We start from the raw sequence: 239,446 nt of genomic DNA, 5'->3' as shown, positions 1-239,446 counted from the left end.
CACAGAGAAGAAGACATTTTAAGTGCTGCTATGTTGTGATAGCAACGGCTACCTATAAATATATTAATTCAAATAGTCTCCCCAGGAATCAATCTCTGGTTGTTACAAAACGTTATGTGCATGTACTGTATCATCTAGTCTATGCTTTGTTGTACTGTGTAGGTATATGATAGGCCTATTACACAGCCTAAGTGTATTCAATGCATTTTAATAGGAAAATGAAAACTGTAGCACCTGCAGAGAGGGAGGGAAAGGGGAAGAGAGAGAGATATCATGTTCAAGTTTGCACGTTTTAAAGACTATGGTGATTGACAACATGTGATTCTAATATAGGTAGACCTAATTTATAGTAAGCTCACAAGCTGCAATGGTTTTAGCTACAGATTGTAACACCAGATAATATGATTAATGGTCCGTTTGATTTGACAAAATGCACCATTATATAGTTCAACAATGTGTATGCCGCAATCTTGTCTATTTCAAGTCTTCTCTCATCGATTGAGAGGTGGGTCCATCCCAAAGTGCCACATGTCGTTTTGACGGACACCTGTCTCAATCAATGAGAGAGGGCTTGAATTAGACAAGATGGCGGCGTACACATTGTCTAAACATTGATACTGATAGCTTTTTTTGTGTGATCAACACTGTTTATTGATTTGTTACACAAACATAACCAGATCAAATAACAAACATCACCCAATAAATGATTTCCTTGTTGAGCCCATTTTCTTGAAATCCTCTCTTGACATCATGAGTAGACTACACATAATTCCATGAAGAAGAATGTGGTAACCCCTGGACCTCTCCATGATGATACGGGGGTCGTTCCACCAATTTGTTGCCCTTTGAGAAGTGTAACTTGGTCAATAAAAACATTTGATTTCACCTCATTTTCATAAATAGCACATGGCTCAACTTGATTAAACAAAAACACAGGACTGACACAAAAAAAGACTAAGCCGCCAAATAAATGAACATGGTTGACTGTAACAGGGTTGACGATTTCATCTTAAAAACAGCCATTCATCTCCTTGTGACAGGGTGAATGGAAGCTTGTTGTGTGCAATAGGGAGTGTCAATTGAGCACAAGCTTCACCAAAAAGATGAACACATGTTAAAACATTTCTAGCCTGTCTATCTGTTGGCAATGTGGTTGACTTGCTATGCTCAACCCACTCAGTTTTCTGCCAAAAAAAGAGTAGAACCAGCTCACCTGCTTTTACACTATGATTTGACTATTAGATGTTCAATGTTTCCTTTGAAAGGAACAGTTTCACCATATTAAAACAAGAGACCTTAAAAATGAGGTACAGAAGTAAATGAATCACTAATCACCATAACTCAATAATATTCTTCACAAATAACTTTGTCAAAGCAACAAAATATCTACGGCTTCAAAATGATGGTGAAAACCTGGAGAAATGTTGGGGTTAAAAGGGTTACAATCTTCCTAGAACAGAAGTTACATGGAGGGACATGTAAAAAAAATGCTGAATTTCGGCACTTTTAGCAAGTCTTTATTCATATAAAAGATCTGATCTGTTGAATTGTCCATGTGATCTCTATTAAATGGCACGACCCACCACATAATTCTCCTCCTCGTATGATCCACCTCCTTCTCACCAAACTCAAAAAGTCCTGACACTTGTTCTAAATGAATGATTCTAATATGATGTGCAAGTGAAGTCATACTTCAGGGTCCTGTCCCCTAATCTTTTCAATAGGCTTGATGACTATATCAACAAATTAATGAAAAGGCCGTCTTATAAGGTACGTATGTATTTCGTGCATTCGGAAAGTATTCAGACCCCTTGCCCTTTTCCACATTTTATTCAAAAATGTATTAAATCATCCCCCCCCCCCTCATCAATCTACACACAATACCCCATAATGACTAATCCCCAAAAAGTTTTTAGAAATTCTTGCTTATTTAAAAAAAAATATATAGTTTTAAATTAAATGTCATGTTTAAATAAATATCAAAACCTTTACTCAGTACTTCTCTGCAGATCCTCTCAAGCTCTGTCAGGTTGGATGGGGAGCGTTGCTGCATAGATATTTTCAGTCTCTCCAGAGATGTTCGATCAGGTTCAAGTCCGGGCTCTGGCTGGGCCACTCAAGGACATTCAGAGACTTGGTCGCCGTCTGAGCTCTGAAAACCAAAAGCCGATTGACAAGACCGATGACCTAGAATCCAGTTCTCGCCGTTGCAATCTTCGTGTTGTTGGTATACCAGAGAAACGTGAAGGAGGGGACTCAGTTAAGTTCGTGTCAGAATTCTTCACGGATGTGCTGGGTCCGGGCCATCGTTCCGTCACCCCTGAAGATGGATAGAGCCCACCATATTGGCCCCTCCCCAGCGGGCGGAGACGACAACTCCAAGCCTAGAGTGTTTATCGTCCGTTTTCACTATTACCATGACAAGGAGCGAATCCTCCAGAGGCAGGGCAGAGACCAGCTACAATTCTGCGGATGCAAGAACTAAATTCCTCAATGTGAAGCGCAAACTGCATGAAAAGAAAGTGAAATTCTCACTCCGCTTCCCTGCTCGTCTGCACATTGAACATGCAGGGGAGGGGGGGGGGGGGCGCAGTGGTCTAAGGCCTCTGTGCCACCAGAGGTTCTGGGTTCAAGCAAGGCTCTGTCGCAGCCGGCCGTGACCGGGAGGCCCATGGGGCGGTGCACATTCGGCCCAGCGTTAGGGAGGGCTTGGCCGGCAGGGATATCCTTGTCTCATCACGCACTAGCGACTCCTGTGGCGGGCCAGGGCGCAGTGCATGCTGACCAGCTCGCCAGGTGTATGGTGTTTTCTCCGACACATTGGTGCTGCTGGCTTCCGGGTTGGATGGGCATTGTGTCAAGAAACAGTGAGGCTTGGCTGGGTTGTGTTTTAGAGGACACATGGCTCTCGACCTTCACCCCTCCCGAGTCCGTACGGGAGTTGCAGCGATGAGACAATTGGATACCGGAAAATTGGGGAGAAAAAAGGTCAAATGGGGGGAAAAGGTTTTTTTTTTTTTAAGAACATGCAGGGGGGAAGCTACAGTTCGACTCCCACGAGGACGCCCAGCGTTGGTTCGACAGTCCACTTCTGAGCCGTATCTTGGATCTATGACCTACTCTTTTGCCAGGTAGCATGCATAGCCTAGCCTCTAAGTCAAAGGTATGTTTGACTTTTACGGCAGAGCATTTTTCCCCCTGTTGCCATTCCTTTTCTACTCAGCAGAAACACTAACGTTATGAGTCATGAGTGAACAGGAGTACAGGAGGGGACTGAGCATGCACCCCTGAGTTGAGGATCAGCGTGGTTGACGTGTTGTTACCTACCCTTACCACCTGGGGGCGGGCCGTCAGGAAGTCCAGGATCCAGTTGCAGAGGGAGGTGTTTAGTCCCAGGGTTCTTATCTTATTGATGAGCTTTGAGGCCACTATGGTGTTGAATGCTGAGCTGTAGTCAATGAATAGCATTCTCACATACTGTAGGTGTTCCTTTTGTCCAGGTGGGAAAGGGCAGTGTGGAGTGCAATAGAGATTGCATCATTTGTGGATCGGTTGGGGCGGTATGCAAATTGGAGTGGGTCTAGGGTTTCTGGGATAATGGTGTTGATGTGAGCCATGACCAGTCTTTCAAAGCACTTCATGGCTACAGACGTGCGATCACACAGTCTTCCGGAACAGCTAGTGCTCTCATGTAGTGTTATTTGTGTTGTCTCATGCAGTGTTATTTGCCTTGAAGCGAGCATTGAAGTAGTTTAACTCGTCTGGTAGGCTCGTGTCACTGGACAGCTCTCGGCTGTGTTTCCCTTTGTAGTCTGTAATGGTTTGCAAGCCCTGCCACATTTTATGAGCGACATCCCCCTCTCGCTATACTCGCAATCCTGTAGTGCTTTCCACACTTAAGATTTGGTACCAGTTTCAACAGCATTTTAAATTCTCCGCTGCATCTATTATGGGTCCTATCGATAAGAATAACTTATTCCCCACTTCTCTAATAGATAATGCTCTCTCTTACTGGACAAGGAAAGGTATTAAGTGCTTCTAAGACTTCTAGTTTTCCCAACCTGGCCTCTAAATACTCTTTGCCTCCATCTCACTTTTTCCATTACCTTCAAAGTAGGCATTGTATCACCTCCCAATTTTCTGTCTTCCCAGCTTCACCCCCTTGCCAACCCTGGGATGGCATATTGACTCTATTACTTCGACAGAAAACAGTCATTTCTCAGATCTATCTGTGTATTTTGTCATTGGCCGAACACTCCACCAACAAAATGAAATCTGCTTAGGAACGGGAAATGGGTGTTGAATTTACACAAGAGTGGTGGGATGAGGCGATTAATGAAGTACGCTCCACTACATATTGTGCTCGTCTTGGTCTCATACAATTTAAGGTTTTACATAGGGTGCATTTTTACAAATCCAGATTGTCTGACATCCACATGTAAATGATGAGTGTGATATATGTCATGTCTGTAACGCCCTGATCTGTTTCACCTGTCCTTGTGCTTGTCTGGTTTCCGGTTTCCCGGGAACCCCGCTTACCACCCCCGGAGTGCTACGACGGAGATTCCAGAACCTGGTCACCTCCCTGACCAAGGCCCTTCTCCCCTGATTGCTCAGTTTGGCCGGGCGGCCAGCTCTAGGAAGAGTCTTGGTGGTTCTAAACTTCTTCCATTTAAGAATGATGGCTGCCACTTGGTAACCTTCAATGCAGCAGAAATGTTTTAGTACTCTTCCCCAGATCTGTGCCTCGCCAAAATCCTGTCTCGGAGCTCTACGGACAATTCCTTCGAACTCACGGCTTGGTTTTTGCTCTGACATGCACTGTCAACTGTGGGACCTTCAGATGACTTCAACTGATTTTTTGGGGTGAGCTCATTAGAATAATACCCAGCATGCCTTACAACTGTAAATGTACATTTACGTGTTGGCTATTTAGCAGACGTTCTTATCCAGAGTGACTTCAGTTAGTGGATTCAACAAAGGTAGATAAACAACCACATGTAAAAGTAACAAAACGTTTCTGTAACCATTACAGAGAATACCATTGTAGTTAGTGGTGTGTTTGACATTAGTATAGAGTGTGCTGCAGTTTTGGAACTGATTAAAAATCTCACACATGAGATGGGTGGGAGCATAATGTTCCCTACTGAAATCTAGGTGAAATCATTCCAAAGATTTGGTCAGTTCTGAAATGTTACATTTTCTAAGTAGTTTCAACTGTATAGGAAGTTGATATAATTTAACATTTTAAGGCAGCTAGATTACAAACTTTAAGATAAAACTACAAGTTATGTTTTTCTGACTATCCAATACTTCCTCTCCACTTCATAATTTGTCAAAACAACTTGAGTAGCTTTGTTAGGACAACAACAACAAAAATCAGTTGAAGCACATTTATTTGACTAAAAGTATCAAGTTCACTCAAGTTATTAAATCCAACTTGTCAGTTACACTTACTTTACTAGATTTAGGTAACATTAGATTGCGTTAACTCAACACAAAATCCAAATTGTACTTAAAAATGTTAAGGTAGCCAGGTTATAAACTTTTTTAATTTGACAAAAACATTTTTTTAGAGTGACAGTCAATCTTTGTCATTCCCGCGCAGTGTAATTTTAAAATTTAATTTAACCTTTATTTAACTAGGCAAGTCAGTTAAGAACAAATTCTTATTTACAATGATGGTCTATGAGTAAAGGGCATAGTACGACAATGTAATATTTCAAGGGTCTGAGGTTCTCCTATTGTAACTACTGCAACAAGTCAACTGGAGAGAGAGGGGTGATGATGTCAATGAATCCAGACAGTGGAAAGATAATAGACACTGGCTGTCTCCTATACAGACCACAAACTGCCGCTAGGATGTTTACTTTGGCTCAGTGCTACATTGTTTGTCCTCCCATTTGTCATGTGTTAGTGTTCCCAGGATTTTGGGTGGATACATTTTTTTATTTAAGTCATGTCGTGCATTTTTATGATGACGTATATTTTAACATAGGCATATGGTAAACCTACTAAGGTTTCGGCGTTCCATTCCACTCTGTTATATCTATTCCACTGTCGTCCAATAGATTCATTTAACTGAGGGGGTAAACTCATGTATCACATACTGTATTAGATGGCTATTCTCCCTCCCTCCTCTCCTGATGTTACTGCAATCCTATGAATCTCACACATGAAGCCATGGCACCCAATGGGGTTTAAGTCGCTCCTACTTACTCAGCCAATGAGGTGAGAGGACACTGATCCTGCTAAGGACTTCCAGTCAGCTGCAGCAAGGGCATAGTGTGGTGAACATGCAAGCAGGGAGTGTGTGGTGTGGTGCAGCAAGTTATCTGTCTCACTCTGTCTCTTCCTATCCCTACACCTCCCTCTCTCCCTGTCAGATATCCTTATCATCACACACAGTGGGTACGTGCGACCACTGGGCACAATGACACATACGAACAGTCCAGTCACGCCATTTACAAGAAGGTCATGAGCAGTAGCTTGTTGTAATGTGAGGCACTTGAGATTAAGAGATTTGGTTTAAATGTATCCCCCAAAATATGTGCAATGAATTTAATGGGAATGGGACATGTGACAGAAATCGCCAACCTCTGTATGGCACCAATCACAACTAGACCAGTGTTTCCCAACTCCAGTCCTCGATTACCCTCAACAGTACACATTTTTGCGGTAGCTCCAGACAAGCACACCTGATTCAACTTGTCATCTAATCAAGCCTTCAATGAGTTGAATCAGGTGAGTTTGACCAGGGCCACAACGATCATGTGTTGTGTTGGGAGTACTCAGGGGCTGGAGTTAGGAAACAATGTACTGCACACACTCACATAGGCATTACTGTATGTAGCCAAGCAAATGCTCAACTATGTGCTATCTAGTGTTTGTATGTTGGAAAGTCACTGGGCTGACTCCTTATACTGTTTACCCAGCAACATTATCAGTGATGACCTTCATCATACGTGTAATGGATTGGCACTGCAGTGAATGTGTAGACTTAACTAGACTTTGCATCCTATGTGCACTAAGTTATCAGAGTAGAACCAATTAGATTCAAGACCAATAGTGGTGACCAGGTGTAGGCCTATAACAAACTCAGCTATAAATTGTGCATAGTAACAGAACTCTGGTTTTTAGTTCTTATTACTGTCAATGCTGTATTCATATGCCCTGTCATGTATTGGGTTGAGTGCCATTGTTTACACATCATTTGATTTCCAAGGGTACTACTCTTGACCTCACCGGGTCACAACCACATTATAATTAAGCAATAAGGCCAGAGGGAGTGTGGTATATTGCCAATATACTACGTCTAGGGGCTGTTCTTAAGCACGACGCAACACAGAGTGCCTGGATATAGCCCTTAGCCGTGGTACATTGTCCATTACCACAAACCCCTGAGATGCCTTCTTGGTATTATAAACTGGTTACCAACGTAATTAGAACAGTAATAGTACTTTGTCATACCCATGGTATACATTCTGATATACCACAGCTTTCAGCCAATCAGCATTCAGGGCTCTAACTACCCGGTTTGTAATCCCTGACCAATCAGCTACATGGATAATTAGAAGGAGCTAGCATGTGACCAATCACACTCCTTCTAAATGCTTTTGAACAATGACGGGATTCAATTAATCTGGCATGGGCGCTCGGGTAAGCGTGTTTTGCAAAGGGTGAAAGTTCATTGCATTCGTTTTGGAATCGTGCAGGCATGAGCCAGGAGCCTTAAAACAAAAGTCACATAATTAAAGGGATACTTCGGAATTTTGGCAATAATGTCCTTTGTTTACTTCCCTAGAGTCAGATGAACTTGTGGATACGTCTCTGTGTCCAGTATGAAGGATGTTGGAGGTTGTTTTGTGATCCAATACTAACTAGCATTAGTCTAGCAGAACAAGGCAGTTAACCCACTGTTCCTAGGCTGTCATTGAAAATAAGAATTTGTTCTTAACTGACTTGTCTAGTTAAATAAAGGTCAAATATATATATTTTTAAAGATACCCATAGACTTCCAGTCATTGCGCAATAGCTAGTTAGCAACTTCCTTCAAACTGCATGCAAAGACAATAAAATTGTATCCACAAGTTCATCTAAATCTGGAGAAGTAGGTAAAGGCCCTCTTTGCCAAAATCTCAAAGTATCCCTTTGGAGTAATGAGCAGGATTCTGTGTTATCACATGCGAAAGTGATTGATTTTGATAAAACACTATCTGCCTTCCCAATGAAAACTAATTTGAAAATTCTAACATATTTTCTGGGATAGTGATGTTGTATGTTTCTGGACAATGCACCATGCTGACAACATGACCGAGCAGCGCAGAATACTGTTCAATTTGAGAAGGGGACTCCTCCTTCACAGTTTTTGCCCATTCACGTAACGGGCCATAAACCGGTGCCCCGGGACTCAGCATAATCCAATTCGTCCAATGATAGCCATTGTTCCTTCTAATAAAGGACACGAGTCAAAACTGACCCTTCAAAAAACACAATTGATAAACAGATGCGATTTTATTTATTCTTTAATTGTGAATGGTTAATATCGATGTTTTCAATGTAATAAAGGACAATATTTTTTTTGCATTCACACTTTGGACAACTGATCTCTTTCTTGGACACAGTCCCTGAATGTGTATCACACAACTATATATATCATCACGTGTGAATAATTGTCAATAAGAAAAACAGTAGTCACATGATACACCTCAAGTTTTACCTCAAGTTTCCCAAACAGTAACTCATTGTTTGCTATTAACCTTCATACTACACATGACAAAGGCACATGAGGCCATGGCTTCCCTACATGGGGAACACGGTGTCATTTCGGCTACACAAGACTCATGCTCAGCCCACCCCTTAAACTCAACCCAGCTTTTGTGACACAGGCTCCTGTTTCAGAGTGACCTCCACAAAACCAGCACAAGGACAGAAACACAATGGAGTGGGGACACACACTTCTGCATGACCGCACACACACATTCACACATGCGCACAGCACAAAGGAGAAAGGATGTTGATATGAACTGTTTCCTGTGGTCAGCTGTGGTGCCGTCAAATCATGAAGAGACAGCGATAAGTGCCCGATAGAAAATAGTTCCAATATCACCAGGGCAGGCTTAGACTATTTCCAATATCTTGTGTTCCAAATCTTTTTCCAAAGTGCTACCTTATAGTAGTAGTCTTCAGTTCCGCATTGGATCTTCAGTTTTATCTTCAGTTGCATTATTTAAAAAAACACGGAAGTTAGAAGTGGAAAAACATTGGCAGGCCTGTCTCTCTGGGGATTGGGAGAACTGCCACTGATGGGCTGCAGCTGTCGCCACCTCAGTAGTCCACAGTGATATATATTACCAGGGTAAAAATAGCAAACCGAGTTGGTCCCCCTCAGCAGCTATTCTTTTAGAGTTTACACAACAAGATGATGTTCATTTGAGGAAATGTTTGTTTATTCTATTTTACCGAGCCATTACGCTACGCCCTTAGATTTTATTATGTATCCTGTACATACGACTAATCCAACTTGAACGGATAGCTAGTTATCTATAGCAGTACTGAGAATCTCTGGAATGTTATGTTGCTTGAGGTGGTAGTTAGACTTGCTATGTACTTCCCAGGACTAATGGATGAAACAAGTGTAGACATGATACATTAGGCTACATAACACCAAAAGTAATATAGTTAAGAAATGACAAAATTACTGACAATGAATAATTCATACCATGATATCAATATTTGTACAGAGACATTTCTGAATTTCACACATTTTGGGAGAATATTCAATGCTCAGCAACACCCCCCCCCCCCCCCCCTTTTTCAAACAGCAGTAGCAGCAGAGTACATCTGAGTCATTACTATTTGAAAGCACACAATGGTTACCAGGTTATACAGAGGTCACCAAGGGGTTACAGAGAAATGGGAATCCATATCCCATGACCACCCCCCCAACCTCAGCAGACCTGAGCTCCAGGTACACAAACAACCCACATTTCATTTCCTGGAAACATTGCTTCTATTGTGTCTGCTGCTTTCAGAGAACGGAAATGTGAGAACATTATTAAGAGCAACCAAATGGATTATAATGACATGGTTACTGAGTCACAATTCCATCCAATTAACACTGGGAGGCCGTCGATGTGATGCCTCGGGTTCATTGTGCCGCATGCGAGATACATTAGATTCCCCAGAGCCTTAGACAGTTCTGCTCACCTCCTAGCCCTGCACCCATTTTACTAGACAGAATGACGCAGGCAACTTTGTTTTTCTGATAGGACGCATTTTTTATAAATGGGGTGATCCTCTATCAAGAGACAGTCATCAGATTAGAGCATCACTAGGGAGAATAATTGTTTGTGTTTAACAAAGGAATAGGGTGCCATTCTGACAAACGCTGTACATAGTATATAGCTCCCTCTAGTGTTCATGTAGAGATCAGAAACAAATCCTGCACCTGTTTCTATTTCTGAGGGTAGAGCCCCACATAATACCCACAAAACCTAGCAGTCAAACAAGGAAATGGTTTGTGTCATTTTTTCTACCATTCATTTTTCCCTTAGGGAATTTTAGAAACATGTAAAATAAGGGCTGTATATTATAAACTGGGTGGTTCAAGCCCTGAATGCTGATTGGCTGACATCTATAGTATATTTAAGCAATAAGGCACAAGGGGGTGCGGTATAAGGCCAATATACCACAGCTAAGGACTGTTCTTAGGCACGACACATTTCGGAGTGCCTGGACACAGCCCGTAGCCGCAGTATATCAGCCATATACCATAAATCACAGAGGTGCCTTATTGCAATCATAAACTGGTTACCAGCGTAATTAGACATGTAAAAACAAATGTCATACCCCTGGTGTAGTCTGATACACCACAGCTGTCAGTCAATCAGCATTCAGGGCTCGAACCACCCAGTTTATAACAGACCGTATACAACAGGTAAGACAAAACATTTACTGCTCCAATTGCGCTGGTAACCCATTTATAATAACAATAAGGCACCTTGGGGCCTTAGCCGTGGTATATTGGCCTTATACCACACCCCCTCGGCCCTTATTGCTTAAGTACCCCAATACCCAAATTATTTTAATTGCAGTGGAAAACTTCAAGAATTAAAACGGGACATGTTTCAGAGGGAATCAATTTATTTAAATAATTATATATAATTTCCACATAACTAATGGACATGATTCAATAAAACCAGACCATGTTTCTACAGTACATATATTCTCCTAAACCTCAGTGCAGAGGGGGAACAAAGATGGATCCCTCCCTTCCGGTCTCTCTTTCTCTTAAATATACATGGAAGGAACAGCCCTGGGCCTGGAGAGGAGCAGCTGCTTTAGGAACATAAATATAGAAAACAGAGCTGTGTGCTGCAGCCAGGGTGGTGAGGTGTGAGTTGAGAGGGGGGTCCCGGAGATGTCGTGAAGGGATTGGAGTGTAGGTGGGCTTTTGTTTCTTTTTTTTTTACTCAGTGAGCCCCAGCTTCTTCTTGAGGGACTCTGGCATCTCGGGGGGAGGGGGACGGGGCAGGCGGAAGTAGACCTTCACGGAGTCGTAGATGAACCACTGCAGGGCCGTGAGGGTACCGATCATGATGATACGGGCAACCAGGCCCTTCCACACACCTTAGATGGGGAGAGAATGGGAGAAGGGATGTTTAGGGGAGGTGTTTGTTGGAAGTGTATAAATAAATTACATCTGCTTTGTTGTTTCTTTGAGGGGGCCAAACACCCAATGTTGGACAGTTATATATGCAAGAGAAAAAAATAAAAAACATAATTCAGTTGACTATACAGCAACAGCACAGGAGCGCCCTCCAGAGGTGGATCTAAGGAGTGTGTTGTTGGAATTGGGACATTAAATAAATCACACCCATCTACCCCCCTCTCCCAGTAATCAGAGGATTTGATTGGATAAAGTAACCTGAGGTACCAAATGAGTTTCACAAATCACATCCGTGATAACTTTGAGGAAGGATGCATTTCCTAAGTAAGACAAGCCCTACGGTTGTCCGCTCACCTTTAGGTCCGAGCTTCTTGAGCACTTGGGCAGCAGTGCTGCCACTCTCCTTGTTCAGTACAGACACCACTGAGTCCGCTGGGTGGGACACGATGGCACAGAACACACCAGCTGCAGGGGACAGACAAATGCTCAGCACACAATCCAAAATAGGCCCACAATACCATCAAACAGAAGCCTGGGTCATCTTTGCTAGTCAATTGGGCACAGATCTAGGATCATATTATGCGTCCCACAATCCTAACCTTAGTTATTACAAGGACCACACAAACCAGACTCTAGGTGAGCTACTAGACCTAGGGCCACCTTCATCCTATTTCCTGTGGTACTACTCACCGATGTAGCCGGCAGTGAAGGTGACGATCAGCTGTTCGCCCTTTGTGCACTCAGCGCGGGGTTTGGGCACCACATGTTTGTAGAGCAGCTCCACGGTCCTCTCAAAGCAGGCAAACTTCATCATGGTGTAGGGGATCTGTCTCATCCACAGGGGAACCACACCCTTGTAGAACCTGAGAGAAAGGAAGGGGGTAGGGAGAGAAAGACAGAAGGAAGAATGTCAGTTCCAAGCAGGCAGATCAGAGTTCTCGTTCCCTCGGATCAGAAACCATAGGTGAAAGCATATGGTGGTCACTAACAAGGCACTGACTTTCACCAGACAAGAGTGTAAAAGAAGATGAACAAACTGTTAGACTATCCCAGCGCAAACCTGGAAAATAACATTAGGGTCTATGGGATTGTCCATCCCCCAGCATAGCTGCACTGGTAGGGGCCCACCAGGGAACCTGAGGGTTGCCAGTGCAGCAGAGGTGCTGGGAGGCAGGTAGACTGCTCTCACACACCAATGACTCAAGCACCTCCAACTGTACAGCCAAAAAGCCGTTGAGGGCTTCCAAGCTGGAGCTGCAGCACTCAGAGACAACAGCACCAGCACAGAACTGCCCTCCAGAGGTGGATCTAAGGAGCGTGTTTGTTTGGTAACCTCAAATCAGCTATGCAGAGCAATAATTACTTCTGTAGGCTTATGTGCCATACCAGCCAAGAAACACCCAATTAATGTAATCAAGGCTAAGTTCTATCAGATTTGTTTCAGGAACAAAAGCATACACACGTCATAACTGTCCATGAGCAGAATTGAATACTTTCCCGGGTTATACAGTCTCCAAAACAAAAACTAATAGACCACCACAAACACAATCTACTCACGCCCATACTCCCTCCTCTGCGAACATCTTGGGAGCACACTGTCTGAGGTTGTTGGCGTAGCCGGGGCAGGTCTGGATACGCACTTTACACGCCTCCATGGGGGCCAGGGCAATATCAGCGAAGAACTCTGCACTGGCAGATGCAGCCAGGTACAGGGATGTCCTCCACAGGTAGGTGTTCTCCTGTTAGATGAGAGGGGGCGAAGTCAGTTGTTGTCCTGTGTGGGCTAGCAACACCAAAGTCACGCAGGGATTAGTCAATGTAAGCACTCATTGTACTGTACTTGGATAAAAGTGCCTGCTAACCAGCATGTCATTTATGATTGTTGGTGGGTGAACGAGTCCCTTTAAAACACTGTAAACCAGGGAATCCAACCGTGTTAGTTTCTACCCATATTGGTTACTACCCCTGACTGACCTCTCCAAGCATGTCGCTGTAGAAAATCTTGAACATCTCATAGAAGCCAAACTTGCAGAGACCCTGCATGGAGTAGCCAATGAATGTAGGGGCCCAGCCCTTAGCCAGCCCTCGGGCTCCATCCTCCTTCAGTGTGAGGGAGAAGCCTTTGCCAATGCTCTTGTACTTGTCAGGGTCCACCTAAGGAAGAAAAAACAATTGATTAGCAGAGAGTCAAAGGAACAATGGGGGTAGACTAGATAAGAGACCTATGGGCTGAAGTCTAGGCCATGTTTATTCATTTTTTTAAACTAGCTAGGTTATCCAGATTAACATGACTAGTTATAGCTAGTGATTTATCTAATGTCTGCGAATCTACAGGAATCTTCCACCCAATCACAAATCTAGTTTTCCAACCCAATTTTTTCTTCATCTATTCAAGTGCATAGGAATTAAGGGTACATTTGGGATTGGGCACCTTTCCTTTCAGGAGCTATGGAGAACTTCACACAGCAGACAGCTACAGGGGGTACCACAAACCTGGATGCGGCACTTGACAAGGTCGAGGGGTACAACAGCTGTGTGTGTGAGGCCGCAGCTCAGGATACCCCCAAAGCCACACAGGGCATAATACTTTGTCGAGCCAAACTCACAGCTCACATCTGCAGAGTCTGCAGCAAAAAAACAATACATGCCCAACATGCAGTCACGACACATGCAACACAGGACAATAAATCACCAACAAACACGCCACCATTACATTATAACACACCAGGGAATGAGCCAGTTAAAATTTCAAACACTTGTGAATCAGGGTTCAGGTAAATTCCTTTTCAATTCAGGAAGTTAACTGACATTCCAATTTACCCCAATGCTTCTCTGATACATTTATTTTAATTTTAAAATTTGAATCAGTTTACAGTGTACTTCCTGAATTGAAACTGACCTCTTGTGATTTTAAATGGATTATTATATACCCAGGATTTATTTCACTCATTTGATGAAGTAATCGCAAAACAGGGTTAAAAATCTGTAAAAATAAAAATAAAATTGAATTCTAACTTGACTCGAAAATGTCTAAAAAGGTTTTACAAAAAAAGAATATTGTTGAAGCATGAGCTGTATAGTTAGCTAAAATACATATAGCTTGCATAAATACATGCACCATTTATACTTTAGTCAATTTAAAGCTAGGAATAATTCCATTGAGGTGTAAACTACTTGGGCCTTTGGACTAACTTAATAAAGCCATAGGCTAAATTCTAGCAATGCATAGCTGCACTTTGATCATGTTATAAATAGCAGGGCGAAATTTCTGAAAACATTTTCCCATTGTCACTCCTGACCTTTCAGTGACCTACAAGTCCTTCAGTTTTGGATTGAGAAGGGGAATGGGTAGCAGGCAGGGAGGTTCAGAAACAATGGTGATTGTGAATCACACTTACCATGCGATGTGGGTCATTCGAAAACAATTTTTAAAGAAATCAGGTGGGATAACACATGAGGTTGAACAATGACAATGATTCCACCAGAGCTGCACAAAACCGGGCTGCTTGATACATCCATTCGCCCATGCAAATTAATGCATTTCAGACAACAAAAACATGTTAGCGTGTTGGGTTTTAAGTGGCACCAGGCCACAGGGTTAGACAGACCTGCATTCTGCATTTGACCAGATCGAGGGGCACTAGGGCAGCATGTGTGGTGCCACAGCTGATGATGCCACCAAACCCACAGAGTAGTAAATACTTCCGTGAGCCGAACTCACAGCTGTCTCCCTCTGAAGAAAGAGTCAGGCAATACTTTCAAAATGGGGACTTGATGTTGTTCATTAGAAAAGTGGTAATAAGTAAAAGCAAACTACATCTTCACTAGGCTAAAGGGCAAATGCAAGTGGAGCTTAATTGTGTGTCCTGTCCTATGTAGTCTACATAGGCCTATATCACAGGTGCAAAGAGCCATGCACACGTGGAACATTTACTCCCTGCGAGGGCAGACTTGTGCAACAGGCGCTGTACTAGCAGAGCAGACTAGCTGTATAACTAATCAACCAACCAGCACAGTGTTGAGGCTATAAAAAAGACACTGGCCAGCAAGCTCTAAAACTAACCAAAAGCCTGACCCAAATATGGTGGATCAATAATAGCTAATGTCACCTTTAGAACTAGGCTGGCTAAACCGCAAAAACATTCCATAGAAATGTTTCAAGCGACAATGAAAAACAGCAATAATATTGCAATGGTCAGAATATAACTGAGGGGTGGTTAAAGGCCATGCTTTACGTTACAAAAAGGATAGCATTTCAAGTGATCCTAAATCTAGACAAAACTTGTCAAACTTATCCGAATTGAGAACCAATTAAATGCCCCCGTCTAGGGGTCAGACGCATATCATTAGCCGGCTGGTGTGCTAGAAAGCAATACACAGACATTCGCCTAACTACTACTTTGCCCTTTTGAGTTAGAGGCCTCTCACCTTAGTTTTAAACAGCGATTGAGGGAAGACATGAATTCAGTTCAGATACCTGCGCCATATTTCAAAGTTTACATTTGCCCTTCCATGCCCTCCATAGACAAGGCCTAGCCTGTCTTTGACATTCCACATTTAATGAGTGGCTAAATAGCATTAAATGTTTGACCAGCACACAAGTCGTATCTATTAAATAACATGTTGATATCTATTAAATATCACATTAATAAAAATTGGTATCTTGTCTCATCATCATTGATTCAGTTGGCTGCGTACTTGCTCGCTACCTACATGCTAACTCTACTTGTTAGCTAGTTAGCATGCAGAACATTGGTTTACCAGCGATTGCTGCGGCAGCGAGGTTGCGGCTCTGTTTGGGCTCCTCGGTTTCTTGGAGGGAGAAGAGCGGGGCGTTGAAGGGATTAGCCCGGGACAACTGTGTTAGTGTGGTCGGATACATGATGGCCAAAACCGGGCTGTAGAATGAAAGCGAATGTTAGCAAGCTAGCTCACTACAGTACCTTGCTATAGAAACACGATCAGCAGTAACACAGCTCAGCTGACACTGAGAGCAGGCTAGGAAGGGGGTTGGAATGTCACGTGAATATGTAGCTATAGTTTGACATCCAGATAACATGGAATGGAAATGCAAACCGTATTCCATCATGTTATTGTTGGTGTTGGTTAACGAGCTATTTCGGCTTCTGGCTAGTTAGCTAAATTACGTCAACTAGCTAACTTATTTAGCAAGCTCACTACTGCTAGCTAGTGAGCAACTGATTAGCTAGCTTTCCCAAGGTGGAACAGTTGCACAAGACAAGCTAGTTAACATCAAACATTCTAAACGTCCTAAACACAGCATTACAGTAAAGACAAGCCTTAATATTCCCTTCTACTGTAACATTTTAAATTCGAATTATGTTAGATATTGCATAGTACTCCACTCACTCTCTCCGTGTCTTAAAATGGCGCCTCCGCTCTTACTGCAACCCGCGGCTCACAGAGTCCGAACGTCCTCGCGATAAATGAATTTGTCCTTCCCTGACGTCACGGAGAAAAGTGGGAGAGACCTTCTATGTTCTGTCCTATCGGGGACGATATATGGAATGACAGTGCCGTCAATCAAAATGCGGGGTCCAATCATGAAACAGGACGTTCCTAAACCTTCAGCGCTATCGTAGAAGTACTACGCTAGAACGCTCTTTAAATTTGGTTTTAGAAGTGACAGTGCCACCAACCACATGGAAGACTTGATACATGATGGAGTGCTGTGTGCCAGATAAAGACAGGGAGTGATGGGGAAAGAGAGAGGTAATGCAAACATATGTTTCCCAGGCCAATAAAGTCATTTGAATTTAATTGAGAGGGGGGAGAGGCAGAGAGAGAGCGATACAGAGAGAGAGAGAGAGGTGAGAGTAAAAAGATTACTATGCCTTGGCAGTCAGTCTATTCTTTGCCATGGTATTAATCTAGGCCTGTGGAGCAGGGCAGTCTTCCATCCCTGCAGGTCAACAGTGTCAGTGCAGTCTTGACTTTTGCCGCATTCACGTTCTAGTCGGAACTAGGAAAATGGTTATAGTTATACACATACCACGTTCAACCAGTTAGCAAGTCAGAAATATCAGAATGCCCTAGTTCCGAGTAGCATGTGAAGCTCTTATCAAGTGAACCTCTGAATGATTGGACCAGTTTAATACATATGAAATCAGAGAGCCACAGAGAATGAGAACCACAGAGAATGCCTTCATGCCTCTACCACAACCTATATTTAACAATTATTTGGCAATGGTCAGGCAGTAGGCAGCTCAACCCTGCTTCTGGCTGACTGTGTGTAGGTGTCTGTGTGAAGTTAAAATTAGCATCAGGGTCCTATATGAGTGCAATAGGTGAAACTATTCCTGATTTCCACTCTGGGGCTAAGAAGAGTGTATTCAGTGGGGACTGTATTTTATCATTGACACCATTACAAAAAAAACGTATAGTATATTGCAAATAACACTATGTTCAAAATAACACTGTTTTTTTTTACTGCAGTAATTTTGCAGTGTAAGTGCAGTATAACTGCAGTTCAAAAGCAGTACACTGCTGTTATTCTGCAATTACTGCGTCCAAAATACCAGTCGACTGCAGTCACTGCACTTTCACTGCAGTTTCAAAACGGCAATCTTTTTTTGTAAGGGCAGGCTCAGCTCCCCTTCTGCAGCTAAAAAGTACTGTTGTAAGAAAAATACTGTAGCTATTTTGGAAAGGCTGCTCTAAGGAGTGCCTCAAGGCTCCATCCTCGAACCTCTGCTTTTCATTATTTCCATGCTTTCCCTGAGCCCGATCATCTGCCACTATGGTCTCAACATCCACTGCTATGCGGATAACTCACAGATTTACATCCACACCAAACCCGCCTCATCTCTCTACCCCGTCTCTGATCAAATATCAAGGATATGAAAACTGGATGACATCCAATCTACTCAAACTCAACAGTAATAAAACAGGTCATGCTGCTGGCTCCCAAGGCTCTCCTCAAGAAAGTGGGAGACCTCGTAATGTCCATCAATGGATGTTCCATCTGCCCATCATCTGTGGTCAGAAACCTGGGTGTCATTCTGGTCCCACTCTCTCCTTTGAGCCCCACATAAAATACATCACCAAATCCGCCTTCTTCCACCATCACTTGGTACATCACGTCTGGACTAGAGGTCTTCTCGGGTCCAAAACTGAGGACCCGTACGGGCCCGATAATTTTTTTAAAGGGGGTGCCCGAACCTGAATGAACCCGCGGACAAATAGACCTTAATATGTTGGCTAGGCCTTCTATAAGTCAATAAATTCACCTTATTGGTGTAAAATAAATATCTTACAGGCTATGCAGAGCTGTGGTTACATACAGTGTATTCAGAAAGTATTCAGACCCTTTGACTTTTCCCACAGCCTTATTCTAAAATGGATTCAAATGTTTTTCCCCTCATCAATCTACACACAGTACCCCATAATGACAAAGCATAACACAGGTTTTTAGAAATGTATGCAAATGTATTAAAAATAAAAAATGGAAATATCACATTTACATAAGTATTCTACTCAAAACTCTGTTGAAGCACCTTTGGCAGCGATTGCAGCCTCAAGTTTTCTTGGGTACATCTGTATTTGGGGAGTTTTTCCTATTCTTCTCTGCAGATCCTCTCAAGCTCTGTCAGGTTGAATGGAGAGCATTGCTACACAGCTATTTTCAGGTCTCTCCAGAGATGTTCAATCGGGTTCAAGTCCGAGCTATGGCTGGGCCACTCAAGGACATTCAGAGACTTGTCCCAAAGCCACTTCTACATTGTCTCGGCAGTGTGCTTAGGGTCCTTGTCCTGTTGGAAGGTGAACCTTCGCCCCAGTCTGAGGCGCTGATTGCCCTGGAGCAGGTTTTCATCAAGGATCTCTCTGTACTTTGCTCCGTTCATCCTTCCTCGATCCAGACTAGTCTCCCAGTCCGTGCTGCTGAAAAACATCCCCACAGTATGATGCTGCCACCACCATGCTTCATCTTACAGATGATGTAACGTTTCCTCCAGGCGCATTAAGGCCAAAGAGTTCAATCTTGTTTCTCATGGTCTGAGAGTCCATTAGGTGCCTATTGGCAATCTCCAAGTGGGCTGTCATGTGCCTTTTCCTGAGGAGTGGCTTCTGGGCCACTCTACCATAAAGGCTTGATTGGTGGAGTGCTGCAGAGATGGTTGTCCTTCTGGAAGGTTCTCCCATCTCCACAGAGGAACTCTGGAGTTCTGTCAGAGTCACCTCCCTGACCAAGGCCCTTCTCCCCCGATTGCTCAGTTTTGGCTGGATGGCCATTCTTCTTCCATTTAAGAATCATGGAGGCCACTGTGTTCTTGGGGACCTTTAATGCTGCCGAAATGTTTTGGTACCGTTCCCTAGAGCTGTGTCTCAACACAATCCTGTCTCAGAGCTCTACAGACAATTCCTTTGACATCATGGCTTGGTTTTTGCTCCGACATGCACTGTCAACTGTGGGACCTTATATAGATAGGTGTGTGCCTCTTCAAATCATGTCCAATTTATCCCAGGTGGACTCCAATCAAGTTGTTGAAACATCTCAAGGATGATCAATGGAAACAGGATGCCTCTGAGCTCAATTTCGAGTCTCATAGCAAAGGGTCTGAATACTTTTAGAAGTAAGTTATTTCAGTTTTTGCTTTGTCATTATGTGTGTAGATTGATGAGGAAAAACATACATTTAATCAATTTTAGAATAAGTCTGTAAGGTAACAAAATGTGGAAAAAGTCAAAGGGTCTGAATACTTTATGAATGCACCGATGACAATCAAACAGGACCCGACCTGGACCCAAGGAAAAAGTGAACATTTCAGGTTCGGGTGGACCCGTGAAGACCTTTAGTCTGGACTACTACGGGCTCCAGTATGCCCAGTCAAATGATGCATTACTCCTCACCTACAAGGCCCTCCATAGCCTTGCCCCCTCATACCTTGCCGACCTCCTCCATACACACATGCCTTGCCGCTGCCTCCGCTCCCCTGACACAGGACTACTCACCATCCCTAAAACAAAGATTGGGGGACCAGGTATTCAGTATCACTGCTCCCCAAATTCTGGAACTCTCTCCCCCCCGGCCACCCACGACTCCATCACCACCTTCAAAAGCAGACTAAAATTCCACCTGTTCGGTCTGGCTTTCCCCTCAGTTTAGCCCAAGCTTAAAATAAGTAGCTTATATTTATATTTTAATTAGGGTTTCACAGAGAAAGCTATGAAAGCTACTGTTATTCTTAATTGTTTTTATTTTCTTGACATGGTCAAATAAATCAAGCATAGATTGGTAACTTTTTTAAATAATTTGGCACAGCAACTAGAGGCCATGAGTAACTTGGCCGAAAATAATGGCACAGATTGGCCTATAGGTGGCGATGTTATAAGCTGTCTCACTTCAACCCTCATATCTGCCGCCCGTTTGAGCTAGAGACTTGAAACTTTGTATGTAGGTGTTTTTCTTCATGCTGAACAAATTTACCTCAAAGACCCGTAAGGTCTGTCAGGGTAGATTTTCCTCCATTTTGAAAACCTTTGAACCACATAACACCAAATAACAAAAGTCCAGTCCAAATAACACCAAATTCGGTATGTAGGCCCACTTAAGGGACTGGTTAAGAGATGGCTGTTACTGATAAAATCAGGAAATCAGACTCTGTGTCCATTTAAATCCTCTGTAAATCCACTCTACAATGGCCATTCAACTTGAATCTTTTTAAGGTCATCAAAGACATTACCATAATGAACCATGTTACGATTGGCATTGATATCTTAAAAAAAGGGAAGCTATTAATTATGAACTTTGACTATTTAACACTAATGCTTAAAATAATCATACGAAATCTTCTTCTCATGGACATAGTCAGATTCACTCCAAATGTGGTCTTTCTACTCATCACAATAGTCCCTAGAGTTTGAGAAAATAACATTGATGCATTCAAAGATGTCCACACTATACCAGCAGATGCACTAATATGCTAAAATATGCAAAGGATTCTTGCTCCTATGCTTCTTCTCATGAACCACATGACACCAAACGTGCAATGTAATCCCATGGAACGTCTTAACTTAGAGAAAATTCATCTAATTTTAGGGATTGATTTGTCAATAACTGAGCCACCTTTTGACAAATCAATCCCTAAAATGAGATGAATTGAATTTGGTATTATCTTTAACAATAAAAACAATGCAAAGCTAATGCTCAAAAACTGCAATCTTATGGGCGGAGGTTTGCGACAGGGTATACTGCTCCTCTACCAATGTAAAAATGAAAGAATCTAATTACACATTTTTGTACAAATTTTATTATACTCCTTTGAGACTCCATAGAATGAAAACAGATGTGTCTCCTAACTGTAAAAGATGTACCTCTGAAAGTGGAACCTATATGCATGTATTTTGGAGCTGTAGAGAGATTGCCAGATTCTGGCTGATAAGAACCTTGATAGTGCTGCTGCAAGTGTTATGTCTTTTTTTGTTTTGTTTTTGGAGTACGTGTGCGTATGTATGCATGTATGTATATATATGCACCAAGGAAAATAAATAGATGAAGAAAAATAAAAATGTTTTTATTTGACTTTATCATTTTAATTTAATTTAATTATATTTCTTTACTTTTTATTTTTTTAAGCCTGTCACATCTGTGAATGTGGAATGTGTTTTGTTGGTTGATTGAAAAACAAGAAAACTTTCAACTTTAAATTGAAAAAAAAAAAAAATGCTATCTTTTCCTCATGAACCATGCATGAGATTCACTCCAGATTTTGTATTTAGACTCATATCAGTCGAATGGCTTTGAGAATTAGTTGCTGCATTCGTTGTCAGCCACGGTACAGCACTAGATGGCATCATATCACACTAGGGTTAGAACTGAACCGATGGACATTGGGCAATGAAATTTGGTATGTAAACCTTGTGTATACATCCCTTAAAAGCTGTGCGAATATTAAAAAGTCACTGCAACCTTAAATGGCTGCAGCAGAGCAATTGGTGGCACTATAGATGTCATTGTCACATTGTCACTAAAATTAGAAACCAGAAGTCCTGCCGCTTGCACAGTCAAAGTATCACATCGGAGAGTGTATTGAAGCATGTACCAGACTTAAATCATTTAGACAAATATTTACACTAATGCTGAAAATATTTAACTAAACATTTCATTTTAACATAAACCATTAGTCAAATTGACCCCAGGATTGGTATATAAACTCAATACATTAAGTAATGATTACCTGCTGCACTCAAAGATAACCAATCTACAGTGCTAGGCTAAACTTCACTTGCATCCTCCTTGTGGTATTGAGAGAAACTTGGTAATGCTTTCACTGATTGCACATGAAGATTGTTTCTACATGACCGAGCACTTGCTCTGTTATCCAACAAATCTTGTTATTTTTCTTTCATGCTGTGAACTCCGTTCATTGCTGCTCGCAGATATTTGTTTTGTTTTTACTCTTTGCTGTAGTGTCCTTGTTTTTTTTTTAACAGTGCTTTGTTTCAAGTCAAATAAAAATCTAAGACAAATTATCCTTACATATTACAGTTTTATTGAGAAGATATTCCATTATTTATTACAATGAATACATTATTAATTTGGCAACACAGACCATTTCAATTTTAAAAACGGGGCGGGGCATATAAGAGCTATGTGTGCATGAGTTTTAAGAATCCCCGTCTCACACACTTACGCTGTATAGATGGTTCGATCAAGAAAAAAATTTATTACAATTTCTTGAAAGTCTTTCAGTATTTTCCAATTTTTTTTTTTTCATAATAACTGCATTCGATTACAGCGACAGCATTACAAAAGCAAACCGCGTGAAACACAGACACAGGCAATTCTCTCTCACAGGCTCACGCAAATGCAATCATACGACTACACCATGCAGAGACATAAAACAAAAAAAATAGACCACAAAGCAAGTTCACATAATTTGGAAGCCACTGTTTCGGTGTATGTACGTTATCTGGAGATGAGTGGTGCGACTGGCTCTCTCTCAGCCTCGCAGGCTCAGATGGGGAAAGGACAGACAAACAAACAGAAGATGGTATTGTCATTTCAGAATGAGAAGCGGTGGTCATCTTCAAGGTTCAATATGTCATATTGGACATTGTCGTCTCCAGGAGGTGTTGACAAAGACTAGGCTACCGTACCAGACCATTTAACCAATTATAAGTGACAGAAACACGGGAAGGAAAAAAATACAAGAATGCCAAGGAAGTGAGGGACGATGACAATGAAAATAGTGGCAGCAACATTACGCTGCCTTCACTTGCGGACCTCACTGCCACTGGTCTGCATGGAATCTGAAGACCCTCCAAAGGGGGCCATAGCGTTGGTCTCCATGGTCTGGTAGACGAAGAATATGAAGCCAGCGACAACGCTGAGGAGCAGCAGCTTCAACCAGACAGGCAGGCCACGGGGTGGCGCTACGGCCTTGCCAGCAGGGGGCGCCACTGACGTTACCAGCCTGGTAGAAGGGGGCAGGGTGGTGACTCTGTGGACGGTGGCGGTGCGGCTCTCCGTGTAGGAAGAGTTAGAGGCGGAGCGCAGGAGGGTCTCATCTGTCCACAGGTCACCAGACTTTAGGGGCCTGCCGGCTGCGCCTCGGATGGGCCGTCGACAGGTGGCGCTAGAGGGACAGGAAAGGTAGAACGTTGAGTTTCATGGTAACATTTCACACATGAGTTGCCATCAGGCAAGTATTACGATCAAGCTCTTAACAAATTAGTTACAGGACACCGCTTTACAGGAATGACAAGAATGTGGGTGGCAGTCTGCCAGATATAGCAATGTTTTATTGAAGTGGTTTATGTTGATAGAATAATGTGTGTGTGTCTTACTTGATTCCTGTTGGAGTGTTGGTCTCGTAGGGGAACATCTCCTTCAGGATATCCTTCTCATCCGCCCTGCTGGGTGTCTGCTCACCAGCTGCTATCTTCTCCACCTGCAACACACATTTTAGTACACTTTCTTTAGATGTTGAAGCTGACGGAGCGATTAAGGTGAGGATGACACATTGTTCCATTTGCATGTTACAAAGTCACTGCCACATTCACATATGGTATTATTTTTTGTAAAAGGCTAGAGGGTGTGTACACCTAAGAACCACTAGGTGGCCCTGTTGCAGTCCTCTTCCCATGTGACCGCACAAGTCTTGAGTCTTTCACTCCCCTCACTTCAGCTGGCATTTAAGCAGCTGTACTAGTACAGACAGACAGCTGTGCGCCACACATACTACAGTAGCTCCATTCATAATTGTCACCCATTTGTTTACAATCACACCATGTGTGAGGGAAAAAAAACATGAGACCACTTTCACTCCACCACAACACAATTAACCTTACAGTTCTCATTCCCGGGTGCCACCACAAACCACTGTGAGAAAAACAGAACTCTATTTGAGAACTGCAAAGACTGTATACCAGAGTAAAGCGATTGGACAGCGTGTCAAACTTGGCAGAGAGAGATGATAGGGATTCCATTTGTTCCTTCAGGACTTGAGATGGAGATGAGGGGGGTGTGTGAGACGTGGCTCACAGACCTGACGGTGAAGGAGGCAAAGGGGTCACTTTCAGACAAATGAGGTAGTGAGGAAGGCTTGGCTACTAGGAGCGGGCTGACTTCCTGCGGTACCCCCTTTAATATGGAGAGGGTAAGTAACACACTGTTATTCGTTATAGAAGAGGTTGGTTGATATACATACAGACCCAGGAGAGACTGACGGCAAGAGAGTGAGACCAAAAAGAATAGCCAGTGATCAGAGCACTGAGGAAATTGTGAAGAGATTGAAAATCAGACAAAACACCCAATACAGCGTGATGTCCCAAGTACTACAGCAGGTGAGAGATGTCCCACACCTCTAAAAGAGAAGTATTGAGTAGGGAGGTTGGCTCATGACTGGGAGCTTAATCAGTCAGAGTGAGAGGAAGACCACCATCCTCCTCACAACACAGCTAGAATAGAAGAGAATGGATTTATTTTTTCACAGTGGGGAAAGAACAGCGGTGGCTTTCAAATTAGATAAACAACACACACAAGACTGATACAAACATTACACAAGCAACACAATCACAAACATTTATTTTTTAAGTGGATGAAAAGGTCTTTGGTCTTGGTGGCAGAGAGAAATCTTCCAGGACGTTCTCCTTACACCAGAGGTCAAACTTGTCCACTGAATTGAAACAGTTGAGATGTTTTGCCTTGTGCTGCACTCACCCACTTACACAAGGTAGGCATTGTTCCCAAACCCATCCAAACTCAGTTTGAAGTAGATCAAATCATCCAACCATGTTCAGTTAACCAAATCAGGCTGGCATCAAAGGTATGCCCATTGGAACCAAACATTGACATGTAGCTCATCCCGTTTAATACGGAGACTAGAGACTAGCTAGAACTATAGAAGAGTGGTGAGCATACCTTCCAGAGTTCCTCTACGACCAGCCCCCCCCCCCCCCCCCCTCTACTTCCTCTCTTCCTTTTTGGTTTCCGCCGTCTCTCTTGCCACACCTCATTTGGCTTCCTCTAGGGTGTCAACCCATTCTGATTTGGTGAAAACACGGTTTAGTGATGATCTTTCACTTCCTTATTTTATAAAAATACATTTTACCAAGACAAATTTGATTCTTCATGTTCTGAATCGTTCAGTGGGGTCTTTTTTGGATTTCATAAACTGTTGACAGAGTGGTGCCACTTTCTCACAGGAACTTGAGGATTTTGCATGTTGTGGTGGTAGTCTACAAAGATGTTTCTGAGAGTCGCAAAAAGCGAAATTAGCACGAACCAAGCTAAATTAAATATAAAAGGCATTGAAAATGCTTGTTTTTGTGAGAAATATTCTGTCATGTCTCAAAATCGATATCCATCTTACCTCTATTGTTTTATGTCCTCTGGATTCAGAAGAAAGATGAGTTCAACGGTGAACCTGTCAGTTTAGCCTCAATTCTCGCACTTCAACCAGCCTAGCTGAAGCAATGCTATTTTCCAGTTTTTTTTAAAACCACTTTTTGTCTCTGGCCTACATTGATTTAGTCATCCTAATTTGGACCATCCTTTTCTTAGAGGAGCATCTACACAATTAACATAAATCTCCCAATTAGTCAAAAGATGTGTTTTTGATTGGACATCCTACCTCTTCCATCTGCCCGCCCTCCAGAACACCCAGAACACCAGGTGTCACAGGATGGCCAAGATAAAACCCAAGCCACGGGCCTGTTCTCCCCACTACCTTCACCTCCCCAACAAACATTTACCCTGCACACACCCACCCCCCAATGGACATTTATCGTTGGCACAGCGTAAATAAATAAAGGTTTTATTACAGTTCCATTCACTTCTCACTCCCCCCTGCTGCATCACTATGGACATTCGCCAACTGACTCTTCCCCTGCCCCCACCACCCAACAGTCATTTATGATTGCTACAGTTGTAAATGTGTTCATATTATTTTTCATATTTTCTCATTCACTTCTCTTAAAAAAAAAAAAAAAAAGTATTTGAACCCAGAGCGCAGCAGCATTCACATTCAGGGGGAAGGCTCGCTCAGGGACAGACTGAGGGTAAGACACAGTAGAGACTTTAGAGTACTAGACTAAACTAGACTCTTCAACATTAAGGTTCGGCAATAAGAAAAATATATGCGCAAAATGGCACAGTCCCACATATCTTACTATGACTAAGACACCACTGTGACTACGTGATCATTAGCCATGTACACCCATTGAACAACTTCCAATATCAATCCGTGCCATGATCACAACAACAGTTCATAGCGACAGTGAGTGACAAGTAACCACAGAGAAAGGAAGTTAAATAGAGGGAAGACTGACAAATGGATCAGAGGGAAGTTTACTCAGGACATCACAAACTCACTAGAAGCGGAGGTGCCTTGGTCCTTGCCTCTCTGGGAGGGGGAAGAAGGTGAAACCTGCCACCTGTGCAGTGCTCATTGTTGACTATAGCTGAGGAAGACCGTGGCAGCAGGTGGTGTGGTGTAAGGGAGGACACACCCACCCACACGAGAGTAGCTTCCCAAACATATATTAAATAGTGGATGTAGAGAACCCAGTGAATTAAGACATTAGTCTAAGCCTTACTTTGTGAGACTGCTTAACTAAGTGTATACTACATCTCATTTACTTATACGCAGCTTTTAGCTGCAGATGTGTACAATTCCAAATAAACCTTAAATATATATAACATGACTAACACTATCCACAAAAAAGGTGATTATCAAGCTAAACACTACTCCATCGCACCACAAACCCAGTGAGATGGATAAGCTTAGTGTATATTACAGAATCATCGCTTGCAGGAACCATCTGGTCGACTATGAGAGGATCTTCTCGATGGTCTCTTTATATTCAACACAGGATGCTCTTCCTCAAGATCATCCTCATCAGCATAGATCTAAACACACACACACACTCTTCTCAGAACACCTGACCTTCCACCTCTTCTCGAACACACCTTACAAAGCAAAGTCCACAACTTCAGTGAGTAAAGTTGGCAGTCCACAAACATGCTTTAAAAAGATGGTTTGATATTTTTCCAATGAAGCCCATCGACTTCCCCAGACTCCGATGAACTCTGGGATACCATTCTGATGTCTATATGTCCAGTATGTAAGAAGTTAAAAGGTGCGAGACAAAACTTAACTCGTTAGCTCATGACTGGAAATGCACAGGAACAGCTACCTCGGGGTAGTAGATACAGGGCTTAATTTCCAAAATCTCTTTAATGTGGTTATAATATCCACATGAGACAGGCAGCTTCAGTTGAGAAGGTTACCATCTGGTAGGTTCAGGATTTCGACACCAGATGGCACCAACACCTCCCAAAGTATCAGGAAAAAAGGAGGAGAAAAGCAAATATTTAAAAAACACTCAAACGATAGGTTTTGTATAGGAGTTGGGAGAATAATGAGTATGTTCTTGCAGGGAAAGAATGAAAGAGGGAGAGAGAGAGTCAAAGACACAGAAAATAGTGGACTAGAGGCACCCAGTGGCAAAGAGAAAACAAGCTAATCCAAGTCAATTGGCCGGTCCTGAAATCAAAACCTGCTGCACAAACTACCAGCAGACAGACACACAGAGGGTCCTTCAGACAGACATTTGGTGCTTTGTTTTCCACACACACGTAATTCCCACCCCTATAGGAGTCTCAAAGGACATATTTCCTCTCTCAATTAATATTTGAGACAGGTTTAAAAATCAACACTATAGCCTCTGACTACTATAAAGACAAAATAAAAAGAGGGACTCACTCGGTTGTGCTGGCTGCTGCGGGTCCTGGTGGTGACTGGGGTCTTCCCTCTGCTTCTGACAGGTCTCTCCACCACAGGGACTGACTCTGGTTCTGGGACTGTAGTCATCTCTAAAACACATACACACCACACAATTTCCATCAATGTCATGCTGTCAATCAGTCTATCAACCAACAAATCAAATCGCATGATTTGTATTATCCCAGAGGGCCAATTTGGTATGAAAGTAGGCATCTCAGAAAAACAATATCTAATGTGTAATCTAATGTGTCAACTGCCAAGATGAATCTGATTTGAATCTGTAATAACCTGGTCTAAGAGGATGATTAAGTGTTACGTTTCTTACCTTCCTCCTTGTCGCTGTAGTGGTATGAGTCAGAGTTGCCGTTGCGGTCTACCTGAGTGATGACCACCGGTAGAGCAACGGCCTCAGGAGGACCATGGTCCAACAGCTTCTGGAGCCTTCTCTCATACAGCTTACGGGTTGAGGCTGCCATGACAAGACATTCAAATAAAAATCAATGGAACTTTATGAATCTCTCTTCTCATACGGTCTATGGGTGGAGGCTGCCAAAAGTTCAGACATTATTCAAATGAATTCAACACAACTTTATTGATAAGCAAATGAAGACCGCAACAATAATGGCCATTATTTAAATAAATTCAATACATAGAAGGCATTCTATGTCTGGACCAAAGTAGTAGTTTTATTTACTCAAGAGCCCATCACAAATACATATTCCACCTACCATATAACCAACAGGCAATTATAGACTCGGTAACAAAGAATGAACCCAATGTTTTCTAAAAACAATGCCGCTGGCAAATGTACTAGCAGACTGACTCACCCACGATGGGTCCTGCGTTGACTCCATACTTGAGCAGCTCGTCCTTCAGGCCCTCACTGGTCAGCTCAGTCACATCCAGGTCCTCAAGCCGAGGCTTGTCTGTTTTCCTCGTGGCTTTCTGTGAAAGAAGGACCACAGAGGTCAGATTGATGCAACATGAAGTGTTAAGGCCTACCACCCATCACAGAAGGATGACTTGAATTGGAACGCCCATTCTAGTAATCACATTTCTTTGAGTTGTTTTTAAATGTACTTCAAATTAAAAAAGGTTGGATTCAATTTGTGCTGGAGCTCGCCAAAACACAAATCCAAAGCAGCAAAGCAACGAAATACATTTTGTGCAACTGAACATCACAGGGTTTAACATTTGAAATCCACAAACTGAAATGTCAAAAAAAAAACTCTGTAACTCTGCAGTGTGTGAGAGAGAGTCGACTGATCTTTAGATTAGTGTTCTTTACCCAGCTCCTTAGGCTGCTTCTGCCAGCAACACCAGATGTTAAACGCCTTAAAAGGGTTTCTAATCACACACTAATTATCAGCAGAGCTAGTTTAACACCCTCTCCTGACCTAAACCATCATTATTGATCAACACTAAACAAACAACCAGAGAGCAAACAGAGCGGTATACTACGAAGCATTTTTTATTACTTATTGTTAATGCCATCTTTGGTGTGCTTATAAATCAATGCACAAGCACCTTTGTCCTTCCATCTATGGAACAGCTTGTTGCGTTGTGGGCATAGACATAGAAGGGTGTTGACTGTTAAACTCATGGATACACTGGCAATGGCTGCCAGTCTTGAATGGGAACTGCCATCTATGGTCGGTTGTGGCTGGCAGTTTGCCTTTCGCAAAAGTCAGAATATAATAGCGCGAAAAACAGTTTGGAAAGCAAATACTGTCAGCATTTTTTTTTTTATTGTATAATTTGTCTCTTTTACACTGAACAGAAATATACAACGCAACATGTGAAGTGTTGGTCCCAAGTGTCATGAGCTGAAAAAAAAAAATGCCAGAATGTTCCATATGCAAAAAAAAGCTTCTTTCATTTTGTGCAGAAATATGTTCACATCCCTGTTAGTGAGCATGTCTCATTTGCCAAGATTAGAAGTTGATTAAACAGCATGATCATTACACAGGTGCACCTTGTGCTGGGGGGCAATAAAATACCACTTTAAAATGTGCTGTGTGACAAAACTGCACAATGCCACAGATGTCTCAAGTTTTGAGGGAGAGTGCAATTGGCATGCTGACTGCAGGAATGTCCACAAGCGCTGTTGCCAGAGCATTGAATGTTCATTTCTCTACCATAAGCTGCCTCCAATATCGTTTCAGTACGTCCAACAGGCCTCACAACCGCAGACCACATTTAACCCCGCCAGCTTAGGACCTCCACATGCGGCTTCTTCCCCTGCGGGATTGTCTGAGGGGGGTGGGGGGGGGGGGTTGCTGAGGAGTATCTCTCTCTGTACTAAAGCACTTTTGTGGGGGAAAACTAACTCTGATTGGCTGGGCCTGGCTGCCAAGTGGGTGGGCCTATGCCCTGCAAGGCCCTCCCATGGTCCTCAACCTCGTGGCTCAGACATTTCATTAATGATAAATGGAGTTAGCCTGCCCTGGAGCAGGTTAGTTCGGAAGGATTTGTTGGAGTAGAAATGTACCTGGCTAAAAAGGTGAGCCACTTTCATGGAACCAGTTGACCAAAGTTAATTCCTCAAACCTGATTCGTAGTGTAGGGCTCAGGTTCAATCCCCTTCAACCAGGCTGCAGAGAATTTATCCACTCTGCTGACAAGTATTTTTCTAGAATGGAAAAACATTCTAGCCATTCTGTTCAGTCCCAGAAACTGATGGGTTGGGCCAGACCCAGAACACACTACCAAGCGGCGGTTTGAAAATGTGTAATTGGATTTGATACTCTGATTTAGTTAAAGATAATCCGATCGCTGATGACTTTGATTTGTATAACAACTCATTTTGATGTCGTCACAAACAACTTCTATGATGGCAGTCTCAGACTGAAGTATACAACAGTGGATAGAATTCAGTTTGAGTCGTCAGACAAGGTATAGCGGTATACCGGCAGTCATCTAGTATTCGTTTTTAGTGAGTCTTCCTCCACAGAGGTTGATGATTGTAGTTGTTCACAGCCAAAGGGTATTTCTCCCTTGGCCTAGGCTGTGCCACCGTATCGAACCGCTCCGTCCCGCCCCCAGGACACCTCTACAGCAGAGCTAAACAACTATCACTTTCTGTGCATTTGTTACTCTGATTCATATTTCTTAACAGCTAGAATAAAAGCCCTGTGTCTATTTGAACAAATATGTCATATATACTGTGTGTACGTACACACACACACACACACACGTATGTAAGGGTTGTTTCCGACAAAAACAAAATCTTGGTCGACCGAAAGTGCTCTTTTGACCAATTGTTTGGTTGACATTTTTAAACGTGTATTTTTCATTACACACCCCAGTGTTTCAATAAAATCAACTCCATGCATTGAGCTTGTCTGATGTTTTAAGCTCACGGTTGGATGAGATAAGACATATATGCCTCAAGAGGGCGGCAGAGTTCTAGATAACCTGACCCAACTATTCTCTTCCTGCTGGCAGATTCTGCTAATACTCTCCTGAACTTGCTGGTAATAGACTACACGAGGAGTCGGCAACCTGTCATGTGGGATGCCAATATATCTTACCGTTTCTACCAATCTGTGTGCCAGTTATTGTTTTCATATGCAAATATTTGTGAAACAGATTCATTTACTTTATAATAACGTCTTCAAAATGATTGTCATGTGGTTAAATAAAATTCTATCCAAATCTAAAATTGTACAAATGTAAAAAGGAACTTCTGTTGCCATTGCTAATTATAGACAAAAAGCCAACAAATAAAAACATTGCAGCCTGCAGGTAAAAAAAAAAATCTTGATAATAGAATATCCTATAAATCACATTGTTGCAGACAGGCCATGCGTAGCCAAACTTGAAACATCAACTAACTTCCATCTTGAAGCTTGAAACATTGTATAAAATATTCTGGGCCCTCAGTTTCCAACGCCAGTGAGCGCGGGACAGTAACACACACATTTGAAGGCTATTTGCACAAAGGTTAAGAAACAGTGATATTGCAGAAGAAAACATATGCAGGACGCAGACAAATGTAGGGTAAACCAATTGCATTTAACCTACATGACAACATAACATGTAGCCTAGCCATGTCTACACATTGCATTGGGGGAAAACAATCTGTGTTTTAACCATAAAATAACATACAACTATTATTTAGCTTCTCGGTGATCATGCAACACCGCACATCATTGAAATTTGCCAGAGTAGCATGTTGTGCCTTGTGCATAAAGTTGCAAATGCGCATACGGTACGGATGTTTAGCTATCAGGAAGTCCAGAGACCCCGGCCACGCAGCTACTCTGTTTGCTCTTCAGTCTACAATCTTTTTGTTTGAAGCAAACCACCCTGCATACCACTGCTGGTTTGCATCTGAAGCTAATCAGGGTTGGTCCTGGTCAGTCCCTGGATGGGAGACCAGATGCTGCTGGATGTGGTGTTGGAGGGCCAGTAGGAGGCACTCTTTCTTCTGGTCTAAAAAAAAAAATATGCCAATGCCCCGGGGCAGTGATTGGGGACACTGCCCTGTGTAGGGTGCCGTCTTTCGGATGGAACGTTAAACGGGTGTCCTGACTCTCTGAGGTCATTAAAGATCCCATGGCACTTATCGTAGGGGTGTTAACCCCGGTGTCCTGGCTAAATTCCCAATCTGGCCCTCGAACAACATCACGGTTACCTAATAATCCCCCTCCTCTCCCCTGTAACTATTCCCCAGGTCATTGCTGCAAATGAGAATGTGTTCTCAGTCAACTTATCTGGTAAAATAACAGATAGATAAATATAATATAGCACCATCCGATGAGCTTTGGATTCAGCTCGATGCTAAAACCGGTACTGACGGTAAGACAATTAATTATATAAAGCACTCCGGCCTAATTTGTTTCGGCATACTCCCCAGCCGATAACAAATCCAATTCCTTACCATCTCTGCCATGGTCAGTCTAACGTGCAAGAGTTGGGAATACTCTGCCTGACTGACTTACAATGACGCAAGCAAAAAAAGTGACAGGAATTAGGAAGTTCTATAACTACTTCTATGGTTCTTGCCACATTCCATTGGAACTCTGCCATGGTTCTCTTATCCATGGAACATTTGACGGGGTGGGAGTAGTAAGGAGAGAGAGGGAAACAACCTCAAACAGACAGACAGAGAGGGGGATTTAGCAGCTATCAGTCTCCCACTATCCTATATTAGACTCCTTACTGCGGGCCTCAGTAAAGTTGGAGCTGGATCTCAGCCCAGCAGAGCACATTTCATAATCACAGCATTCCAAGGAAGAAATAAGGAGGGGGAAGAAATAAGAAAACAGTTAGACTTCCCATTTGTTCCCTCGCTTTTCATCCGCTCTCTGACCACACACTTTAAAAGTGAAATCAAGGCACTGAGCGCATGGCTAGCCCCAAGGCCCAGACCATCTCTGTGCTTTAAGTTATGCGTTAGGCTACTTGCAGAAGGTTTGTAGACTAGAGGTTTAAATGACATGGAATACAGATTGCATCAATGTATTGCAGAACAATATGGATTAATATAGTTCAGTCGCATGATCGCCTAGATGTCCAAAATGCTCTTTCTGACTAAGTGGTTGTTTCTACTCACAGAAATCAGCTTGTAATATTGAAACTGGCCCTTTTATGTGACTTTTGGGGGTAAACTATAACAAATTGCTAGGTTGTGAATTATGATGATGTGCATATGGTTAACCACCTTTATGGATGGTTATGTCAGACATGATAGTTTTCATATCTGTGGTCCTCATGATGACCGCTGCAAGCGGAAAACTCCTCAACTCCCAATGACAAACCATTCAACCTCAGTTGAACTAAACCGTAGGAGAGAAAAACAGTACTTCACTCTTTTTATTTATTTTTTATCCCAAAGGGTTTATTTTGATAGGTGCTATGAGTGAAAATGTGTGTTTAATGTTCTGAGTGTGCCAGTGGATGTTTGCCTCAAATGCTTCATGGTAATAAAATCACACAGACAGGCATGATTGGGAGTCAGGTGACTATATGAAAACATCAGGAAGAGCGCTGCTGCGATAGCATTTAAATCTAATGAAAGTACTAGCCTACACACAGTTAACCACACATCTGTTCAGGGATAGCCCGTGCACACATTCCTCTTTCAGGGAAAGTATTTCCTCAATAAAGAGACCAAACCCAATAGGAAAATAGCCCCATCCTCCACACCAGTAGCCTTGATTTCCTTCAATCCCGTTACCTATACCGTAATGCCATTTCCAGCACACTCAAAACTCCTTAAAGTTCCTTTCCTTTCCTCTGCATACCAAGGCTTTCCCCTAACATAAAACCTCTCCGGTCCAGTTCCATCCCTTCTATGGATTCCACCCCTTATGACACTAGCTGCTTTTAGCAAAGCGTGTTTATTTTCATACACCATCGTTGCTTCCTATTTTATTGGGTTGCACAAAATCAGTCCGCAGGAAGTTAAATCAAATTCAATTTCTACTTACTGTGCCAGTGGGCAGGATGGTTGGTCATTATGATGGGGAAAATAAGACATTTCTAAAATAACGTACTATTAAAACAGACTTTCCAAACATGGGTCTGTTGTCATTAGTCTCAAATTCCACCCTTCATAATGAGCAACCGTCCTGCCCACCGGCAACAGTAAGTTGAAATATAATTTTACTTAACTTCTAGCTTCCCGTGGACTGTGCCCTTTTATCTCATTACATAGCCCTGGGTCTGAACTCCTCCCTATGCAACTGGGTCCTGGACTTCCTGACGGGCTGCCCCCAAGTGATGAATGTAAGCAACATTACCTCCTCGACACGGAGGCCCCAAAAGGGTGCATCCTCAGTCCTCTCTCCTGTATTCCCACGACTGCGTGGCCTCACAGTTCCAACTCCGTCATCAAGTCGCGTCAGTAGAAGGCCTGATCACCAACAACGACAAGGCAGCCTACAGGGAGGAGGTAGGCACTGGGATGGCGTGGCGCCAGGTAAACAACCTGTCCCTCAATGTTAGCAAAACAAAGGAGCTGATTGTGGACTTCAAGGAGGAACCAGGCTGGACACGCTCACATACTCATCAACGGGGTCGCAGTGGAGATGGTAAATAACTTCAAATTTCTCGGCGTACACATCTCAGAGAAGCTGAAATGGTCTTACCACACAGACTCTGTAGTGAAGGCGGCACAACAGCGATTCTTCAACCTCAGGATGCTGAAGAAATTCGGCCTGCACCCGGGGCCCCTCACAGTGTTCTACAGGAGCACCATCGAAAGCATAATGTCGGGCTGCATCACACCCTGGTACGGGAACTCCACCGCCGCTGACCGCAAGGCTATTCAGAGGGTGATACATGCCGAACACACACTGCCTGCTCGACAGGACACCTACAACACCAGGTGTCGCAGGAAGGCCAACAAGATCATCAGTGACACAAGCCACGCCCTGTTCTCCCTGCATCAATCACTCAGATGCAGGGACTGCATCATGACAAAAACAGAGATGGGCCAATAGTGCCTACCCTCAGACCATCAGGCTGCTGAATACCTACCACTAGTCAGCAGCACCCCCCCCCCCCCATTGTTTTTATTACCATTCTCATTATTTTATTTCACTAGTCCTGCATGTTGGAGCTCAAACCTCTTGGAGACTTAACCAGAAAAACTCACAGCTGTAATCAAATCATACTGCCACCTGCGCCGACCTTTCTGAATGCCCTATGTTCTACTGTCTCAATTTCGAGTTAGTGTCAAGACATTGAGTTAGTATCTTGAAACCTTGATTTACATAAGTCAATTTCGACTTAGTATGGCCATGTTTACTTACATATCTTGTCATTTTCAAATAGTATGGATATTTACACACACAATTGAGTGGCGAGGATGGTTTCCATAAGGAAGCATTCAGTAGTGACACTGGCAGATAGTTTAAGCGGGAAACTTTCAGCTGATTTGTAATACAATATAGCCAACATGTTTGTTTTTATATTTAAAAACGAGATGGAACTCGCTGTAATTGAAAAGATGGGAGATATAAAGTGTATGCATTTAAAAAATAAAATGTAATTACCTAGAAGACCACATCACAACGATAGTGTTTTAATCTCCCTTTTAAAAAAAACTACAACACAGTGACGTCTTCCCTACAGACATTTACTTGCAACATTCACACTGGAAACATTGTTACAAATATTATATTCGCCCGCGAGAAAGAAAAATCTTAAAAACAACTCACCCTGCCTGAGCGACTTTTGTTTAAGACTACCGGGACTGGAAACTCCTCGTCGCTGGAGAAGGCGTCTGTAGATGAGATCTTCTTGTTCTGCACGGTCAAGTTTTTCAGATACAGCTGCACATAAACGTCCTTTCGCTGGTCTCCGGTCGGGAGAGCAACATTGTTGGCCAAAAGCTCGCTTTTGAGTTTATCTTTGGTGAGAACCGATGGGTCCTCCAGATATTCCGGCATGTTGCTCGCTATGAAAAAGCAACTCCGCCTCCGTAACAAAATGAAGTAACGTTATTTAGCGGGCTATGTTAGCTAACTGGCTAAGTAGCGCCTCTTGTTGGATTAAATCTGCGAAACTACCAGTGTACACAAACTTGATACTTCCAAGCTTCCTGGAACAATTTTAGCACGTTAGCTTACTAGTTGTGGCGCCTCTTTTGTAAAAACTCTTCTCAGTAGAATGAAGAAGTGAAAGCTCTAAACACAAGACAGACCTCCCCTTTAAAGTACGTGGTCTTGGGATATTATACCAATATCTGCTAGCTTGCTAGGACACCGGCCCTCTGCCAACATTGAAGGAACAAACGCGGTGAGAATTGAACCATCTGTGTGTGTGTGAACCACTGCCCTGTGAAAACAGACACTATTGGACAAGAGAGGTAACATCGGGCTTTGCCATTGGTAGAGGGTACATGCACATTTTAGGCGTTTGAGCTACCGAAATGCATAGAAATGATCTATTTTCCCTCTACTTAAATTTTAAACGAATGTGAGTCAAGTCATTTGCACAATTCACTGCAAAGCACTATCATTTAATTGATACAATAAGTTATCTTGCTGCAACAAAAAGCTTTTTTTGTGCATAAAAAATAAAATAATGTATGTGTCTCTTTATTTAAATTACATAACTGCAAAGTTGCAACCAAGGACAAAAATACAAAGCAAACAACTTAAGTAATTTTACTCTCTTGCCTGTCTGAGAACATTTCCCATATACTAGTTTAGGGTACAAGTATGGACAAAATACCACTTTTACTGAATTTAAGATAATTGAATTGAGAAAATTAACATAATTTCTCAAAGATAGCGTCAGTTCCCCCCCCCCCCCCCTGTAACTATGTGTGTATTCCCTTATTGAAAAATGAAAATAAATCAGAGTACCAAATTGCCCCTAAAGTCAATACATTTTAAACAAAAATTTTCATGGGGTCACAGTGTTGAACAGACAGACAGATCAGGGGAGACAGACTGAGCTGATCAGAGAGAAAGCAGGCAGCGATGAGCCTGATGCTCACAGGTCTACTACTTTCCTCTGGAGCTCAATCTCTGTGTGTGTGTTCTAATTTCAACTATAACCCATTTTGTGTGTGTACATTTGTGTGTTGAGTCTGCCTGAACACGTGTGTAAATCGGGAGCTCAACTCCAGATCAGTTCCCGGTGAAGAGGAGGGGCTCAGGTCCTTGCTGGGGCTTGGTGTTCTGAAGAGACTGGAACACCCTGCTCTTCTCTTCACCTCCTTCTGCTCTCCTTTCTTTAATATCCGTCTCAGGCCTTGATCTCAGGAGCAGCAGTAGTGCAGTATATTGTGTCAGAGTTCTCAGACACCAGCTCCTCTGTTGAGGAAAATAACATGACAAGTCAATGACATTTGCCTCTCGCTATTAGTGTGGCAGATTCATGGTTCGTTCCATTTCGATTTCAAGCATCTTCACGAAGTCAGTGCTCCTTCCGATAAGTATTCAGACCCCTTGACTTTTTCCACATTTTGTTACGTTACAATCTTATTCTAAAATGTATTTTTTTTAAATTGTCAATCTACACACAATATCCCATAATGACAAAGTGAAAACAGGTTTTTAGACATTTTTGCAATAAAAAAATAAAAAAAAACTGACAAATAACATATTTACATAAGTATTCAGACCCTTTGCTATGAGGCTCGAAATTGAGCTCAGGTGCATCCTGTTTCCATTGATACTCAGCAAACTGGATGCAGTCTATCCCAGTGCCATCCGTTTTGTCACCAAAGCCCCATATACCATCCACCACTGCGACCTGTATGCTCTCGTTGGCTGGCCCTCGCTACATATTCGTAGGTAAAGCTCCGCCTTATCTCAGCTCACTGGTCACAATAACAACACCCACCCGTAGCACGCGTTCCAGCAGGTATCTCACTGGTCATCCCCAAAGCCAACACCCCCTTTGGCCGCCTTTCCTTCCAGTTCTCTGCTGCCAATGACTGGAACGAATTGCAAATAAAAAATAAAAAAATTGCTGAAGACTTACATCTCCCTCACTAACTTTAAGCATCAGCTATCTGAGCAGCTCACCGACAGCTGTACACAGCCCATCTGTAAATAGCCCATCCAACTACCTACCTCATCCCCATATTGTTTTCTACTTGCGCATCATCATATGCACATCTATCACTCCAGTGTTAATTTGCTAAATTGTAATTACTTTGCTACTATGGCCAATTTATTGCCTTACCTCCTTGCTCCATTTGCACACACTGTATATAGATTTTTCTATTGTGTTATTGACTGTACTTTTGTTTATCCCATGTGTAACTCTGTGTTGTTTGTCGCACTGCTTTGCTTTATCTTGGCCAGGTCGCAGTTGTAAATGAGAACTTGTTCTCAACTAGCCTACCTGGTTAAATAAAGGTGAAATTAAAAAAATTAAAAAATAATTATTGAGATGTTTCTACAACTTGGAGTCCACCTATGATACATTCTATTGATTGGACATGATTTGGAAAGGCACACACTTGTCTATATAAGATCCCACAGTTGACAGTGCATGTCAGAGTAAAAATCAAGCAATGAGGTCAAAGGATTGTCCGGAGAGCTCCGAGACAGGATTGTGTTGAGGCACAGATCTGGGGAAGGGTACCAAAGCATTTCTGCAGCAATGAAGGTCCCCAAGAACACAGTGGCCTGCATCATTCTTAAATGGAAGAAGTTTGGAACCACCAAGACTCTTCCTAGAGCTGGCCGCCCGGCCAAACTGAGTAATCAGGGGAGAAGGACCTTAGTCAAGGAGGCGACCAACAACCCGATGGTCACTCTGACAGAGCTCCAGAGTTCCTCTGTGGAGATGGGAGAACCTTCCAGAAGGACAACCATCTCTGCAGCATGCCACCAAATCAGGCCTTTATGGTAGAGTGGCCAGACAGAAGCCACTGCTCAGTAAAAGGCACGACAGCCCACTTGGAGTTTGTCCAAAGGGCTCTCAGACCGATGAAAGCAAGATTGAACTCTAAGGCCTGAATGCCAATTGTCACGTCTGGAGGAAACCAGGCACCGCTCATCACATGGCCAATACCATGCCATATTACTTATACCTACCCAGTCATTTCAGATACAAAAATGTATAGGAATCCTTATTCATTTGGAATTAAGCATGAAAACTCACCAGGAAGGACACACTTCCACAGGCCATAGGTTTTGCCGACCGCAGTCTGCCACAGCCGGAGCGTACCGTCCTCAGAGCCACTGGCATACAGCTCCCCGTCTGGACTGAACCGCACGCAGTGTACTGGCCCAAAGTGTCCCTTGTACGACTCTACAGGAGTGGAGAGAGAGCCACAGCAGTGTTAAACATGACCCTAAACATGTCCACACACAGGTTATAAAGCCATACATGTGAGGCAGCCACTATCGTCCAACAGTATGCGGTCAATGTCAGCGAGTTGGTTAGGATTGAGTGAGCATTCTCTTATATACAACGCATTCGGAAACTATTCAGACCCGTTGACTTTTTCCACATTTTGTTACATTACAGCCTTATTCTAAAATGCATTACTTTTTTTCTCATCAATCTACACACAGTGACAAAGCAAAAACTGATTTTTTTGAAATTTTGCAAATGTATTAAAAATAAAACGGAAATACATGATTTACTTAAAATAGGATTGTGTCGATGCACAGATCTGGGGAAGGGTAACAAAAAAAATCTGCAGCATTGAAGGTCCCCAAGAATGTTTAACACTGCTGTGGCTCTCTCTCCACTCCTGTAGAGTCGTACAAGGGACCCTATCACTCTTAAATGGAAGAAGTTTGGAACCACCAACACTCTTCCTAGAGCTGGCCGCCAGGCCAAACTGAGCAATCGGGAGAGAAGGGCCTTGGTCAGGGAGGTCACTCTGACAGAGCTCCAGAGTTCCTCTGTGGAGATGGTTGTCCTTCTGGAAGGTCCTCCCATCTCTGCAGCACTCCACCAATCAGGCCTTTATGGTAGAGTGGCCAGACGGAAGCCACTGCTCAGTAAAAGGCACATGGCAGCCCGCTTGGAGTTTGCCAAAAGACACCTAAAGGACTCTCAGACCATGAGAAACAAGATTCTCTGGTCTGATGAAGCCAAGATTGAACTCTTTGGCCTGAATGCCAAGCGTCACATCTGTAGGAAACCTGACACCATCCCTACAGTGAAGCATGGTGGTGACAGCATCATGCTGTGGGGATTTTTTTCAGCTGCAGGGACTGGGAGACTAGTCAAGATTGAGGGAAAGTTGAACAGAGCACAGAGAGATCCTTGATAAAAACCTGCTCCAGAGCGATCAGTACATCATACTGGGGCGAAGGTTCACCTTCCAACAGGACAACGACCCTAAGCACACAGCCAAAACAACGCACAAGTGGCTTCAGGACAAGTCTCAATGTCCTTGAGTGACCCAGCCAGAGCCCAGACTTGAACTGTGCCGCAACGCTCCCCATCCAACATGACAGAGATTGAGAGGATCTGCCGAGAACAAATGGGAGAAACTCCCCAAATACAGGTGTGCCAAGCTTGTAGCGTCATACCCAAGAAGACTCGAGGCTGTAATCACTGCCAAAGGTGCTTCAACAAAGTATTGAGTGAAGGGTATACTTATGTAAAAGTGATATTTACGTGTTTTTTAATTTATTTATAAATGTGCAAAAATGTATAAAAAACTGTTTTTGCTTTGTCATTATGGGCTGCTGTGTAGATTGATGAGGGAAAACAATTGAATTAATTTTAGAATGAGGCTGTAACGTAACAAAATGTGGAAAAAGTCAAGAAGTCTGAATACTTTCCGAATTCACTGCAAATTGGTGTGATTTTATGACTCCTTGTGAAGTTTTTTTGTTGTGTAAGCTGCTGCTTACCCAACTCCTCCTTGGTGCCATAGTCAAATTTGTAGAGCTTGAAGTCATCTCCCCCGGCAACAAAGAAGTCCTTATCTGGGTGTAGCGAGGCAGAGTGAATGGAGGCAGGGGCATCCACAGTCTTGATCATGTCAAGACTAGGGAGAAACACAAGTCAGAGTAAGGAAACACACACAGCTTTTAGCACTAGCCATCAATATCGAATATGAGAGAAATCAAATCATAATGGACGCCATATACTGTATGCTATGACTGCCCCTGAGGATTAGGTAGAAGTAGTCCCTAACCAATGATACAGGGTCAGATATTTTATCAGTCCCCTAATGGTTTAGGCTAGGTTTGGGGGTGGGAAAATATTATCCTAGATCTGTGGTTAGTGGCAATGTCTACCTCGAGCTATGCCTAAGGGCAATGCCTGGGTTTTCTGTATTGTACCTGAGGGCATTGTAGAACGCAATGGTCTTTCCATAGGTGATGACCAAAACTTCTCCGTCAGGGATGTACTCCATGCTGCTGACTGACATGTCGAAGGAGAGCTGCTTCACAACCTCAGTGGAATTCCTGTCCCACAGTCTACACAAGGGAACAGAGTGCGTATATAGCAATACTCATTTTAGATCAATAGATACAATACCTTATTGATTGAAAAGTCATCAAGAAATGACAGCAAAAATCTAAGAGAGAGTGATGGCCAGACTTGTATGACCATAGTATGTTAATCACCTTTCAATGTTGATAATCACACACTGCCCTCCTGTGTTCATATTGGGAAGAGACTTTTTGCTGCAAAGGAAAATGACTGCAAATGCTTCCAAATGTTCCCAATAGTATATAAGGTGTGTGGTCATCCTATCAGCCTTTTGGCATCATAATAATATCCATGACAAATGTAGAACCAGGTAGATCAAAGAGCACTGACCGTACGGTTTTGTCATCAGCGGCAGAGAGGATCTGTGTGTCGTTGTTACACCACAGGGCTTTCTTTATGGCAGACGTGTGCCCTGTAATCTCTTGCGGTTCTGAGGGAAACAAAACACAATACATATCTAAACACAACCAAATGTTCACGCAAACAATTAAACGAGGGGTTGCATTGGTACGAACCTGCTTCTGGTTTGTTGAGGTCGTAGATGCGTATTATCTTATCATTCCCTCCTGTTAACAGACAACTGCTATCCTGTCAGAGAGAAATAGAGGGGGAAGAAGTTGACTCAAATATCCAATACATGAAAGTCCCATAATAATATCCCTAGAACAAAAAAGATAAGCAAGACATGTAAACAGGTTTACACTGTCATGACAGGGAGCATTTAAGTCCTCAATCTCATACATTTGACACATACAGTAAAACCCATATCAGTACCAAGTAACTGTAGTACCTGAGTAAAATTGACTGACTTGACAATGTGCTTGTGTGCCAGCGTGAGGACCTCATCTCCAGTCACGGCATCCCACACCTTCCTGAAGAGCAAATAGATACAGTCATCATCAGTATGTCAGCCAAGAAAAATAATACAGTAGCCTAGTTACCACTTGCCAGACATGCGTTTGCTTTCACCAACTCTGTTGTTGAAACGACAAATAAGTTGGCTAAAGCAGACAGACTAGTACCTAGGCTAGGAGAGTAATAAGCTAATGTCAGAAATCTTGGCTCAATGAACAATTTGAAGACTTAACACTCATTCTGTTCTGAAGTACAGTATAGGATTATAGCCTGGTTCTATACCATATGTGCCGCAGTCAACACTTATTCATTCTTTTTTTTAAACCTTTATTTAACTAGGTCAGTTAAGAACAAATTCTTATTTACAATAATGGCCTACACCGGCCAAACCCGGACGATGCTGGGCCAATTGTGCGCTGCCCTATAGGACTCCCAATCACCGGCAGTTGTGGTACAGCCTGGATTCGAACCAGGGTGTCTGTAGTGACGCCTCTAGCACTGGGATGCAGTGCCTTAGACCACTGGGCCACTCGGGAGACTTATAGAGCCCACCAGCTTGTAGTCCTAAAAATCTGAAATTGGTTGGCATTTTCTTATTGTAAATAAGAATTTGTTCTTAACTGACCTAGTTAAATAAAGGTTTAAAAAAAAGAATGAATAAGAGATCTCTAAGATTCACCATTCCTATTGGGGAAATTAATGGGGGAAATAATGGGGTTTTGGGATATATGCTGAAATTAAGGTCTGAGGTTAACAGAGGCTTAGGCGATCTCATATGTTTTGTTCTATGAGATAATATCAGTCAGTTACCCTGACCTTTATGAATTATAAAGCGTATGTGCTCAAAATAAGTCCGTTGCTAACAAGTCACTAACTTTTTACTTGTTTGGATTACATAAATACTTCATAATTATCTCATAAGCCCTTGTTTACTGCAGACCTTATTTTCGGTGTTTATCCACCTAAAAACATTATTTTCCCCATAGGCGTTGGCCAATAAGCCATGACAAAGTTAGCCTCCGTTATAGCCTGCAAACTCTAGTCGGCATTCTGCCTTCTCCTTACAGTTTTCAGCCAACAGCTGCGCCCACAACTGGCGAGTTAATCTTACAAACAAGTGTTTGGAGAATGCTAGATAGCCAATTAGTACAGGAGGTCGCTGCTTGTCTTCCATCGGTTTCCCATAAAAGCAAGCGCTGTAACATGGGGATATGGCCGCGCGGCAACACTAACCCTATCAAGGGTATCAATTTAACCTTTTGTATTTTGAAAACTATTTCTTGCTGATATGAAAGCTAAGGTCCTTGTTCTTCCAAAACCGTACCGCAAGCGACATGTGTTAATGTTCAGATTGAGCGTTGCTGCTCTTAACAAAACGCCTTCGTCCAATGACTCCTATGTGTAATGGAGTCATGATCAAGGGCTAGCCTCCATTACTATTGCTCTCTATATTGTTGTCGTAACATGGTCATGGCCAGGCCATGTTGTAGGCCTAAATACATACGCAGTGAAGTCTGCAGCAGCAGTGGCTGCCTTGGTGGCTTCATTATTCAGAGTTGCCCCCCAGACAGCACCCTTGTGACCCAAGAACGTTCCGATCCAGTCCCCTGTGTCTCCCTGGCGCAACATGGGTTTGCCATCTACAAGAAGGAACATTCATAAGTGGTTAGTACATTCACAAGTGGTTAGACAACTACAGTACCTCCAACTGTAGCACATACATAAGAAGTGAAATAGTCTGTTGATCATTTTCAAAATACATCTATTCAATTCCCCTCTCTATTCTAACTCCCACCGAAGGAAAAGGTGTGATGGAACTTTATTTACCTCTACTTTAAATTCACTATTTTCTAAACAATTATCTATGGTTATCTACTACAACAAGGACTGTATCTAGCAAATATCTTACCTTTGCAGGCACTGATGAGAAAATACCCGTATGGGGTGATTCCACTGAAGGCTAGATCCACAACAGGTCTTGTGTGGCCAGAGCAGGTGAGTGGTGTCTGTCTCATTGCCATGCTCACCTTTGATTCAGACTGACTAGCTAGTAAACAATACAAACTGTTATATAATATCACCAAAAGTATGGAGCTAGTTAATGAATATAAATGACAGCTTGCAACTGGCTAGCTAATGTATGGAATGAGATTGCTAAAACTCTGGCTCGTGCTGAATAGCTAACGTTAGCTTCCAATGGAACCAAAGTTAGCTTGACAGACATTAGCTAGCCAACGATTCTAGATAGTTTGAAGATAACGCAACAACCGTTAACTAGATTTTATGAAAAAAAGAGAAGAAATTAAGCGAAGATATTGATGTTTCAGTGAAGGCAAAGGGCTTCTCTCCCAGCTAGGAAAGAGCGCTAATAGCTACAATATTGCAACTAACTAGCAACGTGCAGTTAGCGGCCTTAGGTATTTAAAAAATATTGTAAATATAGAAATACTTCCGGTATCACGAACGCTGACGTATTTTTCTAAATAAAAGTCCCAGATCTAAATTAACGGTCAAGACTCAAGATCATTGGTGGTACAATGAAATCATCTATAATTTTGCACTTTGGTCAAATATTTTAAACCTGTCCACCAACTTTTTCGAATAATATTTGATTAATTACATTTAGACTCCAAATGATTGCTCATCCTGTCTGTATTTATCGGTATCATCAAGACTCATATTTTAACGTGCTACATTTAATATTATAATATTGTAAAATGTACAGAGCTTTTTGAGGGGACGTGTGTAAATCTAGAGCATCAGGAGTGTGAGGGGTACAATTTGTGCAAAGCTCTTAGAGCTCTATGATGTTGAAAATAACATGTAGACTTGCCTTAGATGGTTTTGCCACACACAGATTGTACATGAAACATAGAGGCAGAAAGAGGGTTCTGGATTAAGGCCCCCAGGGTTCTAGTCTAGAAGCACACTTTCCACCAGTGGTGGGAAAAGTACCCAATTGTTATACTTGAGTAGAAGTAAAGATACCTTAATAAACAATGACTCAATAAAAAGTGAAAGTCACCCATTAAAATACTACTTGAGTATAAGTTTTTAAGTATTTTGTTTTAAATATCAACAGTAAATGTAATTGAGAAAATATACTTAAGTATCAAAAGTGAAAGCAAAAATATAAATAATTTAAAATTACACATTTTTATTTATTTATTTTTATTGACGGATAGCCAGTGGCACGCTCCAACCTTGATGACCAGGGATGTTCTCTTGATAAGTCTGACCATTTTCTTGTCCTGTTAAGCATAAAAAATTTAACCAGTACTTTTGGGTGTAAAATAAAAAGTTTTCAAAAATATAAATAGTAAAGTAAAGTACAGATACCCCCAAAAAACAACTTAATAGTACCTACAGTTAATTGAGGTAGCTATGTACACTACCGGACAAAAGTTTAAGAACACCTACTCATTCAAGGGTTTTGCTTTATTTGTACTATTTTCTACATTGTAGAATAATAACGAATACATCAAAACTATGAAATAACACATATGGAATCATGTAGTAACCAAAAAAGTGTTAAACAAATGAAAATATATTTAATATTTGAGATTCTTCAAATAACCACCCTTTGCCTTGATGACAGCTTTATACACTCTTGGCATTCTCTCAAACAGCTTCATGAGGTCGTCACCTGGAATGTATTTCAATTAACAGGTGTGCCTTCTGAATTTGTGGGATTTTTTTCCTTCTTAATGCGTTTGAGCCAATCAGTTGTGTTGTGACAAGTTAGGGGGGTATACAGAAGATAGCCCTATTTGGTAAAAGACCAAGAAAAGCTCAAATTGCAAAGAGAAATGACAGTCCATCATTACTTTGGGACATGAAGGTCAATCAATCTGAAAAATGTCAAGAACTTTTAAAGTTTCTTCAAGTGCAGTCGCAAAAATCATCAAGCATTATGATGAAACAGGCTCAAACTGGCTCTCATGAGGACTGCCATGGTCGAATTGCTGCAAAGGAACCACTACTAAAGGACACCAATAAGAAGAAGAGACTTGCTTGGGCCAAGAAACACGAGCAATGGACATTAGATGGGTGGAACTTTGTCCTTTGGTCTGGAGTCCAAATTGGAGATTTTTGGTTCCAACCACCGTGTCTTTGTGAGACGCAGAGTAGGTGAACAGATGATCTCCGCATGTGTATTTCCCACCGTAAGCATGGAGGAGGTGTGATGGTGTGGGGGTGCTTAGCTGGTGACTGTCTGTGATTTATTTAGAATTCAAGGCACACTTAACCAGCATGGCTACCACAGCATTCGGAGGCAATACGCCATCCCATCTGGTTTGGGCTTAGTGGGACTATCATTTGTTTTTCAACAGGACAATGACCCAACACAACTCCAGGCTGTGTAAGGGCTATTTTACCAAGAAGGAGAGTGATAGAGTTCTGCATCAGATGACCTGGCCTCCACAATCCCCAGACCTCAACCAAATTGAGATGGTTTGAGATGAGTCAGACTGCAGAGTGAAAGAAAAGCAGCCAACAAGTGCTCAGCATATGTGGGAACTCCTTCAAGACTGTTTGAAAAGCATTTCAGATTAAGCTGGTTGAGAGAATGCCAAGTGTGCAAAGCTGTTATCAATGCAAAGGGTGGATATTTAAAGAATCTCAAATATAAAATAGATTTAGATTTGTAGTAACACTTTTTTGGGTTACTACATGATTCCATATGTGTTATTTCATAGTTTTGATGCCTTCGCTATTATTCTACAATGTAGAAAATAGGAAAAAATAAAGAAAAACCCTTGAATGAGTAGGTGTTCTCAAACTTTTGACCGATAGTGTATAGGTCGGGGTAAAGTGACAAGGCAACAGGATAAATAAGACAGTAGCCGCAGCATATGTTGTGAGTGTGAAAATGTGCGCGTGTGTGTGTGTGTGTGTGGTGTCAGTGTTTGGGTAGTCCAGTGTGTCCAAGAGAGTTCGTGCAAAAAAGGGGTCAATGCAGGCAGTCTGGGTAGCCATTTGATTAGCTATTTAGCAGTCTTGTTTAGCAGTCTATTGGCTTGGTGGTAGAAGCTGTTCATGGTCCTGTTGTTTCTAGACTTGGTGCACTGGTACCGCTTGCCATGTGGTGGTAGAGAGAACATATGGCTTTGACAATTTTTTGGGGCCTTCCTCTGACATTGCCTGGTATAGAGGTCCTGCATGGCAGGGAACTTGGCCTCAGTGATGTACTGGGCTGTATTCATCCCCCTCTGTAGAGCCTTGCAGTCGGGTGCCTTACAGTTGATGTACCAATACCTAATGCAGCAGGTCAATATGCTCTCAATGGTGCAGCTGTGGGACTTTTTGAGGATCTGAGGGCCCATGCCAAATCTTTTCCGACTCCCGAGGGGAAGAGGTGCTGTCGTGCTCTCTTCACAACTGTGTGGGTGTGTGTGGACCATGTTAATTCCTTAGTGATGTGAATACCGAGGAACTTGAAGCTCTCGACCCTCTCCCCTGTAGCTCCAAAGAATGTGGATGGGGGCATGCTCGCCCGTCCGTTTCCTGTAGTTCACGATCAGCTACCCTCTCTTGCTGATGTTGAGGACACTTTCGGTATTGCAGTTTAACTACTCCATAGACATGGAGACACTTCATCATCACTTTATGCACAAAACATCCATTGAATTATTCAAATAATAATTGTTGCAGATGCCAATCATTTTTTCAAAAGATATTAAATGGATAATTCACCCAAATGACAAAATATCATATTGGGTTTACTTCCATGTAAGCAGTCTAAGGACAAGGTATGACATGCTTTCCCATTCAAGTCATGGGACCGATATTATAATTGTTTGTGCATCATGTTCAAATCGTCTATAAGTGATTTTATTGAGCTTCGCAATACATTTTATATAGTTTTGGATGATTTGGACATGATGAGTAAAAAATGCTAATATAGGTCCCATGACTGTAAGGTCTACCTACACCTGTTGTATTCGGCGTATGTGACAAATAAATGCTAAAATGTTAGCATATGGAAACGGTGCCAGGGAAACTCACATACCAGGAACATACTTGCGAACATTTAAAAAAAAGTGACAAAGTGGATGATTCTAATGCATAGGACACTCAAGGACATTCAGAGACTTGTCCCAAAGCCACTCCTGCATTGTCTTGGCTGTGTGCTTAGGGTTGTTGTCCTGTTGGAAGGTGAACCTTCGCCCCAACCTGAGGTCCTGAGTGCTATGGAGCAGGTTTTCACCAAGGATCTCGCTGTACTTTGCTCCATTCATCTTTCCCTCGATCCTGACTAGTCTCCCAGTCCCTGCCACTGAAGAACATCCCCACAGCATGATGCTGCCACCACCATGCATTACCGTAGGGATGGTACCAGGTTTTCTCCAGATGTGACACTTGGCATTCAGGCCAAAGTTCAATCTTGGTTTCATCAGACCAGAGAACCTTGTTTCTAATGGTCTGAGAGTCTTTAGGTGCCTTAGGGCAAAATGTAAGAACGGCCCATGTTCTGAATTCTGGCGCTGTACATTTCAAAAGTGCTGAACAAATAGTTATTGACTACGACCGTCTTAGCTCACTCATAAAGGTCTTAATCGAAATTACGGATTGCCTCTCATCTGCTCGTCGTTCCCTTATGCCATAGTTTGTACATCTCAATTATCATTAGAAACCACATTTGTTTAAGCAAGTCAGCCATATCAGCTAGGCAGTAAATGAGGCTGAATGAACTGTGTCGCTGATTGCCAGGCGTAGCGGTGGTAAGGATTCACTCCATGGTGCTGAAAAGAAAGCTCTGCTGTTAGGACAGCTTTATGTGGCGGCAGGGTAGCCTAGTGCTTAGAGCGTTGGACTAGTAACCGGAAGGTTGCAAGTTCAAACCCCCGAGCTGACAAGGTACAAATCTGTCGTTCTGCCCCTGAACAGGCAGTTAACCCACTGTTCCTAGGCCGTCATTGAAAATAAGAATTTGTTCTTAACTGACTTGCCTAGTTAAATAAAGGTAAAATAACATTTAAAAAATGTAGGCCCTAACAGTTTTGTGGGCACCGTTTGTCACCGTTATAGTGCAATTCATGTATTGTTTGGTGTTGTGTTGTGCAGTGGCTTTGCTGGTTTTAGACCCCATCATAGCACTGAGACTGCACTTGTGAAGGTGGTAAATGACCTTTTAATGGCATTAGACCGAGGCTCTGCATCTGTCCTCGTGCTCCTAGACCTTGGATTGGAAACCCAAATTGATCTACACGGACAAGTTCTGGCCTGGTTTAGATCTTATCTGTCGGAAAGATATCAATTTGTCTCTGTGAATGGTTTGTCCTCTGACAAATCAACTGTAAATTTCGGTGTTCCTCAAGGTTCCGTTTTAGGACCACTATTGTTTTCACTATATATTTTACCTCTTGGGGATGTCATTCGAAAACATAATGTTAACTTTCACTGCTATGCGGATGACACACAGCTGTACATTTCAATGAAACATGGTGAAGCCCCAAAATTGCCCTCACTAGAAGCATGTGTTTCAGACATAAGGAAGTGGATGGCTGCAAACTTTCTACTTTTAAACTCGGACAAAACAGAGATGCTTGTTCTAGGTCCCAAGAAACAAAGAGATCTTCTGTTGAATCTGACAATTAATCTTAATGGTTGTACAGTCGTCTCAAATAAAACTGTGAAGGACCTCGGCGTTACTCTGGACCCTGATCTCTCTTTTGAGGAACATATCAAGACCATTTCAAGGACAGCTTTTTTTCCATCTACGTAACATTGCAAAAATCAGAAACTTTCTGTCCAAAAATGATGCAGAAAAATGTATCCATGCTTTTGTCACTTCTAGGTTAGACTACTGCAATGCTCTACTTTCCGGCTACCCGGATAAAGCACTAAATAAACTTCAGTTAGTGCTAAATACGGCTGCTAGAATCCTGACTAGAACCAAAAAAATGTATCATATTACTCCAGTGCTAGCCTCCCTACACTGGCTGCCTGTCAAAGCAAGGGCTGATTTCAATGTTTTACTGCTAACCTACAAAGCATTACATGGGCTTGCTCCTACCTATCTCTGATTTGGTCCTGCCGTACATACCTACACGTACGCTACGATCACAAGACGAGGGCCTCCTAATTGTCCCTAGAATTTCTAAGCAAACAGCTGGAGGCAGGGCTTTCTCCTATAGAGCTCAATTTTTATGGAACGGTCTGCCAACCCATGTCAGAGACGCAAACTCGGTCTCAACCTTTAAGTCTTTACTGAAGACTCATCTCTTCAGTGGGTCATATGATTGAGTGTAGTCTGGCCCAGGAGTGGGAAGGTGAACGGAAAGGCTCTGGATCAACGAACCGCCCTTGCTGTCTCTGCCTGGCCGGTTCCCCTCTTTCCACTGGGATTCTCTGCCTCTAACCCTATTACAGGGGCTGAGTCACTGGCTTACTGGGGCTCTCTCATACCGTCCCTGAGTGGGATGAGTCACTGATGTGGTCATCCTGTCTGGGTTGGCGCCCCCCCCTTGGATTGTGCCGAGGCGGAGATCTTTGTGGGCTATACTCAGCCTTGTCTCAGGATGGTAAGTTGGTAGTTGAAGATATCCCTCTAGTGGTGTGGGGGCTGTGCTTTGGCAAAGTGGGTGGGGTTATATCCTTCCTGTTTGGCCCTGTTCGGGGGTGTCCTCGGATGGGGCCACAGTGTCTCCTGACCCCTCCTGTCTCAGCCTCCAGTATATATGCTGCAGTAGTTTATGTGTCGGGGGGCTAGGGTCAGTTTGTTATATCTGGAGTACTTCTCCTGTCCTATTCGGTGTCCTGTGTGAATTTAAGTGTGCTCTCTCTAATTCTCTCTTTCTTTCTCTCTCTCGGAGGACCATGCCTCAGGACTACCTGACATGATGACTCTTTGCTGTCCCCAGTCCACCTGGCCGTGCTGCTGCTCCAGTTTCAACTGTTCTGCCTTATTATTATTGGACCATGCTGGTCATTTCTGAACATTTGAACATATTGGCCATGTTCTGTTATAATCTCCACCCGGCACAGCCAGAAGAGGACTGGCCACCCCACATAGCCTGGTTCCTCTCTAGGTTTCTTCCTAGGTTTTGGCCTTTCTATGGAGTTTTTCCTAGCCACCGTGCTTCTACACCTGCATTGCTTGCTGTTTGGGGTTTTAGGCTGGGTTTCTGTTCAGCACTTTGAGATATCAGCTGATGTACGAAGGGCTATATAAATAAATTTGATTTGATTTGATGTATCCCAAAATAAAAAAAGTTTACTTTACCCCACCAAGATTTCCATGCTAAAATCGCCACTGGGAGTCCCAAACCAAAATAATGAGAAGAAAATGCATTAATTTGTTGGGGCCACTAGAGGGCGGTGATCAGTGGCGATTTTAGCATGTAAATCTTGTACATGCACCGCCAAATCTGAATAGTAGGCTAAATTATGAGGGGGAAAGGGACCATATTATTAGGGTGAGGCACATGGGCTATTAACACCTTACTACACTTAGTATTACTTTCTTAGCTACAGTATACATATTTCCATGGCATATTGCATCATTTATGCAGGAGCATACAAGGCATTTTAGGACTCATTGTTGTGCTCACTTGAACAGGAAGGTTGCGCGACGGTCCTTCTTCTGGGCAAATGTTGTCATCAAAGTCGGGCATTCTCTGGATTTATGGGGCTTTCAAGACAACTGGGAAATCTGAAAAAACAAGGTTGAATTTGCAATTTCCAATGTTGGATTGAAAATTATTTTCCAGTATGTTGACGTGATTCATGACGATGGCTGCTTGTCTTGCTTGCTAGCTAAGATTTTGAAAGTATGATGTTGACATGATCAGTCCAATCAAAGCTACGGTAGATATAACGTGATTTGGCGTCATTTTATCTGTGACCAATGACCTTGAGCCTTCTTGGATGGGAACTTCTAATGTATATATATGACAGCACCCAAAGGGGGCTTGAACTTTCTAGCTCTCCCTGTAGATTATGGTGTCCGCATGAGAAGATTACCTCTTCCTACACATATTTACCCCTGGCTGCCCCTCTACCACAGAAAGCACTGAGCTAGGCTGAAACACCTGTATTTTGGAGCTGCCTTACACAAGCAAAAAAGAGACCATGTTTGTACGCAGATTTATTAACTCAATACATTTTTTTTTACATTGTTTTCAAACTGATATGTGACATGTATTAATGCCAAAATAACATGCAAAACAGGCAACAACAACAAAAATATATATATAAATAAATATATATTTTGTCTAAACAGATGGGGCTCAAAGCACGTGGGGCACTGCTGTGCCTTCCCTGAATGACGGATCGCCACTGGGTACTCCAGCACTAGAGGTGGAGAAAAATCACCAATATTAGCTTTACGCTTTTTTTAAAAGTCGTGTTACTTTAAAATTGAGATAGCGCTCAATGGTGCTGCCCATGCATTCACAGGAGCCATTATGATACAGATATAAAGACGAATTGTCTTTCTATTATGGGTGGCGAATAGTGTAATGCCAGCAGCAAAAACTGCGGCCAAAGACTACCGGGTCATGGCCAAAAAAAATACAAAAATGTCCTCAAATTAAACGAAATGTTCGCACAGAAACCAAACTACATAACAATTCTCCAATTGTCTTGTATTTTAATTTGGGTGTTGCTATGATGATAACAGTTCTTTGGAATGCCAATAAATTATGTCATTCACTAGGCTGGAAAAAAAGAATCACTATGATTCATGAAAATATCAGACATGCCTGCCTATGAATGAATTGTTAATAACAATGCCAGGGTATGGCGTGAATTGCGTGCCAACCTCATTTGTACCAAAGTAGAAACTGTAATGAAACTCTAGTCCAGAGAGTCGGGTTTGTTAAGTTTTGGTCCCAACCAGGGCAGGGCAAAAGCTGCTACACGAGATAAACAGGATAATTAATTAAATCTCGTGCATGATATGAGCTCATAATTATTAAGGCCATATCGGGTCTGAAGCAAAAGGTTTGCGGAACATTCCAGATGTGATGTTAGTGCGTGCGTTAAGTTCAAGGGATGGCCATGCTGTCATTAGCCAAGATTGCTTAATTGTTTAAGTGAAAAAGCCTATAATAGCCTACATATTTAACTGGGACTCAGAGAAAGGCGCTCTTGATCATTTCTAGTAGTCAGTGGGCGGTCTCCAGCACTTGAAAGAAAGCTCCAGTTCACTGCTCAGCTGCGGTATTGGGTGGAGTCTTGTGCGCTTGACGCTTCACTGGAACAGGAGACCTGCTACATTACGCACGGAGAGGTCGCCAAGTACGCCTGTACCGCGAGGAGACTGGAGGGCAGAGAACTCCGAGAACAAAGCTAACGATTTTATGTTTTTGTTCTACGAAAAGGAAGAGTTTGTTACTCCATCCCTGTATACAGAGTGACGTTTTGGGACATTTGGATATATATTTTCTCAGAAGCCTATGGTTCTTTTAAGATTATTATAAAGGTAAGTGCATATCTAAGAAAGTTAAGTACAGTACATTCAATGTAAATGTGTCTACCATACCTTGTGACTATGGAAGCGTATTTTGGACTAATTGGGTATAATATTTCAAATCCGCAAAGAAAATACTGGGAATGGGGATTATGAAGTCCCAGTGTCCCACTGCAAAATATCTTAATTTTGGTCTTTATTTGATCATGACATAAACTCATAGGATACATCGAAACCAATGGGGAGAATGGAATGTGTCAAAGCAGTCACCTTGACAAATCACCCCTCAACAGCTTTGAGCATCCATTGTAAGGAGTGCTTGTCCGGTGGAGCCTATTTGCTCGTCGCTAACTTACCTGATCCAGAACAACTCGTCTATCAGTTTATGAGCTTTGTACTAGACAATGCCGGGCCATGACTACCCACGGCGTGACGGGTGCAAAAACCTGCACTGTATGTACTAGGTATATTGTAATAACTACCTGCTATAGAGGGTATGATAACTGTATTAAGAGAACGACGCACCAGTCGAGGGACCTACTGAACTTGGCTAAGACTTGGTTGTGTTGCCCCGCTGAGGTGACCAGCAGTGGCAAACATGACAACCTGTTGCAAAATGACTGGTACTTCACCTCAGCTGAGATGGTTGAGTCAGTGTCCGTTTGGAGTTCAAACTTTGGCTTGAGAGTTTGGTATTTACATGAAATAGATGTTTTTGGGGGGTGGAAGGAATGAGGAAGACATTTTCCCAGGGGAGCTGTGGGAGAGTGTTCTGTTCTCACCAGCTGTCTCTCCTGAGAGTATTGAGACCGTCAACATGATGTTGATGTTACAGTAAACCAAAACACCACTGTATTATTACATACATTCTATTACTGTACACCCTTTGTTCAGGCTATCAGGGAAGTAGTCTTCTACTGTACACCTACTACTATGTTATTGTTTGACCTAGCCTCCTTTCCTGAAAACCGTCCCCACTTCTCTCTGTTTCCAGGCTGTTTGAGGGGATTAAAAGGTTATTCAGAGTGAGAGCAGACACGTTCCCTCGACTTTCTCTCCAAGGACTGCTCGGAAACCCCTGGCCCCTCATGAGATGCCCACGAGTCGCCTGGCATTTGACCCGATAACCATGGACGTCCGAGTGAAGGCCAATCCGAACCTCCACTTCGGGGTCAACGGGGGTCACGACGGCGCTGATAGAAACTCCCACAGTAAACCATTTGTGAGTATAACTTATATGAAACCCTTTCCGTTAATGGTTTATTCTCTTGGTAACTTAGGTCAAAATGTCTCAATGTTTCTCCCTTTGTTCACAATTTACGCACCTGTATTAGGGGGGCATGGCGTTGAAGTATTCACCCACCTGTTCCTGGTTTAGAGCAGGTGCTTTTCAGTGTGTGACTTAAAAAAAAAAAACGGACTGATCTGTTTATACAGCAAAGTCTGTCTCCATGCCCCACTCTGTCACGCTGTCACTGAGACATTACACAGGATTAATGACTACATCCTGTTGCATGCCTCAGGGATGACACACACACAACAGAGAGACTGAGGGAAAACAGGTTAAGGTGCAGTTTTGTTGGTCCTGCTTCACACAACAGAAGTCAGTGGTCTTTGTGTTTGGTTTCAAATGAGTTTGCCTGCAGATGCGTGTGTTGGTGCGTGTGCACATGGGTGCGTGCGTACATGTGTGTGTATGGCTGAGTAGAACAGGTCTGTGTTGTGGTAAAGATTTACCTCTGGTAAAGGTTGATCTCGCCATCCCTACAGCGATGCCTAGCAACGAGATGTTATCCTGCTGCGGTAACCTGTTCACCCTAGTAATCACAGGCACAGGGTCGTAACCTGAAACAGCAAACAAAAAATATTTGGTTTGTCGCTGATTGACAGTGGTGGTAATGGTTGATGAAAGGGTGTATAGGTGCATCCGTTGTTTATTTTCTTGTTGCAATAAAAATGGGCCATTGTCAACCAGGTATTTGTGTCTGTGTGCACTTTCCTGGGTTTGTGTGTCTACTGCCTACATGTGTGTATTTAGATGACACATTGTTTTATGGGGGATCTTCAGTATATATAGCTAGTCTCTAGCTCATTTGTGCATTCTGTTGACCTAATACCTTTTTCCTAAACCCATTAAGGTTCATTTTAAACAATCTAACCAGGTTGCCCTTTGATTCAGCGCATTATCTTGAGTGAAACAGACCCCAGGGAGCAGTGGAAAAATCTATGGTCGGCGTCATCCAGCAGCCATCAAAGCAGCCCCATCGTTGTATACCCTCTGTCTATTGTGTTGTGTTCTGTGGCTGTATGTGCTCTGTACAGAGGGACAGGTAGTGATGTAACAGGTAGGCAGTGAGGCCTCCCTGCTGGAGGGTGTAGGCTCCTTCCTCCAGGTCTCTGTGCTAGGTCGGGGGGGGGGGGATTAGAAGGTTGAGAGGTGGGAGAGCACGAACAGCAGCCCTGTGTTCTCACCGTGGCTCATACACACACATACACACACACAAACATACGAGAGATGGCAGGCAGCTGGATGGATTGGGAGACAGGGTCTCTAGGTTAAGAATCATGCAAAAAATGTTGGCAGTCAGATGTCCACGAGCGGATGGTCCCTAAAACACAGCACACCGAACGAACGGCAGACGAACAGCAGATCGACATTCAGTGTAGTGTGTGTGTGTGTGGTCCTTTCGAGTATGAGGGGAAAGGCTAAACCAACAGGATCTGTGTTTGTTTACATCCTTAACATAACTTTTTTGGGCAACAGGATATACAACAGGATAAGTATATTCCATACACTAGACCTGATTATGGTATAGGAGATACTGTTATACGATACTGTATGTCACATTAATGTAACTCGTGTTACCAATTACCCCTTAACCAAAGAGCACCTTTTAACCTACGTTTCTGATGATCTACTAGTGTGTCCCTGTAGTTGGCGCTTTCCATCCAAGTAACTTGTGTGTTGTTGCTCTGTGTCGTCCCCTACAGGAGGATAAGGCGCTGCATTTCTTAAGCCAGGAGGAGCAGGATTGTATCCTGTTCTTTGAGGAGACCATCGACTCCCTGCTGACGACCCCAGCAGTGGATGAGCTTGATGGACCAGGACCCCCCATCCGGGCATCCGCCCCCAGCCTCAGCCCCGTACCACCCCTCTCAGCCTTGGACAGGCCCACCAAGGACCAGGACATCATAGACCTGGTTCGCCCAGCACAGACTGATCTGGTCCACCCCACACATGCACCACATGCGCCAGGTACAGAACAGTTCACTCCTTGCTCCACCCTGAACAGTAATGTTTACATTTGATTATCAGTCCCTTGGATCATTAGAATTACTACAGTCAAATGAGATCAGACTTCACTATCATCAGCATGACAGATTACTCAACATGGACATTTGTACTGTATAGTGTCACGTGTGCTCCCTCTCCAGCCTCCAGTTCACAAGGCTGCTCGTTAGGGCACACACCTGTCACCAGCATTACGCGCCTGACACTCACCTGGACTCCATATACCTCCTTGATGACCTGCCCTTTATATGTCCCTCCCTTTGGTTTCTTCCCCAGTTGTCGTTGTTGCCGTTTCATGTCGGTGCTCCGTTTGTGTTTCTTGTTTTGTTCGTTTGTTTAAATGTATTCACTCCCCGAACTTGCTTCCCGACTCTCAGCGTACATCGTTACAACAGGAAATATGGTTGACTTTCCATTGACCCAATGGTTCTTTGAAGATATAGATTTGCCATTGACCTTGTCTTTTGAAGATACAGAACGTGTAGAGAACTGATGAGTTTACTTGTCAAATTCTTTCTCTTTGCAGATTTCACCCAGAATATGGTAATGAACAACCCCGAGAGGCATTTTGAGAACAAGCCGAGGCGTGAGGTGATGGAAAATTTCCCTACAGAGTACAACCTGCCCCTCCCTGGCAGTGCCCCCTATGGCCACGCCCTGTACCAGCCTGTAGGCTCTGTCCCCACCCCCGTCCGCATCGCCCAGAAGATTGCAGAGCACCAGGGGAGTGCGGGGAACACCAACATCCTCTCTTCCTCCCTCCTGCCCAACTGCCGAAGGAGCCTCAATTTAGAGAACAGAGAGAGACCACCCACCCACCCAGATTATCCAATCAAACAGGACCCGACCACCTCAGCCAAGCCCACCCATTACCCCAACAACATCAGCATGATAATGGGCAGCAACCAGCACCACAGCCATTCGCTGGCCAGTGTGAACCTCCAGGACAGGAAGTCTCAGATGCTGGCTAACCTATCAGGGACGACCCACCCTGTGGAGGCGGAGGAGCTCCATGGGCTGCAGAAGGCCCATGTAAACCTTCCCACCCGCAGTGTGTCTTTCAAGGATCCCACTCCAAATAAGTCCCGGATGGAGGCACTGTCCAAACTGGGCTTGACCCGAAACAGCAGCACAAACACCAAACCCACTGCTGCCCCGATTCCGGTTTCCACCCCTACACCCGTTCCTATGCCTACCCCTACACTGACACCCGTGACTAAACCAGATGTGGCCAGACAGGGAAAGACCTTGCAACCAGCAACAGTCAACACCAACACCTCTCATGCAAGTATCCATGAAAACAAGCCTGCTTCTCCGTCGCCCGAAGTCTCGTCCAAGGACTTTAACAGCTATGGCGGGAAGAGCATCGTGGTGAACCCCTCTAAGGCTGCTGCTGCTGCTCCCTCCACCAGTGGCCATGGCAGTAAGGCCCACCCAGTGACCTCTCACAGTGACTTCAACCCTTATGGGGGTAAGACTAAGGTAATGAAACCTGCTCCTGTTACCACAACCAGGGCTGACCTAACCCAACCAGACATTGAGAGCAGGGACGTGCCTCCCCCAGCCTCCACCCCAGCAAGAGTGATGTCTCCCCCAGCCTCCACCCCAGCAAGAGTGATGTCTCCCCCAGCCTCCACCCCAGCCAGAGTGATGTCTCCCCCAGCCTCCACCCCAGCCAGAGTGATGCCTCCCCCAGTCTCCACCCCAGCCAGAGTGATGCCTCCCCCAGTCTCCACCTCCACCCCAGCCAGAGTGATGCCTCCCCCAGTCTCCACCCCAGCCAGAGTGATGCCTCCCCCAGTCTCCACCCCAGCCAGAGTGATGCCTCCCCCAGTCTCCACCTCCACCCCAGCCAGAGTGATGCCTTCCCCAGCCTCCACCTCCACCCCAGCCAAAAGGATGCCTCCACCAACCTCCACCTCCATCCCAACCAAAGGAGAAACCATGTCCTACGAGGTCAAGAGCTACGGGGGGAAGACCAGAATGGTCACCCCATCCCACACCACCCCCTCCCCCGTTTCCACCCCTGATATCCTCACACACACCCCAGTGAGGTCCCCCAGCAAAGCTTTAGCCCCAGTGCCTTCTCCAGCCTCCAGACCTTTCCGCTATAGCACTCCCCCTAGCGCCAACAGGGCGGTGGCGTCTCCCACTTCTCCGGAGTCCCGGCCGAAGTCCATCTCCAAGCCATCCTTCCGCTCCCAGGGGATCACAGTGCAGTTCTCCGGACGGGGAGTGACGGATGAGTCGCGCAGAGAAGCTCTCCGGAAACTGGGACTGCTGAAAGACACTTTCTAACTCTCTGCATAACCTCCATTCAGCTTCCAGGTGGACAGACATAACGAAGGCCTCTGGAGTTTTTCTGAAAGGGTGCGAGGCGTGGCAGGAGAGGATACCTACATTACGGTGGAATGAAACAGGATCCGGGCTGAAACCGGCACACCCAGTTCTGAGCGCTGAATGCTGACAAACGAGTCCGACACGTCACATGGCCTAGTTGACAAATACACACACACACACACGGACATGTATGCACACACATTCGTCAAACAGACACACACACGCACTCAAACACACACGTGCACATGCACTCATACCCACAAATGCATTCACCCAACAACTCCCACACGTATATGCATCAAAGCACTGTCTCTTTGTGCTCTATTTAACTGTGGTCCTACTAAGTGTTTTACATTGCCTCTGAGTCAAGACATATTGTACTTTACAGAAAACATGTACCTCTATTGTTCTCTGGGCCCGAAACAGACAAAAAACCAGACTTGTTCAAAGGGTAATGCAGACAGCTGAATGTCTTTGGCATTGGCACATCTGGCAGAGACAGACTTTTTACTACCTTTGCTACCTTCTGATTTCACATCCTCAGCTACCAGTGAGAATCCTTACATGCTCTCGCTCTCCAAAGATAGATATATATATATATATACCCAATATATTTACGCTTACTTTGTATGACACTATATTGATTACTGATCCGTTTGAGGCAGGTACTGATAAAGTGGACTTGAACCATTATAAACTGGCTGTGAAGTCACCTGAGAACTGAAGAGCCTCACAACATGTTACCTTGTTGATTTCAGCGTTGTTGTTATCCAGTGGGTTATTATGAGTGTGATGTATCTCACCGTTCAGCTCTTATGAGCGTGAACAAGGACAAAGTTTGAAGGACTTTCCCGGCAGAATAAGGTTGAATTGACTTCACTCACTAATTGTCACGTTTACTCCCACTCCGGCGCTCAACGTCACCAGTTTACTCATTATTACGCACACCTGCCACCATCGTTACGCGCACCTGTGCCTCATGACACTCACCTGGACTCCATCACCTTCCTGATTACCTCCCCTATAGCTGTCACTCCCCTTGGTTCTTTCCTCAGGCGTTATTGACTCTGTTTCTGACTAGCTGGTTCATGTATATAGGCTACTCGTGTTGCTTGCATTGTTCCATGTTCATTTATTTATGAAATTCACTCCCTGTACATGCTCCCCGACTCCCAGTGTACACGTTACACTAATCTATTAGAATGTATCTATATTCCCTGTGAGGACGGTAACCATCCTACTCATAAATATTGATGATATCCTACTTGATAGGTATTTATGCACCCATTGATTTCCACTGCTGCCTCATGGTATGTTAATGACAGGTCACTCGGGAAGGGGGGTACATTCCCCCATGCAAGAGCAAAGCCTAGGAATGTAACAATTGATTGGCATACCAAGCAAACTAAGCAGCGATTCAAGTAGTTTGCATTCATGGACCTCATATGCTCAGCTCGAGGGTTATCAAATTACTGGAAGTTCTGAAGTGACCCCATGTGTTTTATCTCATATTACATTTTTGTGAATGTAAGTTGCAGAAAAAAACAGGCTTGAGTTTCTAGGAAAGGAGTGATATGTAACTACAGCGCTGGCTAAAGGGTATTTTTACTCCATGGACATGCCTCCCACATAAAACCACTGAATGTGGTTTGAAAAGTAGACTTTTACTACTTTGAGGGGAAAAAAACATAACTTGGTGAGGATGGGCAAGGGCTTGCAATGTCCAAAACACAAGCACTGAAGCCACAGAATCTAGAAATACTCACAAGGACCTTTTGTTCATGTACTGTATGCTGAACTTGCATTTGCAGTGTGTCATTTATCTGTCATCATAACTGATGCCTCTTGTTTCTCGCTGGACTGCAGATGTATTGGTACATTAACCTGGTGTGTGTGTGTGTGTGTGTGTGTGTGTGTGTGTGTGTGTGTGTGTGTGTGTGTGTGTGTGTGTGTGTGTGTGTGTGTGTGTGTGTGTGTGTGTGTGTGTGAGAAACATGTTTGTCCATTTTAAAGTTTTTTTTAAATGAAAAAAGTCAGACTCCGGTTTTGTAGTTCATCTACAGTAACTCATGAAGTATCTAATACACACAAACACACACTGGGAAAATATACCTGTAGTTTGCAGACCCATGGAGAGAAACCAAAAAGACTCACGTACAAAATCTTTATATGACATTCAATTAACATTTTCAAATTGTCAACAAAAGTTGCTGCTATGGTACAACAGCGCCTTTTATAGTTTTGTCTCATTGTCGTATTGTACACAACGTTTAATGTACATCTGTGTCACCTAATAAAGAGAGTAATATACATGACTTATCCTATCCAGAGTTTGTTATTCTCCGCAGGGCATTTACTATACCATGTTATGAACGAGTAGAATCTCAGTGTATGGTTTATAATGATTTCTCTTCCCTGGGAATTCATTCACCATGGTTTTAATGGAACAGTACACAGACAAGCTTTCCAGGGCATCAACTCATCTCAGCCTACCCTCGAAGCCCTCATTCTATTACTTCATTGACTGTCCATCCATGAAGGTCATGATTCCAGAGTTCCCTATCTCCTTTCTGCCACTAAGATGAAATAATTGGACAGTCAAACTTCCCCATAAGTCTTTCTCAATATTGTTTCTGTCTGTCCCTTTTTCAGATCGGATGACAGAGGAAGACGTAAGACTATCGAGATATTTTCATTCGTACAGAATATTTCACTGGAGAGCTGTAGCCCACTGTGTACTCTCTCTCTGCTCGGTGGGCGGCCGCTCCCTGTTTCACATGGGTATGCTGTCTACACTGCAGAGTTCAGACCACTTTACCCAGCCAAAACAGAGAGACTTTCTTTCCCTCTATAGGGCATGGGTCTAAGTGTGTATCTGAGTGTGTGTGACCAAGAAGATCTGGGGCATTGGCTTTTTTGGGAGTGTGAGCAAGGGCAACTAAAGCTGTGGTTTGGTAAGGAGTGTGTGTGTGTGTGTGTGTGTTGAGGGGAGGTACGCAGGCAGGAATTGAGGAAATAAGCATGTTTAGGGTCTGTAATTAGAGGCAGCAGAAAAACCCTTTAAGAGTGCCCTCTAACAAACACACACACTCCCTGTGCAATACTACCTCTTTCTCTTACACACAGATGCCCTAATACTGTCTTGCACTCCCTCTCATACACACATAGGTACATCAATGGAGGAGCTAAGGCTCCCAGCCATATTGGTGGGACCAGGGTTGGGGAGTAAGGGATTACAAAACGGTAACTGTAATTGTACATTACCAGAACAAAATATTGTAATCAGATTACAGATACTTTTGAAAAACAAGATGCTTTACTTCGAGGATTACTTTAAAATTCAAAAAGGAGGTTTGCAAAAAAAAAATTTGACACCTGTTTTCTCAATGACATTCAAATCAGCATTGAAAAATGGCGCAAAGTTAAGTTTGTTCCACCTGAGCGAGTCTGAACACAAGTCAGAGACCACTATGATGACACAGCACATAGGTTTGATAGATCGCGGGAAAAGAGCAGGAATAGGCTGTTGTAGGCTACAGTCCAAGCTATTCCTTTCAATGGTGAGACTGCTGTCGGAATTCCAACGATTATCCAACTTGAATATACGCTTGGAGGTAAGAATGACAGCAGTGGTGTAGTCTACGGCGATACGAATATCACTTATTATTGATATCTACATAGCGCCTCGATGTGAATCACACTGCTGCTCTCTCATTTAGCCTTTTGCGCCTTACGGATTGAGGTTGTTGTGGATGGCTGTTCACAAATCTAAATGTGTATTTGATCCCATTAATGGTTGAATTCAAGAAGTTTAAGATGCTTATCAATCGTTGTTTTTGAAACCAGTGGTCAGCCAGTGAAAAATGCGCTCTTGCAACAGCTGCACAGTGCGGATCCCAGCCTATGGAATAAAAGTGGGGCTTCTATTGCTCAATCTAATTCATGCTGGTACATTTTTTTTAAATCCATAGGCCAAAAGGACACATGTTCAAACTCGCATACTTTTGATATACTTAAAGGGGGCAATCTGTAGTTGCTACATCCATATTTTGACATGTAAATTATATATATATCCATTGATTCTTGAAGAATATAACTTATAAATGCCTCATGAACTTAGATCAACTGTCGTACTCCATCAGAACCCAAAATATAAGCTTGTTTTTCTCCCAATGTTTGTTAGAACAATACTTTTGATATCAGGGATGGTCAGTCCTTGCGTCCATAGTTCTTTCTGTCTATTCATCTGAGAGTGATTACATTTCTCCAGACCCATCCCTCAGCTTTTTAACAAAACAGAGGTGGTTCTTTTGTTATTGTTTCATCTGTGGATTTGCCCTTTAAACAGCTGCATATTATCAAGACATCAAAGTGTCACCAAGAAAAAGGGAGACAATAGGCCAAAAACAAGTGCAGCATTTTATGCTCAGGTAAAACCATTTGGCTAATCTATACTTCCATATTTCCAAGTCCTATTCTTGAAGGTCAAGGGTTACAACATTTACTGGAGTGACTATAATGATGATATTCATTTAATCATATATGTTGTAGAAAGGGATGGTTTAGAAGAAGTCTACATAACCAACCCATAAAGTAAACTTAACATCCATATATGGCCAGCTATGTACATTTTAACATTATTTACCCAGCAATGATGTGGTTATGTTGGTAACATACATGTATGTCTTCTTCTAATGCCTATAAGGGGAAAGTAATCTAAAAGTAACGGACTGTAATCAGATTACATTACCGAGTTTTGGGAATCCAAAAGTAGCATTTTACAATGTTGGACAAGTAACTAGTAACTAACAGATTACATTTAGACAGTAACCTCCCCAACCCTGGGTGGGACAAAGATCATGGACCCAGTAAAGAAGTCGAGCCAGAGGAGTGAGTCACAAACGGACACTTTTACTGAAACAGGCAGAAATTGGCTTACAGAGCTGGTGCAGAAAGGCCCATGCAGTAGAGTACAGATTATCTATCTATAGATTCAACAGACAGAAATAATCAAACAGAAGTTATCATCACTGAGTAGGACTCAGGAGGCAAGAGCACAGATAAGTATCTTATCCATTTGTCAAAAACTACAATACGGCACACAAATTCCAAATCAACAACCTGTATATCACCCCAAAAAAGTATAGATTTTTCATGAAAATAAAGGAAACATCTAGAAAGCCAAAATGCTGAAAAAATAAAGAATATGTATTATATTCATCACTTATATTTTATTTCTGATGATGAAACGCTGGTCAGTCAACACTGGTCTCGTACCCGCCTCCGGGTCAGGGTCGTCACTGTGACAAGGTGTTCCATTTCCAACAGGGTTAGGAGGAGCAAACCATCTCTATGGTACAGATGCAGGATCTTAATCTGATCACCCTGTTGCAGGAGAACTGTTGCTGCAATACAGAACATTTTAAAACTTTTAGTGTATGAGGTTTAAAAAGGCTTCTGAAGTTTGTAATTTCCACTTAGAAATTTCAGACTTGATTTTCCCTTACAAAAATGTATCAACAATGTACCCTACAAAAATATCCACTAATCATAATCCACATAATAATTCACATTTCCTATTGCTGCAGGATTATTGTCCTGCTGTAGCAAACTGGCTCAAATTAAGATCCTACATCTGCAACCCTTCCTCACACACAAGCAACCACGCCTTTCTGTACATAATCTTGTCCTCCTTGTTCCCTTGTTTATCAAGTCATTTAGTAGTGGTGACCCGTCTGTGCTCCCTCTCCTCCTCCTCCATACCCCTCTCGAAGCTGCCTTTGAACAGTGTGTGATTTAGCTAGATAAAGAGGTAAAAAGACTGAATGACAGATCTGTTCCTAGTAAGAGAAGCACAGTCCATCTCCAAAGACGGCCCACCCTCACCCGTCCCCTTTGCTTTCACACACATTCTGTCCCTTCTCCTCCTCTTGTGAGCCCTTGTACACCATATCCTCATCCGGCACGGGAGCGAAGAGAAGACGACTGTGGTCCCTTGTCCTGTTGCCTAGCTGTCCGCGCGTCTGTTTGTCTGCGTCCACGTCTGTCTGTCCGTACATACGTCCGTCCGTCAGCTGGTCAGTCGCTCTTTCATTCATCTTTTGGTTCATTCTCTTGTTGAGACGGGGTGGGTGTTTGTGCTGCTGTGCTGGTGTCGTCCCGGGCGACGCACAGAAAGGAAGGGGTGTTCTCTGGAACGCCTTAGCTGGATGAAGGGGGTGCGCCTCTCTTCCCCACTCCTCGTTGATGCCCTTTCTCTTCGTCCGGCGGCGGGGTTAGGTGTGGGAGTCTGCGCTTGCGTCAGTGGGCGGCTGGCGGACTCACTCCCTGCTCAGGCGAGACCGATGGTCCGCTCGCCCTCTCTCGCTCTCTCATTCGCTCGCTCCCTCAGCTAGACTCCAATCAGCGTCTCCTAGGGGACAGAGCAGGGCTTTTACTGCAGTAGCTGTCTTCCAGAATACTCACTGTAATATTTATCCCCTCCTCAAATCCACAAAACATCCACCCCCTTTTCTCCACCCATCCCTCCCTCAACCTCCTACCCCAATATCCATCCCCGTTCACTCCTTCAGTACCATCATTACTGCAGCTCCTTCCATCCATAGGTTGCGATGGTCTAGCGTCTGTTCGTAAGAAAATGGAATTGTGAGTGACAATCCAAAATAAAGTTTTGTTATTCATCAAAAACATCATTGTGTACTTTGCCATCAGTATCATTTCCTTCCAGTTCTCTGCTGCCTGTGACTGGAACGAATTGCAAAAATCGTTGAAGTTGGAGACTTTTATCTCCCTCACCAACTTTAAACATCTGCTATCTGAGCAGCTAACCGATCGCTGCAGCTGTACATAGTCCATCGGTAAATAGCCCACCCAATTTACCTACCTCATCCCCATACTGTTTTTATTTATTTACTTTTCTGCTCTTTTGCACACCAGTATCTCTACCTGCACATGACCATCTGATCATTTATCACTCCAGTGTTAATCTGCTAAATTGTAATTATTCGCCTACCTCCTCATGCCTTTTGCACACAATGTATATAGACTCTCTTTTTTTCTACTGTGGTATTGACTTGTTTATTGTTTACTCTATGTGTAACTCTGTGTTGACTGTTCACACTGCTATGCTTTATCTTGGCCAGGTCGCAGTTGTAAATGAGAACTTGTTCTCAACTAGCCTACCTGGTTAAATAAAGGTGAAATAAAAAATATCAAAAATAAATAAGCATCTGTCAAATGTATGTTAGGTATGAATATGATGCGTGATGTTGCCCCGGATCTAAAGATCTCCTTTCTGAATTCTTTATAGTCACTTTTCCAAGACAAATATGAGGACAAAGAACCACAAACTATTTTTGTTCTGATGAAAATAGAAAGTTCATGCAATCTTTATTTCCAAAAATAGAAAGCAATCTTTACAGAATTTAAGATATAGTTTCTTTCACAGTGCAAAAATAAAAGGGGGACAAATCTGTCTCTGATCAGAGTACTCATACGCCAACAAAATATGGTTTGACAGTTGGGAGACATTAAAACCCTTTCCCGTCTTAACATAAGCAGGCCTGAGTGCAGAGTCTGTCAGTAGCGTGTCCGGCTGAGCTGGCTGGCCCTATCCTCCTGGCCCTCATATCTGTCCTTTCACTCGTGTTTCTCTTGCCTCTCTTGTCTGTCACGCTTTTCATACCTTTCAATTCTCTCCTGCTTTCTGTTCAGGTGCAGAGAACAAGGAGGGAGAGTCAGTAAGTTGACAAGCGCCACGTCCTTCGACATGATCCCATTCTAATGCCAACCCTATTTCTACCAGCATTTGGCTGGTGGTCTGCTGTTAATTCCTGTCCCTGGTGGTGTGTGTGTGTGTGTGTGTGTGTGTGTGTGTGTGTGTGTGTGTGTGTGTGTGTGTGTGTGTGTGTGTGTGTGTGTGTGAGAGAGTAGTCGGTAGGTAAGTTGAGGAGCGAGTCTCACCTTCCTCCGGTCTTGAAGATGAGGTCGGCGTTGGGTGCCCCTTTGGGGTGTTGGTAGCGCGGCCGGCGCTCCCGGTTGGTGTTGGCAGGAGCGGGCCGCTGGGCCAGAGACGCCATCATTTCTACATAATAACCAAGAAGGTTAGCACAATGCTATACGAACCAAGAGAATTTAAGACAGTGCTACACAAACCAAGGCAACACAAACCAACAATGTTAACACCATGCTACACAAACCAACAAAGTGTAGGCATGTGGAATGTTGGTAGTACTCCTGCTACTTTCTCTCGTCATCTCTCAAACACACTCCCCATTTCTTTCCCTAATGCATGCCTCATTCTCCATCTGTCCCTCTTCTTACTAGTACTTTTCAATCAGAAACACATATTTTGACCAATGTGTAAAATGCTGCTGTGTAGACACTCCTCTACGAAAACCAATTGTCCAAGCCTGATGTCTCTTATCGTAACCCGTTCCAAAAGTTACGAGTTTTAACTCTTGTAGGATGGACAGAACTAAAAACCAAGGGAGGTGCGAGAAGAAACGCGGGCAAAAGTCAGGACAATTGCATGGCGTCAAGCTGGGAGGATTCTGTGAAAGTATTAATTTAATTAATTAATTTTAATTTTAATTAATTAATTTTTTTGAACCGCCAGGACATAAAACAATAGAGGTGAGATGGATATCGGTTTTGAGACATGACATATAGTATTTTCATATTTAAGTATACGCATTTCATATTATACGCTTTTTCATTTAGAAGATTTCACACAAAAACAAGCGTATCTCTGGGAAATGTCAACCGAGCACTGAGCATATACCAAGCTTTTTATTTTCAAAGCCTTTTACATTTAATGCAGCTCGTGTCATTCTAATTTAGCTCTTTTGCAGTGTGTAAAGTTGTCATCGAGGCAAAGGGTGGTTACTTTGAAGAATTTTAAAATATTTAATATGTTTAACACTTTTTTGGTTACTACATGATTCCACGTGTTATTTCATAGTTCTGATGTCTTCACTGTTATTCTACAATGTAGAAAATAGTCAAAATAAAGAAAACCTCTTGAATGAGTAGGTGTCCAAACTTTTGACTGGCAGTATGTATGTATCTGTATGTGTATATATAGAAATGGTGTGTATAGACAGTTTATGAATAGAAAAGGTGTACAGCCGCAGTTATATAGGATGAGTCATGACTAGAATACAGTATGTAAATATAAAGTTGGTAAAACAGTATGTAAACATTATTAAAGTGACCAGTGTTCAATGCCTATGGACATAGGGCAGCAGTCTCTAAGTTTAAGGGTAAAGTACTGGGTGGTAGCCGGCTAGTAACAGTGATTAAGTATCAGGGCAGGGTGCTGGGCGGAGGCCGGCTAGTGGCGACTGTTTTTTTATTGTCGGCTGTATTAGGTTACGAAATCCGACATTTTGCATATAACGCCAGTGATATGTTCGAGAAAGACCATGCTGAATGATTCAGAACGCGAATAATTATTTTGTCTTGGTGAAATGTATTTTATGACATAAGGAAGTTACATTTGGTCACCAAAGCGTGTTTTCACCCGCTCCGAGTGAGTGGACACCCTACATAATACCTTGGTAGTCCTCTTGCTCCTGTCTCTCGTTGATGTCCAGAGTGAGCTTCTTCATCCTCATCCTCTCCTCCTGCTCTGCCTGCTGCTGGTTGAAGTGGTTGGCAGCCAGGTGGGAAGATAAAGGCACGTTCAGGATCTTAAACTAGAAAACAAGAGACAAAACAGACACACATTCAAGATCTTACTTACACTGCAGTTAGGAGATCTGAAACAGGCACATGAAGGGTTGATAAGGAGCTGTAGGCAGACAACGGGACCGGGGCTCAGTATTCACACTGCAGAAACATGCTCTCCTGGTTTACTATTCAACCTTTGACAGCGTTCCCTGGGATCCCTACTTTCCCTAAAACTTAAACGTGTTTCCAGGACGAAGGCCCAGGCAGCAGAGAAAGGGAGGGCCACTCCCATGGTGTGGAGCTGACAGAGGAATGCAGTGAACGTGTCTGACAGGGAGGGGTCCAGGTACGTCACATAGAGAAGCTGTGACGCTGACTAACACACACTGAACCCCTTTATTCTCACCTCAGGAAACACACTACAGGAGAGGATATTGTGTTTACCATGGGGGAGTATGGAGACATGTCATTTATAATGCATGAAGTCATTTATATAGCTTAATTTTATATCATCAAAAGACCGTCTGTAACCGGTGCTGTTATTTGGTCAAAACGTAATGTTTACATAGCGTTTGTAATCCGGTAAATGTAGTTGCTGGAGGTGTAGTGGACTGAGTTTAGTGAGCTCTACTTTAACGTCTTGATTTTCTGGGCAGAGACTGTGGACACACCCTGACCCTACTACAGTACAAGAGCTTGTCGTCTCTACCCCAAAACCTTACATTCCACCCGTGGACTGGGCCTAAATACACACACACACAGTTAAGAGTCAATATTATCGCTGGGTCTGTCTGACAGTGCTGATTCTGTGGAGGGATCTAACTGAGCTCACAGCGAAGAAGACCTAAACAAGTTTGTGTGTGTGTGCGTCCATACTCAGTGTGTGTGATCTTTACTGTGTGTGTGTGTGTGTGTACCTGCTGCTTGTTGCCCTTGCGTGTGAGCATGACAAACTGCATGGTGTCTGAGATGTCTGCGTCCCCCTCTCCAGAGCAGACGGGTCCGCCAGGACCTTTCTTCAGCTGGCTCTTCAGCTGCAGGGGGATGGCCACGTCCAACTGGTGCACCTTCACCGCCTCCCCGCTCCGCTGCTACACACACACACGCAGACACCACCCCTGTTAATACCCATTTATTTAACTAAAGTAGTACATACATAGTGAACTGAGAGAATAGGCGAGATACTGTACCTGCAGGTTCTCCAGCATCATCTTGTCCAGAGCCTGGATGAAGTCCTCATCCTCAGCACATGCCACATGCTTCAGACCGCCACCACGGATGGTCACCTCCTACAGGGCAAGACCGTCAGCAACACAATAACCTCTCTCCCCCTCCCTCCCTCCATGACATCTTCTTACATTGTTCTCCTCGTCTGTCTCATTCTCCTTGTTGGAGTCGGTCAGATAGTCGGTGTTCTCCTCCTCCTCTTCCTCCCGCTCCTCTTCCTCATTCTCAGACCCTTCCTGGAACACACAGTGGGTTCTTAGATGGGGGGGGAGGGGGGGTGATTGTGTGCTAGCTTGTGGAAGGTAGAAAAACAAACACTAAACCAGGAGAGCTAGGGAGGGGTAGGCCTGGCATGATAGAGTTGATTTATGAAGGAGGAACAAAGCATTACAGAAGGTTGACCCGTCATGCTTTTCTGTGGTGTCAACACATCACTCTAGATGCACAAGATGACCCACTTTCTTATACATATCCTGCTTAGGACTGGGCTTCTGTCCTCAGTTTGCCCCTACGAAACTAGGGGTGAGGGTCAAATGAATGAATAAATGGATGGACAGATGAGGGAATGAGTGAGTGATCTAGTATCTACCTATTATGAGAGACTTGTGTCTTAGACGTGCAATGAATGGTCTGATGCCCATGAATAAAAGATTGACATAATCACTTCTTCCTCTGGCTCGTTCATCTCGCTCTCATTGCCAGACTGTTCCTCTGTGTCCGCCCCTCCCTCTTCGTCGTCATCGTCGTCATCCTCGTCTAGAGCCTCGCCTTCGCTCCCCATGGCACTGGAGGGCCGGCCGTCCTTCTGCCCATCCATGGCCAGTCCTGCAGGGCACAAACGCATGCGCACACACACACCTTTATTGGAACGGCGCAACGTCAGGTTGCGAGACTAAGTCTCGAAGCAAGAGATCAAGAGAAAACGCTAAACCATTTGCATAATAGTCATTGATTTACAGTCCTTGGAAACAAGCTCCTCATGAGCCACCGCTCCATGTTCTGAACAGGCTTTACCCTGGCTCTTTCCATAATAAATCAGATTATACACAAAGCATAGACATTTACCACAGATAATATCCTAAACTACTTGAAGTACGTCCAGGAGCGAGGACAGATTGACGCAAACGACAAAGCCCGTTTAGAAACAGGAAGTGAAACTGCAGGAAAAGCAAGTCATTGCAAGAAATACAAGTCACTGTGACGTTCACGGTGAAACTAAAACAGGTGCTTCAACACAGTGCTTGGAGACCACGAATATAACTTCAGAAGCCTGACGAGCTGAGAGCAGTAGAGGAGCAGATAGGTGTGTCGTTCAGAGACGCTGCTAAGCAGTAGAACTTAGTTAAGCGGGGTTCAACACAGGCAGAGGAATGCCTTCATTGCCTTATCTTGGTTAAAAGATGAAAGGTGCAACAATGAGGCCACTGTACAGCCTGTGGCTTACGTCACCCTCATCAATCACTCAGAACACACACAGTACAGACAGACGCGCACACACACGCGCACGCACAGGGTTTTCGAAAGTGTTCTCTCACATTCCATGTCAACACCTTGAAACCTTGAACAATGCTCTGTGTGTGTTAATACAGCTGACTACTTGTTCTGTGAGTCAGGATATATTTGTATTTGTATTTATTATGGATCCCCATTAGCAAAGGCAGCAGCTACTCTTCCTGGGTTCCAGCAAAATTAAGGCAGTTTATACAATTTTAAAAACATACAATACATTCACATCACACTGTGTGCCCTCGGGCCCCTACTCCACCACATATCTACAGTACTAAATCCATGTGTATGTATAGTGCGTATGTTATCCTGTGTGTGTACCCATGTGTCTGTGCCAATGTTTGTGTTGCTTCACAGCCCCCACATAAGGTGTTTTTTAAATCTGTTTTTAAAATCAAATTTTACTGTTTGCGTCAGTTACTTGATCTAGAATAAAGTTCCGTGTAGTACTGTGTGCCTCTCATAGTCTGTTCTGGACTTGGGGACTGTGAAGAGACCTCTTGTGGCATGTCTCGTGGGGTATGCATGGGTGTCCGAGCTGTGTGCCAGTAGTTTAGACAGACAGCATTCTCCCCATATTAGCTACTACCGCATCAATATGTTTTGACCATGACAGTTTACAATCTAGTGTTACTCCAAGCAGTTTAGTCATCTCGACTTGCTCAATTTCCACATTATTTATTACAAGATTTTGTTGAGGTTTAAGGTTTAGTGAGTGTTTTGTTCCAAATACAATGCTTTTAGTTTCAGAAATATTTAGGGCTAACTTATTCCTTGCCACCCACTCTAACTGCAGCAATATGTTGAGTGTTGCAGTCATTTCAGTCGCTGTAGTAGCTAGCTGACGTGTATTGTGTTGAGTCACCCGCATTCATAGACACTGGCTTTACTCAAGTCAGTGGCATGTCGTTAGTAAAAAAAATAAAAAGCAAGGGGCCTAAACAGCTACCCTGGGGAATTCCTGATTCTATTATATTTGAGAGGCTTCCATTAAAGAACACCCTCTGTGTTTTGTTAGAAGTAGGAAGTCTTTACCCACATTATAGCAGAGGGTGTAAAGCCATAACACATACGTTTTTCCTGCAGCATACTATGATCAATAATGTCAAAAGCTGCACTGAAGTCTAACAAGAACAGCCCCCACAATCATTTTATCATCAGTTTCTCTCAGCCAATCATCAGTCATTTGTATAAGTGCTGTGCTTGTTGACTGTCCATTACACCTGCAAAAGGAATGCTTCCCTCTTCCTCCTCGAAGTCTCTCAGGGTATTTCATTATCTACATCCTGTCTGTCTCTTGATTGTGTTTTTATCTCTGTGCATCTCTTTGCTCTCCATCAGATATTGATCAACTGTTCAGAGAGCACTACAAATGAGCGTTTCAGCTAAAGAAACACTTTCAGTATTGTGCCACATTAGAACAGCAGGTGCAATAGGGCAACGATATATTCACATATCATGTCATTGGGGTGTTACTCATGTATTGATTAATATTCCCCTTACTTCAGAAAATATGTATTCGTCTTGACTTAAGAGTGAGTGTTTTTAAGTGGCAGTCTACAACAGAGGCAGGTCTGACTGCTGTGTGTTTGTGTGTGAGAGGGCCAGGTATGTGTGTTATTATGAGGGAATTAGACCTGTCTGACAGACAGAGTGCCCAGAGCTGAAGCACCCTCCTACACACATGGGAATGTTGCTCAACAGGGAGGACAGAGAGCAGGACTGGGCCAACCCATGGAGCTAGTTGCTACAGAAACACAAATACATTTCTGAGGCTTGCAGGCACACACACACACATCTGGGGGACTGACGTATGACAAGGATCTTTAACAACCTTGTTGTTGTGTGTGTACATGTGTGTGTGCCCTTATGCATGCGTTCCTGTGTGTCAATCTCTCTCGGTCTCTTACCCAGTTTAACGAGGAACTCCCTCTCCAGCTCGGTGACCTGTCGTGCGGAGTCTTCCAGGGAGATGCAGAGCCTCATCTTTGGTCGGAGCAGCTCCAGGGTGTCACTGATCATGTAGTCAATGTCGATGGGGAACTGGTGCTCTGCACTCCACACCTCCACACTCTTCTTCCACCAGATATACCTCTGGAGGACAGACAACACCACATCAGAGTTTAGGGACAGTCTTGTAATAAATTAATGTAATTGACATTATGTCACAACAGTATTAAAATGTTTCTTGAAAGGAAAGAAAGAGCAAGAGAGCAAGAGACAGAGGCTGAGAGGAGTGAAATAAGGAGAGGTCAAACGGTCTAACCGACTGACCTGGAAGTAGATGAGGAAGCAGTCCAGCTTCCTCTTGCTGGAGCCGCGGTCAAAGTACTGTCCGCAGGTGTCCAGCAGGGTGCAGACCATGCGAATGCGGAACAGGTGCTCGGGGGGGTCCAGGGGGCTGGGGCCGCCATCCGGGTTCACCCCGAATGAGATGAAGGAGAAGAGGGTGCGGAAGATGACCGCTGACTCCACCATGCGGTAGTTGTAGAGCTCCCCCAGAAACTTGGCACTGCTGATCCGACGCTGGTTGAACTTGGGCTGGTTCACCTGCAAAGGAGAGGGGGAGAAGGAGCGACATTGGGGGGGGGGGGGGGGGTAGAGGAGAAAAGGGGGTGAGATGGATAGACAGAGAGGAGAGTGAGAGAGAAAGCAGGTGAGATGGAATGTCAGAGAGGTTTTGAAGTTGAGTGCCTCCGTGCTCTGAAACACCATAAATATGAAGCCCCAGGAAGACCTTACCCACAAGAACCTAACATGCAGCCTGTTCACACGGTACACAACACGTAGCCTCAACAATCAATCATTCAAGTCATAAGAAACGTACCATCAATTTCTCTTGCTAGGGCTCTTCACATGGCCCTGACATCCAGGAATGAACTCTTGAATCTGGGTCTGACTCCAACAAGATCCCCTTCCCCGGTCCTCACCTCCAATCCCAGAAACAGCTCACCACCCTGGGCTTGCCTTCCCCTTCCCACCCCCTCCCATGGTGCTCACCTCCATTCCCAGGCGGATGTCCTCTAGGACCCCGTCCACCACGTGGATGCCCACGTCCTCCTGGTAGGCCACAAGGCCGGCCAGCAGGTTGGCCACACAGTGGATGCTGTTGTACTTGACGTTCCAGATGTTGACCATGCAGCAGATCAGGTAGCCTTTAGACTCTGGGTCCTGCCAGGGGAGTTTACGCATCTGCCTCAACACCTAGGGGAGGGAGGAGAGAAGAGGACGGAAACGAGGGAGACAAGGAAGCGGAGAACGAGAAGGTAAGATGATAATTGGCAGGTGTTTGTGATACTTCTGTTGTGGTTTTGTATGTTAAAGAAATTTCAGACTAATCGGGTGGGGGGGGGGAATCACACCACTTTTTCCCCCTCATATCTCTCAATAGTGTGAATGATGAATATGCATAAGCCAGTGACTGTATAAATGAGGCACCATGAACTAACACTTGCACTTTACTTTTTCCCTCCCTTACTAGTTTCAAGTTTTATTAGTCGTATGTACGGCATACGCATGGTATACATCATCCAACTAAATGCCAACTTGCAGGTTACTTCTCGAAAATCCAACAAGAATAAGAAATAATAAAAGAACACGAACATAAAGTAAATGGCTGTAGAATAGAATACATTTTAGCATAAGTATAATTCAAGAAGTCACCATTTATTGTTCAATATTTACATGTATATTGGGGAAGGGGAGGATGGTGGGCAAGTGTATAAATAGAGCAGTATAATACGAGTCTGAAAGCAGCACCTTCCTAATATTGAGTTACACCCCCTTTTGGCCTCAAAGCAGCCTCAATTTGTCACGGCATGCACTCTACAAAGTATCGAGAGCGTTTCACAGAAAGTTTAATATTTTTATTTTTTACCCTCTTTTCGTGATATCCATTTATGATCTTGTCTTATCGCTGCAACTCCCCAACGGGCTTGGGAGAGACGATAGCCAAGTCATGCGTCCTCCGAAACACGACCCGCCAAACCACGGTCATTAACACCCACCCGCTTAACCCGGAAGCCAGCTGCACCAACGTGTCGGAGGAAACACTGTTCAACTGACGACCAAAGTCAGCCTGCAGGCGCCCGGCCCACCACAAGGAGTCACTAGAGCGCGATAAGCCAAGTAAAGCCACCCCGGCCAAACCCTCCCCCAACCCGGATGACGCTGGGCCAATTGTGCGCTGCCCTATGGGACTCCCGGTCATTCAGGATTATCCGTAACCATGGTAGCATCCACATGACTCTAACTCAAATGTAATAATCTTCATACCTTCTCCGTGGTGACCTTGGAGAGGTCCTTGTAGAGCAGTTTGCGGATGTACTCCTGCAGCGGGGGCCTCTTCTTCCTGACAGTCTTCTCCATGGGCGGGGGGTTGCAGTAGTAGTAGGCATTCTCCACCATGGTCACGTAGCGAGCATCCAGGTGCTGCGCCTGCTTCTTACGCATCATTTGCTCCTGAGACACGCAAACATACAAAAACAAGTGAGTCATTCAATATAGCCCAGAACACAGCTAAAAGCCCTCAAAAAGGCGTGTGGTCTTATTATCTTGCCAAACGTAAGCTAGAAAATATGGCAGCTGTGCATGCGACATGAATAACCTCGTCCAAAAGCAATTTAGGGACAATAAAGCTGGATTAATAGAGCTCTATAAACCAGATTTAACCCTGGATTTTGGCACCAGTTAGGGAGGCCAAAGCAGGTCTCTCTCCGGGACTCTGGATGCACTCCACAACCTTAGGGGAATTCCAGTACAGTTTTCGATAGGTGTGTGTGTGTTTGCTTGTACACTCGTGGAGGCTGCCGCCGAGGGGAGAACGGATCATAATAACGGCTGGAACGGAGCAAATGGAATGGCATCAAACACCTGGATTTGAAAAACAATCCACCTGTTCTGCTCCAGTCATTACCACGAGCCCGTTCTCCCCAATTAAGGTCCCACCAACCTCCTGTGTTGTACACGTACGTGCGTTCATTGCCGTGTGTGCGTGTGCATGCATGTGCGTGTGTACCAGAAGGACGCTGGTCCGGAGGTGGGAGTCGGGGGATCTGAAAAGGAAGCGTCCACTGGTCTCCAGCAGGGTGCAGGCCATCTCTATGTGGTGATGGGAGAAATCTGACAGCAGCATCTGTAGAACACACACACACAGTAACATGATGATGACAGTGTAACACAATAATTGTAACAGTAATCACGTTTCCATCCACAGTTTTTATGCGAGGGAAGTCAAGTATTATTTTTTTTTATGGCGACAGTTGTGATGGAAACACAATACAATTTCAGAAATGTCGACAAACAATTTGTCATTTTGTTTAGGTAGAACTAATTATGTGAGAGTTGCAGTGAAAACTCCTTAATGCGCAAATACTGATATAATAAACCATCATGTTGATGTAAATTTGGAGTCACGAGATATGCTAAATTGTACCACCACTACGACATGGAAATGTACAAAGAGTTTATAGGCAGATGAAATAAGTTCTGATGAACTTCATGGTGGTTAAGTGATGGGTGGTGATGAGCTTCGAAGGTGTTATTTGAATGCTGGTGATATGATGATTGATGCATGGCTACCAATTAACAAATTATAAACTGAGTGGTTCGAGCCCTGAATGCTGATTGGCTGACAGCAGTGGTATTTCAGACCATATACCACAGGTATGACAAAACATGTATTTTTACTGCTCTAATTAAGTTGGTAACCAGTTTATAATAGCAAGGATGCATAGTGCCTAAGAACAGTCCTCAGACCGTGGTATAATGGCCATATACAGTGGGCCAAGTATTTAGTCAGCCACCAATTGTGAAAGTTCTCCCACTTAAAAAGATGAGAGAGGCCTTTAATTTTCATCATAGGTACACTTCAACTATGACAGACAAAAATCCTGAAAATCACATTGTTTTAATGAATTTATTTGCAAATTATGGTGGAAAATAAGTATTTGGTCAATAACAAAAGTTTACCTCAATACTTTGTTATATATCCTTTGTTGGCAATGACAGATTTTTTATTTATTTTACCTTTACTTAACCAGGCAAGTCAGTTAAGAACACATTCTTATTTTCAATGACGGCCTGGGAACAGTGGGTTAACTGCCTGTTCAGGGGTTGAACGACAGATTTGTACCTTGTCAGCTCAGGGGTTTGAACTCACAACCTTCCGGTTACTAGTCCAACGCTCTAACCACTAGGCTACCCTGCCGCCCCAGACAGAGGTCAAACATTTTCTGTAAGTCTTCACAAGGTTTTCACACACTGTTGCTGGTATTTTGGCCCATTCCTCCATGCAGATCTCCTCTAGAGCAGTGATGTTTTGGCGCTGTTGCTGGGCAACACAGACTTTCAACTTCCTCCAAAGATTTTCTATGGGGTTGAGATCTGGAGACTGGCTAGGCCACTCCAGGACCTTGAAATGCTTCTTACGAAGCCACTCCTTCGTTGCCCGGGCGGTGTGTTTGGGATCATTGTCATGCTGAAAGACATGTACTGGCTTAAGCAGGGGGACACGTCTGGCACTGCAGGATTTGAGTCCCTGGCGGCGTAGTGTGTTACTGATGGTAGGCTTTGTTACTTTGGTCCCAGCTCTCTGCAGGTCATTCACTAGGTCCCCCCGTGTGGTTCTGGGATTTTTGCGCACCATTCTTGTAATAATTTTGACCCCACGGGGTGAGATCTTGCGTGGATCCCCAGATCGAGGGAGATTATCAGTGGTCTTGTATGTCTTCCATTTCCTAATAATTGCTCCCACAGTTGATTTCTTCAAACCAAGCTGCTTACCTATTACAGATTCAGTCTTACCAGCCTGGTGCAGGTCTACAATTTTGTTTCTGGTGTCCTTTGACAGCTCTTTGGTCTTGGCCATAGTGGAGTTTGGAGTGTGACTGTTTGAGGTTGTGGACAGGTGTCTTTTATACTGATAACAAGTTCAAACAGGTGCCATTAATACAGGTAACGAGTGGAGGACAGAGGAGCCTCTTAAAGAAGAAGTTACAGGTCTGTGAGAGCCAGAAATCTTGCTTGTTTGTAGGTGACCAAATACTTATTTTCCACCATAATTTGCAAATAAATTCATAAAAAAATCCTACAAAGTGATTTTCTGGATTTTTTTTCTCATTTTGTCTGTCATAGTTGAAGTGTACCTATGATGAAAATTACAGGCCTCTCTCATCTTTTTAAGTGGGAGAACTTGCAATTGGTGGCTGACTAAATACTTTTTTGCCCCACCGTACCACACCTCCTCGTACTTTATTGCTTAATTATATTGCTCTTATCCATATCTCAGCATATAACTTATAACCTACCCTTGTCCACGTTATCAGCAAACTTATCTAGAGAGCATGTGCCAAAACCAGATTGGGCAAGTTACCTATTTATAGCAACAGTTTGTGACAAAACTATTGGTAGAGGTAAAAATGAAATGGAAACTTTGAACTCCTGCTTTTTATTTGGTACATGAAAATGGTGTGAAAATGTGAATATTGTTTTCATGCAGATTTTAGAAGAGTTGCATGAATATCTGTCACCAATTGGATGGAAACCTAGCTAATGATAGCACAGCTTCCTGGTGAGAGAGATGCACACCCTACCTTCAGACAATGCAGAGTGTCCGTTTTTGAGAACAACTTGAACTTGGCCAGCTCCCCGATAAACCTCACAGTTTTATTTTTTGTTTCGATGTTGATCTGGTCCTTCTTCCGGATCTACAAGGAAACACAACAAGCATTGTGTATTGAAAACTCTTTCAAAACTGTTTGTTTCCTTCAGTATACGTCCTATTAGAGACAGTGGTTCTGTATGAAAGACACGAGGAAGGTGTTAGTAGCGGAGGTAAAGTATTGGGACCTACGTGAAACCTGAAGTCTCCTTTGAGTATGGAGCACAGGTCATCGGCCACATCTGACATGCAGGGGTGAAGGGTGGCCACCAGACGGGAGTAAAAGGGCAGCAGATCCAACCTGGACGAACACAATACAACCATGAGCTTTACAATAGCATAAGTACCATTAACTTCCTTTATGCCATTTCAAATTAAATGAGGAGCAACAGCACCACCTAGTGGGGAAAAGGGAGAGGGGAAAAAAACACTTATTCCCACACAAATCAATACATGATCAAATCCTTCCAAATGAACTATCTGCGTGTGCATGCGTGGGTGCTTTGTCAGGGAACGGTGAAGAGAGTCCGGACCAGCTTCCTGATCAAATCCTTCCAAATTTACTATCTGCTTTATGGTGTGTGTGGTACCTTTGTCTGGGAACGGTGAAGAGAGCTCGGACCAGCTTCCTCCTGTTTGACTTTGTGTTCATGTTCATGCAGAAATCCATGGCAGCCTGTGAACAAACACACCTACAGTCAGACTAATTCACTGCACAACTGTATACTTAGTACCATATTTCACTGTGAACCGTTGCCTTTGTGGCTAAACTCAAATTGTCAAGCTGGGAATACATCCTTCTGGTATGCTGAAGGTGTGTGTTCTCTCCTTGCCTTGTCTATGAGGTCTCTGTTGACACAGTTGGGAAGCTGCTGGATGAAGGCGTCCACAATGAGCTTCAGGTGGGACCCGGTGCTTGCCTCCTCATCCTCTTGTTCTTCATATAGAAACAGGGAGGACACAGTCAAACATGTATAGAGCAAAGTCATGCTCCAAATATCTCCTTAGCTAACTTAAGAGTCACTCACCCGACAGAAACAGAAAGAGCAAAGCCATAGCATAGGTATAAGCCTAGGAACGGGGTTGATACATGTGGTATATTAGAAACCTTGTGAATGACTGTCTGGTTTCCACATGCTCAGCAACACACCTCTGTTTAGTTGATTGGCCCTGAGCACCCATGAGTGGGCCCTAGCTCTGTTTCCCTGACCTCTCTCATACCCTAACTTGATCCCTGGAAAAGACACACAAACACCAAGACACTGTCCATGACAATAACCAACATGGTTCCTTTATCCAGAGGTTGTAGATATTAGATTATTGCCGCCCTCTTGTTGTCTTTGTCAAAATGGAAAGCTGGGTGTGCAAAGCGCTGGGTAGTGTGTGCTGCTTGGTGGCTGGCGGGTGGATAGAGAATACCTTCATCTTTACCTTGCTCGTCCAACAGTTTTTTGGCGAGCTCTGCCTCGTTCTCTGCCTCGTCAGGTCCATCCAGCTCCAGAGGGTCATCAGCGATGTCTAGAGCCTCGAGCTCCAACTCCAACTCCTCTGTGGTGGCCGCAGCATCTTTAGCCTCTGAGGAAAGGACACAGCAACAAGAGGAGGCTCAGTTAGACAGCGTGAGTGTCTGTGTGAGTCTGCATGCGTGCATATGTGTAAGTGGCTGCACCTTTAGCAGCAGCCTCCTCTTTGTCCTTGCTCTTCTCGTTATCTTTGAACAGGATGGCAGGAACGAAGGCCTTCAGGTCCACCATGTTCTCGTAGAAGTTCCTGGCATCCTCGTCCTCCCAGATGCCCCCCTCCAGGTCATACTCCCCGGGCTTCCCAGGGGTGAAGATGTCAATGCCAGGGCCGTGCTCTATCACACAGAGAGGAGAGAAGATGTCTAGATACACACTGACACCAAAGACTGGAGGCTACATATAACCAACAGCAATAAAATATGAATACAATGTGGCTTTATAACACAAATCACCCAAAAGTACAACAAAAAGCTCAGTCTTTACATTGTCCCTATAACAAAGTAATAAACAGTATACAAGGGTTGTTACTCTTTACCTTCCTGCACAGTCTTGTCCAGTGGAAGCTCTGGCATGTTCTCATCCAGAAAGTCAGCCAGAGACTGGGTGTTAGCCAGCAGCTTCTGGTAGGACGTGGCAAACTCCTCATGCTGCTTGTGCCTGTCCTCACTCAGCTCCCCTTTGGAGTGGAGGATACGCCTGGAGGGAGAAAAAACACGGAGCTGTCAGTATGTAGACTCAAACACATTTAGCATGTTACTCAAAATGGCAAATCGTCATGTACTGTGGCAGGAGTATACACTGAAATCAATAATACAAGAGGTGAGATAGGTCATGTAGAAAAGTTCCTCCAAGTAAAGTTTCTCCAAGTAACCTTGACCCCATCACCTGTTCTGCCTCTCAATGTTCTGCAGCTCGCGGTGGTCCTTCTTCAGGTGCTTGGTGAGCGAGGTGAAGTACTCCCTCAGAAGGTTCTGAAAGGGCTGCTGCTTCTCCGTGTTGATGATCTCGCTGGGAGGGAAGGCCAGGCCAAACTTCTCCCGTGCAGCCTTCACCTTGCGAGGCACCAGGCCCGCAATGTCGTCCCCGCAGTGCTTACAGAAGCTGATGACCACTGACACATGCGTGTGTGTCTCGCGGTCCGTCCCAATGATGCTCTTCAGCTGCTCGTAGATGAGCGACAGGCCCTCCTTGTCGGTGAACAGGCCTACGATGGTGAGCTCTGCGATGAAGCGCAGGTCGGTGCGCAGCTTGCTCACGTTGGGTGCCTTCTCTTCCTTGCGCGCCTCAAAGTGCCTTTTCCAGGCCTGGAGGAGCAGTGGGGCGAATTCGGCATAGCGCTGGTGGAAGAGGGAGCACAGGTGCACGGCGCAGCCCACGTCAGAGATCTTCAGCTTGGCCTCCACCACAGAGCCCACCGCCTCGCCGATGTACTTGCTGAGGTTGAGCGAGCCAAAGTCGTTGGAGAGGGCATCGCGCTGCTGTTCGGTGAGCGTGCGCAGCTTCTTGACGAAGGCTGTGTTCTTCTTCAAGCTGGAGTCAAGGCGGCTAAAGAAGGTCTCCTCGGGACGGCCCTCGTGGGCGTTCTGGTTGCGGACGCGAAGCTCCTTCCGGCACTGGTGGCGCTCCCAGGCCTCCTGGTGGAGCTGGTGGCCCTCCTCCTTCTCTCTGAAGTGGGAAGAAAGATGGAGAATCAAGTTAGCAGTTATCTGAATTCAAAAATACTGACCATACACAAAGTTCATGATGTTGAGAGCACCTACAGTAGAACATGATACATTATTATCGTGGTTCCTCCCCTGAGCTCTTACTTGAGTTGAGCTGCCTCCTCTTCACGCTGTCTCTTGGCCTCCTCCTCCTGAACTTTCCTCTCCTGCTCCTCCTGCTGCTTCTTCTCCTCTTCCTCCTTCTTCCTCTGCTCCTCCTCTGCCTTCTGTTTCTCCTCCTCTTTCCGTTTCCGCTCTTTTTCTTCCTTCTTTCTTTTGTCCTCCTCAAGCCGCCTCCTCTTTTCCTCTGCAGCCTTACCAATATCTTTCTTGCCACTCATCTTTGCCTCATCCTTCACTTTATCCCGGGAGGAGGCGAGCCGTCTATCAGCATCCCTGTCTTTCTCCTTGTTACTAAAGGAGCTCACCTCTTTCTCATCCATGTTTAATGATCTCTTGCCCTCAGCAGGCATTCTAGAAAAACAAAAAAACAAACGTAGTCATTCTCATTAGCAGTGTTACACATATCAGAGCTAGGCAAGCCTAGTTAATAACATACATGTTGACTTAACGTTAATATTCGCTGATCATAACATTGGCTAATTCACATTGCTAGCTACACATGCATAACAAAATGTCGATAAAACAATACTAGCTGTGTTGTGACTGGTCGAGTCGCTAAAAGTTTTAGCCAGCCGTTGGTGAAAGCGTCATAAGATTAATTGTCAGTGATTGAACATTCCAATAGCTTAGCTAACTAGTTATTTTTCTAATATCCGCGAACTACCATATCTAACTAACGTTATATAGGTAACTTAACGTTATAAGTTAAGTTGACTACCCTCCAATTAAATGTTTATCAACGTGCGTTATGAGCCTATTTTCTCTATTAAATCGCAGTTGTTTGATAGTGTTGTTAAGGTAACGTTAGCTATGTTGACATTGTCTTACCTACGACGCACGTATAGCTAGCCTAACATAGCATGCCAACTTGCTGAACACACAACGGTTAGGTGAGAACCGTTAGCTGTACAATTGCTAAATTACGACGATTACGTACAATGATTTTAGAACAATGCAATAACGTGTAAAAACATATGTTTTTTTTACAAGTGTCGAGAAAACAGCACACACTAAGCCAACGTTACGTTGCTAACGTGTTAGCTAGCTAACTGTTGTTAGGCCGCTTCGGCTTGAGTAGAGGTAAACAAATGGCTTGGTAGCCCGCGAGCACTGAGATCGTCGATGTCAATCGTCTGCATAAACCAAACATAAGTGGCAATATATATATTAGTAATCATTACATGTCGTTCATTATGGAATATAGTCTAAAACATATTATTACCTTCGATTTCTGTCAACATAAACATCAGACTTGTGTTAATAAGTAAAAATGATTTCCTTGTGCGGGAAAGGACCCCTTTGATTAGGCACCAAACATTCTGCCTGAAAGGACATGTAGGACTAATCTTCTTTGTTTATTGAATCGATATGCAGATTGAATATCTTTAAAGTATTTTTTAAGGAATATTTTATCAATAGATAATAGTTTACCTACACAAATTATATAATTGAGTTATGTATTCATTAATTCAGACAGGCAACGTCGCAGATGACATTAGGGAGTGTGTCTCTGTTGTGTCTGCTGGAGCAACAGTTGCAGCCGAGAGTCCAGTCAATTATGTATATATACACACACATACCATTTCAGTCATTTAGCTGACTTACATGAGCAATTATGCTTTTATCATTCATTATCCTTGCTCAAAGGCACATCTTCAGATTTTTTACCTAGTCGGCTCGGGGATTCAAACCAGCGATGTTTTGGTTATTGACCAAACACTCTTGACCGCTAAACTACCTGCTGTGGGTAGAGAATTATTTTGGTTCAGTCTTCGCTGATAAATAGTTGGTTATCATGTTTTATTTTTCACTTTACTGTCAGATGTCTGCATGCATCATAGAAAACACAACTAATGGTATGGCATATTATAAATATTCATAAATCATCCTATTATCCATTAATTACATTTATATACATGTGTTATGGTTTCAATAGTCTAAAGGTTTCCTCTCTCTTTTGTCAGTTTTCCCTCATCTATTACTGATAAGAGAACACATTCTATGGAGAGAACATTCAGGGGATCTGCTTTACAGGTCCACTGCTGATTTTAGCATGTAAATCTTTGCAGGGCAAAGCATAATTTACTGCCTTTAACCAAAACATAGCTGATATGGCTGACTTGCTAAAACAAATGTGGATTCTACTGACAATTGAGATGTACAAATGATGGCATTAGGGGACAACGAGCAGATAAGAGGCCATCAGTAATTTCGATTAAGACATTAAAGAGCGAGCTAGGACGGACGTAGTCGATATAACTATTTGTTCAGAATTTTTTAAATGTACAGCGACAGAATTCAGAACATGGGCCGTTCATACAGTATTCTCCCTGTATACCAAGTCAGAACCGTAAGCTAAATAAAGAGGGCATGTAAAGCAGACAATGAAAGCTCTTACAATATTACATTTTTGCATTTCTCTAAAACAGGCTTTAGGCTACATGTCCACCACCAAGTCAAAACAGTAGGCCAAGTTATGAGGAGGAAAGGTACCAAATAATGACGGCGAGGCACATGGGCCACCATCAGCTTACTACACAACTTACACTGAGTATTACTTTCTTAGCTACAGTATACATATCTCCCTGGCATTTTACATAATTTATGCGGCAGCATACAATATATTATTGGACTCACCATGTTGTGCTGTGCTCACTTGAACAGGAAAGTAATTCTCTGGATTTATGGTGCTTTCAAGACAAATGAAAAAAAAACAAGGTTAAATCATGGCATCAGTGATCTTCAGGTCGGAGCTCTAGAAATAAGCCTGAGTTCCCGACTTGGAAATGAGAGTTGGATCACCGTTCAAAAGATATTTTCCCAGTCGGAACTTGTTTTTTCTGAGTTCCCAGTTGTCTTGAACTCACTGAAGTCTGAGATTTCGCAGTTCCGAGTTTCCGGTTGTTTTGAACACGGCAGAAGTCATGCTGGATTGACGGCATGGCTAATGTATTCAACCTTTTCTTACCCATGGTGTTGAATGTTTATCCATTTAAACTTGGAATAGAGACCCTTAAACCCAGACTTGGATCACACACCCTCTCCACTGATGAATAGCAGGCTAGTGATTGCTTTGCAACACTTGCAGTTAGCCACTGATTCCTTCCAAACCACTCATTGTTGAATTTGCGATTTCCAATGTTGGATTGAAAAGGATTTTCCAGTAGATTGTTGACGTGATTCATGACGATGACTGCTTGTCTAGCTTGCTAGCTAAGATTTTGAAAGTATGATGTTGACATGATCGGTCCAATCAAAGCTACGGTAGATATAATGTGATTTTGGGGTGGCAGGTATTCTAGTGGTTAGAGCGTTGGGACAGTAATCAAAAAGTTACTGGATCGAATCCCCAAGCTGACAAGGTAAAAATCTGTCATTCTGCCCCTGAACAAGGCAGTTCCCTGGTAGGCTGTCATTGTAAATAAGAATTTGTTGTTAACTGACTTGCCTAGTTAAATAAAGGTTCAATTTAAAAACTTCAATATCATTTTATCTGTAGCCAATGATCTTGAGCCTTCTTGGATGGGCTTTTCTGATTTAACTCTATGGCAGCACCCAAGGGGCTTGAATATTTGAGCTCTCCCCCTAGATGTTGCGGTGACGTAGTGTCCCCATGAGTGTCAGAACACTGAGGCAATCATGGTGCAACTAGAGAACATGATCAACCTCTACGCTCTGTATTTTCCGCTGGCTGTCCCACCACCACGGAAAGCACCGAGCTAGGCTGAAACACCTGCATTTTGGAGCTGCCTTATTCAAAAAAGCAAAACAGAGACTATGTTTGTATGTAGCTTTATTCACTTTTTTTTTAATACATTGGTTGCAAACTGGTATGTGACACGTATTAATGCCAAAATACCATCCAAAACAAGCACAAAAAATAATCAATATATTTTTTTAGCTAAATAGCTGGGGCTCAAAACAGGTCGGTCTCTGCCCCACCGGCCTTGAATGACGGGTCGCCACTTCCCGATCCAGATGTTTTAGATAGAGATAACTTGGAGATATTGATAACTTAGGGAGCTAAATATAATCGCCTGCGGGACGCCTGTTGGGGTACCCTGGCCTACAGGGAGGAGGTGAGAGCCCTGGTGGATTGGTGCCAGGGAAATAACCTCTTTCTCAAAGTCAACAAAATGAAGGAGCTGATCATGGGCTACAGGAAACGGCATAGAGAGCACGCCCCCATCCACACCGAAGCGAGCCACAGTGGAGATGGTCAAAAGCTTCAAGTTCCTCTGCGTGCACATCACTGAGGACCTGAAATGGTCCCTTCCCACTGACAGCTTGGTGAAGAAGGCGCAACAGCGCCTCTTCAACTTCAGGAAGCTGAAGAAATTTGGCTTGGCCCCTAAGACCCTCAGGAACTTATACAGATGCACCATCAAGAGCAGTCTGTTCACCCCACTTTCATCTAGAAGACGGAGACAGTACAGGGGCATCAAAGCTGGAACCGAGAAACTGATTAACAACGTCTATCTTCAGGCCATACTGAACAAAAATATTAACGCAACATGCAACAATTTCAAAGATTTGACTGAGTTACTAGTTCATATAAGGAAATCAGTCATTTGTAATAAATTCATTAGGCCCTTATCTATGAATTTCACATGACTGGGAGTACATGGTCTGCAGTTGTGAATCCGGTTGGACCCACTACCAAACATTTAATTATCTGGCAACAGCTCTGGTGGACATTCTTGTGGTCGGCATACCAATTGCAAGCTCCCTCAAAACTGTGGCATTGTGTTGTGTGACAAAACTGCACATTTTACAGTAGCCTTTCTATTGTCCCCAGCACAAGGTGCACATGTGTAATGATAATGCTGTTTAATCATTTTATTGATATGTCATACCTTTCAGGTGGATGGATTATCTTGACAAAGGAGAAATGCTCACTTACAGGGATGTAAACAAATTTGTGCACAACATTTCAGAGAAATACGCTTTTTTGTTATTTTTTATTTCAGCTCATGAAACATTGGACCAACACTTTACATGTTGCGTTTATATTTTTGTTCAGTGTAGTTGGTGCCAGGCGCACCAGTTTGTGTCAAGAACAGTTTACCACTTGTATAACTCAATATGAGGAAGGTGTTTATATACTCAGTGTACACACCATTCACATACATGTATATTTATATTCCGTACTCTGTTTTGTTTTTTGACATGGGGGTTTTGTACTGTGTATTTAAGCACTGTATTCTAGACATAGCTTAATCTATTATTTCTACTACTGGACATAGCATTTTAGTTACACTGTTTATACACACTGCATATGTATTAATATGCTGATTCTTGACATAGCTCACTCTAATGTATCTACTGCTGTACATACTGTATCATTCTTAGTATATCATGTGTACATTTATTGTGTATATAGTATAGATTGCATTTGGATTACTGTTACAGTGCTATTTGGGTTAATTGGATTTGTTCTGACATTTCAATATTTTTATTTATTTATTTGTATTATTATTTGTGTACATGTTTGGCATTTTACTGCATTGTTATGAGCTAGTAACAAGCATTTAGCTGCACCTGCTATAACATCTGCAAAACTGTGTACTCGACCAATAAACTTTTATTCGATTTTTCAGTGAATGTTGCACATACATTCATACCAAAGTGAGTTGAGCCTACCTCCATTGACAGTGAAATAGCGGGCAAAAAAATAACAATTCATGTTAGGGCGACATCTAATCCCACAAAAGTTCAAACCCAAATGTTAAACAACATTTATTATACTGTAAATTAATTTCTTTATTTACCCTCTACCATAGCCATCTCCCCATAAATGTAACACCTAATCAGCTGCATACATTTAGGTCTTGTTCACGACACTGAAGCTAGCTAGTTAAAGTTGGCAGGTCCACTCAAGACTAATGACTGATAGACGGACTGAAACGCAGAAGAACATGTTTGTTAACAATGTTCACTTCACATATATTTATATTTTATCCCATGTTCAACAGCAACTGCAAAACATATCCATGTAAACTTCAGCGGATGATGACAGTTCTAGAAAGATTTACTCAAATTTGGGGACGTGGCAATTAGTAGCCAATCAGGTGCCCAGGATGAGGTTTCGGACAAAGGGTCCACAGCTGAGATTTTACCCAATGTAAAAACATTCTCTAAAACACGATTGGTTCAAACACTACAACGCTTTTCGTGTAAGCCAATCAAACTTGAATACGATGAATAAATGTTTTATTATGGAACGTTAGGTCATCGTCCAAATGTGCCTTTTTGCTGAAGTGGACCAATCAAAGCTCGTAAAGGCTCAAATTTGTAATCTCATTGGATCGCCTTTAAGAAGGAAGGAGGCCGATGCTAGGGTGTGTTTATTAAACTGTTGACTTGTGAAACAGATATAGTGTAGATATTGTGTCTGGAATCATCAGGCAGGTAGGTAGGTAATACAATGATATTACTTCTCTTACACGCTAATATTGATAGTGTTACTTTGTATGATCAGCTAACCATTAACGGTAGGATATGCAATTCAGGCACATTCCAATAGTCTGTCAAGAGAGCTAGCGGCTAGCAGGCGTTCTTATTATGATGAAGTGACTGAAGACAAAATATCTTACATTACAGTCAACAACTGATTTCTGTTGTATTGTTCCACATTTGGTAATGTAGCGAAATGTGACATATTACATCAAGTGTATTCCGTGTGTGAATGGTGTATACGTTGATACATTGTATGTTAACAAACTGTGCCTATATTTGTGTTCAGACAGCCAAACGCTACTTTCTTTCCACTTTACCGTTATAGTGAGCAATTTTGATATTGTGGTTCCCCTGATCTGCATTCAAATACTGTTTAACAACATAACAAACTCAATGTTACAAATACCACATCATGACATCATGCATGCACTTCAGACATGTATTTAGGCTTTCCTGCCTGACTCATCTGTCCTATCCTGTCTACAGGACTATCGCTTTTCTTCAATTTTTAAATGTCCTATCACAAGTCTATGCTGCCAGCAGCAACAGTTTAATAAACCACCAGCAATTGAATATGTGAAACAAGTTCTGTAACACCATAATGTCAAAGAGATGTTTAAATTCTGAAAGACTTTGAACAGCCGTAATGAGCAGCAGATGTGACGTTAACACTCTGGAGGAGGTGTCTTTAATCTTTCTCTCTCTCTCTCTCTCTCTCTCATAGGATGGAGATCAGGCCGTTGCTCATGTGCTTTGCCCTCTGCGTGGTCTATGCCACCAGTAAACCCACCGAGAAAAAGGAACGCGTTCACCACGATGCACCTCTCAGCAGCCGCGAGCACGACGATGCTCAGGGCTTCGACTACGACCACGATGCCTTCCTGGGACAAAAGGAGGCCAAATCTTTTGACGAGCTCAGCCCAGAGGAGAGCAAGCGCAGGCTAGGGTGAGTAGACTCAAGTCTCTGCCTGGCTGCGTCTCAGTAGTCCAATGTGGCCACCATTCCTCGGCTCGGCTGTGTATCAATAGTATCATGTTGAGGGTCGGGCTGTGACGGTAATTGAATAACCGTGTAACTGACGATTATGGATGAAGAGCATCATCCATAAGGCCTACATTCATTTTATATATTTAAAAAATGGTATTAATATTATTTTCATGTAGATAAACCTTACCTAATAGTGGGAGTGTTTACTAATGATTATAAGCAAATGTTTTGTTAACTTAGTTTGTCTATTGAACTTTCTACATCTCCTCTTTACAGCTTTCATTTGCTTGAGCAGCTAATTGCTTGTAGAGTGGGATGTAGAGTGTTATAGGCTATGACATTTCAGTTAAAACATTGTTTGATGTGTGGACTTTCTTTTATACAGTACACGTTTTCATTGCTTGCTAGTAAATACATCTGTCTTCCTTTAAAAAAAAAAGTTTAGATGTTTCTCACTATTCATTAATTATTCAACAGCATTCGGCAAGGTTGTTCTGGCTCTGAGGCATATAATGCGCTAATGTTGTGTCAAATGGACAATTCACCAAGCCTCCAACCTGGCATGGTATAATTTGATACAGGATATTTTTTTTAAATGATAAACAAATCAATGCTGATCAAGCCCTGTTCTGGCTCATATGCTGCCCTAAGCTAGACCCAAAAAATTGCTGTCCTCCTATCCCCGCAAAGTAGAATCGTAGCCTAGGCCCGCAATGCACTTTTAGGAATGCCTATGTGGTAGGATACCATTTGTAAAATAGGCAATTTCCCATTCATTCCTGTCATCTGGTTACATTCATTTCTGTTAATGCATGTATTAATTACAGTAATTTACCGTTCTCATTCTTGTTTGCACAGTTCAAAACCCGCTACACTTGTGATAAACAAGTTTTGGTTTATTTGATATCATCATTTACGCGCTCCATGTGAGCAGTGAGCATGTGTCTGGTTTCTCTGACCTGTTAATGTTGACGGAGCTAGCGGCTGAACACGCACAGAAGTACCTGGCCTGCTTTTCGCAAATATCAAAAGTAGGAAAGTGCCCAGCTGGGCTTCTAAGTCATATTTTCTTCACCTCACATGGTAAGTCAACGAAGTCCATTATAATAGTTACTCACAGTATTTGAAAAATCTTTCCACCACTCTCCCCCTCCATAATCAACGTCGCTATGGACATGTTGCGTGTATTTGTTTCTATATTAATGATGGTCAATTTGATCTTCATTCTATAGCATAGCTGTCCCCTTCATACTTTCATTGTCAATGTCTTCCAACCTACTCTCAGAAAAGCCTAAGGTAGGCCTAGGTTTTTTATTATGTTTTAGTGAAAGGAAAAATATTTGCTCTTGTGTCTGACATAAAGTACGTTGATGAATTATTTTATTCGGTGTGCGTGTGTGAGTTTCTTTATAGGCCAAAATGTCCATTCAGAAAGTTTCCTAAAGTAGCCTATCTGGACTAGGGCTGCAAATAACTGTTGGTCTCATGGTAATTGACCGTTAATCAACAAACACATTTAGCATCTCCTGGCTTCCACTCATAGTCTACAAGCCACTGATGCAGACCTTTGGAACATCTAAATTTGAAAAAGTCTAATAAATCCATGATTTATTTTAGACGGGTCTAAAGAAGCATGATATGAAGAAAATGTAGTCTCTTTCAGAAGAACAGAATAGCATACTCTGAGTAGGCCCTGATCTGGCTGAAATGGCTGAGGGCTGCACTAGTTATTATGCAGAAAAGATTTGCTTAGAATTCCGTGGCGTTATTTTATAGTATGAAGAATACATTTTGAAGAAAGCTGAATAAAATATAAATGATATTTTCTCCAAATGATTTGAAGGAGTGTGCACATGCGGTTATTCTGTGTTGTGTGTTTAACAAAGAAATGGGTATTCCTATATGCTTAATTTTGAGTTATTTATGTATCTTTAGTTGTTCTACAATCGTTGGGCTGTATGTTTTGAGGTATCCAACTGGATACCCTAATTGGTAGTTACAGTCTTGTCTCATCGCTGCAACTCCCGTACGTAGAGTCGGAAGGTCGAGAGCAGTGCGTCCTCCGTGTGTCAAGTGCGTCCTCCTTGACACAATGCCCACTTAACCTGGAAGCCAGCTGCACTAATGTGTCAGAGGAAACAGTGTACACCTGGCGACTGTGTCAGCGTGCACTGTGCCCAGCCCGCCACAGGAGTCATTGGTGCGCGATGGGACAAGAAGATCCCTGCCAGCCAAACCCTCCCCGAACTCGGCGACGCTGAGCCAATTGTGCTTAGCCCCATGGGTCTCCCAGTCGCGTCCGGCTGCGACAGAGCCTGGACTCGAACCCAGAATATCTAGTGGCACAGCTAGCACTGCAGTGCCTTAACCACTGTGCCACTCAGGAAGCCCCGACATGATGTGACTTGAATGATGATTTGAAAAAAGTAGCTTGAAGCGCATGAGCTTTGCTTAGTTTTTTTGCACAGGCTGTATAAACTATATCAGTCACTCATGCACAATTTGACAAATATTTGATAATGCTGAGAATTTCACGGCAGCATCCCCTTTGTGTGGCCGTAATGCACCCCCCAAAAATCCATGCCTTTTGCGGCCAGTGGCCATTGTTCCCTTCTCCCAGAGTGCTGCGTGCTCCATCACGTGATCCGGTCTTTCTTACAGGCTACAAGTGAAGACAGAACAGCAAAAGCACGAACAGCAAAAGCACTAGCCAATGTCAATCTACTATCCCCAAAGTTCGACCTATTCTGTGCTAGAAATAAATATTACAAACATAGTCTGGGACAGTTGTGGGATGCAATATATCCCAAATGAATACAAAACTAGCATGAAAAAAACTTGTTTACGCAATGTTGCCGACGCAACACATCTGAATGTTTAGCTTAAAATGTTGATAAATTATTAGGCTATTTCTTCACATTATAAGCGCAGCAATGCGCACATGGTAGTAGGCTAAAAGCGCACATTTTCCATAAGCGGAAAACATTATCAAAAGTGACTGCAAATGCAATTATGCATGTAATGCTTTTATTATAAAGATGCATTTTTATGGTGAAAATTATCTCCCCCAAACTTGAAACTCACGCGCTGCCTATATATGCCAGTTAGGCTCTACACCCCTTGTAATGTGCCTGATTTTAGAAGTTATTTGGCCACTTTAGTTGTGATACAAACCGTATTAAAACATATAGGCCTATGGGCTAGGCTAGATGAGGTGTGTGACTATGACTCGAAAAAGTTGCACAAAAAAAACATTGTTTCTTATGCTGGGCATTATTCACAAGTGATAGGCTAATATGGTCACCCATCAGACTATTCTTGATTTAATCTTGTCTTTACATATACTAAATAATATATGTGAAATTTATTTTTGTTTTGATTTAGAATGGACCATTGTCATGCACCTGTATCGAAACAGGGTCACTTGAAAAAATACATCTATGCACTTAAATAGCGAATAGAGGAGGCTTTTCCCCGTGGTTTATTTTCATGCCAGCCAGGTAGGCTATACTCCTGTTGTAAATATAAGCAATGTGCTTAATATTAGGAAAGTTGAGAAATAAATATAGTAGGCCTATAGAAAGCTGATCCTCCTATTTTTAGTAGAGGCCCTCACTCTGTTTTCTCGCCAAATTGCATAGCCTATTGAAATATTGCTCAACATGAGCTCATGGGCTCTCATGAAGTGTTTGATTAGATTTTCAAATTAATTTGCATTGATGTCAGAGTGATTAGAGGGACAATCGAGTGTTGAGTACCAGGCAGCTGGCAAGTTTGGTAGGCTACTAATGACCATCAGCAGCATCAGAGCTTGGAGAAGCCAATTTACCATGACTAAATGGTCACGTGGAATTTGACTGCCTTCATGACTCGTGACTGCCGGTGTGACGGTAATACGGTCACCGCAACAGCCCTAGTCCGGACTCCATTTCTTTATTAAGAATCAAGCGCTCCTGTCGTGATGTAATCTTGTAAAAGGCCTCTTTTCAGTAGCTTAGGCTACATTATTTCTCTCATTATGGCGTCCTCTCGTTGAAGAAAATATGTCAATGCCACTGCCATTGAATGATCGCAGCAACAGAGTTTGTGACGTTATGCAACTATTTTGAGAAAAGTGAGTTCGTTTGAATGGTTTTGTGCGTCGAAATAGTATATGCAGAAAAGCCAACAGACAAGGTCAAGGTAGGCATATCTTTATTTTGACTCCATTAATGTTGTGTGAATACGTAAATGCGACAGATCCTCTCCAACATGGTATTTCTATTGGCATTTCCATTTATTTTGTATAAAAATATATATTCTGCTGACAAAAATTAACATTGTTTTTACAGTACCAGTCAAAGTTTGGACACACCTACTCAGTCAAGGGTTTTTCTTTATTTTTACTGTTTTCTACATTGCAGAATAATAGTGAAGACATAAAAACTATGAAATAACACATGGAATCATGTAGTAACCAAAAAAAAGTGTTCAACATATCAAAATATATTTTATATTTGAGATTCTTCAAAGTAGCCACCCTTTGCCTTGAAGACAACTTTGCACATTCTTGGCATTCTCTCAACCAACTTCCCCTGGAATGATTTTCCAACAGTCTTGAAGGAGTTCGCACATATGCTGAGCACTTGTTGGCTGCTTTTCCTTCACTCCGCATTCAAACTCATCCCAAAGCACCTCAATTGGGTTGAGGTCGGGTGATTGTGGAGTCTTGGTCATCTGATGCAGCACTCCATCCCTCTCCTCCTTGGTCAAATAGCCCTTACACAGCCGGGAGGTATGTTGAGTCATTGTCCTGTTAAAAAACAAATGATGGCCCCACTAAGCGCAAGCCAGGTGGGATGGCGTATCGCTGCAGAATGCTGTGCCTTGAATTCTAAATAAATCACAGACAGTGTTACCAGCAAAGCACCCCCGCACCATCACACCTCCTCACACTTTCTACGCTCCACCCGGCTTGTCCGGTGCTCATGCCTCGGCTGGCTCGTCAGGCTCTCAGGTGGCGCCCCTAGAATTCTGAAATTCTTTCTAATTGCATAGCATCTACAGATTGTAAGTTGAAGAAAAATATTATAACCTGTGACCAGAAACAAGCTACATAGCTGCAATACCAGAATAAATGATCTAATGATTCTGCCTCTTCGTGGCAGAAGAGACAGAATCATTTGTTGATTAATATTTAAGTAATAACCTGAATAATAATAATAATAATAATAATAATGAAATGCCATGATGATAACTGTGTAATGGCTTGTTTCAAGTAGGCTTTTATTAAGAAGCATATCCATGTAAACAAGTGTACAAATAGAGTTGTGATCTCTCCTTTTTTGACCCCTTATCCCTTGAACGGTTCTGTCGGTGACCGTGTACATTGGCCAATTACCGTGACCTCAAATTCCAAGACTGTCACAGCCCTAGTTGAGGAGCCAATCAGAGACTGTTCATGTAGTTCGCTACCTACAAGTTACCTGTATGTTAACGTGGCAGAGTAATATAAATGTAAAAGTACTTATTGCAATGTAAAACTAATGCAGTCACTCATACAAGGAAGTATGTTCTCTTTTCAGTAAAAGTGAATCAACGTATAGACTTGTTTGCCAGTAAATGGAGAGGAGGTAGAATTCTCCTTTCCCATCATCAGATTCAAAGAACAGGCTGTCACTTTCACGTAGACTGTTCTAGATCTTGGTGTTGACTGTTATTACATTGGTATTATAGTAAATGTAGTTTGTCCTCTTTTGAACTACATTTTTCATTTAACAGTCTCTCTCTCTCTCTTGCTCTTTCCCTTTCTGTTACAGTGTGATTGTAGAGAAGATTGATGGGGACAGTGATGGTTTTGTCACTGAGGTGGAGCTGAAAGCTTGGATTAAGAAGGCTCAGAAGAAGTACATCTATGAGAACGTGGACCGCCAATGGAAGGACTTTGATGTCAACAATGACGGCATGATCTCCTGGGAGGAATACAGGAACGTAACTTATGGTACCTATCTGGGTAAGAAGGGCGTGACGTGAGCATGCATGAGCATGAGCCCGGGAAATGCAATTGGTCCAAAACATAAATGTGTTGGTTATGATTGGTTGGATAATTGCAGGGCCTTTAGTATTAGTTTCACTGATTTGTTGATTTACCGTGTCAATTCAGGTCAGGGTGTATCACGTGTGATTAACTAGAGATCATAGCCGCTTCCCTTTGAACACACAGATGACTCGGAACCAGATGATGGCTACAACTACCAGCACATGATGGCGAGGGATGAGAGGCGTTTCAAAATGGCCGACCAGAACGGAGACCAGATCGCCAACAAAGAGGAGTTCACCGCCTTCCTACACCCAGAGGAGTACGACCACATGAAGGACATAGTGGTGCTGGTATGTGTGTTTCATTCTCTGTGTTCGTTAGATTAAATGTTATTTGTAAAAAATGAAACACGGGACCAGCGTTCACCGGTCGGCTCCCTGACCATCCTCCTCTTTCTCCTTGTTTACCCTACAGGAAACCATGGAGGACATTGATAAGAATGGTGATGGTTTCATTGACCTGAATGAATACATAGGTAAGGACTGAAGTGGACATACTGTGAGTGTACAAAACATTAGGAACACCTGCTCTTTCCATGACATGGACGGACCAGGCGAATCCAGGTGAAAGCTATGGTCCCTTAAATCAAATGTTACTTATCACATGTGCAGACTACAACTGGTGTAGACTTCACAGTGAAATGCTTGCTTACGAACCTTTCCCAATGATGCAGAGTTTAATAAATGATTAGAAAAAATGTAATGGTAACTAACACAATTGAATAAACAAGAATGGAGCTATATACAGGGAGTACTAGTACCTGATCAATGTGCAGAGGTACAAGGTACTTGAAGTAGATATGTACATGAAGGCAGGGTAAAGTGACTAGGCCTTATTGATGGCACTTGTTAAATCCACTTAACGCAGTGTAGATGAAGGGGAGGAGGCAGGTTAAAGAAGGATTTATAAGCCTTGAGACAGTTGAGACATGGAGGGTGAATGGGCAAGACAAAAGATGTATGTGCCTTTGAACAAGGTATGGTAGTAGGTGCCAGGCGCACCGGTTTGTTTTAAGAACTGAAACGCTGCTGGGTTTTTCACGCTTAAAAGTTTCCTGTGTGTATCATTAATGGTCCACCATCCAAAGGACATACAGCCAACTTAACACAACTATAGGAAGCATTGAAGAAGTCGTTCCTAATGTTTGGTGTACTCCGTGTGTAGTCACTTTATTCTGAGGTCCCCATTCAATATATGTACTGTATTGATGTTTCGACCTCCTCTCCTTCGTTTCCTAGGTGACATGTACAACCATGAAGATGAGATGGAGGAGCCAGACTGGGTTGCGACAGAGCGCGAGCAATTCTCAGAGTTCCGGGACAAGAACAAAGACGGGAAGATGGATCGGGAGGAGACTATGGACTGGATCCTTCCTTCAGACTACGACCACGCAGAGGCCGAGGCCAAACACCTCGTCTACGAGTCTGACTCAAACAAAGTGAGACAATCGCTCTTTCTCTCTCTCTCTCTCTCTTTCTCTCTCTTTCATCTCTCTCTTTATCTCTCTCTCTCGTTCACTCTCTCTCTCGTTCACTCTCTCTCTCGTTCACTCTCTCTCTCGTTCACTCTCTCTCTCGTTCACTCTCTCTCTCGTTCACTCTCTCTCTTTCTTTCTCTCTTTCTCCCGTTTTATTTATGTCACTCACAATGTCTGTATTAAACCTTGTGTTGACTAAATATCCTTTTTGTTTTGATTTCAGGATGGAAAGCTCAGCAAGGAAGAAATCCTGAACAAGTACGACCTGTTTGTAGGAAGTCAAGCAACTGACTTTGGCGAGGCGCTGGTACGGCACGATGAGTTTTAGATGATTTAGTCCTAGCTAGATAAAACATTTTTATACTTGGTTTGATTTTTATTTTGTACGAAACCTATTCATACAGTACATTGTCTCCAATTCGTTTGTGGTTGATAGCACCTAATAGTTACGTGTGTTTATATATACTGACTTCCCAACACTTCATTTTATTGTTCTGTTACGTACATAGGTAGTTTAGATTGGTCATTATTTTTGCCTTGGTTTGAAACACAATGGTATACTCACAAGCACTGAATACTCATTTTGGAGTTGTTATCATTTATAATTCTTCCACCAAACCCTTCATATGTGGGAATGATTTGGTGTTTTTTACAGTCATGTTTTGAATGACACTGATTGTAGTGATAGCCCATCATTTCTTAGTATAGTTAGTAGATGAGAGATGCTACCCAACATTAGCCTCCTACATTTCCTTTTACCCAGTGTGTGCCTTCTCTGAGTAGTCTTTTGGGAGCTCAACCAATGAAACCAATGACACTAAATATCAGTGAATCAGAGGGTCATGGGAAGGTGAGTCCACTACAGTGAAATCATCCCTCGCCCTGCTCTGTTTCTCCATAAACACTTTCTTTGACCCCCTTTTCTTCACATGTACTGTATTTGTCTATCATGACTAGGGCCGTTATTACATGACTAGGGCCGTTATTATTAGCAGTTCATCACTGCTTCTGTAGCCTTCTCCGCTGTCAATCACTGCCTCTCAGCAGTCTACAGTGGCTTCCTCTCCTTGCCTCCATCTGCAATGGTCTAGAAACAAATGATAGGTGAAAGAAGTATGTTAGATGACCAATGTGAAATAAGAAAAGGAAACCGTTTTGGACTATTGAGTAGCAGCACAAGTGTGAGAGCGCGTCTGTTGTTCTATTGGTTAGAAATAAGAGCGGTTGTTCTTCCTTCCTGTGGGGTGTGCTGAACTGAAAGGTTGGTGCATGGCAGCGTCGTTGCTGAATTACGCTTGCTTAAAATTAAATTATGTTGAAGTATTTACATAGTCAGCAAGTGTTTATTTTCTGAATTTATGCACAGAATTTATGGACATTCATATTTTGGATAGAATGCTGTACTTTTGATTCCACAGCCCATTTCTCAATAAAAAAAACCTAATTGAGTAAACTTATTTGTTCAAGTTTGAGCCTCAAGGCACATCTTCTTTTTAAGAGTTTGTTTGTCTGGTTGTGTTTGTGTTAATGATTTTTGTTAAGACATCCAATAAATGGTGATCGTGGTTGAAATAAAACACTGTCCACCACTGTTATAAAAGTGCATCGTAATACAATATAAATCTTTATTTACCTTAGATATGTTACAATAAATCAACATTTTGAGTATTTCATCAAGGAGTAGATTCAATAAACCCTATTCGCCCTGAACTCACATTTTTCAATCAAGTGTTGGGGAACCTTAGATGGTTTATTGAATCCACCCCAAGACCCCCCAAGGAGATACAAAAATAAAAGTGCTAAACTCATTTTTTTCTTCATTTCTTTTTCATGCATTGCTATTTTTAGACTGCAGCTTTGGTAAGCTAATATATGCCATCATCAGACGGGTTCGGTCAATATTCAGAATGAAATGTACATGATTCATTACGGTCTTAAACAGGGTGCGATTTGTGGGGGAGAGGCGAGAGAGAGCGAGAGAGAGGTGGATAGGAGGAAGAGAGGAAGAAAGAGCAGGAGAAAATAAACCCCTTTTTGGCTCTCATGGTGTGCTAAGGGGTGTTCCCATATGAATAAGAAATAAAATGGCCAACAATACCACCACAAACCCTATACAAATCACACACTGATTATGATAACAATAATACTATGGAGTTTGAAAAAGTTCTCTTGACATTAGGACCTTCCTGGTATGAAGCAGTGGAGGTAAGGGGTGGTCAGGTGTTGGCTGTTGGGGATGGGCTCCTGATGGACTGAGACCAGCGTCACAGTTTATGCTGTGGAGACCTCAGTCTTGGAGGCTGAAACTGAAGTCTCTTCAATCTGCTTTCCGAACACAGTCTCCATGATGCAGGCGTTAAACTGAGGGAGAAGTAGATAGACTTATATGACAAGACAATGAACATGATACGGTTGTGTGTCCTGTTCTGACTCACCTCTGATGTGCCTCATTTCTGAGTGTTTGTCAATGACTGAGTGTGTGTGTGTGTGCCACTATGTTGGTGTATATCTATGCATTTCGGGGGTTATAGACTCACCTGTTTGTTCATGAAGGCGTAAATAAGAGGATTGTATACACAGGAGCTTTTAGAGAAGAAAGCAGGGATGGTCACCAGGCGGTAGTCTTTGTTCTCGCTAGTTGTGTAGGCAAAGTACAAGCCTGCCAGGGCGTAGGGGCCGTAACACAGAATGAAGGAGCACACCATCACAATCACCATCCTGGATACTTCCTTCTCTGCCTTCTGGGTGGAAGCTGACTCAGCCTGCGCGGCTGCCACCTACACACACACACGCGCACACTGGTCACATGTGGGTTCCAAATCATGACTTTACTCTACTTTGTTTTGTTCTTCTTTTTTTTACCCAGAAAGCATTGTACTCACAGCCCGTAGTGCTCCCAGCAGCTGGGAGTAGGAGAAGAAGATGATGGACATGGGCATGAGGAAACAGGTAACAATAAGGAATTTGGTGTAGCTGGCACAGTGGTACTCCTCGTTGTTTGTGTACCAGTCAGGTCCACAGGAGCAGCCCAGACCCTCAGGGATATACCTGTAAAACAAACCCAAGTTACTTCTACTAAAGCCCCACACATTGTCTCTCTGCAGGGTTTCCTCCTTGCCTATATCAATCAGTGACTTATCTAACTTGAAAAGCAGCGAGCGATGCAAACGTTGAAGCCAATTAGTGACATTAATTGCTGCTCAGAACCTTACACGTACAGCAAAACATATACATGTACTTTTAACAAATTTGAGGATAATTACCATTTTCCCCATTCCATGTGTGTGCAATGTAAACCAAATAGCCTAATAGTAGCCAAATACAAAGAGTATTTATTCATCCAGACTATAACACAGTACAAGATCAAAGTGTTTGTGGATCAGTACCTGCTCCAGCCGAAGAACGGTGGGGTGGCACATCCGATCCCCATGACCCAGGTGAAGCCAACAGCCGCCAGAGCCTGGTTGTTGTCAAATTTGAAGGTGCCGAAGGGTTTGCAGATGACCACATATCTCTCAAATGCAAGGACAGCCAGGGACCAAGCTGACACCAACCCTGAGGAAGAGAGAAGAAGCCATCCACATGTTAGGAGATATCAAAGACATCGAACACAAGAACGAGTTTGCATGCAAACAATCTGAAGAGTAAAAAATGAATCGTTAAAGTACATTTTTGTTGTTGTTGTTCTTATGATGATGTTTGAATTTACCTGCTATTGAACCCATGCAAGCTTCCATTGCACACAAGGTGTAACCCAGGAAGTAGTATCCTCTCGCGCTAGAAACAAACACTTGACTCACAGAAAACGTCACAAAGATGAAACCTGCTAACGAGACGTTGACCAGGATGTAGTTCAGCGGTTGTCTCAGCTTCTTGTACTTCACTGTCACCACGAGAATGATAAAGTTTAGAGGTGTTCCAGCAAAGAACACAAAGCCCATGAAAGCAGTCTGTAGGTAGAAAGCCCATATTGGTGCCAGGTGATACTGCGGCCCCTCAAATGGGCTGACCTTAGAGATGTTCTCGTACAGATGGAAGTCCTTTCCCATCTTGGCTCCTCTCTGACTCAGACCACTACTTGTCCGTCCCTTAGATGTGAACTATGATGCTGAAAGGCTCCCTTTTATATGACCATAAACCACTTATAAACCTCTTATAAATGATGTCAGGAACAAGCTTCTCCGACAAGATCAGGAAGATCCGCAGGTGGATGAATAAACTTTCGGATTAAGCTGCCCCCGTGACCATGACCTGCCAGAAGAGACCTTACTTTGTTGGGCGCAGTAATCCATCTTAAAGAGCCAGTGAGAAAGAATACAATTTAGAAGAAGAAGAATTGAACTTATAGCAATTCTTTGTTGGTGGGAACAGTACTTGGATAGAAAGCATTGCCGTACTTCTGGAGTTTGTAATGTATATCAATGATTTAAGCGAGGCTGTGTTGGCTGCTCTTATGAGGTGGTAACTGCCTTATCCAGTTCCTATTTTAATCTCTGATGGACATTAACCTTCCTCCAAACATAACCTAAGGGGGGAAGGGGATGTGGTGAACAGTGGTAGAAAGAAGAAGCTGACCGGGCAGTGGCACTCACCTCCACAATGTTTGGAAACTCCACTTTAGCAATTAATTATTGTTAAGTGCTAATCCATCAACCAAGGAATGAATTCATTATAGGGTCTAAGCAAACATCGAGAGCCGACATAGAGAGCCTTGCTCTTGTTGTATACCTGTCTGCAGTGCAGGGAAGCTCTAGCACACTGAGCACTGGGAAAGACTGTTTACATTTCAATGCCTTTTTCAATCGTACAAGTCACACTGTGAAATTAGAACGTCTCAGAACACCATGATTGTGTAATGAAACCCTGAAAAGTAGTGCACCTAAGCTGAGGTCTGGTGTTTGGAGGGTGTTTTAACGTAAACCCAATGTAAAGTGTTGTAGTACACCACGTGTTTTGAACCCAAAATGAAGTACTCTGAAACGCCTAAAGTGGTTGTTCAACCTTAATATTGGTGTTTTTAAGAGAGTGATGCGCAACAAAAAAAAACATGTTGGATTTTCAGTGCATGTAAAAGGCAGCACGGTGTTTCTCATACAATCAATGGTTTAGAAATGGACATGGGTTATAGCTTATATATTGATTGATGATAAGGGACTAGAAATCATATTTTTTTGTGTGGAATTCCATCTTTATTTTTTCAATGCTTTATTTAGGCATGTTTTTGAAACAGGAGGGGCAGTAAGATTGTACATTTCGTTGGAATTTTATCCACTCAAGAACATAATTTTTTTTTATGCAAGTCATGCAGAGTCCATGGTCTAGCAGTAACACACTAAGACACCCCTCTCCCCACCGAAGACTGTTTCTCACACCTATCTGTATCCCCTCTGTCATTTCATACCTGTCTCAATAAAGTGTAAAAAAATACCCCCAAAATATATACAGTATATATTTAATTATGCAGTCGTTTAAATGATTTGTTAATTTAATTTGACCAAAATAATGTAAGATTAAATACAATCTAATGTGTTGCTCAAAATGTATGTATCTTTCATGAGGATTACCAAAGAGAGAGAACATTTAGTGACTGAACTCATTGGAAGTGGTTTTAATCAGCTTGCATTTTCTATCTTGCCACTTGACTATGATTGTGGGTAATTCAACATTTTTTGACTTCATAATTATTTCACACAATGTTGTATACAAGTTTGATGAAAGAAAAGTATATTTTCATATTAATATTTAGCTTGTTGTGCCATGAGGTGTAATGGATCGAATATCATGATTGTTAATGGAAGAGGCAAGTGCAGAATTCTCAATTCTTGCTGTTCAATCTCCAGTTACTAATGGTGATGTGAACACTGTGCCTGACAATGCCTGCCAAAATGGCAAATGATTAAATACATAAAACAATGTTAACTGTTCAAATTCTCCAGATGAAGTGGTCTAATTTTGCACTGGGCAGGAACTCAAAACACCAAAATGATGTTTTACAACCTTATTCGGTAGGACTGTCAGTTTCTAGCAAGGTGTTGCTTTACTCTTAATTAAGTGGTGTTACAATACACCGTGTCATGTTTCAAAACATTTCAATATGATGTGTTTCAATAAAGTTTTGTCTCCTTCAAGTTGGTGGCAGCTCAGTTGCCACTATTTTGGGTATTGCAAAGCGCTTAATTTGAACAGTGCACATTCAGATCTAAATGAACCTACTGGTATCAAGATGTAGCTAGCATGGAACAAAAAAAGAGTGCCATATAATGAACAGCAGGTAGGTTAGAGGGGTGGGACAGCAACCTGAGGGTTGCCAGTTTGAATCCCCAATTCGTACCAAAAAATATGGCCTTTGAGCAAGGCATTTGACCCTTAAACTGCTCCTTGGTTTTGACATGGGACAGAGATTACGGTTTATAATTCTAGACCTTGAACGGGTGAAAACAGAAAGCTTACGGACTAGCCAGCAGCAAGCCAATTAGAGCACCATCGGCCCCCAATACACCCCACCCCCTCATCCATTCCTCCCTCCCTCCCTTGAAAGGGTGTCTAGAACGTTTCTGAGAGTTGATCAGGTGAATTCTGATCAACATACCTCACTAACAAATAATATGTTTTCACTACTATGATTCTTCTCTGTGCAAGGACATGGATATTCAGAACGTTTTGTCTATTTTTCCTCTTCACGATATTGCTGCATATATTGTCAGGGATGGCAGCCGCAGACATTTGATCTGCAAAGTGTCTCAGGCTACTATTTTTCAGTTACTGTTTTTTTTTTTTTACCGATAACTCATGAGAGTGTGTTGCATATTGGTGTGTCTGCATTTATTTTGTCATTATGTTCTCAAGCTAGTTGAGAACAAGTTCTCATTTACAATTGCGACCTGGCCAAGATAAAGCAAAGCAGTGCGACAGAAACAACCACACAGTTAGTGTTGAGTTACACATGGAATAAACAAGCGTACAGTCAATAACACAACAGAACAAAAGAAAGTCTATATACAGTGTTTGCAAATGGCGTGAGGAAGTAAGGCAATAAATAGGCCATTGTAGCGACACCATCCCACTATGTAATGATGGAAAAGTTTCCCACATCTTATTGGTTTACTTGATTAACTGTATGCTATAGTAGTTGAAGTTATTACAGCTAGTGTTAGCTACTGTTAGTTTTGTTGTCAGTGGCCCTTCCCCTGAGCTTCATCACATGTGAAACCTTTCTGCCATCCGCCTACTGCCTGTTGCCTGCCATGCATATTAGATTACATGACATTGGGGTCTTAAAATGCCACAATACAGGGATGAGCCTTAATCTGGAAACAAGATTTACCTGAGATGTACCTGGCCAATCCTTCAAATCTCTACAAACTGCAGGGATGTAACATGGGATTAGGATCAAACTACAGGATCATCCCTTTAGCCCCAGATTGTTGGGTCAAATGACTAATTTGAGGAAGGATCAAGGGTGGGTTTACTGGTAAATCTCCCTACTCCTCCTCACCGTGCCCCCTGTTCTCCTTTTTATACACTTGCACACAGTCAGCCAATCCTCTTTCCCTTGGAACCTTTCCAAGGAACCTTCTCCTCCTCCATCCTCCTCCTCCGCCCGCCTCTCTCGTGTCTTTTCAGATCAGTGCTACTCTCGTTAAGTTTGAGGCAGTAGGGACCAGCTAGCTTGATCTAGTTTTGAGCTAGTTTTTGCTTGAAAACCAGAGCTTCTCCCAATTTACCAGCAGAAATAAAAGGTATGCTTTTTTCATTTCCAGTATTTTTGTATGGGTGAGTAGGCTTGTTTAACAGGCTGTATTTCAGTTTAGCATTTGGGTAGGTTGTTTAATTTGAGGTATATGGGTCAGTTTAAGATTTTAACTTGATGGAGAAATCTCAGTCGACAATACTTATTTGACCGAGATTAGATCTTTGGAAAAATGTATATGTATAACTTTTAGCATTAAAAAGTATTTTATATAGTGTGACACTATTGACAAGCAAAGCTGTGTTTGTACTGTACAGCAAACCGAAGCCCATGCATTGTGATGACCCTTACCTCGAAGATTTTGTTCCTCAAACTAGGGGAAGATGAAGGACCACTACAGTCCTTCAAGATACATGGCGAAGAAATGATGGAGAGCGAGTGAGAGAACGGGTGCAAGATAAATATCATCCCCAGACTCAGGGTTGTATCATAACCAACCTGTATGGTTTAGAAGTATGGGTATGATACGACCTGGGTTTGGCGGTGGTCTGCTGCTGCCTTCAAACAGAGGATGCTAACACCAATGGCTCTCCAAAACTGATTATTTGGGGTGTGTTTTCTTCCCTTTTACTTTTACTGTAAAATTACTTAAAATGACACTCTTGACTTTTGTATTTTGCGAAGTGATCCACAAAATAAACTGAATGGAACGACCCTTGTACTTCTGTCCACTCTGCCCTTGTGAGACCATGGCCAATAGAAATGCATCCATTTGAAAACCCTTAGATTAGCAGCTGTGGGGGTTGGTGACACCAGTGGGATCTACCCGGTACAACCAGAAGAGGACTGGCTGCCCCTTGGAGTCTGGTTCCTCTCTAGGTGTCTTTATAAGTTCCTGCCTTCTAGGGAGTTTTTCCGAGCCACTGTGCTTCTGCCTCTGCTTTACTTGCTGTTTAGGGTTTTAGCCTGGATATCTGTAAAGCACTTTTTGACAACTGCTGATTTAAAAAGGGATTCATGAAATAAATGTAATCTTGTGAGGGTGGAGTAACAGCATAATGATCTCTAAGGGGTTATTAACCACACCCTCTTGGTGTGCAAGGCAAGCTAAATCAAGTTCACCTAAGAGTTGCTCTTTTAAAATATAGGGATGCTTTAATCAAAGCTTTCACACACAGGCTTCTACACCCATAGTAAATGTAAAACAACATAAACATCCTTATAGAGCAAGTAACAATGAACAAACATGAGATACACTATATACAAAAGTATGTGGACAGCCCTTCAAATGAGTGAATTCAGCTATTTCAGCCACACCCGTTGCTGACAGGTGTATAAAATCGAGTACACAGCTATGCAATCTCCATAGACAAACATTGTCAGTAGAATGGCCTTACTGAAGAGCTTAGTGACTTTCAATGTGGCATCATCATAGGATGCCACCTTTCCAACAAGTCAGTTCGTAAAAATGTTGTCCTGCTAGAGCTGCTGTCAACTGTAGTGGTGTAAAGCTCGCCGAGCAGTAGGTGGGATGGAGCAGTAGGTGGGATGGAGCAGTAGGTGGGATGGAACAGTAGGTGGGATGGAGCAGTAGGTGGGATGGAGCAGTAGGTGGGATGGAACAGTAGGTGGGATGGAGCAGTAGGTGGGATGGAGCAGTAGGTGGGATGTATCCTTCCCCATAGTTCTCACCACTCGTTTATCACTACAAAGCTAGCAGTTCCATCCCCCCGAGATTAGAGGGACCTTGACGGGACTCCCTTTCATGGAATAATCAGACCTCTTTTGCGCCCCTCCGGTAGATCTCGACTATCCCCACCAGAACTCTTACGTTCGCCAGAACTCTTACGTTCGCAGCCTAATATATATTTTGACCAGGTTTCTTCTTAGGTCTCAATATTAGCTAGTTTAAATCGGCAGTGGCCACAGATGCCTAGGGCCATTACGGACCCCCCTCCCAAAACTCTTACGTTCGATTTGGATCTATATCCAATTCCTGCCTTCCATTTGCACAGAATACTTGGTTCCCTTTAAAACATTTTTCTCCACACAAAACTCTAAAGACAGGTCACCAGACATAAACCCCTTTGGATATTTCAGTGTCTAACACCTAGAGTACATTCAAATCCTTTAATGCAATCATACAGATATTATCCCCTGTATCCGTGAATAAAGAGGACTGACCTTATTATTGCAGCTGATGTTTCAATGTTGGTTGGATCTCGTCACCGTTTCTGTCGCATACCAGTTCGCCACCGGCCTGTAAAGAACCCTCAGAAAGGGGCCAGGTCTTTAATCTACGGATATTTCATCCGCCCGTGCACGGTTTCGGTGTCTCCCTGGACCGACAGAAGCAGGTATTGAGATCCGGCTCGAAAGGACCAAGCTGTCACGGGAATTTTCAATCCCAATGATAATAACTAACAATCAATTAAGCTTTCACCAATTCCCGAGGTTTGTAAGACCCTGGGTTTAATAATTATTATGCAAAGACTCAGTTTATGCAAAAGGTATGGTCCTTTATTCACGAGAACGTTCTAAAGTTTTAAAAAATGCAAAGACATGTAATTTTATAACTCTCCTTCCCCCTATCTACTACTACGCACATACCGACACACAAAAAGTAGGGGGATTACACATACACAGATACACAAACAGTAGGGGGAATACACACACACAGATACACAAACAGTAGGGGGAATACACACACACAGATACACAAACAGTAGGGGGATTACACACACACAGATACACAAACAGTAGGGGGATTACACACACACAGATACACAAACAGTAGGGGGATTACACACACACAGATACACAAACAGTAGGGGGATTACAAACACACAGATACACAAACAGTAGGGGGATTACACACACACAGATACACAAACAGTAGGGGGATTACACACACACAGATACACAAACAGTAGGGGGATTACACACACACAGATACACAAACAGTAGGGGGAATACACACACACAGATACACAAACAGTAGGGGGATTACACACACACAGATACACAAACAGTAGGGGGATTACACACACACAGATACACAAACAGTAGGGGGATTACACACACACAGATACACAAACAGTAGGGGGATTACACACACACAGATACACAAACAGTAGGGGGAATACACACAAACAGACACAAAGAGTAGGTGGGATGTATCCTTCACCATAGTTCTCACCACTCCTTTATCACTACAAAGCTAGCAGTTCCATCCCCCCGAGATTAGAGGGACCTTGATGGGACTCCCTTTCCTGCCGTAAGTTTCTCAGAGTTCTAACCAGGTCAGGTCATGAATAGTTTAATTGTTTTCTGTGTTTTCTTAGTCACACACACACACATTTCTACTTGTCTGACCAAATCTTATTGGACTTAAGTTTATCATTCTAATTCATTATATCTGTTACATAATCTTAGAATTACGTTTCAGGGTGGAATAGTTTAGTCATGACCTTAAACATCTAAATTCCCTCATCAGGAAGGCCCTTTCCTGTTTCAGCATGACAATTCACCCCGTGTATAAAGCGAGGTCCATACATAAATGGATTGTCGAGAACTTGACTGGCCTGCACCTCAACCCTATCGAACACCTCTGGGATGAATTGGGACACTAAGTGCGAACCAGGCCTAGTCACCCAATAGCCGTGCCCAACCTCACTAATGCTCTTGTGGCTGAATGGAAGCAAGTCCCCACAGCAATGTTCCAACATCAAGTAGAAAGACTTACCAGAAGAGTTAAGGCTGTTATAGGAGCAAAGGGAAGACCATCTCCATATTAATGGCCTTGATTTTGGAATGAAATGTTCGATGAGCATGTGTCCACATACTGTTGATCATGTAGTGTACTTACACCCATGAAGCATGCCTATAGTGCCAGGTGTTTTTCTAACCATGTGACCTGACCAGGAAAAACTTGGGGTCCAATGTTTCCTTTGCATCAGGTTACTCTCCTGCAGTGCAACTATTGACAACTGTTTGGAGGAAGCAAATCTGTAATGAGCCACATTTAAACGTGTTAACCCTCATAAGGCTACTGGCCCAGACGGCATCCCTAGCCACGGCCTCAGAGCATGCGCAGACCAGCTGGCTGGTGTGTTTATGGACATATTTAATCACTCCCTATCCCAGTCTGTTGTCCCCATATGCTTCAAGATGGCTAGCATTGGTCCTGTACCCAAGAAGGCAAAGATAACTTAACTAAATGACTACAGCCCCGTATCACTCACTTCTGTCATCATGAAGTGCTTTGAGAGGCTAGTCAAGGATCATATCACCACCACCTTACCGGCCACCCTAGACCCACTTCAGTTTGCAGACTGCCCCAACAGGTCCATAGATGACGGAATTGCCATCGCACTGCACACTGCCCTATCCCATCTGGACAAAAAATAATACCCATGTAAGAATGCTGTTCATTGACTACAGCTCAGCATTCAACACCATAGTACCCTCCAAGCTCATCATCAAGCTGGAGGGCCTGGGTCTCAACCCCTCTCTGTGCAACTGGGTCCTGGACTTCCTGACGGAACGCCCCCAGGTGGTGAAGGTAGGAAACAACATCTCCACTTTTCTGACCCTCAACACTGGGGCCCCACAGGGGTGTGTGCTCAGCCCTCTCTTCTGTACTCCCTGTTCACCCATGACTGCGTGGCCATGCACGCCTCCAACTCAATCATCAAGTTTGCAGACGACACAACAGTAGTGGGCTTGATCACCAACAACAACGAGACAGCCTACAGGGAGGAGGTGAGGGCACTCGGAGTGTGGTGTCGGGAAAACAACCTCACACTCAACGTCAGCAAAACAAAGGAGATGATGGTGGACTTCAGGAAACAGCAGAGGGAGCACCCCCCTATCCACATCGAAGGGACAGCAGTGGAGAAGATGAAAAGTTTTAAGTTCCTGGGTGTACACATCACAGACAAACTGAAATGGTCCACCAACACAGACAGTGTGGTGAATTAGGCTCAACGGCTCCTCTTCAACCTCAGGAGGCTGAAGAAATTTGGCTTGTCATCCAAAATCCTGACAAACTTTTACAGATGCACAATCAAGAGCATCCTGTCAGGCTGTATCACAGCCTGGTACGGTAACTGCACCGCCCTCAACCGCAAGGCCAACCAGAGGGAGGTTTGGTCTGCACAACGCATCACCGGGGGCAAACTACCTGCCCTCCATGACACTTACAGTACCCGATGTCACAGGAAGGCCAAAAGATCATCAAGGACAACAACCACCCGAGCCACTGCCTGTTCACCCCACTATCATCCAGAAGGCGAGGTCAGAACAGGTGCATCAAAGCTGTGACCGAGAGATTGAGAAACAGCTTCTATCTCAAGGCCACCAGACTGCTAAACAGCAATCACTAACTCAGAGAGGCTACTGCCTACATTGAGACCCAATCACTGGACACTTTAATAAATGGATTACTAGTCACTTTTAACAATGCCACTTTAATTAATGCCACTTTAATAATGTTTACATATCTTACATTACTCATATCACATGTATATACTGTATTTTATACCATCTACTGCACCTTGCCTGTGCCGCTTGGCCATCGCTCATCCATATACTTATATGTACATATTCTCATTCACCCCTTTAGATTTGTGTGTATTAGGCAGTTGTTGGGGAATTGTTAGATTACCTGTTGGTTATTACTGCAGTGTTGGAACTAGAAGCACAAACATTTTTCTACACTCACATTAACATCTGCTCACCATGTGTATGTGACCAATAACATTAGATTTGATGTATCTGGTTCATTGCTGTAAGTAGTTTTCAACCTTTTTTTGGTTACTATAACCACATTTCACTCAGTCTGAACTGAAGTACCCCCTCATGTCCATCTGATAGTTAAGCAAATGTCATTATGCATATTCCCAAACACCTCCTGTGGATAGACCAGGTAGGTACTCCTAGCACAGATTAATAGGTATTTTTACTACATGTACCCCAGTTTGAGGTCAACTGTTGTAAATCATGCGCTTTGCTGACATCTAGTGGTCTTTCAGTGTATATTGGGGTTCTCTTACAAAATAAATATACATACCGCCTAGCTACATATTTATACATTGTAACTATGAATTCAATTACATTGATATGGTGTTTCTCGTTTTTACTACTTGTTTTACAATAACAGTAAAAGAGACCCATTGTGTCCCCCGAATATGTGAAGTATAGCTTTTAGTTCCTGTAACTGTATTTCTAGACGGGGGCGTTTGTCGGTGACACACACGGGGAACCTGTGTGCGATTGAGATGGCGGTCGGAACAGCGAGCACAACTAACGAATAAATATTACCCCGTCTGAACATAAACTGTGGAACTTGTAGCACCTTCGCATTTACCCTAAACTGTAACCCGGAACGTAGCATAGCGCTATGGAGAAACCGACAGTCGCACTTGTGTATCAAGCTGTTCAGGCTCTTTATCATGATCCGGACCCCGCCGGCAAAGAGCGAGCCTCTGTGTGGCTGGGGGAGCTACAGAGATCGGTAAGTAAACTTGAGAAATGGGGAGGGGGGAGGGGGGGCGACTTGGAATGGGCCTAGAACAAGACTTTGCTAGGCAGGTCGTGTGAGGCCGAAAACAAAACATTGCATCAGAATGCGTAATACCGTGGTGATATAAAACCATTTGATTTGTGTATGCTAACCCAACAACGAATGAATGAGCATAGATTCACACGCTAGCTAGCAACACATTGCATAGCATTAGCTAGTTAGCTTAGTCAAGCTAGTTTGTCAGATTACTAACTAGTTAGCATTAGCCACACAGTTCCCCTTTCTACTGCTAGCCTGCTAGTAACTGTCAAATGGAAACGGGGATAAATCTATGGGGGATTTCTCGGTGCAACGAAGATAATGAAGGCAAACAGTAGCCAGCTTTTTCTCGCGTGTAGTCAAACGATTCATAGTGTTTGAAAATGCTAGCTAGTTAGCCACACACAGCAGATAACTAGTTAACATCCAGTTTTTGCTAGCTAGTTGTTTAGTTAACCCTAGCCAACTACAGTAGCTGTCTTTTACAGAATATGTAGCTCGCGCTAATGACAGCGCCGTTATCCGGTCAGAGCACAGGAAGAGCGCGAGGCGAGGGTGGCTACCATGATAGCGTCCAATACTTGCTAACAAACTTGCAGTTCTAGCCACATATGGCTAAATTGTTAAGTGGAGGGGCGTGTTGTCACGCTAGATAACGTTTGCTAAGTTAGCGGGTTAACGATATTGCCATGGAGGCTTTTTCTTTGAGTCAGTCAGCGAACGTTAACTTGGCTAGTTACACTAATAACTTCCATTTGTGTTGATACTGTTGGGTAAATGGTATGTGCCGCAGGTTAACGTTAGCCGTCTTTATTATTTCCGCATCTGTTTTTTTTTTTCTTCCTCCCATGGTGCTGCATCGGTCTGGTTTCCGCATATTCATTGGTTACTGCCTCGACTCCTGCAGGAAATGCAATCATTGTCTGTCGTCGGACAATCGGTGATTGAAATACGGCCCACCTACATGTTGCTGCTACGTATTCCGACCAACTTTAATTTATTACTGTTATAATTTATATAACAATGACCTTCCCGCAGGTTGCATTGAGATTAACTGGATTCAAAAATGCAATTTCCCCCCACCATCATGCAGTTCCCACAGAAAGGCCTCACAAAGTCAAATATTGATTCTCTAAGAAAAAAAATGCATTGTTGCTGAACACGTTTTAAAACACGTTAGACTGTGACACCAGCAACTTCCTGAGTTTGCTGGCACTTGGGGATCTGAACGGTCTAATTTGGGAGAGCAGGAGCCATCTGAGTGATGAGCACTGTATGTGGTCTGTGCTGTCAGCAGCTTTTTTACCCTGGCTGCCAGGACATACTGGACACTGGGGACAAATGTGGAAGGGGCTTGGCTGTTAAACTTTGCAATATAAATTCTCATACACATTTTACCAGGTTATACTTTACAGTCCTTATACCATACTCCAGAATATCTAACAGCTGACCAACTGTTGGTTAAGGCAACGAGCTCGATGAAGGCAGCTAGCTAAAGACACCTGATGGTGAACTCGTAGGAAGGATATCCGATTTGGCCTACTGTATTTGTAAATAGGCCTACTCCCTTTGGGTCTTTGCATGATTAAGGTTTAGATTTTTTTTTGTGTCTGTAGGGACGCAGAATTGAGAAAGTAAGCATAGTGAGCCATTTACTAGGATGGGCATTTAAAATCATTTTGACTGTTCGAGTACTCGCGTTATTGTTTTCTGAGTTCTTGAATGGGGAAAAAATAATCATTTTTTTTTTTTAAATGCAATAAATACAATGTTAACATTTTTCCTTCTAGGCCTACGCCGACATTGCGCAACAATGCCTAATTTCTAATAACATTACAGATAACACATCCTAATTGCTAAATTGCCCCGTGTATATTGTCAATTTATAGCAAGTTAACGAAACCTTAATATCAACTGATTTTATATTATATTTGGAACAGTCTTCAAAAAGGCAGTAACCTCAGCAGTGGCACTTTCTTGTAGAAGCCTATGGCTGTGCAATTGCATAGCCTTGCTTTGTTAATTTAGCAGACAATGCTTATTTCCTGAGACCTTATCACAGTCGACACTTATTTTATAGTAAAAAAAATCGTGATGTACCATAACAGAAGTGACGCGCATCTCAAGTCTGCAACAGTTATTCTCAGTGATCATTTGAAACTGGGCTCAATGTGGCTAGTTGAAATGCCTTTTTTTTTTCTTCGGAGTTACAAACCAAAATCTGTCATTTCGATATACGGATGTTCGATGTAGTTTATTCTGCCTGTTCTTTGTAATTTTCTAAACGGATGAACAATTCCACATCTAACACTGCATGGTGTTGAATTACAGCCATTACATATGTTTTGTGAGTAGGCCTATGCTTAATTATTCTGATGAAAATATGCTCTTTGTCAAACTGTTATGTCTATTATGTGTGGATCGTGTGTTTAGGGGGTCATAGCTTAGGCTAATGGAGTGGATGAACAGGGACTTTTTGTTGTGACACTTTTTTGACAATGTGTCTTGATGACAAAAGAAAGAAGAAAGTAGAAAGAAATGTCGGGACACTTGAAATGGGCCTGAAATTACGGGACTGTCCTGGGATGACAAGTGTGTGTGTGTGTGTGGGGGGGGGGTTAAACAAACAATGAGGTGGGGGTTTGTTTTATTTTGGAATAAGATTTGATTTTCATATTTGCCACTAGCAGTTATTACAGAAAGGAATGTTATAACTATTTTATTACAAGTCCTACAAGCAGCAATGTGTGTCCTTTCCACCCTGTTTAGTCAGTTGATTGTTCCTGGGTATCCTTTACAGACCATTTAGCTGTGTAGGCCGGTGTGTGTAAAACTGGAGGGTATACCGTTTTTTGACTTGTTTCGGTAACCTTCAAATCATATTTATTTGTCACATACACATGGTTAGCAGATGTTAATGTGACTGTAGCGAAATGCTTGACCATGCAGTAATATCTAACAAGTAATATAACCTAACAATTTCACAACTACCTGATACACACAAGTGTATCAGGTATTACTGTCTGAATAAAGTTGGTGGTGCTAACTCTTCTCCCCGTCTCCCCTCCCCGCAGATGTACGCGTGGGAGTTGGCAGACCAACTCCTCCAGCTGAAACAGGACGTGGAATCTTGTTACTTTGCCGCCCAGACCATGAAGATGAAGATCCAGATGTCGTTCTTTGAGCTTCCCCCAGAGACCCATATCGCCCTCCGAGACTCCCTGCTCTCACACATACAGAGCCTCAAAGACCTCTCCCCCATCATCGTCACCCAGGTAATGGCCGCCTCGCCCATTGATGTAACTTTGGGTTAACGCCCTTCCCATCCAATTATTGTCCACCCTGTCACAGTGACCACTGAAACTCCAGGATGACTTGGATTTCTGTCTGCAGACTTTATGCTCCTAGAATGCTCTCAAGGAATGTCCCACTGCCCATCTAAATGTCCCAAAAGGCTTAGCAATGCACAATAGAAATCTAGCATTTACCCCAATGTACCACTACCGAGGAGTAGCTGTGGTACAGTTTAACAAGTACAATATTACGTGGCATTAAGATACTCTAATCCTTACAAGTTCTTCCTGGTTGCTTGTCTCATTTCTCTTGTCCCATTCTCAGCTCGCTCTGGCCATTGCAGACCTCGCCCTACAGATGGCCTCCTGGAAGGGCTGTGTCCACACCCTCATTGAAAAGTAAGACCCCTCCCATTAGCGCTCAACCACCCATCTCGGATCACAGCTGTGGATAACAGAATGCAAGATTTACAGGATATTAGACCGCTGTAGGGAGTTCTATAAAGTTGAAATCTATTGAAAACAGTTGATGAGGTGGTATGTTTGAGGTGACATTAAGCTTAAAATACATCTCCTTCATGCTAATTTTCTCATAACTGACTGCTGCCGTCTCTCCTCCCACTCTCCTTGCCCCTCTTTCTCTCTTCGTCTCTCTTTTTTTCTCAGGTATAGCAATGACGTCAGCTCCATGACGTTCCTGATAGAGATCCTTACAGTGCTCCCCGAGGAGGTCCACAGCCGCTCCCTACGCATCGGAGCCAATCGCAGGACAGAGATCATCGAGGACCTGGCCTATTACTCCAGTACTGTGGTCACCCTACTGGTGAGAGTTCTATCCATTCCTCTTTCTCTTGCCAACACTCTCACATACTAGCCTATTTTACCCACCTGATTAAGCTGGTCTAAACTAGAGCACCCGCCACCACTCCCCCTTACTGGATAAGCAGACCTCCCATGGGTTCATCATCTCAATTTAAAACCCTGGGGTGTACAGCCTCATTATCACAAAGCTATTCAACTACTACCTTAAGAGGGACAAACTGAACCGCTCACTTTGTAGTATATCTTTCTCTGCAGAATGTCCAAGGTTGACTGTAGATGTTTGTGAGGATTAAGTGTAAGAATGTAGGAGTTGTCCTCCTAAAACAAACAGAAAAGAAACAGAACTATACTGTTTCTGTTGAGGGTTACATCAACCTACAATCAACAATTTTCCTGGAGTCAATATTGATTACACCTGTCGTGACTGTTTTGTTGGGTGAACTTCCTTGTGCATTTGGCTTTGGACACAGCATTGTGGTTTTGATAAGGGTCTGTGTTAGCGCGTGTGTGTGTGTTGTCACTCTATCTACAGATGACGTGTGTGGAGAAGTCTGGCAGCAATGAGAAAATGCTGATCAAGGTGTTCCGCTGTCTGGGCAGCTGGTTCAACCTGGGAGTCCTGGACAGCAACTTTATGGCCAACAACCAGCTCCTCATGGTCCTTTTCCAAGTGCTGGTATGTCTGTGTCACGGTCTCTTTCTTTCTCTCCCTGTTTGTCTGGCTTTCTCTCGCTCTCATCGCATTTTGGAATCACAAATTAACAGTGCTAGTGACACACTCCCGAAAACAAACAACTTTTAGGATACTCCCAAAGTCTATTGAAAACACTAGCGGTATTGGTTCCTAACCCTTATTTATGCAACAACCATGGGGGGGTGGGGGCAATAATTTATGCTGGTTTAGAATGCTTGTATGCACAGTGCATGGTTTATGTTTTTCAGCCGGAACATCTCTTTGATGTACTGTTCTCTCTCTTCTTTTTTTTTGTCTGTTTGTTTGGCAGCAGAGAGACGAGACGTCCACTAACCTGCACGAGGCCGCGTCCGACTGTGTGTGTTCAGCGCTGTACGCCATCGAGAACGTGGACACGCACATGCCCCTGGCCCAGCAGCTCTTCCAGGGCGTCCTCACGCTGGAGACAGCCTACCACATGGCCGTGGCGCGGGAGGACCTCGACAAGTACGAACGCGCTACTCCCCTTTTCATACGTACACCAAGATCACCTATCCAATCACCACACCCCTTCCTGCCCCAAACCTATCCCTCCTCTCCATTGCTCTTGATGTTGAGCTCTTCTGTCTCTTCTCTGCTGTCCTCTGTGTGGAAGAAAAGAGTGATCACTTTTATCCACAAGTCTCTCCCTCTCCTTTTGCTCTCAGAGTGTTGAATTACTGTAGGATCTTCACTGAGTTGTGTGAGACGTTTCTGGAGACGACAGTCAGGAGTCCAGGCCAGGGCATGGGAGACCTGCGGACGCTTGAGCTACTGCTCATCTGTGCAGGACACCCTCAATATGAGGTACACAACACATGATACACACACACATGAGCGTGCTCACACACACTCTGTTGCTTTGGGTGGATTTCAAGTTCTCTTCTGGTTCATCTCAGGTCGTGGAGATCTCCTTTAACTTCTGGTATCGTCTGGGAGAGAACCTGTATAAGACCAACGACCCTGCCCTCCACGGCATCTTCAGACCCTATATCCAGAGACTGCTGCACGGCCTGGCCCGCCACTGCCAACTAGACCCCGACCACGTAAGGACCACCCACCACATGACAAGGAGTCCTTAACCAACTCCAGTGATGCCGACCGTACTCCCCAATACTCTTCTGGTGTCATATCTGATTTGTAGAATCCCATAACCATGTGTATCTCATTAAGTAGTTCAGTACATCATTTAACTTTGGTGGCACTATATCATTCCTTCCCTTTTCTCTACTTTTGTGTTGATCCACAGGAGGGCATCCCAGAAGATACTGATGACTTTGGGGAGTTCAGGATGAGGGTGTCTGATCTTGTGAAGGATGTCATTTTCCTTGTGGGCTCCATGGAATGTTTCTCCCAGGTAGCTACCTTTTTTTGGAAATTACAAGTTCAAATGATGTCATTAAGACAAATTACAAACTATACTGACTTCCTTCTCTTTTTTTCCCGTCTCTCTCCTTTCCTCCCTCTTGCTCTATCAGTTGTACTCCACTCTAAAAGAAGGGAACCCTCCCTGGGAGGTGACTGAGGCGGTTCTCTTCATCATGGCCGCCATCGCCAAGAGTGTAGACCCGTGAGTGTCCTCTTCGTTCAGTTAATGAGTAATGATGTGCTATGACTAAATCGCTTCCCCACCGTGTAGAATGTGTACAGCTACTTGTTGATTTGTATATCCTTCCCCCAAGGTGTTTGTGTGTAACGTGTTAATGCTTCCCCCCCTGTCAGTGAGAACAACCCCACCCTGACAGAGGTGTTAGAGCAGGTGGTGCTGCTGCCAGAGACTGTCCATATCGCCGTGCGCTACACCAGCATTGAGCTGGTGGGGGAGATGAGCGAGGTCGTTGACCGCAACCCGCGGTTCCTAGGTAGGTTCAGTCGTCACGCTACGGTCAATATCTTAGCTCGGGTCCTGAGTGATTGAGTTCATCAATTTAGAGGTTCATCTTCGTATGTGTGTGTGTGTATGCCCCTCGTTTTGAGCTCGTCTCTATTTCCTTGTCATTTTTCTTTGTTATTTTTCCATTCCTTGTTCCTTCCTGTGTCAAATGCCTGTCGCTCTGTTTTGTTATGTCCCTGCTGTGTTACGAATGTGCGCCTCTGTCTGTGCGCCTCTGTTGGCTGCGTACTCTGGATGTGTGCATGACCTTAGCCCCGCTCTATGTCACAGACCCCGTGCTGAACTACCTGATGAAGGGCCTGAGGGAGAAGACCCTGGCTTCCGTGGCGGCCAAGGCCATCCATAACATCTGCTCTGTGTGTCGGGACCACATGGCCCAGCACTTCCAGGGCCTGCTGGACATCGCCCGTGCCCTCGACTCCTTCGCCCTGACGACCGAAGCCGCCGTAGGCCTCCTCAAAGGTAACCTTATGCCACCCTTATTTTTTTACATAAAAATGAAGGTGTAGATCAGATCTAATATTGCAGATAGAAGCCACAATCTATCTGTGTAATTGTCTGTATTTTCAATCCCCCACTGTATTTTGTATGTATATTTTCCTCTAACCCTACCACCCCTCACCTAATTGTAGTAAACTAATGGACAACGATACTTGGGCTTATACATACTATTTACCTTTTACAGACACACTATATTTTTACCTTTCTTTTGTTTGTTTTTTAGTCCCATCCTTCAGCTACCCTCAACCCCTCCCATCTATCTCTGAAGATCATCCCGTTTTGACTTCTAGTTGCCATATATACACTTACATACAGTACCAGTCAAAAGTTTGGACACCTACTCGTTCAAGGGTTTTTCTTTATTTGGACTATTTTCTACATTCTAGAATAATAGGGAAGACATCAACACTATGAAATATTTGTTCTGTCTTTTCTGGTGGATTAAACCGAAATTGAAACCAGCTTTCTATGTCTTGTTTTAAAAATATCCGAAAGTGTGAAGTTGTATTCTGAATGAAGATAAAAAGGTCATTCTTGAACACTGGGTGAGCCATTCTTACTAATCTGCTAGAGAACCAGTTCAGATATAAGTATAGATTTTGTATGCCGAAAGTGAGAGGTCCAATGCTTTAATATTTAGTCATTTCTGCCTTCCTAATTCGTATTTATTTATACAAATAGGCCCGTTCCAAATGAAGTGGAATAATAATAAAAAGTAATTGAGTGTAGGTAGGGCCATGAGTAAAAAGGTCAACTGGGATATGACTAAATAATTAATTGGGTGTTTTTATACATTTTTCTCCTCAAATAGACAGGTGTTGTCCTTTCCATGGTAGCAAGATCTTCTCTAATTTGGGTAACTTTCTATTGTAGTGAGAATGTATTTATTTTGGGATATGAATACAGAGTATTTCCACTTCACCGTCGGACCATTTTATTGGTAAAATACCCAGTAATGTTAGATGTATTTCATTTTTTTATATGGTGCATTTATCATAATTTGAGGTTTGAAAATGTTCAAAAAATTATCTATATCCTGAGGCTGTGCAGGGATCAAAAATCGAATCAAATTTTATTTTTTACATGCGCCGAATACAACGGGTTTGACATGCTTACTTACAAGCCCTTATCAAACAATGTAGTTTAAGAAAAAATAGCAATATAACAAATTTAAGGAGCAACAATAAAATAACAGTAATGAGACTATATATACAGGGGGTTGTGGTACAGAGTCAATGTGCAGGGGCACCAGTTAGTTGAGGTAATATGTAGGTAGGGGTAAAGTGACACTGCGGGGATAGAGTAGCAGCCGTGTAAAGATGGGGTGGGGAAAATTCAAATAGTCCGGGTAGACATTTGATTAGATGTTAAGGTGTCTAATGGCTTGGGGGGGGTAGAAGCTGTTTAGAAGCCTTTTTGACCTAGGCTTGGAGCTCCGGTACCGCCTGCCGTGCGGTAGCAGAGCGAACAGTCTATGACTAGGGGGGCTGGAGCCCTTGACAAAAAAAAATTATGGCCTTCCTCTGACACCGCCTGGTATAGAGATCCTGGATGGCAGGAAGCTTGGCCCCAGTGATGTACCCTCTGTAGTGCCTTGTGGTTGGAGGTTGTGCAGGTGATACAACCAGTGCTCTCTGGTGCAGCTGTAGAACTTTTTGCCAAATCTTCCCAGTCTGGTGTTTATGTGCCCTCTTCACAACTGTCTTGGTGTGTTTTGGATCGTTTGTTTGTGATGTGGACGCCAAGAAACCTGAAGCTCTCAACCTGCTCCACTACAGCCCCATCGGCGGGAATTGCAGATTTAAACGAACATGAATCGTCAGCGTACCATGACACCTTTCTGCTCCACTCCTTCTCTATTCTGTTTCTCACTTTCAATCTCTTGTTTTTATGAATGTCTCTCAATTGCTGGTCTCTCTGGACTGTGGCTCGACGTTCCTGTTTGTCTTTTTGTTTGATTGCCTACTGAGGTTGATTTGTATTAAACGGTGGTCTTGCTCTGTCACTGTGGTAATGCTGGTTGTTTTACCTTGCAGGTACAGCCCTGGTCCTGGCTCGCCTGCCCCTGGAGAAGATCGCTGAGTGTTTGAGTGACCTGTGTGCTGTGCAGGTCATGGCCCTCAAAAAGGTGTGTGTTCTGCCGTTTGGTTGTGTGTATGAGGTACCTTAGTAGAATTGTGTAACAGTTTTTTGTGGATTGGGTTTTTGTGTGAGGCCAACAGGTTTGCTTGTTTGTCTCTTATCCTCAGCTTCTCTCTCAGGACCCCAGGAATGGGAAAGCTGCTGACCCCACTGTCTGGCTGGACAGACTAGCCGTCATCTTCCGGTACGCTCAACCCATTTATAACCCATTTATACTATATATACATATCCTGGTTGCACAGGTCATGTCTTATGTAGCTATATGGCTGCTATACAGATATGATGATTTGGGTTGGTTGTTTAATATTTTAAGCAGAAATGTTCATTTTAATATTTTTTTCCCCCCAGACACACAAACCCCATCGTAGAGAATGGACAGACACACCCATGTCAGAAAGTTATCCAGGAGGTAAAGCAACTGTCTGTTTTTTCACCCTCTAGATTTTTATAGCAATTTTTTGGGCGTTTGGACAAAGCTACCATTGCATACAACCTGCTTTGTTCAACCCATTAATTCGACTTCGTTTTAATGGGGCTATTCTGGGGCTCAACTACCCTGATGCTTCTCTCCCTTGCAGATTTTAACTTCAACTTGAGGCCATGATTGAGTACAGTCATTCCTGCAGCTTCTCATGCTAAATCTGCATTGTGTGTTTCCTTGCTGCTCTGTAGATCTGGCCGGTCCTATCAGAGACTCTGAACACACACCAGGCTGATAACCGCATCGTGGAGCGCTGTTGTCGCTGCCTGCGGTTCGCTGTGCGCTGCGTGGGCAAAGGCTCTGCCTCTCTACTACAGCCACTCGTCACACAGGTGCGTGTCCCTGTGTTTGGTTCACGATGCGCCCCATATACAGATGGATAAATCTTGGTTGGCGTCTGTTATTTGTGTGTACAAAATCCTTTGCCACCGGGTGCTTGTTGAGCCCAGGGCAGCTGGTGACTGACAGTTAGGCTGAATGTACAGTATAGGGTTGTAACTTTTCCAAACTCCTGTGTTGATGGGATTCCCTGGCTTTCTGATTATTCTCTCTTGATTTCTGGGAATTTACAGGATTTTTTACTCTAGTATAGGTCCTTAATATAATGTGTGCGTTTAAAAAAAAAAAGTTTAAAAAACAAAAACATTCGGACGAGCAGATTTAAAGTGGTCTGAATTGACGAGTGAAAACAATCACTATGAAACAATTAGGTTACTTCGATCATAATTTGATTACTGTCATCCGGATACGGTGTTTTGCTCACTGTCCTCCTAATCTCTGCAGAGACGTCGGAGAACTCTATAATTATTGTAGGCCTGCACTGACAGGCAAAGTGGTCTTTCAGTCATGCAGTCGCGAGGTGTGTTTTTGAGGTCAAAGCGAGCCGCGTAAGAACACTTGTTGATAATAGCTACTGAGCTATTTGCCCAGTTATAGCAAATGTTTGGTCAGTAACAAGAATCCTGGTAAAGTAATGGTGTCTGTCAGCTGTGTGCCAGTTTCTGGATGAGGGAGGGAGGGAGAGCGAGACGGAGAGTGACATTTTGTGCCGCAGGTAAATAATGATATGCAAAAGACAGTCTCGATAACCAGCCAAACTACACAATGTTTTGAATTTGAATCTCGCTAGTTAACTATTAGCATGCATCAAATGTCATGTCTGGTGTCCTAAAATAACTTTCCGCTGGCAATTCGGTATAACCGCAAATAGCCAACATGCAGTTGATGAAACCAATACTTGCATTCTCCAGTTGTAAAACCATCTCACTCGCTCAAAATTGTCTAGGATTCTCCCCTGTTCAAAACTAACAAATATTCTTAGAATAGCCTAATTGACAAGTAACTCCTGTGCTGTCAAGATCTCCCCCTGAACACTAAATAATTTAACCTTACAAATAGATTAACTTCTAAATTGGCGACCTCACCCACCATAACCATTTAATCCCTGGTTCATTGAATGAAGAGAATTTATTTTATAAAGACAAAGTATTTGGTTGTAATTGTAATGTTGCAGGGTGGCCAACCCTCATCTGGAAGAGCAACTGGGTGTGCAGGATTTAGCTCCTTCGCTGTTCGAACACACCACATTGCTCAACAGGTCCTTGATAAGCTGATTGGTGTGTTTTGAGCAGGGTTGTATCAAAATCCTGCACCCCCAGTAGTTCTCCAGATGGAGGGTTGACGAACCACATGTTTTATCCAGTAGCTCATCAGTGCTGTATTTTTACTTTGTGGGGGATGCTCAAGGCCCAACGGTAGGACATATAATACATGGGATCAGAGACCAGCAGCCTTCCATTGTCAACACCAGGGTTTTACAATGAATGTTATTTTGTGAAATGGTTCCTTGCATGATACAACACAATTTTCAAGAAACGTTTTGGCCTTGGTGTTATATTGCTTTTGTGTGGAAGGGAGGGGGGGGGGGGGGGGGCGCGCACACAGACTGAGCTTTTAGACAGGTACAAATCCAGTCACAAAAGTTCATGTCAAGCCCTGGTTAGTGTGTACCAGGTGTAAAGATGTGTGTATCAGGTGTGAAGATGTTGTGTTTCAGATGGTCAGTGTGTATCAGGTGTATCCCCACTCCTGCTTCCTGTATCTGGGCAGCATCCTGGTGGATGAGTACGGCATGGAGGAGGGCTGCAGACAAGGTCTACTGGACATGCTGCAGGTAGGGGAGGCATAGTTCACTAGAGTGTCGGTGGAACTCTGGTTGTTATTGGTTTTGAACTGACTTTGTCCCTTCTCTCTACCCGTAGGCTCTTTGTATGCCCACCTTCCAGCTATTGGAGCAGACCAACGGCCTCCGTAACCACCCAGACACAGTAGATGACCTCTTCAGACTCGCTACCAGGTATGATCAACTGGAACACAGTTCAAACTGTTGATCCTCTCCCTCCAAAATAATTAGTTCACTTACTTTCAATGGGTCTCGTCTGAGTGGCAGGAATGAAACCTAACCATTGCTGGGGACCTGACATTGGCATTCTTGTTTTACGGCATTCAGGTTATAAAGAAGATTCTCTCTCTCTCTGACATGTCTGTCTTCCCATCTCTCTCTCTCGCTCTCTCTCTCTCTCGCTTCTTCTCTCTGCAGGTTTGTCCAGCGTAGTCCCATCACCCTGCTCAGCAGTGGCATCATCGTCCACATCATCCAGTGTGCCATCGCGGCCACGACACTGGACCACCGGGATGCCAACTGCAGCGTCATGAAGTTTGTCAGAGACCTCATCCACACGGGCGTCAGCAACGACGTGAGTCAGTCCCAACAGTCAATCTATTTCAAGTCCGTTTGTTTGACGTCTCTGTTGCAGAATGCACAGAATCCCTGATCTACAAATATATTTGTATCCCAAATTATTCCTTATGTCATCAAGATGAGCAAATCTGTGCCTCGCCTTGCTCAAACATGTCCCATCAAACACGGGGATTCACTGTTTGACGATCAATCAAGTCTCCCCTGAATAACAACAGTCAGTCAGATTGTCATGTCCCCCCCCCCCCCCCCATTTCAGCACGAGGATGACTTTGAGCTGCGGAAGCAGCTAATAGGCCAGGCCATGGGGCAGCACGGGCAGCAGTTGGTCACCCAGCTCATGCACACATGCTGCTTCTGCCTGCCACCTTACACACTCCCCGATGTGGCTGAGGTGCTCTGGGAGATCATGGTGTTTGACAGGCCGGTGAGTCTCTCACACGTACATTGACACACACACTAGCTCTTTCGGTTCTGACAGTACTTGTACAATACATATGCAGTTGAATGTACACATACACTGGTGTCTTCAGCAGGTGCTTGCTGTCATACCACAAGATGGCGATAAGAGAACATCTTTCAACAGGGACCACAATTCATATTCACACACACTTCCAATGACATGACAGCACTTTCACTCATGAGATAAGTGTTTAACGCTTTTAACGTTGCGGACATGTTTTCTAGACGTTCTGCCGCTGGCTGGAGAATGCGCTGAAGGGGCTTCCTAAAGAGACGTCAGGCGGGGCGGTGACAGTCACACACAAACAGCTCACAGACTTCCACAAGCAGGTCACCAGGTGAGCATATCACAGCCACACCCCTTCCATGCTTCTCAAGTGTAATCTGGTGCAGTTGTACCCATCAGGTGCATTCCTTCCAGAAATGATCTAACTAGCCACATGTTGTCCTCATAGGTTCAGGAGTTATGTCAGGTGAAACTCTGCGTAGTAGTTGACTCCCTGTCAGCTGTTGATGTTCTGACTCTGGGAAGAGCTCGTGTCACTGGGCGTGCTCAAACAAGCTGCTCCAGTGGAACGCTGGGAAACCGGAGTAGGGAAACCTCATGGATTCCCTGCCACAAGTTCAAGCTCGCCTAGAAGCGTCCCTTCCCTGCCCCAGTTTTCCAGCGCTCCACCCTCCCTCCCACGCAGTGTCTGAGGGAATGGGCGATGGATGACAGCTAAAATCCAATCTGATTTGTCACATGCGCCGTATACAACGGGTGTAGACCTTACACTGAAATGCTTACTTACGACCCCTAACCGTGCAGTTTCAAAAAATATGAATAAGAGAAAAGTAACACGTAATTAAAGAGGAGCAGTAAAAAATATATAAAAAAAAATAATAATAATAATATATATATTATATATATATATATATATATAGACGGACGGACGGACGGACGGACGGACGTCTATATATATATATATATATATATATATATATATATATATATATATATATATATATATATATATATATATATATATATATATATATATATATATATATATATATATATATATATATATATATGGAAGGAAGGAAGGAAGGAAGGAAGGAAGGAAGGAAGGAAGGAAGGAAGGAAGGAGCTGGTACAGAGTCAATGTGGGGGGCACCGGTTAGTTGAGGTAGTATGTAGGTAGAGTTAGTGACTATGCATAGATAATAAGAGAGTGGCAATGTGAATAGTCTGGGTAGCCATTTGACTAGATGTTCAGGAGGCTTGTGGGTAGAAGCTGTTCAGAAGCATCTTGGACCTAGACTTGGCGCTCCGGTACCGCTTGCCGTGCGGTAGCAGAGGGAACAGTCTATGACAAGGGTGGCTGGAGTCTTCGACAATTTTCAGGGCCTTCCTCTGACACCGCCTGGTATAGAGGTCCTGGATGGCAGGAAGCTTGGCCCCAGTGATGTACTGCCCTCTGTAGTGCCTTGTGGTCGGAGGCCGAGCAGTTGCCATACCAGGCAGTGATGCAACCAGTGCTCTCGATGGTGCAGCTGGAGAACCTTTTGAGGATCTGGAGACCCATGCCAAATCTTTTCAGTCTCCTGAGGGGGAATATGTTTTGTTGCGCTCGCTTCACGGCTGTCTTGGTGTGCTTGGACCATGTTAGTTTGATGTGGACACCAAGGAACTTGTAGCTCTCAACCTGCTCCACTGCAGCCCCGGTCGATGGGAATGGGGGTGTGCTCGGTCCTCATTTTCCTGTAGTCTACAATCATCTCCTTTTGTCTTGATCAAGTTGAAGGAGAGGTTGTCCTTGCACCACACGGCCAGGTCACTGACCTCCTCCCTATTGGCTGTCTCGTTGTCAGTGATCAGGCCTACCACTGTTGTTATCGGTAAATTTAATGATGGTGTTGGAGTCTTGCCTGGCCGTGCAGTCATGGTCAGCGCATGCTCGCAGTACACGTCCTGGTAATCCTCCTGGGCCTGCGGCCTTGTGAATCAAGTCTTCCGGAACAGCTGGTGCTCTCATGCATGTTTCAGTGTTATTTGCCTCGAAGCGAGCATAGAAGTGGTTTAGCTTGTCCAGTATGCTGTGCTTCCGTTTTGTAGTCTGTAATGGTTTGCAGGCCCTGCCACATCCGATGAGTGTCAGAGACCGTGCAGAACGACCCGATCTTAGTCCTGTATTGATGCTTTGCCTGTTTCATGGTTTATCGGAGGGCAAACTGGGATATCTTATAAGCTTCCGGTTTAGAGTCCCGCTCCTTGAATGCGGCAGCTCTAGCCTTTAGCTCAGTGCGGATGCTGCCTGTAATCCATGGTTTCTGGTTGGGGTATGCATGTACGGTCACTGTGAGGACGACGTCATTGAAGCCAATGACAGATGTGGTGTACTACTCAATGCCATTAAAGGAATTCTGGAATATATTCCAGTCTGTGCTAGCAAAACAGTCCTGTAGCTGAGCATCTGCTTCATCTGACCTCTCTTTTATTGATATAGTCACTGGTGCTTCCTGCTTTAATTTGGCTTGTAAGCAGGAATCCGATAGTATTTCTGAGGGAGCACCTTGTTCACAGTAGGAGTCTTGTGAGACAAACTGCAGGCTAGACATGGGTTAATTTCAGTTCAGATTAATATAAAGTGACCTTGACTAAATGGCGAGCCTGAATGTTCAATGACCTTTTCTTTCAAAATTTCATTTGAAATAACCTTTAACATGTAAATGTACCAAATTAATAATGTTGCTCTTTCTCAATCTGTCCATCGATCCAGTGCAGAGGAGTGTAAGCAGGTGTGCTGGGCTATCCGGGAGTTCACCAGATTGTTCCGATAGCCACGCCCAAAGAGCTCTGCCAGAACACCAGGTACGGCATCAACCCAAACAGCCCCCACACTGGGATCGACAGACTCCTCTGGTGCCATGTCTTTAGATGGTTCCAAAAAACCATCTGATCGTATTTACGTTGGTAGTGTCAGTAAGATCGCCTTTGTTTTTCTTCCTCAGGTTAAATATTTTGGCGAACATTCAGAGGTGACGGCAAAGAGGCTGAAGACCGCAGCAGACGAGAATCTAAAGGGATCTCCTACTGGACAGATGGGCGGGACTTGGCACTGTGGAAAGCCAATCAAGACGCATCGCAAGGATTGGTGTGACAGGGTGAACCCGTAAATGAAATGCGCCTTCGACTTTGGCCGTGTGAGAAGAGACGCCCCCCTTCCGCTCCCCTGCCTCACTGTAGCCACAGTAACAGGTGGCATGAGGGTTGAAAGGGGGCAGGGCAGGAGGGCGTGTCCAAGGAGGAACGAGAATTCACCGACTCAAAGAAATGGAATGGGATTAGTTCTGGATCCATCTTCAAAAAGAACAAGAGAAGGGAAGGGAAAAAACAAAGAAAAAAAAAGGATGTGCCTGGTTGCAAATCATAATGCATCAAAAAAAGACTTGTACGTTTTTAAATTGAGAAATGATTTATTTTCATGGATGTGTCTTTAGAACTTTAACATGGTCTTGCTGTCGGTGCCATATAGAAAAATAAATAGCAAACCCACGATGCCCTTCACAAATTGGCCACCACTGCCTTGGTGGAGGAATTTAGGAAATGGTTGAAGGGAATGCTGGGAGATTTGGCGTCACCTTTGACCTTTTTAAACGTGTTGGCTGGAGTTTTACTGTTCTATTGCCAGGGAAGGAGAGTTGTGACAGGTCGAGTGGGACTCTGGCAAATAGTACTTTTTTTTTTTTTTTTCACTGGCATCGTCCATTCTTGGATAGGCAGACACCGTCATGTTGTGAACAACAATAAAAACGACAGTGAGGAACAAACGTGCCCTTGTCTGTGTATCATGTTTTAGAGTTTTGTTCACCCCAGACCCACAACCCCTCATCCTCTGGCAGAAACCAGTTAGCCAAGGTGTAATTTGTTGCAGAGCCACTGCTGTCCTACACACACTGTTTTAGGTGTTGTGTTCTACTTAAATGTCCAGACAGATGCCGACATGCATGTTGCTGTAACATATCCATTGACATTTCCACACATGTTAACAAGCCCCTACTTTTCGATCCCATTCACAATCGATTTCCAGTGACTGCATGTAGAAGTCCATGTCACTCACCACCCTTCCAAGGGTAATTTGCTGACTGGTTCACCCTCATTGCCAAGTCCATGTTTTGGATCATGTCCACAATACAAACAGGTTCCCTTCCAGCTGTACAGTGAACATGGAGGTAGTTGTTTCACTGTTCTGGAATCCCCCCCCCTAGAATCTGAGGGTGAAGTGACAATACCAGTAGATGCTTTCACCCATTCACAACAAAAAGTACAAAATTGTCTGGTCATGGAATAAATTACCACTTTGCTGATTAATGTAATTTATTAGTTTATTTAAAAAAAAAAACTTTTTACATTGCATGTATGGCTTGAGTCCCATTTTTGGCACAATAGCACCAGTGTCCATTCTCGAAAGCCAGTTACGTTCTAGTACAATAGATTAAGGTAGCTGCGAAAGAAAATGGATAGAAATTAAAGTGACAATTGAGTAATACCTGCCACCATTAGAAAAAAAATACTGCAATGGTATTTATTGAAATTCCAAAAAATAATTTAAGGGACCAAAAAAAGAGAGCAGTTTGGGTTTTGACGATGTACAAGTAGTTCTGCCCAAGATCCAGTTACAAGGCTCTGGCTGGATGAAGATTCTATAGAATGAGGGAGGCTCAGGGTTGAAAGAAGGCTAATATCCCCACACACAAAACGTTGAATAAGGTTGTTAATCCAAGTGCAGTGTGCTATTAATAGTCCATGAGCAGTCGAGGCCTTGATCCAGGACAGGCCCTGTTGAAGACCCAGCAAGAGGCCCCTGACTCAGGGTCCATTGGTGGCCCAGGGACCCAGGCCGTGCTGACTCTGGAGAAGCCTCTGGAGCTCCTTGAACTGCTCCACCGTCTGGTCCTTCAGGTCTGGGTTGGAGATCTGCAGTCGGATGCTGTCTGTGGACCAGGACAGATCTCCAGAAAACATCTCTGTTAGGATCCGCGCCACCACCGGGACCACCTGGACATAAAATGGATGGACAATGTGATCATTCCGTGTATGTACTGTATCTGTGAAGGGTATGTGGTCAATTCGTTCTGCTCACCTGCACAACGATGAGCTTCTTCTCCTTGGGTTTCCGTTGGTCTGGCCAGTCCTCCCCGAAGCAGAAGCAGAGCTCAAACGGGGGTGGGGTTGGAGTTTCACCTTTCTGGAACAAGATGAGCCCTGTTGTTGGTGTGCACGAGAGGGAGAAAGAAAGAATCTCCTGTAATGTGATATCTGTTCTACAGCTAATCCATGTAGATGCCTGGGCTGTGCAACAATAGCAGTACAAGCAATAAGTACTACTCAAGAGCTTACTCACAGAAAGGGCCTGTGACTGAAATATTCAGGGATCAATTGAAACTCAGCCTCAAGTGAACTGAAAAATCATGACAATGGAGTCAAACGTTATCTGACACTATCATTTGGTGTTGTGATTAATTGATGTCAGATGGGGATTCAAACATGATGAAACTGCTGCCTTAAGATGACTAAAATACCAAGGAATAAAATGGGTTGACTGACTCACCGTGCAGGAAGTTATTGAGGCTGAACACTTTGTACTTCCTCTCCCTCTCCATAGGGTTGGGAGGCCCCTGCTCGTCAACGCCCGGCCCAGACCAATACACCTTGCACTGACACAACCTGATAGCGTATATATCCTGCTCCCAGATCTCCAGGATCAGGCCTCGGTCCATCACATCCAGCAGGTGCTCTGTGTAGAACCGCTGCTTCTCGTTCTGGATGTCGGCCGAGCCAGGGAATAGAACTTGGTTGAGGTTGACAGGGCCGAACAGGTCCACCTGCTCCGGGGTGGGCTCCAGGTGGCCGTAGTACAGCCGGCAGCCCTGGGGGTTACTCACTGTCAGGGAGCCCATCTTGCGACCCCGATACTGGAATTTCATGTCTAGGTCAGTCACTGAAACCAGAGTCAAATAATGTAGTGTTGGAAGAATTTTAAGCACTTCAACAATAGTCAACATTTAATATAGCTCTTTCTAATCATGCCTAACAGTATTCTGGCACCAAGTTATCATAAGACTGAAAAAGGAGTGTTTATCAATGACACATTAGCGCTTTAGCTACAAAAGAGAAACTCGATTTTGCCTATTCCAATTAACTACAGAACCTGTCTTACCGTCCCCCACACTCCCAGACAGCTGCCAGTGTGTTTCATTTGATGGGTGTGACCGGCAGACAGCTATTCCAGACAACTACACTAATGCCTGATAGCCTATAATCCATCGAATGAGTCAATCGGAGGCAACAGTTTTGAGTGAATGGATTACAATGTTGGCATTGTGTTGCATGCAGCAAAACCAAATAAAGTTGACGCCCTGTTTTCATGGTTAGGGGAATTACAATTAATATTTTTTTGGGATAACATGCAAGGAACTATTGCAGTGCCTGACTGCCAAAGTACATAAAGCAGTATTCTCCTCAACAAGGCATGGGTGCTACTCCACTCACATGGCAGGCTGTTCAGCAGGTCATATTTGTAGGGTGGCACCGCCTGCCCTTCTTCCTGGTTCTGGACTCCGGACATGGCCTCCATTGGGGCGGCACCTGGGTGAGGGGCAACCGGAGCCGCAGATGCAGCAGAAGGAACCATGGTGGCCATCTCAGTGACCATAGGAGGCTGCATGCTCCCTCCACCCATCCCCAGGCCGTTGGAGGGTTCTGCGGGTCCATGGTGCACAAAGACCCCATGTTCCAACTTCACCACCAATGGAATGTGGGAAGAAAACTCTGGGGGAGCCATGGTTGGCTGAGGGAGATCTGCTGCCATGGTATTGGCCCCGTTGGGATTGGAGTGCATGTTGGGACTGGGGTATATAGGGATGTGGTGGGAGGTGCCATATCTGTCATTGAGGGGGGAGCTGAAGGGAACGTCTATCCCATGTGAGGTAGGGAATGCCTGATAACTGCGTGGGTCACTAATTCTGGGGTCTGGGAGAGACAAGAGGACAAACACATAAGATCTTGCATAATGTCAATAGTGACACATTTCAAAAAGGATTTTTGCCTAATTCACAGATGGCTCAGTAGCAAAGGTGTATTGACACTTACCAATGGAGAGGTCAACAATATTCGGCATCTGAAAACAAAGACAAGATTGAATGTTTATGTAACAAAGCTGATACATGGGTATTGTTCTCAGATTGTTCTGAGATAATGGAAAAAGTAATTGTCTACTTTTCTACACTTACCTCCTCCTCCTCATCTTCATCAACTGTGTCTGAAACCAAATTAAAAAGGAATATGCCATCAACATGATGTAACCTCTCAATAACCTCTCAATCTCAATAATTTCACAAAACAGGAATACCTGAGGTTATTTGACAAGTTCAACAAAGCCATTCTAAAGAACTCAATTCAATTTGAAGACAGACAATCAGATAAGACTTGCAAAGCTGCCAATGAGCCTGCATGCTTATGCACGCACTCTTACCTCCATTGCAGGGCTGGTCACAGACCTCGTAGATCTTGTAGGGCTGGACGGGTGTCTCCTTGGTGCCGTCGTATTTCAGTTTGAACTCCCGGCTCTTGTTGAGGGCACAGCGCAGGTTGGCCTTCCACTTGGCAGGGTCCGGCTCATCCAGACCCTCCTGGTACTTCCCTGTCTCCAGAGCCCAGGCCTGGGGGAAGAGAGGGGGAGGCAAGGAAGAGGTTACATTTGAATGAATCAGAGAAGGAGTCACATCTGGATGGAATCAAACGGGTGAGGGTTAAATGAACTTCAAATCAATTAGTCACAACTAGGGTGCATTCAGAAAGTCCTCAGACCCTTGGAATTTTTCCACAGTTTGTTACATTACAGCCTTAAATGGTTTTTTCCCCCCTCATCAATACACACACACCCCATAATGACAAACCAAACAGGTGTTTAGAAACTGAAGCAGAAATACATAAGTATTCAGACCCTACATTCTAATACTTTGTTGAAGCACCTTCGGCAGCGATTACAGCCTCGAGTCTTCTTAGGTATGACACTACAAGCTTGGCACACCTGCATTTGGGGATTTTCTCTCTGCAGATCCTCTCAAGCTCCGTCAGGTTGGATGGTGAGTGTCGCTTCACAGACATTTTCAGATCTCTCCAGAGGTGTTCGATCGAGTTCAAGTCCGGGCTCTGGCTGGGCCACTCAAGGACATACATAGACTTGTCCCGAAGCCACTCCTGCGCTGTCTTGGCTGTGTTCTTAGGTTCATTGTCCTGTTGGAAGGTGAACCTTTGCCTCAGTCTGAGGTGCTGAGTGCTTTGGAGCAGGTTTTCATCAAGGATGTCTATGTACTTTGCTCCGTTCATCTTTCCCTCAAGCCTGACTAGTCTCCCAGTCCCTGCCGCTGAAAAACATCCCCACAGCATGATGCTGCCACCACCATGCTTCACCATAGGGATAGTGCCATAGGGATATCCCCCATAGGGATATGTGACACTTGGCATTCAGGTCAAAGAACTCAAACTTGTTTCTCATGGTCTGAGAGTCCTTTAGGTATCTTTTGGCAAACTCCAAGCGGGCAGTCATGTGCCTTTTACTGAGGAGTGGCTTTTGTCTGGCCACTCTACCATGTCTGGCCACTCTACCATAAATTCCAGATTGGTGGAGTTCTGCAGAGATTGTTGTCATCCTGGAAGGTTCTCCCATTTCCACACAGGAACTCTGGAGCTCTGTCAGAGTGATAATTGAGTTCTTGGTCACCGCTCTAACTAAGGCCCTTCTCCCCTGATTGCTCAGTTTGGCCAGGCGGACAGCTCTAGGAAGAGTCTTGGTGACTTCTTCCATTTAAGAATCATGGAGGCCAATGTGTTCTTGGGGACCTTCAATGCTGCAGAAATTTTTTGGTACACTTCCCCAGATCTGTGTCTCGGCACTCTACAGACAATTCCTTCGACCTCATGGCTTGGTTTTTACTCTGTCATGCCGTGTCAACTGTGGGATCTTATATCGAAAGGCGTGTGCCTTTCCAAATCATGTCCAATCAATTCGATTTACCACAGGTGGACTCCAACCAAGTTGTAGAAACATCTCAAGGATGATCAATGGAAATAGGATGCACCTGAGATCATAGCAAAGGGTCTGAATACCATTGTAAATAAGGTACGTTTTTAAATTTTTAATACATTTGCACATAAAAAACGGTTTCGCTTCGTCATTATGGGGTACTGGTGTAGATTGACGAGGCAAAAAAGTAATTTAATACTTTTTTAGAATAAAGCTGTAATGTAATAAAATGTGCAAAAAGTCAAGGGGTCTGAATACTTTCCGAATGCACTGTAAAGGAAGAACAGGGTAAAGGCTAATGAGGAAATGACTAGTCAAAAGAGGCAGGGAGTAGGCTATTGCTGCTGTTAGTGCAGTGGATATCATGTGGACATCCTTACACACGAGATCAAAAAAACGCAGAGAGGTTTGACACTAGAGATTCAGTGGAAATGAAACTAAGGCTATTTCAGTTCACTAAAACAGTTGATACATTTATCACTGAATGGGATAAGGAAGTGTGTGGGTGACATAGTAACTGAGTACCTTAGAAATACTCTTGAAATGTGCTACTTCCAAGAAAGAGTTGATCTAAGTAGACAAAGTAAGCAGAACTTTGGTCTAACTACATTGTGATATCAGAATGACGACATAGAGTTGAAGTATCCAGATCTGTCATGCCATTCTCAACATGGATCCCCCCCTATCACCTTGAAGATGGTGTTCTCTTCCTCAGAGGTGGGCAAGTGTCTTGTGGCGTGCCTCCAGGGGATCTGGAAGATCCGGTGGTCCGGGCTGAGCCACTGCAAGCCGGGGTACCTCCCGCTGTTCACCTGGGCTAACAGCCAGGGCTTCAGGCGGATCCTCCGAGGCTGCACACTCATCATTGGGCAGAGCACCACGCAGGGAGGAGAAAGGGGCTTCAGAGGGGGTGAGTGAATGGGCTGGAAAGGTGAAGGGAAAAGTCATGGTTAAGATGAGAGACTGGGCACTGGGGGTAGGAGAGAGAGTGGGCACTGAGGGATTGTCTTGAAGCGTGATACGATAGTAATGGTTCAGATGGGCGATGAGGCAATGGGGGTAGGGGAATGTGGGGGAGGGTTGAAAGATAAGATACTCCCTACCATCTGCAGGAAGAAGACTGGGGAAAATGGAGAGAGGATGGGTGGGGAAAAGAGAGGTACGAAGGTGGAGAGAGTAGTCAACAAGTCAAGATTTACCGTTTTGATTTATGATGGCAACAGGCCTGTTTAGGAAATGATCTGCAGGGAAACAAAAAGTGTTCTGTGGCTGAAGAATACAGAACAAACACACTTTCAAGGCAATAAAAAAATAAAATAAAAACATCACAGAGTTAGGTGAATTAACATACACAACATGCAACAGTTGTAGGCTATTCCTTAATCCTTTACTCCATTTCATTACAATCCCAAATTTCCTTTTGTCATCCTAAAATTATTGATTTGATACTAGGACAACAAGCCTAAGACCTGAGACAAACTAATGCATCTAGATAGAATATGTCCTCTTCCCGAGGCTGCCACAAATGTCCTTCTGAGCCCTTGTACCAACACACACACACAAGTTGAAAAGGGCAAGGTAACTTTAATGAGTATGCAACACTGCACCCAGTTGTTGTTCTGAGGCATCGTGGTCATAGGAGGCAAGGGGGCATGTGTTTATTTTTGGCATTAACTAGTCCAGATAGGTTTGCCTTTTTTTCAACCTCATAACTAGCTACCAAGAAGTTATTTCAGGCTATCAATCAAGTTAGAGTAGCTAGCTTGTCTTTCTCTTAGCTGGCATGCCTGCCGGCAAGGGTGTTAAAGTTTCAAAAAGCAAGCAATTACTAAATAAGACTCACATTCCTTTTAATCTTTCATACAGATTGTTGCAGAAATCCAGAGAAGCATATTTCTTAAAATAAATAAAAACAACAGGGGGACACAGGCAGCTCAAAATACTGTACATGCTTTTTATTTTATTTTTTTACATAGAATTAAGAATAATGATTATGGCTCTAGATTGCAGGTGAAGGCTGTTTCAGGTATTTGAAAAATGTTAAATTCTCCAACTTGCGGACAAGGGGGAGGAGAGAGAGAGGACTAGCCCCCCTCATTCTTCAAGCTTTGTCAAGTTGGTTGTTGATCATTGCTAGAAAATCATTTTGAAGTCTTGACATAGATTTACAAGCCGATTTAAGTCAAAACGGTAACTAGGTCTCTCGGAAAAACATTCAATGTTGCCTTGATAAGCAACTCCAGTGCATATTTGGCCTTGTGTTTTAGGTTATTGTGATGCTGAAAGGTGCAATTGTCTCTCAGTGTTTGATGGAGAGCAGACTGAACCAGGTCTTCTTCCAGGATTTTGCCTGTACTTAGCTCTATTCCGGGTCTTTCTATCCTAAAAAAACACTCCCTTGTCTTTGCTGATGACAAGCATACCCATACATAATGCAGCCACCACCATGCTTGAAAATATTAAGAGTGGTACTCAGTGATGTGTTGTATTTGCCCCAAACACAACACTTTCAATACATAGCTTTTTAGTGCAGTGTTATTTTAGTTCTTTATTGCAAACAGGATGCATATTTTGGATTACTTTTATTATGTACAAGCTTCCTTTTTTTCACTGTAATTTAGGTTAGTATTGTGGAGTAGCTACAATGTTGGTGGGGGACATGGTGTGCTTTAAAAAGGGGACTTCCCAATAATTTAAAGAACTTAACAATAATTGCACAAGTCTGGATTACATTGTCTAAACTATAGTTACATTTTTTTAAACATATTAAAACAGGAATAGCTTCACTAGGTTTCATTCAGGGTGTGCAGAAGACAGGTTGATTTAAAAAGAAAATATATACTGACAACAAAAGCTGAAAATAGGCCGCCTGCCTGACACTGACATGATCATGTAAACAATCTTCAAATAACAAAAAATTAGTAATCGGTCTAAGAAAAAAAATCTCAATAGGCTACTATAGTTGTTTTAGGAAACAAGTACAACTAAGCACAATTACAATTACAATTAAGCGGCACCCACCTTTTAACGATATGTCTTCTCGACAAAATGATTTCGTTCCCTTGTATCGAAGAGTTCAAGAACGCTGACTGTAGTGATCCCTCCTTCCACAAACAGAAACAGGCCAGGCAGAGAGTATGCGCGCCGCCACAGGTAAGCTTTTTACTTGGTAGTCTAACTGACACAAACCTTGCCCAACACCGTCACAAGTTCAAAGGAGTGTGTGGGAGAATGACAGTCAGAAAGTCCCAGGCTTATTCAGAAAACTTTCCACAAACAGCGGCCAAACATGATTTTACTTTAAACATGAACAAACGTAGTGCCTGTGTGTTTGCTGAACCTGCCCAGATACCACCCTTCCGGTTGACAGACAGAAGTAATATGCAAATATTGTTTCATTTTCGATAGGCTACTATTACTACCCTAGTGGTTGGAAATGTATACATTTTCAGTGGTGTATAAAGTACCCAATTGTCACACCCGAGTAAAAGTAAAAATACCTCTAATAGAAAAGTGAAAGTCACCCAGATAAAATACTATTTAAGTAAAAGTCTAAAAGTATTTGGTTTTAAATATACCTACGTTTCAAAAGTAAATGTAATTGCTAAAATATACTCAAGTATCAAAAGTAAAAGTATAAATCATTTCAAATTCCTTATTGTTGTCAAACCAAATGGCAATTTTTTTAATTTTGTATTTACAGATAGCCAAGGGCACACTACACCACTCAAGACACAAATTATGTATGTTTTGTGAGTCTGCCAAATCAGAGGTCAGGTGAGAGAAAGTTCCAGACATCATTATGTTTTCCTAGCAGTTAGATTATTGTTTTAGCCAAGGTCAGTGTTGTTGATATGTACGTGCATATCTTTCAGATGTTTTTTGTATGAAGACGCACTCTGCGACAATAATGTGATATTGATGGTTAAGCTAATTATAGTTTCTACTGCAAGCTACAAGTAGTTATTGTGAGCTGGCGAGCTCTGTTTTGGTTGTCATATCATTTCGGGACATTTAACCCTGTATTTGTATAGGATGTTGTCCCCCAGTGCCTCGTTATATGCCCTGTAATTGTATAGGTGTATGTATGGTACATCATTAGATCAGTATTACATTGTATTTCACTGTTTAGAGGTATTCAAATTCATTGTGCAATGAAGATGATGGTGCTATCCATACTACGTACATTGTGCGTTGCTGTTCCATGCCTGTGCATCTTCAGCGTAATTAAACCACCTCAACTGGAATCCTACCTGTCTGTCATCTGTGCCCTTACCAGCACATGGGAGCGAACATGCAAAGTAAAATCTAACTGAAGGAATATACAGTCCACCAAGTCCTCATTTACATAGGGGTCCGTTCGAGCCGGATAAAGGTGTTTACTCCCGGTTCTAGGTGCAGCATGTTACCGGTGAAGCCTGGGACTGGTCTGATCATCAAAGGTACCAAGCCTCACCTTATCCAAGTTATACTAGCACAGCACAGTATGTCCATTGGCAAGAAGATTACCTTCAGCCTCTCATGGAGGAAGCTGCCAAGGTGACACCCCTCACGCCACCCAGTCCCTTCCTATCCAGCCAGGCCAGATGGGACACAATTCCAGATGAGTGGGAGACATTCAGAGAGTACAGGTCTGTCCTAAACCCTCATCTGACCCACGGGAGCAGAAGGATGAGCCACAGTAAGCAGAGGAAGGAGAAACAGAGGTCTGTCCATGGTCTACAACAGTCACTGGGAACACAGGAAGCCCCCTACAGAGCACGAGCTAGTGAGAGAGTACATTGAGCAAGAGAGCCCAGCTGCGGCAGTCCCAGCGGGCCATACAAGTCTGGCTCGCTCAGCTACGTGAGCAACACGAAGAGATGGTACAGCTCTGTGATGCCACAGCTCACATCCCAGTCTATAGCTAGTCTCTCTCCCACTAAGCCAGCCCCTACAGAGCCCTCACCCAGATGTACCCTTCCAGCAGATAGATGTCTGCTGGCACCACCACGGTCCGTGTCAGAGCTGGTTGAGCATACGAAGCCATCACCCAACAAAGAAGATACGGCTTGCGATGGACAGTATGACAACAGTGAGTGGCCTAACCCTCCAATGTGGCCTCCAGCAAGTGATAAGTCACTACTTCTGTGTCATCGGAGTGACACTCCAAGCCTACAGTGCGGCTACCAAGACCCTCCCGCCGGAGCTATGAATCAAATCAAATCAAATGTTTGAGTTCCCTCAGTCACGGCGCTCACTCCACCTGTCAGTTGGCTACTCCTCCACCAGTGTCAGCTCCTAAACACTCCCAGTGTGAAGTACCAGCCCGCTCCCGGTGCCAGAGTGTGTCTACCCGTCCCTGCCATTGGTTCTTAATTTGCCCTCAGCATGGGTTTTCAGCCTGTTCCTGACCAGATGTTTCAGTCTGCCGCCACAAAGGACCCATCAGCCAACAGTAGCCTGCAGCCAGCCGCTGTTCCAGAGTTTCCACCCGCTCCTGCTACAGAGCCAAAGTTAATCAACGAGGGACTCTTCAGCTGCTCTGGCTACAGAGCATCAGCCAGCAGTAGCCCCCGTGGTGCTCCAGACCAACATGGTGCTACAGCCCTATCCAGCCACAGGGGCTCTGCCTACCTCTGTCTTGAGGCCCAGACCAGCTACCACAGATGGGGCCCAGTCTGGGGTTACTGGGGTTACTGCTGATCCCTACAAAGCTAACCTATTCTTCCCTCAGGTTCCTGTATGCAACTGACTATGGGGCCTAGTCTACCCCGTGCTCCAGTCTCCTGTCTGTTCCTGCTATAGGAGCGCAGCCTACTCCTTTCAAGTCAGACTCACTGTCTGGCAAGCATGAGGAGCAGCGTTCTCCACCCACGGGGGCCCAGACTGCTTCAGTCACCCGGGCAGCCCGGCTGGACCTGATGGTACAACCTGGCCCTATCTTTAGGTCACCAGCTCCTGCAACAGAGAGCCATCATGTTGCAGCCACAGGCCCACAGACGGCCTTTGATGCAGATCATCAGCCAGCATCTCCCTGGTTGCCATCAGCCGCAGCCCAGGGATCCTCAGCCCCAGTCGCAGTATCTCTGGCACCAGCTGCAGCCCAGGGGCCATCATCTGTCTTTACATGACTTTACATTGAGTCATCCCTGTTTCAGTGAGGGGGGCTTCAACAGAAGCAAATGACAAGCCCCCCCACCTGCTCCTGATGAGGAGCCCAGTTCATCTCCAGCCATGGGCCCACCACTTGGCCTTGGCTTCCAGACACCGGCTGCCCATGCAGTGCAGTTCCCACTTACCTCAGCACAAAGACACCAGCCCAGCTATGTTGGGGAGCCCCCACCTGGTCTTGAGAGGGAGCCCACCATGGCTTCCTCCACAGGGGCCGCTTCAGCCTCCGCCCTGAGGTCCCATCCAGTCCTTGCCAGCAAGGTCCTCTCCGACCCTGTGGGGGAGCCTCCGTCTGCTCCTCGTCGGAGACCTTCAGCGACACCTCCTGAGAGGCCAGAGCTCGACCCTGACATCTGGTCCCTTAAGTCCTCTGCCCTGCAACCTCCACTAGTCCCTGCCTGTGAGGTCCACCCTGGCACCATTGGGAGCCCGAACCTGCAAGTCTTCGAGAACCCTCTGTAGCTCTAGCCCAGGGTCCACAGTCACACCCTGCCTGGGGAGCTCGGCTGTCTTCTCTGGAGAACATGTCTGTCCCTGCTGTGAGACCTCAGCTCAGCCCAATTATCAGCTTGGATCAGGCTCCTGACCCTAAGATCAGGCAGGGACCTCATCTGGAGGTCCCTGCCTGATCCGGTTGGGCAGTCTCCGCCCTTTACGCTGTCGGCCATAGAGCTACTACCTGGCCCTGCTCTATGGGACAAGCCAGCTCCTGCCAATGGATCCCAGAGTTCTCTCTCCTTCGAGTCTTAGACTGTGTCAGCCCCAGAGACTGTTTCCTCTGACCTGTTGGGCCACGTAGTTGGACCTGTCTGCCAGTCTTTACTTGCCGCAGTGTCCTGCCCTTAGTTATTAGTCAGGCCATGTTGCCAGGCCTTTAGGTGGCCCTGTCCTTAGCTCCCCAATCACCAGATACTCAGGTGTCCCTGGTGCCCTACTAGCTAAGCAGTCAGGTGTTCCCCCTAGTTTTCTGCCTTAGTAGTTCGGACTGTTTCCTGCTGTTGGAACAATGCAGCATTCCATCAATGGCATTCACCCCTCTCCCAGGAGGACATTCTCACCACAGTGTGCCCCTGATGGACTAAGTGTTCCTGCCCGGCTGTTACGGACAGCAGCTCCTCTACTCTACTAGTACAGAGAACCCTTTCCATCGTTTAAGTACTGGACTAGTGTTTATTTGTTATTAGTGGTTATACCTAGCCAGGCCATCTGTTGATGGGGTGGCTAGACACCCCTAGACATCTGGTTTCATGCCTGTTAAGTTTGGGTAAGATATGCAAGTAAGAGTTAAGTAAGTCAAGATAGTCAAGTTTACTATTGAGCCTTTCTTAGGAGTGAATTAATATAGTGAATTCAGGGGCGGCTGTACAAAAGGCTTTGAAGACTTTGCAGTTAATCATATCAGTAATGTTAGTTCATCATATCAGAGCTGTAGCTCCGCCCAGTGGTGAAGTGGAGCAGAGCATGCGGGGCAATCTCCAGCTCGGAGAAGATCAGCTCATGAGAAGTAAAGTGAAAGAATGTTCCAGCCATCCTTGCAGCCATTCCCACTAGTTAGATTTCATAGTGTTAGCCAAGGCCAGTTTGTGTCCTTGTTGATATATTAGTCAATATTTAATATCTTTCAGGTATTTATGTCTGAAGATGCACTTTGCAACGATAATGTCAAATTTATGGTTATGCTAATTAGTCGTTTCTACTGCGAGCTAGCTAGTATTGTGAGGTGGCTAGCTCTGCTTTGGTTGTCAAATAATTTCGGACATTTTAACCCTGTATTTGTATAGGATAATGTCCCCCAGTGCATAATTGATATGCCCTGTAATTCTATACGTGTATGGTACATCAGTACATGAGTATTACATTGTATTTTACTGTTTAGAGGTATTCAAGTTCATTGTGCATTTGTAGCCCTGGAATGAAGATGGTGCTTATTATGCGTTGTAGTACAAGTGCAGCGTTGTGAAGGGTCGTTCGCGAACGAGTCGGCTCTAAGAGCCGGCTCTTGTAAGTGAACGTTGGGAGCCGGCTCGCATATCAGAAGAGCCGAATCTATTTATTAAAAATAAATAAAAAATGAAGACATGAATAATCAAAAGATTTAATTTAATAGAATGAACTAATTCAAAGAACGAAAAAATATATTAAATAATATAGGCCTAAATGCTCAAGCGCGCACACATTCGTTCTGACTGTCTACTCAGACAAACAGCCTCACCTGTTGTTCCTGTCAATCAGACCCGCAGTGTCAACCAATGAACCAAAGATGCGTGTGGGAGGGCCGAGCCAACTCACTCACACACTTAGCAGCCAAGGCGAGAGAAGAAGGACAGCTGTGAAAACAACAGCTGGAAAATGAGTCGGAAGCACAGTAGCATCTGGATGCATTTTAATAATGTAGACAATGCTAGAGCACAGTGTAGAATTTGCCAAAACAAAATCTCATATAAAGCCGGTTCTACGCACAAACCTACACCAGCATATGCGAACTGTGCACCCAACTGTGAAGCCAGCTGTAGCGGAGCTTCGAGAAACTAGCGGGCCTGCTAGTGATAGTGGTGGAACCAGCACCTCCACACGTGGAGATGTATCCACTCAGTCAAGTAGGCCTACTCCGTGTCCCACATTAACCCAGTCTTCTATGGACCAGTTTATGCCAAAGTCTATGTCTGTCGCAAAACAAGGCCAAATTGATATTGCATTGGCTAAAATGATTGCCACTGATTTCCAAACATTTTCCATCGTGGAGGACAGGTTTTTAGAAATTATAGCAATAGTCTCAATCGAATGTACACAATTCCAAGCAGGAAAACCCTTTCAAAATCACCTGATTGTAAGAGATGCTCTGAAGGTGATGAAGTCCACTGTGGAATAATTCAACCACAAGAGCACAGTAGGTGCTGAAAAACTAAAAGTCTATACAATGCCAGATGGGGATGCCTGAGCTGAGGCCTAAACAAAACTGCACTACAAGGTGGAATTCAACATTTTATATGTTGAAGCGGCTTCTTGAGTCAAAGGATGCCATCATCTCTACCCTGGCCATTGTCACAAGGCATCTGCTGATGCTCTGTCCCAAGAGGAAAGGGAGGTGGTGGAGGAGGTGTGCAGAGTCCTGGAACCCTTTGAGCAGGTCACTGTGGAGAGAGGTACAGTAAGGAGTTATTACTACATCATTATTTAATCCAGTATTATATATGTATATGAGCAGTAGATGAGAATGTAGTATCAGTAGACAAAACATGAACCTGAACTAATAAGTTACTGTTCTCTCTATTCAGCTATGTGACAGCCTCAAAAATGATACTCCTGTGTAAGCGTCTGCAGCGAATCACAGCCAGCTGCCAGAGAGAAGCAAATGTAACCACAGGATATGTGACAGTGCATCTTCAGCGTAATTAAACCACCTCAACTGGAATGCTACCTGTCTGTCATCTGTGCCCTTACCAGCACACGGGAGCAAACACATATTATGTAGAAAATCGTTTTATGTGAAACCACACCAAACATTGTTTAAACAATTAGTTTTATTTAGAAAAGTATAAGCTTATGTCTTTAGCATCGTCAATAATGCCATAGATTGTTTGACAGAAAAATGATGGCTATTTGTTTGGAATTCGTTTTTTTTTGTTGTCAAGAAATTAGCTCCACCTAATAATGGCAGAGATGATAAGGAGTTAAGATAGATTGTTCAATCATTTAGTTATTCTCAATAGTAATTAGTGAGAATAGGTGAGTATATCTGTAGAGAAATACAGTGCATTCAGAAAGTATTCAGACCCCTTGATATTTTCCACATTTTGTTACTACACAACCTTATTCCAAAATGGATTAAATATGATTTTTTACTCATCAATCTACACACGATACCATAATGACAAAGTGAAAAGATTGTATTTTTTTGAGCAAATTTACTAAAAAATAAAAAACAGAAATACCTTATTTACATAAGTATTCAGACCCTTTGCTATGAGACTCGAAATTGAGCTCAGGTGCATCCTGTTTCCATTGAGATGTTTCTACAACTTGGTTGGAGTCCACCTGTGGTAAATTCAATTGATTGGACATGATTTGGAAAGGCACACACCTGTCTATACAAGGTCCCACAGTTGACAGTGCATGTCCAAGCAAAAATTAAGGTCGAAGTAATTGGCCGTAGAGCTCAGAGACATGATTGTGTCGAGGCACAGATCTGGGGAAGGGTACCAAAAAATGTCTGCAGCATTGAAGGTCCCCAAGACCACAGTGGCCTCCATGACTCTTAAGTGGAAGAAGTTTGGAACCACCAAGACTTTTCCTAGAGCTGGCCGCCCGGCCAAAATGAGCAATCGGGGGAGAAGGGCCTTGGTCAGGGAGGTGACTAAGAGCCCAATAATCACTCTGACAGAGCTCCAGAGTTCCTCTGTGGAGATGGGAGAACCTTCCAGAAGGACAACCATCTTTGCAGCACTCCACCAATCAGGCCTTTATGGTAGAGGGGCCAGACGGAAGCCAAAACGCACCTAAATTACTCTGACCATGAGAAACAAGATTCTCTGGTCTGATGAAACCAAGACTGAATTCTTTGGCTTGAATGTCAAGCGTCACATCTGGAGGAAACCTGGCACCATCCCTAAATCAAATGAAATCACATTTTATTGGTCACACATGTTTAGCAGATGTAATTGCGGGTGTAGCGAAATGCTTGTGTTTCTAGCTCCAACAGTGCAGTAATATCTAACAAGTAATATCCATCAATTTCACAACAACTACCTAATACACACAAATCTAAAGTAAAGGAATGGAATATATAAATATTTGGACGAGCAAGTCGGAGTGGCATAGACTAAAATACAGTAAAATAGAATACAGTATATACATATGATATGAGTAATGCAAGATATGTAAACATTATTAAAGTGTCCAGTGATTTCAAGTCTATGTATATAGGGCAGCAGCCTCTAAGGTGCTAGTGATGGCTATTTAACAGTCTGATGGCCTTGAGATAGAAGCTGTTTTTCAAAACCAGTTTTGAACCAGTTTTTGCTTTGCATTATTGGGGTATTGTGTGTAGATTGATGAGGGAAAAAACAATTGAATCCATTTTAGGAAAAGGATGTAACGTAATAAAATGTGGAAAAGGTAAAAGGGTCTTGATACTTTCTGAATGCACTTTATTTAGGTGGGCATACTGCGTCTGGCCACTATTACACCTGCACCACTGGGTGAGATTGAAGCAGTGTTGACAGTGACACTGCACAAATAGGCAGACACAACACTTCTCCCACCCCCTGCCTTGCATGATAGGGCTTTTTATATACTAGAGCCCTCAAACTACACTCTGGATCTCAAAGCCAGTTCCACCATGTTTTTTCATTGTTCCCCTCTAATCAGAGACTGATACCCCTGTATGACATATTTCCCTCAGTTTTTCGAGAGGGACAGACACACTGTAATTTGTGATTCACTAAAAGGACTTTGTATTTGACTTGCGTTGTGTAGAATCTTCATTGTTCCTTACAGCCCCTCATATCCTACACATGTTCAGTAGAGAAGAACATCCATAGACATGGAGCTGCTGCAGCAGCTAGACCATTTGCTACAGATCACACACACACACACACACACACACACACACACACACACACACACAGGAATGGATGAACACACGCATTGTCATAATTTCCACATAGAAAGGCTTAAAGTCTGCACTGAGAACCTTATGAGATGTATTTTTGTTTATTTGTGCGTGTGTGTGTGTAGGGAGTGAGGAGGCAGACTCTCGTACCCTTTTTCCTCTGAAGGGGTTAGTGTACGAGAGCTCTAACCTGCTGCTTCTGATGCTGCTCCCTCTGAGGAAGAACATCCTGAAAACAATGACCTTCCTCTTCTTTCACCGGGACACACATCTTAACCTCCATATGTGAGTGTGTCCGTGTGTATTTATTATGGATCCCCATTAGCTACTCTTCCTGGGGTCCAGCAAAATAAGGCAGTTATACATTTTAAAAAAAACATTACAATACATTCACAACAGATTTCACAACATATTAAGTGTGTGGCCTCAGGCCTCTACTCTACTACCACATACAGTGGGACAAAAAAGTATTTAGTCAGCCACCAATTGTGCAAGTTCTCCCACTTAAAAAGATGAGAGAGGCCTGTAATTTTCATCATAGGTACACTTCAACTATGACAGAGAAAATTAGAAGAAACATCCAGAAAATCACATTGTAGGATTTTTAATGAATTTATTTGCAAATTATGGTGGAAAATAAGTATTTGGTCAATAACAAAAGTTTATCTCAATACTTTGTTATATACCCTTTGTTGGCAATGACAGAGGTCAAACGTTTTCTGTATGTCTTCACAAGGTTTTCACACACTGTTGCTGGTATTTTGGCCCCTTCCTCCATGCAGATCTCCTCTAGAGCAGTGATGTTTTGGGGCTGTTGCTGGGCAACACGGACTTTCAACTCCCTCCAAAGATTTTCTATGGGGTTGAGATCTGGAGACTGGCTAGGCCACTCCAGGACCTTGAAATGCTTCTTACGAAGCCACTCCTTCATTGCCCGGGCGGTGTGTTTGGGATCATTGTCATGCTGAAAGACCCAGCCACGTTTAATCTTCAATGCCCTTGCTGATGGAAGGAGGTTTTCACTCAAAATCTCATGATACATGGCCCCATTCATTCTTTCCTTTACACGGATCAGTCGTCCTGGTCCCTTTGCAGAAAAACAGCTCCAAAGCATGATGTTTCCAACCCCATGCTAGTAGGTATGGTGTGCTTTGGATGCAACTCAGCATTCTTTGTCCTCCAAACACGAAGAGTTGAGTTTTTACCAAGAAGTTATATTTTGTTTTCATCTGACCATATGACATTCTCCCAATCTTCTTCTGGATCATCCAAATGCTCTCTAGCAAACTTCAGACGGGCCTGGACATGTACTGGCTTAAGCAGGGGGACACGTCTGGCACTGCAGGATTTGAGTCCCTGGCGGCGTAGTGTGTTATTGATGGTAGGCTTTGTTACTTTGGTCCCAGCTCTCTGCAGGTCATTCACTAGGTCCCCCGTGTGGTTCTGGGATTTTTGCCCACCGTTCTTGTGATCATTTTGACCCCACGGGGTGAGATCTTGCATGGAGCTCCAGATCGAGGGAGATTATCAGTGTCTTGTATGTCTTCCATTTCCTAATAATTTCTCCCACAGTTGATTTCTGTAAACCAAGCTGCTTACCTATTGCAGATTCAGTCTTCCCAGCCTGGTGCAGGTCTACAATTTTGTTTCTGGTGTCCTTTGACAGCTCTTTGGTCTTGGCCATAGTGGAGTTTGAAGTATGACTGTTTGAGGTTGTGGACAGGTATCTTTTATACTGATAACAAGTTCAAACAGATGCCATTAATACAGGTAACGAGTGGAGGACAGAGGAGCCTCTTAAAGAAGAAGTTACAGGTCTGTGAGAGCCAGAAATCTTGCTTGTTTGTAGGTGACCAAATACTTATTTTCCACCATAATTTGCAAATAAATAAATAAAAAATCCTACAATGTGATTTTCTGGATTTTTTTTCTCATCTTGTCTGACATAGTTGAAGTGTACCTATGATGAACATTACAGGTCTCTCTCGTCTTTGTAAGTGGGAGAACTTGCACAATTGGTGGCTGACTAAATACTTTTTTGCCCCACTATATCTACAACACAAAATCCATGTGTATGTGTGTGTATAGTGTGTATGCTATCATGTGTTTGTATGCATGTGTCTGTGCCTATGTTTGTGTTGCTTCACACTCCCCGCTGTTCCATAAGGTGTATTTTTAACAGTTTTTAAAAATATAATTTTACTGCTTGCATGAGCTACTTGATGTGGAATAAAGTTCCATGTAGTCATGGCTCTATGTAGTACTGTGCACCTCCCATAGTCTGTTCTGGACTTGGGGACTGTGAAGAGACTTCTTGTGGCATGTCTTGTGGGGTAACCATGGGTGTCTGAGCTGTATGCCAGTAGTTCAAACAGACAGCTTGTTGCATTCAACATGTCAATACTTCTCACAAATACAAGTAGTGATGAAGTCAATCTCTCCTCCACTTTGAGCCAGGAGAGATTGACATGCATATTATTAATGTTATCTCTCTGTGTACATCCAAGAGCCAGCCTCGCTGCCCTGTTCTGAGCCAATTGCAATTTTTCTAAGTGCCTCTTTGTGGCACATGACCACAAGACTGAACAGTAGTCCAGGTGTGACCTGCCTTGTTGATAGTGCTGTTAAGAAGTTAGAGCAGCACTTGTTTTTATGGACAGACTTCTCCCCATCCTAGCTACTGTTGTATCAACATGTTTGGACCCTGACAGTTTACAATCCAGAGTTATTTATTGGAATATTTAGTTTAGGTTTAGGGTTTAGTGAATGATTTGTCCCAAATACAATGCTTTTAGTTTTTTGAAATACTTAGGACTAACTTATTTCTTGCCACCCATTCTGCTCTCTGTTAAGTGTTGCAGTCATCTCAGTTGCTGTGGTGGATGCCATGTATATTGTTGAGTCGTCCACATACATAGACACACTGGTTTTACTCAAAGCCAGTGGCATGTCATTATTAAAGATTGAAAAATCTTAGTTACCTGTTAGACAGGTAACTCTTTATCCACAATATAGCAGGGGGGTGTATAGCCACAAACACATACGCTTTTCCAGCAACAGACTATGGTCGATAAGGTCAAAAGCCGCACTGAAGTCTTAACAAAACTTGTGTGCTTGTGTGTGTCTGTTGTTTTAGTCTACCCTACTTATAATACTCATAGATTTTTTTTTTGTTGTGAGAGATGAACGTGTTCACGGTTCTATGAAGTTGATGCTGCCTCATTGCCTGCATTAGTAACGGGTCAGCGGTCAAACGACCTCCCCTCATCACTGTCAAACGCTCCCTGAAACACTTCAGCAAGCAGGCCTTTCTAACCGCCCTGCCTGGGGTATCCTGGAAGGATATTGATCTCATCCCGTCAGTAGAGGATGCCTGGTTATTTTTTTTAAATGCCTTCCTCACCATCTTAAATAAGCATGCCCAATTCAAGAAATGTAGAACCAGGAAGAGACATAGCCGTTGGTTCTCTCCAGACCTGGCTGCCCTTAACCAACACAAAAACATCCTATGGTGTTCTGTATTAGCATCGAACAGCCCCCGTGATATGCAACTTTTCAGGGAAGTTAGAAACCAATATACACAGGCAGTTAGAAAAGCCAAGGATAGCTTTTTCAAGCAGAAATTTGCTTCCTGGAACACAAACTCTAAAAAGTTCTGGGACACTGTAAAGTCCATGGAGAATAAGAACACCTCCTCCCAGCTGCCCACTGCACCGAGGACAGGAAACTCTGTCACCACCGATAAATCCACTATAATTGAGAATTTCAATAAGCATTTTTCTACAGCTGGCCATGCTTTCCACCTGGCTACCCCTACCCTGGTCAACAGCACTGCACCCCCCCACAGCAACTCGCCCAAGCCTTCCCCATTTCTCCTTCTCCCAAACCCAGTCAGCTGATGTTCTGAAAGAGCGGCAAAATCTGGACCCCTACAAATCAGCCGGGCTAGACAATCTGGACCCTTTCTTTCTAAAACTATCCGACGAAATTCTTGCAACCCCTATTACTAGCCTGTTCAACCTCTCTTTCGTGTCGTCTGAGATTCCCAAAGATTGGAAAGGAGCTGCGGTCATCTCCCTCTTCAAAGGGGGGGGGGGCACTCTAGACCCAAACTGCCTCAGACCTATATCTATCCTACCTTTCTAGGGTCTTCGAAAGCCAAGTCAACAAACAGATTACCGACCATTTCGAATCCCACAGCACCTTCTCCGCTATGCAATCTGGTTTCAGAGCTGGTCATGGGTGCACCTCAGCCACGCTCAAGGTCCTAAACGATATCTTAACCGCCATCGATAAGAAACAATACTGTGCAGCCGTATTCATTGACCTGTCCAAGGCTTTCGACTCTGTCAATCAGCACATCTCATCGGTAGACTCGATAGCCTTGGTTTCTCAAATGATTGCATCGCCTGGTTCACCAAATACTTCTCTGATAGAGTTCAGTGTGTCAAATCGGAGGGCCTGTTGTCCGGGCCTCTGGCAGTCACTATGGGGGTGCCACAGGGTTCAATTCTTGGGCCGACTCTCTTCTCTGTATACATCAATGATGTCACTCTTGCTGCTGGTGAGTCTCTGATCCACCTCTACGCAGACGACACCATTCTGTATACTTCTGGCCCTTCTTTGGACACTGTGTTAACAACGCTCCAGACGAGCGTCAATGCCATACAACTCTCCTTCCGTGGCCTCCAACTGCTCTTAAATACAAGTAAAACTAAATGCATGCCTTTCAACCGATCGCTGCCGACACCTGCCCGCCCGTCCAGCATCACTACTCTGGACGGTTCTGACTTAGAACATGTGGACAACTACAGATACCTAGGTGTCTGGTTAGACTGTAAACTCTCCTTCCAGACTCACATCAAACATCTCCAATCCAAAGTTAAATCTAGAATTGGCTTCCTATTTCGCAAAAAAGCATCCTTCACTCATGCTGCCAAACATACCCTCGTAAAACTGACCATCCTACCTATCCTCGTCTTCGGCAATGTAATTTACAAAATAGCCTCCAATACCCTACTCAATAAATTGGATGCAGTCTATTACAGTGGCATCTGTTTTGTCACCAAAGCCCCATATACTACCCACCACTGCGACCTGTACGCTCTCGTTGGCTGGCCCTCGCTTCATACTCGTCGCCAAACCCACTGGCTCCAGGTCATCTACAAAACCCTGCTAGGTAAAGTCCCCCCTTATCTCAGCTCGCTGGTCACCATAGCAGCACCCACCTGTAGCACGCGCTCCATCAGGTATATCTCTCTGGTCACCCCCAAAACCAATTCCTCCTTTGGCCGCCTCTCCTTCCAGTTCTCTGCTGCCAATGACTGGAACGAACTACAAAAATCTCTGAAACTGGAAACACTTATCTCGCTCACTAGCTTTAAGCACCAGCTGTCAGAGCAGCTCACAGATTACTGCACCTGTACATAGCCCATCTATAATTTAGCCCAAACAACTACCTCTTCCCCTACTGTATTTATTTATTTTGCTCCTTTGCACCCCATTATTTTTATTTCTACTTTGCACATTCTTCCACTGCAAATCTACCATTCCAGTGTTTTACTTGCTATATTGTATTTACTTCGCCTCCATGGCCTTTTTTTTGCCTTTAACTCCCTTATCTCACCTCATTTGCTCACATCGTATATAGACTTATTTTTCTATTGTATTATTGACTGTATGTTTGTTTTACTCCATGTGTAACTCTGTGTTGTTGTATGCATCGAACTGCTTTGCTTTATCTTGGCCAGGTCGCAATTGTAAATGAGAACTTGTTCTCAACTTGCCTACCTGGTTAAATAAAGGTGAAAAAAAAATGTGTTGTCAGTTGCATTTGATTTAATCTCGTTCCCAGACACTTTCGCCCAAATGTGCAAACAGTCTGGTGGTTCAATGCGACAAACTGTGGTCAGAGGGGGCTGGATTTCGGTTTCGATTGTCGGATTACTTCGAGCAATTTATTTTTTTCTAAATTCAAACAGACCCTCTGTAACTGAACAAGGACGTTTTATGAGACTCCTGGTTCCACAAATTGAGGATGAAGACTATTGCTAAAGTTGGTTGAAAATTACCTGTGCTACACTAAACAGTACCTTTCCTGAAACTCTCAGAAATGGATACCAAAAATCTTTGGTTAAATCACAATATCTGGTGTAACAATCTGTAGCTACAGTTCTCTACACTTTACTAGACCTGGGACACACTCAGACACACTGAACTGTACTATACTGTTCATACTGTATTTAAAAATATTTTAAATACATTACCATATAATATTCTTATTGAATACCCAGTTCTCTTTTTGAGTTAGCATTAAATAGTGTATTTTAGATTTGGAGAAATAAACATAGGATATATCTGAATGTCTAACATCTGTTTGATGCTACAGAGCCCTGTGCAGCTTATGTAAACATATAATGTGAATCCATTAAGGCAGGCAACTTTCGAAGACTGATTTTTATGGTGATTCTTTGGTCTTATGCACTGGCTGTGTTTACATAGGCAGCCAAATTCGGATCTTTTTTTTTTACACTAATTGGTCTTTTGACCAATCACATCAGATATTTTTCGGATCTGATCCGATTGGTCAGTAGACAAATTAGTAAAAATCTTAGCCTTCAGCTTGTAAATAGTTTTGCCAATTTACCTTCACCTTGTGCAGACCTGTGGGTTGAAGGCACATGCTGGTGGAATCAGATTATGAACCCCATACATCAAAACAAACAAAAAGTGTTGATCTGACTGGCTAGATAAATATTTTTAAATACAGTATGAACAGTATAGTACAGTTCAGTGTGTCTGAGTGTGTCCCAGGTCTAGTAAAGTGTAGAGAACTGTAGCTACAGATTGTTACACCAGATATTGTGATTTAACCAAAGATTTTTGGTATCCATTACTGAGAGTTTACTGAGAGTTTCAGGAAAGGTACTGTTTAGTGTAGCACAGGTAATTTCATAATAAAATAAATAAATTCATAATATACCTAACATTGTCTAACTTGCTGTTAGCTAGCGTCACTAAATTGGCAGCTGAGAACCAACTCATCAATCATAGACAATTTATACACATTAATCATTGCTACCAACACACAAACAGAGAGTGAGTTAGCTATATCGTCAATGCTATTTTTAGTGACTGAGTGTTTTCCAGACAAGCATGGAATAGATGGCTACCAGTTTGAGCTCCTCTTATTTGCTTACGTTAGATAAAAATTAGTCAAAGATAGAACAAACAAACGTCTACTCTGCCGAATGTAACAGTCTAGCAGTGACTACTATGGCATCAAATTGAGGATTTAGGTTTAGGGGACATGGGCAGCCGCTCAGGGCGGCATCTTGCCCGGGGCGCCCGCACCAAAAAAAATGGATTGGTGACATTTGCACGATCGGTTTTGACGTCACGTCAATGATATCGTGTCACTGTGTGGGGACTGTGGGTTAATTAACCTTGTCGGAGTGGGCGCCCTGATTCTAGTTTGTGAGCTTGGCAGATTACTGCCTGGCAAGGTCTCCCACTCAGAAGTACGAGATGGGGAGGGGGGCAGGTTGACCTGGAAGCCTGAGGTAGGGGGGAGCAGAGGAATCTATCAGATAGCTCACCTCTAACTTTGTACAGTACTAATGCAATTAGTAAAAATCAGTCACACTACGAAATGCTACCAAATAAACCACAATTCATTCATAATACTGTGAATATATAGTTTCACAGACATATTGTTACATTTTGTTCTGGTTTGTGCAAAATCGTTAAGAATAACTTAAAACAGTCTGCACACCACCAAGGTGAATTGGTTTAGTCTTGACTTTTGGTTGACTGTGTTTGGGGATGGATAATGTATTGATGCTCGAGTGCCAAATCAACACATTTGTTTCTATTTGTCTTTGTTACTTCTTTTTGATATTTATCTTCTTTTTGTATATATTTTTATATTTGTATAGTTTTAAATGTTATGATTATTTATGTGTTGTTCCAAATGTCTGAATAAAAATGCATTATGGATCCCCAGTAGCTACTCTTCCTGGGCTCTGGGGAGCCATACAAGCTAGAACCGCCACTGCATGGCATAGTCGAAATTGATTGACAGTGGCATAGTCGAAATTGATTGACAGTGTGTATCCAATAGATAGCTAGCTATATGATTTAGCTGATGTCTTTCAGAGTTAAATACATGATTGTAACGTTAGGTAGCTAATTTACCTAGTCCAGCTATGCTAGCATGCTAGCTAACGTTACATTACCTCTAATTGAGAACCTTCCGTTTTGTTGTGAAGGGGGGGGGGGGGGGGGGGGGGGGGGTGATTGTATCACATCACATATAAGCTGTCATCGAAATTGATTACAAATCAGTTCAGCCTGAAAATCCACTGATAAACTTTAGTCACCGTAAAAATGATTATTGATAGCCGCAAGCCACTGGCAGCATCTGGGAAAATTTCAGGTAGGTAGAACGGTGAACAATAACTAATGTTTGGGCTTGTTTGTAATTAGCATAGCCAAACACAGAACATCACATGGGCATGAAGACACATTTTTAAAACGTATATTTAAAAAAACAAACATTTTGCCTAGAGAAGTTCTGAGATAACTGCATGTTGGTCGTTCAAAGTAAATAATTATCCCAGGTTTATGGGCACGCCTCATCTACCTAGCAGGGCGGTATCTGCATTCGCTATGAATGCTGGACTTTGTGGTTCACTGTGAGCAGGAAGGTGGACGGTTATGAGATGGAGGTGTAGGTATACCGAGCCGCAAGCAAAGTCGGGAGAAGAGGACACATAAAGGTGGATTTCTGAGGAGAAATGAAGGGGAAAATCTGAGAAAGATGGTGATAAAATGAAGATGGGGTGTCAAAGAAGATTGGTGTCAAGTGCAAACAGAGTGAGCTGTGCGCCAGACTGAGTTCTGGATTTGAAATGGAAGTGAATGAGGGTGAGGTGGAAGGTGTGGTGAAAAGCTCGGAGCCCAAGCCTGGCATCAATGGTCATGATAAAGAAGAATCTGGTCCAGTAGGAGTGACCTTTTTGGAGAAAGTGGATCCTTGCATTTTGGTGGATCCATATGTAGTTTCAGGGTGGGTGGTAAAAGAGTTGGGTGAAGGTAACCTGGAGTGGACTTGTGATATTTGTTTGTGGTTCTTTGGTCTAGAGGGAGCGGGCGCTCCACGTTACGCAACTTGGGTCAAGATCTATTTCTTGCATTCTGCTTAAGAATAGGACATTGAAAGGAGTGATTTCTGGAGTAGCGTTAAGTGTGTTGGTATAGCAAATTATGTTGAAGATTCCTGATGTTTGTGACACCCTCTGTGAAACCGAGGAGTCACTGTCAGTCCTTTTTGTATTGAGCATTTTACCTGACAAAGTCATGTTAGAATATCTCAGTTATCCTGTTTAGCGCTTTTGTGCTGAATCTACTGCGGTGTTTCAGGTGCAGCGTTTATGGTCATGTCGCAACAGTGTGTAGGAGGGAGATTTCAAGATGTAGGAAGTGTGCGGGAGGGCATGGGGCAGAGGATTGTGTAGTTTCGGTGGATAAAGTTATGTGTGTGTCAACTGTAGGGGTGCCCATGTTGCTGGGGATCGGAAGTGTCCGGTGTGAGAGAATATGGAGTTGGCATTAATATGGAGTTGGTCCCCCTTTGCTGGTATAGCAGCCTTCAATCTTCTGGGAAGGCTTTCCACTACATGTTGGAACATTGCTGCGGGGACTTGCTTCCATTCAGCCACAAGATCACTAGTGAGGTTGGGCACTGATGTTGGGCGATTACGCCTGGCTCGCAGTCGGCGCTCCAATTCATCCCAAAGGTGTTCGATGGAGTGGAGTTGGGGCTCTGTGCAGGCCAGTCAAGTTCTTCCACACCGATCTTGACAAACCATTTCATGTCGGTATGGACTTCACTTTGTGCACGAGAGCATTGTCACACTGAAACAGGAAAGGGCCGTCCCCAAAATGTTGCCACAATGTTGGAAGTACAGAATCGTCTAGATTGTGTGCTGTAGCGTTAAGATTTCTCTTCACTGGAACTAAGGGGCCTAGCCTGAACCATGAAAAACAGACCCAGACCATTATCACATTACACCATTCCTCTACAGGCTGGTTCCCTAGCCTCACACTAACCCTAGCAGATACATTTACATTTCCTGCCGTTGTGCCCTTGAGCAAAGCACTTAACCCCCCCACAATTGCTTTCCATTCAGGGGTGCTGCACTGCAGATAACCCTTTGCCTCTCAACATGTGTTTGTGTATCTGGGGGTGTTGGGAAAGGCAGAAAACAAAATGACCATTCTATTCTGGTTTCCCAGACTCACATTAACAATACTCCTAGATTATTAAACCTAGTCCAGGATTTACGGAGCAGTTTAAACCTAGTCCAGAGGGCCGTATGTCTCAAGCGTCTCAGAATAGAAGGGCTGATTTAGGATCAGTTTTTCCTTTTACATCATGAGTAAAATTACATGGACCGAGGGAACCTGATCCCATATCAGCACTCCTACCCTGAGATGCTTGATACATACGGATCCTGGACTCAGAAACACACATCAGGCTCTGCTGCTTGACTTCTTTCCAAGATCAACTGGGTCATATTCATTAAGGAACAACATAGCAAAATGTTATGGAAACGAGTGTTTCTTATTAGACAAGTTCAGGTAGCCCCTCCCTGTTTGATGATTATTAATCTTGACAAATTGAAAATGTTAATAAAATGTTTAAATGGTATTGGCTTGCTGATTCCCTCTGATTGAAGAGGTATGGTAATGTGGTAATGAATAGCTTCTAGCAGTGGAACCTTGCAGATAGAAATGGCATGAATAGAGCAACATTTTGCCATACTGAACGCACCACGGAAGGAGAGAGAAACATTTGAAGTTAAAAGCATAATTACCTATTAGTAATTTAATAGGATCTCTGTGGTTAATCTTGACAATAGATCAGACATATGATTTATTCCAGTTTATCTTTGATTACATCAACAAGGTCAGACACACCGGCAGAGAAATAGTTTGATGAATTTATCGGGAACTGAACCTCTAGCGAACAGTAGAGGAGCAGCAGCACAGATTTTAAAGGCAGGACAGACATACAGTCATCCATGAGATGAACTCTCTAGGTGTAGTTTGAAGGTTGCTAACTAGCGTCCATTGCATTGACACAATTTAGCAATCGCTCGTGAAACTACTTTGTACTTCCTTCAAACTTCACACAGAGACATACAAATGGTATCCATGAGTTCATCGGACTCTGAGTAAGTAAAAAGGATTGCAAAAATCACACACTATCCCTTTAAAATGTCAAGCTTAATTGCCAAAATCACTTTAAAAAAGGTCATTTCTGATTGAGCCGCGAACGCGGAACATTTCCATTAAAGGCTGCATAGCCGACAAAGGGCGATGGGATTTAATCCTGGTCTCAGTCCGTGTCTGAGACCACATACAACACTCATAATAATACAACTAAACACCAGCATAGACAGAGGGTACAAAGTCATTTTATAAATTCATTCACTATCCTAGAGGACTGGTCCTGAAGGATCTCATAGGAAGTTCACCTGGTATGGAGTAGGAAACTGTTGGTCCTTGTTTTGAAATTATACAACATTGGCCTGGTACCAAATGTTACTTAGTGCAGTAGGACTAGGGCAGGCGCTTTCAAAGTCTGAGACAGTGGGCCTCCATTCAGAGAACATCAAGACAACCGCGCCCCAAAAGCTGGGACACCTTTTTAAAAACGTATTTATTCATTATTAGAGAACTGAATACAGTTTGATTTGGATTTCCTTACATGAAACTCTGGGGGAAAGCGTGCCTCACACTTTGAAAACCTCTGTACTAGGGATGACAGAGGATGTTTGTAGGGAGAATTGATTCCTGATCAGTATGGTCGTTGGGTCTCCTGTACGATGTGCGTGTCTCTCACTGCTCGTTCCTCCACTCTGGTTCGATCTGCTGCTGAATCTCACTCTCCTCCGTCTCCACTGGATGTGAGTGAGAGAAACAGTTAACTTCCAAAATTAAACATTTATTTTGAACAGTTTGAAGTGTAGGTGCGTTTGTCTGTGTGTGTGTTACCGTGGGGATCAGCCTGTAAGCAGAGGGCAGCTAGGCGTTCCACCACCTCCTCCTCTCCCTCAGCCTGGGAGGAGTCAAACCCTGTCTTCCCCCCCGCCTGGGAACAGAACTGGAGGAACCTGGAGGGGGAGAGAAGGGGGAGTGAGAGAGGGGTTAGGGTTCCTTAGGTGATTAATTCGTACAGTTTAAGAATGCGAAAATGTCAGAATAATAGTAGAGAATTTCCTGTCTTAGGTCAGTTAGGTTCATCACTTTATTTTAAGAATGTGAAATGTCTAAATAATAGTAGAGAGAATGATTTATTTCAGTTTTTATTTCTTTCATCACATTCCCAGTGGGTCAGAAGTTTACATACACTCAATTAGTATTTGGGAGCATTGCCTTTAAATTGTTTCACTTGGGTCAAACGTTTCAGGTAGCCTTCCACAAGCTTCCCACAATAAGTTGGGTGAATTTTGGCCCATTCCTCCTGACAGAGCTGGTGTAACGGAGTCAGGTTTGTAGGCCTCTTTGCTCGCACACACTTTTTCAGTTCAGATTCATGGTTGGGATGGTGTTCTTCGGCTTGCAAGCCTCCCCCTTTTTCCTCCAAACATAACGATGGTCATTATGTCCACATTTTTTTGTTTCATCAGACCAGAGGACACTTCTCCAAAAAGTACAATCTTTGTCCCCGTGCGCAAACCGTATTCTGGCTTTTTTATGGCGGTTTTGGAGCAGTGGCTTCTTCCTTGCTGAGCGACCTTTCAGGTTATGTCGATATAGGACTCGTTTTACTGTGGATATAGATACTTTTGTACTGGTTTCCTCCAGCATCTTCACAAGGTCCTTTGCTGTTGTTCTGGAATTGATTTGTATTTTTCGCACCAAAGTACGTTCATCTCTAGGAGACAGAACGTGTCTCCTTCCTGAGTATGACTGCTGCGTGGTCCCATGGTGGTCTGCAATTTTTTTTCTGTGGTCAAGGCTGATTTATTTTGATTTCCCCATGATGTCAAGCAAAGAGACTGAGTTTGAAGGTAGGCCTTGAAATACATCCACAGGTACACCTCCAATTGACTCAAATTATGTCAATTAGCCTATCAGAAGCATCTAAAGACGTGACATCATTTTCTGGAATTTTCCAAGCTGTTTAAAAAGGCATAGTCAACTTAAGTGTATGTAAACTTCTGAACCACTGGCATTGTGATACAGTGAATTAAATCAGTCTACAAACAATTGTTGGGGAAATTACTTGTGTCATGCACAAAGTAGATGTCCTAACCGAATTGTTAACAAACTATAGTTTTGGCAAGACATTTGTGGAGTGGTTGAAACTGTATTTTATATTTGAGGTTCTTCAAAGTAGCCACCCTTTGCCTTGATAACCACTTCACACTCTTGGCAATTCTTATTTACAATGACGGCCTACTCCAGCCAAACCCGGACGACATTGGAACAATTGTGTGCCGCCCTATGGGACTCCAAATCACAACCGGATGTGATACAGCCTGAATTCGAACCAGGGACTGTAGTGACGCCTCTTACACTGAGATGCAGTGCCTTAGAACACTGCGCCACTTGAGCAACAGGACCTTCATTGCACATCAGTGTGTTTTATTAAATTATTTTTATTTAGAAGTTCAATTAAGAATATGGTCCTCCACTTCTTCCTCTGAAGAGCCTCCACTGGTACCTACCTTCCCCAGGTGGGGTCTCCTTTCAGCACTAAAGGTTAGGGTCAGTACCCACCTGCCCCAGGTGGGGTCTCCTCTCAGCATTAAGAGTTAGGACATACCTGCCCCATGTGGGGTCTCCTCTCAACCCTAAGGGTTTATTTTATTTAACCTTCATTTAACTAGGCAAGTCAGTTAAGAACAACATTCTTATTTTACAATGACGGCCTACCCCAGCCAAAACCTCCCCTAACCCGGATGACGCTGGGCCAATTGAGCGCCACCCTATGGGACTCCCGATCATGGCCGGTTGTGATACAGCCCGGGATCATGCCAGGGTCTGTAGTGACGCGTCTAGCACTGAGATGCAGTGCCTTAGACCGCTGCTCCACTCGGGTTAGGGTCAGTACGTACCTGCCCCAGGTGGGGTCTCCTCGCAGCACTAAGGGGTTTCCCACCACAATCAGCAGGGCTTTGGCTCTGGTCACCGCCACGTTGAACCTCTGGACACAGAGAGCAGGAGGTCAGCACTGTCACTGTGGTGTGTGTGTAGATCAAACTGTTTATGCACAAAATTAAAATCCTTAGGGAATGCTGTGTGTTCATATTCAGTCAATTTTAGGTCCTGCAGGCTGTCCCCCAACACATAATGCCACAAAAGTACATTCTAATAGTGTAAAAGGCCCTTAGTTGATACTAAAAGGTTGTGTTCTATACCAATTTGAAGCAAGAAAAGTTATTTGTTTGATAAGATTACAGATTTTCTCAGGGGATCCCATATAGGGTCCAAACTCCAAATTTGGGAACCACTGGTTCACAACACATGTTGTGTGTGTGCGTGCGTGCTGTGTGTGCAGTACAGTATACTGTGACACTGCCACATATAACAGCGCACAAATCAAGTGATATGAAAAATCACCATGGAGAAATTATATGAAATAATTCTCAGCCCTATGTTTAAATAATTCAATTTTGTATGAACGATAGATGTGGCCTAAAATGAGCACTACCGCTTTAAGAAGTGCGCCCGAAAATGTATTATACGCACAAAAGTATGCATGAAAGATATTTGTGAACTCAGCTAGTTCAGCCACACCTGTTGCTGACAGGTGTGTAAAATCGAGGCCACAGCCATGCAATCTCCATAGACAAACATTGGCAGTAGAATGGCCTTACTGAAGAGCTCCGTGACTTTCAATGTGGCACCTTCATAGGATGCCACCTTTCCAACAAGTCAGTTCGTCAAACTTCTGTCCTGCTAGAGCTGATTCTTGAAGAATATCATTTTTAAATGCCTCACGAGCTTAGTTCAATTGTGTACCTCATCAGAAACCAAAATATAAGCTTGTTTTACTCCAATGTTTGTAAACAATGCAAATAAACAAACACTGTATAGCCTCAAAACACGGTTCAAACTATCATTTTGATATAATGGCTGGTCAGTCCTTGCATCCATAGCTTTGTCTATGAATTTGAGCATGGTTACATGTATCCAGGCCCATCCCGACTGCTTTTTTATTGATTCAATTGAGGATTCATTATGGAATATTTGTGTTTGTGAAAACTATGCGTTGAATTGCATTACTTGTAGATTGATTATAGTTATTTTTGCTGAAGCATATTTTTGTCGAGAAAAGTGTTTGTTTGTGTTGGGTTTATTGAAATACATATTACTCAATTGAAAAAACAAATCACCTACTGCGTTCCCGTAGTTTTTTTTCTTGCTAGAAGTCCTCTTAAAATGGTATATTAAGTGTGTGTATGTATGCATGTACCTTCTCATTTTTGACGAAACCAAGGCTGAAGTATTGGTCTGTCTGGACGTACTTGGCGCTGCTGCGGACCGTCGAGACCAGGATCACCCTCCTCTCCTGACCCTGGAACTCCTCCACTGACCCCACCTAACAGACACGCACACATAGTTTAGCTCCGTACACAGCCCCGCACACACATGCCTCACAAAACACATGGAAGGTGCATCACAATAACTAATCGTAAACAACATGTTATTGACATGGCAGCACTACCGTAGCTAGCAGAAGAGAGTGTAGGGGAGATTGTTACCAAACTGTAAACCACTTTAGCTAGCTGTTAGCTAAACATCCTGGCTAACTGTGGGGTGAAACAATTGACTTATTTAGTTTTAATTAGCCACCGCAAATATCCGTAGCCCTTTACACTCACAACCCGTATATGGGTTGAAAACGTCAGACTTGGTCACTGATAAGTGCCTAACTTGGAGCACGGTGGCTGTACAGTAACATGCAACACATTATGTCAGACCTCAGGGTCTCCGCTTTAAAAGCGCTCTAAATGTGAGCACCAAGCACAACAACAAAATGCCCCAATCCCTAACGCAAACGTTTTTGTTGTCTGAGAAAGGGGAATGCTGTAATTCAAGAGTACTTGATGTGTTCTGAAAGCTGAGACATTGAGGATGATAATGAACACCACTTTGACGTCAAACAAGCAAACCACAGTCCAAATGTGCAATTCACCTTTCCATACTTATAAAACTCATGTCATCTACAGTATCAACATTTAGGATCGCTCTGTTATTTGTCCCGTTGTGAAGATAATTGGCAGTGGAACACGCCCCTGAATGCTCTCATGAATCCATTCTAAGCGCAGAAAAAAATGTTATATCCGTTTCTCTGAACTGCCTTGTGAAAGCCTAGCACTGTAAGTTGGTATTTTATAAATTAGCTAGTCATGTTGGCAATAGAACAAGTTTTCAAATGATGACCGCCTGACCCAGATTGAGACTTATAAACGGACCGTTTTTTTTGATTGCGTAAACAACAGTATTTGTGTGATGATGATTCAGGGTTGTGTCCCAGGGTTGTGTCTTAAGTACCACAACGGCACAGCTAGGCGAGCTCCAAAAAAATTAAAATAAACACCTAATGAAGTCTCTTTCCTTGAATCATAAAAGTGCATTGAAATGGTTTAGTAACTGTCCACACTTGAGCGGTGTAGCCACTTGAAGACACCAGGTAAATGTCTAATTCAAACCCGTCATTTAAAAAAAAAAATATGTTACTGAATGTATCCAGATTATTATTTAGCAGACGCTTTTATATCAGTCACACCACATATCAGTCATAGTAAGTAAATTTTTCCTAAAAGTAACAGTCGGCAAAGTCAGAGCTTGTAAAGTGCGAGTGTTAGGGTAGGGGGAGGCGGGAGGAGGGGTGGGTGCTGTGGGATTATTTAAGATACTCTTTGGAGAGGTAGGGTTTCAGATGTTTTCAGAAGATGGGCAGGGACTCTGTCCTAGCTTCAAGGAGAAACTGGTTCCACCATTGGGGTGACAGAACAGAGAAGAGCTTGGACTGGGCTGAGCGGGAGCGGCCCTCCTGTAGGGGTGGGAGGGCAAGAGACCAGAGGTGGCAGAACGGAGTACTCGGGTTGAGGTGTAGGGTTTGAGCAGAGCCTGAAGGTAGGGAGGGGCAGTTCCTCTTGCTGCTCTGTAGGCAACAATCATGGTCTAGTAGTAGATGCGAGCTTTGACTGGAAGCCAGTGGAGTGTGCGGAGGAACGGGGTAAACTTGGGAAGGTTTGATGGCACAAAGCGGGGAGCTCGGCCAAGACTGAGTTGCAGTAGTCCAGACAGGAGATGACTGCGCCACATCCTGTGTGAGGTGGGGTCGTACTCTACGGATGTTCATGTGAAGCATGAACCTGGAGGAGCGAGTCACTGCTGTGATGTTTGCAGAGAACGACAGGGAATAATAGTCCAAGGTCATGCCAAGTTTCTTTGCACTCTAGGAGGGGGACACTGGAGTTGTCAACCGTGATTTAGAGGTCGTGGAGTGGGGAGGCCTTTTCTCGCGAGGAAGAGCAACTCAGTCTTGTCGAGGTGGAGCTTGATGTGTTGGGCAGACATTCAAGCTGAGATACTATATCTGCCAGGCATGCAGAGATGCATGTCGCCACCTCGGTGTCAGAAGGGGGGGGGGGGGGGATATGAGTGTCATCTGCATAGCAATGATAGGAGAGACCATGTGAGGATATGATGGAGCCAAGTGACTTGGTGTATAGAGAGAAGAGGAGAGGGCCTAGAACTGAGCTCTGGGGGACACCAGTAGTGATAGTACGTGGTACAGACACATATCCTCTCCACGTCACCTGGTAGGATGCAATCCAAGGGTGTGCAGAGACGCCCAGACCTGAGAGGGTGGAGAGGAGAATCTGATGGTTCACGGTGTCTAAGGCAGCAGATCTAGAAGGATGAGAACCAAGGAGAGAGAGTCCGCTTTGGCAGTGCGGCAAGCCTCTGTGACAGAGGAGAGCAACCTCGGTCGAGTGACCCGTCTTGAAGCCTGACTGGTTAGGGTCAAGAACATCGTTCTTATAGAGATAGCGAAAGAGTCAGACGGGATGCAGCCCATCGTTACGGGATGAGTTGATGAGGGAAGTGAGAAGGTCTCCAGAGATGGGGTCGACTTGGCAGGTTGTCGGGCTGCTGTACCTCACTAGACTGGGCAGATGTCGTAAAGCTTATTTTCAAAGTGGTTGACAAAGTGGTCCACAGAGAGGAGGGGGGGGGGGTGGAGGATTAAGGAGAGAGGAGAAGGTGGAACCGAGTTTCCTAGGGTTATAGGCAGAAGCTTGAAATTAAGTTTTAGAAAGTGGCTTTAGCCGCTGATACAGAGGAAGAGAAGGTATAGAGGGAGTGAAAGGATGATAGGTCCTCTGGAAGTTTAGTTTTCCTCCTGTTCTGTAAGCATGCAATCAGTCACTCAGCCATGGAGCAGGAGGAGAGGGTCGAGCCGGACAGGAGGAAAGGGGACTGTCATAGGAAGCGGAAAGAGGAGAGTAGGGTCGAAGAGGCAGAATCAGGAAACAGGAGGGAGATTTAGCAAAAGGGAGAAGAGGAGAGAGCAGTGTGGGAGAGAGAGAGAGCGACAGCGTATGAGCATCTGGGCAGGGGCTGAGTGGGTAGGGTTGGCGGAGAGGGGACAGAAAAGGAAACAAAGTAGTGATCAGAAACCTGGTGGGGGGGTATGCATATACTTCTCATATTTATTATGTTTGAACCATTTCAATATAGGCCTATTACCACAAATGTAAAGAGTTAAAGATAGTGTGACAGAGATTCAGTAGTGAGGAGAGAGAGACAGAGAGAGAAAGAGATTGGGACAATTCCACAGAGTTTGTGTATATCAAAATGTATATTAAACCAAAAAACAATGATTGCAAAGGGAAACAAACCATACATCTTTTTGCACAAGGACCACATTTAACAATTTCCACAGAACATATTACAGATACACATTTACTTGAAAAACAGAATGACGGTTTGGCTGTTGGTGCCGTCATTCTTTTACCAAACTTAGCATCTGCACTGTTTTTCAAGTCAATGTGGTTTGCTTAACTTTGCAATCATTGGTTTTTGTTTGGCATCACTCTTACCGTGGAATTGCCCAGAGAGAGAGACAGAGAAAGAAAGAGAGATTGATTTAGTAATGTCTCCATACCTTCAGATCTTTGATGCTGGTCGATTTGAAGTCTTTCTTCAGCATCTTCAAGGCTTTACGGATCTTCTCCACCTTCACGCAGAAACAAACATTCTATATGAGCTACGGCAGGGCTTTACAACTGCTGCCCCTGTAGCCATCAAATCCTTGTTACCTCTATCCTTATTTCCTCAATTCCACTCAAAACACATTGGAGGAGAGGATCTGAGGTCCCTTCCTTGCACCGCCTCCTCCAATGCGTTTTGAAAGATGCAGCCCAGTGGTCCTGTATGGTAAAAGGTGCACTATGAAGAAATTACTCCGCCATTTCCTGGTTGCTAAAATTCTAATAGTGTGCGTAATTTCAATTTATGTCACAAAACAAGCAGTCATTGAATAGAGAATCATTGTACCATCTAAACCGCTGTGAAATATATTTTCCATATCCAAAAATAGCTTTTGAAGCTGGTGTACAAAACTGGAAGTACGAGACACAAAAACAAAACGTCAGAACAGGAAGCATAAAATAGCACACAAAGTACTGATCTACCGCTTCTTAGACTGGGTTTCAATGAGAGTGACAGATCTACAACTCACATTTCTACAACTCCTATTATAGCTTTACGAGTTATACTCTATATATTTGATCTTATAGTGTGTGCCAGGCCCTCTATAGGGTTAAGGGTTGTATATATTATATATGGTAAGAGTTATATATACACTGAACAAAAATATAAACGCAACATGTAAAGTCATGGTCCCATGTTTCATGAGCTGAAATAAAAGATTTTGTGCACAACTTTGAGTCGTGTGGGGGAGCGGTTTGCTGATGTCAACATTGTGAACAGAGTACCCCATTGTAGGGTCATGGTATGGGCATTCATAAGCTACGGACAACGAACACAATTGGCAATTTGAATGCACAGAAATACCGTGACGAGATCCTGAGGCCCATTGTCGTGCTATTCATCCACCGCCATCACCTCGTGTTTCAGCATGATAATGCACGGCCCCATGTTGCAAGGATCTGTACACAATTCCCGGAAGCTGAAAATGTCCCAGTACTTCCATGGCCTTCATACTCAGACATGTCACCCATTGAGCATGTTTGGGATGCTCTGGATCGACGTGTATGACCGAGTATTCCAATTCCCGCCAATATCCAGCAACTTCGCACAGCCATTGAGGAGTGGGACAACATTCCACAATCAACAGCCTGATCACCTCTATCATCTCTATGCGAAGGAGACGTGTCACGCTGTATGAGGCAAATGGTGGTCACACCAGATACTGACTATAATCCATAGATTAGGGCCTAAAGAATTTATTTAAATTGACTGATTTCCTTTTATGAACCGTAACTCAGTAAAATCTTTGAAATTGTTGCATGTTGTGTTTATATTTCTGTTCAGTATATTATATCCTATAGGGTGTAGTCCCACCTGTTTTCTATAGGGGGCGATGATACCGATGTCTTTGGGTGAGATTGTGGCGAGTCCCCTCTTGCCCTGCCCCTGCAGCAGCTTCTTGAGGTAATCCATCAGCACCTCGATCTCCGCCACGTTAAAGAAAGACGGACTGGTAGCCTCCCGCTCATCACGACCAGCTACACCATGGAACACCACCGGGAAATTCTGGAGGTAAACCAATGCTTAGCAGGCTATTCAGATTAAATTAATTGAATCAAGTATTTTTTGGGCCCACAAGATGTGCATTTTGTCCCAGAGGATGACACATGTAAGCATGAATTAAAACACACATTTCCAAAGTGGTCCTCGATGGTGCTCCTTGATGGTTTAAAATGGTGTTGGGATTTACGCTGAGACCTCAGAGAACATGTGTTTGTCTGTGTACCTTCTGAGGCAGGTATTCCCAGGTGCAGTAGGAGTTCCGGATCATCTCGTTAGCAAACACCTGCAACTCCTCCTCATAGAACAACTCGTTAGGCACCTTCAGGATAGAGGGATGAGACCTGGAGAGGGAGGGAGATAATGAAAAGGAAACACAGTTTCAATTAGGGATGCTAACAGTTAACAAAAAATATATTTTACTGGTCATGCTTATCGGTCTACAGGTTAATTAGCATACTTTTGTGTTACTAAATTGCCGTGTGTGTATTTTCGTTAAGTCGTATGTTATTGTATGTTATTTCTCACACACACAGCATACAAAAGCTAGTTTGAGGAGCGGAATAGCCCATCACCTGTCAGACAGCGTGACAGCAGCTTCTCAAACTGCTTGTACTGGAGTGAAACGTTCCATTGTAAACCCAGTCACTGCGCAACAAATAACAATTCTCAAAGCGTTCGCGTGATAAAAACTGACGGCCACGATTATTGAAAAAGAAGAAGTTATTTCTCAATCTCAACTCGTTATTAAAACTTGCTTCCCATTCGCCATTCGAGTGCATAGGCTATAACATGAGATAGTTAGTCGAGAGAGTCTTACTTTTGCCTCTTGGCATTCTTGTCCAGATCATCATGGCATTGGGAGTTCTTTATGATGGCCACATTAGCAGATAATTACCGTTTCATTTTTTTTGGGGGGGGGGGGGGGGGTAAATAAGCGAATATATTGAGAAGCCACCTTGTCCTAGAGAGATTTACATGGTTACCAAAACGTCACGCCAGGGTAAGCCTACACAAAACGCAGCCCTGATTTGAAGTGTTTCTAAAATCCCCTATGGGAAAAATGAATGTTGGAAAAACTATTGGAACCATTTCCTTGTTTGACTGATAGGTTTTATGGGTATTATGACTCATACTGTGGTACTCTATTGGTTTTCATATGAACTTTCTTTCATTGTCCAGAAGCCAAAAAGCCACAATCCTACACATCAGCAACACATCCTACTTGTTGCTATTAGATATGTTTCTAAGGGAGATTTTCATCTCTGTCACATATATCACCGCTTGCATTAGGTGTGCTGTTTAGAATGGTCTTTTCCCCCCCCCGAATTCAATTTTGGTAAAATGTTTAAAAATGACATTTTATTGCTATATTATTGCATGTTTCCATTAAGCTCTTTATGAAAAATGTCAGTTTCTTGTATGCATACATAGCATTTTCTGTTGGTCACGTCATTTTACTGTTTGGAAAAAAATGTAACTGTTTGTTGCCCGGTTAATCAGGGTCGGTTAGCCGGCAGCAAAATGGACCAAAATATGCATCCCTAGTTCCAACGCTTGTCCTTTTCTCCCAAAGTGCTTGTGCTGGCCTCATTAAACCAGCCTGATCAGGAGAGCTTACATACCTGTAGTTTCTCAGTAGTTTGGTGACGTAGCAGTTGTTGAACACTCCATTCTCCTCCTCCTTCTGATACAGAGACACATCCTTCATCAGCCTCTCCAACAGAGACACACCTAAGAGATAGATAGGGAGAGAGCGAGTCCTCAGAATCATAGCGGCTTCTACAATCTTCTCTTCTATGTCAAAGGATTTTCAAGGAGTAGGGAGAGGAATAAGAGGACAAAGAATTTGGAGGAGGAAGTAGAGGAAGAAGGAGTGAAAAGAAGAGGAACTGACCCATGCCGTGTTTCAGAGCCAGAGGAGACCTGAGGATGGGTCCCAGCTGTTTAGGGTCTCCAGCTAGAACCACCTGACCCGTCTCTGGTTGGAGCAGCCCTACACACACACACACACACACACACACACACACACACACACACTATTGGGCTTGTTTGACATTGCAGCCGACAGTGCAGGTGACTGCCTGATCTTCAAATCACCTTCCTTCGTAAATAGATAATAATGATTATTTGTAGATCAGTCAGTCACAATTTACCCATGATGCAATAAGGCAATAGGGGGTGGGGTATTTGGCCAATATGCCACGGCTAAGGGCCTATCTTAAGCACAACACAACGCCAAGTGCCTGGACACAGCCATTAGCCGTGGTATATTGGCCATATATCACATACCCCTGAGGTGCCTTATTGCTATTATAAACTGGTTACCAACTTAATTACAGCAGTAAAAATAAATGGTTTTGTAATACCTGTGTTATACGGTCTGATATACCACGGCTTTCAGCCAATCAGCATTAAGCCCCCTCCCCCCTCATCCATCCCTCTCTCACCAGCCAGTGATATGATGGTCTCCGTTTCAACGGCGTGTCCCGCCTCGTCAACAAACACGTGACTGAAATGACCTGGAGGAACACCACCTGTCACCAACCTGGAGAACACATAAACGAGACAGACAGAGAGGACAAAAGTTAGCTTAGCATTAGTGTCTCGCTATGGAGATTCCTAGTATTAGCATCTCTCTATGGCAGTGGCCACCTACCGGTCGTTGACAATTGACTGGCATCTTCAAGGCACTCCTAGTCGATCAACACACCTTTCTGTAGAAAAGTCAACTGTCCTACTTTTCCTTTTTTAATTCATCTTGCACTTTTGGCAGTAGGTGCACTTGATTCAGAAGCCATGCGTGCCGGGTAGGTAAAGTGTTCTCATGTAAAACCATTTAATTTGCCTGAAGGGACAAATTCCGCCTACCGGGTGGACCTGGAGCTATGGCTAAATCAAGTGCGTCTACTGTGCTGGCCAGTCGGATAGCTCAAATCACTGTGCCTGTACAACTTCCACGACCCCACAGCAAAATCTGGTACGAGCCTACGTGAGATTTGATAATACAGCACAGAGCTTCAGTGAGGAAAGGAGAGAGCAGGGACAGTGAGAGGCAGACAGTCTGCTGCTCTCTCCTTTCCTCTGCTGAAACTGACCATCAGATGCAGGTACCATCAGTCCAGTAAAATAAAAAAGCAAATTATTTCAATTTATACTCAGCTGTGCCTCGCAAGTGATACAACAACTGATCTATTTTGTCTTCAAAGCTCGAGTTTTGAAATATAATATGGTCTGAGAAGAACAATATTGGCAGGCCAAGCATATAGCCAATATGGTGTGATAATGTATTAGGCTCATTCCTACAGAACTGTTTTTATTAGGTTAAATGTTGCATATGCTTACATCTAAGTCATGTTTAAAAATCAAATCTGAACAGCAGATCTGGGCTTGATTTCTGACTGCGAAAGTGATCTTGACTCAGAAAAGGTTGGTTACCACTGGTCTATGGGGAACTCAGGTGTTAGCGGCTAGTGAATATCCTTACTGTCCTGCATGGAGCAGAGTGGTGATTATGATCTTGCGTTACCCTAGTGTAGCATTTTCCTATGGGGATCTCCAGTGTTAGCGACTAGCGGCTATCCTTACCGTCCGGCAGTGATTAGGGTGGTGACCACGATGCTGTACTTCATCAGTTCCTCTTTACAGGGAAACACAAAGCAATCCTGACCCAGGTTACAGCAGTCCTGAAGAGAAACAAACACACGAGAGAGGTGTTACACACACACAAAATACAAACCTCACACTGATGTACACACTCACTCACTCACACACACCCGTATATCATTGGGCACATCTTCAGGGTTACGGGATGCGGCGTACATCCGGAACAGCTTCCTGTGTTCCAGGTGTTCTAGAAGCTTCATAGCCAGCAGGTCTGCCGCGCTATTGGACGGAGCGCACGCCAGGATGTGGGCGTGACTCTGTGTCTTCAGCACCTGTTTGATGGCTTCAACCACTGTCACAGTCTTACCTGGGGGGAACAAACACACACAGCGTTAGTAAGTAAGTCAGAACTGCTCATAAGGCATGAGACCATCTCCTGTTTCTGTCGCGCGAGGCAGCTTGATGTACAATTACACCCCCTGGACAGGAAGCAGGCCACTGCAATAGTCTAGCTATCTCCTTAATCTGTCCTTAATGCTGAAGGCCAAGCAGAGACGCATCGGGTCCCATTTTTACAGTCTTTGGTATGACTCGGCCGGGGATCAAACACCCAACCTTTCAATCTTAGGGCAGACACTAACCACAAGGCAAAAATAAAAATATACTGAACAAAAATATAATATGCAACATGAAACCATTTCAAAGATTTTACTGAGTTACAGTTCATTGAAGGAAATCAGTCAATTGAAATAAATTCCTTAGGTCCTAATCTATGGATTTCACATGACTGGGCAGGGGCATGCGTGGGCCTGGGAGCCATGGGTGGGCATAGGCCCACCAACTGGGGAGCCAGGCCCAGCCAATCAGAATGAGTTTTTCCCCACAAAAGGGCTTTATTACAGAGAAATGCTCCTCAACACCTCCCTGCCCACCTCCTCAGATGATCCTGCAGGTGAAGAAGGTGGATGTTGAGGCCCTGGGTTGGCATGGTTACACGTGATCTGCGGTTGTGAGGCCAGTTGGACGTAGTGCCAAATTCTCTAAAATGACTTGTGGCTTATGGTAAAGAAATGAACATTAAATTATCTGGCAACAGCTCTGGTGTACATTCCTGCAGTCAGCAATCCAATTGTATACTCCCTCAAAACTTGAGACATCTGTGGCTTTGTACTGTGTGACAAAACTGCATATTTTAAAGTGGCCTTTTATTGTCCTCAGCACAAGGTGCACCTGTATAATGATCACGTTGTTCAATCAGCTTCTTGATATGCTACACCTGTCAGGTGGACTGATTATCTTGGCAAAGGAGAAATGCTCACTAACAGGGATATAAACAAATTTATGCACAAAATTTGAGAGAAATACGCTTTTTGTGCATATGGAACATTTTTAGGATCTTTTATTTCAGCTCATGAAACATGGGACAAACTATGTGTTACGTTTATATTTTTGTTCAGTATAAAAGATGGTGATGCTGAGGAGGGCGCACGTTTTGCCGGTTCCTGCTCGACGTAGCTTTTTTTTTATGGCTATCTTTGCATGAATTATTACTTTACCCCAACCAAAAAGCCTGGATGAATGGCGATATCTGTACAATGCTGAGAGCCTGTACTGCAGCATTGAATGTCAGTAGAATGAACCCTGATGAGATGGCATGCGACGTGCACAAGGCAAGCAGGTACGAGCTCTGCAAATCCATTGATGATGCAAAAAGACAATACAGACTTAAACTTGAATTGAGTTCCCGACAACGCAGACTCGCGTCGCATGTGGCAAGGACTACAGACTACAAAGAAAAATCCAGCTAGGCGGTATGCATTGAAGCCTCCCTCCCACACGAGCTTAACACATTCTATGCTCGCTTCGAGGCAGACAACACAAAGCCATCCATGAAGACTCTCGCTGCTCTGGTCGACCAGGTGCTTTCGGTCTCTGAGGCTGACGCGAGGAAAACTATTAGACAGTGAATCCTCACAAAGCAGCCGGCCCAGATGGCATCTCTGGTCGTATCCCCAGAGTGTGTGCTGACCAGCTGGAGGGCGTCCACAGAACATGCCATTTCCATCGCTATTCACATGGCCGTAACACATCTATCTGGACCAGAGGAACATCTTTGTGAGAATGCTGTTCATTGAATACAGTTCAGCATTCAACACTATTGTTCCCCCCCCCAAGCTTGACACCAAGCTCAGAGCCCTGGGTCTGGACACTGGATCCTGGACTTCCTGACGGACAGAACACAGACTGAGGATTGGCAACAACACCTCCACACTGACTCTGAACCCAGGGGCCCTGCCCATGTGTGTGCCCTCAGTCCTCTACTGTACTCCCGGTTCACCCACGACTGAGTGGCTTTGCACGACACCAACTCTATCATCAAGTTTGCTGACGACACCACGGTTGTAGGCCTGATATCCAAAAACAATAACGCGTCAGCCTATAGGAGGTGGTAAGTGAACTGCCATGGTGATGTCGTGACAACAACCTCTCCCTCTATGTCAGCAAAACAAAGGAATTGATTGTTGACTTCAGGAAGCAGAGGGAACATTCCCCGATCCACATCAATTGGTCTGCAGTAGAGAGAGTCACATGTTTTAAGTTCAGAGGTCTTGTCATGGACAACACCACCACTCTTGTCAAGAGGGCGCCAACAGCGTCTCTAATTCCTAAGGAGGCAGACCGGTTGCATCATGGTCTGGTACAAGAATTGCTCCATCCCACAAGGCCCTCCAGCGGGTGGTGAAGACGGCCCAGTACATCGCTGGGACCGTGCTCCCACCCATCCAGGACATCTATGCAAGACGGTGCTTGAGGAAGGCACGCAGCATCATCGACCCCCCCCACACACACACACACACCCAGCCACGAGCTGCTTTCTTCCTTACCGTCAGCAGCCATCAGACTGCTGAACACTTGAACTGGACTGACCACCTGTTCGGATTCTCCACACCTTAGCACACACATATATACATTCATTCTACACACACACACACACACACACACACACACACACCACAACCAGACTCTTATTATACTGCTCTATTTATATACTTGCCCACCATCCTCCCCTTCCCCAATATACATGTAAATATTGGACAATAAATTGTGCCTTCCTGTGTTATCCTTATGCTAAAATGTATTATTCTATTCTACAGACCTTTTCATATTATTATATCTAATTCTTTTGCATTTTCTAGAAGGAACCTGCAAGTAATCATTTTGTTGTACGATGTATATCCTGAACATACGACTAATATAACTTCAACGGAGATGGTTAACACACACACACACAGTGCCTTCGGAAAGTATTCAGACCCCTTGACTTTCACATTTTGTTACGTTACAGCCTTACTCTAAAATTGATTAAATAGTTTTTTCCTCATCAATCTACACACAGTTTACAATTGGCTCATTCATCCCCCCCCCTCTCCCCTGTAACTATTCCCCAGGTCGTTGCTGTAAATGAGAACGTGTTCTCAGTCAACTTACCTGGTAAAATAACAGATAAATAAAAAAAATAAACACAATACCCCATAATGGCAAGGCAAAAAGAGGTTTTTCTAAATTGCTAATTTATTAAAAAGAAAAAAACAGAAATATCACATTTACAGAAGTATTCAGAACCTTTACTAAGTACTTTGTTGACTCATCTTTGGCAGTGATTACAGCCTTGAGTCTGCTTGGCTATGACGCTACAAGTTTTACACACCTGTATTTGGAGTTTCTCCCATTCTTCTCTGCAGAGCCTCTCAATCTCAGTCAGGTTGGATGAGGAGCATTGCGGTACAGGTATTGTCAGCTCTCTCCAGAGATGTTCGATCATGCTCAAGTCCGGGCTCTGGCCGAGCCACTTAAGGATATTCAGAGACAAGTCCCGAAGACACTCATACATTGTATTGGCTGTGTGCTTAGGGTTGTTGTCCTTTTTGGAAGGTGAACCTTCACCCCAGTCTAATATCCTGAGCGCTCTGGAGCAGGTTTTCGTCAAGGATCTCTCTGTACTTTGCCTCGATCCTGACTAGTCTCCAAGTCCCTGCCTCTGAAAGAAATCCCCACAGCATGATGCTGCCACCACCATGCTTCACCGTAGGGATGGTGCCAGGTTTCATCCAGATGTGACATTTGGCATTCAGGCCAAAGAGTTCAATCTTGGTTTCATCAGACAAGAGAATCTGGTTTCTCACGGTCAGAGTATTTAGGTGCCTTTTGGCAAACTCCAAGTGGGCTGTCATGTGCCTTTTACTGAGGAGTGGCTTCCGTCTGGTCACTCTACCATAAAGGCCCGAATGGTGAAGTGCTGCAGAGATGGTTGTCCTTCTGAAAGGTTCTCCCATCTTCACATAGGAACTCTAGAGCTCTGTTAGCATCACCTCCCTGGCCAAAGCCCTTCTCCTCGGTTGCTCAGTTTGGCCAGGGGGCCAGGTCTAGGAGACTTGGTGGTTCCAAACTTCTTCCATTTAAGAATGATGGAGGCAACTGTGTTCTTGGGGAATTTTTTTGGTACCCTTCCCCAGTTCTGTGCCTCAACATAATCCTGTCTCGGAGCTCTACGGACAATTCCTTCAACCTCATGGCTTGGTTTTTGCTCTGACATGCACTGTCAACTGTGGGACCTTATATAGACAGGTGTGTGCATTTCCAAATCATGTCCAATCAATTCAATTTACCACAGATGGACTCCAACCAAGTTGTAGAAACATCTCAAGGATGATCAATGGAAACAGGATACACCTGAACTAAATCATAGCAAAGGGTCTGAATACTCATGTAAATAAGGTATTTTTGTTTTTTTTATAAATCTGTAGAAAATTCTAAAAACCTGTTTTCTCTTTGTCATTATGGGGTATTGTGTGTAGATTGCCGAGGACGTATTTAATCAATTTTAGTATAAGGCTGTAACATCAAATGTAGAAAAAGTCAGGGGGTCTGAATACTTTCCGAAGGCACTGTATATTAACTTAGCACACATACACAAGTGTTTTACCTGTCCCAGGTGGCCCAAACACCAGGTAAGGAGCCGGTCGGGAGGATCCAGCTACAATGTTCTGGACTGCTGTATATTGTTCTGGGTTCTGCTCTAGAGCCCTGTCATACAACCTAGGGAGAGGGGGAAGGGGGGGGGGGGGGGGGGGGGAAGAGGGACATAGAGAGGGGGGGGTTATGCATTGGTCAAAGGTCAAAAAGGAAGTGTGGGTCGGGCAGATGGGTGGTGTGAGCTCACAAGAGAGGTTGTTTTTTGGGTGGTTGGATAGTTGGGTCTCCAGAAGGGAACAGTACATTCCCCAGGTTGTGTCTGTCAGCCAGCTCTGTTGCTCTATGCTGAAGCCTAGTGGTGAGACGGTTCACCGTGAACTCCACATCAAACTCCAGACCATCTACGAAGGAGGACAAAAACCTGGAGGGAGGTGGGGGGGGATAGAGAGACAGAGGCTACATTACGATTCTCGACCCTTCTCCCCCGAAGTGTACTTGCCAGGCTATTCAGACTCCTTAATCCGTTCAAACACAACACCACACCCACGGACGTTTGTTTTAGACCCCTCCCTGAACGTAAACACATTTGGGCTGTCTGATTGGTTCCAGAAACCGATGGGTTGGGCCAGTGCCAGAACACATGTGGGTGAAGCTGCGTTTTCCTAGTATGTAATTGGCTTTGATACTGTGATTGGTTAGAGACAATCCAATCGCTGATGACTTTGTTTTCACCACAATCGACATCACAAAACAACTTCCAATGGATGGCAGATTCAGACTCAATTCTGTAACAAACGTTTGAGCAATTCCTTTTAGTGTGAGAGGTCAGAGTAGCAGTGTACACTTGTCCACTCCACCTCATGGGTTTAAAAGAAGTTAACTGGTATAAGGAATAAGGTTGAAACTCCCTCTAGCCATGCTTTCACTAATCCAATGCTTGAGGGGGAGTGTACGAGTGCACACTTTTGAAGACAGAGTTGAGAATCGGAATGTAACCAGAGAACCATGAAGAGAGCGAGCTATTGACTTATAAGATCCCTTCAGGAAGCAGCCTCCTCCAATCATGTCCTTACCTGCTGCTGAATCCCAGTTTGACGGAGTCCAGCTCCACGCGGTGGACGTAACCACGGTATTTGACCACGCCCCCCTTATTGGAGTCACCTGACCTCGTCACCAGGATGGCGTCGCCCCGCAGGACAGACGGACGGCTCTCGGACACACCTGGTACCTGCAAGAGCACACAACATACTGGGCTGGAGATAAACCCTGCACCATCTAGTAGAGGATGAACTACGTTCCTAGTGTTTGTGTGTGTGTGTCCGGACCTGCAGCACCGTTAATGTCTTGTCTCTGACCGTGTGTGTGTGTACATCTGTGTTTGTGTGTACCTCTAGCACCAGTAGTTTCTTGTTGGTCTTGTCTCGGACCATGGGAGTATTGGGCTTGTTGTATCTCTTAATGTCCACCTCCATCTGTAGCTCCTCTAGATACAGCAGCAGCTGGAACCGTTTAGAGTAATTCTCTCTACTCAGACCTGACTCTAGGATAGACCTGGGGGAAGAGGGGGAGGGAGAGAGAAAGAAAGAGACCTTCACAGCACCCATATTGTACACTGGCAGGGTGGTCTAGGATTACAGAGGAGGAAGAGGAGGCACTCACTGGGCATCCAGTGAAAGAGTAGAGGAGGAGGCGTGTCCTTTGAGGAACTTGATCAGATCTCTGACATATCCTGGAACCTTGTAGTCGTAGAGACGCTCCACGGCTGTCAGGTTGTTGGCTGAGAGACTGACGGGGAGAGAGGAGGAGGGGCGGAGAGGAGGAGAGTGGTAGTGGTAGAACAGGGTGAACCATGGAGAGAGACAGGGTTAGTTTTTTTGTAGCAGAGAGAACAGTCAATTACTCATGACTGGTGTTGAACGCTGAGCTGTAGTCAATGAATAGCATTCTCATAGGTGTTCCTTTTGTCCAGGTGTGAAAGGGCAGTGTGGAGTGCAATTGCAATTGCGTCATTTGTGGATTTGTTGGGGTGGTATGCGAATTTGAGTGGGTCCAGGGTATCCGGGATGATGGTGTTGATGTGAGCCATGACCAGCCTTTCATAGCACTTCATGGCTACCAACTTGAGTGCTACGGGGCTGTAGTCATTTAGGCAGGTTACCTTTGCGTTCTTGGGCACAGGGACTATGGTGGTCTGCTTGAAACATGTAGGTATTACAGACTCAGTCAGGGAGAGGTTGAAAATGTCAGTGAAGACACTTGCCAGTTGGTCCACTCATGCTCGGAGTACACGTCCTGGTAATCCATCTGGCCCTGTGGCCTCGTGAATGTTGACCTGTTTAATGTGTGTGTTACCAGGTGTGTGTGTGTGTGACCTACCTCGCAGGTGGCTCCCCATCCTCTACAGTGTAAGGCAGATAATCTGTAGCGCCGATGATAGCTCTAGGTCTGTAGGGCGCAGTTGGGGCCAGCTCCCTGGCCAGCCCTGTCACATACTGGGCCTCGATGAACCGCAGCAGGTGGAAGGCAGGAGAGGAGGAGGAGGAGGAGGAGGAGGAGGAGATGGAGGGTTTAAACTCAAAGACCAGAGTGGCTGGATAGAAACCCAGGAGGCTGGACTTGAACTGGAGCTGCACTTCATACCGGTCACCTGGGGAGGAGAGAGAGGGAGGCGGGAGACGAGAGGGAGGGGGTTTAGTAACATATTATAGAAAGAGAGCGTGTGTGCGCACCAGCATGCGTCAGGTTCCCTGGGCCTTTCTTTTGGCCCAGACCTTTTGAAGCTCCACCACTTACACCTGTCCAGACCCTACAGAACTGTAAACATTGAAGGGTTGGGGCCAAAATGAAGGCTGAGGGAGCGATTTGGGCTGTGCAACTCTTGCCTGGTTGGAGCTGTAGAGGGTTGTTGCGGGAGACTTTGCGTGTGTGCGTGCCTATATACAGTGTATATTATATACTGTAGTTAGTATATATTTAATATATACCACAGGAAGACTTAGGAGCCCACTCTCAATGAGTGTAGACAGCCTGCTGCTGCCACTCTGCTAATCATCAGATGGAGGAAGGATGCCCACATGGGTAGTTGGTTAAGTAACTGATTCATGAACATATTTAAATGAACTGCATAATAAATGTGACTTGCCTTTTGTGTGACAAGGGCTGGCCCCAAGCCCGTAAGGGGCCCAAGAGGCAAAACAAATAAAAATGTCACAGGAACCCACTCGCAATGTTCAAAATACACCAGAGAACATCATTTAGCCACAGAGGATCAATAATACAAAAAAAGTATTGTGGAATAGGTTTTATCACAAGCACATTCAGGTACCTGACAAAATTAAGGAAACAAGGTGTTGTGCCACCACAAGCTACCAGAAGCTATCAGAGCAGGTTCAATGCACCATGGCATAGTTTAGGGCTACCTGTAGAATCTATGCCAGGAAAATGCAACCCACACCATGACATACTCTTTATATTCCTTGTTTACCCAAGTATTTCCTTTACTTGGGCAGTGCGCCAAGTCAAAATCAAATCAAATCTTATTAGTCACATGCGCCGAATACAACACCTACAGTGAAATGCTCACTATGCATATAGTCTGGGTAGCAATTTGACTAGATGTTCAGGAGTCTTATGGCTTGGGGGTAGAAGCTGTTTAGAAGCCTCTTGGACCTAGACTTGGCGTTCTGGTACCGCTTGCCGTGCGGTAGCAGAGAGAACAGTCTATGACTAGGGTGGCTGGAGTCTGACAATTTTTAGGGCCTTCCTCTGACACCGCCTGGTATAGAAGTCCTGGATGGCAGGAAGCTTGGGCCCAGTGATGTACTGGGCCGTTTGCACTACCCTCTGTAGTGCCTTGCAGTCGGAGGCTGAGCAGTTGCCATACCAGGCAGTGATGCAGCCCGTCAGGATGCTCTCGATGGTACAGCTGTAGAACCCTTTGAGGATCTGAGGACCCATGCCAAATCTTTTCAGTCTCCTGAGGGGGAATAGGTTTTGTCGTGCTCTCTTCACAACTGTCTTAGTGTGCTTGGACCATGTTAGTTTGTTGGTGAAGTGGACGCCAAGGAACTTGAAGCTCTCAACCTGCTTCAATACAGCCCCGTCAATGAGAATGGGGGCATTGTCTTGGTCACATTGAGGGAGAGGTTTTTGTCCTGGCCTCCTCCCAATAGGCTGTCTCGTCGTTGTCGGTGATGATCTGCAAACTTAATGATGGTGTTGGAGTCGTGCCTGGCCGTGCAGTCATGAGTGAAAAGGGAGTACAGGAGGGGACTGAGCACGCACCCCTGAAGGACCATGTGTTGAGAATCAGCGTGGCAGATGTGTTGTTACCTGCCCTTACCACCTAGGGGCAGCCCGTCATTAAAACATGTTGGTACCACCGACTCGGACAGGGAGAGGTTGAAAATGTCAGTCAAGACACTTGCTAGTTAGTCAGAGCATTTCTCGCAGTACACGTCCTGGTAATCCATCTGGCCCTGTGAATGCTGACCAAATATAGGCTACAGCTTGTTGCTTTGTGGCCATAGATATATAATCCATAGAAGGGTTTTGTAACCTCTTACCCTGGCAATTTGACTGTTAAACTCATGGGTGCATTAGCAATGGATGCCAGTCCTGATTTTAATCTGAACGGCCATCTATGGATTATATTTCTATGGTTGGTTGCAGCTGTCGGTTTGCCTTTTGCAGATTTCAAAATACAATTTTGGGGAAAACAGTTTGGAAAGCAAATGGCTACTGCTGAAAAGAGAAGACAAATCTGTCTGTGGGACCAATTAGCATCTAACGGCAGCACTCGTTTCAAAGTAGCTCATCTTGAGCTAGGCTATTGCCAAGAGAAGCACGTCGGCCATGACCAAATGATGAAGGTGAAGCCTTTGGTGAGTAAGTGTGACACTGGAAATTGTATTTGCTAGCCTACTGTAGCTTATGATCTAGACACTATATATATTGCCTCCTAATATTGTACAATCTGATTTTCGCTTCATTGGCCTGGGCTATTGTTTGTTTGAATTCAAGACTGAAATAATCTGTCTTAATCCAGCCCTGCCTGTGTGTGTGTGTGTGTCTTGCCTGGTCCCAGCTGCAGAGGGTTGTTGCGGGTGACTTTCTGCTTGTCCTGTAGGTTGAAGCAGGTCATCCGGTGCAGAGCAGAGTAGTAGGTGAAGAAGAGAGGACTGGAGGAGGAGTTCTCCAGGAACAGACGAACTACGTACACCTGGGGGGAGAGAAGGAGAGTTTGTTAGTTTCTCCTGTAAAGTCATTGAAAGAAAACGGCTACTATTTTGTCTCGGATCTGGTCTTAGAGTAAAAATAGATTTACAGATGTGCGACGACTAACTACCGTCTCTTATATGTGAATTAGAGTTCAGAGCAGTCGGACCTCGTGTTGGAAGCCTTTTGTACCCATTCTCCCAGATCTTGTCGCCCGACCTGCTATCACTTTAGACTTGCATGCGCCGCCGCGTCTGACCATTAATCGCACCTGTATAAATTGCACGTCAGCTTTGCGGGGAAAGACTCTGGTGTTGGGTGTTGGGTGCTGGGCGTTCCCCTGTGTCGCCAATTTAAATGATGCTAGGGAAATGCTGTGGGAAACTCGTAAAATACTACTTGTAAAACTGGGACAAACGAGTTCTGTGCGCTCACGTGCTTTGAACTCATTGAGAGTGGCGATTGGCTGATATGGCAAACAAGCTGCATCAACCATAAACTAAAAGTACAGCTATTATGTTGGCAAACTAATTAGTGTTCTAAAACAATATGAATAAATTATAAATAATGTTTTGTTGTTGCATTTAACTGCCCAAAATGCTGTTATCAAGGTAATTTCCTTAGTATGTGACTTCAGAGTTCAGCATGTGGGAAGAGTCGGAGTTCAGAGATGATAGACGAGTTTCCCATTAGTAATTACCAGTTGGAGGGGTATTTAAGTGGAGTTTTCCCAGTCGTATGCTGGTATTAACGAATTTACAAGATGTTATGAAAGTTGCATTAGGGTCAGAGTTAGAGTCAGGGTTAAAGGTCAAGGTTTCACTTACCTCGGTCTCACTCTCCAGACTGAACTTGATCAGACCGTCTACAACAAGGTGGTCAGAAGTGATGCGTACACCGCCACGGTCAGAGATCAACTCCGCTCTGAGGGGGTAGGGGTCAGGAGTTAGGTTAGTCACATTACAGAGGCCCAATCCCAAATGGACCCCTAGACCCTATGCACATGCCGAGATCGGAGAGGATTTGAAAGGTGTGAGCAATATGATAATAGCTTCACTTGCTTACTAGGTGGATGTTTAACCATATTGCATATACTCATCACATCCTGTCAGTCAATAGGGCATTTGGGATTGGGCCACCAAGGATCGATAAGGACCTGATGACTAGATGTTCAGGAGTCTTATGGCTTGGGGGTAGAAGCCATAAGAATAAAGAAGAATAAAGGTAAAGACAAACAGCTCCATGTCTGGACCAATCACCTGTCAGACTTGAACTTCCTGAGGATGCAATTGGCCAGTCTCCAGTCTCTCCTGGGGGTGTGTGATGTCTGGGCTGGGTCAGATGAAGGCGACACACACACCCCGCTCACAAATGCCCCATTCTTCTGCCCCACCCCATTCACCTTGCCTCCATTCTGAACAGGAAAAGAGCTAGATGCCCCCTGCTGCTTCTGGCCACGCCCCTTTCCCCGGGTTCCTTGCCACTGGTCCTGAAAGAAATCCCTCACCTGCAGACCAACACACACACACACAGGGGTCAAATTCAACCCTCCGTCTCTTTAGTCTAGTGCCATGTCTATATCTGCTATCAGAGCACAGTCATTTGGAAAACAAATTTCAGTCTTCTTTTTTTTGGGGGGGGGGGGGTTGGCTTTAACAATGTTGACTAAGTAACATACGGAAACACACACGCCAGAATGCGGTTGGTATCGATTGCTAGATTGCAACTGGTTGTAAAAGCTGAGCTGGAGAAGGTGTGGGCCGATCATGAACCAGGACTTTGGACACATGCACGCACAACTGGCAGGCTGTTTTAGGAGCACAACAGTAACCCACTACCTACACCCTGCCCAATGCTACCAGGCTAGGGCCATATGATAATATAAGTCTGTACCAGGCTAGTGTTGTAGGCCTACCTTTGGTTTGAAGTGCACCATTCCCGAGTAGACGTTGGCATTATTGGACAGCTTGAGAGCATACAGGATCGAACTGAAGTTAGGGTCTCTCACTCCATCCCTAAAAGAGAGAGAGGTTCAAATGCAGAAGTCTTCATCAACACCTCCCATCCATTCAGACAAGTCACCAATTCTGTGCCTTTTGAGAAGTGTTGAGTTCAACTCGTTTTAACATTCTTTCGTGAAGAGCACATTTAACTTCATGAAAAAAAACATTTGAAAACACGTTTTTTCTCCTAATGTGGGCTTCTGATTCCTCTCCTACGTTTAAAATGTGGATTGACCAGATTGTTGACTTTCTTCCTCATGAAAAGCTCAATTGTGACCTCCGCAAGAGACAATCCAAGTTAGTTAGACTCGGTCTCCACTACTCAACTATATTTCAAACTGGACAGAGCGCATCTGGTGATTAAGGAAATATGTCTATATACACACACACGTGGAAAGTGCTGTAAAACAAATTATGTTCTCGTTACCTCAGCTAAAGCTGGAAATATCTAACACGATCACTGATAGTGCTACTGCAAATTTGTTGTTTGTTACATTTTATTCTATTATTTATGTCTGCCACATCTGTGAATGTAAATTGTGTTTTCTTTGTTGACTGAAAAACAAGAAAACTTTGAATAAAAAAATAAAAAAACATGTTTTCACATCTCAAAATAAATAATAATACTATAGTAAGTGCCTATAATTAAGTGATAATGCCCTAGAAGCCGGTGTTTGGAGGATATATTGGCATGGGTGTTAGGCCCGAGACGAAGCCTCCCGACACCTTCATTAGGCTACAACGGGACAGCTGGAGGTCAAATCTGAATATTGAAACAAATGTTGGAGAGACAGACAGCAAGGTTTATACAAATCTCCGCTGTTGAAAATGAAATGTTAGGTCTAAAAGAAATACGAGATAATGTCTAGATGCTTTTTATAGTGGAGATCAAGTTTATAAAGTGCCTGGCTGGGCTGATGAGACAGCGGATTGCGCAGTCAGATGGAATAGAGCAAATAAGCATTTTAACATCATAGATTTATTCCGTGGTAACTTATGGAATAGACACCGGCTTGAAGCTATTGGTGTACAACCGGGAGTGGCAATTGAATACAAGCTTCACCCATAGGTAACAGGGTTGACGTGTTATACTCGACCCGCTCAGTTTTCCACCACAAAACACCAGCATATGGACAAATGATGTAAAAGCAGATGAGCTGGTTCTAGTCTAGGATTTGGTTATTTTGAAAAATATTTTTTGAAATGAATTTTCACCATATTAATACGAGAGTTCAGTTCATGTAACAGGTTTGAACTTAAAATGAGGGACAGATGTAAACTTAGCAAAAATATAAAAACGCACCATGCAACAATTTCAAAGATTTTCCTATGTTACAGTTCATAAGGAAATCAGTCAATTTTAATTAATTATTTAGGTCCTAATCTATGGATTTCACATGACTGTGCTTTGGTGCAGAAGAATGGTAGGAATAGTAAGCAGAGTGAGTTGAAGACAGGAGGAGAAATGGAAGTGAATGAGGGAGAAGTATCAGAGGTGGTCGGTGTGGTGAAGTTCTCGGAGCCTGAGGCTTGCAACAAGGTCAGGATAAAGATGAGTCTGTGACAGTAGGAGTGAAGTTTTTGGAAAAAGTGGACTCAGGGTGTGTGAAAACAGAGTTGAGTGCTGTGGAGTCGGTGAGGGTAACCAGAAGTGGTCTTGTGATAATTGTTTGTGTTTCTGCTGGTCAGAGGAAGTAGGCGCTCCAAGTTAAACGAATGGGGGGGGCAAGAGACGTGAATTGTTTTGCTCTCAAGAAAATGGGCGCCATTGAAAGGAGTGATTACTGGGGTAGTGGTAAATGTGAAGGCTGACCAACTGAAGGGGAAGATTCCCGGTGTTTGTGATGCTCTTCGCGGTGTTTTGATGTTGAATATTTGCCCGACAAAGTGATGTTAGGATATATAAATGATCCTGTATGAGCTTTTGTGCCGAATACATTATGTTGTTATAGGTGTCAAGCTTATGGGCATGTGCCAGCAGTGTGTAGGAGAGAGGTTCCTAGGTGTGAGAAGTGTGCAGAAGGGCATGAGATAAAGGAATGTGTAGCATTGGCTAAAGTAGTGGTAGTGGCTTGCGAAAGTATTCACCCCCTTGGCATTTTTCCTATTTTGTTGTCTTACAACCTGGAATTGAAATAGATTTTGGGGGGGGATTTGTATATTTTGATTACATAACATGCCTACAACTTTGAAGATACAAAATATTTTTTATAGTGAAACAAACAAGAAACAAGACAAAAAAGCTGAAAACTTGAGCGTGCATATCTATTCACCCTCCCAAAGTCAATACTTTGTAGAGCCACCTTTTGCAGCAATTACAGCAGCAAGTCTCTTGGGGTGTCCTTATCAGCTTGGCACATCTAGCCACTGAGATTTCAAGGCAAAACTGCTCCAGTTCCTTCAAGTTGGATGGGTTACGCTGGTGTACAGCAATCTTTAAGTCATACCACAGATGCTGCCACCACCATGCTTCACTGTGGATGGTGTTCTCAGGGTGATGAGAGGTGTTGTGTTTGCGCCAGACATAGCGTTTTCCTTGATGGCCAAAAAATGAATTTTTAGTCTCATCTGACCAGAGTACCTTCTTCCATATGTTTGGGGAGTCTCCCACATCCCTTTAAGCGAACACCAAATGTGTTAGCTTGTTTTTTTCTTTAAGCAATGGCTTTTTTTCTGGCCACTCTTCCGTAAAGCCCAGCTGTGTGGAGTGTACGGCTTAGAGTGGTTCTATGGACAGATACTCCAATTTCCGCTTTGCAGCTCCTTCGGGGTTATCTTTGGTCTCTTTGTTGCCTCTCTGATTAATGTCCTCCTTGCCTGGTCTGTGAGTTTTGGTGGGTGGCCCTCTCTTGACAGGTTTGTTGTGGTGCCATATTCTTTCCATTTTTTAATAATGGATTTAATGGTGCTCCGTGGGATGTTCAAAGTTTCTGATATTTTTTTTATAACCCAACTTGATCTGTACTTCTCCAGAACTTTGTCCCTGACCTGTTTGGAGAGCTCCTTGGTCTTCATGGTGCCGCTTGCTTAGTGGTGTTGCGGACTCCGGGACCTTTCAGGACAGGTGTATATATACTAAGATCATGTGGCACTTAAATAAAGTCCACCTGTGTGCAATCTAACTAATTTTGTGACTTCTGAAGGTAATTTGTTGCACCAGATCTTATTTAGGGGCTTCATAGCAAAGGGGATGAATACATATGCATGCACCAATTTTCATTTTTTTTCCCCCAAACAAGTCATCGTTTTGATTTCACATCACCAATTTGGACTATTTTGTGTATGTCCACTTCATGAAATCCAAATAAAAATAAATGTATATTACAGGTTGTAATGCAACAAAATAGGAAAAACACCAAGGGGGTGAATACTTTTGCAAGGCACTGTATGTGTTAACTGTAGGGGTGCCCATGTGGCTGGGGATCAGAAATGTCCCATGCCAGAGAGGCAGGTTGAGGTTTCCAAGATTAGAGTGGTGCAGAAGTTGTCATATGCTGAGGCAGTGAAGAAAGTAGAGGAAGATGGGTCAAGGGGGAGGGATCCTGAGAGGGGTGGTGTGAGTAGTAGATCTGTACCAGTACAGAAGGATAAACCAACAAGTTATACGTTTCAGTAATAATGGATTTTTTTTGGCACATAGCAATGGTTATCAACTCTACTGCATGGATGGAACGTAAAGTCGCAGAAAATAGAGGTTGTGGTGGCATCTGCAGAGAGGTATTTGGGTGAGCAATATTTGATGTCAGAAGAGTTACAGTGTGTCAAGTGGTGGCGTCCCATCCTGACGTAGGACTAAATATATTTAAATTGTGGAGTATGGTATTTATTTATATATTTTTTGTGAGTGTAGTGGTAGATGGTAGGTAAACATCAGCTAAATCGAGTGCTGTGTATATTATGGAACGCCGTTTGGGTCTTTGCGTGTCAAAAAGGATACACGTCATACAACACAAGACTATTTGACGTGTCAAATAATCTTGTTGACCAAACTGGACTTAATAATTTAACACCTAAATATATTTTTTACGTAGTTATAACAATATCACTCGTATTTCATGTCACAACGACTCATCGATACGTATCGACGCTGGTAAAGTTTTGCCCTTCCCCAAGCTCTGGACAGTGATGGTCATAAAAAAAAGCAAGCAAGCTATTATGGACCCTAGACGGATGCAAACAATGGCCTTCCCCAAAAACATAGCACAACGACAGTTGTTTCAGCAGCTATAGTTAGCTAGCTAACTAACTACCTAGCTAGGTATCATAATCTAAAATATCCCTAATTTATAAGACCGTTCTTATTTGATTAACGGTGGTTGGACCCATCTATGTGAAGCTAGCGACAATAAGGATTAGCAACAACTGTGGAATTTGCGGTTAGCCTTCAGAATAAAAGTATATTATTGACAGAGATACAAATAGTGGAATTATGCCATAATTGAATAGATCATGCTACAACGAGGTTAGCATGTTATATAAAATCAACAAACGTCTATGTTATTTTGACAAAAATCTGTTGAAATCGCACCCAATCGCAGAAAATACTTAGAATTGCATCGGGGGTCAAACTTATTTCACTGTACAGCCTTACCTATGAATTGTGGATCAATGACATGGGGTATCAGTCTACTCAGTGATACCCAGAGAACCTTAGCATCATAGCTCTGCGGGATTCTGAAACCACTGTGAATTGAGCCACATGTATTGTACCAATCAACCAACAATGTGTATTGAACACTACTCCAGAGGGAATGCAACGTGGATGTTTGGGAGTCTGAGAACTTTGGGGAAAAAGTACTTGGGTACTGAGTAGACTGATACCCCATTTCAGTGATCCCCAATCGAACCCTGTTCAACATTAACTAGTCTAAATATGGCATGTTTCCACCAATTGTAACCTTCTGCGTCTCTTTCAACAAGGGACTTTTAATTTGAAGGCGAATCGCAAATTCCACTATTGTGGCTAACTTCACAACACATACCCCGGTCGGATCAGGCCCCACTGGCCAGACGAAGCTAGGTGGCTGCTTATAACTTTAGCTTTGGGAAACAGGGTTAAGTAGCTGGATAGCTCGTTTTTTTTCTTCGTGAACTGAAGTTCAATTCCAATAGGCGAACAACAAGTGGCTACCTAGTGAATACTTACTCACAAGGATTCCTAAATAATTGCTAAGAATATTGAAAATGACTGCAGTTTCTACTGGTAATTGTTTTCAGTCTGGTTGCAATTTGATGCTAGCAACCCCAGAAGTTGCTAATAACGTCAAAGATATTAGCCTTTTATTTTTATTTTATCAGGTTTGTTTGGTGGCGGCTGGCACGTGCAAATGCAGCACACACAACAATCTATAATATAATTGTGTTATTTGACGTGTCGAATATTGTTGCATCTTTTTGACAAGCAAAGACCTAAACGGCGTTCCATAGTATGTTGTTGTTGGGGTTTGTCGAAATATAACGTCGTGCTTGGATCAGCTGCATTTTACTTCAGGTAACATGATTGTGTTATTTGTCTAGCTAATCTGTTAGCTAGCTATATATTTGTTCCACTCAGTGTCTGGAGGCCAAGCAATGGCTGTCTATGCCAAAAAGCTAACTTTTTGCAACAGGAAAAAAATCAGATTGTGACCCGTTGCATTAACATCTCTAGCTAGCCAGTAATATAAGGTAACTATCTAGCTACCGTTAGGTCGCAACTTTTGACTAGCAAATTATACTAGCTCGCTAACTTGAATAACTAATTCTGAGAGACACAATAGCTACAGCCATGCATTGTTGGTAAGTTACCATAGCTGCTTGCCCAGTTAACCCTGTAATGGACCCTAGCTAGCTAGCGAACGTTAGCTAAATAACTAAGGAGAGGACTAGCTACATTTTATAAGGCTTAACGTTAGATACTGTAGCTAGCTAGCCTACCGAAATGCCAACCAATCATAAGCCTGATGTATGAAAGTGGCATGCATCTCTGTCTAGTATTATATTGATGAGGACGAATAACTTGGACGATTTGGCTTAGATAATTTATTAGGTGCTGCCTAGGCTAGCAATTCATCTCGGGTGTTTGTGGGTTATAATCAAATTGAAATGTCCCATCAACATTGTGCTGATAAACAAATGACTGGAGAGGAGTTGAATGGGTTGTCCTTTTTTCCCCCCAGACAATGATGCTTGATGGCAGATATTTTTCCTAGGGTGGACTACTGAGTCAGCTTGTTGTCAGGCCTGTCTATCCCTCTCAAGATGGACAATATGCTGGATAAAGATGTGGATGACTCCATAGAATGTAATACAACTTTATAATCCATTGGTGAGAATGGAAAATGTCTTCTCCCTTTCCCAACACAAACAAATACACACAAGTTGAGTCAACAGCAGTGCAGAGCCCCAGGATGGAGGGGTGCTGCACTGCAGGGTGTTGGGAAAACCAGAAGGCACATTTCTGTTCTAATGTACAATAAAGTATCTGCTCCCTCCATGTCATTGTCACAAGGTCTCCTTGCACTTCTCTACACCCACAACACTGCTTCTATTGCACCAATGTACAAGTATTCCTTGAATTGTACTACGCTGCCATTACTGAATGTATGGCTACTATTTAATTGTGCTAAAGTATCCTGTATGTTCAAAACAAACGTTAAGTTTTACTATGCCCACTTAAATATGACAGACTAATGTCGTTATTACATTGCCTACTTTGAGTATTGTGAATTACTTTTATTGAAAGATGAAGAATTCGCATATGTTTACTTTGGCAACCAACGAGAGAGCGGAAACGAGATTACTAAAATGATCACTTTGAACTTGAGATGGGTTAAATGAAGTACTAACTGAAATCTGGAAACAGACAGGCCTGTAACATCTCACTTGTAGCCTAATATGAAATTAACTCCTGCAGAATTAAGTATTTCTTGCAGTACAATGATACACCAAATGTTATTTATTTTCTCTGGGGAAAAGGAGTGGAGAAATACAGTAAGTTTATTTCCGTACCTCAAACAAATGCAAATATGGGTGTGTTATTGTGGTCGAACATTTACATAACAGCTCACTGTTTTAACCACGTAGAATATGCATCAATGACGAAGTTCATTCTTATCAGAAACATTTTGTTTTAACTGCTTTTAATCTCAACATGTTTGCAAGGGAATTTAGGCTACACTGTTAAGCGCTATTGCGTTCTCCCCGGTGCCGTCGAGAGGATCAACTATGAAAGAACTTTACAGATGTCAGCTAGCTGGTTGCATTATTTCTGATGTATGCATTGTCATGTCTCTTCTAGTGCAAGTTGACAGAAGAGAGGCGTATGCTAGGCCTGCAGCTTATCCGACTAGACAAGTTGATTTAAATAGCCTATTACATTTCGGAAATTAATGTGGTTTACGTGTTTCTCCTCCCCCCCCCCCCCCCCCCCCCCCCTGTGAAAAAGAGTTGTCCCACCGTCTCTTCCTGTCATACAATGAGGCTAGTGTCCGATGCACAAGGCCCGTTGCTTCTCGCCACTATCCAGGCTAAGTAGCCACGTCCTCTGAAGTATCTGGTCTGCTAGTTCTGCATCTGACATCGCCATACACTAACTATAGGCTACATGTAACCCTGTTTTTACGTCTTTATAAGTAGACTTTGTTTACTTTTCTTCCTGTAACATGCACTTGACATGTTGAGTTATAGGGGGCTGCTAGCAGGATGTAGTGGGGCCGCGCGTTCAACATTCGTTTATGGTTTACGTTCCAAAAAAGGTATTCTAGAAACAATAGCCAAACTAGGGCTTTACAATGATGGTGAACATTTCGAGAAATGTTGGGGGTTAAAATCTTACTATAAGTCACAGAAGGTGCACAAAGGGAGTTGTCAACAAGTCTCCAAGTTTGAACAAATCATCGATGAAGATAAGTTTACCTGTTTCGAAACTCTGAGTTGTAGATTTCTCGGAGGTCACTTTTAAGTTTGGTTGATGCTCGATTTGTTTCATTCAAGAATTCATAAAAATCCAGTCCAATTTGGCAACGCGTTCTTATATTCATGGTGATATCCGATTGTGAGCAGCTGGTGAAATAGGCTACTTTGAGAAAATATAGCTATTTGAGTTTCATTGTGTAGAAAACATGTGATCATGGAGCCACTGAGGAGGATCTGCGGAAATCCTGTCAGACTGAAGAAACGAAACCGGACACATCACTACTCGGGGGCGGGGAGTTTCCTATCAAAGATATTTACAACTTTACAAGGTTACACCTAATAGGGGAATACTAATATCATACTCTGCAAAAGTTTAAAATGAAGGGAAAAGACAAATAAATCACTATTTTAGGAAAAGCCCATAAACATATTTACAAGTTAAAGAACCAAAAATATCTGAACTTCAGCTGAAATATGATATTTTACTTTTGAAGAGAGCCAACAACTACAGGTTAAACTCTAATAATGCATATTATTCCATGGCAAATAAACCTGGTAACCTCATTGTTCTAGCTGTGCTTCTGCCTTCTTGAACTCCAACAGCTCACTGCGCAATAGTTTCTCCGCGGTCTAGCTAGCTTTCGTTGTGGGCTAGTTTGCGACCCTGCAGCAGGTGCTATCAAAGAGGATGTTGTTGTTCATTTGTTAGCTTCTCCCTTTTCTATAATTTATCTTTCAAAAAGAAGTTAACTTTCAAATGATCATCACCTGGTGAGTGGAAGTTTTTTTTTTTTATGGCAGTGTGCTTGCTGTTAGCAATCTCTTTGAAAATAACATATGTGTGAAACATTGTTGCATTTATAGTGGAACTGAATAACATTTTTAGCAACACGAAATCTTTGTAAAATCTGTTCATATAACGTTACACCCCAGGAAGAATTATACGTTTTAGAGATTTTTCTAACAAGCGACCACATAGATACGGTCATTTTCACGTTTTCATAAATTGGAATGTTTGGGAATTACGTAGGTTTATATATTGTGTGAGTTCTAAACTGTTTTTGTTCACAAAATTTGCTAACATAATTAATGGTATACAAGGATGTACCCGTATTTCCTTGGGACGTTCATTGGGACCTCTTCATCTGCCCAAAGAATATTTAACACCATACAACAGAATCTGTATGATTTTAAAGCTGGTTCTAAATTCAGGTAAAACAAAATGCATGGTATTTTAAAATGCCAGGCGTGTTACTAATCATATCATTGCTACATTGGCTGGACATACTATAGAGCATGTTAAAGTGTACAAATATTTGGGTGTGTGGGTTGTTGACAAGCTGAGCTTCACTGTGCATGTAGAGAACTTGATAAGGAAGCTCAAGCTAAGAATAGGTTTTTATTACTGGCATACACTTGTTTTTCTTTTGAGGCCAGGAAGGAGCTGGTACGATGTACATTACTGGCGGTTTAGATTTTAGTGATATATGCAGGCCTCAATCACTACCCTGAGAGCACTTGATTCAGTGTATCATGCAGCCCTCAGGTTCATTACAAATCAAAAACGTCTAATGAATCATTGTGATCTCTACAGCGCTGCTGGCTGGTCCTCATTGACCTTGCGTAGGCTTAAACACTGGTATACACTGATTTATATTTAATATAAGTATACATGCACTCATAATTGACTGTAGCGCATATAAAGCACCCAACAAGCTACTGGTGGCTGAAAACACATCAGTGTTGCCAACTCCTCTGTAATGTGGTGCGTGTTGGTGGCAGGGAAGTCAGGCGCAGGAGAATGAACTTGGTAAAAACGGAGTTGTTTAATAAACATCCAAACCTCCGAAAACCAAAGAATACAAAATAACAAATTGAGGGTGCAAAACCCGTCGCACAACAGAAATAACAATAAACACCTACATACAACAAACAATCTCCGACAAGGACATGAGGGGAAACAGGGTTAAATACACAACAGTTAATTAATTGGATTGGAACCAGGTGTGTAGGAAGACAAGACAAAACCAATGAAAAATTGATCAATGATGGCTAGAAGGTCGGTGACGTCGACCGCCGAACACCGCCCGAACAAGGAGAGGGATCGACTTTGACGGAAGTCGTGACAGTACCCCCCTTTGACGCGCATCTCCAGCGGTGCGAGGGCACCGACCTTGGGGACGACCCGGTGGGCGAGGCGCAGGGCGAACCAGATGGAGACGGTGGAAATCTCGCAGCATAGAAGGATCCAACATGTCCTCCACCGGAACCCAGCATCTCTCCTCCGGACCATACCCCTCCCAGTCCACGAGGTACTGAAGGCCCCTCGATCGACGCCTCGAATCCAGTATGGGACGAACGGAGTACGCCAGGGCCCCTCGATGTCCAGAGGGGGCGGAGGAACCTCCCGCACCTCAGACTCCTGGAGCGGGCCAGCCACCACTGGCCTGAGGAGAGACACTTGGAACGAGGAGTTAATAAGGTAATTGGGGGGAAGCTATAACCTATAACATACCCCGTTCACTCTCCTCAGGACTTTAAATGGCCCCACAAAGCGCAGACCCAGTTTTTGGCAAGGCAGGCGAAGGGGCAGGTTTGGGGTCGAGAGCCAGACCCGATCCCCTGGTGCGAACACCAGGGCCTTACTGCGGTGACGGTCTGTGCCCACTTTCTGGTGCAGCACGGCGCGCTGAAGATGGACATGAGCAGCGTCCCATGTCTCCTCGGTGCGCCGGAACCAGTCGTCCATCGCAGGAGCCTCGGTCTGATTCTGATGCCAAGGAGCCAGAACCGGCTGATACCCCAATACACACTGAAAGGGGGTGAGGTTAGTGGAGGAGTGGCAGAGCGAGTTCTGGGCCATCTCTGCCCAGGGCACGAACGCTGCCCACTCCCCCAGCAGGTCCTGGCAAACCTCAGAAACCTACCCACATCCTGGTTTACGCTCTCAAACTGCCCGTTACTCTCGGGGTGAAAACCTGAGGTAAGGCTAACCGAGATCCCCAGACGTTCCATGAACGCCTTCCAGACCCTTGAAGTGAACTGGGGACCTCATCAGGCACTATATCCTCAGTCACACCGTAGTGCCGGAAGACTTCTGTAAACAAGGCCTCCGCAGTCTGTAGGGCCGTAGGGAGACCGGGCAGAGGGAGGAGACGGCAGGACTTAGAGAAACGATCCACAACGACCAGGATTGTGGCGTTACCCTGTGAAGGAGGAAGATCAGTCAGGAAATCCACTGACAGATGCGACCATGGCCGTTGTGGAACGGGTATAGGTTGTAACTTACCTCTGGGCAAGTGTCTAGGAGCCTTGCACTGGGCACACACCGAGCAGGAGGTAACATAAACCCTCACATCCTTAGGTAAAGTGGGCCACCAGTACTTCTCACTAAGACAGCGCACCGTCCGACCGATACCAGGATGATCAGAGGAGGATGACGTATGGGCCAAATAGATTAGCCGGTCGCGGACAGCAGACGGAACATACAGACGCCCAGCCGGACATTGAAGGGGAGCGGGCCCGGTACACAACGCCTGCTCAATGTCCGCGTCCAGCTCCCACACTACCGGTGCCACCAGGCAAGAGGCCGGGAGGATGGGAGAGGGATCCATGGGCCGCTCCTCTGTATCATACAGCCGGGACAATGCATCTGCCTTAGCGTTCTGAGAGCCTGGTCTGTATGAAAGGGTAAATACAAAATGGGTGAAAAACATGGCCCCCCTTGCGAGGGTTCAGGCTCCTCGCAGCCCGGATGTACTCCAGATTACGGTGGTCAGTCCAGATGAGAAAAGGGTGTTTAGCCCCCTCAAGCCAATGTCTCCACGCATTCAAGGCCTTGACGACAGCCAACAGCTCCCGGTCCCTTACATCATAGTTTCGCTCCGCCGGGCTGTGCTTCTTCGAGAAGAAGGCATAGAAGCGGAGCTCGTCCACCTCCACTATGAACGTCAGAGGGATCTGGATAGGCCAGCACGGGAGCCGAGGTAAACAGAGCCCTTCGGTGACTAAAAGCCCTGTCCGCCTCAGCTGACCACTGCAAGCGCACTGGGCCCCCCTTCAGCAGTGAGGTAATGGGAGCTGCCACCTGACCAAAACCCAGAATAAACCTCCGGTAGTAATTGGCAAACCCTAAGAACCGCTGCAGCTCCTTTGCCGTGGTGGGAGTCGGCCAATTACGCACAGCTGCAAGGCGGTCACTCTCCATCTCCACCCCTGAGGTGGAAATGCGATAGCCTAGGAAGGAGACGGACTGTTGGAAGAACAGGCGTTTCTCAGCCTTGACTTACAGGTCATGCTCCAACAGGCGACCAAGCACTGCGCACCAGGGACACATGCTCAGCGCGTGTAGTGGAGTATATCAAAATCTCATCAATATACACCACTACACCTGCCCATGCAGGTACCTGAAAATCTTGTCTACAAAGGCTTGGAAGACTGAGGGCGCATTCATCAACCCGTACGGCATGACAAGGTACTCATAGTGCCCAGAGGTGGTACTGGAAGCCGTCTTCCACTCGGATACGCACCAGGTTGTAAGCGCTCCTGAGATCTAGTTTGGTGAAGATGCGTGCCCCGTGCATTGACTCTATTGCTGTAGCTATGAGCGGTAGGGGGTAACTATACCTCACCGTGATCTGATTCAGATCCCGATAGTCAATACACGGGTGCAGACCCCCATCCTCCTTCACAAAAAATAAACTTGAGGAGGCGGGTGAAGTGGAGGTCCGAATGTACCCCTGACGCAGGGATTCGGAGACATATGTTTCCATAGCCTCCATCTCCGGCTGTGAGAGGGGATACACGTGACTTCTGGGAAGTGCAGCATCTACCAGGAGGTCTGTCACACAATCACCCCATCGATGAGGTGGTAATTGATTCAAATCGGCATATTCAGGGGAAATGCGCACGGTGTAGACCTGGTCTGGACTCTCCACTGTTGTAACACGAACGGAAACCCCTAAACACCTACCTGAGCACTCTCGCGACCACCCCGTGAGAGCCCTCTGTGTCCAAGAAACAATGGGGTTATGAAAAGCTAACCAGGGTAGGCCCAGCATCATGGGAAACGCAGGAGAGTCAATGAGGAAGAGACTAATTCTCTCCATATGAACCCCCCCCCCCCAAACCCCCCCGCGCGTCACCGTACTCAACGGTGCGGTGACCTCCCTAATTTTCACTGACCCTAATGGTCGACTATCATAGGCGTGAACGGGGAAGGGCACGTCCATGGGGAAAATGGGGGTCCCTAAACTATGAGCTAACGCTCTATCAAGGAAATTCACAGCCGCGCTTATGCTGGGAATTTGGAGAAAACTCAGGAAAAGTGACAGACGCAAACATATGTGCAACAGAGGGCTCCGGGAGAGAATGGTGCTGGCTCACCTGGGGTGACGCCAGAGCGCCCTGCCTGCTGCCTCGATTCCCAAAGGAACCGGCACCGACCGGCAGTGTGTCTCTGCAGACCAGCTCCCGTCGGACGTCCTTGCGCAGACTGCAACGATAATGGTCGATCAGGGCCCTGTCGCTCCATCCCGCACCAGCAGCCAGGGTCCTAACTCCAGGACGAACTCCTGGGCGCTCCTCGTCTCCTGCCTCAGATGGTAGGGGCGCTCACCCGCCACTCTACCATCGGGCAGTGGTCGAAGACTGCCCGGAAACGGCAGGTGAACTCAGGTGAACTCCTCAAACTTGTCCAGGTGTAGAATGCAGGTGTAGAAGCACGGTGGCTAGGAAAAACTCCCTAGAAAGGCCAAAACCTAGGAAGAAACCTAGAGAGGAACCAGGCTATGTGGGGTGGCCAGTCCTCTTCTGGCTGTGCCGGGTGGAGATTATAACAGAACATGGACAAGATGTTCAAATGTTCATAAATGACCATCATGGTCCAATAATAATAAGGCAGAACAGTTCAGTTCAGTTCAGTCTACTGAAACACCCTGCTCAAACAGAGGGATGCTATGTTAGTTAGCTGGCTATGACTATCGAACACAACACTGGAACTCTTCCAAGTCAAGGTAAGCTTCTGGTTCTACTAATTTATTGCCACCGGGGCCTGCCGGTGTAACGGCTTACAGACTGTACAAAACGTGCATAAACATACTTGAATTTGTCCAATAGAAACTCTCGTTTGCAACTGTTGGACTAAAGATTACACCCTGTATCAGGTGCCTGCCACCTCCAAATGTGTCTCTCGAGCTATGTGCACCTACATTGTAAACTTTCATTCATAGGCTAGGTTGTAGCAACCTCATGATGGGTATAGTGAAAATGTTTATCATGTAGTAAGCCTAAACCTATCGATGTTACATTGAACTGTGTGAATGGAATATGAATGAGAGTCATCCAATATGCTGTAAAAGAAATAAGGCCATGCTCATGAAAACAAAATTGTTTTAAATGGCACTGACCACCACTGTGTACTACATAATGAGTTGCATACCTCCACTACACTACTTTGATATGCATCAGTAGGGATTAAGAAGTGAGTATTTTATTTATTTATTTTGTTTCACCTTTATTTAACCAGGTAGGCAAGTTGAGAACAAGTTCTCATTTACAATTGCGACCTGGCCAAGATAAAGCCAAGCAGTTCGACACATACAACGACACAGAGTTACACATGAAGTAAAACAAACATACAGTCAATAATACAGTATAAACAAGTCTATATACGATGTGAGTAAATGAGGTGAGATAAGGGAGGTAAAGGCAAAAAAAGTTGTAGTTGTTTGGGCTAAATTATAGGTGGGCTATGTACAGGTGCAGTAATCTGTGAGCTGCTCTGACAGTTGGTGCTTAAAGCTAGTGAGGGAGATAAGTGTTTCCAGTTTCAGAGATTTTTGTAGTTCGTTCCAGTCATTGGCAGCAGAGAACTGGAAGGAGAGGCGGCCAAAGAAAGAATTGGTTTTGGGGGTGACTAGAGAGATATACCTGCTGGAGCGTGTGCTACAGGTGGGAGATGCTATGGTGACCAGCGAGCTGAGATAAGGGGGGACTTTACCTAGCAGGGTCTTGTAGATGACATGGAGCCAGTGGGTTTGGCGACGAGTATACACAATGCCCACTGGGTATAGGGTTTATACCTGCGTATACCCTCCTCTACACCACTGGTGCTTCTGTGTTTTACAGAAAGTGCACTCTCCTAAATGAGTGCGCTGGTATTTCGGTTGCTTTCCTTTCATATTCACAAACCTGTCGCACACTGAAGGCCTGCAGGTTCACCACTGCACAAACATGTCTATTATCGACAAGGCTGTTAAGATATTAATGTTTCAAGAAAAAAGTGCATAGTGCATTCTGAAAGTATTCAGACCCCTTGACCCTTTCCATATTTTGTTACGGCCTTATTCTAAAATGGATGACATTTATTAAAAAACAAACAACTGAAATATCACATTTACATAATAATTCAACCCTTTACTCAGTACTTTGTTGAAGCACCTTTGGCAGCGATTACAGTCTTGAGTTTTCATGGGTATAATGCTACAAGCTTGGCACACCTGTATTTGGGGAGTTTCTCTCATTCTTCTCTGCAGATCTTCTCAAGCTCTGTCAGGTTGGATGGAGAGCGTCGCATCACAGCTATTTCCAGGTCTCTCCAGAGATCTTTGATCGGGTTCAAGTCCGGGCTCTGGTTGGGTCACTCGAGGACATTCAAAGACTTGTCCCGAAGGCACTCCTGCGTTGTCTTGGCTGTGTGCTTAGGTTCGTTGTCCTGTTGGAAGGTGGACCTTTGCCTCAGTGTGAGGTCCTCCTCTGGAGGAGATGTTCATCAAGGATCTCTCTGTACTCTGCACCGGTCATCTTTGCCTCAATCCTCACTAGTCTCCCAGTCCCTGCCGCTGAATAACATCCTCACAGCATGATGCCTGCCACCACCATGCTTCATTGTAGTGTGGTGACAGGTTTCCTGGCATTCAGGCTAAAGAGTTCAATCTTCTCTCATCCCCAGCCTGTTTGCACTGGGAATGTACCTGCTTGCTGTCAAAAATGATACAGAACCATAACTTAACGGGTATTGGTAAACATGAATACAAATTAAACCTATTTGCCAACGATCTCCTGATATACCTGGCTAATATATTTTCGGAATACTTTAAAACCTCAGAATATAAAATGAACGTGGAAAATAATAACTCATGATCTACAGCAATACTTTAAATTACGACTAAAGACTTAAAATAGTCCAAACACACACACACACAGTGAAGGCGCAACAGAGCCTCTTGCTTCTCAAGAGGTTGAACAAATTTGACATGGGCCCTCAAATCCTCAAGGTTCTACAGCTTTACCATTGAGAGCAACTTGAGTGGCTGCATCACTGATTGGTACGGCAATAGCACTGCCCTTGATCACATGTCGGGGCGGCAGGGTAGCCTAGTGGTTAGAGCGTTGGACTAGTAACCGGAAGGTTGCAAGTTCAAACCCCCGAGCTGACAAGGTAAAAAATCTGTCGTTCTGCCCCTGAACAGGCAGTTAACCCACTGTTCCTAGGCCGTCATTGAAAATAAGAATTTGTTCTTAACTGACTTGCCTGGTTAAATAAAGGTAAAATAAAAATGTCACTACAGAGGGTTGTGCGGACAGCCCAGTACATCATTGGGCCCGAGCTCCCTGCCATCAAGGACCTCTATATCAGGCGGTGTGAAAGGAAGGCCAAGAAAATCGTTAAAGACTCCAACCACCCAAGCCGCACACCAAGAGGTACTTGTGCCTATCCTCAAGCAAAACGACAGATAAATAGCTACACAGACTATCGGAGTTATCCTTGTGTCTTTATTGACCTTTTTTTATATATCTTTTTTGCACTGTCTATGCTCACTCACAGCGCCATACACACTCACACACACTCACTCCAACACATACACACATACACAAATTCACTCATAGGCGATCGAATAAACCCCCACTTCCCTCCATTCTGCTAGCAAACATGCAATCTTTGGAGAATAAAATCGATGAGCTACACGGAAGATTAAACTACCAATGGGACATTCAAAACTATGACATCTTATGCTTCACGGAGTCGTAGCTGAACGACGACACTATCAACATACAGCTGGCTGGTTACACGCTATACCGGCAGGATAGAACAGCGGCGTCTGGTAAGACAAGGGGCAGCGGACTATGAATTTTTGTAAATAACAGCTGGTGCATGATATTTAAGGAAGTCTCGAGCAATATCTCACCTGAGGTAGAGTGTCTCATGATAAGCTGTAGACCACACTATCTACCTAGAGTTTTCATCTGTATTTTTCGAAGCTGTTTACATAGTGCCAGCCTCTGACTGTGGTGGTAAGACAGCATTGAATGAGCCATAAGCAAACAAGAAAATGCTCACCCAGAGGCTGCGCTCCTAGTAGCCGGGGACTTTAATGCAGGGGAACTTAAATGTGTTTTAACATTTCTATCAGCATGTTAAATGTGCAACCAGAGGGGGAAAAACTCCCTATACTCCACACACAGAGACTGACCATAATTATATCCTCCTGATTCCTGCTTACAAGTAAAAATGAAAGGAGGAAGCATCAGTGACTAGATCAATAAAAAAGTGGGTAGATGAAGCAGATGCTAAGCTACAGGACTGTTTTGCTAGCACAGACTGGAATATGTTCCGAGATTCCTCCGATAGCATTGAGGAGTGCACCACATCAGTCATTGTCTTCATCGATGATGTCGCCCCCACAGTGACTGTACGTACAGTATATACCCCAACCAGAAGCCATGGAATACAGACAGCATCCGCACTGAGCTAAAGGCTAGAGCTGCCGCTTTCAAGGAGCGGGACTCTAATCCGGAAGTTTATAAGAAATAGTGCTATGCCCTCAGACCAAACATCAAACAGGCAAAGCATCAATACAGAACTAAGATCGAATCGTACTACACCGGCTCTGATTCTCGTCGGCTGTGGCAGGGCTTGCAAACCATTACATTACAGGGAAGCACAGCCGAGAGCTGCCCAGTGACACGAGCCTACCAGACGAGCTGAACTACTTCTATACTCGTTTCAAGGCAAGTAACACTGAAACATGCATTAGAGCACCAGCTGTTCCGGAAGACCGTGTGAGAGCTTCAAATTCCTTGGTGTCCACATCACCAACAAACTAACATGGTCCAAGCACACCAAGACAGCCGTGAAGAGGGCACAAAAAAACCTATTCCCCCTCAGGAGACTGAAAATATTTGGCATGGGTCCTCAGATCCTCAAAAGTTTCTACAGCTGCACCGTCGAGGGCATCCTGACGGGTTGCATCACTGCCTGGTGTCGTGTCTTTGGCATCATTAAAGTGAAGACTGTTATTTTATCCAATTCTCTGTAATTATTATTACGTGATTAAACTAATCATGTAAATGTAATTAACTAGGAAGTCGAGGCACCAAGGAATCTTCAGATTGCAAAGTTATAATTTTCCTACTATAACTTATTATTTACCTCGCGTTAGTCTCATTCCAAACGTCCTAAATTGTTGGTTATCTTCATGAACCCAGCCTTCACTATGAATCATCCATACATCAATTGTCTTAATCATTTATTTACTAACTAAATAATCACAGAAATGCATAAACTAACAACAATGTAGATATGGTTACAAGAAAATTATAGGGGGATGTACCCTAGTGGGGTAAACCGATATGGTGGCTTGGTAAACAAAGGGACTGAGAAGGGCGTGAAAGACAAAAGACACTACACAGTTGACAATTATTATAATTTAAATGCTAATCGCTTTGCACATGAACGCTCACTCATTCGGGAATAATTGCAATCAATACATATATTTACGCTCAGTGTGTCATCGTGATCTCTTTTTAAATTTGTCCTTTTCTGTTGGAAAGTTCATCCGAGATTCTCTCTGCGTCCCTGGAGTCTTTGGTTAGAATGGATACTTCAGAAATGTTCTTATAGAATAGATGTTTCAGCGGTTGTCAGTCTTCGCATTCCAGGTCGACATAAATTCTAGCTGCAGACTAGTAATTAGTATAGAAGATTTCCTCTTATTCTGTCGGTATCGATAGTCTCAGAGTGTAACCATTTCCACCAGTGTAGCCAATGCTCCAGGTGGTTTGGTTAGGAATTCAACAACCGAGGAATGCATGGTCTCTACTCAAACTTAGCCCTCAAGCGAGGTACGCTTGGTCTGGAGGGGGCTTCTCCAGGTGGGGGTTATATTCGGAACAGCAGAAAAGGCTGTCCCATGACGCCAGATCAATGTCTGTGCTCATGGGGCGGGCCATTGACTTAGTTAACTTGGAGAATTGGATTCTCTTTCAATAAACAGTTTAAAAGCACATTACATAATTTCACAAATAGTTTAAACTTTACAAATTTATTTGATGCAATAATTAGATGCAAATCTCATAACGGAGACTCTTGTATAAACAGCGTTATGGTAATGTGGCTGTGTTGTCTCTCATGAGGTCACAAACATTAAACAAAATGGACCACTCTTAGCTGGATTCTCCACCGACCGTTTACACATTCTCCAAAACATGGATATTGTTCAGTTCTCAAGTTCTGTGAGGTAGAAGAAGTTCCTTTTTTCTGTGAACCCTCTCTGTACCGCATGGCCGAGAGAGTCTCCTCCAGGAATTTACGACCTGAGAACAGAACCTGGGTTTAAGAGGGAGAAAGAGGGGGAAGGCATTCGCTATACCCAAAGAGGGCCACATCAAGATACTGGTATGGCAACTGCTCGGCCTCTGACTGCAAGGCACTACAGAGGGTAGTGCGAATGGCCCAGTACATCACATGGGGCCAAGCTTCCTGCCACCCAGAACCTCTATACCAGGCGGTGTCAGAGGAAGCCCCTAAAATTGTCAAAGACTCCAGCCACCCTAGTCATAGACTTCTCTCTGCTACCGCACGGCAAGCGGTACCAGAGCGCCAAGTCTACTAGGTCCAAGAGGCTTCTAAACAGCTTCTATCCCCAAGCCATAAGATTCCTGAACATCTAATCAAAAGACTACCCAGACTATTTGCATTGCCCCCCTCTTTACACTGCTTCTACTCTCTGTTGTCATCTATGCATAGTCACTTCAATTACTCACATGTACATACTAATTTAACACAACTACCCCTGCACATTGACTTTGTACCGGTACCCCCCTGTATATAATCTGTCTTTTGTTGTTTTACTGCTGCTTTTTAATTGCATGCTACTTTTATCTCTTATTCATGTCCATATTTTTTAAACTGCATTGTTGGTTGGGGCCTTGTAAGTAAGCATTTCATTGTAAGGTATACACCTGTTGTATTCGGCGCATGAGACGAATAGAATCTGATTTGATTTTCTCACTCACACATAATTTTGACATTTGTACTGACTTAAAAAAAAATGGCCTGTATATAGGATGCTTGCTTGCTCTATTGTGTTCATATTTCTTTTTTTTCCTTTTTTTTTTTCTTAATACGTTATCGATTTTTAAATTTGGGGGTTTTGAGTTTGCAAAAAATGCTTTTTGCATGTGACATTAAAACAAAAAATATGTAATACTTAAGTGACAAAAAACATTACTCAACAACCTGAAATCAGATCTTATGAAATTGAATTATCTCGCAGTAAATCTTCCAGATAGTTTAAACCTCTCTTAGAATGGCTCCCAAAGCATTTCTATTTATTTTCAGTAATACCAATTACCCCACCGAAAACTTTCTTTAAACAAGTATACTCTGCCATAACAAACTTCATATGGGCAAATGAAACTCATAGATTTAGGGACATGTAAAACTTTCCTATTTATTCTAAGGGTGGTTTTAACCTTCCAGATGTAGAAATGTATCAACATATTGAAGATGCATAGCCACAGAATGTTTTTTTTTTTCAAAGGATAGAATTAAGAACATTAGCGACTTCATAGTTAAGAACACTATAACAACATGGAAGAAAATTAAAGAGATTTTTACAAGACTCTTCCTAGAGCTGGCCGCTCGGCCAAACTGAGCAATCTGGGGAGAAGGGCCTAGGTCAGGAAGGTGACCAGGAACCCGATGAGCACTCTGACAGAGCTCCAGAGTTCCTCTGTGGCGATGGGAGAACCTTCCAGCAGGACAACAGTCTCTGCAGCACCAGCAGGACAACAGTCTCTGCAGCACCACCAATCAGGCCTTTATGGTAGTGGCAAGACTGAAGCCACTTCTCAGTTAAAGGTACATAATATTATATAGCGTTACACTCCCTAACGTAAAAGGCACGCTTGACACTATTTTCAAGTAAATGATTACAAAGGGAGATGCACCACGCACATGCAGTGTATGTGCAGCAGGACTCAGTAGACAAACGATTTGGACCAGCAGTCCAGATATTCCTGTACTTTTGTTTCTTTTGTAAGGTCAAAACTGTAATGCGAAACCCTGTATCCTCATCTCGCTTTATTGATCTTCCAGCTGTTGGCAATGAGAGGTTGACCTACAGATTGAGCTCCGTAATCTGTCATTCAGGGATATACGCCCATAAAACGACACTACTAGTCACAGTTTATATTTGACTCTCTTAAGATCAAAGCTAATGACCATCAAATCTCTATAGAATCTAAAACGTTAAGGACATAGCAGGAGTTATATATTTTTTATGAATTATTTAATGAGGGCCCTCACAAACTCTCATATCAGTGACCAAGTACAGTCTTGTGAGTCAGATTTCAGATATTGATGTTATTACAACATATAACTATTTCCCCAATCATCTTTAGGGTAAAGCCTTAACTGTTTTGATATTTCTGAAGAAAATGTCTGCTTTCAAAGATTTGATTAAAGCAAACCGTATGAGTCCAAATCAGCAATTCAGCAGTCGTTTCACAGTTGGATGCAGTGAAAGCAAAACAGACTACACAACCATTGCTTCGACAGAGGATTCAAACAACGTGTGTTACATTTGATAATATAAGGAAATGCTACCTGCAAATTTCTTAGCCAATGATCTCCTCCACATTTACACTTTATGCTCTGAAAATTGCAGTCCGTGCAAGAAAGCCATGTATAGCCGTTGTAAAAAATAAAGTTGAACCAAGTCATATTTCATCAAATAATTTCTTTCACGGCAAGCATCCCAAGAAACCAAGATTTACACTACTGTTGAAAAGTTTGGAGTCACTTAGAAATGTCCTTGTTTTTGAAAGAAAAGCTATAAAAAAATGTAAGTTAAAAATAACATCAAATTGATCAGAAATACAGTGTAGACATTGTTAATGTTGTACATTTTAATTATTTTTTATTTCACCTTTTATTTAACCAGGTAGGCTAGTTGAGAAAAGGTTCTCATTTACAACTGCGACCTGGCCAAGATAAAGCAAAGCCGTGCGACACAAACAACGACACAGAGTTACACATGGAATAAAAAAACATACAGTCAATAATACAATAGTCTATATACAGTGTGTGAAAATGAGGTAGTATAAGGGAGGTAAGGCAATAAATAATTACAATATAGCAATTAAACACTGGAGTGATAGATGTGCAGAAGATGAATGTAAAGTAGAGATGCTGGAGTGCGAAGGAGCTAAATAAATAACAGTATGGGGATGAAGTAGTTGGATGGGCTTTCTACAGATGGGCGATGTACAGGTGCACTGATCTGTGAGCTGCTCTGACAGCTGGTGCTTAACGTTAGTGAAGGAGATATGAGTCTCCAGTTTCAGTGATTTTTTTGTTGTTGTTGTTGCAGTTTGTTCCAGTCATTCGCAGCAGAGAACTGGAAGGAGAGACGGCCAAATGAAGAATTGGCTTTGGGGGTGACCAGTGAAATATACCTGCTGGAGTGCATGCTGCTATGGTAACCAGTAAGCTGAGATAAGACGGGGCTTTACCTAGCAAAGACTTATAGATGACCTGGAGCCAGTGGGTTTGGCAACGAATATGAAGCGAGGGCCAGCGAACGAGAGCATACAGGTCGCAGTGGTGGGTAGTATATGACAACGGAGGGTACTGTGATAGACTGCATCCAATTTGCTGAGTAGAGTGTTGGAGGCTATTTTGTAAATGACATCGCCGAAGTCAAGGACCGGTAGGATAGGCAGTTTTACCAGGGTATGTTTGGCAACATGAGTGAAGGATGCTATGTTGCGAAATAGGAGGCCGATTCAATTTTGGATTGGAGATGCTTAATGTGAGTCTGGAAGGAGAGTTCACAGTCTAAGCAGACACCTAGAACATGTGGACAACTACAAATACATAATTCAGAACCGTCCAGAGTAGTGATGCTGGATGGCGGGCAGCTACAGGCAGCGATCGGTTGAAGAGCATGCATTTAGTTTTACTTGCATTTAAGAGCAGTTGAAGGCCACGGAAGGAGAGTTGTATGGCATTAAAGCTCTTCTGGAGGTTAGTTAACACCGTGTCCAAAGAAGGGCCAGAAGTATACAGAATGGTGTCGTCTGCGTAGAGGTGGATCAGAGGATCACCAGCAGCAAGAGCGACATCATTGATGTATACAGAGAAAAGAGTTGGCCCGAGAATTGAACCATGTGGCACCCCCATAGACTGCCAGAGGTACGAACAACAGGCCCTCTGATTTGACACACTGAACTCTATCTGAGAAGTAGTTGGTGAACCAGGCGAGGCAGTCATTTGAGAAACCAAGGCTATTGAGTCTGCCGATAAGAATGTGGTGATTGACAGAGTCGAAAGCCTTGGCCAGGTCGATGAATACAGCTGCACAGTATTGTCTCTTATCGATGGCGGTTATTATGATATCGTTTAGGACATTGAGCGTGGCTGAGGTGTACACATGACCCGTTCGGAAACCAGATTGCATAGCGGAGAATGTACGGTGGGATTCGAAATGGTCGGTGATCTGTTTAACTTGGCTTTCGAAGACCTTAGAAAGACAGGGTAGGATAGATATAGGTCTGTAGCAGTTTGGGTCTAGAGTGTCACCCCCTTTTGAAGAGTGGGATGACCGCAGCAGCTTTCCAATCTTTGGGGATCTCAGACGATACAAAAGAGAGGTTGAACAGGCTAGTAATAGGGGTTGCAACAATTTCGGCTGATCATTTTAGATTGAGGGTCCAGATTGTCTATCCCTGCTGATTTGTAGGGGTCCAGATTTTGCAACTCTTTCAGAACATCAGCTATCTGGATTTGGGTGAAGGAGAAATGGGGGAGGCTTGGGCAAGTTGCTGTAGAGGGTGCAGGGCGTTTGACCAGGGTAGGGGTGGCCAGGTAGAAAGCATGGCCAGCCGTAGAAAAATGCTTATTGAATGAAATTCTCAATGATTGTGGATTTATCTGTGGTGACTGTGTTTCCTAGCCTCAGTGCGGTGGGCAGCTGGGAGGAGGTGATCTTGTTCTCCATGGACTTTAGTGTCCCAAAACTGTTTGGAGTTTGCAAATTTCTGTTAGGAAAGCGAAGGCTAGCTATTTCAAACTGCCTGTGTATATTGGTTCCTAACTCAAACTCAAAAGTTGCATATTGCTGGGGCTATTCGATGCTAATGCTGTACTCCACAGGATGTTTTTGTGCTGGTCAAGGGCAGTCAGGTCTGGAGTGAACCAAGGACTATATCTGTTCCTGGTTCTACATTTTTTGAATGGGGCATGCTTATTTAAGATTGTGAGGAAAGCACTTTTAAAGAATAACCAGGCATCTTCTACTGATGGAATGAGGTCAATATCCTTGTAAATGACTATTGTAGCTGGAAATGGCAGATTTTTTTAATGGAATATCTATGTAGGCGTACAGAGGCTCATTATCAGCAACCATCACTTCTGTGTTCCAATGGCAAGTTGTGTTAGCTAATCCAAGTTTATAATTTTAAAAGGCTAAACTGTGGTGCTGATTGAAGGGGTACGGGACTATAAAAAGTCTATAAAAATGCAATCTTATTAGAGGGCAATGAGAATACGCCTTGTCACAATCCCATGCCAGAGTATGTTTTGTATCAGTTATCCGAGATACATTTTAAACTCTACAGAAAATGCCTTTGCTGACCTTGATAGATAATCAACATATGTCTCTGTATTATATATTTTCCAATCTTGTCTCTGTTATTGGTTTTGGAAACGTGTTTAATAGGCCTTTACGGTAGTATACTTCTAACAGCGATAAGAAAGCAACACATAGAGGCCTGTAACTTGTAAATAATGTTCTCCATTGTTCTTCTGAAAGCTGGTATGTGTACTGTTAGCCTTGCAGCCTTGTTGTCTCATGTGATACATTTAAACTCTACAAAAAGTGCCTTTGCTGACCTTGATAGTCCTGAAAATATACGTTGTAAATCATCTTGTCTTTGTTGTTTCTTATTTTTAATTAGGTAGTAGGCCTTTACTGTGTACTGCAACCCTTGATAGATAAGAAACACATATCGGCCTACAACTTGTAAATCATTTTCTCAATTTCTGTTCAGAAAGTATGATTATACTGTCTCCTAATAGCCTGGTTAATATTGTTTACATTTAAACAGCTTTTGTGTTTCATTGTTGTTGCTTGTGTATTGATTTCAGGACCATGGATAGTAGGCTACCAGGTCATTTAGGGCTGTGATGCTGGATATGTGTGAAACTACACACATTTGTTTGGTAGAGACCCTTCCAACCCCACTTTAGCTTAGAAAAGTTATTTCTACAAAACAATATGTATCCCATGTAAAGTTGATTACAGTGTATTGCAATGGGGACTATGGAAGGGGTGGAGAATGAGGTGTTGTGTGTGTGTATATATGACGCAGTCCCCCTCCAAAACGAACCATATTTGGTTAGTATCGACCCTACTGAGTATTTCCCATCCATCTTTAGCTGAGACAGGTAGAAAAGTTCTCTACAAGCCATTAAGTATGCCATGTATTGCATTGCAGTGTATGGAGTGGGTGTAGTAAGGAGTCACCGGTACTCTGTATTAAACCCATTGCCCAGCACAAGAGACCCATTTAAGTTTTGCAGACTATTGAGTAATTCCAATAATATATATTTGTATTTTATTAAAATGGTGGGATTGGTAGAGACGAGGCAACAAACAAAGCGTTGTCTCCAAGTCCTGATTGGCTCAGTCCGACTGGCTGTTAAAATTGGCTCAATCCGACTGGGGATAAAAACCAGAGGAGGAACAGGGAGTGATTGGAGGCCAGCCGAAGCTTGCTGCGGAATCTTGCACACACACAGTGCAGGTGGCAATGAACACGGAGACTTCAGGAACCATGGTGAGCCACCAAATCATTGTCTGATGAAAGCCAAGGTCTGACGGGAGCCAGGATGACCGGTGAGTCTCGAAGAAGGTGCCCATTCCCAGGACAAACATACGGTTAATGTTGAATAACAGGGCCCATCTTGCCTGCCTGGAGTTGAGGAGCTTGGCGGTACGGCGATATTCCAGGTTCTTATGGTCTGTCCACACCAATAATGGATGTTCCGCCCTTCTAACCAGTGCCTCCACTCCTCCATTGCCATCTTAATAACTGCGAGTAATTCTCGATTTCCCACATCATAGTTCCTCTCAGTTGGGTTAAGACGATGGGAAAGGAAGGCACAGGGATGCAGCTTCTGGTCCTGGGCATAACTCTGGGACAGGACAATCCCCACTCTGATGTTCGAGACGTCGATCTCCACCACGAACTGACTGGACTGGAGGGGATGGCTTAAGATGGGAGCTGTAGTGAATCGCTGCTTGAGGTCGAACGCCCGGTCAGCTGCTGGGTACTATATGAATGGAACCTTGGGAGAGGTGTGTGCAGAGAGGGGGGAAGCAAGGGTGCTGTAACCCCGGATGAAATGAGCAAACCCCAGGATACGTTGCAGCTGCACTTTTGATGTGAGTTGAAGCCAATCCACCACCGCTCTCACCTTGTCAGGGTCCTTCTGAATATTCCCTGCAACGATGACGTATCCTAGGAAGGAGATGGTGGAGCGATGGAACTCACATTTCTGCCTTCACGAAAATCTGGTTCTCCAGGAGACGCTGGAGGACACTGTAATAAATGAGGACATTGTCGAGATAGACAAACACAAATCGGTTCAACATGTCATGGAGCACATCATTGACCAGGGCCTGGAACACTGCGGAATGTTGGTCAGTCCGAACGGCATCACCAGGTACTTGTAGTGCCCGCTAGCTGTGTTAAAAGCTGTCTTCCACTAATCTCCTTCCCGTATCCAAAACAGATGGTAGGCGTTCCGAAGGACCGCCCGCTGGAGAGGCTTGAAAGCCAAGGAGATGAGTGGTAGCGGGTAACGTTTTTTAACTATAATGTCATTAAGGCCCCGTTAGTTGACCTTCTCCACAAAGAAGAACCCTGCGCCAGCGAGGGAGTCAGATGGATGCATAATCCCTGCGGAAAGAGTCCTCAATGTGCACCTCCATCGCTTTGGTCTCCGGACCCGACAGGGAATAAAGTCGCCCCCGAATGATGGTTGATTGCGCAATCTTAGGGCCGACACGGACGAAGACCTGTAGCGTGGGCAGAGTTGAAAATATCCCGTAAGTCCTGGTACTCCGCGGGAATTGTGGAGAGATCCAAGGCTTTACCTAAGTCCCCCGGGAGATCTCCCGGGCAGGCTGCGCCGACTTCAGACAATATGCATGGCAAAACGGACTCCAACCCATGATGGAACACATAGCCCAGTCAATTAGGGGACTGTCCCTCTGGAGCCATGAAAACCCCAAAACCATGGTTACATTAGACTTTCATAGCCTCGCTGTGGTTTCCTGAGACTTGCAGGTTGGTAGGAACCGTATTGTGGGTGACGCTGTCAATAGAGCGCCCATCCAGCGCTCTGACGTCCATCGGGATGGAAAGGGGTTGAGTGGAGATACCTAGCTCCGACACCAGGGTAGTGTCCATAAAGCTCTCGACGGCCCCAGAGTTAATGAGCACCCGGATTGATTTAGACTGGTCTCCCCACAACAGGGTAGCATAGAGGGGGTTACAATTAGTGAGAGATTGGAACCTCCCCATACAGCTCACCAGTGTACTCGTACCTACTGATGAGCTTGGTCTTTTAATGGGCAAGTAGATAAGAAATGTCCCATAGCTCCACAGTACAGACAGCTCTGGTGTTCAGTCTTCGTAAGTGCTTAGCAGGAGACAATCTGGCAGGTTCCAGAATCTCAAGCATAGCGCTCTGGAGGAGATAAGCAAGGTTCTCTGCACACCGGGGTAGGCTGGGAAGAAGCGCCGCTGGTGGCGGGGTTTCTGAGAGTCTGGGGGATTAATGTTGTGGCTTGCTGCCTAGTTGGGAATCTGCTGAATTTCTCCAGCAATGTATTGAACACATGGTCATGGTGTTCTACCAGGGCATGGAGTCCCTCCATAAGGCTTTGCAGTACCTCCTCGTGTCTTCCAATGGTGGCCCCTTGGGAGACAGCGTTGCGGCGCTGGTCCGAGTCAGTAATGGGCAGTTCGTAATATCACAGCTCAGACTAAGACGCAGATGCAGACACAGGAGGCAGACAGTACGAGTTTATTACAGTACATGGGGCAAGCCATCGGTAGGTCAAGGCAGGCAAAGAGTTGTAATCCGAGTCAGGCAGGTACAGGACGGCAGGCAGGGTCAGGACAGGCAGAAACTTGGAAGACTAGAAAAGGCAAAAACTAGAGCACAGGAACACGCTGGTAGGACTTGACAAGACGAACTGGCAACAGACGAACAGAAAGCACGGGTATAAATACACATGAGGTCATGGGAGACACCTGGTGGGTGTTGGAGACAATTACAAGATGGGTGAAACAGATGTGTGTGACAAGCCTACACAATCGCTTTCAATATACCAGTATTTGTGTACACTTTCAAAAGAATTGCTGGTATAAAAAATATAATACATCAAATTATCCATGTATGTTTTTCAAAGGTGGTTGCAATGCAGTCAAACTTTTGTACTGCACGAACTAGTGTGTTATTCCCAAAGTTTAGCATGTCTTTCCATGGCAACTGCCCATTGTGAACTAACAATTGTGCAATGTGCATAGATACAGAAGTCTACTTTAAAATGATTTTCTATGTTGAATGTCTTGCGTTCTTGTTTGTCATGTGGGTTATCTTCATTTATCTCTCACTAATGTCCATATGGCTCATCTCAGCCATGCCTTTTGGAAGGGATATGTGAAATAACCTGCACGGGCTCTTTCTGTCCTCTAAACATCAGTAAACGAAGTGAATGCAAGTCTGTGATACTGTAGTGTACTGGAGTTGACCTAATTTCACAACGGTGAGTAAAATAATGAAAATGTGATCCATTGACTTCACCAGCATGCTGTTTTACGTTTTTCTTCTCTAACACTTTCCCTATATCTAGGCGAATGGTGGATCAGCATCATTTCATGGGGACTGGATCAAAACGGGGAGAGGACCTTGTGTCTGCCTCTGAGCAGACCTCTTTGAATTCTTCAAGGTAGTAGACCCCCTGCTGAATGTTTGAAAGAAATTGTGGAGACAGTGTAGAGGCAAAAGGAGTGTTCCTTCAGAGGTCATGTATTTGCTGAGTGCACCTGTTACCATGTAACTGCATTGCAGTTGCATTGCAGTTACTGGCACAATACACATGCCGGCTACTGTAGAATACTAAATCACTGCCAACTGTTTATGTTTTTGTAGTTTGTAGCCTTCTATGACAGCCAACACCCAACATCACAGCCACGGCTTAACTTGCTTTGTATTTTACCCACCATAAACTGGAGATTGTAATCAGTTGTTTTTCTTCTGCCACTAATTGGATAACTGGCTAATGAGCGCAACACTATGGTTTTATGTGTTTTTGCAGATGTTCCACCTGCGAAGTTGATCAGCAGTGTTCGTCAGTACGTGGAGGCAGGGGCTGGTGTCATGGCATTGCATCCCATCATCACAGTCTTGCGAGAACACTCTCAACCTTGGTAAAAAGAGAGCACTGAATTTGTATAACACGTGATGGGTACAAAAAATACTGCAGGCGAGTGATGATTGAATGGATTACATAATGTTAATTTAGGCCTAACAACTGTCAAAAGCAGGTGATTACCTCTGGGTATTGCCTCTGTCTCGGGGCAGGTTTTACATCTCTCAGGTATAGGTCCAAGCACACCTGTAAATGTCACCTCCACCAATCACAACAAAAGCCACAGGGCAGAGAATTATGAAGTCATCGATGATAACGTCCGGTCCATTGATCATGGTGAGACACTCCTTATATTCCAAACACTAGATTGTATCTCTTGGCTGAGCGTTCTGTTCAATCAGAAACCACTAACGAGGACTTTCCTGGGGCAAAACAAAACATCACTTGAGTAAAAATTGTTGTGTATATTTTCATAGAGGGCTGTAGCACCAAATGGAATGATAATGATGTAGGACCCTCCAGTTCCAACAATCCCACCAGCAGCCATGAGTATCCAGCTTAAACAGCAGGCCGGGTCCCACCTCAGGGCCCCGAAGGAACGCCATGTCAGAGGTCTTTGACAGGGCAAAAGGGGAAATACACTGGGTGGATTTGTTGATACTAATGTACCCGAAGCATGTTTTTCACAGCATGTGGTAGTAATCAGAGCATGACCCTAAGAAATAGGCCTTTTAACTGTCTAGGATGCAAAATTACTCAGAATCCATCTTCAAAATGTAGGCCTAGTTAATGTTTGGTTTGCATTTAGCTAAAGTTAATGTATTTTATTTTTCTCTGATAGATCTCTCTCTGAAAAAGGACAAACTCCAGCATCTTCTCCTGAAACTGGACACCACGAAGGGCCCCCCGGGGCAAGACCCTAGATGGCAATACAGCCGCGGGTACTTACAGTACTAATGTCTTGCAGTACTAATGTCTGTTCCACCCCTGAAGCTCTATAAAAGGGACACTGGGGATCAAATTAATGAAGTTGCACAGTATTATCTCCCTTCTATTTCATTATATTGCACCAAACACTCCTACTCTACTCCTGATTCACGGTATTTGCAGCACCAGTACAGTTTATTTTGGCATTACATATAGGCAGCTTCCTTAGATAATACATCTCTAAAGGAAAACAGTGCTTCCAAAGAGAGAGTTCTACAGTATGTACATGTCATACAGACATAATCACTGAAAACGAATCACAATCAAAAGCAGTCCAGAGTGGTGTGTGAGATGTGTGTTCTCCCTCTCTAAGGAGTCTAGGATGACAGGGCTCATACAATTCCTGGGGACAGACAGAGAGGCAGCAGGTGAGAGGACAGCCAACAACCACATGGAGGATGGGTAAGCAAGCACACAGCAGCTCACAACCCCTTGCAAACCATGTAGACTCAGGCATTGTTTGGTTGTGCACATTGAGTATTACATTTATTGATTGATTATTATATTAATAAGGTATTAGAGATTTTTTGTTTCACAGACCTGTGCATATGTTACCCCATCACAGAGAGAGCATGACCCCAGAGGATGGCGACACCTGTGACCATTCCCTGCACAGGTAGTGGCACACCTTTCTTGCCACACTTTGTTCATTATCCATGTTTAAATTTACCTTCTTGTTTAAGTTTATTTTGTCTCTGCATGGGGAATAAGCTGTTGGCGCAGAATCTTCCAGTCCATCAGCTTCCCCTTCAGCCTGGCTACTTCCTTCATCATGAAGCTGCTCAGCTTCATCACACAGTATGTCATCAAGGTAAAGTTGCTCTCCAAGGGATAATGATGTATATGGGTATATTCAGATTAATAACTAGAATTCAGTTATTTAAAAATATATTATATTAAGTCTACATTACCCATATTCTGGTTGCATTTAATTCACCTGTCTTTACCTGTGTGCACACAGGTGTTGATAGTGGGACTAGTCGTAGTGCTAGGGGAACAGGTGATCACACCTCTGTTCGGGGCACGGCTTAGCCACGCACTCCAGCCCATGCCAGGTGTCTCGTCAACGTCTCATGGGCTGTCAGGGACATTCTCTACCCCCTATTGGCTATTGTTAGGGAAGTCTTTCTGCACGTAGAGCTACTCGTCCAATCGTTCAGTGGATGTCAACATGGCTGCTGCTGAGCATCTTGGCAGACAGGACATGTGTATTCAGGAAGCCCAAGGGCAATTACAAGCCAGAAAGCTAATATAACCTAGCTTTTCCCAGTGATTAAAAGTATGCTTTTATGTTTAGGACGAGTGTTGTAGTTTTTAGCAAGTGATTATTAGCTACAATTATACATGAATACAAATGTCAGAATTATATAGACAGCCAATATCATTATATCATAGCTGCACATAGAACACACCCATTCCTTCTGGTTATTCATGAGAACAGTTACTGAATTCACAAAATGTGTTTACACATCATTCAAGTGGCGTTTAACCATTGTTTTTTTAGAAACAACACTAATGTCTTGTGTGGCCATCTACAGAATGAAACTTCAGTTTACACTCTATAGCAAACACTAGTGATGCCACATAATCACTACACACTATAGTCACACAGTGTTGGGGAATAGTGAACTACATGTAGTTTAACGAGTCATTTAATGACATGTTCCAGTACCTTGGTGGTAGTTGAACAACATTTTGATCTTGGTAGTGTTTTCAGTAATTAATGACCTTTTTTTGCCGTGTAGCAGTGTAGCTGGAACTACGCACTACTTTGTTGCAATAAGAAAAGAAAATATAGGTGGAGGTGAGAATTCTTTCTTTTTTTTGGCATCAGACCTGTCTAATTCTCAGTCGAAACACATTTTGTGTGCCTAATTCTCACTACACATTGTTTAACATCTGACTCCAGAGTGATCTGTTCTTGCAATATGTAGTCTGTGACCTTTCAGATTTAGATATAATTTTTAACTAAGTAGTTTGGATGTAGTGAACTACTTTTTCAAATTCACTTTAGCTAAGTAACTATATTTTGTATCTTAACTTATTGTAGCTTAACTTCATCCAGTGTGAAGTAATTGATGGCTTGGGTGAACTATATTTTCAGAGTTGCTTCCCCAACACTGTAGTTACATTGCGTGTGCTTAAATGTTGACTTTAATTACTGAAGTACTAGTCCTTCAACACTGCAAATTAAAGCAATACAGAATGGCTTCATTCGCATTAAGGCTGGTCCCACACAGTTTTTCAGAAAACATGTTTTTGTTCTCAGATTTACATACGTCCATTTACTCAATCAAGACCTGAAAAGTGGTTGAGCTCATTTAGGCCCAACTGTCACGATCATCGTAGTGAGGAGACCAAAGCGCAGCGTGGTGTGAATACATTATTTTAATGTAGATGAAAGAACACGACGAATACTAAACAAACAAACAAAATAATAAGACGAACGTGACCGCTATTAATATTGTGTGCAAACATGCATCAGAGACGACGACAAACACCTGCCACTGATTGAGAACCATATCAGGCCAAAACACATAGAAACAGACTAACTAGACATGCAACATAGAATGCCCACTCATATCACACCCTGACGAAACAAACAACTCAAATAATGGTCAGAGTGTGACACCAACATAATCATATGGAATTGGAGAGAGAAAAAAACATTTATATACATTTTTGTCTGTGTATAGAGTTTGTTTGGCTCCATAATGTCCGATTTTTATTTTTTTAAATAAATGGTTAGAGTTATTTTGTATCTTCAATGTGAGTCTGAACCCCAGAGTGTGAGTCTGAATGGTGCATATGTGGGTTACTCGGTCATCTCTTTGCTTGATCGCTGGTTTGTTGCGCTGCATTTCCCCCCTCGACATCCTGATACTGGAGTAACGGGACCTGGTCGTCCTCCGAGGCTGTGTCATAATCGTCTGAAAGACACATCAGAGTGCATAGCCTAATATTGATTTTTCTGCCTCAGACTACTCTTCAGAAGAGCTTTTGTGCCCATCTTTGGGTTCTCTGATGTGGTGTGTTTTCATCCTGTGGCTCTGAGGCTTTTCTGTGTTTGTTTGGTCCTCAGAGGCCTCGCTTACGTCTGCCGTCTCACTAGAAGCACCCAAAACATCTCTCGGCTTATCCGTCCTTTCCCCCTCTGAATTTCTCTTCTCTTTTGTGCCAACAGCGCGTTCCCACTGCTTCTCCCATTCCCTCTCCTCCTCTTTCTCCATATCTCTCTGCTTATTCCTCTCCTCCTCTTTCTCCATATCTCTCTGCTTATTCCTCTCCTCCTCTTTCTCCATATCTCTCTGCTTATTCCTCTCCTCCTCTTTCTCCATATCTCTCTGCTTATTCCTCTCCTCCTCTTTCTCCATATCTCTCTGCTTATTCCTCTCCTTCTCGTCTTTTGTCATAGCCCCTGTGCTGATGGTGTTGTCATCTTTCCTGCTGTTGGAGATGAGGGCGGCAGTGAGGTCTTTAACCAGGGGCTCTGGCGTCACCAGTATAGGCAGCATGTCGCCTGTTACGGTACTGGAGCCGCAGTCTGGATGGCTGCTGTGGCAGCGTGGCGGCGGTGGGATCAGCGACTGTTTCCTGGTGTAGACCCCATGTCTCCCAAAGAGGCTTCCGGAACCTCCCGAGGCCTCGTAGTCTATGCTGAACCCTTCGTTCTGGTAGGAGACCTCCTCGACCAAGGGGATCACGGGCCGGCCCGAGTTCACCTGTCAATCACGGAAAGAATGGGCAATTAGAGGGTTGCTTTGAGTTGAAATGGTTGTTTTGTGACTTGTTACGTTCCTGATTCAGTGTTGTCCTTGTCCGTTCAAAATTCTCATTGGTGTTGTTCAGAATTACAGAAGTACATTGGACAATTATGGACAAGCAGTGTTTCAAATTCAGCACATTTTGACAGTGTTTGACAATGTCTGAAAAGCAGAGGCTGCGCGACCAGATCAAACCGCCCCTCCACACCCATACACCATCCCCCAGGATGCCTCTTCCCCACAGTTAAACAACATTCTATCCATGTGTTACTTTACGCACACATTTCTGAACAGCTGAAAGAAAAATCCAGCAGCGTATATATTTTGTAGGCTAATTTAAGACGACATGATTGACGTGTATCTATAGATAACACAGTAGCACAAACATCAGCAGTGCGCAAACAATACTTTTTTGCAATATCATTATACTAAATGTGGTGTGAAACCAAATGCATTTAGTCTACATGTCAAAATAATGTAGCCTATCCCTGTCTACACATTGCATTGGGGCAAAACTGAATTTTAACCATAAATAACATACAACCGTTATTTCGTCTTTCAATCATCATGCAACACCAAACGATATGATAGACCACACATTGACATTCGCCAGAGTAGCCCGTTTCACCTCTGGCCAGCCGAACTAGCACATACGCAGAAGGTACGGTTGGTCAGAGAATCTGGTCACGCAGCCACTCCGTTTTCGAAATATTCAAAGCACAACACATTAGCATACTAAATCCATAGAGATAGATACTAGATCTATTCTATGACTGAATCTATGATATTCCCCTTACACACGGGGTTGGGTACTGACCATAAATCGTCTTCAGTCTACGATGCAAAACATAAGCAGGTCAGTATTTCACCTCATCACCAAACTCAAAATAATTACATATGCAATACTATTACATACAGTGGGCTCCAAAAGTATTTGGACAGTGATAGTTTCTATTGTTTTGGCTCTGTGCTACCATGATTACGGATAATCCTGACTGAATCATGAGTAATGATGAGTGAGCAAGGTACAGAGGCATAAATATCACACCCACCAAAAGAATGCTAACCTCCCCTGTTATTGTATTAGCATGTCTTGGGGGTATGATATTTGTGCGTCTGAACTTTCTCACCCATCATTATTCACGATTAATTCAGGATAATCCATAATAATCATGGTAGCATCCACATTTAATGTTTAGAAACATTAATTTATCATTTACAATAAAAGTGACTATTGGGCACAAAAAAAAAATCTAAAACACAACCAAAACAAAGTCACTCTGAGGAACTGAACCGTCTGTGCTAGTTCTGTAATCATTGTGTCCTATGAATATGGGACCACTTCACTTTAATACTCATAAGGGTATTTGTCCCAATAGTTTGGTCCCCTAAAATGGTGCAAAATAAAAGCGGACAGTCTACAATTTAACCTCCTAATGTCATTTGAAATCCAAAGTGCTGGAGTACAGAGCCAAAACAACAAAAATGTCACTGTCCCAATACTTTTGGCGCTGTACATGTAACTATTATGTTACATGTGTTACTTTTACATATCACCAATGTGTAACATTTACATACAAAAAAAGCAGAACCGCAACATCACAGTACAACCACAGGTGTCATACTTGCATTTGCATAATTATGCAATGGAAGTGCATCACATGTACGCATCTAACATTACACCATCTCACTGTCACAACCACATCACTCTAGTGCGTACGTCAAAGCAATGCATGCATAAAAAACTCACCACCTGGAACCACCTTAAACTCTACATAAACATTAGTGAAAAGAGACGTCAGGAGCGTAGAGGGAGAGAGTGGGGAGGAGGGGAGGGAAGGAAGGAAATACGGTCTGATATGTTTTAACTTGTAGTGCGGACCACTGGTTTAGGAGTCAGAGCTCAAAGGTTTTGTTTGATATGGCGTTACAGACATGTTTAATATATATATATATATATATATATATATAGTGGATTTTTGCCTTGGATTACTCTGTAATTTAGATTAGATAGGAGGTAGGTTTCCATCCAATTGGCGACAGATTTTCATACGAATATTCTAAAACCCGCATAAAGAAAATATGTGCATTTTCCCCACCAGTGTTGTTTCCACCAAATTGACTTTTTGCGGATAAAAATCCGACATAATTTTGTCACTAAAACGGTTGCGTTAAATAGCAAATGTGCCTACTACGGTATTTGCACGTGCACACAGCTCGCAGATACAGTGCGGGTAGGCTGGTCTACATGATGAGATTATTATGCATGTTTTTATTTGTCAAATGGCAGTCAAGCATCGATCATCATGTCACCAGAATCAGACCCTTGATATTTATTGGAAAGGAAGCATCAAGATCACCATGCACTTTCACCACCCTGTGAAGTTCATCATCATTTATTTCATCAGTAGCCTAATAAACCCCCGAGTCATGGTGGGAGGATCGCGTGACTCCAAGTTTACTTGAATATGATGGTTATTATATCAATATTTGCGCTTAAAGGCGTTTCCACTGCCATTTCTCGCATAATTAATTTTACTGACACAACAAAATCCCACTTTATCTAGCGTGTTTTGTCGAAAATTTGGAAACACATTTTCTGTTTACTTCAGGCATGTCGTGACATTTCTTATCTGACATGTACTTTACTTGTATAAAAAGGTTGGATGGAAACCTGCTTAATGACACATTTAGCTTAGATTAGGCCCGTATAAGCATACTATCCTTGATTTTTACTATGCTTGATTGTGTTCGATTGTAATAGTCAGTGGGTTTACATGTTTTTGCATCCTTATACTGTATGTATCCTTGCCATTCCTTATCATTCATTCATTCAGTCGCCACTGGCCAGCAAATGGTCATTCAATATATATTTTTCACTTGTGTGCGTGCTTTACTTGCCCCTGTGTGTGTGTGTGTGTATACAGTAGTGTGTGTGTTATGTGTGCATGGAGCAGCCCTTACCACTTTGAGGTGTTTCCCCAGGGCGACAGCCCCTCGTCCGGAAGGTTTTTGTCTCTGTCTCCTCCTCCTCCTCTTGGCCCATCGGATCAGCAGGAACAGGGTGGTCACTAACAGCAGCAGCATCCCACCCATGATACCGCCAGCTATCCTCACATCCATGTCTCTGAAAGGTGTCCAAGGGACTATGGAGGGATAGGAGAGGCGGGTTAGCGTATGAAGTCCAGCAGCTCACACAACGGGTCCATTTTCACTTTGCAACGGCTCATGCTCATAGCCCTGCAGAGTCTTACTCATTCATCCAGATGTTGTGCCTGAAGCCCAGTTGAAGAGAACGTTTGTCTGTTTTGTAAGCAGTCTCTGTCTACAGTTCTTTGAATGGGGAGAAAATACATTCTGGGAAGTTCGAACAGCCAGTTGCCTGGTTTAACTCATCACATTGTGTCCATGTTGTCAAGAGTAGCGTGATTGACAGTGCATAGAAGGGGAGAGAGGGGCGTGTCCATGTTGTCAGGAGTGCATGATTGACAGTGTATGGAAGGGGAGAGAGGGGGGTGAACTGAGAGAAACCTAAGTGGATCTTCCAGCAAGACAATAACTTCAACCACATGTAGCCGATGTGAAATGGCTAGCTAGTTAGCGGTGGTGCGCGCTAGTGGCGTTTCAATCGGTGACGTCACTTGCTCTGAGACCTTGAAGTAGTGGTTCCCTCTGCAAGGGCCGAGGCTTTTGTGGAGCGATGGGTAACGATGCTTCGAGGGTGACTGTTGATGTGTGCAGAGCGTCCCTGGTTCGCGCCCAGGTCGGGGCGAGGGGACGGACGTAAAGTCTATACTGTTACATTGGTGCCGTGACCCGGATGACTGGTTGCTGCGGAAAGTGGAGGAGGTCAAAAGGGGGGTGAGTGTAGCCGATGTGAAATGGCTAGCTAGTTAGCGGTGGTGCGCGCTAGTGGCGTTTCAATTGGTGACGTCACTTGCTCTGAGACCTTGAAGGGTGACTGTTGATGTGTGCAGAGTGTCCCTGGTTCGCGCCCAGGTCGGGGCGAGGAGACGGACGTAAAGTCTATACTGTTACACACACATTAAAATCCACAAAGAAATGGTTTATCGGCCACAAAATCAACATTTTGCGATGGCCATCTTAGTCTCCGGACTTAAAAGCACATTGGAAACCTGTGGTTTGAATTGAAGAGGGCCGTCCATAAGCACATACCAAGAATATAAAGGATCTGGAATGATTCTGTATGGAGAAATGGTCTAAGATCCCTCCCAATGTGTTCTCCAACTCATAAAACATTTTAGTAAAAGGCTCAGTTCCGTTATCCTCACAAGGTAAGGTATTGAAAACAGGGTGTCAATAATTTTGACCCCTACCTTAAAAAATATATATTCTATTTTCTATTACTTAGAATATATATTCTATATATTAAACAAAACATATATATTATCTGAGCAATTTTATTAGTATTGTAATGAAACAGCAGGGAGCATGTCTCGAACCCTCGACCTTCGAGCCCGAGGTCCAGGGTCCATAAAACCCAGGGTCGTTACACTATCAAATCATTTTTACAAAAAGTTGGGAGCATGCAATATACTGTAGCTCCGTTTTTCAATTATATATTTTATACAGTCATTTTTGCTCATCTTTGACACATCAAGGGTGTCAGTCATTTCGGACGCTTTAAAGAAATCAGACGGTGGGGAAAGAACAAGTACGCCCATCATTTGCGCACATTCCAAGAATCTGATTTTACAAAGTGGATGTATTGTCAAATCCATCATGATTTTTGTTTTCTAATAGGCCCACAATGTGGTTACTAAAACCCAATGTGAATACAGTATGGCTGTTTTCGCTGCATAATATTTAGAAATAGTCAAGTTAGGGGTTAGAGAAGAGTTCCGTTAACTGCTGTTTGTAACATAGCTAACGTTAGCCATATAGAAATTGGTGGTGCTACTTGAAGCTGTGTTTAAGTGTAATGCAGTTGGTTGGTGACAATGACATGAACATGTATTGGAGTTGACATCCATACAAGCATTACACTCTGATTTTACCCCAAAATAGGGTGAAATGCCATATCCTAAATGTAGGCTAATTTTGATGGGGGGGCAATGAGGAGATTCTGAATCTTTCCCCCCTTGGGGGACGTGTGAGTGGCGTTGCCATTGTTTTGGTCGAGTTCACTTTCTTTCCTGCATCTATAGGCTACACTGTAAGACAATGGAATTGTTCTTTGTTGACTTTCAGAGAGCATAGTGGATTAACCAGTGTTGTTCTGCTCCCTATTGTAAGGATTTAGGATTCATGCATTTTAAACCCTCTACCATATTACTTAAGATTGAATTGTTTGAACAACAGCTGCTTTGTCTTTATCTCTGTGTGTGTGTGTGTGTGTGTGTGTGTGTGTGTGTGTGTGTGTGTGTGTGTGTGTGTGTGTGTGTGTGTGTGTGTGTGTGACAAGAACTGAGTAACATGGTGTGACTTGCATGTTGCAGAGCGGTGTACTGTTTGCTACATTTGCCTTGCCTGTCTGTGTGTGTGACAGTATTAAGCACATGGTGTGACTTGCTGCATGTTACAAAGTTGTGGTTAATCAGGTACAGAGAGGGGAGGCTCAACACGAGGTTTAACTGAGATGGAAAAATACTGAACAACACAATAGCAGGAACTGAGCAACTGTTACAACTAGGGTGTGATACCAGAACAGTGAGAATCTATACATCGACAGAGGGTGAACTCCAAGAAGCGCCAAGAGGCTAGGACTAGTCTGAGCACCTGCGATAGGCTGAGCAAGTCTAAAACCACGCTCAGCCTCTACTGTGATAGACATAGTTCCAACCCGTCTGTTGGTCTATCACAGTATAAGAACAGCCCCCCCAATGCATCAGTAATGCTCAGTACTTACTTGGCTGGCTTCTTTGTAGCAGCTCTATGTCGACTGAGGCTTTAGCAACTTCACCTGATTCCTCATCCATAGCGACCACCTATAGGATAAATAATGATATTACAGAGAACTGTACTGCCCTACCAAACTGCTCATTTGGTCTAAAATGAGTTTATGCAGTTACTGCTAACATGACTCCCATTTTCTCCAAAACACAACACCATACAGGCAGGATACTTGTCCACATGATTAAGCATGTATTTAATGTAGCAAAAATGACTTTGAGTTACTGTGAAACCAAGGTAAATAAAAGCAATATTTCTCAGTTCCACACTATGAGCAGTTACTGCCTTTTAGCTTGATAGGGCAGTGTAGATTCGGAGCCCAAAAAATGATTCTGTGTATATCTAACCCTAAGTGAAGCTAATTTTAATGTGAGTTACCTACAGTTGTATTACTACTGGACCACTTATTGGCCTAACCTAGCTATACAGTTAGCCAGGGATGACTAGTAAAACCAACTGTCCCTGTTTAACAAACTCATCTGGGTTTTTACACTGAAACAAATATATAAATGCAACATTTAAAGTGTTGGTCCCGTGTTTCATGTGCTGAAATAAAAGATCCCAGAAATGTTCCATACCCACAAAGTTAATTTCTCTCAAATGTTGTCAAATGCTCTTAGTGAGCATTTCTCCTTTGCTATCCACAGGACAGGTCTGGCATATCAAGAAGCTGATTAAACAGCACGATTAATACACAGGTGCACTTTGTGCAGGGCAATAAAAGGCCACTCTAAAATGTGCAGTTTTGTAACACAATGCCACCGATGTTTTGAGGGAGTGTGCAATTGGCATGCTGACTGCAGGGAAGTCCACCAAAGCTTTTGACAGATAATTGAATGTTCATTTCTTGAACCCCTCTCCGTCCTCGTTATTAGAGAATTTGTGTATGGTGTTGTGTGGGTGGTATGCTGATGTCACCGTTGTGAACAGAGTGCCCTATGGTGGCGGTTGGGTTATGGTATGGGTAGGCATAAACTATGGACAACGAACACAATTTAATTTTATTGGTGGCAATTTGAATGCAAAGAGATCATGACGAAATCCTGAGGCCCATTGTTGTGCCATTCATCCGCCGCTATCACCTCATGTTTCAGTATGTTAATGCACGGCCACATGTTGTAAGGATCTGTACACAATTCCTGGAAGCTGAACATTTCCCAGTTCGTCCGTGGCCTGCAAACTCACCAGACATGTCACCCGTTGAGCATGTTTGGAATGCTCTGGTTCCACATGTACGACAGTGTTCCAATTCCTGCCAATATCCAGCAACTTCGGCACAGCCATTGAAGAGTGGGACAACATTCCATAGGCCCCAATCAACAGCCTGATCAACTTTATGCAAAGGAGATGTGTCACACTGCATGAGGAAAATGGTGGTAACACCAGATACTGACTGGTTTTCTGATCCATGCTGCTATTTTTTATTTTTTTAAAGGTATCTGTGGCCAACAGATGCATAGCTGCATTCCCAGTCATGTGAAATCAATAGATTAGGCCCAACTGTATTTATTTCAATTGACTGATTTCATCATATGAATTGTAACTTAATAAACTTTGAAATTGTGTCATGTTCGGTTTTTATATTTTTGTTCAGTGTATATTTGTCTGATTATGACCTTACCTCTAGGATGAGCCTGTCGAAGGATCGTAGGCGGTCGGTCTTAGCGATGATAACCCCTTCCTCTGTGATGTGGTACAGTCCAGTGGTGGCTCGTGTGGGCTGGAGAGAATAATGCATTTTTGGATTCACCCCCTGCAAATGGAGGGAAGGTGAAGCAAGACAGGATGTACCCAGATGGGATGGAAAAAAATGTTTGTTTATTATCCCTTTAAACCAACTAAATTTAGTCAGACACACACATTATCCCATCGCTTACATCTACAAAGTCCTGGTCTATGGCTTGGATGAAAAGCACCTCGTTCCCATAGGTGGAGACTAGCGTGGCAGGGCTGGAGCTCTCGATGATGAAGCCCTTGTACGTGGTTCTGTTAAAGAGGGGAGGGAACCGGTTCTCTGCTAGCACCCGGACCAGCGCTGTCGCCACACTGTACTTCTTTGGGTCATTCAGCTGAGATGCCTGTAGATGATTTGATGGTGTTTTCAATGTCAAACAGTCCAGGGAGATCCTTTTTCAGATCTATTCGGTTAACAAATTAGATTTTAAAAGGCTCTTAGTATTGGACTTAACTTTGTCTTTTGTGGCTTTTGATAAGGCATGCTACTGATGCTAGTGCTTTTATCATTGTTTCAATCAAGATTTTCTTACCATGATCCGCAGTCGGAATATAGGTGTCATATGTCTGTTTTCCACCCGTTTTGTCATTGTGATCTCTGCTGTTTGGTTGTCAATCTGAAACCTGTTTTTGTCAGCACCTGAGGCACATGTGTTACAGGTAAATACACGGGATGCCACACAGAATGACCATATACAGTTGAAGTCGGACGTTTACATACACTTAGGTAGGAGTCATTAAAACACATTTTTCAACCACTCCACAATTTTTTTGTTAGCAAACTATAGTTTTGGCAAGTCGGTTAGGACATCTACTTTGTGCATGACACAAAAATTTGTTCACAGACAGATTATTTCACTTATAATTCACTGTATCACAATTCCAGTGGGTCAGAAGTTTACATACACTAATAAAACTTTAAATTGAAAAAAAAAAACAGCTTGGAAAATTCCAGAAATTGTCATGGCTTTAGAAGCTTCTGATAGGCTAATTGACATAATTTGAGTCAATTGGAGGTGTACCTGTGGATGTATTTCAAGGCCTACCTTCAAACTCATTGCCTCTTTGCTTGACATCATGGGAAAATCAAAAGAAATCAGCCAAGACCATGCAGCCATCATAATGACCATTGTTGTGTTTGGAGGAAAAAGGGTGAGGCTTGCAAGCCGAAGAACACCATCCCAACTGTGATGCACAGGGGTTATATATTGAAGCAACATCTCAAGACATCAGTCAGGAAGTTAAAGCTTGGTCGCAAATGGGTCTTCTGAATGGACAATGACCCCAAGCATACTTCCAAAGTTGTGGCAAAATGGCTTGAGGACAACAAAGTCAAGGTATTGGAGTGGCCATCACAAAGCCCTGACCTCAATCCTATAGAAAATTAGTGGGCAAAACTGAAAAAGGGGGTGTGAGCCAGGAGGCTTACAAACCTGACTCAGTTACACCTGCTCTGTCGGGAGGAATTCGGCCAACGTATTGTGGGAAGCTTGTGGAAGGCTACCCGAAATGTTAGACCGAAGTTAAACAATTTAAAGGCAATGCTAACAAATACTAATTGAGGGTATGTAAACTTCTGACCCACTGGGAATGTTTAAATGTATTTGGCTAAGGTGTATGTAAACCTCTGTCAAGTGTAAGGCTGCAATGCAATCCTTTCAAATAGAAATATTAGAGCAGTCTACTGGCCTCTCAATAGGCCTTGAAATTGCCTATTGGCAATGGATTAAGCAGACACTATTAGGTAGGCCCACACCTGAGAGAATGGAGTAGAGCAAAGGCGTATCAAGGCTTCTGTCTCCGTCTTCGGCATGAATTGGACCAGGAGAGAAATTCAGTAACATGTCCTGAAACCAGAGAATTACTGTATCTTAGAATCCACATGGATTGTTTAATCAATCAATTGTTAAAGCTTGACTCCTGCCAGTTCGCCCTCGCAAAAGAGATTTATAACTTCAAGTGTCTTTCCTGGTTAATATATTAAGGTTTAAGGAAAAAAATTATCAATATTGCATGCAATATGCAAATCCATATCATTTGAATTCTACAATGAGTGTACTAAGCAGTAGTCATCACCTGGTCCTTTTCTGTGATGTTGACCACGTAGATGGGGTTGGTGCAGACAACCGTGTGGTTGTGGTCCTGGGAGATGGGTGTGCACGGTAGGAATTGAGGGTAATGGTCGTCCCCGTCCTCCACGTTCACAATCAGTGAGGCGGAAGTGTTGTACCACTCCTTGGTGTTGGTTTCCTGGAGAAAGAAATGTATTTTATCTAAGCTTCAGCAATGATACCCAATATAATGGAAAACCCTTCAACCTAGCAAGACTGAGAGCAAACCCTTACTGGAAAAACATGATTTTACGTGAAAATCACAATTTTACATTTTTACGTGTCTTGCACATGTGAAACCATGTGTTTTTGGACCACTTCACAGGTGTTGATATTTCACATCAAGTTTCTCATGTGGATTTTCACGCGATCACATAACCTTTCACATGTGGATAAAGATGTTCACATGGGATTTCACAGGTGATGATGCCCTGCAAACAATAATGAGTCATTATGATACACACACTGTCACAGCCTGATCTGTTCACCTGTCTTGTGCTTGTCTCCAACCCCCACCAGGTGTCTTCTATTTTTTTCCCCATTATCCCCTGTGTATTTACACCTGTTTTCTGTTTATCTGTTGCCAGTTTGTCTTGTTTTGTCAGGTCTTATCAGCGTGTTGCACATTTCTCCTGTTCTCAAGTTTTTCTTTTATAGGTCTTCCCGGTTCTGCCTGTCCTGACCCTGAGCCTGCCTGCCGTTCTGTCCCCGATTGAATCTGCCTTGGATTATGAACCTCTGCCTGCCCTCGACCTGCCCTTTGTCTACCCCTTTGTTATAATAAATATTTTGAGAATCAAACTGAGTCATGTTACACACAACACTTTTAACATGGTGTTTTCAATTGACATATTTGACACACTTTGACAAACATTACTACATTGTGGATGTTTATTTATACAGTAATTATCATTCAACATGTCCTTCCCTGGGATTTTTACTCACAACCCCTTGGTTCACAGCATTCTTCCTGCTACATCACAATATCTGTGTCAGTAACCGATTTAGACCGAATTGCTACACTTTGGACTTCAAATTAAATTCCAACCGTGTTAAAAATACAGTCAAGAAAAGCGATTATATTTATCTTAGTGATTCAGGAGTAACATAAAAACAGAATAATATACCCCACCAACATTGGACAACTATACAGAAGACCCTCAAATTGCTGGAATAAGTAAATGAAATCAAAGATGTGAAAACAGTCAGAATAACTGAAGTGTTTCTACAACACGTTTTCACATGTGAAATGTCAATCTTTGTACGAACTTGTGACAATCAAGAGCTGTTAAAACCTCTTCAGGATCTAACCCTTTTTTTCAATTTTCACCAAAAATGACTAACTGCCTGTAGCTCAGGACCTGAAGTAAGGATATGCATATTATTGATACCATTTGAAAGGAAACACTTTGAAGTTTGTGGAAATGTGAACTTAATGTAGGATAATATAACACGTTAGATCTGGTAAAAGATAATACAAAGATAATTTTTTATTTTATTTTTATTATTATTATTTTTTTACCATCTTTGAAATGCAAGAGAACAGCCATAATGTATTATTACAGCACAGGCACAACTTATTTTGGCCACTAGATGTCAGCAGTGTATGTACAGCAAATTGCAGAAATGTATTCTTGCCAGCCTCCATTATATCCACAGACCTGGTGGCACAGCGGGAACTTCAGGTAGCTAGCAACCAAGCGGTTTTGAGTTCAAATCTTAGTTAAGTCAAGTGAGGTTGAGTCCTAAGTAATCAGCATACTGTCCTTTAACATTAACACATGGATATAGCTAATAAAATACCGTAACTAGTTGTAGATTTACTGTATTTTCACCGCAACTAGACAAAAACCTTACAGGACCATTACACAACGTTCTAAGAACGTCTTTAAAAAACGTTCTTGGGGATGTCCCTGCAACAAACCAGGAACTACACAAAACATGCAGGGGACCATGACTGCTTAAATGTAATTAATGTAAATGATGTCTTTCAAAGTAAAATGTTCTAAATTACATTTCCCACCTGGGTTTTCATATGTGCTGAAATGTTATATGAAATACCATGACACACACATGTGTAGTGTCATGGTATTGCATGTAGAAATGTTTCATCTCCATGTTGTCACATTTATTTCACATGAGATCATGTTCTTCCATGTGCTCACATGTTGTCATGTTGCTTCACATGTTGTCATATTAACTTCACATTTGATCACACGAGTTCACTGGAAATTCATGTGGATTTTGGTCAGGAGACCGGTATTCAGCCCAGCCACGTCCTTCCTCAGCATTTGAGATTTTATGTTAGAGAATGATGCTGCCTGCAAGATGCATTGTAACTATTTATGATCTGTTTCTCGGCACAAAGTGTTTGACGATGGCTTCACTCATAAATAGTTGAGTAGATTATAATGCTATTACACGGCTAGTCAGGCAGTGGCATCGTAATAGATGACATATCTTCAGATTATAATTATATTATATGACTAGGCAGGGCGGGGCACAGTAATAGCCTCTGGCTTTCGTAATTATTGGCCTCTGGCCTCAATGTGTTCTGGTTGATTAATGAAAAAGGGGATTAGTGGCAGACATGGGTTCAAATGGTATGTGTTTTCTTTCAAATACGTCAGCTGTGCTTGATTGAGCATGTCTGACTCAATGAGCCCATTGAAATAGTTCAAGAAGTTGAACCCCGTCCATCTGGGACCTCAAGACAGGCTCAATCAAAACGCTCAAAGTATTTGAACGAAAACAAATACTATTTGAATCCAGGTCTGATAAGTAGCAGGTCTTACCACAGCGTAGATGACTAGCTGCAGCTTGGTTTTGGTCTCATAGTCCATTGGCTTGTCCAGGATTACTTTACCACTGTTGGGCAGGTCTATCCTGAAGTAGTTGGCATCAGGCTGGGATGACAGAGAACATGGAAATGAATGTTCATTAAATTAGTGCACAGATGGCCTACTGAGCGATTGACACAGAGGTGTAATCAGCAAGGTTAGGAGATATAGGAGCATTTTAAAATATACTTCATTTGAGTAGATGTTGGGTTGTCGCTATAAGTGGATATATTGGGTCATTGTTTGAAATGAACAGGAACATGACAACAGGATTCAGCACTGTGGTGAGTTCAAACTCATGGTACCATACCGAGGCTCTGTCGATGATGTAGGTGATGGTGTCTCCATCAGCATCGATGGCCTTGACAGTGAAGACGACAGAGTTGACTGCAGTGAGCTGAGGATTGATGAAATACAGAAGACCGGTCATTATGCATCTGAAACACAAGATTATCTAGATTATCAAAGTGTGATGTTTCTTTACCTCACTTATGTAACGCGGTTGTATAGTCTTCTCAAGGAACCTTGGTTTGTTATCATTTTCATTCAGGATCTCAACCATGACCCTGTATTCACTCTAGAGGAAGAAAACAGTAGTTTCAGAACTTCCGTTTAGACATTTCCTCAACTTTTGAGGCAGTTCACATTCTAATTCCCAGGTTGTGAATAACATGCTGTAGGCCTGGTTGAGATGGCTTACTTGTATTATGTCGTCTTCATAACATGTTAATGCTGCCATCAAAACAGATCCCTGGCGCTTGGAGAGAAAAAGCTATTCATTATTCATTACAGTGTCTCCTGACCCCTCCTGTCTCAGCCTCCAGTATTTATGCTGCAGTAGTTTATGTGTCGGGGGGCTGGGGTCAGTTTGTTATATCTGGAGTACTTCTCCTGTCCTATTCGGTGTCCTGTGTGAATCTAAGTGTGCGTTCTCTAATTCTCTCCTTCTCTCTTTCTTTCTCTCTCTCGGAGGACCTGAGCCCTAGGACCATGCCCCAGGACTACCTGACATGATGACTCCTTGCTGTCCCCAGTCCACCTGGCCATGCTGCTGCTCCAGTTTCAACTGACCTGTGCCCTAGGACCATGCCCCAGGACTACCTGACATGATGACTCCTTGCTGTCCCCAGTCTACCTGGCCATGCTGCTGCTCCAGTTTCAACTTCCACCTGACTGTGCTGCTGCTCTAGTTTCAACTGTTCTGCCTTATTATTATTCGACCATGCTGGTCATTTATGAACATTGAACATCTTGACCATGTTCTGTTATAATCTCCACCCGGCACAGCCAGAAGAGGACTGGCCACCCCACATAGCCTGGTTCCTCTCTAGGTTTCTTCCTAGGTATTGGCCTTTCTAGGGAGTTTTTCCTAGCCACCGTGCTTCTCCACCTGCATTGCTTGCTGTTTGGGGTTTTAGGCTGGGTTTCTGTACAGCACTTTGAGATATCAGCTGATGTACGAAGGGCTATATAAATAAATTTGATTTGATTTGATTTGATTATGGTTAAGTATGAACCGTCAAAGATATGAATGTGTCCTATTCAATCAAACCTGGTTTTCTGGCATAAGACTTAAAACAGGAAGACAGCAACAGCGTGATGCCTTATTACCTCTCGATCCAGGACTCTTAAAATGGATGAGTTGAGCCTGATGGTTCTCCCTTCTAGGTAGAACCAATTGGCGTTCTCTCCGGTGAGGCACAAGCGGATGCTATTGACTCCTGTAGGGTCCCCGACGATGCTGAGGTTCGCAATGAACTCTCCTACAGGTCGGTTCTCGCTCACTGTCGCAAAGATGTCTGACCCACCCAGGCAGAGGCTGGCTGTCAATCAACAGACACAGATTTGGGGTCAATGGCTTTCAATTCAATTACTTCAATGACATTTCAATGACTTATGTACATTAGCGTTTCAGCCATAAGTAGCATTACAGTTTTGGTTTAAGCGGTTCAGTATTAAAACCATGTTGAGGCGACGGAAGAAGCGAGACCGCTATTCCCCACAGTGAGCGTTTGATTGAACTCTGGCCTACCTTTTATGACATGGTAAGACGTGTTTATTGCCAGCTGGCAGAGGAACAGCCCCCATGGGTTCAACATCTTCCTCTGGCCTCCTGAGCCTCCAGTCTCTCAGCCACAACTGCAACCCACAGAAACCAGCAGCAACACAAAATGGCAGTGTTACATTTGGTCCCTCTTTGGTCACTCTAATCTAGCAGACAGGATGTTTCGGTTACTGTACTACCAACTGACTTTTGTCTTCCCTGAGTACCCCTGAAGTACCCCGTTGTGCATTTTACCAGTAGGACTAGGGTCTCATGAGTCTTTTCAAGTACCCCCTGTGGATAGGCCAAGTACCCCCAGGGGTCCGATTCCCCCTTGTTGGGAACCACTTCTACAAACTATTTGGTCCCTCTTTGGTCATTCCTAACAGCATTCTGCCAAGGCAGTTACGGTAACCTGCCCGGTAACATGACTTTCACTGCAGCCTCTCCCGTTAAACCCCACCTCAGTGTCCACTAAGTGCCCTTGGTGCCTGAAAGCTTTTTTGGGCTCCTCATATAATTCACATTTAAATCCTATATAGTTTCCATTCTCTGATGTTTATTAGGCCTATGTATTATACCAAATCAAGGCAATTTGTGTAATTTACCGTAATTCATTATGACTAATGTTGAGTAATGAACCACTCCCTTCGGTAAATCCTTTCATGTTTGTTTTGTTTTATGTTGTTGATCACATTAAACGACTGTGGTTTGATTAGCCCGGGGTCAGTGCTAGTCAATTGTTAGCCTGGGTACCAGTCTGTTTAGCTATTCCACTCCTTGCCATGCTAAACATGTTTGGCATGACATTTCCATATGGAGTTGACAAGAGAGCATAAACAGACTGGCACTCAGACAAATCATTTGTTGCTAGGTCCATTCTTCAGATTGCTCTGGCCATGACTGTCCACTGAGTGTCTGTCACGCTCCTTCATGCTCTCAGCAGTCAGGACCTTTACTGCTCTCAACTTTACTGTCATAGAATCTTACTTTAATATATTTGACTGTTTACTGTGTAAATGACTGTGTTTAGATGCCTGTGGCCTGTGGCTTGAGTGTACACATGCACACGCTGCTCAGTGTAGTTATAAGGTTCCGTGTGAGAATTAGTCTGTGTCTGACTCGCGTGTTTAGAAGGTCTCGTTTGGTTTAGTACAAATAGTACCTTCTGAGGAATGAGATAACTTTAGCAGACGTAGCACTTAAGATTATAACTGCTGATTTGATGCGCTTAAAATATAATTGTCTTGTGCCAAAATGGAATAACGACGGCACCATGGATATGTTGGACAAAATATTAAGAACACCTTCCAAATGTTGAGTTGCTTCCCAGAGTTAGGTTGGCTGGATGTCCTTTGGGTGGTGGAACGTTCTTGATACACACAGGAAATTGTTGAGCATGAAAAACCCAGCAGCGTTGCAGTTCTTGACACAAACCGGTGTGCCTGGCACCTACTACCATACCCTGTTCAAAGGCACTTAAATCTTTTGTCTTGCCAGTTGACCCTTCCGAATGGCACACATACACAATCCATGACTCAATTGTCTCAAGGCATAAATAATATTCTTTAACCTGTCTCCTCCCCTTCATCTACACTGATTTGAAGTGGATTTAGCAAGTGACATCAATAAGGGATCATAGCTTCAACCGCTCCCTGTCTGAGTCTGTAATACCAACATGTTTCAAGCAGACCACCATAGTTCCTGTGCCCAAGAACACTAAATGACTACCTAAATGACTACTGACCCGTAGCACTCACGTCTGTAGCCATGAAATGCTTTGACAAGCTGGTCATGGCTCACATCAACACCATTATCCCAGAAATCCTAGAACCACTAATTTGCATACCGCACCAAAAGATCCACAGATGATGCAATCTCTATTGCACTCCACACTGCCCTTTCACACCTGGACAAAAGGAACACCAATGTGAGAATGCTATTCATTGACCACAGCTCAGCGTTCAACACCATAGTGCCCTCAAATCTCATCACTAAGCTTAAGGACCCTGGGTCTAAACACCTCCCTCTGCAGCTTGATCCTGGACTTCCTGACGGGCTGCCCCCAGGTGGTAAGGGTAGGTAACAACACATCCGCCACGCTGATCCTCAACACGGGGCCCCTCAGGGGTGCATGCTCAGTTCCCTCCTGTACTCCCTGTTCATTCATGACTGCACGCCCAGGCACGACTCCAAAACCATCATTAAGTTTGCTGATGACACAACAGTGGTAGGCGTGATCACCGACAACCATGAGACAGCCTATAGGGAGGAGATCAGAGACCTGACCATGTGGTGCAAGGAAAACAACCTCTCCCTCAATGTGATCAAGACAAAGGAGATGATTGTGGACCACAGGAAGAGGAGGACCGAGCATGCCCCCATTCTCATCGACGGGGCTGCAGTGGAGCAGGTTGAGAGCTTCAAGTTCCTTGGTGTCCACATCACCAACAAACTAACATGGTCCAAGCACACCAAGACAGTCGTGAAGAGGGCACGACAAAACCTATTCCCCCTCAGGAGATTTGTCATGGGTCCTCAGATCCTCAAAAGGTTTTACAGCTGCACCATCGAGAGCATCCTGGCGGGTTGCATCCCTGCCTGGTATGGCAACTGCTCGGCCTCCGACTGCAATGCACTACAGAGGGTAGTGCGTATGGCCCAGTACATAACAGGGGCCAAGCTTCCAGCCATCCAGGACCTCTATACCAGGCGGTGTCAAAGGAAGGCCCTAAAAATTGCCAAAGACTCCAGTCACCCTATTCATAGACTGTTCTCTCTGCTACTTCACGGCAAGCGGTACCGGAGCGCCAAGTCTAGGTCCAAGAGGCTTCTAAACAGCTTCTACCCCCAAGCTATAAGACCCCTGAACAGCTAATTGAATGGCTACCCAGACTATTTGCATTGCCACCCCCCCTTTCCACACCACTGCTGCTACCCTTTGTTATTATCTATGCATAGTCATGTACATATTATGTACATATTACCTCAATTACCTGGACACCAGTGCCCCAGCACATTGACTCTGTACCGGTACCCCCTGTATATAGCCTCCACATTGACTCTGTACCGGTACCCCCTGTATATAGCCTCCACATTGACTCTGTACCGGTACCCCCTGTATATAGCCTCCACATTGACTCTGTACCGGTACCCCCTGTATATAGCCTCCACATTGACTCTGTACCGGTACCCCCTGTATATAGCCTCCAGATTGACTCTGTACCGGTACCCCCTGTATATAGCCTCCACATTGACTCTGTACCGGTACCCCCTGTATATAGCCTCCACATTGACTCTGTACCGGTACCCCCTGTATATAGCCTCCACATTGACTCTGTACCGGTACCCCCTGTATATAGCCCCACTATTGTTATTAACCGCTCCTCTTTAATTATTTGTTACTCTTATCTCTTACTTTTCTTTGAAGGTATTTTCTCAAAACTGCATTGTTGGTTAAGGGCTTTTAAGCATTTCACTGCTGTATAATAAATAATACAATTTGATTTGATTCACCTGGTAAGTCTAGGTCATGGAAAGAGCAGGTTTTAATGTTTTGTACACTCCATGCATAATATTGATTGGGTTCATGGCCCTCCCCCAGAAAAACAAATCAAATCCACTAATTTAGTGTGGCTTGTATACCGTTTTTTTCAGCTACAAGGAAAACAACATTTTAACGTTCTTAGAACAGTTATTTTTAGTCTTGCACAATAGAACATCTATTAAAAAGAGTAGAGACTGACTAAACAGCTGGTAAGGCTGTGGATAATGCAGTGTGTGTCTACTGGTAATTAGAAGTGGAGTCAGTCTGTCTCTGGATTAATACCGTCTTTAATTCGATTGAAATACCTTCGCAACAGGAAGTAGGTCTTTGTCACATGGGCAGATAACAGGGGATTAAATATTGAATCTAGTTCCATATCCTATCCAGCCCAATTTGACACACCTGCCCCTGGCAGATGAAGACGTAAGTGTGTGTTTGTGTTTCCCCCTTTTGTGTTTGTGTCACCCAAATGTCTCCCGTGTGTGTATGTGTGTGTGTGACTGGGTCAGTCTGGTTCACTATAATGAGCCTCACCCGGCCTGCTTTTGTCTGTTGCTGGGAATTGAGGTTCTAGTTAAATAGGCCTGCGTTGCCCAGGTTGTTTCTTTCGGAAAAGTTATCTGAACTCCTCCCTTGCCCTGCGCGTATCACAATGAACTAAACTCATTAAAGTGCTTTTGATAATAACTGAACAAAGCAATTACTGAGCCATTAGGCCTCGCTTCGAGCATTCCCTAAACTTAACGCTATCCTTAAACCCTATGCTTAACACTATCCCTAACCCTTTCCTTAACCCCTAAGCCCTAGCCTCGCTAACGTTAGCCTCCTACTGTACCTAATGTTAGCGTTAGCCACAACAAATTGGAATTGGTAACATTGCATATTCGTAACATATCATACGAATTGTAATTCGTAGCATATCGATGATGGACAATCTCAAATGAATACCCAGGTTGAGTCATAGCAATAACAAAATGTTAACGATATTTTTGGTCACACACACCAGATATGAATTCAGTTCATATTATGTTCCCTTGTCTAAGTATTGTTTGTAAGTATCACCACTTAGTAAGGAGGCAATGGAGGTCGGACCCCTTTAATGCACACGTAACTCAAGGTGATGTGATGTCACAACGATATCGAAATTTGTCAGAAAGGCTTAGCACTTCACCCACATTCTTACATACATACATTCATGTACACACACACACACATTTTTTTCTACACTTACTACCTTACACTAACTTACATATAGACTCACATCATACTCACTGTCGTCCAGTAGCTGAATGGTCAAAGCCTGAGCCGCAGCTCTCACGCTCGCGGTATCCCTCGCCTATTCTCTCTGTTCCAGCCCCTCGGTTTCCGCCACATATTTCCCCCTGTGGCAGAACTTTCTCCCAGGGTCAAACGATCAAGAGCAGTGACGACAGCACTAAACACTCCAGTCCCGCTTCTCCCACCACCACCGGTTGAGCCTTGTTCCCCCAAGCAGGGGAGCGTGGCAGAAAGAGAGAGGGAAAGAAAGAGGGAGGTGTATGTGTTGGGAGAGAGCATTAAGAGCTCCTGCGTAGAGCACAGACCGGGGCTTAGCTGGCATTTGGGGCTTCCGAGTGGCACAGCGGTCTAAGGCACTGCATTTCAGTGCTAGAGGCATCACTACAGACACCCTGGTTCGAATCCAGGCTGTATCACAACTGGCTGTGATTTGTTGTCCCATAGGGCGGTGCACAATAGACCTAGCGTCCTCCGGGTTTGGCTGGTGTAGGCCGTCATTGTACATAAGAATTTGTCCTTAATTAACTAGTTAAATTATATATATTTGTAACAATCCATGACAGGAATAGCCATCCAGCACAGCAGCTGAGAGAGAGGGAGGTTAAACCGAGAACAACGCTGGCTGTGCTGCTAATGCTAATGACACTAAACCAGCCTAGGGGTGCGAGTAGAGATCTCCCACCAAGCCCCCGTATCACTCTCACTAGTCACTATGATCCCCCTGCTGGGTAGTGTCTGATGGATCACTCGGTGTGCTGAAGGATCCTCAGGACACCCCATTAGTGTTGTGAATCCATGCAGGAAGAGAGGCCTTGGTTTCCCTTCTAACTACAGAGGCTCTGTTAATGGCAACACCCCCAGTTAGGATTAAACCGGCAAAACGAGTATACATTTTGGTGTCGGAATAAAATGTTTAATCAGATGATGAAACAAAGAAGGATTATACAGTAAAGCGGTTATCGCGGCATGTTTTCAATCAACCCCGTACAGTATTGTATAGCTTACCTTGGTATTGATATCTATTCTGCTGTTAATTTAAACGATTGTGCAGTTACAATCACTTCTCATCAGTTTACAGTACAGCAGCCCTTTTCTGAAGCCAGATGCCTCCCTCTTTGTCTCCATGTTCTTTTAGAGGCCTTAGGGTAACTCGTACCACGCAACTCCTTAATCACTTTTGACAAGGTTTTAAACCTCTTGTCACACTCTCTCTCCTCTCTCTCTCTCTCCTCTCTCTTTCTCCCTCAGTCACTCTCTTGCTTCCTCCCTTTCTCCTCTTCACAAATGTGCTTTCCCCATCTCTATAAACACCTATAGGTATTGGCAGCAGTTGCCTGTGTAGTGCTGCACATTGTCTCCTGCACTAACATTTAATTCTACTTTACCGGTATATCAGCAGGGCTCCTGCCTTGTTGCAGCAAGTTAATAGGCTTAGGGTCTCTTACTGCAGTGCTGATTAGCAGCTATTGTGGATTAGACATGTCTCTATCAGCAGCAGTGCATGGGTAAAATCACAGGGGAAGGCAATCCAGAAAAGAAAGGCATATTACAACCTACAGTGGGGAGAACAAGTATTTGATACACTGCCGACTGCAAATGAATTACTTAAAAATCATACAATGTGATTTTCTGGATTTTTGTTTTAGATTCTGTCTCTCACAGTTGAAGTGTACCTATGATAAAAAATTACAGACCTCTACAT

General features: G+C 43.6%; 11 protein-coding genes, 2 long non-coding RNA genes and 1 other non-coding gene across 36 annotated transcripts; 4 read left to right on the top strand and 10 right to left on the bottom strand.

Annotated features, from left to right (window-relative positions):
• Positions 1-11,133: 11,133 nt before the first annotated feature.
• Positions 11,134-17,172, bottom strand: LOC109864372 (phosphate carrier protein, mitochondrial). Of its 2 annotated transcripts, none has more exons than XM_020452114.2 (8): positions 17,042-17,172; positions 16,433-16,569; positions 15,280-15,404; positions 13,646-13,825; positions 13,229-13,410; positions 12,362-12,534; positions 12,026-12,136; positions 11,134-11,631 (listed from the first exon to the last, which is right to left on the bottom strand). In XM_020452114.2, exons 2-8 carry the CDS (start codon positions 16,551-16,553, stop codon positions 11,471-11,473), a joined length of 1,053 nt encoding a protein of 350 aa, XP_020307703.1. In that variant the 5' UTR covers positions 16,554-16,569; positions 17,042-17,172; the 3' UTR covers positions 11,134-11,470. The 2 variants fall into 2 exon arrangements, with proteins under 2 accessions (XP_020307703.1, XP_020307702.1); XM_020452113.2 differs by lacking the exon at positions 15,280-15,404 and adding an exon at positions 14,165-14,295.
• Positions 12,759-12,993, bottom strand: LOC116355125 (small nucleolar RNA SNORA53). The gene has a single exon (XR_004204369.1). It is a non-coding gene; the product is annotated as a small nucleolar RNA SNORA53 (small nucleolar RNA).
• A 5,989-nt stretch (positions 17,173-23,161) lies between the features above and the next one.
• Positions 23,162-37,712, bottom strand: LOC109864370 (lamina-associated polypeptide 2, isoforms beta/gamma-like). The gene is made up of 6 exons (XM_020452112.2): positions 37,095-37,712; positions 29,751-29,868; positions 29,249-29,392; positions 28,903-29,012; positions 24,482-24,585; positions 23,162-24,270 (listed from the first exon to the last, which is right to left on the bottom strand). Exons 1-6 carry the CDS (start codon positions 37,323-37,325, stop codon positions 23,907-23,909), a joined length of 1,071 nt encoding a protein of 356 aa, XP_020307701.1. The 5' UTR covers positions 37,326-37,712; the 3' UTR covers positions 23,162-23,906.
• Positions 37,713-37,873: 161 nt separating this feature from the next.
• Positions 37,874-46,113, bottom strand: LOC109864369 (serine-threonine kinase receptor-associated protein). Its single transcript, XM_020452111.2, has 9 exons — positions 45,572-46,113; positions 45,167-45,302; positions 43,598-43,679; positions 43,323-43,395; positions 43,138-43,237; positions 42,654-42,791; positions 42,219-42,355; positions 40,504-40,653; positions 37,874-38,699 (listed from the first exon to the last, which is right to left on the bottom strand). Exons 1-9 carry the CDS (start codon positions 45,681-45,683, stop codon positions 38,632-38,634), a joined length of 996 nt encoding a protein of 331 aa, XP_020307700.1. The 5' UTR covers positions 45,684-46,113; the 3' UTR covers positions 37,874-38,631.
• A 7,749-nt stretch (positions 46,114-53,862) lies between these two features.
• On the bottom strand, positions 53,863-61,565 carry LOC109910069 (uncharacterized). The gene is made up of 3 exons (XR_002257830.2): positions 61,458-61,565; positions 56,819-56,926; positions 53,863-53,961 (listed from the first exon to the last, which is right to left on the bottom strand). It is a non-coding gene; the product is annotated as an uncharacterized LOC109910069 (long non-coding RNA).
• LOC109910068 (pollen-specific leucine-rich repeat extensin-like protein 2) lies at positions 54,824-63,028 on the top strand. The gene is made up of 4 exons (XM_020509227.2): positions 54,824-55,093; positions 56,076-56,303; positions 58,073-58,337; positions 58,900-63,028. The coding sequence occupies exons 2-4, from the start codon at positions 56,175-56,177 to the stop codon at positions 60,669-60,671; spliced, it is 2,166 nt and encodes a 721-aa protein (XP_020364816.2). The 5' UTR covers positions 54,824-55,093; positions 56,076-56,174; the 3' UTR covers positions 60,672-63,028.
• Positions 63,029-65,603: 2,575 nt separating this feature from the next.
• LOC109864368 (regulator of nonsense transcripts 2) lies at positions 65,604-85,440 on the bottom strand. Of its 7 annotated transcripts, none has more exons than XM_031797579.1 (23): positions 85,350-85,440; positions 84,110-84,478; positions 83,187-83,966; positions 82,837-82,997; positions 82,448-82,636; positions 82,198-82,353; positions 81,612-81,715; positions 81,369-81,454; positions 80,971-81,079; positions 80,711-80,824; positions 78,136-78,252; positions 77,394-77,579; positions 76,119-76,322; positions 75,393-75,668; positions 75,029-75,212; positions 72,277-72,437; positions 71,744-71,848; positions 71,576-71,674; positions 71,303-71,476; positions 70,270-70,411; positions 68,676-68,796; positions 67,289-67,336; positions 65,604-67,125 (listed from the first exon to the last, which is right to left on the bottom strand). In XM_031797579.1, exons 2-22 carry the CDS (start codon positions 84,475-84,477, stop codon positions 67,330-67,332), a joined length of 3,843 nt encoding a protein of 1,280 aa, XP_031653439.1. In that variant the 5' UTR covers position 84,478; positions 85,350-85,440; the 3' UTR covers positions 65,604-67,125; positions 67,289-67,329. The 7 variants fall into 7 exon arrangements, with proteins under 7 accessions (XP_031653439.1, XP_031653440.1, XP_020307699.1 ...); XM_031797580.1 differs by having other exon boundaries at positions 65,604-67,122; XM_020452110.2 differs by having other exon boundaries at positions 65,604-67,122; positions 82,210-82,353.
• Positions 85,441-90,388: 4,948 nt separating this feature from the next.
• LOC109864365 (calumenin-A) lies at positions 90,389-100,597 on the top strand. 8 transcript variants are annotated; one of them, XM_020452104.2, is made up of 7 exons: positions 90,389-90,468; positions 91,311-91,532; positions 97,373-97,554; positions 97,777-97,943; positions 98,068-98,128; positions 98,892-99,091; positions 99,354-100,597. In XM_020452104.2, the coding sequence occupies exons 1-7, from the start codon at positions 90,461-90,463 to the stop codon at positions 99,456-99,458; spliced, it is 945 nt and encodes a 314-aa protein (XP_020307693.1). In that variant the 5' UTR covers positions 90,389-90,460; the 3' UTR covers positions 99,459-100,597. The 8 variants fall into 8 exon arrangements, with proteins under 8 accessions (XP_020307693.1, XP_020307689.1, XP_020307691.1 ...); XM_020452100.2 differs by having other exon boundaries at positions 90,394-90,468; positions 97,373-97,566; XM_020452102.2 differs by having other exon boundaries at positions 90,429-90,542; positions 97,373-97,566; positions 99,354-100,587.
• A 36-nt stretch (positions 100,598-100,633) lies between these two features.
• On the bottom strand, positions 100,634-103,236 carry LOC109864364 (putative violet-sensitive opsin). The gene is made up of 5 exons (XM_020452099.2): positions 102,840-103,236; positions 102,517-102,685; positions 102,013-102,178; positions 101,668-101,907; positions 100,634-101,491 (listed from the first exon to the last, which is right to left on the bottom strand). Exons 1-5 carry the CDS (start codon positions 103,177-103,179, stop codon positions 101,402-101,404), a joined length of 1,005 nt encoding a protein of 334 aa, XP_020307688.1. The 5' UTR covers positions 103,180-103,236; the 3' UTR covers positions 100,634-101,401.
• A 9,793-nt stretch (positions 103,237-113,029) lies between these two features.
• On the top strand, positions 113,030-130,266 carry LOC109864363 (transportin-3-like). 4 transcript variants are annotated; one of them, XM_031797311.1, is made up of 23 exons: positions 113,030-113,337; positions 116,460-116,660; positions 117,004-117,077; positions 117,345-117,501; positions 118,033-118,176; positions 118,505-118,680; positions 118,881-119,019; positions 119,112-119,258; positions 119,462-119,569; positions 119,691-119,782; positions 119,935-120,074; positions 120,377-120,568; positions 122,644-122,735; positions 122,857-122,933; positions 123,098-123,158; positions 123,422-123,562; positions 125,287-125,403; positions 125,492-125,586; positions 125,830-125,986; positions 126,248-126,415; positions 126,676-126,788; positions 129,216-129,307; positions 129,448-130,266. In XM_031797311.1, the coding sequence occupies exons 1-22, from the start codon at positions 113,224-113,226 to the stop codon at positions 129,274-129,276; spliced, it is 2,766 nt and encodes a 921-aa protein (XP_031653171.1). In that variant the 5' UTR covers positions 113,030-113,223; the 3' UTR covers positions 129,277-129,307; positions 129,448-130,266. The 4 variants fall into 4 exon arrangements, with proteins under 4 accessions (XP_031653171.1, XP_031653172.1, XP_031653170.1 ...); XM_031797312.1 differs by having other exon boundaries at positions 113,065-113,337; positions 122,869-122,933; XM_031797310.1 differs by having other exon boundaries at positions 113,065-113,337; positions 120,359-120,568; positions 122,869-122,933.
• On the bottom strand, positions 129,905-138,902 carry LOC109864361 (interferon regulatory factor 5-like). 3 transcript variants are annotated; one of them, XM_020452094.2, is made up of 10 exons: positions 138,546-138,902; positions 136,724-136,765; positions 136,214-136,447; positions 133,971-134,157; positions 133,729-133,757; positions 133,589-133,616; positions 132,989-133,468; positions 132,048-132,437; positions 131,580-131,701; positions 129,905-131,494 (listed from the first exon to the last, which is right to left on the bottom strand). In XM_020452094.2, the coding sequence occupies exons 3-10, from the start codon at positions 136,388-136,390 to the stop codon at positions 131,306-131,308; spliced, it is 1,602 nt and encodes a 533-aa protein (XP_020307683.1). In that variant the 5' UTR covers positions 136,391-136,447; positions 136,724-136,765; positions 138,546-138,902; the 3' UTR covers positions 129,905-131,305. The 3 variants fall into 3 exon arrangements, with proteins under 3 accessions (XP_020307683.1, XP_031653174.1, XP_031653175.1); XM_031797314.1 differs by lacking the exon at positions 136,724-136,765 and having other exon boundaries at positions 138,546-138,901; XM_031797315.1 differs by lacking the exons at positions 129,905-131,494; positions 131,580-131,701 and adding an exon at positions 131,708-131,897.
• Positions 138,903-158,152: 19,250 nt separating this feature from the next.
• LOC109864360 (putative helicase mov-10-B.1) lies at positions 158,153-192,054 on the bottom strand. Its single transcript, XM_031798449.1, has 23 exons — positions 191,793-192,054; positions 183,809-183,908; positions 183,153-183,400; positions 182,721-182,817; positions 181,753-181,897; positions 179,053-179,323; positions 178,336-178,461; positions 178,065-178,227; positions 177,750-177,904; positions 176,924-177,097; positions 176,687-176,799; positions 171,873-172,069; positions 171,685-171,782; positions 170,547-170,644; positions 169,994-170,092; positions 169,722-169,830; positions 168,323-168,440; positions 167,911-168,102; positions 166,490-166,561; positions 162,782-162,907; positions 161,421-161,509; positions 159,352-159,470; positions 158,153-159,257 (listed from the first exon to the last, which is right to left on the bottom strand). The coding sequence occupies exons 1-23, from the start codon at positions 191,915-191,917 to the stop codon at positions 159,196-159,198; spliced, it is 3,096 nt and encodes a 1,031-aa protein (XP_031654309.1). The 5' UTR covers positions 191,918-192,054; the 3' UTR covers positions 158,153-159,195.
• LOC116355083 (uncharacterized) lies at positions 188,763-190,371 on the top strand. Its single transcript, XR_004204312.1, has 2 exons — positions 188,763-189,387; positions 190,055-190,371. It is a non-coding gene; the product is annotated as an uncharacterized LOC116355083 (long non-coding RNA).
• Positions 192,055-216,887: 24,833 nt separating the features above from the next.
• On the bottom strand, positions 216,888-238,079 carry LOC109864639 (cadherin-related family member 5). Of its 4 annotated transcripts, XM_031798453.1 has the most exons (16): positions 237,728-238,078; positions 232,908-233,014; positions 232,487-232,698; positions 231,576-231,632; positions 231,360-231,452; positions 231,186-231,272; positions 230,831-230,941; positions 228,001-228,174; positions 227,681-227,771; positions 226,458-226,564; positions 226,068-226,268; positions 225,812-225,943; positions 224,147-224,225; positions 221,242-221,423; positions 219,095-219,111; positions 218,137-218,235 (listed from the first exon to the last, which is right to left on the bottom strand). In XM_031798453.1, the coding sequence occupies exons 2-16, from the start codon at positions 232,972-232,974 to the stop codon at positions 218,232-218,234; spliced, it is 1,614 nt and encodes a 537-aa protein (XP_031654313.1). In that variant the 5' UTR covers positions 232,975-233,014; positions 237,728-238,078; the 3' UTR covers positions 218,137-218,231. The 4 variants fall into 4 exon arrangements, with proteins under 4 accessions (XP_031654312.1, XP_031654310.1, XP_031654311.1 ...); XM_031798452.1 differs by lacking the exon at positions 219,095-219,111 and having other exon boundaries at positions 216,888-218,235; positions 225,812-225,910; positions 237,728-238,079; XM_031798450.1 differs by lacking the exon at positions 219,095-219,111 and having other exon boundaries at positions 216,888-218,235; positions 237,728-238,077.
• Between the last annotated feature and the right edge of the window lie 1,367 nt (positions 238,080-239,446).

Source organism: Oncorhynchus kisutch, linkage group LG19, assembly GCF_002021735.2.
Source record: "Oncorhynchus kisutch isolate 150728-3 linkage group LG19, Okis_V2, whole genome shotgun sequence".
Taxonomy (NCBI): domain Eukaryota; kingdom Metazoa; phylum Chordata; class Actinopteri; order Salmoniformes; family Salmonidae; genus Oncorhynchus; species Oncorhynchus kisutch.
This window is presented reverse-complemented; position numbering and strand designations above follow the sequence as displayed.

Bases quoted from the DNA above. Each gene is read 5' to 3' on its own strand.
- LOC109864372 (XM_020452113.2), bottom strand. From the start codon at position 16,553: ATGTATCCGACCACACTAACACAGTTGTCCCGGGCTAATCCCTTCAAC. The intron at 13,826-14,164 runs GTTTGTGGTACC...TTTCTTCCTTAG, and splicing joins TTGTCAAGTGCCGCATCCAG to GTGGACCCTGACAAGTACAA. The intron at 12,137-12,361 runs GTGAGTAGTACC...TGTCCCCTGCAG, and splicing joins CTTCACTGCCGGCTACATCG to CTGGTGTGTTCTGTGCCATC.
- LOC109864370 (XM_020452112.2), bottom strand. From the start codon at position 37,325: ATGCCGGAATATCTGGAGGACCCATCGGTTCTCACCAAAGATAAACTC. The intron at 29,393-29,750 runs GTGAGTCAGTCT...TTGTCATGGCAG, and splicing joins CAACGCAGGACCCATCGTGG to CCTCAACCCGTAAGCTGTAT. The intron at 24,271-24,481 runs GTAAGACACACA...CTGTCCCTCTAG, and splicing joins AACACTCCAACAGGAATCAA to CGCCACCTGTCGACGGCCCA.
- LOC109864369 (XM_020452111.2), bottom strand. From the start codon at position 45,683: ATGGCAATGAGACAGACACCACTCACCTGCTCTGGCCACACAAGACCT. The intron at 43,238-43,322 runs GTTCGTACCAAT...TGTTTCCCTCAG, and splicing joins CCTCAACAAACCAGAAGCAG to AACCGCAAGAGATTACAGGG. The intron at 40,654-42,218 runs GTAAGCAGCAGC...CCACTCCTGTAG, and splicing joins TGGCACCAAGGAGGAGTTGG to AGTCGTACAAGGGACACTTT.
- LOC109910068 (XM_020509227.2), top strand. From the start codon at position 56,175: ATGCCCACGAGTCGCCTGGCATTTGACCCGATAACCATGGACGTCCGA. The intron at 56,304-58,072 runs GTGAGTATAACT...CGTCCCCTACAG, and splicing joins ACTCCCACAGTAAACCATTT to GAGGATAAGGCGCTGCATTT. The intron at 58,338-58,899 runs GTACAGAACAGT...TTCTCTTTGCAG, and splicing joins ACATGCACCACATGCGCCAG to ATTTCACCCAGAATATGGTA.
- LOC109864368 (XM_031797577.1), bottom strand. From the start codon at position 84,477: ATGCCTGCTGAGGGCAAGAGATCATTAAACATGGATGAGAAAGAGGTG. The intron at 78,253-80,710 runs GTAGGGTGTGCA...TGTGTTCTACAG, and splicing joins ACACTCTGCATTGTCTGAAG to ATGCTGCTGTCAGATTTCTC. The intron at 68,797-70,269 runs GTATTATGTAGG...GTTATTATGTAG, and splicing joins GGAGCAAGAGGACTACCAAG to AAATGATGGCGTCTCTGGCC.
- LOC109864365 (XM_020452100.2), top strand. The intron at 91,533-97,372 runs GTGAGTAGACTC...TTTCTGTTACAG, and splicing joins GAGAGCAAGCGCAGGCTAGG to TGTGATTGTAGAGAAGATTG. The intron at 97,944-98,067 runs GTATGTGTGTTT...TTTACCCTACAG, and splicing joins TGAAGGACATAGTGGTGCTG to GAAACCATGGAGGACATTGA.
- LOC109864364 (XM_020452099.2), bottom strand. From the start codon at position 103,179: ATGGGAAAGGACTTCCATCTGTACGAGAACATCTCTAAGGTCAGCCCA. The intron at 101,908-102,012 runs GTGAGTACAATG...GTGTGTGTGTAG, and splicing joins TGCTGGGAGCACTACGGGCT to GTGGCAGCCGCGCAGGCTGA. The intron at 101,492-101,667 runs GTGAGTCTATAA...CTTCTCCCTCAG, and splicing joins ACGCCTTCATGAACAAACAG to TTTAACGCCTGCATCATGGA.
- LOC109864363 (XM_031797309.1), top strand. From the start codon at position 113,224: ATGGAGAAACCGACAGTCGCACTTGTGTATCAAGCTGTTCAGGCTCTT. The intron at 117,078-117,344 runs GTAAGACCCCTC...TTTTTTTCTCAG, and splicing joins GTCCACACCCTCATTGAAAA to GTATAGCAATGACGTCAGCT. The intron at 117,502-118,032 runs GTGAGAGTTCTA...CTCTATCTACAG, and splicing joins GTACTGTGGTCACCCTACTG to ATGACGTGTGTGGAGAAGTC.
- LOC109864361 (XM_020452094.2), bottom strand. From the start codon at position 136,390: ATGATGAGTGTGCAGCCTCGGAGGATCCGCCTGAAGCCCTGGCTGTTA. The intron at 134,158-136,213 runs GTGATAGGGGGG...CTCTTCCCCCAG, and splicing joins AAGAGAACACCATCTTCAAG to GCCTGGGCTCTGGAGACAGG. The intron at 131,495-131,579 runs GTGAGCAGAACG...TTTTATGTCCAG, and splicing joins AGAAGCTCATCGTTGTGCAG to GTGGTCCCGGTGGTGGCGCG.
- LOC109864360 (XM_031798449.1), bottom strand. From the start codon at position 191,917: ATGAATATAAGAACGCGTTGCCAAATTGGACTGGATTTTTATGAATTC. The intron at 179,324-181,752 runs GCAAGACACACA...TCTCCTCCCCAG, and splicing joins CCCTCTGCAGCTGGGACCAG to GTGACCGGTATGAAGTGCAG. The intron at 161,510-162,781 runs GTACATGCATAC...CTCTGTGTCCAG, and splicing joins GTTTCGTCAAAAATGAGAAG to AGGTTCAACGTGGCGGTGAC.
- LOC109864639 (XM_031798450.1), bottom strand. From the start codon at position 232,974: ATGTTGAACCCATGGGGGCTGTTCCTCTGCCAGCTGGCAATAAACACG. The intron at 231,273-231,359 runs GTAAAGAAACAT...ATCAATCCTCAG, and splicing joins AACCGCGTTACATAAGTGAG to CTCACTGCAGTCAACTCTGT. The intron at 226,565-227,680 runs GTGTGGGCCTAC...CATGTGCCTCAG, and splicing joins GCTCTACTCCATTCTCTCAG to GTGCTGACAAAAACAGGTTT.